General features: G+C 42.8%; 5 protein-coding genes and 1 long non-coding RNA gene across 20 annotated transcripts; 5 read left to right on the top strand and 1 right to left on the bottom strand.

Annotated features, from left to right (window-relative positions):
* The first annotated feature begins 64478 nt into the window (after window positions 1-64478).
* LOC309367841 (sulfotransferase 1C1-like) lies at window positions 64479-72867 on the top strand. Its single transcript, XM_081907475.1, has 8 exons — window positions 64479-64692; window positions 65829-66034; window positions 67587-67715; window positions 68394-68491; window positions 70190-70316; window positions 71087-71181; window positions 71358-71538; window positions 72684-72867. The coding sequence occupies exons 2-8, from the start codon at window positions 65863-65865 to the stop codon at window positions 72794-72796; spliced, it is 915 nt and encodes a 304-aa protein (XP_081763601.1). The 5' UTR covers window positions 64479-64692; window positions 65829-65862; the 3' UTR covers window positions 72797-72867.
* Window positions 72868-76008: 3141 nt separating this feature from the next.
* Window positions 76009-107928, top strand: GCC2 (GRIP and coiled-coil domain containing 2). Its single transcript, XM_081907493.1, has 23 exons — window positions 76009-76098; window positions 79071-79133; window positions 80120-80204; window positions 80535-80602; window positions 82254-82358; window positions 83443-85899; window positions 87099-87159; window positions 87928-88028; window positions 90218-90316; window positions 95008-95127; window positions 96391-96555; window positions 96645-96749; window positions 97457-97619; window positions 98143-98243; window positions 98363-98440; window positions 100008-100145; window positions 101410-101525; window positions 102126-102302; window positions 102545-102762; window positions 103711-103905; window positions 104318-104457; window positions 106339-106540; window positions 107232-107928. Exons 1-23 carry the CDS (start codon window positions 76093-76095, stop codon window positions 107300-107302), a joined length of 5034 nt encoding a protein of 1677 aa, XP_081763619.1. The 5' UTR covers window positions 76009-76092; the 3' UTR covers window positions 107303-107928.
* On the bottom strand, window positions 90554-94999 carry LOC309367869. The gene is made up of 2 exons (XR_014167403.1): window positions 94265-94999; window positions 90554-91034 (listed from the first exon to the last, which is right to left on the bottom strand). It is a non-coding gene; the product is annotated as an uncharacterized lncRNA (long non-coding RNA).
* A 10341-nt stretch (window positions 107929-118269) lies between the features above and the next one.
* Window positions 118270-190281, top strand: LIMS1 (LIM zinc finger domain containing 1). 7 transcript variants are annotated; one of them, XM_081907455.1, is made up of 10 exons: window positions 118270-118485; window positions 171628-171787; window positions 175855-175921; window positions 179828-179948; window positions 181385-181534; window positions 182478-182628; window positions 183396-183488; window positions 185053-185101; window positions 186042-186117; window positions 186616-186816. In XM_081907455.1, exons 1-10 carry the CDS (start codon window positions 118454-118456, stop codon window positions 186761-186763), a joined length of 1047 nt encoding a protein of 348 aa, XP_081763581.1. In that variant the 5' UTR covers window positions 118270-118453; the 3' UTR covers window positions 186764-186816. The 7 variants fall into 7 exon arrangements, with proteins under 7 accessions (XP_081763581.1, XP_081763582.1, XP_081763583.1 ...); XM_081907456.1 differs by lacking the exon at window positions 186616-186816 and adding an exon at window positions 188528-190281 and having other exon boundaries at window positions 118278-118485; XM_081907457.1 differs by lacking the exon at window positions 118270-118485 and adding an exon at window positions 142312-142435.
* Window positions 190282-193291: 3010 nt separating this feature from the next.
* On the top strand, window positions 193292-230561 carry LOC309367796 (E3 SUMO-protein ligase RanBP2-like). 8 transcript variants are annotated; one of them, XM_081907371.1, is made up of 30 exons: window positions 193292-193578; window positions 197769-197836; window positions 198301-198412; window positions 199880-200032; window positions 200478-200708; window positions 202058-202209; window positions 202533-202725; window positions 203920-204010; window positions 204852-205061; window positions 206234-206412; window positions 206506-206681; window positions 206970-207093; window positions 207758-207919; window positions 209701-209838; window positions 209931-210077; window positions 210578-210760; window positions 210843-210926; window positions 212924-213059; window positions 213984-214081; window positions 214328-219131; window positions 220613-220690; window positions 223084-223254; window positions 224118-224210; window positions 225065-225264; window positions 226434-226638; window positions 227149-227247; window positions 227462-227607; window positions 227937-228210; window positions 228642-228976; window positions 230017-230561. In XM_081907371.1, exons 1-30 carry the CDS (start codon window positions 193504-193506, stop codon window positions 230320-230322), a joined length of 9423 nt encoding a protein of 3140 aa, XP_081763497.1. In that variant the 5' UTR covers window positions 193292-193503; the 3' UTR covers window positions 230323-230561. The 8 variants fall into 8 exon arrangements, with proteins under 8 accessions (XP_081763497.1, XP_081763491.1, XP_081763492.1 ...); XM_081907365.1 differs by having other exon boundaries at window positions 227459-227607; XM_081907366.1 differs by having other exon boundaries at window positions 223081-223254.
* A 3158-nt stretch (window positions 230562-233719) lies between these two features.
* Window positions 233720-262487, top strand: CCDC138 (coiled-coil domain containing 138). Of its 2 annotated transcripts, none has more exons than XM_081907389.1 (15): window positions 233720-234156; window positions 235048-235108; window positions 236067-236205; window positions 236406-236503; window positions 238728-238906; window positions 239574-239732; window positions 240818-240937; window positions 242235-242312; window positions 242400-242507; window positions 244186-244350; window positions 246926-247042; window positions 247709-247901; window positions 251867-252043; window positions 258719-258857; window positions 262238-262487. In XM_081907389.1, the coding sequence occupies exons 1-15, from the start codon at window positions 234091-234093 to the stop codon at window positions 262407-262409; spliced, it is 1971 nt and encodes a 656-aa protein (XP_081763515.1). In that variant the 5' UTR covers window positions 233720-234090; the 3' UTR covers window positions 262410-262487. The 2 variants fall into 2 exon arrangements, with proteins under 2 accessions (XP_081763515.1, XP_081763516.1); XM_081907390.1 differs by lacking the exon at window positions 233720-234156 and adding an exon at window positions 234199-234405.
* Window positions 262488-270685: the final 8198 nt, after the last annotated feature.

Below are 270685 nucleotides of genomic sequence, written 5' to 3'. Positions count from 1 at the left end.
GAATACAGTGCAAGGCTTAGATCTCCTCTTTCCCTACCCCACTGATATTCCATTTAGGAGAACAAAACTACATGGAGAGATCCATTCACAGATCTCTTACATAGCACATGATTTGATCCTGAGTAGATCCGATAATGGGATAATGAACTGTGTTAATTGTTTCGTTTCAAAATTAAATGATGCAAATTTCCATCCAAAAGTATTTCATTTTTATTAACATTTATTAATATCTCGGGAGTTCCAGAAGTTCACTCTGAGAACTACTTCACCCTGCCCTTTATGAAATGGGGGACGGGGGGAGGGGGCAAATAATGAATTGCTGTAAATGTGCTTTCCTAAGTGTCAAAGCAAAACTATGGATAAGTTGCGGCATTTTTAAGTAATCAGATTTTTTGCAGCTTGGTACATTTCTAGTGTAGCAGGATCCCACATTTCTACCCAGGTTTATCATGGCTCAGCAATCAGGACTCATCTTCCTGTATCGCATCAGGGAGGATCTTAACAACAAGAAGAAAGTAGGAATGTTTTAACCCTATCACACACTATTTCAAGTCAGGATAACTGGCACAAGGTAGATGAGAAGGAAGCAATATTTTGCAGTGGTTTCCCTATGTTTTCTGTGAAGGCACCCTCACAACATCGATGGCCGAAGGTTCAGAGGGCCTCCCTAGTTGCATAGCCTTTCCTATGGCCATCTCTTAAAATGATTGTACGAGCATACAGTGTTGCACAACAGGATGGCCTATAGCTTTTCACGGATGAAAACCTCGCCATAGCACTGTTCAGAACACCACAGAAACTTGGCAAATGATCTGTAATCATTCTGCTGTATATGCCAGATGGGAAATCTTTGAGCCGATTGGCAAGGTGCACATTTTTGTCACCTGTCTCCTGAGATATATAGAAGGAAATGTACAACCAAAGACTGAAAGGTAATTCTTGTGCTGAGTTTTTCAGGTGCTGGGAATTTCCAGAGCTGGGAACTGGCTGCTCTTTCCTCTGTGACCTTTTCATATCTTCACACAAAATATTGAATGCATACACTTAAAAATGGTGGGCCCATCTGGGTCCCACTGCCGAGGAAGCTGGGGCTAGAAGTCTCCAAGAAACAATGGCCTGACAGCAGAATCCACATCTGAAGTCAAGTCCATTCTGAGGGTTGGGCAGGCAGCAATCTGCGTAGTCAGACAGTTCAGAGGACCGAGAATCCATGGGACCAGATGAAAAGCAGGAAGCAGCTAGGTAGGGCTGGGAACCCCAGGCTGCTGCTGAGAGCTCCATTCAAGAATGCCAAAGCCAGCTGGGTCTCACTGGTGCCATCTCCCCCATTTCCTCGATAGCTGATCAGCTGAAGGTGGAGTCACTCCACCTTCTCCTCTTCAGGCTGCTGTTCAACAGGCAAAGCTGACTCCTGGACCAGGACAGGCCCAGTCCATGAAGGAAGGATTCCCGTAGGCTCAACAGAGACCTTGTTCCATCCCTGCGTTTGCACCTGCAGGCAGGGAGGAGGGGTGAGAAACAGGGTCTCTTGCCATTACAAAAATCCTCCATTTATGGGGGCACTGTGCCCGTGTGGGACTGGATTACGCTCTTTCTTATTTTTATTCGTTGTTTGTTCTTTCTGTACATGAGTGAGGGGGAGCCTCCCCACCACGGCTTCTGATAACTAGCAATGGTTATTGAAACTGTATGTCTGTCGCACTTCAACAGCCCATTGATGTTACTACAAAGAGCAACATGGCGCAAGAGCTCAGCCAAGTGGGTTTTTTTAGGGTAGGAAAGGCTCAGATACGGACAGGAGAGCCAAGCCCTGTAAAGCCCACAGAGTGGGTCCTCCATCACTCCATCCTGTGCCCATTGGAACGGGCACCCATTGGGTGACCAAGAACAGGTGGAACCAGAGCCAATAGCAGTCAGAGCCAGCTAATGCTAGTTTCATCCCCTTGCTGCGTTGAACAAGGGAAGCATTGAGACTTTGAGGGCGGAAGCTGATAGGCATGTCCTGGACTGGTTGGTTGAAAGAGGGGCAGGTGGAAGTTGCCTGGGGGCAAAACTGAGGTTGGTGGGGCAGTGCCCCATTTGCCCAAACTGATCAAGTTTCACTGCTATTAACAGTGGCACAGCTTTGCACAAACTAGAAGCTGCAGGACTTCTTTTTCTGCAATGCTAACAGAAGGGGGTGGGACTAGGTTATAAGCCTGTCCACAGATGAGCCCGTGTCAACAGTACAATATTATTTTATCTCTTTTTGCCCTCAAGGGCTGGTGATAGATGTACATTACTAACCTTACGAGAGCCTCAAATGAATGTAAACGTTAACGGTGTTAATCATATACACAGCAACAATAAGATCTTAGCCTTTTATTTTCATAGAGTACGGCCATTTAATCTTTGAAATGTATCTAAAATATTTTAAATAGTAGAAAGAAAATGGTCAAGATCACCTGTCTACCCTTCAAGCTGATTTGACTGAGTAAAATGTGCAACTCGTCAGTATATAATTGTAAGTCTGCTATTTAAACAGGGTAGTAATTGTGGCTATTATTTGTTAATAGATGTATATTTTTGTCTGTGTCAGAAATATATTAAAAATGGTTGGATCTAATAAGAACCATGCTGTAGATGTGTAAGTTTTCTCTCAGCATGTGCAATGTATTTCAATAGTGCCCAAGAGGTTCAGAGGGGAAATGTCAAATATTGTCTAGTTTTGGCTTTGTTTTTGTCCAGCTATTTAAAAAAATATATACATTTATTTTATTATTAAGCAACGTGTGTTGTGTCTGATATATAACGAAACATTTTGCTCTTGAAATACCTGCAGAGTTTTAAAGAAAATAACACCTAGGATTCCTGGTCATTTATGGCTATCAGACAGATTTCTAGATAAAATGCCATTTTAGCTTCCCAACAACTCTGTGAGGTAATCTAGGACGTTTTTGAGAATGTAAGTCTGAGGCCAACAGTCAGGCTGGCTAAGTGTCTACAATTCAGTCTAATGTGGAAATAAAATCGTTTCCTGTCTTTGCTTCCTGGCAAAGGTAAAAAAAAAGAAAGTGAACCAATGTAATGTATAAAGACTTCTTAAGCTAGAAAATACAGTTGTTTACTTTGACGAGCAGTTGGTAACACAACCAACACAGAAACAAAACATCTTCCCTTAGAGTTCATGAGGTTATCTTTTCATTCAATAACCATAAACCAACCTCACGCTTCACCCTAATTTTGCCTCAGTGAATACAGATTCCTTTTTCTTTCCCTCACTAATTAGTAGAGACGTTACCTCTCTCATGGACGCCAAATATGTCAGAAGGTAGTGCGTAGCCTGCAGTTAAGGGGCTTGTTCTGTATTTTCAATTAAGGATCTCCACATTAATTTGAAATAATAGGCAGAGAAAGCATGGCAGGTTTGGCTAATACGCTGCCGTTTTCACCTGCCATGCCTGCACCGTAATGAGGGGAATCAAGTCAGCAAGACTGACACAAGAGGACCACTGACATGAATAATGGAACTTGTAACAAGCTGTTCATGACAGCCAATGACTTTCTCTGGTCTTTGTCTCATGACTTTATCTCCTGTACATTCATGTTCTGCCCAATAGTCACCCCAATTAGTATCTCTCTGATATAATATTCATTTCAGGAAAGGTTGAAAACTGGTATCAAGACTAGATTAAGATGGTAGAGATGGTGGGATCCTGGGCTTAAGCTTGTGATGGAGCCTCATCAGGTCTGGGCCAAGATATTTTGCCACCTGAGGCAAAAGCAATATGGTTTCCCCTCCCCATTCCACATTTGGAGGCCACTGGACTGGCAGCTGGATTTTTCTTCAACACCGGCAACTGCACCTGAAGCACCAGGATAGTTTAGAGGCCCAGACCAAGCTATGTGGCTTTCATATTCAACTCTGTCCTCCAACAGAGGTCAATGGCAGCTATCTCAGGAACTATAGCTAAGGAGCTACCACTGCTAACTGAGGTGGGTGCCACACTCCATAGGGTCAGTCCTGAACCTCACACATCTCTATAAGCCAGGGTTTCATAAAATTAACACACATACTCCTCATGTCACACATACACCAACATACACACACGTGCCTTTTCTGCTGAGCTTTGTGAAGATTTGAACAGGCTGTGTGCAAAGTAATAGGCCTCCAGTTGGCCCCATCCTCTCTCAACATGTCATGGTGAGCTTCCTTGGAGAAAAATGGCAGTGCTTCGAGAAGTGGTAAGCAGCGGAGTCTGGTACCCTTTTCATTCCCTGCTATGTCCCAGTGCCACTCTAGGTGTGCCATATCCATAGAGGTTCTGCCATACAGGTTGGACTCGAGGGATGCCCATCGAATTTGTAAATGACACCAAACTAGATGTTGCAGAAGACAGAATCAGGATTCAAAATGACCATAACAAATTAGAGAACTGCATCCAAACTAAGAGAATGAATTTCAATAGGGACAAATGTAAGGTTCTGCACTTAAGCAGGAAGAATATGCACAGATATAAGATGGGTGGCACATGCTAGTGGTACATGTGAAAAGGATCTAGGGGTCTTAGTAGGCCACAAGCTCAACATGAGTCAACAGTGTGATGTGGTAGCAAAAGGAAAAGGAAAAAAGAGGATGCTATTCTAGGTTGCATCAACAGAAGGATAGTGACATGATGGAATATGTCAGAGCATGGGTAGGCAAACAAAGGCCCGGGGGCCGGATCCAGCCCAATCACCTTCTCAATCCGGCCCGCAGATGGTCCGGGAATCAGCGTGTTTTTACATGAGTAGAATGTGTCCTTTTATTTAAAATGCATCTCTGGGTTATTTGTGGAGCCTGCCTGGTGTTTTTACATGAGTAGAATGTGTGCTTTTATTTAAAATGCATCTCTGGGTTATTTGTGGGGCATAGGAATTCGTTTATTTTCACCCAAAAAATATAGTCTGCCCCCCCCCCACAAGGTCTGAGGGATAGTGGACCAGCCCCCTGATGAAAAAGTTTGCTGACCTCTGGTGTAGAGAATAGCAACCAAGATTATAAAGGGTCTGGAAACCTAGCCTTATGAGGAACAGTTGAAGGAGCTGGGTATGTTTAGCCAGGAAAAGAGGAGAGTTAGAGGGGAAATGATAGCCATCTTCAAATAGCTCAGGGGCAGTCATATGGGAAGATGGAGCAAGTTGTTTTCTCCTGCTCTGGAGGGTAGGACCTGAGCCAACGACTTCATGTTACAAGAAAGGAGCTTCTGACTAAAACTACTTTTTGACAGTAAGAGCTGTTTGACTCCCTCAGAAGGTGGTGGACTCTCCTTCATTGGAGGTTTTTAAGCAGAGGTTGAATCTGTCATGGATGCTTTAGCTGAAATTCTGTATTGCAGGGGGTTGGACTAAATGACCCTCCAAGTCATTTCCAACTCCCCAGTTCTGTGATTCTATGAAATCCATCGCAAGGGGAGGGGGGTTGCAGCCCAGCTCCCTTTCAATTACAATATTTCTTTATTAAATGCCCTACAATGCAAACGCAATGTAAATTTGTCAGCGCAGCTCAGAGAGTAATGGCATGCCAGTTGCATTATGACAGAGGATGTCATAAAACCAATATTCACAAAACACTCGAGTCAATACAGAAGACCTGACAGCTGAAGTCTAGCCTACAATATCAGGAGTCTGGTGAACGTGCATTTTTCCCGAGCGGCATAATGAAGATAAACAGGTGAGCCTGACTGCTTGATGAATTCCAGAGATGGTGGGGTTGATAAATAGCAGTTATCCAATTAGCAGAGGTAGGTACAGAGTGTAATTTGATATTGAAAAATTAAAGCCGATTTAGAAATACATTATTCTTGATCATACACTGAAACAGATCTATCTTACGGCATGGGGAGGCCTCCTCCACTCAGCTGCACTTGGCAGAACGAGGCAACAGACCTCAAGACCGTGGAGTATGGGGTCCACATTCCAAAAGGGCCACATTCCTTTGGTGCAATCTTTCAAGGGCCACATGCCAGAGGTGAAAGGTCAGAGGCAAAAGTGGGTGGGGCAATTAATGTAAATTTTGCCTTTGTGCAAGATGCTAGTTTCTAGATGCACCCAAACAACTCTAAGCAAGAGAGTTCAAGGACTCAGATGTTCAGTGGGACTTGTTCCATAGCCAGGTGACTGGGAATAGCACTGCACTTACACCTTGTTTTTGTTTGCCAAGAGATCTGCCTTTCCCAAATCACTGCACATCATTTTTAAAATTATTATTTTGCGATTACAATACAAGCAGTTTAAGTGGATGTAACATGACTTTGATTCAAGATGATGAGATCATGCCAGGCTCTGACAATGGAACGTTTTAGTCTCAAACACTGATGCTGACATGAATCCAGCCCTGCTGTTTGACAGCATGAGGATGATTGGACTCTTCAAGTACAAACCCATTCCATGGGGCTGGAGATCTCACACTAGAAGATAGGCGGGAAGTCATCCTTAATAATCCCAAATGCTGGAAAACAACGTATCAGCAATTGACAAGAGAACACGTTTGACTGTTCATATTAGAAGCCAGAGTTATGAAGCCCCAAGGTCTGGCAACCGAACAATCCTCAAGAAAAAAATACAAAATAATAATGAGGAGGAGGAGGTTTGGAAACTTATCCTAAAAGGCTCAAGAACACCCACCCCATTTCAACTGGAGATTTGACTGACTTCTCTCAGTCTCCTTCTTTCTGTTTACCTCCCTCCCTCTTCTTTCTCCTGCAAGTGATAATCATAGTACTGGTGGTGCAAGTCACTTTTGGTCAAGCTGATACCCAGTTATGGGTCACAAGTGACCACCCACCCAAGTGAGATTCAGCGGCTTAAAGAGCTTCAGATTAATTCATCACACCAACAGGCTCTCTACTGTTCCGCTGTAGGCAGCGAAAAGGTTTGACACCATTCCCACAATGCTTTCACTTCCTCAGTTTAAAGTGGATGGCTTAAGGTCACTTTCCTTAAACCCTTAAGCTTCTTATGCATTACCCATTGTTCTTTCGGTGTTTAAGAGATTGGGGAAGATTTTGCAGTTTAGTTGTTTCTTACAGAAATCAAGTGACTCCAAGCAAGGAAAATGAGGTATAAATCACAGCCATCAATTCTGATCCATTCGCAATCAAAGCTTCAAATGCAAGGTCAATGCCGAGAAGGACATGGAAGATTTCGCGGGATGAAGATCTCCCTCCCAGTCCATAAAAGCAACACTGACGTCTCAATAAATCATGTATTGTGTAACATGATTTCATTTTGGATATTATTTTCTACCCACTTCTACTAGGTTAATAATTGTTTTCCATGCAGTATCATATAGCATTTGGGGGGGGGGAATGGGTAGTTAATGTGGGTTTAGATGTATTTGGGGTTTAGATGTTGACCTGTTGTTTTCCGTTACATTTGCATGTTCATTTTAAAGTGGGTGGGGTGATGTGAATTGGTTTTATTCACACTTAGATACACTGCGGGTGTATGGGGTGTTAGGGCAGGGGCGGTACCTCTGGTGGAAGACATGACATGCTCCTTCTGGGGTAGTTTGTCCACCTTTGGTCTCCACCTTGCACTCGGTTCTCACTTGTGGCTTCTAGAAGCCGTCAGCATGCGACAGGGGCCGCATCCTAGGAAAGGGCTGTGACTGGCCAGCGAAACCAGGTGAGGGTAGCCAATGGGTCTCAAACCTTTGGTGAGTTAGGGACTTCCCTGAATGTGGATTGAGCAGACAAGACCAATAGTGGATTAAACAGTCAAGAAGGCAGTTTCTGCACATGTCATAGAGGGAAATGAGGGGTAGATGAGGCTTGTCAACCTGAGAAGGTTGCCCATCTAGGAGAAGGAATTTGTGAGGTCTAGGTCTACCCAAAGTTGGTAGGGCTTAACTCGATATTTTATTCAAATTGGCACCCCTGGGCTGACTACACTTTTAGCTGGAGACTTGCAGCAACTCCTTAACCGAAGCTGCTAAGCACTCTACATACCTTCTCTAAACAAACACTCCTGTGAATATTGTTCTATTCCAGGGAGGATCCTTGTACTTTCAGATACCCTTATGCATCATTTCTTACATTTAGTGAAGAGCAATGCGTATTTACCTTCACAAGCAACTCTGATATCAATGAAGAAACAAAAGCTGATCTCCAGCAGCGTTTCGTTAACTGCTCGGCCTCACAAAGTCTTGTTTTATAACATGTCGGGAGCTGGTGGGGAGTCTGAGAAAAGAAGCGCCCCCATTTTCGCTGCTTGCAAACTGTAAATACAGGCAGGCAAAAAGTCAGATGAACGTCTGTCTGGAGGGGGCTTTTAAGATGCAGGAGCCTTAATAAGCTCATCAGTTATAAAAGCTGAAAACCTGCCTAGGGGTACATGAGTGAATGACAAAGGCATCATGTGGCTGCATTTCTCTTCATGGGTAACCTTCCAAGACTCAAGGCTCAGCTCATTTTGTGACTGCAGCCAAGCAAAATAACCTGTGCTAAGGCAAGACAGAGTGAGAGAGATAGTTTCATGAGCCAGAAACACATTTTGGTTCTGCAGTGGTCTTAGAAGGAATGCAAACCTGTGACCAGGGATGTATTACTGATGTTAAGATGCCCTTTGCATACATTTCCCTTTCGTGGAGTAGCAATGCAGCCCCAAATAATGTTGCATATATTCTATTGAGGATTTAGCACGCATTTGCTTCCCTTCTGTGAAGCAGTCGAGCTTCAGGAACCGGAGCCCAAAATACTGGTAACTCCCTCACCTCCTCCTCTGCACACTGAATAAACATAGTTGCTGTTCTTTCATGCATCTATTAAATTAATCTTGATATATTAGCCGAAAGGCATACATCTCAACGGAGGGGTTTGTTCTGATTTCTTTGGCATATATTTCTACCTTGGTGCATGAAATGAGAAAAGAGATTTCACACAAAGGTACAACATCTGATCCCCTAAACAGATCACCTTTCCCCTTCTTTGCTAAATGCATAATTTGCTAATTAGTGCAGGTGGCACTGTGGGTTAAACCACAGAGCCTAGGGCTTGCCAATCAGAAGGTCAGCGGTTTGAAAGCGCAAAGTGCAAGTAGATAAATAGGTACCGCTCTGGCAGGAAGGTAAACAGCATTTCCATGCACTGCTCTGGTTTGCCAGAAGTGGCTTAGTCATGCTGGCCACATGACCCGGAAGTGGTACGCCGGCTCCCTCCCAGTGTTGTCTGCGACTGGACCTGACGGTCAGGGGTCCCTTTACCTTTACCTTAGTGATAAGAAAGGAAGCCTACAAAATTCATGTTTTCCTTTCTTATTTAACTTGAAAAAATTTAATCCCACAGAATCATAGAATTTTGTCTAATATAATACATTTTTGCATGATTTTCACTACTATCTGCATATATATGCACACTTTGCCCTAGTATATGCACTTTCCTACACATTACTTGGCTGGTGGGCTGCAAATTCCATAAAAGTGCATAACTTGCTGGAATCCTCTGAGTTGCTTCCTCGTTTCCTGTGTGCATAATAAATTGGAATAAAGTGTGTCTCTTTTAATTCATTCCTTGAGTAGGAGCACCTTGTGAGTTAATTTTTCCATGATTGCCAGAAACCAAACCTCAGGTCTAAGCAGGCCTCAGCAGATACCTCCCACAAGATACCTGTCGATACAGAAAACAGCAATGCATATGATCAAACTGTGAGTGACACATTACTGGGACTTCATAAAGAAGACTGGTGCTGTGGATTCGAGCGGCTGAAAATATTTTGCAGTGCCGTGTAGCATGTTTGTTCACAATATCTATTCTTTGTGCCTAAACCACAAATGAATGATTGAATACACTTCTAGGTAGCAAAGTATTTTCATTAGCTAGCTAAAAGGTCCTCCTGACTGATTGGCAATTTGTGTCGCCAAACATTGCACAGCAGCTGACCTGCCGAGTGGCAGGCTTTTAGGCTCCAATGACTAATGTGCATTTTCATTAGCACTAATGGCATTGAGAACTAGCCAAGATCTTCTGGCTGGGCTTCGTCAAAGGTTCGTGCTTTCTCTTGCCCTTTTCATAATACAGTCACATCCATATGGTGGAATTCCAGGTTCTAGCACGAGTCACGGGAATATGAAGCAGCACATCTCATTGAAGCAGAAGGTCTAGTTCAAGATCAGGATGTGAGGTCTCAAGAGAAGACATTGGTGTCTGAATTATGAAGTGCTGGGGATTCCTCCCCCCACACTTCTTGTCATTACCTTATTTCAAATATTGTAAGTTTAAGAAGCCAAACATAGTCCCATAGGATTAATATAATCACGTTTGTTTGTTTTTTAATATAAAGTTTGTCCATCCATTGAATAGTTCTGTTCAAATTAGGACTCCGGATCCTTGCTGGTCACTCTTAAAAAAAAAAAAAAGCTTATAGTTATTCAGTATTATTTCAGTAACTGTGATAATAGAATCTGAGAGTAGTAAATATCCTGGATTTATCAGTACAGTGGTCCTGTGTAAATATTATGTCATAGTTTATTCATATAAACTAGCTTATTTATATAAGCTACACCTCCTGAAGGTCTGCCTTATACATTAAAGATGGAGGAGCCCTGACCTCTTTTTCATCGGGTTACCATAGGCAGGGGTGGCCCATAGCATTTTGCGGCCTGTGGTGAAAGGGGAATGTGCCATTCCCTGCCCTGCCCTGTCCTACCCCTCCCCAGCCTCACTGCCACACTTCCGCCGATGCCAGAATGCCCCCCTTCTCACCAAACACAGTGAAAGATGGAGCATTCCTCAAGGGATTGCTGCTATCTTCTCTGCCCCAGGGCAGAGAATATGAGCCACAACACTATGTGCAGAAACCCCCTGGCTCTCACTGGACTCAGCGAGAGCCAGGGCTTTCCACAAGGCATAACTACTTGTCTTCTCCACCCCAGGAGGGGATGAGTGTCAATGCCACACACCAGAACTCCTCCCTCTCACTCATGAGAGGGGAGTGTTCCAGCAGTGGTGGAAGCAGTGGGCTGGGCAGTTCTGCCACCTGAGGCGAGTGTTTCACCCCACCTTATTGGCAGACCGGCTCTGGTCATAGGTCTATGAGTGCAAAAGAGGGGAAAGCACAGATTGGTGATTCAGAAAAGAGAGAGGGAATAGTAGTGAGAGAACTGAAGGACCCTTAGGGTGCAGGACACCTCTCTCTGGGACAGGGCTGGATTTAGGTTTGATGAGGCCCTAAGCTACTGAAGGTAATGGGGCCCTTTATATGTCCAGCTGTCCTTTGTCATCAGCAAATTGTCACTGTTTTTTGTGTTGAATATATGCTGTATGGTAATTTATGGACCTAATAGGTATCTAAAGCCATTTGCACATAACAAAATATATATTTTATCAAAGTAATTGTTGAACTGAAATACAATTAAGAAGGTACCACTGTATATAGAAATGAGCAAACTAGTGATATTTTAGGGAGCAGGCTAGCAGATGGGGCCCATTACTTACATCATAGGGGCCTACACAACACAAAACACTGTTGCTGTATGTAGGTTTTATTTTATTTGTTTTTTATCTTATATTTTGGAAATGTACATCCAGGTTTTTTCCTTTAATTTTTTTTGGGGGGGGCAAGAAAGTGGGGCCCTGAGCTATAGCTTGTTTAGTTTATACGTAAATCCGGCATTGCTCTGGAATCTTTTTGGGGGTGGCTTATTTGGGGGCTTACCTGCTTATTTGCAAACAAAGCAAATATAGTATGTTTTTGTAATATCTCCAGTGTTCTCATTTGCAAAGGAAAGTAAACATGGGTTGTGCTACCCATGGAACTTCCCACTGCCAGGGAGTGTGCAACAGTAATTCCCCAATATCGTGATGTGTGGATCTCTTTATTCCTGTGTAGAATTGCTACTGCTGTAATTATTATCAACATCATCCATACTCTTTATCTTGCAAGGACCAAAATCAGGTAACAAAACATGTCCAAATATACACATCACATATTTTCATGCATGTTTTAGATCAGGTTTGGGCAGTGCTTTTTTTCTAGAAAAAAGAGATGCCGGAACTCACAATGAACACCTCCCTTGTTCTCTTATAACGGCAATGGCGCCCACCTGAGAGGTGCCAGAGCTGAGTTCCAGTGAGTGCTGGCTGAGGGAAAAAAGCCCTGGGTGCAGAGAGAATCTCTCCCTCCAGATGTTGTTGAACCACAGTCCCTAACAGCCTTAGCAAACATGGTCAATGGTCAGGACTGGTGGGCGCTGTAGTTCAAGCAATGTCTGGCATCTAATGCAGTTCTATGTACCTGAATTCTTTTTAATTCTTTCCCAACTTTGCAAAACAGAAAACAAAGTACACAAGGCAATCAGAGCTGATTATGTAGGTCTGTACAATCATGCTTGGATTAACCACATGAACATCAAGTATTTAGAGGATGAGTGGCAATTGTGACTGGGTGTTATTGCTCATTGCAGTCCATGCCCCAAAATGCCTCAGCAGGCCATTTGCAGGGATGACTTTGTTGTTGTTTTGCTTTCCAAACCGCTGCTCATGATGATAATGACAGCCACCACCTCTAGAGGAAAATCAAAAACTCTCAGGTTTTGCTCTCTGCAGAAATGATTTATTGACTGTTCATCAAGTCACTGCTGCATTCCATGATTTATTTCTAGTTCTGCTGTTATTTTCTCCTCAGAAAGTAGACGGTGGGAAATATGAAATGAGTGCTATGCAAACAAAGTGTTCTCCTCTGATGACTAATCTTTGGTTTGGTACCAAATGTCATGACAGGTTATCTTATGTATATTTATTGCCAGGAGAAAGCCAGTTGTTTTGACAGAAAGGAAGCAAAGGTTTTGAATTTTTATAAAATGAGAATAACATCAGCACCAGACATTGCTGCTGCCAGCTTCTCCTTTCAATTCACATCTAGTGGGACTGAAAAGACAAAAGGATAAAAGAGTGCAATAAAACATCAAGAACAACATATAAAACCAGAGGTTTTCTCAAAACCTAGTGCAGATTTCGGAGAATCTTGTACTGGTTTGTACAGGATATACCATGAACATTAGGTCCCTAGGAGTTCAACATTTCTCGCAATAGCCTAGAAGAAGCTGGTTAGTCTGTCACACAGAGCATCTGCAGTTCCCTTGTCTTCTACATTGACATGAAATTTATTGGAAAGTCATCCTACTCAGAGAGAGTGCTGACATGATAAATGGGATAGCTTTTTTTTGCTCCCCCCCAAATTCACTGAGAATGTTTTAGATCCTTTTTTGAAAAACACAAGAAATTCTCCAAAAGTTCCAGAAAAATTATCTCCCCTACCTTATAGGTGTTGTTATAGGACATGGGTAGGCAAACTAAGGCCCAGGGGTCGCATCCGGCCCAATCACCTTCTAAATCCGGCCCACGGACGGTCCGGGAATCAGCATGTTTTTACATGAGTAGAATGTGTGTTTTAATTTAAAATGCATCTCTGGGTTATTTGTGGGGCATAGGAATTCGTTCATATATTTTTTTCAAAATATAGTCTGGTCCCCCACAAGGTCTGAGGGACGGTGGACCGGCCCCCTGCTGAAAAAGTTTGCTGACCCCTGTTATAGGATGTGGGGGGTTTGTTTGGATTAAGCCTGTGATTTTTTATCTGTAAGACTGAAGAAGGAAATGCTAAAGAGGTCAAACCGGTTTCTTTGTTGCGTTAATAGCCCTAACCAGGCTTGTAGGCACCCCTTTTACATGTCTGAAGTGTTGGTCAAGAACAGATGAGTTGCCATGGCAGCAACTGGATAGTGATGTGCTTTTAGAAGGGCATAGGCCTCCCTCACAACTTAGGGGTAGAAGAACAATAGGAAAGGGGAACTGATTTATGCAGGATCCCTAAGGCCATTCAGCTTGGTCATGTGACATTCCATGTATTCTGTTCTGTAATGCATATAAACTGTAATGTGACATTCCATGTATTCTGTTCTGTAATACATATAAACTCTTGCTTTTCCTCATGACTGGAATGTATGATTTATTACTTGTGTAATCATTAGCCTATGTAAAAATAACAATAAAGATGTATTTTTAAAGAGGCAGCGAGTTGTAATCATTGCTGGCCCTATTCAGAGTAAATTTAGAGAAGCCGTCCCAGTTTCTGATTTGATCCTTAAATGTCCTGCTTTTCCTTAGGATGTCCCTATTTTTATTGGAGAAATGATGAAGAGTATGGAGTTATCCGACCCCAAGCCGTCTGAAGGCTTGTACAGGGAAGTTTTCTTAATATTTCATGTTTTATTATGTTTTTATATATGTTGGAAGCTTCCCAGAGTGGCCGGGGCAACCCAGTAAGATGATGGGGTATAAATAGTAAAATTATCATCATGGATAGGATGTCCCTATTTTCATCGGAGAAATGTTGGAGGGTATGATATGTTTCAAGTTGATGTACACAATATAATAAAACAGCTTTAAAAACTATCAAAAACATCATGGAAAATAACAAATGAGTTTTTAAAAATGCAAAGTTGACACTCAGGGCAGGCTGGATGCAACCCAATGTCTTTGTGGTGTACAAAGTTCCTAAGCCCAAGATCTTGAGCTTTCATTGCTGACCTTTGTAAATATCTATGTACAGGCACATGTGATCAAGTCTGTGTGTTGATGGGATGCAAATAAGCAATTGAGATAAGAATTCAAGCCAGGTCAAAAGTAGAACAGTAGCTCTGTATTTTGGCCTGGAAGGTAATTTACAAGTCCTTGTTTACAGGCAGCAAATCATGAGATTTATCAAGTCCCTAGCTGGAAGGCAGTAATCGTGGAGTTACAAGCTGTGCAGGCTTTATTTAAGCCTCTGCATTTCCAGCAACTGACTGCCAGTTCCATGGCTTCCTAAACAAATAACTGACACAGAGCCTAATCTGCTAAATGGCTAATAGATAGGCCTTTTGGGGAATGGACTCAGTTGACTTTATGGAGAAAAGACATGACGTTACAGGAGATAGAAACCAACACCCTTGCGCACAAAATAAGGGTCTGATACGCTACGAGTGATTTATTTATTTATTTATTAGAAGCTCTGAGAAACCATAAGACAGGAACCCATTGTGATTTGTTTTGTTTGTTGGGATAATTGCATCCAGATTGATGTGGGCACCGTCCCCCATCTTAAATCACTGCCATTTGTTCAAAGAGCTCATCATTAAATTCTGTGCTGTTATAATTGTATGAGAATGTGCCCTAAACAGGAGAAGAAAAAGTAGTCCTTGCTTAATGCTAGGCTCCATCCTTAGAAGTTAGCTATTAGTCATATGTGCATTTCTCTTCCCAAAGGATGAATAATCAGTTATATTTGCCCTGGGCAAAAAGAAAAGATATACTCGGTGTTCTGAGACCATAGTAATAATTCACAGGAGGAGCTGTTTTTCACTAACACTGAACAAGTGATGATTAAAAACATAAAAGAGGTCTTCTGGCAGAGGGTTTTTAATTTTGTACTAAGAATCTCAAATTGTTCAGCCAAAAAAATCCACATTGAGACTGGAATAAATTACGTAAACTGGATACATAACCATACATTTTCTTCATTAGCATGACTTCCATGAAGCATCTCCCAATGCTTCTTTGGTTTTACCAAAGTATTACAGTGGTACCTCGCAAGACGAATGCCTCGCAAGACGAAAAACGCGCAAGACGAAAGGTTTTTTCGTTTTTTGAGTTGCTTCGCAAGACGATTTTCCCTATGGGCTTGCTTCGCAAGACAAAACGTCTTTCGAGTTTGTTTCCGTTTTCTTAAAACCGTTAATACCAGGGTGCATCCGTCCTTCGCAAGACGAAAAATCCGCAAGACGAAGAAACTCGCAGAACGAATTAATTTCATCTTGCGAGGCACCACTGTACTACAGTATTGCAGTTTGCTGGGTTTTTATTAGTATTTCTAGGTGGGACATTTGATATGTATTACATTTTTCTGGCAAATGTATATCATTAAGGCTGTTTAATACCCTGCAATTCTTTATGTATATGTTTGTGCATTTGTTTTGTTCCTATGATCTTTGGTTCTTGCAACATGATAAAATCTTAAATTTTGAATTGCGCTGAGTAATATGTGACATTTTTTGGACCAAATTGCCTTGTGCGTTCTTTGGGATAAAGGGAGAATGTAAACTTTCAAGGCCTAGAACACATTGTGTGTAGGTTTAAGAGCTGTGATGAATGAAGAACCCCTACTGGATCTCGTTACCCACTGTTTGTTTACAACACTTGCCTGCGAGCGCTCCAATTGGAGAACAGCCTTTACCAAAGGTGTCATGGGCTTTGAAGACACTTGAACTCAGGACACAAGGGAGAAATGTGCTAAGAGGAAGGCACGCTTGGCAAATCCACACCGTGATCAACTCCCACCCGGAAACCAATGTCCCCACTGTGGAAGGATGTATGGATCCAGAATTGGCCTCCACAGTCACTTACGGACTCATTGTTAAAACTATGTTTATGGAAGACAATCTTACTCAGCTATGAGCGATCGCCAAAGAAGAAGAAGACAACAAGGGGCTTATAAGCAGAACCTCCAGGAGTATTATACACTAGGTCTTCTTAAAATTACCTTTTATTTTATCATTGATGGTAATACACAACAAATATACATATACCATTTTCACAACAAACTTCCTCTATAATATAAAAAAATTCAATTTCAGATCAGACCAAGTAGTAGATTGCAAAAGAACAAAAAACATCTTCACAGGATTTGTTCAGACAGTATAGCCCATATCATCTGAAATAAGACACAGTCAGTTTCTCACTTTCTAGTTGCAAATGCAACTGCATTCATACCCAACATACATCAACACCTTGTGCCTAATCTCCTAAGCAGTTATTGCATACTAAATATCTTGCAACTCAATTAGTAGAACCTGTCTAACAAAATGCACACTGCGACCATCAACAATCAACAATCAACTAGCTATAATAAATATCTGGTCTTTGGTGCTGACCTTTAAAGCCCTAAATGGCCTCGGTCCTGTATACCTGAAGGAGCGCCTCCACCCCCATCGTTCAGCCCGGACACTGAGATCCAGCACCGAGGGCTTTCTAGTGGTTCCCTCACTGCAAGAAGTGAGGTTACAGGGAACTAGGCAGAGGGCCTTCTCGGTAGTGGTGCCCGCCCTGTGGAATCCCTACCATCAGATGTCAAGGAAATCAGCAGCTATCCTATTTTTAAAAGACATCTGAAGGCAGCCCTGTTTAGGGAAGTTTTTAATATTTAATGCTGTATTGTTTTTAACAATCAATTGGAAGCTGCCCAATAATAAATTATTATTATTATTATTATTATTATTATTATTATTATTATTATTTGCTCAGAACATTTCTCTGAATCTTTTTCAGCTCACCCGTGCCTTTCTTGAACCACAGTGGGCCAGAATACCAAAGGAAGTCATACTAGCAGTGCTGAATTGAATGAAATCAGTACAAATGCTACACATCTGACTCCTTGGGAATGTTTTTATACAGATGTGCTCAATCATGAAAATACAGTGAAATGTACTAGAGCACAAATACTTCTGGAAACCACTTTTAACCGCCCCCCGTCATCATTATTGCTGTCCTCCTAACGGTGCAATCAAGTTAGGATTGTTGGGAGCCAATGAAAATGGGAGCAATCCACACAGGGCCCTGTTAGTGTCGTGGTGTGCTTTCTTGTGAAGATTACCGAAGCCATCGTGATCTAAAGAGTTAGTTGTTTACTTTGTCCATTTTTAAACCCAGCGGCAGCTTTCCTTGCACACTGTGAGGGCAGAGAATATGAAAAGTGTTTTTACGCTTCAAGCCACAGCGGTAGTTCTCTCACTCAGTGTCCGAGTAGTTTGTTTCATCAACGTAAGTGTTCTATTTTTCAACAACAGAAAGCACACACCCCCCAAAAAAAAATCAAACAAAGCTACTACTGAATAAATTAGCTAGTTGTGATCCCAAGTCATGCATGCTGGAGGAACGGGAACTATCTGCTGTTGGTGAATTCTATCAAAGTTCAGCATTATTTCACCTCAGACTTTCTGTATATGCAATTGTGACTGATGGGGATTGGAGTCCAATGTCAGGGACTAGGCGGAGGAGGAATGGTGGAGACCACCTCCCCAGCCTGACCCTTCCAGAAAAAAAGGAAGACAGTTTAGATTTACAACAGGGGTTTGAGGGAGGTCACAGCTCAGAGGCAGAAGAGCGGGAAAGTTGGGAAATAATGGGAGAGGAGGAGAAGGAAGAGGAGGCATCAGGGAGGTGACAGCTGACGGACAGTGTCTTTAAAAAGCACTCCAGAACACCTCTCTCCAAGAACCTGGCAAGCCTTAAAAGTAGGAGAGCAAAGAGCTCAAAGACAGAGGGCACTTATCAGCACCCAAAGGGATGATGAATGAGGAAGTGGGAGACACAGAGGGTGGAGATTCACTCAGGACAACGCCATTATCCAAGAGACTGGGTTTTATAGCCTCTCTCTGTAAATACTGAATAAAAAGCGGACGGTAAGAACATTCCTTGTGTTTGTACATTCCTGAGCAACAGGCCGTGGTAGTCGCTGGCAGCAGCCTGACATTCAACAACATCTGGAGACTCACAGTGTGCTTATCCCCTGGCTTACCTGGCAGCCAGACAGTGGCCAAGACCAAGTCCAAAATCCAAGAGTTAATCATATTGGTGTTTGGCAACTTTGACCTGTGGCAGGACCTTAGTCAGACCTTAGCAGAGCATACGCAGAGTTCCAGAAAGCAATCCGTTGCAGGCAGGATGGACGAAGCAGGAACCAGACGCTGCTACTAGTAACTTGGTTACTTAGATGTGTTTATTATTTACAGCAGACTCTACAAGTTACTATATACAGGAACAGACACACGGATCTTAACTAGTTCTCTCTTAACAAACTCCAAACGACTCTCAGAACACGACACTGACCAACAAACTATCCAGTCAGTAAGGTCATAAGTCATCATGCCTGTGTGAGACTTCAACCAATGGTAAAGCTGTATCCAGGGTCCCATATCTCCAGGCAGATAACTCCTCTCTGCTCACTCATCTTGGCTGTCGGCCAACTCTTAATTGACTCTGTGTGAAGCTGCCCAGAATGGCATGTAGTCAAAAATCCCAACAAATCAGCACCCGCAAAGTCCACAGTCCGAGATCCAAAGTCAGTGACCGAAAGTCAGGAAACGAGGTTCAGTGTCAATCCTAGTCCAAAGGCAGGATGCAGTCCAGTGTCAAGCCCAAAGTAGAAACCCATGGAGGTCCAGGAATATCCAAGACAAGGTGCCTCAACATGGGCAGCTGAGCAGACACATCCCCTCGCCTCTGCTGCCTTCTTGTACTGTGCCTGCTGATTGCAGCATCTGGGCTTGATGAGGCAGGTGACCTTCACCTGCTTACTCCAGCTAAGGAGTCACATGCCTCCTTCCCTACCTGGCCAGTTAGAGCCCAGGCCTGCCTCTGTTTCCTGAAGTGCCCCGCTCGCTGTTCCCTACGTCTCACGACCCGCCATGTTTGTGGGGATGGGGGGCCCTTCCGGTTCCAGTGAGGGGTCCCACTGCTCGACTTCCTGTGAACTGGCCCCTGTGCCCTCATCATCTTCTGTCGCCCTGTGAGTACTACCTATACCCACCTCCCCTTCCCCATTCCCAGCTTGCCCCCGGGTGTGCCAGTCCCAACTAAACCCCTCACCAGGAACCATTTCCTCCTCTTCCTCCTCCCTGAAGTCCTGCCAGTTCATGACTCACAGCTTCTCCCACCGCTGTATATACCCTTCCTCGCACATCTGTGGTACCATACATTAATAAAGGAGGAATGAGGAACTTAGCACAGGACAGCTTTGGGAGACAGTACATCTAATTCCACCCTTAAAAGTGATGAAATGAGCACCACCTCTAAATTATATCGTTCCTACTTCATCATTCGTCGTGTGTGTGTGTGTGTGTGTGTGTGTGTGTGTGTGTGTATTAAGGGTCTATTAAAACAGAAGATGCTACTTTCTATCCCCTTTTGTTGTAAGTCTAGTTTCCTATCCAATGAGAACCACTTGGAAAATAAATTCTGAGTGTCAGATGTCGGCTGCTCCACAGTGATTTTCTGAACGCAAGCCCTTGCCATTATAAAATTGCCCTTCCAGCTAAATCGGTTGACATCCTATCGGTATTCAAAACAAAGCAAAACAAAAGTCAGAGAATATGTTTCTGTGTAAGCAAGAAAAAAGAAGACAAAAGAAAAGCCCTTATGCCATTTCTCCATCTCACGCAGCAAAAAAACAAAAAACCCCGATTGCAACTGTCCAAGCCATATGTCAAGGAATGAAAAGAAAGGAGGTCATGAATGCAGCTGTCTGCGTCACTCTTAGTTCAGCTAGACAGAAGGCATTAAGAATATTTATGGGCTTTTGGGGCAGAGTCGTCCGTAATGCAATTGCAACTCATTTAATTGATAAAACAGGAATGAAAAAATGCTTGCCTAGACATGACTGCTTAAGCCATATTCCGATTTACCCCATTTGTATCAATACAGGAAGTCAAAGAGGCAAATTGGATTTATGGAGAAATGAAAGATAAACCAATTATGTCAGGAGAAATCCCAGCTGCATTGCATTCAGCCCAAGCTCACCCACGTTGTTTGTATGTCAGAATATGTGACTGTGTAGTTTTGCTATTCAGTGTGTCTCTCTCCCCCCACCCCCACCCCCCGCGTATCACTTACCACGTTCCAGGAAGTTTCTGTGACTAAAATGTATGATTCATATAAATATGCCATTTTTAATTGGATTTAAATAAATACAAAAATAAGAACCATTAAACACTTATCCAGCAGTACATCTGATGGTGTTTCTTTTATCCATGGACTCTAGATGTAAACTTACACATTCAACGTTCAAACATATTACTTAATGTAACCTCTCCATTGAGAATATTGGGTGGTTCTCAGTCACCCACAGAGAACTTGGATCTCTTCTTCTCTATTTTTGATAGCATGGAAGCAAGCAGATACAATGTCAATTTTTTTCCTACCTTGATATGGCTTTTTCCAGTGAAGCTTCATACCCCTTTTCTGCCACCACTACTGAATTACGTAATTTGGTGTCCATGTCTTACTAAAGAAGCCAAGGACCAGTCCAGCAAGTCAAATGAGCAAGACTATGGCAAGGTTGCTGAAGCAACAGGAGAGCTGTCCAGCTAAGGGTCAAAATAAAGATAAAGGGACCCCTGACCATTAGGTCCAGTCGTGGCCGACTCTCGCTCATCTCGCTTTATTGGCCGAGGGAGCTGGTGTACAGTTTCCAGGTCATGTGGCCAGCATGACTAAGCCGCTTCTGGCAAACCAGAGCAGCGCACGGAAACACTGTTTACCTTCCTACCGGAGCGGTACCTATTTATCTACTTGCACTTTGATGTGCTTTCGAACTGCTAGGTTGGCAGGAGCAGGGACCGAGCAACGGGAGCTCACCCCGTCACGGGGATTCGAACCGCCGACCTTCTGATCGGCAAGTCCTAGGCTCTGTGGTTTAACCCACAGCGCCACCTGCGTCCCTAAGGGTCAAAATAGATGGGGCAATAAGCACATAAACATATCCAGTGTTTTTCTTCTAGAGAAAAGAGAGGTGATGGATCTCACCATGAACATTTCCCTGGTTCTCTTATAATGGTGCCCAATCGAGAGGTGCTGGAACTTAATTCCGGCTGAGGAAAAAAGCCCTGAATGTATCTGATATATTTCTGTTTTCTTTTAACAATAAAAACCAGGTGGTGAAGCACATCAACACTGCAGCACACAGGGAGGAATATTTCACTCTTTCCTCTCCTGCCACAGTCCTGGGAGCTTCCACTGTCATCATGGGGGGTGGAGGAGTAGAGCAGAGGGGTAGGGTATTAAACCCCTCTCCCTACATACCACAGTCCTACTTTGTAGTGTCTGATTTGTGCTTAAAATTTACTCTCCACTTTGACCATTTTCATGGGGGCATTGTTCATAAAAGGTACAAATAAAATATCCTAAGTTGTTTTAATAATAATAATAATAATAATAATAATAATAATAATAATAATAATTAATTATCTATACCCCACCCATCTGGCTGAGTTTCCCCAGCCACTCTGGGTGGCTCCCAATCAAGTGTTAAAAACAGTACAGCGTTACATATTAAAAACTTCCCTGAACAGGGCTGCCTTAAGATGTCTTCTAAATGTCAGGTAGTTGTTTATATCTTTGACATCTTATGGGAGGACGTTCCACAGGGCGGGTGCCACTACCGAGAAGGCCCTCAACTGTCTCTCTGCATTCTAGGAAGAGCCCTGGTGGGTCAGGTGGAAGACCGATATTGTCTTTCATCCTGTTGGACTCCCTGGCCAACCACAAGAAGGGCACAAGTGTACTAGTACTCTCCAGGTAGTAATCTTATCTTATAGTAATCCTACACACTTTACAAGGAGGAGCAGTTCATTGGAATTAGCAAACAGAAGGGAGGGCTTTTCTATTCGCCTGAGAACTGAGCCTGGAACTGAGGCTGTTGCTTCTTGGTTACACTGATCATAAATTCATACTCCAGCCGTATTGTCAGATAGGTTAATCAACACACACAGGAGGAGCAGGTTCTCCTTCTGTGCCACCTCTGCATTGCCGTATTAACAAACAATGCAGCATTTGTAAAGGGCATGCAATTATTAGAGGCCTGAACTGTGTAACAGCCTATTAGTCACATCTGCCAAAGCTTTATTTTACACACAACCACCATTTCTGGAAATGTACAGGTATTTCAACTCCTAAGGGAGAGGGAAAGAACTGTGCCAGCAGGCATCTTAAGTTAGCAAATAATAGTGTCACTGAGTGGTTATAAATTTAATGTGAACCTACCCTAGAAATCCATTTAGTCCTGCCATTATTCTCCCTTTTGAAGTTCTGTTACACAGAAGCAGAAAAATCCATTATACACAGTGAAATGTTAAAGACAAGTGTGGCACTCAGAACAGCTGGGCAGCATATTTTGGAAAATGTGCTTCCCTTCTTATCTTTGGTGTCACAATCCAGCACTCTGTACTGCTCACGTATCTGGTTATCCACAGTATTGCTTGCTACACACTCCCAACACTGAACATCAGAGAGAATTTAGCACTCTGAGAGCTGGGAATGGGGAGTGGTATTCTATTATTCACATCCCTGTCTCATTCATATCTAAAGTAGACTGGCCTACTCCCTGCTGTACTAATTTTCTCCTTGTGGCAAATTTTTCAACTACAGTAGGGGTGGAAAAACTGTCCAGATGTTGTTGGACTCCATCCCTAGTCAGCATAGGCAACGGTCAGGGATGATGGGAATTGCAGTCCATCAATATCTGGAGGGCCACAGGTTCCCCACCTTCATAAACATTCTGAAATTTGATTGCCCATCTAAAGTAGTTCGGTCCATTCTGCCATGCCAGAACGACACCACCTTATTCCTATTGTAATTTGCTGTGTGTGTAGATCAGTCTCTTCCTCCTTCCCTGGTGCCAATTTGTCTTATGGCAAGGGGCCAAAGCTTCCTAAGCAACGTACAGTCTGTTATGTACTGAAGTTCTCACCCTGGGCCAGCAGGGGGATACTGTATATTTCAGGTCCACATATGCAAATAAGGGATCGAAAGTGACATTCACTGATTGGATAGTTACAGAAAGTTGTTACAGTTACGTTGTACTGGAGCTCTATATAAACAGGCTGGCTGAACGCTTCAGTTCAGTTCTGTTCTGGCCTGTGAATAAACAAGAGCTGTTTGAAGAATCGCTGTGTCATCTGATATATTCACCCACAAATTAACACAGTCGTACGTTGGATCCCGAACGCCTTGGTACTAGGATGTTTTGACTCCCAAATGCTGCAAAACCAGAAGTGAGTGTTCCGGTTTGTGAACGTTCTTTGGAATCCGAACATCCAGCAGGGTTTCTGTACATTTTGGAAGTTGAACGGACTTCTGGAACGGATTCCGTTCGACTTCCAAGGTGCGACTGCAGTAGTACTTCACTTTGGTAAAAAGTAAATAATGAAATTTCAAGCTCTCCCCCTTCCCCACAAAAAACCCCCCAATATACACAAGATGAAACTGAAAATACTCAGAACCAACTGCAGCAATCATCCTTTAGATTAAAATGCTGTTTGCTTTAACAAGATTTTTATTGGAGAAATGTTGCATAATCATATCTTTCTTCTAAAAATAAAAAAAGGTCATGAACTCTCTTAAGATATTTTATTCTCTTTAAAGTTGCGCTTAATATTCCAGGTGAGTAAGTGTACAACCAAAAGTGAGTCACGTGGAGTACCATGGGGCTTACTCCCAGGTAAGTGGGTATAGGATGCAGACTGACTCTGTGTTAGATGGTCAGGGATGGAAGTTGGAGGGAACCACATTCTCCTCCACTGTTTCAGGCAATAGCATTAGCAGAGAGATTTCTGGCAGACAATTTTATGCCATCTTTTACCCCACTATGTCATCTTCCTTGTGTGCATACACAACCCTATGTTTACTGATGCAACAAGAATTGTTGGGAGATGACACTCCTAAGGAAGAAACAGCACAGAATGAGATTGCTTAATCATGTCTGCCAGTTCTCCCCTATAAATCACTCCTGGGCATTTTTAGCACAGCCAGACTTGCTTTCAGGCTACGCCACAGGCTATTGGTGGGGCCTTTCCAGAGAAGAGCCAATGAGAAGGCAAAGGATAAGATACCCCCTCCCCTTCGACCTGGCAAATCTTCCTTATAAATGCCTTCTCCCCGCCTCCCCAGCTCTGACATTAGGGTTACAGAACCAACAGGAAGTTAGGGAAACAATTTGTCTTGAATCAAATATTTCTATACTTAAAAGTGAAATGGCTGATTCTAAAAGCAGGGGGAGGCAATAGCACATGTTTTCTGTCAAGCCTAGATGCATAGATGGGTTCAACCACACTAGAAAATTTATCAACGTGTTCTCTACTACTTTAAAATCCGAAAAAGGCAATCTTGGCCATTCAAAGTTATCGCTCTACCTGCTGCATGTTTTTTCTTGCTTTCTTTTCTACCATATTGCAATTATTTGAGTTCATCTGAACCTGTTGTTTACTTCTTGGCTGACGTTCCAGTGATCTGGATAATTTTTCTCTTCACTGAGGCATTATTCAGAATGAAAAGAAGAAACCTGAACAGCACTGCAACAGGGGACTTTATTTATTTATTTATAGTGGCACTCTTTACTATATATTCAATAAAAGGTGATAATTGCTTGCTTGAGGTGAATTAATTGCTTTCTTCCCCCTTCTTGGGAAAGTAATAGTTCTCACTGTGGCAAGCCAACATGTTGCTACCCAAATGACCGCTTCATCATGCGGTGGAATAAGCAGCAGGAAGAGATGAAGATCACTGCTAGTAAGGAATCTGTAGCTCTTCAAAGGGCTTTTAAAAATAAAAAGGAAAAAACTCATAACCCAAGGGGGGAATCTTTCTTTCTATTTAGTTTCCAACAGAAAGTAAGCCTTTGTGAAGGATTGGCTAGCAAAGTCATATTAAAAGTGTTACTTGTGCAACTTGGAACTTTCATACTTAAAAATATTGCCTGTCTTGTCTTTTAAATCCTATTATATAAGATAGGCCCTCAGTGTCATCTTGCGTATCCCATTGCTGTCCCAAATCTGTACATGGCTGCCACAGAGTGCATCCATTAATTACTGGCCAATCTCTTTCTCTCTTGGAAATGCACCTGAGCTGTGTTCCAAAAGCATGGAAAGGTGTATAACAGTCTGTTGGCCTGGCTCTTAGTACAGTGGTACCTCGGGTTAAGAACTTAATTCGTTCTGGAGGTCCATTCTTAACCTGAAACTGTTCTTAACCTGAGGTACCACTTTAGCTAATGGGGCCTCCCACTGCTGCCGCACCGCTGCTGTGTGATTTCTGTTCTCATCCAGAAGCAAAGTTCTTAACCCGAAGTACTCTTTCTGGGTCTGTAACCTGAAGCGTATGTAACCTGAAGCGTATGTAACCCGAGGTACCACTGTACTGGCAACACGGAAGGGAGTAAGAGGAATAATGCTACGTGTACCTACAAGTGTTTTTTGTAACACAGAGAGGCAAAAACTTGACCGATGGCTCACACGTGGCAACAGACATGTGATGTTGGGGCATCATGACATCAGGAGGAGCCAGGGGCAGAGCCAAACGCAGTGGCAGTGAGGCTCCAATGACTGGTGACCCCTCCTCTCTCATGCTCAGCCTTCTGAGCCAGTGTGGTGTAATGGTTAAGAGTGGTAGACTCGTAATCTGGTGAACCGGGTTCACATCTCCGCTCCTCCACATGCAGCTGCTGGGTGACCTTGGGCTAGTCACACTTCTCTGAAGTCTCTCAGCCCCACTCACTTCACAGAGTGTTTGTTGTGGGGGAGGAAGGGAAAGGAGAATGTTAGCTGCTTTGAGACTCCTTCGGGTAGTGATAAAGTGGGATATCAAATCCAAACTCTTCCTGTTGCTGCTGCCACCACCACTGGCCAGGGAATGCTTCCCTCCATCTTTCCATTACAGAAGAGGAGGCGCCACCAGCCACACCAAGTTCAGCTCCACCCTCGGCCTCCTCTGCCCCCTCATTGTTCGGAACAGTGGGCATGTCCACCCCACCAAAAATATTGTAGCCCCCAAAGAGCTGAGTCCCTAGGAGCTGGCATCACAGATTACACATATGAAGAATTGCAATGGACTCCATAGGAGCTTATTCAGCTCCCGCCCTTGAGCTGATACGGCTCATCTTGCCTTGAGCCCAGCAGAGTATGATCCCATAGTCCGCAAACAAAAGGATGAAGCAGGTATGGCTACAATGCTAAACTTTATTTCTAAGCTATACCGAGAACACACAAATGTACATCTTGCCTCTGTGAGAGCAGAAAGCAACTCCCAACAAAGAACGACAAAACAAAGAAACAGGAAACCGGTGAACGTCACATCCTGTCTCCCTTTCCTGTGAGAATCCAACAGTATCTGGACTCTGTGGAATGTAAACACCTTCTTGTGACTGCAAGCAGCTGCTCAGTGAGGAAACAGAAACTAACACTAAGATAATTTAAACAACTTTCCAAGCGCTTACGGGATCAATAACTCATAATCACCGGCTCGGGCAGTTCACATATGATACATCCAATCCCTGACCAAGAGCGGAACTGTTCTTCCACAAGTCTATCATCCTGTGCCAATATTTATGATGGGAGGGAGGAGGTAAAAAGGTAAATGACCCCTGGGCGAGGGAGCCGGCGTTTGTCCACAGACAGCTTTCCAGGTCAACTGGCCAGCATGACTAAAGCACTTCTGGTACAACGGGACACCGTGATGGAAACCAGAGCACACAGAAATGCAGTTTACCGTCACACCACAGCAGTACCTATTTATCTACTCCCACTGGCGTGCTTTCGAAATGCTAGGTTGGCAGGAGCTGGGACAGAGCAACGGGAGCTAATCCCGTTTTAGGAATTCGAACCGCCAACCTTCAGATCGGCAAGCCCAACGCCACCTGCGTTTTGTCAGTTTAAAAAGGCCCTGATTAATCATGATACGTGTGTGTGTGTGTGTGTGTGTGTGAGAGAGAGAGAGAGAGAGAGAGAGAGAGAGAGAGAGAGAGAGAGAGAGAGAGAGAGAGAGTGTGTCTGTAGATGAATCTGTGCTCTGGAAGTCTTCCTGGCTGCAGAGCAGAGTGAAAATGATTGAAATAAACAAACAAATAAATGGAAAAAAACTGCAGAGGGCAATCTCCATCTTGAAAGAGGCATTCTCCCTTCCCCCCAAACAAAGGAGTAGTTTCTTCTCCAATTATTCATGCTATTTATTTATTTATTTAGCCATTCCATATCGTGTCTCAAATGATTCCCAAAGCAGCTTATAATAAATTACAAACCACAAAATGCATGTAACCCAGCAGCCCTTCATCCCCCGGCTGATGGATGGGGCCAGAGCTCTGTGCCCATGCATGAGCATAAGACATAATCTGCATAATCTAAAAACAACATATGCATCTTGCTTTAGAAATACTGTTTTTATCTGTATGCAAAAAAATAGAATCAATAGATTAATCGACTAAAATTCACACAATAAATTAAAATGCTCTTAATCAGGTTGCATCGGAAATGTATCAATTTAGTGAATTAAATTATCTATTGTGCCTCTTCCAAAGCACTCAGAGAGGATAATAAGAAAATTAATGAACTGGAGGATCCAGATTCTGTATATTAGCTTCATTTATCAGTTTGTGTAATTACTGAGGCTTGTGCCTACATATCCAGTAACCAAGATGTTCCCCATTGGCAAAATAACATTTATTCTGTGTCTGACTTCAGACCTTCGCTGAGTTTACTGGATGAATGAATGCCATAGTGCTCCCTTACCATTTCATGGCTCGGATGTTTGCTGGTCTTAAAGTCTTTAACTCAACTGAAGTCGGGGGGTGGGGAGTTCCTATTGAGTAGAACCAGCCTAACATACTAATCTTTCAGAGAAGGCACCCAGGGTATCTGCATTACAGTAGAAGGAGAAACCTCCATGAAGAAAATAGACTCTTAATCATGTGAGCACAACTTTTGTCTTCTCTTTCCCACTGAGCCAAATCAGTAATTAAGACTATCCAGATGCTACTGTGTCGGAGAAATACTAAAGCAGAAAACATGAAATATCTCTTAATTGTCCAGGGATGGTTAGATTTGCAAGAGATGGGCGACACATCTGCCCAGGTAATTTTAAGACACATGTACACACTCCATCCCCAAGTGTATTGATCAGTGTGTTCATGCTCTTCCCTTAAAGTATCACGTTAGATTTGTCCGTTCAGTCTAGTTATTATTAGCATTTGACATCATGTTGAGAGATTCTATATTTTCCCTATATTTCCCCTTCTGTCCGTTCTAACTCACTAGCTTCAAAACATTTTGTGTCTTCTGGGCTAATGCAAACAATCTATCTCATGCTGCAACTAAGAGCAGATTGCATGGGTCAAAATTAAACTGCCCGTTTCTAATGAGATAACGGCTCCCATTTGGGCAATAAACTAGTATTGTGTTCGGTGGGGGGGCAGAATCAATACAAAGTTATGGTCCCTTCCTCTTCATAAAACTGAAAGTGAGAGAAATGGAGAATTGTGTGGAGGAAATGCGTGTGTTCTTCCTCAGAGACTATAAAGGCAACTGAGCAAATACAGATATAATTAAGGCATTCGGTAAGGCTTTGAGATGCCTAGCAAAAGGAGCTCAGTACAACATTCGGAATATTTACATAAACAAAAGAAAAGCAGCCCTTGCTAAGAGATGGGTCACGCGCAGAAATTCATCCCTCGATGACTTCATCAGCCTCTTTGGCTGATGAATTATTACAGATCTACTCAGTCTACATTAAACCCAGTTGAGTTCACACATTCAGCTGCCAATCACCAAGTGGTGAGAAGATAAATGGCATACATGCATGTCTGAACTGAACCAAAGAGTGAGCAGTCTTGGGGCTGACGGTGTTGTCATCAGTATGTTGGTGATAGGTAAAGAGTAAAGGGAACCCCTGACCATTAGGTCCAGTCGTGGCCGACTCTGGCGTTATGACACTCATCTTGCTTTATTGGCCGAGGGACCCAGCGTACAGCCAGCATGACTAAGCTGCTTCTGGTGAACCAAAGCAGCGCACGGAAATGCCATTTACCTTCCTGCCGGAGTGGTACCTATTTAACTACTTGCACTTTAACGTGCTTTCAAACTGCTAGGTTGGCAGGAGCAGAGACCAAGCAACGGGAGCTCACCCCATCGCAGGGATTCGAACCACCGACCTTCTGATGAGCAAGCCCTAGGCTCTGTGGTTTAACCCACAGTGCCACCCGTGTCCCCATGTTGGTGATACCCAGCTCCATTTCTCTGAAACTTCTGGATAAGGTGTGGACAAGCAGGACCTGAGTCAGCGTCTGAGCCACTCAACAAAATATCAAAACACGAAAAACATCAAACATTAAAAACCTCCCTGTACAGGGCTGCCATCAGATATTTTTAAAAAGTCAGATAGATGTTTATTTCCTTGACATCTGGTGGGAGGGCATTCCACAGGGCGGGCGCCACTACCGAGAAGGCCCTCTGCTTGGTTCCCTGCAACCTCACTTCTCACAATGAGGGAACCGCCAGAAGGCCCTCGGAGCTGGACCTCAGTGTCCAGGCTGAATGATGGGGGTGGAGGCGCTCCTTCGGGTATACAGAGTGTTGCCGTTGAAACCCCATTTAGAGAAACAAATACTTGTTTTATTTAGTAAAAGCAACAGGTACTAGATACACATAAAATTATTTATTTCTTCTTTCTGCTTGAAAGAACCATGTAATATTTGGACTAAGCAGTTCATCATAGTCTGTGCAATGCTTAAAAAAAGGTAAAGGACCCCTGACAGTTAAGTCCAGTCATGAACGACTCTGGAGTTGCGGTGCTCATTTCGTTCACTGGCCAAAGGAACTGGCATTTGTCTGCAGACAGTTTTTCTGGGTCATGTGGCCAGCATGACTAAGCCGCTTCTGGAGAACCAGAGCAGTGCACAGAAACGCCGTTTACCTTCCTGTCGGAGTGGTACCTATTTATCTACTTGCACTTTGATGTGCTTTCGAACTGCTAGGTGGGCAGGAGCTGGGACTGAGCAACGGGAGCTCACCCCATCATGGGGATTCGAACTGCCAACCTTCCGATTGGCAAGCCCTAGGCTCAGTGGTTTAGACCACAGCACCACCCGCGCTTTCCCCTAATGTCATCAAATTCTGACAGTAACCACTGTATGCTTATTACAGGGTGATTATTTCAAGTCGCTACCTTTGTTTGGCTGTGTTCCTGGGCCTTTAACAGCTCTATGGCAGGTAGACATTTATTGGATGACACTAATTGCATTGGCACAGCTCTATGCCAGGCACACTACACCTGTTGAATTCTCCATGTTATATAACTATTAAAGACACAAGAGCCTTGTCAAACAAGGGCTAGTACCATAACTGAACTTCGTGACTGGTCTGCTTGATCAAATACTATGTTTCTGCAGCAAAACTGAAGACAGCAGTAAAAAATATGTGCAGGAAGCATCTCTTCTAGACACATTGCTGTTTTCTGCTCTGTAGTTAGGTATCAGGGTAGAGTGTGAGCTGATTTTCAAGATGTGACCATTTGCTGTGGTCATATGCAATATGAACTCTTGCCACTATAAACTACGTGAGGTAATAGACCCTGCAGGTTTCACAACAATGACATAATTGATATTTACTGGGTTACTGCAGTTTATTTTATTTTTAAGACAATAAAATATGATTGGACACTATATTAATCTATTTGGAATTTTATGCACAATGATGCTAAGTCCTAAAATCGTGCCCCAGATTTCTCCAGGCTCAATTAAAAGCCCTCCAAAGAAACTCTGAGACTTCAATCCTAAAAGGACTTACTTAGGAAGTTGGGAGTAAGCCCCACTGAACACAGTGTGACTTGCATCAAAATAAACATGCTGAATATTACCCAGCAATACCATAAACAATCCCACATACTAAGGAAGGTGAAGATTTACAGTGGAGCATCTAGACTGACCAGGGTAGAAGCCTGTGGAGATGGTTTTTCTAGTTTTTCTCTCCAAGTTGTTGCTGTTTTGAATTACTTCTGTTGACACTAATAGGAAGGAAAATAAGACAGGTATACTACTACTTTTTTGCTTTCCAAGGGTGTGTATCATGGTTGTTGTTTTTCTGCTGTTGCAGTCAGAAGAGCTCTATACAAGGACAGGGCAGAGAGGGATGCTTAGAGCATCCTATGGCCCCTTCAGCCACCATCCCAAGGAGCATAGGGCATTTCACTAATATATTGGTCTGAAGGGTAGAATCAGGAATTTCCAGAACTGGGGATTTTCCACTTTTTTTTTTTTGAAAGGTTCCAGTACCTTTGACAAGCAGAAATTCAGTAGGTGAAGCTTTTCCTGAGCCACAGCTGTTGTTATTTATTGTATGGCTACTACCCAGTTAAATAATTTTTACTCAATAACTGACTAGTCACATTTTCATAGGGAATGAAATGCTTCTGAAGCATAAAGTCCTCTTTCTTAAAAAAAAAAAAGAAATAATTATGCTGTAGGGAGGTTTGCAGAGGCGTTTCTTTCAATTCACAGAGAAAGGAGAATACCTCATTTAAGATGGTTGCCATTTTCATACCTATTTTTCTAGAAAACGAGGTGCCAGAACTCACCAAGAATGCCTTCCTTGCTCTCTAAGAATGGCAATGGCACCCACTTGAGAGGAACCATTTTCCAACTCTATCCATTCCTTTAACCAGCAAAGACAAGAGGCCTTAAAGTATAATTTCAGATCTGGTAAGGAGAATCCACCTCTTTCTTTGGCATCTGTCAAAAATTTATACTTTATTCTTGGTTTCTTCCCCAGGTGAACCTAGTAATATCTTTCTGCCATTCTTTAACGCATTTTGTATTGCTGATCACTGGTATCATTTGAAACAGAAATACCATCTGTGCAACAGCTTTTCAATACACCGGAATTTCCCTATTTTTATGGCTCATATAGGACAGGCAGAAATTTCTGGATTACAAGAGTATTATGTAACAAACTGTTATCTTCCAGTTGGAGGGAAAAGGCGGGAAATATAATTAGAAATTGAATCATACCAAGCAATTTGATTCACTGAGACTTGTTACTGGGACTCATTAGAGATGATGATGATTATGATAATTGGTTCTAAAAATTATCTCTTATTTTCCAGGAATTGGGCAGTGAGAGAAAAAAGAGAGAAAATATATACCATATATTCATTAAAACGGAAAAGGTCTTCTTTGTACAATTGATTTTTACAGCCCTTTCGTATCAATGAAAAATACTGTGTAAAAATCAATGGCAGTGTATTAACTTATAAACACAAACTGGCAATCTTCCAGCTTCTGTGCAAGATGAATGAGATCATCTCCAAATTGGTCCTTTCGATGCACTCTGAAGAAGTGGGAGGAGAAACTGCATAAAAGCAGAGAAACCTGGAGCAGGGGAGAAATTAAAAATAAAGAATCAATGTAAATTTAATATCATTCTCTAATGCAATTTGCATTACCCACGCCAAAATATTCATCAGCTAAAGTAGCAGCCATTAGGTAGAACCCTAACCTTCACTGCCTGGATGTAACTTTTAATATTCAGGGAGTGCAGAGGGTACATGCACGTACCTCAGGGACAATCTACGTACTTGTAAAAGATTGTTTATGTGGAAATCGTTTGAAACAAAGCAATGACTGGTTTTCTCAGGCAATACTGCAGAATCTATGTAGGCCTACCCCACTGGGAGATTCTTAATCATGCCCAGAACAAAACCAAAGAGGGGTTTTTCAATCAAAGAAGAAGGTTTTAAATAATCTATTACAAAACAAGCTTGATTATCCCATTTGTCTAAATGACTAGGTGAAGGCAGTAGATTTTCTGTTACTCACATTGATTTGGGCCTTTTGCACACTCTAAATTGCACAGAGATGAAGCGTTTCACTTTATCTTTCTTCTTTGCTAATCTCCTAGAAGCTCTAGCGTACACACTGGGATCATGGCACCTTTAGATCAGAGCTCATGTTTGGAGCTTTTGTCAACGCCATTAAGTAATTCAATTTAGCCGCAGCCTTGTAGACAGAAAGTATATTGTTCACAGAAAGCATGCATGGTTGTTTCATTAAGAGTGAAAGGTCAAGTTCCCAACACCTTGCTAGCATGATATCCCATAACCCTAACCCTAAAGACATAGGGACAAGGGAGCAGGAACCTCAGAAGACCTGTGCTTGCCTCTCTCAGCTTTCTTTGCATCATGTTTTGGCCTTAAAAAACAACAACACCCTAGAATTGGACTCCTAACCAGGGATAGGAGATGTGAATTGCACAACCCACTCAAGGTATCTGCGGGTACAAATTGTTAAGTTGTGGGTGAACATATCAGACGACACAGTGGTTCTTCAGACAGCTCTTGTTTATTCACAGGCCAGAACAGAACTGAACTGAAGGGTTCAGCCAGCCTGCTTATATTAGAGCTCCACTGCAATGCAACAGTAACAACTTTCTGTAACTATCCAATCACTGAACGTCACTTTCAATTCCTTATTTGCATAAGTGGACCTGAGTGAAAACTATCTACAGTATCCCCCTGCTGGCCTAGGGTGAGAACTTCAGTACATAACACAAATCATATTCACAGAATGGCCGTGGGCTAATTAACATATCTCATCATCATCACTCCCATCCACATAACAGAAATAATACTGCCCTCATCAAAGTTTTGTTGTTAGAATGAATGACAAAGAGATTTTACCAAATTTAGCATGTTAATATGTATTATCATACACTATTTTCACTTGAGGAGCTGTGCATTATTGTACATCATGTATATAGTATATTGTTGTGTGAAATAGCTGTGCAATATTTGTGTTTTTTTAAATAGTAACTAAATCTATGTATCTAAATTCAAAACAAACAAGAAACCATATTTTTCTCCTGTTCATTCTCACGGCTTCAGAATTTCCGTAGCAAACGCTGTGAGCCATTTTGCTTCGCAAGGCTCCTTCTGTTTTCTTTGTCTTTTGTTTTAAAAACAACCTTGTCATTTTAAAAGGAGAAAGGATGCTGCGAGGGGGATAAAAGAGATAAAAAAAGGGTGTACTTAAAATAATTCTTGCCTCCGCCACCACTAAGACCAGTACATTTTTGGCGCTGTTTGAAAAACACTGAAGATGACCCTAAATCAGATTAAGTGATGGCTCTTCTTCTCTTCTGGACATATCTCAGAACACTGCCAGATTCCAATCACAGTGATTGAATCATTTTTACTCTGGGGAGTTCGTTCACATAATGCCCAAGTGAGTCATGACTCCTAATTCCTTTAAAAAGGACCAGGAGACCCACAATGTTAATTACATTATTGCACTGAGTAGAGGAATAACTAATGGAATCAGACCAGGAGGACGTATTTCAAGCTGCAGTCTACGTTTGATGTAGCAAAATGTTATGTCCTTGCTTGAGAGGTTTTTGTTTTCAGCCTACAGAAGCCCAGCTTGCAGAAACTGCCATTGTGCTGCACAATGCACCACCTTCTAAGAGCAGTTGTGTAACTTAGATCAGTGGCGCTCAAATGTTCAGCCATAATGGAACTCCCATGTGTTGCATCTGGGGCATAGTCTAAAGCAGAAATAGACGACTTCAGGCTCGTCATATCCACTTTGATTTTTAAAAAAAAAAATAGAACCCCCAAAAATTACCAGCCAGAGGCAAACAAAGATACTGTTAGTTTTAAAGAACAGGGCACCGGTGTGCTCGTTCTGAGCTTTTAAAAAATGTTTTCAGTGCCAGAACTGAAATAAGCTCACATTCCTCCCAGTCAAAATTCCTCTTCTGGTTGGCTCTCTTCCATTCAGCAGCCTAAAAAGTTGTTTTCCTCCCGGCAAATAGAAGGGGAAGAAATGGAGGCAGTGAGAGATTTTTCCTTTCTTGGGTTCCATGATCACTGCAGATGGTGACGGCAGCCACGAAATTAAAAGACGCCTGCTTCTTGGGAGAAAAGTGATGACAAACCTAGACAGCATCTAAAAAAGCAGAGACATCACCTTGCCGAAAAAGATCCGTATAGTTAAAGCTATGGTTTTCCCAGTAGTGGTGTATGGAAGTGAGAGCTGGACCATAAGGAAGGCTGACAGATGCAGAAATATGATGCACAAATATGGAGAACTGAACTAAAAATTGGGAAAAGGAGAAAGTGAAATTGGCAGATTCTTCCATCCCTACACATGTAGGGTAAGTACACATGAAAGTAACTGAGGTTCACCAAGGTATGAATTGGATGTCCTAGGGGATGTTGGCCTGCGCTCTTTGGATGATGTTTTTCTCAATGAACATGCATGACAGGATGTTAGAAATTTCTTTTGATCGTGACTGATATGTCTGGTAAAATCAGACTCAAGCGATACTCTTCGTTATTCATACAGACAAATGGCAGAGTTTAAGGCATTAATCAAATAGAAAAATCAAGCCAGACAGACTTCTCTGCTAGCACAGGGCGTAAGGGAACAGGATTAGCTCACAGAAACATAAGCTAGAAAAAGTAGCTGCGTACCCAAAAAACAACCAGTTGCCCTAGGAAAATGGTTTGTCCTCAAGGCTTTCCATAGCAGGTGTTTGGAGAAAAAAATGTCCCTTTGAGAGGCCTCCTTCTGAAGAGTATTACTGCTCCTCCAGATGTCTCTGTTTGTCTCTCTCTCTTTTCATCATTCATATTCCTTACCATTAAAATTGACATTTTAGATCCTTGTAACTCTTAGCAAATGAGTTTGCATTTGATTGCATTCCGAAGTTAGCTTTTGGTTTCATGCTTCTCTTGCAAGCGTAGTTGTATAGAACCAGGACACACATTATGTAATGTTAAATAAGCCTAAAGCTTTTGTTAGATGGGATTCATAAGCAGTTCTATGCTATAGAGATATCCAGTCCAACACTGCCTGTGTTTATATAGGTAATGTAGACGCACATGTCTAAATAATAGGACTCCTTATTTCCAAGAAAGCATGTATATCATCGCAGCCTTAAACTTTCAGTCCTTTACAAGCTTCGAAGTGGATTCAGTAAACCAACATGTGGCCACATTCGAAGTGGCTGTAGCACACATAGGACACACAACAAAAATGTTTCTGCATTGGTTATGCAAATCCTATCCCTTATTTTAATTCACCAGCTATGCTGTTGCGCATTTAACAGCAGCCTGGCAGGCCATAAACAAAACAAAGGAAGGGAGATCTTCCTAGCATGGAAACATAATGGTGAGAAATGTTTTGCCTGCTGAAATTCTTATCAGGCTGTTTTTAAAGATAGCAACCAGTTTTTGAGGGGTGTTTAAGACCTAGTAGCTGGTCCTGTAAGCATCTCACAACATCTTTCCCCTTACTCCAAGTCAGTCTAGTCCTAGCTATATACCCCTTTCAAAATGTAGTCCCTCTTCAGTTTAAAAAGCAGATCTGATCATTACCACTTCATAGACATTTAATCAAAATTATGTATTTCCCAGCTTGATCCAAAGTTCTTATGCCCTCCTAGACAAATTAATAGGGGATCAGTCTTTCAATCCCTATCAGCCATGATATCTAAATAGAACACCCATTAATCCTGAGGACAAAGACGCAATGTTCAAATGGGCATTAAGATTGCTACAGGTGAAAAGTCAAAGTCCTAAACCTGCAATCATTAAAAAGTGTATTACAGAGCAAGCCCCAATGAGTTCAATAGGACTTACGTGGGATTAAACATGCTTAGGGCAGCATTGTAACATGCACTTAGAATGCACCAACCTTTACAAAGGAAAATGTGATATAATCAATTATTGTCAATTAATTTTCCACCAATGCTGTTGAGTACTGAACTTCATAAAATTTCTATAGCACTTGTTTGTGTAATTAGAAAATGTGTGATCATTAAACAAATGGAAATATTGGCTGCATCTTTGCTACATGCTCTCCTCTAAATAGGGTTTACTGTCTTGATGTAGCAAAATTGCTTGTAAGTTCCAGTCTACTGAAGCAAGGCTCCTCTAACTAGACAATCTGTCACTGAGTGATCTTTATTTTGACAGTTGCAGACAATGATTTCATCACGTCTAGCATACAAGGCCCTATTTGGATCATGAAGGAATTCTAATATTGTGTATCCTGAAGTGTGTGGGGAAAACCCTTTCAGTCACATGTATCTCTCAGTTTTCTGTTTGCCCCAAAGCATAATAGTTAAAATATAATATAGGAAGCAGCCAGAATTTAATTCACAAAGTCGGGGTGAGGGTGGAGAAAGAGATGTTAAATTTTAAATTATCAATCCAGTGTTTCATCCAAGATTTTGTTTCAGAGGATGCAAAATTCTTACTGTGAAGTTCATCAAGAGTTTTGCGAATCCCAGTCTCTGTCTGAGCAGAAGAGAAACACAAAGCAAGTGAGACAATACCTTCAGAGTATCAGAAGGTATCAGAGTCCAATTCGCTGCTAATGCTATCCAACCTCTGCTTTAAAAAGTGTAGCAAAAAACAACAACAAAATTCACACCATCCTTCTGGGACAGTCTTTCCGCTATTGGCTCATAATCTCAGTAAGTTCCTCCTAATGCTTGGTTCAAATATTTATTTCTTGTAATTTGAACCCATTTGGTTCAGATCCTTCTCCCTGGATAAAGAGAAAATAAAGCAGTACCTTTGCTTCTCGTAATCTGGATACTATGCTTCCATTGAACCAAACTAGAAGTGCAATAGTTCCATGTTTGACACTGTATCACGCTGCTGCCTCATGTTTCCTGACTGCTAAAACATCTACATCATTTTCACACGCACTGCTGTCCATTCAGGTGGCACCCATCTTCCAATTATGCTCTGACCCTTCCTATCTAAATGCAGAACTTTACGTTTGTCTCTATTCATTTGTCAGTTTTGGCCAAGTTCTCCATTCTGTCAAGTTCAGGATTAGATATCCCATCCAGTTTGGTGTCATCTGCGGATTTGACAAGCCTCCCCTCCACTCCCTTCCTGGAAACCCAGCCAGATGGGCAGGGTATAAATAACAAATTATTATTATAATTATTAAAAATAATGTATAAAGCTATTAAACAGCATTCAGTCAATGAGTTGAGGATAGAATTCTGCAGCACGCTTGATATCCCTTCTCTCATTAAATAGCATTTTGGGTAAGGTTTCTACATGTACACATGCTGACTGCATCAAGAGCTGTTCTAGAACCTTTCCAGGCATTGATGTCAAGCTGACCTGTTTCCTCTCATTTTCCCTTTTTTTGAAGTATGGGACAACCTTTTACCTGAAAGATGTTAACAATGCTAAATGCTAGCTTCTGAGTTTAAAAGGATTTTCAATCACAGTAGATGTTGAGAAGAAGTAACAAAACCCAAAGGAGATGGGGCAGGGAATAGATAGTTATTACTCATGTTCTGTTAACAATGTGTCTATTAAAGGTAAATGTAAAGGGACCCCTGACCATTAGCAGTCGCGGACGACTCTAGGGTTGCGGCGCTCATCTCGCTTTATTGGCCGAGGGAACTGGCATACATCTTCTGGGTCGTGGCCAGCATGACTAAGCCACTTCTGGCAAACCAGAGCACCACACGGAAACGCCGTTTACCTTCCTGCCGGAGCGGTACCTATTTATCTACTTGCACTTCATGCTTTCGAAGTGCTAGATTGGCAGGAACAGGGACTGAGCAACGGGAGCTCACCCCATCGCGGGGATTCGAACCACCGACCTAGGCTCTGTTGTTTAACCCACAGCACCACCCACGTCTATTAGGAACATAGTAAACCAGTATTGTCCACTCTAGCTGGTGGTAACTGTCCAGGGTCTCAGGGAGCGTTTTTTTCTCTGGAGATACCAAGGCTGAACTCAGGACCTCTCCTACCACAGAGCTAGTCCCCCTGCTGATTTGTTGTTCTAAAAGGGAGAAAGTGAAATCCCACAAGAGCAGCAAACTGGAGAGCAGAAGTGGCAGTCAAGGAGAGGGTTAAGAACCGCCTCCCATTCTTCATATTGCCTCCTCCTGCCTTTTGCTGGAAAGAAAAAGGAATTCAAGACTCATTTTACACACTTTTGTATCTAATATGCAGTTATGCCCTTTAGGGGACACCAAATTTATCCATCCAAAAAGAACGCATGAAATAGCGTGGAACAAATTTTAAAAATACAATGTTATGGAATTCCTCCACTATTCAACTTTTGATTGCTTTTCGCTGTATTGATAGACCAGCCATCTATAACAATATTATGAACTATTGCTGCTTTGTTCTTTGTTGGCTAATAACATTAAATGAAGAGAGTTAGATTGTGTTTGCCATAAAAGTGAGCCGACCAAATTGCCATTGTTTTCTCAAGGTAGTATCAAATCCTCAGCAGAGACGGTTGAGGCATGAGGAGTTTTTACAAAATGTTGGATTGAAACCCTTCCTCCCATGCACCAAGATATTCCCAACACCTTTCATTCTGGCCCATGCCAATATATACATTTTTGAAGTAACAATTAATAAAAACTCTATACTCTTTATTCCTGAGGCCTTTTCTGAATTTGTGCCAGAAGAGCTATTAGACATGATTAAATGCACTATATATATATATAAAGCTGAAATCCTCTGGAGAACAAGAGAGAGAGAAAAAAAAATGCCTTCTCGCCCACAACCCATCAACAATAATGAATGATCGGCATAGCTTATGACAAGGACTGTAATAGAAGACTGTGGCAAAGACAGGAATAGGAATACTTCAGAGTAATTCACTCAGCTGCATGCGACAGAGACAAGTCATATTATTTTTCACGTAGCTGTGCTGTCAATGAGGGGTTGGTGGAATCTAACAGTGTCGTTTATTTTATGAGCTGACTTCATTTCAGCCTAAAGAGAAGGAACAGTGAATTAATAAGCTTGTAATATTATTTTAAAATGTTTTCTTAACAGGATAGAAAGCAGCATTAGGAGGCAGGGCAACTGATTCTCTCCAATGCAAATGTTTATTAGCAATGGAAGTCGAACGGAATCCATTCCGGAAGTCCATTTGACTTCTAAAATGTTCAGAAACCAAAGTGCGGTTTCTGATTGGCTGCAGGAAGCTCCCGCAACCAATGAGAAGCCACACCAGATGTTTGGCTTCTGGAAATCATTCGAAAACCAGAACAATCACTTCTGGGTTTTGATCATTTGTGAGCCAATTTGTTCAGGAGCTAAGGTGTTTGAGATCCAAGGTACGACTGTATACTTTAAAATGCCCTATGATCATTGGATGAAGCACAGTATATAAATTTAATAAATAATAATAATTACACTAATTATTGTTGTTTTATTGCTTTTAGAGATGGTAATGAAAATCACAAGGGAAACATGGATGCCCTGAGTTGTTGGAGCAAGAGTTATTACTAGCGTGATGTTGGTATGATTCACATGTATTTTTAATGCTGAGGTAAAGGGACGCGGGTGGCTCTGTGGGTTAAACCACAGAACCTAGGACTTGCCGATCAGAAGGTCGGTGGTTCGAATCCCCGCAATGGGGTGAGCTCCCGTTGCTCGGTCCCTGCTCCTGCCAACCTAACAGTTCAAAAGCACGTCAAAAAGCAAGTAGATAAATAGGTCCCGCTCCGGTGGGAAAGTCACCACAATGAGATTTTTCCTTATTCCTTTCTCATGAAAACACCCTACAGGGCGACCCAAGAACTTCTAAAAGGCTCATGAAAAGCTAAATACTGTCACCACATGAAGTCGCCTCATTCCCTTTAATATCAAACTCAAATAAGGTGTTCCAAGAGAAATGGAGCCAAGAAAGAGGGCTTAATGAGAAACATATTTTCACTGTACTTTTTATTTTATTTTGTCAGCCTTTCTGGTAGCACTATTTGGTGTTGAGGGTGTGGAATACGATTCCTAGAAATAAATATTTTGTTTGCGTTTGTAGCTTGTTTCAACAATTCAGGGTACGATTTGCATGCATGATTGACCCCTGTCATGCAAGCAGAGAAATGGGCACACATGGACTCAAACTCAATCGCACGTTTTGTTGAATGCACACTGATATAAATGTTCATAATTGAATATAAATATATTAAAAACTCACAACACAAACTCGCTAATCACTTCATCAAAGTAATGTGTAGTTAGGCCCTTGGCCTGTGTTCTTTCAGGCTTCCTTCCACTACTGGAGAACTTTAGTGCCTGGTAGGACCAGGGCTTTTTTTCAGCCGACACTCACTGGAACTCAGTTCCGGCACCTCTCAGGTAGGCGCCGTTGCCATTCTGTTTTTTTATTATTATTATTCTAAGACAACAAGGCAGGCGTTCACAGTGAGTTCCAGCACCTCTTTTTCTAGAAAAATAGCACTGGGGAGGACCAAAATATTTCCTCTTCATGCATGGTCTGAAACACAGGGGGGAAACTCAAGGAAAGTTATTAAATTAGTGAAGGCCTTCAGATCTATATGCTGTATCTTTCATTAGCAAGGTTCTGTTGTTGTAAAAAGATTGTATTTTTTAATATATACAGTGGAACCTTGGTTCCTGGGCAGCTTGGTTGCCAAACAAAGCAGCTCCCAGACGCCGCAAACCCAGACGTAAGTGTTCCGATTTGCGAATGTTTTTCGGAAGCCGAATGTCCGATGCGGCTTCCGCTTGAGTGCAGGAAGTTCCTGCAGCCAATTGGAAGCCGTGCCTTGGTTTTTGAATGGTTTCGGGAGTTGAACGGACTCCCAGAACGGATTAAGTTTGAGCACCAAGGTACCACTGTATAATAGAAAAAAACCCAGCTGAGTTTATGTTCCAATGCTTCATATCTGTGTAGTGTATGCATGAATCCATATAAAACCACGCAAGTAAACTCATTATCTGCTTTGAAGCAACCCACAGAGTGTGAGGATATTCCATTGTTTATGAAACTGTGGTATTGAAATAATTGCTGGGCACCTTTATTGCTGTGAAGTGCAAGTAAGATGTTTATTAGAACAATTGCCTGTCATCAGGGTTTTTGAATACAGTGCTGTGCAGATCTATGGGGAAATGCATGTGACAGAAGTGCCTGGTATAAGTTTACTAAGAATGTCAGCCATTAATTATGGCAGGCTGCCTTTTCAGCGCTGCTCATTGTTGGTTCAACAATATTGGGAGTCACCTGTCCTGTTGAGCACAGAACCTGATTGTTTACCCCTTGATCTTTCCTTGGAGAGCCGACATTGTAGCTATTTTTAAAACTTCACAAGAGACCAATCACTTTAACCCACCACAGTTTTTTACTGCTTTCAGCTCTACGTTCAGAATGTACTGTGTGTGATCAATGGGAAAGTAAAAACCATTGTGCTTCATGTTTCAATCTTAGCTTGATTTTGCTTGGGTGGAATAACAACAGGGATGGTGGGGAGACGAATTCTTCACATTTCTAACAAGACTAAAGGTGGACAGATGCTTGCTTTGTGGCTTCCCAGAAGCCCACCAAATTTTTATGTGGACAACACTGTTTTGTTTTTATTGTGTGCTCTCATCTGGGACAGTGATTTCCAATTGGTGGTCCATAACCCCAGCCAGGGGGTCCGTGGCACCATTCACATAACAGAAACTACCATAGAGATAAAAAAAATTCAGAAGTATTATTCCCCCTGTCCCTCTTTAACTTTCTGTTTACCTCCCTCCTTCATTCTCTTTCTTCTTCGCTTCCATGTGAAAATCACGCTGCCATACCCGCCAACATTCCTCCAATGAAAACAGGGACAACCTATTCCATAATATTATTAATTAAAAATTCATTATTTATACCCCACCCATCTGACTAGGTTGCTCCAAACACTCTGGGTGGCTTCCAACATATATGAAAACATAAACATTAAATAACTTCCCTATACAGGGCTGCCTTCAGATGTCTTCAAAAAGTTGTATAAGTATCTCCATGGCTCAGGAGTTGCATTAACTCCATACCCTCCAACATTTCTCTGATGAAAATAGGGACATCCTAAGGAAAAGTGGGGACTCGGGTGGCACTGTGGGTTAAACCACAGAGCCTAGGACTTGCTGATCAGAAGGTTGGTGGTTCGAATTCCCGCAACAGGGTGAGCTCCTGTTGCTCGGTCCCTGCTCCTGCCAACCTAGCAGGAGAAGGACAGATCCTGAAGCTGAAGCTCCAATACTTTGGCCACCCCATGAGAAGAGAAGACTCCCTGGAAAAGACCCTGATGTTGGGAAAGATGGAGGGCACAAGGTGAAGGGGACGACAGAGGACGAGATGGTTGGACAGTGTTCTCGAAGCTACCAGCATGAGTTTGACCAAACTCCGGGAGGCAGTGGAAGACAGGAGTGCCTGGCATGCTCTGGTCCATGGGGTCACGAAGAGTCGGACACGACTAAACAACTAAACAACAACAACCACAAAGAAAAGCAGGACATTCTGTGATCAAATCAGAAACCAGGATGGCTTCTGTAAATCTGGGACTGTCCCTGGGAAATAGGAACACTTGGGTGGGGGGTCTGAGAAACTGTCCTAGGTGACACACAGACACACATACTGCAGCTTCTTCAATTGGCTCCAATAAAACGCTTCTCTCGAGCCTAATTTCAGTGGGGAAAGCGAACTCTGTGGGCACCAAGAAAGGCGTCTGTGAGTGCATGGTGTTGGTGCATGGTTGGTGACCCCTGACCTACAAGGAGCTCTCCAACTTTATGATCACATGGCAAGTGCTAAAAAAGCACATCCAACTGCTAAAATTAGAGCCATCTAGATGTGCCCGAAGCTATGTAGCAACGACAAAAGTTAAGTGCTGGTTGTCCAGCTTCAGAGAATCCAAACAGGAGCCATTAACAGTATGTTTCAAGAATAAAAGGAAATAAATGTGCCCCCTTTGTGGGAGCAAGAAAGAAAATATCATGGAGGGGGGGGGGTGTCTGAATGAATTAATGAAATGAAGATTTAATTTGGAATGGGTAGCTTAGTATATATAATGCATAAGCCACATGATTGTCAAGATGTTTGTAGCCTGCAAAGCAAACATTTTTAAAAGTGCATTTTATCTTGTGAATCCTCATAAATGGAGGCTGCCTTTCTTTCTTTTGTATGACACTGGATTTCCTAAGGCACTTTCTGCCTTTTTACACTGAACTTCTAAATTGCCTTTCAGAGAAGCCAACGCTGTTGAAAGCATGTGATGAAGCAAATAGTAACAGGGTCCAAACCAAGAGAAAGACCATGTAGAAAGAAATGTACTGAAAATGTTTGGTTTTTTTACGTTTAAGTTGACCTTAAACTACTTAGTATTGAAAAACTGGCAACCCTTTACACAGACTCTCCAAATGCCCCTATTTCCAGGGACAATCCCAAATTTACATAAGCTGTCCTGGTTTCTGATTTGATCTCGGAATGTCCCACTTTCCCTTACGAGGTCCCTATTTTCAATGGAAAAACGTTGGAGGGTATGGCACACACACACACACATTGGACAGTATCCAATAAAGTCCTGTATTTTTCGCTCTATAAGACACACTTTTCCCCTCCTAAAAAGTAAGGGGAAATGTGTGTGCATCTTATGAAGCGAATGCAGGCGGGAGGCGGGATTTAGGAGGTGGGGGGGCACAGAGAGGGACCGGAAGGTCCATTGCAAAGCCAGAAGACCTTGAGCTAAGGGGACTACCTTATTGGATGCTGCTCTTTGCCTCTCTGCAATAATACTAATGATCAGCTGCTTTAGACTAGCCTTCCTGAAGTTGGTAATCTCCAAAGGTTGTTGAAGTACAGCCACCATCATCCTTGCCCATTGCCCTCACTGGCTAGCACTGATTGGAGATGTAGTCCAAAACATTGAAACGCCGTTAACCTTCCCGCCAGAGCAGTACCTATTGATCTACTTGCAGTTTGACGTGCTTTCGAACTGATAGGTTGGCAGGAGCAGGGACCGAGCAACGGGAGCTCACCCCATCGCAGGGATTCGAACTGCCGACCTTCTGATCAGCAAGTCCTAGGCTCTGTAGTTTAACCCACAGTGCCACCCGCGTCTCATTCTTCCCTCCACTACTAGATTCTAAACTCACAGAAACAGAAGGGACCCGCAGCTATCATTCGGATCAACCGTCCAGTCCTGTAATAGTAACAGTATTATACAGCAGCTTGATCCTATTGCAAGAATCGGCATGCATGCAAAAGCCCACTGACTTCAATTAGGCATATCTAATTTTACATAGAATCAGGCTGTAAAGGTACACAGCTGTAGCTTCCGACTTGGCTACAGAACTGAAGAAAGCGTTATTTAAAAGGCAAAAGACCTTAAGACAGTCACAGCTGTCCAGAGAACAATGCTGGAACTTCATGTCACACCTTAACTGTGTAACACTTGACAGAATACAAAAGAACTGAGCTGAGAATATACAGAGTTTTTTCTTTTACCTTGAATAATGAGCATACTTGGGATTAAGAGGATTAATACACAGATCCTATTGTTGTGAAAACACCAAATAAAAATTCTAAGTCACTTTTAGAAATAGAGATTCCTCCTTTACGGCAGTCATTTTTTAGTATTCCCCTCAATCATTTCAAAGGGTGTGATAGCTCACATTTTTAGAAGTCCAAAGCTATAAGTTTCTAACCTTTAAAACTTCCCAGAAAACCAATCTTTGGCATTTCAGTTTGCACACAATGACCTGCCAAGTTGCTAACACACCAAGACAGGTACAGGGCAGCTCTTCATATCACGGTACCCTCCTCATCTGGAGTCTTGAATTAATTGTGGCAAGTGTGCTCTGCCAAATAAAAAATGAGAGGTTTCGACAGCAGGGTCCAGGCAGGTGGCATAACTGGTGCCGGTTGTGAGTCCACTAAAGAGAAACCGTGTGATCTGTAGCACAAACTGGTGTGAGCTATGTGCACAGTTGCCTCACTGTGGTGCACTGAAATTGCCCAACATAACATAATTCATTTTTAAAGATGTGCATTCTGTCCCTGAAGAAGAAGAAGAAGAGTTTGGATTTGATATCCCGCTTTATCACTACCCGAAGGAGTCTCAAAGCGGCTAACATTCTCCTTTCCCTTCCTCCCCCACAACAAACACTCTGTGAGGTGAGTGGGGCTGAGAGACTTCAGAGAAGTGTGACTAGCCCAAGGTCACCCAGCAGCTGCATGTGGAGGAGCGGAGACGCGAACCCGGTTCACCAGATTACGAGTCTACCACACTTAACCACTACATCACACTGGCTCATCAGTGAACTGTTGATGAACTGTTCATCTTGGCTCAGGCACAATGTCTACACACAGACTTGGCTTGAGGATTCAAGTGTGCTCATTCCATTTAAGGTACAACATGGTACACATCCATGTATCTCTGAAACTGGTCTCTTGCTAGTGTTGCATTGCAGGTGTGGCGAAGAATAGGCTCTGCATAGATGGAGTTATTTAAATACCTGTGGGTGCCAAAATATAAAGGTAGGTTTTTAGCTTCATTGTGGGAAGAACTTGGCACTGGCCGGGTCACAATGCTGAGCAAGGGTTTAGGAATTAAGAGCTGGTTCTGAGATTTTATGTAGATAATTGAGCTTTCCTTCGTCACTGCAAGCTCCCTATATCTCCCACTACTTGTTATTTGCATTGTATGTGGCCATCATCAACCAAGGTTAAAACAAAAGTGGATTGGCTCCTAAAGATGTTCCCATCCCTCATTTAGTGCCTAATAACAGGAGGCACATCATGTTGAATGCAGTCCTGACATGTGTGTGTGTTTCCTTTCTTTTCACTGTATTACTATTAATATTCAATGACATCCACCTAAGTCATACTCAGAGTGGACCCACTAGAATCAATGGATTTAAGTCCATTGATTTCTATGTATCTACCCTGAGTACAATTAACTTGGAAATCACCCATTAGTTTTTATTGTGTAGATTATTGTGTAGATTATATTGTGTAGATTATTATATTCCAATTTAACCTTGTTATAATATCAGAATTAGCTTATTTTTTAATATTTGGAGGGGCAAAGGGAAGAAACTGAAGGAAGAATTGTTACAGAGCATAAACAAAGAAGACATATGAAGATAAACAATAACCCCCAAAAATGCTTTTTGCAATTTACCGTAATATTAGTAATAAAAAATTACATCCTGGTTTTGATGTATCCTGAAGGTGGAGGTGCCACCAACACAGTGAAAAGAGAAGAAATCTGCAAGACCCTCAAATCAGGAAGCAGGCTCACAGTTTTCCTTCATTTAACTTGTACGCCCTCTGCTGATTCTCCTGCAATAAAGCAAGGGAGGAAGTGCAGGGTTTATATAAACAGCAAATAGAGCCTTCAAACAGAATGTGAAAACATATCACCAGTTCCACATTATGCTATATCTGTATAGTGCATGTAGGGCTTTTTTTCAGCTGAAACTTGTTGGAACTCAGTTCTGGCACTTCTCAGCTGGGCGCCACTGCCATTATAAGAGAACAAGGGAGGCGTTCATGGTGAGTTCCAGCACCTCTTTTTCTAGATAGTGACGCCCTGGGCGTATTTTTCCGGTAGAAAGTTCTTTGTCCTCAGTGGAGATTCCTCCCTAGTAAATACGTTTAGGATCACTTGCTGCCCTAACTATATATGTACTAAAGGAAAAAGGAAAAGAAATTTGTGTTTGCTTTAGGCAGAAAATTAGCCTGTCAAAAACATGAATATGCAGAAAGTCAGCCTTTTGTATAACTACATTATGTTTGATTATGATACCAGATCACTGCTTGTTATTTTGAAAAGAAAAAAATGTTAATATTTGTATAATCCAAGGTTGCATCCAGACTGTATCTTGTGCAAAGGATTCAACTGTGTGACCTTTGCACAGTTAAAGTGGATTAAAGCGCTCTGTCTCAACATGTTCACTTTTTAAAATACTGGCTTTTTGCAGATAGGCGAATGGCAGGGGAATTAAGTAGAAAATGTGTGGGATAAACAAGTGATTAATAGGAAGATGTATTAACTGCCCCACAAGCAACTCCAGATGAATTCTCACTGTGGAATAACCTCCCTGCAAAGGAATCGGAACAAATGATTGACACTGCCTCGTAAGCTTTGTGCATGCAAATCAGGATAAATGCTTTATAAACAGATCATCTGGAGGAACCCTAAGTTGGATATCACGGCATGTATTAGTCAAAGATGTAGATACACAGTGCACCCTTTGGCCATGATCCAGGGGTGCATATGGATCTGTCCGCATGTGCTTTGCTGTTTATGGGGCTGTTTCTTCCAAGTGAACTTCTAGGCTTTCTCAAAGCAGGGAATGGCATAAGAAGCTGATGGATGACAACTAACTTCCATAAACAATGACACACTATTGCTTGTGGATCTACACAGCACCCTGTCGGTTTGGGGAGGCCTGGCTGCTCAGCAGTGTTGTTGGAAATGACTGAAACCTTGATCTCAGCCTCAGGCTGTCAATGGCAAGAAGATATTTATATTCTGCGGGTTAAATGGCAAGTGTCATGTATTCCGCATAGCTTTAGGAATTCAGTATCTGAGCCAGGAGTCTTCTCCCATTGATTGATGGCCCTTTGTCACTCCGTTTTCTGGGTTGTGACCCCTAGAGACTCCAAAATGAACTTAGCCAAACGTAACAGCATCCCTTGCTCAGTCAAGCAGGGATGCAGGGCTGGGAAAACCAAGCGGCTCTGTCAAATATAAAGTGCTTTGCTCAGAATGATCTGTCAGAGTTTCAAAGCTTCTGACAGGTTCCATATTCAAACCATAAGCGAGAACTGTTGACGAATGCTGACAAAGCTATCTGGGGCCACTTCTTCAGTATTAGAAAACAAATTTACATATTAATACTCTTAAACGCTATTTTATAACAAGCCTCCATCTTCTGAAGTGAACAAAAAGGAAATCCATGAAGCAGCCATATTATCATTACAAGGAAAGGCTAGATAAGTGTACTCTTATAAGCTTAGTGCCTGCTGTCCTCTGAGCAGCTTTAAAAGAGCGGTTTTAATTGTATATAAATTGCTGCCACGTTGATACAGGATATGATAGCAGCAAAGAATGACGCGGGTTGCATTTGTATACGTTAAACCCATTTCATATGCCAAAATGATTCATTTATGCAGTATGGGTTCACTGACCTCCTCTGAGGATACACAAAGTGCTACCATGACATAGTGGTCCCATAAGAAACCTAAGATACCTAAGGAATTAAGCAAATAGCTAATTAGAAGATCTCTTTATTAACCATGTTTGTTTTCTGGCCTTTCTCCAAAGAGCTTGGTATATTATTAGCTCCCATTAATATAGCATCCGAACTGGCAACTAAAAAGGCAGGCTTGCTCAAAGGCGAAGGAAAACATGTTGCACCGGTTCAGTAGAAACTGTTAGAAAAAGAGAGAACCGAGTGGTGGACATGAACCCAGAGGAGATGACTGATGTGTGGGATACTGTTAACATAGTGCTAAGAGTCACATCTCTTTGGAGCATCCATTGTTTTGAGGAAGTGGAGATGTGTAAAAGCAGTGTGCTCTGCTCATTTATATACTTCCACCTGACTGTCCAGTTCCACATGTAAGGATTGGTGAATGAATGATCACTGAATGACTCCCTGCCCCAAAGTCCTGCCCTGAAAGCACCACTGCACTCCTGAAATTTCATCCACATATGCAAACCACCACATAATGGTGCACATTAAGTGGTGGTCCGTGTGGGTGAATGAACCATTTCAGATCTGAGAAGTAATTTCACCCAGATTTATTTTCAGGCAAGTGTGTACAGGATTGCAACCTTAAATGTTATGAATCGTTGATCTGATACCACAGATAAGCTTGCATATGGCCCAAAGTCACTTTTCCATTCACATATTCAGCTGTCTGTCATCGAGTGTTAAAAAATCAAGAGAAGAGGAGGCATGTGCAAACAAGCCTCAACCCATAACAAGCCCAACCTAACTTGGAAAATACCAATGTTCCTTTTACAAGCCATACTCATGCTACTCTGATATTCTTGCTCCCAGCTGGAACCCCATTAATATATTTTACGACTAGGTAAACTACTTGGGTTGCTGACTTGTTACACTGTTTTGCTATGTGCTCAAATCTCTTTGAAAACACATTAATCACAATACTGGAACTGTTGCAGCAAAACTCACACAATATCTTGAGCCCAAGGATGCCATAGTAGGCAATGAACAACACTTCAGCACACATACAAAGAATTCATCAACCTTGACCCACTCAAAATAACTTTGCGTGGAATTTCTCGATTACTTCTCTAGAACACAAAAAACTTGCAGGGATGCAGACAGCATCTTTAACCACATATTTCTTGATTTAAACTCTGCAGCCTGCCATGCTGTACCGTATATACAGATCTTGACACTTGGTGTCAGTTTTTCTTGTACAGTGGTACCTTGGTTTACAATCATAATCCGTTCCGGAGGTCCGGTTGTAAACCAAAACAGGTTGTAACCCAAAGCTAGCACTTTCACCAATGGGGCCTCCCCACCAAAATTGGTTGTAATCCCTCCCAAAATGGGTTGTAATCCAAAAAACGGGACACACATAACCAAGGTACCCCTGTATTTGAAAAATGTAGTCAGGAAAATGAACTCTGGCATCTATACTTTAATCCAGAAAGACTTATTTCAGTAAAGCATTTTCGTTCATCTCTTCTGACACACAATAGCAGCATGCTGAACTTTCTGTGAGATTCTGAAAATGTTTATTAGCATGTTATTGTTCTACAATAATATGGCATTGAAGCCTTTGATAGTTTATCACTTCTAATCCAGATAGATTTCAAGACAGAAACAGCCTTGGTTACTGTTGGATGGATGACATTCTAGGACAGCCTTTCTCAACCTTGAGTTCCCAGATGTTGTTGGACTACCACTTCCATCATCCCTGACTGCTGCCCCTGCTGTCTATGGATATTGGACTTGCAGTCCAACAACATCTGGGAACCCAAGGTTGAGAAAGGCTATTCTACGAATAGGAGGAACACAACACTGTTGGCTCACCTGGATCTCTCAGCAGCTTCAGTACTGTTGGCCATGGTATCTAACTGAATCATCTCTCTGGGAGGGCACTTAGAGGTTTTGTGTTACCATAGGTCTGGACCATCCTGGGGGGAAATAGATCGAGAAGGATGGGACCTTTGTTCTACCTCATGGCCTTTTGGTCCTGCTTTCTACTTAAGCCAGAGCCCAAAAGTTACGTTAGTGAGATTGTTTGAACTTGATCTGTGATCTTCATTGGTTAGAAGTGCCACACAAACTATCATTGCCTCATTTGCTTCACTTCACCAGAGAGTTCACGCTTCAACACATGACGCTAAAACAAAAGCTGGCACAGCTCTTGGTTGGGTAAGCAAATGGCTTCCCTATAGAAGCTGGAAGTTTTCATGCAGCGATACAGGAGTATTCCAGAAGGAATAACAGATGTGTTTCTTTTTTTAAAGGGGCATTTAACTGTTCCAGATGAAGTAACAATGTTTGCTAAATAGAGATAATGAAGAAGCCTCATCCAGAATGCTAGGAGCAGGGGGGAACAAATAAATTCCTATTTTATCCATGCACTTGCTCTTTGCCTGTGCATGGATGAGAAACTTGGGTACCAAACAGCCATAATTAGTCACAGTACATACTGTGAATGTATATCTGGAAAAAGAGAGAGAAGTTTTGGAGGGCATTAAGCTATGCTTTCTGGCTGACAGCCAAATCTGGATCCTTTATTTGGAGCATTTTTAAGCACCTGTTCCAACTAAAGATCAGCATCTGGCATGGAACCTAAAAACAGCAGAGATCTTAATTATGATGGGGGGGAGTGGTGTGATTTGTGTCTCTACCACTGAGAGAGCAGTATGAAGCAATTCTGCCCCATCTAATTGTATTTGTGAGGCTGGGGGCAGGTGGACAATGACTAGATACATTTAGAGAATATTCTTCCCCTTTCACTTAATTTTTTTCTGATTAGGACATTCACAAATATAGATGTTTCTCATATATATATGTAAAAAAAAATACAGAGAGTGGACAATAGTTAGAAAAAGGTGGAGTTTTTGTTCACTTTTGTGAGGGGTAAGTGGAACTAAAATGTACAGCACATATAATGATCAACCGAAGATCTCTGATCACCTTTTGTTAGTATTCAGATGGGAATATAAAAGGTAAAGGGACCCCTGACCACTAGGTCCAGTCGTGGCCGACTCTGGGGTTGCGGCGCTCATCTTGCTTTAGTAGCCGAGGGAGCCGGCATACAGCTTCCGGGTCATGTGGCCAGCATGACTAAGCCGCTTCTGGTGAACCAGAACAGCGCATGGAAACGCCGTTTACCTTCCCGCCAGAGTGGTACCTATTTATCTACTTGCACTTTGATGTGCTTTCAAACTGCTAGGTTGGCAGGAGCAGGGACCGAGCAACGGGAGCTCAACCCATCACGGGGATTCGAACCGCCGACCCTCTGATTGGCAAGTCCTAGGTTCAGTGGTTTAACCCACAGCGCCACCCGCGTCCCTTAGATGGGAATATAAACGGACATAAATACTGTATATGGAGACATTGGTGACTTATTAACTGTGCATTGCATACTAAATGTTATAAATCTGATCCAGATTTTGTGCTCAGCAATGTTTGGCTCATGGTGAAGGAATGGAAACAGGCAGATTATTTTCACCTATTCCTCCTTTCATTCAGCCCCCTGTGCCCTTCAAAAATCTGCTCCTGAAACTGCAAGACTCTCCAGAATAGTATGAGCATGGGTGGGAGGCAGAAGTGGGGTGAGATCACCATTAAAAATTACTTCCCTTCCTGCAAAAGAAAGCAACCACTGGATTTCAGTGGATTCCATGAATGGGAGGAGTATTTCCAATTGCAGGAGAGTCACTTTGGACCCAAAACTTTATATTTATAATATAGTATTTATATATCTATGTAAATGTATATTATGCATGCTACTAATAATAAAATACTTCAATTAAAGTATTTTTAAGAGATGGGAAATCCAGATACCCATATATTTTTTGCAGGGGGGAGTATATTTTTATATTTAAAAAATGAAATGTGTTATTTTTTAAAAGCATTTAAATGCCTTCCACATTAGATGAAAGAAAAATTGCATATTTGCCTCTATTTTAGCTATCGTCTGCTAGTTCTGAGTATGTTAAACACACTTTTTATTACATAAACAAATCAGAGGCTTTGCATAATCTGCATTGACTGGTATTTTGTTTCCCTCTTTTATTCCTGAACAATTCTATAATTAAGGTAGAAGGGTTTATGCAACTTTCACACAACCTCCAGTGAGCAAAACCCTTAATAAGTATGTTGAAGATATAAGGTATGTTATTCCTGTTGTTATTTGATAGTGCTTAGGTACCTGGGAAACTGAGACGAGCACCTGCTGTGAAAAACCAGTTTTCTCTTCCTTTATATGACCTTACTGTGCTTCTGCTGGCTTTAAATCTACTTCACAGGCTGAAAACCACAAAGGTGCAGTAGTACCTCGGGTTACATACGATTCAGGTTACATACGCTTCAGGTTACAGACTCCGCTAACCCAGAAATAGTACCTCAGGTTAAGAACTTTGCTTCAGGATAAGAACAGAAATCATGCTCCGGCGGCACAGCGGCAGCAGGAGGCCCCATTAGCTAAAGTGGTGCTTCAGGTTAAGAACAGTTTCAGGTTAAGAACAGACCTCGAGAACAAATTAAGTACTTAAGCCGAGGTACCACTGTAGGTTGGGTTCATCAAGGACCTGTGCATGCCCAGTAGGATTTTACACTCTTCCCCATCCCCTTTCTTTTAACAATTTATACTCATGCCTGACCACTATCTGCTTTTAAAGGTCCCCTCAGCTTGCTCTGTGATGATGGCCAGTTGCTGTCTGAGAAGCATAATCTCAAATAACTTTGGTGCATAGAACTAAGTGCACGGCTCATCGTATCTCAACAGTGCTGTGCGTGTGTGTGATACTCATATCTTGAGGAAAGTTTTGTGAGTGGCAGCACAAAATGGCTGCCATGAGCAACAAAAAAAAGATGTGGTGGTACTCCGTACCAATGAGTACTGCCACACACAAAAGCCCTGGGTCTTAGCCATGATCTCTTCCCACTTTGTGGTTTCATTTGTATTTGTTAACGTTAATTTGGATTTTTGCATTTGTATGGCTAGGGGATTGTTTAGGGGGCTTTTGTTGGGGAGTGTATTCTTTATTAGTTGGTATACGTTAGAATTGTTAATGATTTTAATTATTTTTATTATGCATTTTGTGCTTTTATATTGAAACTTTATGTTGTGACCCACCCTGAAACCTGCAGGTATATGGCGGCATACAAATTTAATTTCTGATTCTTATTCTTATGCCAAGCTTATTTATTTATTTATTTATTTATTTATTTATTTATACACACACACACATACATACATACATACATACATACCCTGCCCATTTGGCTGGGTTTCCCAGGGCACTCTGAGCAGCTCCCAACAGAATATTAAAAACACGATAAAACATCAAACATTAAAAACTTCCCTAAAGAGGGCTGCCTTCAGGTGTCTTCTAAAAGTCAGATAGTTGCTTATTTCCTTGACATCTGATGGGAGGGTGTTCCACAGGGCAGGTGCCACCACCGAGAAGGCCCTCTGCCTGTAACCTCACATCTCGCAGTAGGAGAACCACCAGAAGGCCCTTGGAGCTGAACGATAGGGGTGGAGACGCTCCTTCAGGTATACTGGGCCGAGGCCATTTAGGGCTTTAAAGGTCAGCACCAGGTAGGGTGCCAAGTAGGGATGCATCAGCAGCCCATGCTTACCTAGTGCTCTATGTGCATTCCAAGTGAATGCTTGCAAAGACTGGCAGGTGCTTTAAAAGTGTCCACTCTGATGCTCCGTACCGCCTGCCCCTGCCCCAAGGCAAAACTGGAGGCAACTGCTGCTTCCAGCTCCTGGGGGAGCCTCCTTTCTCACCAGGGATTAAAACTAGAGAGCTGTCCAGCAGGGTAGAACAAGTCGGAAACAAGGGGTGCTAAAATATACTCGGAGTCGAGTGTAAATTTCATGCTCATAGTAGCAATAAATGAAACTTTCCCCAAAACGTCTAGCTATATATACATTATTTTACACAGTGGGCCCCATGTGATTGGCTAATTCCGGGCTGCTCCTGTAGGCCAATCAGGTTGCGGATTCACCTCCTCCAGAAGCCTGATTGGCTGCTCCTGCAGGCCAATCAGGTCGCTGATTCACTTCCACCTGGAGCTGGATTGGGTGGCTCCTGCAGACCAATCAGACTGCTGCATTCTGGATCCTATTCTAGGATTCGGCTCAGTACATAGCAGGTGCTGAAGCCAAGAAATAGAGCACAAGGAGGAAGGTAGAAACCAGTCACGAGGGGCCCATCCAGAACCCCTTTTGCGACACGTTTTTAGGCACAGGTTCGCACTTTAAAGTTCTGTGCCTGAGCGCTTTTCTCTTTTTTTTACCCCGGTGCTTTCCACACAAAGACCCAGTCTTTGCCACTGTATTGAAGCAAACAGCAATTCACGGGAAACCCAAATTACCGTTCCTCTCCCCACCCCACCCCCGCCAAATTCTGCGTTAAAGAGTGGCTTTTCCTGGGGACAGTGGCAGGACAAAAAGAAACCAGAAATGGCACTTGAATGCATGGGCTGGTGCCTAGAAAGCACAAGGTGAAAAATGAATGTTGATGAGCCTTTAGAGCACAGGGAGCCAGGCAGAAGGACATTGCACCACCAACAGCCAGGTAACAAGTTTGGTCAGTGAACTGCCCTGCTGTATCTTAGAATGCCAATAGCCCATAAACTAGAGTGAAGATAGCCATGGTGGGGTCCTCCAGATGTTGTTAGGCTACAGCCCCATCACCCCTGGCCACTGGCCATGTTGATGGAAGCCAACGGAAACTTTACCTTAACAGCATCTGTGTCTGTACTTGTAGAGGAGCCAAAAAAATGCTGGTGGAGCAGCTAGCCCCGTCTTTCTATGGTAGAGAGAGCCCACCAAAGACAAGGTAATATACATGTCTCTATAGTGAAGCCCATGCCTATGGTAGTCACAGGCTGCCTCAGAGGAAAAACATGTATTGTTCAACCTGCATTGTATTTGCTGCTCCCAACCATCCTCTATCTGCCATATCAGTGATCCTTCTGCACTTCTGCTTGCTCCAGTAGTTTTGTAGATTCCACTTTTGCACAACATTTTGAATCATGACTCAGTTATGAATTCACTGGATGGCCCTAGGTAAACAATTCTCTCTCTCTCTCTCTCTCTCTCTCTCTCTCTCTCTCTCTCTCTCTCTCTCTCTCTCTCTCTCTCTCATACACACACACACAGCCTCAGTTCCCTCATCTGCAACAGGGCTGACCTACCTTCAATTATGGCATTGCTATAATTGACATGATACACTTTGGATGTTTGAAAATCTTCTATCAGCATCATGATCATTCAAGGGGCCTTCCGTGGCATAGCTGTGAAGTATTGGGCTGCTTAATCATATCTACAGTGTACTACATCCACCTTTTTAGTCCTTTGCCATGGTACAAAGGAACCAAAATACCACCTCAATTAAATCCTTAATTGTGAGGGGCAACCTAAGGGAATAATTTTGTGAAACCACAGCCTGGAACCTCCAGGCAGATGGTGGTGTTTAGAGGCTTGCTGGAGGTGGGGAGATAACTTTAGGCAAAATAATTCCTCTCTCTCTCTCTCTGTTTCTGTCACATACACACACACTCAACCTGACCAGCTGCAACTGCTGCAGGCCATCAGGGGCAACAGGATTCCTAAGAGGGCTTTGAGGAACGTGGGAAGGAATAATCTCATCGCCGTAATGTTTTCCCACAAAACAGTCCTGGAGGTTTACATGAAAAACTGCTGAGCAGGGAGGAAGTGAGACTACCTTCCTTCTCCCTCATCTCTTTGCCCAGAAACCCTTCAAGTTCTGCCTCCATCGTTCCATTCCACTCAGTGCTGGCAAAATTTGCTTCTGTCCCCTCAAGCTCCAGCACATAATGGGGGCCTGTCACATGAGGGCCCCCCTCCCCTCTTGTGGAGGGCACCATATTTGTTACTTTATTAAGGCCATCGCGTTCTGTGAATGTTTTATTACAAACACTCATTCCCACCCCCGTCTTCCCAGGTTTCAGAAACAAATTTCATTTTGCTAATGGAAAACTGTTCTCCTACCTGCAGAAGGCCTGACCTTTTGTTTGGATTGTACATTTTTCAAGTAACAATACATTACGGAGGCCGTGTACCGCTGAAGGGAGTGTGATGGGCTGCCACGTTTCACATGCTTAAGTCCTCAGAGAAAGCATTTGGGAAAGCTGTAGGAGCCTAATGAGGTTTATATCACCTGACCACCATGCCACCACCCCAGTTGACTGGAAAGATCGTGTTTTAATGAAGCGGCGCCTCCAACACCTGCAGAGCCTGAGTGAGATTTATTGTGAGTTCTGAGCGCTGACTCTTTATCCTGGCCTAGGGAGGTTGCAGGAGGAAAAAGCCTTGGCAGGAGCACAAACAGCTGCCATCACCACCAGCGGTGCTGTCAAGGCAGAATAGTGTGTGTGTGTGTGTGTGTGTGTGTGTGTGTGTGTGTGTGTGTGTAATAACATTTTGATTATATATAAAGTAACAGAGTAGGAAGCTAAATAACTCTTCTAGGTGTGTTATAACTTCTTTGTAAAGACTATACAATGTCCAGACCCTTTATATTCAGAAGAACCTAACTTCATATACATAACTGAGAAGAATATATTTGCAAATCTCATGCTTATTCACGTCGTTCGTTATAGAGAGCTCCTGCACAGGTTTAGGAATGTTCCTCTGTCTGTTTCACCTCAGACAAACCACGACACAACACCGTCCTCAGCAGTATCCAGAGAAACCTCTCTCAATAGACATTCTCTCTCTCTCTCTCTCTCTCTCTCACACACACACAGAGAGAGAGAGAGAGAGAGAGAGAGAGAGAGAGAGAGAGAGAGAGAGAAGCAGAAAAACAGTTAAAAATGACAGTTAATAGAATAAGAGTCACAACAGAATGGAATGCCTAATTAATTAATGTCCTTCACCTCAGGCTGCAAAATGTCTTGGGCCAGCCATGCCACTGCCCACTATCCATGTCCCAGCATTTCCTCAAAAGTGGCTCCTCTGTCCTCCAACTGCAACTCAAAAGCCATCTTGTCCTGAGAGAAGAGGGAGCCCAGTTTAAGAACGTAGCACAAAAAGAATGGATTTTCAAAGGTATCCCCCTGCTCTGGCTCATCTTTTCCGACGTATAATTTTTACTGATGCTTGGAAAGTAGTATATACATGCATAAAATAAATGTGTTGGCTCAGCTCGGTTCATCTGCACATTGAGCTAGGAAATTGCATTTAAAGCGATTAAGGCTGCAATCCTATATAAACTTTAAAAGGTAAAGGGACCCCTGACCATGAGGTCCATTCGTGACCGACTCTGGGGTTGCAGCGCTCATGTTGCTTTATTGGCCGAGGGAGCCGGCATACTGCTTCCGGGTATGAGACCAGCATGACTAAGCCGCTTCTGGCAAACCAGAGCAGCGCATGGAAACGCCATTTACCTTCCCGCCGGAGTGGTACCTGTTTATCTACTTGCACTTTGACGTGCTTTCCAACTGCTAGGTTGGCAGGAGCAGGGACCGAACAACGGGAGCTCACCCCATCACAGGGATTCGAACCACCGACCTTCTGATCGGCAAGTCCTAGGCTCTGTGGTTTAACCCACAGTGCCACCCGTGTTTTACGTAGGAGCAAGTTTCTTTGAACTAAATGGGAATTGACTAAATAGACATACCAAGGATTGTCTGTGAGCCAGTCAATAAGATAAGGAAATGTTTAAAAGAATCAAAGGGGATTTGAGGCTGGCCAACTTGGTCAACCTTGCCCTGGCCTAAACCCACAACTCTCCACTGCACACTCTGGCTTGCCTGTGCATAGGAGCAAATCTTGGTTCACTGAGTGGCTTTGAGCAGGTTTTAATCTTTTAGTCTAACCTACCTCACAGGCTTGTTGTGAGGATAAATAACACGATGCCCCATGAGTAATCTGAGCTGTCTGGAAGAAAGTTTGGTACCTCGGGTTACATACGCTTCAGGTTACAGACTCCGCTAACCCAGAAATCTTACCTCAGGTTAAGAACTTTGCTTCAGGATGAGAACAGAAATTGTGCTCCGGTGGCACAGCAGCAGCAGGAGGCCTCATTAGCTAAAGTGGTGCTTCAGGTTAAGAACAGTTTCAGGATAAGTACAGACCTCCGGGACGGATTAAGTACTTAACCCGAGGCACCACTGTACAGATGAAGTGTTGATAACTTAAAATGTCACCACTACCTGGTGCTAACAAGTAGTTTAGTTGTGTGATTCCTCCACTGACAATCATGCTTTGCAGTGAAATTCTAGGCAGGTCTACTCAGAAATAAGTGCCACTAATTTCAGTGGGGCTTACTCCTAGAAAAGGGTTCGATTCCAGGAAAGTGAGGAGCTCTGCAGCTGAAATCAACAGAGTGCTTTCAGAAGCAGCCACTAGAGGGAGATTGGATAAGTACAGTACAAAACACCGAGTTTGTAAGAAATACTACATCTCAACGTTTTAAACAAAGTAGCTTCTCTTACACACTGCATATTGTTGAAATTTAATACAGTAGAAGCAATGCAACGAAAACAAAACTAGGTAAATGAAGTTTGGCGGCTGACCAATCTATAAAGAGGGCAACTTTTTTTTTCAAATCAATCCCACGGTTTTAATTTTTTTTTTGTTTGCCGAGATCGGAGAATTAAAACTACAAGATCCTGTTTTCCCGATACTTCATAAATTGGAAGCCTGCCCAAGAACATTTTAATTGAATTCATTTAATAAAGAAATAGAAGGTTCTTAGGTCACCTTTTCCCAGTATGTATTACTTTAAAAAGTTAAATATAGCATTCAGAAATGCTGAAACGGCATACATACATATATATATGTATAGCAGTTTATCAACTTAAACACTGAAAATCAATAGATCTAATTAAAGTAAAAGCTTGCCATGGACGTGATGAGAGCTTTTTGGCATGACAGCACCATCAGTGGCATAAATTTTTACTGCTCTTTCCTTCTCCTTCTGTTTCCATTATATTTATTGCACTTTTGTACTGACTGTTCTGTACTGTTCTTTGACTATCTAGCTAAAATCCCTGTCAAGCTGTTCTTGTACTTCCACAGAGGTCAACCTGTGCTCAGAATAGCACTGTCAGGGATCCAGGGTACCAGAGCCTGTTAGTGAATGGTAGAAATTAATAAACGGTAGTATTTAGATAAATTTGGGATTTGAGGGGGAAATACAAGCTGCAGAACTGAGCCAGGCAATTAATTTCTAGGTCAGCTTGTGTTAGCTATGCTTACATTGTGGAAGCCTTCTGCTATATTTACTGCGATGAAACTGAAAAAAGGAGATACTAGATGACAGAGTGAAAATCTTCTACAGAAATTGGAAGAATTTGAATTCATTTTCATGCTTCACATTTAGACACACTTGCTAGTCTCATTTCTTAAAGTTGGCAAGGCACTCCAAAGTTCACAACTTTCATTGAGTACATGTGCATATATTTACATCTCACTATTGCAGTTTGTATCAAACACTCAGGTTAATTTTGATGAAATTGAACAGCAAGCAAAATTTACTTAGGGTACAAAACTGTCAAAAGAAAACAGAGTATGAAAAAAACAAAACAATAATAAGACAGGAACTGAGGCCATAGACGAACTTTCTCCAAGAGACAAGTTTAGGGTAGGAGTAAGTCATTTATCCCTGTCATGGATATTCTTGCAGCCAACCTAGACAGAAAAGCAACAGTATATAGAAGTGTCGTTGGCCATTTGTCATTTTTGGTGAACCTGCAAGCAACCAAGGAACAGATTCACAATGGCTTCAAGATGTTGATGCAAGAGTTATCCAAAGGATGTTGAGCTTAGTTTAGTTGATGAACTTTTGCACTTCCACTTTTGCAAGCTCACCCCGAAAAAGAAAATTTCAGCCACCAAGATATGTATCAAATAATATTCCAGGAGAAAATTCAGAGAACTTTTTCAAATGTGGACACAATTTTCAGATTGTCCTTGTGCTTAATGGTTACAAACGGTTTAATGGTTACAAACTGTTCCTGTGTTTAATGGTTACAAACTGTACTGATGAAAGATCATTTTTTCTAGATTAAAAAGGATAAAGAATGTTCTACGCTCAACAATGTCCCAAGATCAATTATCTTTAAGCATTCTCAGCACAGAAAATGATTAACTGTGACTTACTGATTTTAATGATGTAATTGATAGGTTCACATCCAAAAACAGTCCGAAAGAAACTGTTTTGACTTTGTATTCAGTCGTACCTTGGAAGTCAACTTCCAAAGCGTTTGTCTTCCAAAGCAAAGCTTCTGATTGGCTACAGGAAGCTCCTGCAGCCAATCAGAAGCCACAGAAGCCCTGTCGGATGTTCAGCTTCTGAAAGAACATTCGAAAACCGGAACAGTCACTTCCGGGTTTCAATTGTTCGGGAGCCAAAATGTTCGAGAACTAGTCTGTTTGAAAACCAAGGTAAGACTCTGTATAGTGAATGTTATAAGATAGCTATGATTCTCCTGTGAATGTTCTCTGTGAATATCTTCATTAATTCCATACTTTTGTAAACTTATTAAAGGTTATAAATTTATAAACTATCTTTTTATCAATTCTAAAAATTCATCAATGTCATACAGTGGTCCCTCAGGTTACAGACACTTCAGGTTACAGACTCTGCTAACCCAGAGATAGTACCTCGGGTTAAGAAATTTGCTTCAGGATAAGAACAGAAATCATGCAGCAGCGGCAGCGGAAGGCCCCATTAGCTAAAGTGGTACCTCAGGTTAAGAACAGTTTCAGGTTAAGAACGGACCTCCAGAACGAATTAAGTTCTTAAGTACTTTCACTGAGAAGATAAAAAAATAGAATGAGGCTTTCTTTCTCGTGATCAGGTGCTATTAAGTCTGGTCCTCCCAAAGTCTCCTAGCTCAGGGTTTCCATTTGCTTTAATCCAGACCTGCTCCCAGGGTATGTGGCGTCGGGTGTGCCTTTCCTCAACAATGAGCAAAAGAAAAACAAGGATATCAAACATTATCTTTCTCTTATATTCACGCATTTCCATTCTGTTTAAACTAGGGATTAACGTATTATCTTGATGGTTGCATAACCAAGTATTGGATTTCCTCTTGAAGGTTCCAGATAGAGAAAGGCATACTGGCATGTAAAGAGGAAAGGTTTTGTGAAGAAGCAAAATCTGTTTCACCCATAGCACTGGCATTTCATTAGCACAAGTCCTATTTAACTCAATGGAGCTTCATATTTATTTTTCTCTCCCCTCTTTACCCCAGTTCCTTCCCTAATACCTTGGATATCTAACTAACTCTCCATTAGTTAATCATTACACTGTGTAAGGGACGCAGGTGGCGCTGTGGGTTAAAGCCTCAGCGCCTAGGACTTGCCAATCGAAAGGTCGACGGTTCGAATCCCTGCGGCGGGGTGCGCTCCCGCTGCTCGGTCCTAGCGCCTGCCAACCTAGCAGTTTGAAAGCACCTCCGGGTGCAAGTAGATAAATAGGGACCGCTTACCAGCGGGAAGGTAAACGGCGTTTCCGTGTGTGGCTCTGGCTCGCCAGAGCAGCGATGTCACGCTGGCCATGTGACCCGGAAGTGTCTTCGGACAGCGCTGGCCCCTGGCCTCTTAAGTGAGATGGGCGCACAACCCCAGAGTCTGTCAAGACTGGCCCGTACGGGCAGGGGTACCTTTACTTTTTACACTGTGTAAACACACAGTATTTCGGTTATCCAGATTAAGAGTTAGGTAAGCAATAGCTGTGGGTTAAACCACAGAGCCTAGGACTTGCTGATCAGAAGGTCAGCGGTTCGAATCCCTGCGACGGGGTGAGCACCCATTGTTCAGTCCCAGCTCCTGCCAACCTAGCAGTTCGAAAGCACCTCAAAGTGCAAGTAGATAAATAGGTAATCTGGCGGGAAGGTAAACGCCGTTTCCGTGCGCTGCTCTGGTTTGCCAGAAGCGGCTTAGTCATGCTGGCCACATGACCCGGAAGCTGTACGCCAGCTCCCTCGGCCAATAAAGCGAGATGAGCACCGCAACCCCAGAGTCGGTCACTAATGGTCAGGTGTCCCTTTACCTTTAAGCAATATACAAGAGGGTCAATGCAAAATGCTGGAGGTCACTATTCACTGAATATCTCGACAACTTTCTGAACGGAAGGCTCTTAGAGGAATTCTTATACTGAAATGAGATCTTTTTGCTCAAAATGTTTGTGTGTATGGAGTTTCTAAGGGTGCCTCCTCACAACGGTTTATTGAAGCTTGGTGACATTCATACACGCAGTAGCCCACAGAAATTGTATTTTCTGCCCAATCATAGCCAGTTTAACTCGAGAAGTTTTGCCACATTCAGTGGGACTTACAGTGCAATCCAGCCAAACATAATAATTTTTAAATGGCATTAATTTCAGAGGAAAAATTCTCCATGTGCTTAAATCTCCCTTGCTGAAATCAACCAAACATTAAGGCTGCAGTCTTGATCTCCCTTATTGGTTAGTTCAGACCATTTAACTTATTGAGATGTCTGAATGAATATTGCTTAGGATTTTGCTGCACAGTGATTGACTTCTGCTGCATCATGTTCTAACCGCCTGCTAAGCAGATTTAGGGTTGCCGTTTTTAGTTAAGAGCACCATAAGTTTAAGATCAGTAGTTATATGTTTAAGATGAGGGTGTAAGTTAATTTGAAATTTGCACTATTAGCAATAATTCAATTTGAAATGAAATACTGGCAAGAAATGGAGAGGAGTCTGAAGTCGCCATTTGTGTGAAATATTTCCATTTGGGGCGTTATCCCATGAAGATGAAGAGCAAGGTTCAAAAAGCTACAGCACACGACACCTCTCTTGCTATTGGCTCTTTCTGAAACACCTTCTTCTCCACCTCCTGTTCCACCTCCTTTTATTTCCCCATTTGCAAGGGAAATTTAAGTTCTATCCAAATCCTCACACTACTCCTGTGTCCCTGTTGGGAGGGAAGAGTACTGTACTCTATCCCACAGTTGTGCCACCAACAGGCAGTTTCCAAGGACGTGGATTTTTCTTGTAGCTCCAAGGTTCAGAGCAATACCTCGCTTTGAGAAGAAGACTACATCCCCTTTACAGTGCCAAGACATCCAGCTGAGTGGAAAGTGTACAAGGTATTTAAGAGAAACTCCCAATCCCTCTTCCAATTTGTGTTGTGAGTATCTGGCTGTGGCAGAGATGAGGGGCCATAGCGCAGTCTCAGAGCATATGCCTTGGGTGCAGAATGTTTGCTAGGTTCAATATTTGGCATCTCCAGTTAAAGGGATTAAATACTAGATGATGGGAGAGATCCACTGTCTCATTCTCTGGAGGGATGCTGCCAGTCAGATCAGGAAATGCTAGGTTCAATGGACCAACAGTTTGGCATAAGGCAGTTTCATACATTGTATTTATGTTGTTTCTACCTATGAGGGGAATTCATCTTCATCATACTATTTCTGTTGCTCCATCAAAACAACCATTTCTGCTTTCCAGGTGGAACAATCCACCTCTCCTCCCCTTGTGTGTTGTTCTGGAGGTTCTTCCAGCCCCCACAGAGTGAATAAGAGGGAGGCGATGGGAGTTTAAAGGCCCCACTGCACTAACAGGAGACATTGGATTGGCTTCACCTAGCACACTCGTTTAGTTGAATCCAGCCCAATGCCTCTGAGTTCTGTGAAGAAACAAGCAATGTTCTATATCCAACACTATCAAAAATGTCCCGGTCTATTTGACTGGGAAATTAGAAGTGTGGTGCTTTGAGGCCCGGTGTATGGCTTGAACTTAGTTGGCGTGGTCTTGGGCAATTTACTTGAGCCTCAACATTATTCTGCAAAACTGATGTTATACTGCAGTATCAGACGCAGGTGCAAAGGAGTAATTCAGGGGATAAGACCCATATGTCTCCACATTAGCCAACCAATTGACTCAAGCAAAGCACAAAGGCCTGGCCCTGCGCTTTGTCCCCAGCATCTGGTACTCAGCAATATGTTACCTCAGAGCATGGAGCTCCATTTAATGATCATGGAGGACAGGTGGGCTTTGAGGCACAGAATGGCAAGGAGCAAGCAGGAGAAGCTTTGAAGGAGTGGAGCTACAGACAGGTGTAGCTACAGACAGGCTAAATAAGGATGGATGGATGGTAGGTAGGTATTGTAGGAGGAGCTTAAGTGAGGAAGTTGATGCAGCCACACTTCTTGGTGGTGCTGGCTGCCACTTCAGCTGGTTCTTGGCCCAGGTCCCAGGTATAAAGTAATATTCTTCTTTAAAGGAAAGCAAAGCAATTGCTGAAGTGTGCCTTCTCCATGCCTTTGGAAAAGATGGAAGAACTGAAGCTGGACTGGGATGTGAAACGATCTGAAGTTGGTGAGGTGGAAGGGATTCCTCTTACAAAGGAGATCTGTGAAAAGTGGCATAAAATCTGGGCTTTCCAAGCCAAACCTGATGACCTGCTTATAGCAACCTATGCAAAGGCAGGTGAGTATGCAAGCAGGAAAGATAGGGGGTGCTACTTAGGCACCTTTGACTTACCAGGCACATAATGTGACCCAAGGCTTGCAGTTGTTTCCACTAGACCTTTGCATCGATTGGATGCAACACACCAGAAAATTATCTTGCTCAAGAAGACCCATAAACATTTTAAAGGAGTTCAGAACCTCCTAGTGGATTGTTCCCATTGTACCATATTTTAAAATCTCTGTTAATGCATTTGTGACTCATGGGTTTGCAAACAGGACCTATTGTTTATAACGAATGTGGATGTTGCCCATGAAATGCCTGCTTTCAGTAGATGGTAGTATGATTCATAGTGATGCGCCTTATGATTGCTTGTCACTAAAAGCACATAATGTTGTTGGACCTTCAAAGGGTTCAAAAGATAACATTTAATGACCCAGACAAATTCAGGCTGAACATGAAAGAGTTGAGGATCTGTAAGCCAATGCATAATGCGGAAGCTTTCAAACTTTATAGCCTATACTATTTTTGCAAATGCATGTTTCAAATCCCAACAAAAATCTTCCTCTGCTGCTTTTCCTTCCTCCACCCCATAACCTCTCCCATATAACCTTTTCAACTTTAAAAGGGGGGCGTTGGACTGCTGTTATAAATACAAGTGTGAAATGTGTAGTCTGCCCCTCATGAAGGATATGTGTACATGGACAGTATACACAGGGAAATAACCAGAACTGGATACCAATGACCGCTACAAGCAGCAGGCATGTGAGGAAGGTCACACCTTCCTGGTAGTAGGTCATAAGGTTCATAAGGATTTTCTTGCATTATAGGGTGGGGGACATAGCTTTAAAGTTAACGTATATTCCTTATGCATTCTTCACTCTCAGTTGACAAATGTATCCTTGATGCCCTCAATTTATATTTATCTAAAAGCAAAATTTGTTGCTATTTGCTCGACAAAGGTCCGTATAGTTAAAGCTATGGTTTTCCCAGTAGCGATGTATGGAAGTGAGAGCTGGACCATAAAGAAGGCTGACTGTCAAAGAACTGATGCTTTTGAATTATGGTGCTGGAGGAGACTCTTGAGAGTCCCATGGACTGCAAGAAGATCAAACCTATCCATTCTGAAGGAAATCAGCCCTGAGTGCTCCCTGGAAGGACAGATCCTGAAGCTGAGACTCCAATACTTTGGCCCCCTCATGAGAAGAGAAGGCTCCCTGGAAAAGACCCTGATGTTGGGAAAGATGGAGGGCACAAGGAGAAGGGGACGGCAGAGGACGAGATGGTTGGACAGTGTTCTCGAAAGTACTAACATGAATTTGACCAAGCTGCGGGAGGCAGTGCAGGAGTACCTGGCATGAACTGGTCCATGGAGTCACGAAGAGTCGGACACGACTAAACGACTAAACAACAACAACAATCAGCATTGAGCTAGCCAAACCATCCGTTCCTTTTAGATGGGAGATGTGTGTAATGTGGACTCTAATATTTTCTGGCTCCAGTCCATGAAAAATTATGAACTTGTAAATCTTTTGCCACAAGACCAAACTCTTCTTTTGTTTCTTATTATCAGGTACAACATGGACACAGGAGATTGTAGACATGATCCAATGTGACGGCGACATTGAGAAATGCCAGCGTGCTTCCACGTACGATCGGCAACCTTTTATCGAATGGGTGCTGCACAAGAATTTGCCCTCTGGTAAGCTACAGATCTGCAGGTCAACTTGTGTAAAGTTATCAGATAAAATATTGCTAAGAAATTCAAAATAATATCCATATTATGAAAGTGTTCCTAAAGAAAATGGAGTGGCTAATATGATCCAGGATTATTTGCTGGAATGTCATATTTCATTCTGAAAGAGGCAAAGTGAGTGTCAGAAAAGGACTGTTAAGAAGTCAGTGCATATTGTCTTTTCTTGTCACTCGTCTTAACTGCCAAAAGAAGAAAATTGCTCCATCTTCTTCTTCCCAAAGTCGTACTGTTGTTGTTTTTTGCTTTGAAAAATTTATCAAAAAACAAAATCAAAAAAACATATATCATGAAATAGAATAAAGATATGAATGAAAAGAGAAAAATAGAAAAGCATTGAACAAATTGTCCTAAGAGGAGGGTCAAATTAGCCGTAAAGTCATCAGTGGCTAGGATGACTCTGAATGTTCCAGACATTCTGAGACTAGAGGAAGATATGAGATCATTTTTTTTCAAAGCCCCTGAAGGCAAAGCCCCAAGGACACTGAAAGGAGATAAACATTTATGTTTTCCACTAAGCTAAGATCTAGCAAAACATTAGCATTGGAAAGTCTGGTCTGTAGTCCTGTAGTCCTTGGATGGATAAAGTTAAAGCATACTGTTGAATAACAACAGCTTGTTTCTCAGGCTTGGATAAAGCTGAAGCCATGCCCTCACCACGAACACTGAAAACCCATCTTCCTGTACAACTGGTGCCTCCGTCGTTCTGGGAACAAAACTGTAAGGTAATGGGTCGGGCAGGAAGCTTGCCAAGCAGGATAGTGTCATACTAGGATTGGGTTCAGAGATCTCCACACAGTTGTGACGCTTACTGAGAGACCTTGGGGGGCAGCTACTGTATCTCAGCCTAACTTACCTCCACAGGGTTGTGTGAGGATAAAATGGAGGGAAAACCACAGATGTCTCCTTGACTTCCTTGGAGGAAAGGCATGATAGAAATATAAGGAACGAATTAATAAATATTTTGCTTGCAGTTGAATTGCAGCTGAATAGAATACTGGCAGGTTTCTAGAATATTGTATCCCAATCTATGAGTAGGGAGAGCTTTCAGAGATTCCAGTGCATGCCTTGGAGTTGGTTTCCTCTGAATGAAGTCACTGGACACTGATGGTGTTTCTGTAAAATCAGAATTTATTTACAAATATATACAGCGGCTGAGCATAAGAGGGGGGCACATCATTAACACTCCAACATATCCTACTTCTCTATTAGGTTTCCCAATATGGTTCCCCAATGCCATAGCACTGGATTCTCATAGAGAGCAGGTCAGGCCTCTGTGTCCCTTTCAGTCTCAGTGCTATTGTCCTCTTTCCCTTTTTTCTTTCTCTCATACCCGCCAACATTTCTCCAAGGAAAACAGGGATGCCCTATTCAATAACAGCAAGAATAACAACAATAACGTTATTACTTATACCCTGTGCATCTGACTACGTTGCCCCAGTCATTCTGGGCAGCTTTCAACATACAGTGGTACCTCGGGTTACAAACGCTTTGGGTTACAAACGCTTCAGGTTACAGACTCCGCTAACCCAGAAATAATACCTCGGGTTAAGAGCTTTACCTCAGGATGAGAACAGAAATTGTGTGGCAGCGGCGCAGAAGCAGCAGCAGCGGGAGGCCACATTAGCTAAAGTGGTACCTCAGGTTAAGAACGGACCTCTGGAACGAATTAAGTTCTTAACCAGAGGTACCACTGTATATAAAACATAATTAAGCATTTTAAAAAAATAAACTTGCCTATACAGGGCTGCCTTCACATGTCTTCTAAAGGCTGTATAGTTACTTATCTCCTTGGCTCGGGGGCTGCATACCCTCTGATGAAAATAGGGATGTCCTAAGGAAAAGCAGGACATTCCAGGACTAAATAAGAAATTGGGATGGCTTCTGTAAATCCAGAACTGTCCCTGGGAAATAGGGACACTTGGAGGCAATATAGGGGAACATGAGACAGGTACCAGTAAAATGATCTAATTCATGTTTAAGAACATAAGAAGAGCCATGTTGGATCAAACCAAAAGGCCTATCTGGTCTAACATCCTGTTCTCATCCAGATGCCTATAGAAGCCCGAGAACAGGAAATAATAACAATAGTCCTCTCCTGCTGTTGTTCCCCAGAGACAAGTATTCAGAGACATACAGCCTCTAATATGGGATACCATCCATTGATAGCCTAAACCTCCATGAATTTGTCTAGACCCCTTTTGAAGTTGTCAAAGCTGGCGGGCCATCACTGCACCTGGTGGGAGCAACTGCCATCATTTAACTATGCACGGTTGTGAAGAGGCATTTTCTTCTGCCTGTCCTCCTGAGTCTTCCAAAATCGAACTTCACTGGACGGTCCTGTGTTCTAGTATTATGAAAGTGCACTTGCACTTTCTCCACTGGCGAATAATGGTATCTTCTCACTTCTATACCCACCGCAGGTCATCTACGTGGCAAGAAATGCCAAAGACAATCTAGTGTCTTTTTATCACTTCCACAGAATGAATCAAATGATGCCTCAGCCAGGAACATGGGAAGAATTTTTTCAGAAATACATGGATGGAAAAGGTGAACGGAATGCTTTGTGCCATGATTTCTACATTTCGTTTTTCAAAGAACTCAATCATTTGTCTATGTATTTTAAATTCAAGTAGCAAACTGATAATGGGAAGTTAAAAACTTTTTGCCAAACACTGCACATGGCTCCTTTCTAGTTAGAAGGGGGAAAACAGACTCGAGCTTCATTCAGACAAGCTGCTGCTGCTGCTGCATATAAGACTAGCTTCTGATCTGGGAATAAGAGCGCAATCTGTTTTAGATGGGATTGATTTATGAGCCAAGGGAGGAAGCTGGGAGGAGTGGAGCAGAAGGCATCCTGTTTAGGAAATCTCCTGCCTGTTCTTCATTCCAGAAGGGAATGTGCCCCTTGGTCCATTTTGCTACAGTCTTGATGTTGAGGCAATTATCTTTTTTATTTAGGAAAAAGTTGTGAAGCTTGAGCACGTTAAATGTTCTGAGTTTGGGTGTGATTTGACAGTTGTTCCATCATAACAAACTCTGATCATAGCAGTTATCCAGCTTAGTCCCCTGAATCAGTGTTGTCTAACCAAGACCTGGGAAAAAATTAACTATTTATTTATTTATTTATTTTAAATTGTCATTGTATTTCCTGTCATTGTAGTCATGGAACTGTTTGGCCCCAGTGAATTTTCTTCTGTCGTGAACAAGCTGACATATATTTTGTAAATCTGTAACATGGCCTTGTTTAAGTTTATAGTCTCTTTAGTCTGTGATATGAAATTCTTCCTTAAGCTGTTTAATTCATTTTTATCCCTTAGTGCTCTGGGGTTCCTGGTATGATCATGTAAAAGGCTGGTGGGAAGCGAAAAATAAGTACCGGATTCTTTACCTCTTCTATGAAGATATAAAAGAAGTGAGTGTTTATTTTTTGGCTTCAGACCACAAACGAGTTAACACTAGACTACAGGGATTCAAAGCTAAGATTGACTTCGTATAGTAAACATGTGCAGGATTGCATTGTTGGTTAACAATTGGTTTATTTTCCTATTCTTGGTTAATTCCTGGATTTCATTCCCTCCCTTTCCACAGAATCCAAGGTGTGAAATTCAGAAGATCCTGAACTTCCTGGAGAAGGACTTGGAAAAGGAGGTTCTAGATAAAATAATCCATTACACACAATTCGAAGTCATGAAAAATAATCCTATGGCAAACTACACCTTTTTGCCTCCAAAGATCCTGGACCATTCAATCTCACCATTCATGAGAAAAGGTACTACTGGGGGCAGGGGTCATTGTTTTTTCTACAGGGGTGCTGCTCAGGGAGCAGAAGGCCTGAGTCTTTTGCACTATGGTCCTGATCTCCTGCCCTTTCCCCTCCTTTTGAAAAACCTTTTTTGGAATGCTTGGCTGGGTCCAATTCAGTGGGACTCCAATCACAGGCCAGCTTTATCTGTTCTCTAGTGGTGTGTTGATCTGTGCTTGCTGGATATTGTGTGTACAGGCAATCCTCTTTTTGTAGGGAGGTTCTGTTCCAGACCCTAGCACACATCAGCAGAGCATGCGTAAGCCTGTTCCGCCATGCTCCAACCTGTTCTGCCCCTTTTAATTACATCTTGGGGGATACTTTTGGGTTTGGTGCCGTGAGTGTGTGTGTGATCACCCATCATTTGGAGGCGCCTAAATTGAGAGTTTCCTGTGCTGGTGGTATTGAATGAGGACAGAAGACTTGTAAGCACATGCAATAGTAGCTAGATGGTGTGGGGAGGCAGAACTGCACTTGAGAGAGAGGAGCTGTATTAGATGTCTAACAAGACTTGCTTTAGCTTTAATATGTACATAAGCAGCAGTTCTCTCCAAGCATATGAAGGTGTGTGTTGGGGACTGTGCCCTGAGTTTTTTTAAAGGCCTAGTAATACTCCTGTTTTCCAGGATTAAATCATTTTTCCTTTGTGGCGCTGTGGTCTAAACCACTGAGCCTAGGGCTTGCCGATCAGAAGGTCGGCGGTTCGAATCCCCGTGACAGGGTGAGCTCCCGTTGCTTGGTCCCTGCTCCTGCCAACCTAGCAGTTTGAAAGCATGTCAAAGTGCAAGTAGATAAATAGGTACCGCTCCGGTGGGAAGGCAAACAGTGTTTCCGTGCGCTGCTCTGGTTTTTCCACATAACCCGGAAAAACTGTCTGTGGACAAACACCGGCTCCCTCAGCCAGTAAAGCGAGATGAGCGCTGCAACCCCCGAGTCGTTCGAGACTGGACTTAACTGTCAGAGGACCTTTACCTTTACCTTTAATGGTAGTTTGTTCCCAATAGTTGTGGGGGGTTTTGCTAGTATCTTTCAAATTTGTGACCTTTGAACAGTAGAATTAATTTTTTTAAGTGAAACTGAATGTTGTCTGTCTTTGGCTTTCTCTGCTCTAGGAACTGTTGGGGACTGGAAGAACCATTTTACTGTGGCACAAAATGAGAAATTTGATGCAGAGTATAAAAAGAACATGGCAGGAACTTCTCTGACTTTCCGCATGGAACTTTAAGCAGGAACAGTGTAAACTCTATTATCCTCTTAGTACATTACATTATTAAAAACACAACCTTATAGAATACACATTTGCCTGACAGCAAGCCTGATTAAACTCGGTATGGCTTAATTCTGAGTCGACATGCTTAGGATTGCACTGCAAAAGTCTTAATCCATCACACTTTCTTGTACAATTCCTTTTATACTTGCTGGTCTTCATTATCTTCTTCAATATAAAGTATATTGTGGCAATCATTTCAACCTAAAATGTGAATTGAAGATGGAGCTATGCTGATTGACATCCCACTCTCTCAGTCTCTAACACAAAATTTGGGGAGTAAATTGTGTGTGTGTGTAAAGCAGAAGTTTGAAAAGGTTTATCCTTGGAGTGAAAAGAGGATCCTTTCATCCCTTCATTCTTTTTCATATACAAAGTGATTTCTTGCGCCAATTCCTAGGGTTCCCAACTGGTTTATTTCAGGGGAGAGACTCTCCTGGAGGCAGAATGAAAAACAACGCTGGAATCGGATTGAGAGTTTCCCAATCCAGCAGTTTATTCTCTTCTGCTTCTGAGGCAGCCCCACCTCACCTGTTTCTCGTTGAAATGATCCATCCATTCTCCACTCCACTTCAAATGAAATAAATATATCCTATGTCCAGTATTCACTCCTGTCTCTCAGCACCCCTGTCTCCCTTGCTCAGTTTTTGTCCTCTCCTCCTCGGACTTGCTCAGGAAGAACAAAAGGTCATATAGCAGTTGCTCGTTGTGGCAGAGATGGCAGGACATATGCTCGGTCTGCTCACTTCTGCAGCCCCACTTTTAAGTTGTGGGTGAACATATCAGACGACACAGCGATTCTTCAAACAGCTCTTGTTTATTCACAGGCCAGGCCAGAACTGAACTGAAGGGTTCAGTCAGGCTGCTTATATAGAGCTCCAGTACAATGTAACTGTAACAAATTTCTTAAACTATCCTGAAATATACTCAGAGTCGCAAAGTGATTTCATGCTCTTTATTCAGCTCATAGTGGTGAGGAGGAATGAATGAATGTCCCCTCAGAGTATCTGCTTTATATACATTATTTACACAATGGGCTGCACATGATTGGCTAATTCCGGAATTCTACTGTAAGCCAATCAGGTTGTGGATTCACTTCTATCTGGAGCATGATTGGGTGGTTCCTGCTAACCAATCATACTGCTGCATTGTTCTAGGACCAATCAGACTGCTGCCTTTTGGAGCCTATTGTTCTAGGACCAATCAGACTGCTGCCTTTTGGAGCCTATTGTTCTAGGACCAATCAGACTGCTGCAGTTTGGATCCTATTCGACTCAGTACATAACATATCCAATCACTGAACGTCACTTTCGATCCCTTATTTACATAACTATCTACAGTATCCCCTGCTGGCCCAGGGTGAGAACTTCAGTACATAACATCTCATGCCAGGTGCACATGCACACTCATAACCCCCTCTCCTCTTGAGCCCCGTCCAGTTCTTTCCATTTATCTGCACTCCCAACACTGAACTCCAGAGATGGGGGTTAAATAGAATAGGGGAGAACACCCACCAACACCAATGTCTACACTAAGGTTACCAGATTCCCCCCCCCCCCCAATGAATCTGGAGACACTTTTCAACTTCAATGGATTTTGTATGGGGACTGTTTTGTAAATCGGGGACATCTTGTAACCTTAGTCTACACAAACATTTGCTTTGACAGGTGTGGGAGAGGGGAGCTCAACAGGCACATTTGCAAGACATTGTGGGAACCAGGACATTTGCAGGGACCAGGTCGGCAAAGCCTGGGGGTAGGCAATGCTGAGCTAGGGTACCCCAAAGGTGTGATGAGGTGTGAGGCAGCATCCTGCATTTCTGGCACAAGGCATCAGGTTTTATCATCATCAAAAATCAACACACGGAAGAGAAGATATGCTTAGGATGCAGTGGCGTAGCAGGGGGGGTGCAGGGGGGCCCGGCCACACCGGGCGCAACATCTGGGGGTTAGGGTTAGGGGGCACAAATCCACGGGTTAGGGGGCGCAAATCTATGGGTTAGGGGGTGCAAATTACTTGCCTTGCCCCGGGTGCTGACAACCCACGCTACGCCACTGTTAGGATGCGAGCAAGCATTAATGTTATAAGGTAAAGGTAAAGGGACCCCTGACCATTACGTCCAGTCGTGACCGACTCTGGGATTGCGGCGCTCATCTTGTTTTACTGGCCAAGGGAACCGACGTACAGCTTCCGGGTCATGTGGCCAACATGACTAAGCCGCTTCTGGTGAACTAGAGCAGCGCATGGAAACGCCGTTTACCTTCCCACCGGAGCGGTACCTATTTATCTACTTGCACTTTGATGTGCTTTCGAACTGCTAGGAGCAGGGACTGAGAAACAGGAGCGCACCCCGTCGCGGGGATTCGAACCACCAACCTTCTGATCAGCAAGTCCTAGGCTCTGTGATTTAACCCACAGCGCCACCCACGTCCCTAATATTATATTATACAGTACTGTGGGACAAAGCTCCTTGTAACCCTTAGAGCTGCGCTTTGACCCTTCTGTGGTCCCATATCCCGCCCCCCGCCCATTATACGCTTTTTAATCTACTGTGCTGTACACTTAATGTGGGCTTTTTTTTGTTAAGGCGATCATTGCTCCACCTTGTTCCACGGCATGACTGCAACAGCTCATTGTTTATTTTCCACCCGCTTTTACCCAAAGAGCAAGCACGGCCACCGCACATGTGAACGAACTGCGGGAAAGACTCTAGGAGACGAAAGATGTGCTTTCCCCCGCTTATTTGTTTGTTTTGCAGCGCAGGAAAATCTTCACTAAAAACTTAATAAATAAATTAAAAAGTGCGTTCGCGGTCTGATCCATTCCAAGAATCAAAAGGACTTTGAAATAAGCAAATATGAGCAACTGAAGAGGTTAGTGGGAGATTTATTTATTCTTTTAAAAACTGTACAGCCAAGTCTTTCAGGGACGGTGTTGATGCTGATTTCCGCCCGCCCGCCCCCTCTCCCCCTGGTATTTCCTCTTCACTGTCATGAAAGAGGAAAAGAACTCGTGGGGGAAGGGGGCGTGGCTTGAGAGGAGGCAGGCGAGAGGCGCAGGGAGAGAAGAGAGCCTGGCCGGGCCGGTTGCCACGGCGACCCAAGAAGAGGAGGGGAGCCGTCACTCTGGTCGAGCCCTTCCTCGTTTCGCTGACGTCAGAAGCGCGCGCGGTGGGAGAGCCGGTGACGAAGGCGGAAGTGCTTGCCAGCTGAGGCGCTGAGGGAGCAAACGAGCTTCGCTTTCCCTCCGTCGCAATGGAGGTAAACCGGGGAGAAGGACTCGAGGGGTGGGGGGAAACGGCGGACGTGGGCCCTGGGCTTCCCCCTCCTCAGCCCTCATTCATAGAGGGACCTCCGCCTCCGCCACTTGCGGGTTCTCCCCGTTTCCCAAGTGGAGGGTTAGCGAGGGGATGAGGCTAACCCGGGGTTTGTGGTGAGGGCTGCCTGGTTTGGCTTCGTCTCCTGCTTTTGCCAGGGGCATGGAATCTCATAGAACCGTAGAATTGGAAGGGACCCCCGAGGGGCATCTAGTCCAACCCTCCTCAGCTAGATCTCAGCTAGATCGTGCGTGATAGGTGGGCATCTTACCCAAACCACCCCTGTTCAGACGGGTCTCTTCCCCCCCCCCCAACACAGGAGTCGCACTAATAATAATAATAATAATTATTTATTATTATTATTATTATTTATTATACCCCGCCCATCTGGTTGAATTTCTCCAGCCCCTCTGGACGACTCCCAACAGAATATTAAAAACACCAAACATTAAAAACGTCCCTAAACAGAGTTGCCTTCAAATGTCTTCTAAAAGTCAGGTACAGTGGACACTCGGGTTGCCAACGTGATTCGTGCAGGAAGCACATTTGCAACCCGCAGTGCCCCCGCCTGCGCATGTGCCGGTCGTGATTTGGTGCGCATGTGCAAAGCACAATTTAGTGCTTCTGCGCATGTGCAAGTGTCGAAATCCAGAAGTAACCCATTCCAGTACTTCCGGGTTCAGCGCGCTGCACAACCTGAAGCATCTGTAACCCGAGGCATGACTGTAGTTGTTTATTTCCTTGACATCTAATGGGAGGGCGTTCCACAGGGCGGGCACCACTACCGAGAAGGTCCTGTGTCTGGTACCATGTAACCTCACTTCTCGCAGTGAGGGAACTGCCAGAAGGCCCTCAGAGCTGGACCTCCAAAACCTAACAATATTGGTTGGATGCTAGGACCAGAATCCTGGAAATTCCAGGAATAAGGGGCTTACCTCTAAGCACACCTGAGTAGAATTGCACCTCTTAATCAGGTTTGACCCCCTTCTCCAAATGTGGTATATGTAAGGCTATGAACTCCGTATTGGCCTCTGCTGCTTCGCTTTTAAAGCAGCAGCCTGATATACGCGGAAGTCAAATCGGTCAAGCGTATGGTACAGTGTCTGAGAGAGTGCAAGTAGAGGAACTTGGTTTAGTGTGTGGTGGTTTTTAAAAATTATTTTGAACCTTAGGTGATTTTAGGTAAGTGTAAAGGCTCTCTTAGCAACAAACAAACACACTCCTATAGATCCACAGTATGGAAAAAAGATTACTGAGGAGATGTGTATGAAGCACAGTGAACACCATAAAGCACTGTATGGATGCTGAGTGTAATTCCCATCACTTTATGTCTGTGCTAGGAACATTTATTTGGTAAGCCTCAGTGTGCCAGACTGCTGTTAAAAGACACAGAATGAGGGCTGAAAAGAGATGGCAGCCCTAAACCAGTGTTGGAAAGTGAGATATGAAAACTAGGAGCTAAATTCAACCTTAAACCTAGGTTATGGGTGCAGCAACGGAATGTCTAGGCGTGCTTTTTATAACAAGAATACAAAGCTGAAAATGAATGAACTGCAGCTGAAATATTATGTTCATTTTCCACATAGGCTCGTCCTTCCCCTGCCTACCCCCCTAATATTCTTAACAGGGTCCCTTCCCCAGTCTTCAGAGAGTAGCTGGAAGTGGGGAGGCAGAAAAAGGTCCTTTCCTTCCACTTCACAGTTTTAGTCTGAACTCTTAGGCTCAGAAACTGCTCGCACCAATTAAATTCCCTGTCGCAAAATGCACCTAGAACAATGGGAGTTTCGAACATTGCCCTAAACATCTGCTGGCACTATGAATTCAGCTTTCGAACACTGGAATGAAACAGGGTGCATAAACTACATCTTCTTTTAGCAAAGGTAGCTTTGTAATTGTAGTGACTAGGCCTTGGAAACATTTTTATTCTTCGCGTTGTCATGAAGTATTAGAAAATATGAATGCCCTGTTTATATACTGAATGGTTGTTAATGGTTAGCATAAACACACAACTATCTGTTCATTCCTGAGATTACAAATAAAAAGTATCCCTTTCTGCATGCAAAAATGGATGTTTGTATGTTTTGGAAACATCAATGGTGCTGATTACAAGGTAACAAGATTGGATGGCGATGGAAGTGGATTAAAACTAGTAGAAGGTTGAGCAGGTGATTAAAGAAGAATGAAGCGGTAACATCAGGAATGTAATGGACATATGCTTGCAACAGGAGTGGGAAACTTAATTATTTTTTGGAAAAAAATGTGTTAAATTTAAATAATTTAGATGGATTTGTTAAAATTTGAAAACTAATAAAAATTAATATTAAAAAAAGAAATAAAAAGTATCCCTTTAGATTAAGTTGTAAACTATTCTACACATTTTTTCTAATAATCCCAAGCTGTTTAACATGAACATGAAGGCCCGTGTTATTAGTCATCTGGCAATTTAGGGTGGTGTTCCATTAACATACTTTTGACACCCACTCAACTCGCCTCCTTTTTACTTGATCCAGGTGAGGCAGAATACCATACACCCTGACATCTAGGCTGTCATCAAGAGATGCCTGTCATCTAGCCAATAGCTTATCAGGTCCCAGAAAACTACTAAACACTTTGAAAGGAGTAAGCTCCACTGAGGACTTAATACTTAATGGATTAAGGTATTGAATTGCTCTTTAAGCAATTCTGTGTGTGCTAACCTGGGATTGTGCAGTAGTGGCCTTTTTATTTGCCTATTATGTTCTGCTTTTTTATTAATATCCATCTGCTTTAATAGTGTTATTGATTTAAATGGTCTCTTTATTGCTGTACGTTTCTTTGAATACACTTTGGGGTGGAATGGTAGTGTAGGGATGGAGAAACAAATAACAAAATGGATTGCATGCATCAGGCTTTTATCTGTAATTTTGTTTGTTTCAGCTGCAAGATAGTGGTCAAGAAATGGCAGCGTCACCTTCCACATCCACAACAGGCAAGTCAAAGGTAAGGTTTCCTTATAAATATAATTTGTTCCAGTAGTAATAGATCGACAAAAGGAGGTCTGTCTGTAGGTGGCATTAAAAAATGTTGCATTTTCAAATGTAAGAACTGGCTCTGCTTTATTTGCAGAAAGTGAAGTCACTGCAGCCATTAAAAAGTAATCTTTGTATGCAGCAAAGGTTTATTTAGCAAGTACAGCTGGCAGCTATTGCAGGAAACAAATGTACCTACCAGCCCTCTGAAAAATGCTTCAAATATTTGGTTTTCATTTCCTTATTGCTCATTTATGTAACAAACCTTGTTAAAGGTTGTGCTTTCTATAGTGTTCAGCAATTTAGTCTATAGTTCCTCCTGAGCTTCATCTGTATGGCAAGCCTAATATTTTGATGTGTTTGAAGATGTTCAGCCATTTTTTTATTTGGCATCCCTCCAATATGTTTATATGTAGACTCCTTTTGAAATTACTTCAGATAAACTGAAAATGTGTTTGGAAATCATTATTCTGCAGTAATTTAGGTTCCATCTTCCTAACCTTGAGCCTATGAGAGCTGGCATCTCCCCTTGGCTAACGTGGACTAGTTTTTTGCTTAGCAAATCAGTGTAGGTGATGCTATCCTCACTGCTTTTCGAGCTGTAAAGAGCCAGAATAGTAATTTGAGATCCCATCTTTACAGAATAACATAGCAAGTGCACAGTTACTGTGGTACTGTAGGCTGTGTTGCCTAGCGTTTTTCAGGGCTGAGTGCCTAATTCTCTTTTACTGCTTCTGTTCTGAAAGGGTTATCCCACTGTAGGTCTGGTGGAGACAAATACATTCAGCCCCTGCTAATGTTGAATCAGACATTTGCAGGATGCTTTGCAAACTCCAGAGTTCTTTGTGAAGCTTCTTCTGGTAGAATGAAATAGGGCAAGCATTAAAAGTTAGCTTGATGTTCTGAAGTTCAATACCCTTAACTGCTATTTTAGAACGTTATTTATTAATTTTGCAGCTGGATACTTTACCCAGAGAAGATCTTATCAAATTTGCAAAGAAGCAAATGATGCACGTACAGAAAGTGAAATCCCGATGTTCAGGTACCTCCCTACTGATGTTGGTTTTCATTTTCATTTATTTTAAAACAGCATGGCAGACTGCATGAAGCGTATAGTCCCAAAAAAGGCCCACCAGTACCATTAGCAGCAACAAATAAGAGTCGTGAGACCCCAAAAAGCTTTCAGAAATCCTGGGGAAATGGCGTGAATATCCGCCAGGCTTGGATCTGTTCCTGCTGATGTTAGGCGTAATAATGACCATGAATAAACCAAATTAGCTGTATAGAAGAAACTTTGGGGTTGCAGAAAAGTCGAATAATATATGAAATGAATGAATTATCCTTATTCAGAGAAAACACTGTTTCCCCTTAGAACTGGAGAAAGAGATTGAAGAAATGAAAACAAAACCTGCTGCTGGAGGAACTGATGATATTCTTCAGGTGGGAACGCATAACTTACCAAACACTCCTGAGGCTGGTAGGGTGGCAGAACTGTTGCAGCTTCCCAAGCCCTGCCAGCTCATACCAGTTTGAGTGGAATATGGGGGCAGTTTATTGTAACTTTTCACTTAGCCAGCTCCAGGCTGATGTAACTGGGGAGGAAGCTGAGAACCAGGGCCATTGGGGAATCTGCAGTGCTTTCGATCCTGAAAATGGAACACTTTCTTGGGGCTTTCCATTTGCCTACCACTGGCAGAAGGATCCCCAGCAGTAGCTTTCTGCATGTCTGGGTGAAGCCAAGGCAGAACCTCCACTGGCAGCAGAGAGACAACTACACACAGTTCTTAATGCCCCCAGCCATCAACACAGACTGGTGGTGGTAGGATTGTAATCTTAACGCATTATATATTGTGCAAGGGCTTTTCATTTCCAGTAAATGCATGTTTTGGTTAAAAGGAAATAAGCTCTGCCTGTGTCATACCAGTGAGACTCCTTTTCTCAGCTGTCTGGCAGGTTATTTACCTATGAGTTAAAATGCAGGGCATTGTGTTTTATTGAAAATTATCCTTTTTAGGATTTCCTCCTAAAGTGGGCTGCTTCTCATCTCATGAGATTTGAAAATCAATTTGCTACAAGTGTTCCTCAAACTATAATTGCCTGTTGCAGGATTTACCGGTCATCTTAATGATAGTGAGCAACTGAAAGCTTGGTTTGATCGTAAGCTTAACTGTGGTTTAGTATTACGTTCATAAGCCTTGGACTTATGCACTCCCATCTCCCCTGACCCACACCAGAGGAAATTGGGAGCTTTCAATTCCATTCCATTAACCACAGTTTAGTGCAATGCTTGAAACCAAACTCTTTCAAGCTGGCTTATTTCAGTAAAGTACCGTTAAGATTAACCACAGTTTAGGGTTTGGACGTACCACTAAACTGTAATTAGCTGAAAATGACAGTGAAAACTTTTAAGTCTTCTCGTGGTTACACCTAAGAAGAGGGGGAAATGATAATCTGATGCTCAGTCACATGACTGTAAGCATTAAGCACAGCCAATAAGTAATAACATGATTGTTATAATAATCTCATACCCATGTCTGTTCCCCTCTCCTAGATCAGTGCAGTAAATTCATTAGTTAAGCTTCAGATAAAGAAAATTTCAGAGCATAGTTAGGTTAACCATGTTGTGTATTCAGATATGGATGTGTTTTCAAACAATGTTATTAGATTTTACCACACTTATTAGTAGCGCCAGAACTGCCCCAGACAGAGCCAGGAGCATATCCCTGGTCAGGTTCTGATTGATTTAACAATGCTTTCTGTCTAAGGATGACTTTCCAGACAATAAATTATATCTCAGTTAACTTTAGAGTGAATATCTCTGTATGGTTTTAATGTAAATGGAGCCTGAGGATCAAGCCCATGATTCTGACACATGATCAAACTCTGGGTTTGGTTCTGAAGTGGGTTAATAATTTAGCCCATTGAGTGCAGCTGAAGAACTCTCAGTCTCCATTTATTCTGTGGCACAGGAAGCAAATGTCAATTAAAAAATGAACCAGCTTTCAACATCTTAAAGAAATACAGTTCCTCTTGTGTTTTTGTTTATAGTGAAGTGCGTTCTTCCTTCATGCTCTGTCCTTCTTAAAATTAGGCCCTCACAGAGAGGCTGGATGTTGTTCTTCTGGAGAAAGCTGAAATCCAGCAGCAGTGTCTAGCTCTGAAAAAAGAAAACGTGAAAAGGCAACAAGAAGCAGAGGTACTCCCTAATTCTAGCTTATTTAATATATTTCTGTCAAAGAGAGCCTTTCCTGTCTTTTAATCCCTTTTGTTTCTATTCCAAGTTCACAAGTGTCATGCACTGCCCCTTTCCTTGATCCTAAAACAGGGAGGCACAGCAGATACGAGTGTATTCTCTGGGGAAGAGATATTCAATAGGCTGGGGGTATCTAATGTGGTACCATCCAGATGTTGCAAGACTAAAACACCCATCAGCCCCAGCCATCACAACCAGTGGCCAGGGATGATAAAGTTGTAGTCCAGCAGCAACTGGAGAGCATCACATTAGCTATCTGTGGGCCAATGGTTCTGTTGCAGTAAGGCTTACTAATCTCTCAACCTTTTATTGGAAATTGCTTTAAACATCTTTTCTTTTTTAACCAGAGCACTTGCCAGTACCTAGACATGTGAGGTGGCACAAGTGTTATTCCCAGCAGATGGAGAATTAAGATACTGCCAAAACATTAAACAATTGAAACACTTCTCATTTATAAGGCCTCTCAAGTTTCCCATTTTAGAAATCTCTCAGAAGTATATCTTGCCGCCAAGAACAAAATATGGTTTAAATTATTTTTGTCTGTGAAATGTGTTCTGCTTTTTCTGGTATGCATGTCAGTTAAGAGATGACAACTGCCATTAGATGTAAGGCACACAGTTACTTAAGTTGGAAGTTGCATGCTCAGTTTTGTGAATGGAGTGGAGAGCAATAAAGTAGATTAAATATATATTTTATTTAAGCAGACTGAGTAAATCTTGTGCAACCTTTGAAATCCTATTTTGTAATAGGTCAGATTTGTATTTTGCTTTTAATTGAGGAAATGTGTTTTCAGCTTGGATGGGAAGGCAGATGTTGATGAAGTAACGCCAGTTGTGCAGATCTCCTATACATGTTTTTGTGTCTGTCTTTATTCTTAGATTCTTTCCTCTGTCAGATGGGGTTGGGGAATGAGGATGGGTATTGGGTGGGTTTTGGTTTCATTTTGATATTTTAAGTGCTGTAAATTGGGCATATACTTACAAAATGATTAAGATATGCATATATGCTCTGAATATTTTATCATTAGGCTGCTCTCGCTAAGGAAGGAGAATTGCAGAAGAAGTTTGCACAGTTGAACACTGACCACCTGAAGGAAATCGAAGGTCTTAAGAATGAAACCATAGCAACACAGTCCAAATATGATGAAACTATTGCCACCTTGCAAAAGGAACTGCTTGCAGAACGGAGCAAACAAGAGCAGCTCACAGAACAGCTTAATTGCCAGAGTAATATCCACGAAGAAATTAAAAGGCTACAGGAAGAGGTCCATCAGACTAAGGCTGCCTATGAGGAACAAATACTGAATCTGAAGAAACAGTTGGAAGCTTCCATTGAGGGTAAGAAGGAGGAAACTGCCAAACTGCAAGATGTCATTGAAAGTAATTCTCAGTGTTACCAAAGGGAAATGGATAGATTAGATGAAGAACTAGGTAAACAGAGGACTGCTCACCAAAAGGAGGTGTCTGAGTTGACATGTCAGCTTGAAACCGCTGTCAAGGCATGTGAAGAGGAGCAAAATAAGGCAGATCAGCTAAAGCAGAACTTGATAGAGCAATACAGGGTAAAAGAGAGGGACATGCAGGATGAATTGCGTGCTTGTAAAGAGAAATATGAGCGTGAACTGGAATACATAAGGCAAACTCTAACGAAAGATGTAGACAGCTTAGAAACTGGAAATGTACAGTTGGAAACGGAAATGGCAGAAAAGACCAGACATTTAGAAAATGCTTTAAAAGAACTGGAATCTCAACACAGTATATTACAAGATGAGTTAACCTACATGAACAATGTTAAGATGAAACTGGAAGTGGAAATCCAGCATGCACAGGATGAATTCTTCCACGAAAAAGAAGATTTGGAGTTCAAAATTAACGAACTGCAGCTTGCCAAAGAGGATCACTGTGGCGTAGTTGAAAAACTAAAATCGGAGTTGAAGGCAGTAACAGAACAACACGAAAAGACTGTAAAAGAAAATAGCCTGGAAATTGAAGAACTGTTAGAAAAGCATAGAAGGGAAATTTGTGAGCTTAAACAATCAGTATCATTAAGTTTAGAGAGAGAAAATCAGTCATTGGCTCTTGAGATAGTGGATCTTAAAGAACAATGTCGGAAGCACCTACAGGAGAAAGAAGATGCAATTGCTAGTTACGAGAGCTTGCGTGAAACGATGGAAACCTTTCAAACTGAATTGGGGGAATCAGCTGGGAAGATAAGCAGAGAATTTGCATCCATGAAACAGCAGCAAGCTTCAGATGTTGATGAACTACAGAAAAAGCTTAGAGCTGCTTTCAGTGAAAAGGATGTTCTCCTTGAGAGTGTAAATCAGCTCCGGGAACATACAGAACAACTTTCCTCCAAACTCGAGGAGCTGGAAGAGCTAAGGCATAAAATAGGGACTCTCCAGGAAGAGAATGAGAAACTTGTTGCTTCTCTTCATCAAAGAGAGGCTGCAGTGAAAGAACTGGAAGAGAAGGAGAGTGAGCTTTCAGCACAGAACGATAGCATCCTTGACAAACTGAAATGCTCTGCTGAGATGATAGAAAGCCTCCAGGGGAAATGCAAAGAGGAGAAGGCAGCAGCTGAGGAACATCAGCAACGAGTTGAGGCTCTTAGCTTATGCAACAGTGAATTGGAGCAACAGGTAGAGGAGTTGATGGTGAAACTGAAAGTGGAAAAAGAAGAGAACCAACTGAAGCTGGGGGAATTGGAACAGCAGATTGAAGCTCTTCGGCAAGATAAAGTGCACCTCTCATCTGAAGTAGCGAGTCTACATGACGAAAATAACAAGCTCAAGGAAGACAGGGACCAAGCAGGGAAAGAGCTGGGAAGCATTGCATCTGAAAAGCGGGGCTGGATTGTGTCTCAAGAGAAAGCAGATAATTTAGAAACGAAATTGCAAACAGTCTGTGAAGAGAAAGACCATTTGACTAAGGTACTTGAGGAAGAAAAGGCTTTCAGATCTCTTGTCATGAGTCAGCTCTGTAGCCTCCTTGAGCAGATGGGCTCCAGAAACCCAGAAGAAAATGAAGGTGAAGATGTAGCCGGTCTGCTGCAAACTGCGAATGAATTATTTGCAAAAATGAAGCAAGAGATACAAAGTCTGAACTCACAAAAGGATGAAAACGTTCTTCTACGGGAGGAAATGCAGAGGCTGCAGGAAGAAAATGCAGCCCGTTGCCTGGAACTCAGATCTCTTTTGGACGATTATGAAAATGAAAAACTCCTGTTAAGAGAAGAGTTGGAAGGGGCTGTTTCTGAAAAAGAAGCCCTGCAACTAGATATCCAGGAGCTGAAACACGCCAGTGAAAAACTCAGGAATGAGAACCAAGATATTTTAGTTAGTATGGAAGATCTCTCTGAAAAGCATGCACTCTGTGAAAGCAAAATAAAAGATCAAGAAGAGGAGCGGAAAAAATTAAGCTTAATCCTTGAGCAAAAAGAAACAGAAGTCAGAAACGTGCAGGCTGAGCTTTCTTTGCTAAAGGTTAGGGTTTTATTATTGAATTGCTCCCATTTATCCCCCAAGCCTCTTTAGAACAGAATTTGGGAAAGTAGTGGGAATTGTGAAATTCTTTGGTTACAATCTTTTGCTCTTACATGCAAAAGAAATGCCACGAAACTTGAACTCTTCATATCTCTTGTGAGGTTGGTGAGGATGATTTCATACTTTGCGTGATAGACTTGTCTACTGCCTGTACAACAGTGTTGTGGTACATGCAGTAAACACAACTCTTGCGTGAAAGTGTGCTTCCTCCTTTCATCCCCAGATATAAGCATTTATAGATGTGGAACCTGGGTTATGGGTTGGATTTGTGTTCTGAAGATTAATTATCCCTGAGTTCACAACAACTCTTGAAAACTATTCTTTTAAGAGTGGCTGCTAATTTGATCTTGTTGCCATTAAATTTAGTCTTGTGCCACTAAATGCATTTTAAGATTGTGTTAAGTAGTCAGGGGTGAAACTTCTATGTTTTTTATTGATTCCCCCCAAAATTCTGGAAAATGAAAGTGAGCTAGGGTCTTCAAGACTTCTAGTATTCTTCACTTTGAGACACTTTAGAGGTGATAAAGCAGTGAAGCTAGATGGTTGTTGCAAGTGAATAATGCTTCAGGGATGCTCTGTCATTGCCTTATCAAGAAGAAACTTGTTGCCCAAAGAGTTCTGCTCATAGGGCAGTAAAGAAATATTAATAAGTAAATAAATAAAATAGCTGGTCTGAGGAGGAAAAGGATCCGGGAAAAACCAATGGTGCCATTTTTAATTAGAAAATACATGTATTGCTGGATCTTAAAAAGTGATATCATTCTTACTGGAGCCTTTCCTAGTTTTATCTGCTTGTCTTTATCCTATAGAGAAAAATAGCAGATGTAACTAGGAACTCCTGTTAACACTTAGGAGTCCAGTGTTACACCGAGCAAAGCAGAATGAAGGAATCAGCCTCAACAGCTTCCATTGTGATGTCACAGTGAGACCACAGGTCACTTTGCTTTATCTCTGGGAACCCCACCACCAAGCAGCAGCAGACATCTGTGTCGCTGCTCTACTGTTTGGAGAGAAAATTGCATCAATGAGTGCTTCTCAGAGGGCATTTCCGGGACAAGCTCTGTCTCTCTTAGTTTAGATGAGTTGCATTCAGTGATAGGCTCAAGCTATCCATCTAATTTATTGTGTTTGCAATGCAGGCTTCTGTCGAGGAGTCTTCTGCTAAAGATGACCAGCAGTTATCAGAAGCAGAAAAAATGGGTATATATATATATTTTTTAACCAGGTTTGCTGCTGTGTAAATAATTATTGAGTAATGTTTGTTTCCGTCTCATCTCACAAATCTGCAACCTAAGTAAGTTGCATCTTCTGGAGATACTTTGCTCTGATAAAGACAAAATAGGGTGTTCAGTCTGTGAGTCCTCGATTTTCAGGCTGCTTTCGAATCCTGAAATGTATGGCTTCTATTTTTAAAAAGAAAAGAAAACATATGAACGATGTTTGGGTTAATTTGTATGAGGTGGTGTGTAAATAGATCTTGCTATGGGATCTGACAGAGCAAGAGGACTTGTCGATCAGAAGGTCGGCGGTTCAAATCCCCACGACGGGGTGAGCTCCCATTGCTCGGTCCCTGCTCCTGCCAGCCTAGCAGTTTGAAAGCACGTCAAAGTGCAAGTAGATAAATAGGTACCACTCCGGTGGGAAGGTAAACAGCGTTTCCGTGTGCTGCTCTGGTTCGCCAGAAGCGGCTTTGTCATGCCGGCCACATGACCCGGAAGCTGTACGCCGGCTCCCTCGGCCTATACAGCGAGATGAGCTCCACAACCCCAGAGTTGGCCACGACTGGACCTAATGGTCAGGGCTACCTTTACCTTTACCTTTACGGGATGTGACCATTTTTATTGTGATTTATAAGCATTTCTTAATTGCTTAATGAATATAATGAAGCTGATATTAATCAATTAGTTCTTATTTCAGAAAGAAGTTTTTGTCTTCACATTTTAAAATAGGTTTTGTTTGTTCATTCAGTGAATTTGGAAAGACAACTGAAAGAGAAAGAAGAAAAAGGAAATAAAATTAAAGCTGTTGCCGTGAAATTAAGGAAAGAACTGGAATGCAGCAGGAAAGAGGTAACTGGAATCAAGTTCCATATGTTTTGTACCTATTCCTCGTGAGATGTTTGTGGGCGTGTTTCTGGGGCCACACAGGTCTTTTTAGGCCTGCTTTTAAGTTGTTCCGAGTAGGATGGTTCCAAAGTTTTCTCATTTGTGATTGTTAATGGGCTGGTGGCACTTTGGTAGCCTCCATTCTCATCTAACCACAGTCTTTAGTTTCAGTTTTGACAAAATGTCTGCCTACTTTAGAGGACTGGATGCATATGAGCCGGAGAAGATGGAAATTATAAAGCTCAGGGCAGGTAGATTCAGCGTTGACTTGAGAGGTTTTGGTCTTTGCCAAATGGCTGTTTCATACATCTCATTTTTTTCCTGCATGGCAGTACTTACATGGGGAAAAGGGACATGGACACAATTCTACATGTGGAGTTGCCATGCATTTTACAGTAAATACACAAAATAATAATAATAATAATAATAATAATAATAATAATAATAATATTTTTAAAATATTATTTGTACCCCACCCATCTGACTGGGTTTCCTCAGCCACTCTGGGTGGCTTCCAACAAAGATTAAAAATACATTAAAATGTCACACATTAAAAACGTCCCTGAACAGGGCTGCCTTCAGATGTCTTCTAAATGTAAAGTAGTTGTTTATCTCTTTGACATCTGGTGGGAGGGCGTTCCACAGGGCGGGCGCCACTACTGAGAAGGCCCTCTGCCTGGTTCCCTGTAGCTTTGCTTCTCGCAGTGAGGGAACCACCAGAAGGCCCTTGGTGCTGGACCTCAGTGTCTGGGCAGAACAATGGGGGTGGAAACGCTCCTTCAGGTATACTGGGCCAAGGCTGTTTAGGGCTTTAAAGGTCAACACCAACACTTTGAATTGTGCTTGGAAATGTACTGGGAGCTGTGAGGAAGGTTGGATTTGCTGTTCCGCATTCTCTTTATGGCACAAATGACTAACCCACGACCTGTGCGCTGCATCTTGTCTGCCAAGCCACAGGAAGTGGCCTGATTTGAGCCCCTGCTGCTTTATCTCCTGATCTGAGGGGGTTTTATCGCCTGTTCAGGATATAAACTACTCCGTTTGATCTCTAAAGAGCAGTGAGTATACATTTAAGAGTGAAAGGCAGCATTTTCCCCCTCACTCCAGGCTGTCTTTTGCCAGCACAGATCCTTCTGTGCAGAGTTAAAAAAAGTAATGTTTCCAGCCAACCCAACATGTGTCAGGAATGCCGGAAGTGCTGATTCTGTATACATGTGTGTGAAATAGTGTATCTATGACTAAGGAAACGAATGCTCAGTGACTGCCACTCTGATGTTTGTATGTGGTAAACATCCATGTGTGGGGAGTGTATGTTTGTGTATTCATGCAGCAGCCATGCTCACTGCTTCCATATTGCCCTCAGGGGAGTGGCTGACTGAGGGTCAATATATCAGGAGCTCAGCCTACACTCGAGTAGGACCCTGGCAGAGACACATGCCCGACTGGCATGTTCTCTCCCTCCTGGTCAATCGTTTGGGAGCTTCAAAAGCTTTCTTCAGCCCGAACATCACAGCGACCGATGCCAACCGACACCGGCACACTTAGGGATCTGCAGAGTTTGCGCATCATGCGTAACAGACCTCAGCAACTCAGCATTTTGGCTAATCTACTTTATTTGCGTATAAGCACACATGGAGCACTGCAACATGGCTCCCTCTCTCTCTAGCATCAGACAGCAAAGAGAAAGAACAAAGGACAATAGTCCCACTTCACGGAACACAGTAACACAAACATCCTGTCTCTGTCACTTCCCACTCTGTGGAGTCAAAACATACACCGTCATGTGAAAGATAACAATCCCATGACTGCAATCATGGAGCAGGAATTCTAACACAATATAGTCCTCATGCTGAATAGTGCTTCTCTGTGGCAAAGAGCTTCAAATCTACAGTACATGGAACTCGGTAGCTTGCTAATGAGGGCTGGGATTTGGTGTTTGGTGAGCTCAGGGAGTGGGTCGCTCTTGGGTCCTGGCTTCACTGCACACTGTGAAAATCTGCTCCAGAGGAAACCAGGTAGGAGGTAGCGTGGGAAGTTTCAGGGGAGGTGAGAGTTAGTGAAATTCCCCCCCCCCTTTTCCATTCACAGAAGGTTGTCTTCGGGTCCAATCACTGGTAGAAGTAACAAGGGTTCATATCTTTCTTTGCACTTAGGCACAGTCACTTAGAGAAGAGGTGAAGTTCTTGCAGTCAGAGAGACAGCAGCTATCAACGTCAATGGGAGACATCATTCAGACAGCAGAGAGCTATAAGGTAAAGGACAAGTACTTTATCTTCATCACTTCCAGCTGTGCTTGAAGCGCTTAGGGCTTCTCTGAGCTTGTGCCCACATTGTTCCCAAGCACCTGTATTTCAGCTGCCGGGGAGTTATAAGTAGGGGCTGTGATTGCAGTGGACAGCACTGTGGCCAAAAACCCTCTGCTTACAGCTTTGTTAGTGTGGCTTTTTCTAAGGTGTTTCGCTCTTACGTCATTTATTTATTTTTACATATTTGTTTTAATCCCCTTTAAAATTGCACAAAACTCACAGAAAGATCCTGCATAACCTATTGTTGCTGTTTATAAGCAGGGCAGTTGAATAATGGTCAGGATTTGTATCCCGAACTCCATTCTATCTAACAGAATGGAAAAAGCAGAGGCAAGGACTCAGTTATAGATCTGCCTACCCATTGCATGGTAACCCTAGTTTCTGTGTGTGAATTGACTCAGCTGTTAGTCCCCATGTGCTTTGTTTTACCAGCAACATTTCACTCTTTTCGAAAAAGGTTTTAGAATATAAGTATGCATCTACTTCCATCTCTTGGATGTTAACCTATTACATCGAATACATAATTCCTTCTCAGATGATCTTGTTTGACTCACAAGGTCCATGTGATTTTGCTCAATAGGACCAACTCCCAAAATTTCATACACCATTCTCAAAATTAATGGAGTTTTTACTTTGGTTCCCCCATTTGGTATATGTAAGGCCCCTTCATGGATCACTGCCTTGCCGTGGCGAAGGGGCTTGAAGAACTCAGAGAAGCTATGAACTATGCCGAGCAGGGCACCCAAGATGAACAGGTCATAGTGGAGAGTTTAGACCAAACGTGATCCACCTGGAGGAGGAACCGGCAAGCCACTCCAGTATCCCTGCCAAGAAAACTCCATGGACAAAGACAACAGGCATATAAAAGATATGATGCTGGAAGATGAGCCCCTCAGGTCGGAAGGCGTCCAACATGCTACTGGGGAAGAGCAGAGGGCAAGTACAAGTAGATCCAGAGCTGATGAAGCGGCTGGGCCAAAGCCGAAAGGACGCTCAGTGGCGGATATGCCTGGAAGCGAAAGGAAAGTCCAATGCTGTAAAGAAAAATATTGCATAGGAACCTGGAATGTAAGAACCATGAACCTGGGTAAGTTGGAGGTGGTCAAAAATGAGATGGCAAGAATAAATATTGACATCCTGGGCATCAGTGAACTAAAATGGACGGGAATGGGTGAATTCAGTTCGGATGACCATCATATCTACTACTGTGGGCAAGAAACACGTAAAAGAAATGGAGTGGCCCTCATAGTCAACAAAAGAGTGGCGAAAGCTGTACTGGGATGCAATCTCAAAAATGATAGAATGATCTCGATACGAATCCAAGGCAGACCTTTTAACATCACAGTAATCCAAGTTTATGCACCAACTACTGGTTCGGAAGAAACTGAAATTGACCAATTCTATGAAGACTTACAACACCTTATAGAAGTGACACCAAAGAAGGATGTTCTTCTCATTATAGGGGATTGGAATGCTAAAGTAGGGAGTCAAGAGATAAAAGGAACAACTGGCAAGTTTGGCCTTGGAGAGCAAAATGAAGCAGGGCAAAGGCTAATAGAGTTCTGTCAAGAGAACAAGCTGGTCATCACAAACACGCTTTTCCAACAACACAAGAGACGACTCTACACATGGACATCACCAGATGGGCAGCATCGAAATCAGATTGATTATATTCTCTGCAGCCAAAGATGGAGAAGCTCTATACAGTCGGCAAAAACAAGACCTGGAGCTGACTGTGGCTCAGATCATCAGCTTCTTATAGCAAAATTCAAGCTTAAACTGAAGAAAGTAGGAAAAACCACTGGGCCGGTAAGATACAATCTAAGTCAAATCCCTTATGAATACACAGTGGAAGTGAGGAACAGGTTTAAGGATTTAGATTTGGTGGACAGAATGCCTGAAGAACTATGGATGGAGGCTCGTAACATTATACAGGAGGCAGCAACGAAAACCATCCCAGTGAAAAGGAAATGCAAGAAAGCAAAGTGGCTGTCCAATGAGGCCTTACAAATAGCGGGGGAGAGAAGGCAAGCAAAATGCGAGGGAGATGGTGAAAGATACAGGAAATTGAATGCAGATTTCCAAAGAATAGCAAGGAGAGATAAGAAGACCTTCTTAAACGAGCAATGCAAAGAAATAGAGGAAAGCAATAGAATGGGAAGAACCAGAGATCTGTTCAAGAAAATTGGAGATATGAAAGGAACATTTCGTACAAAGATTTCCATAATAAAGGACAAAAGTGGAAAGGACCTAACAGAAGCAGAAGACATCAAGAAGAGGTGGCAAGAATACACAGAGGAATTATACCAGAAAGAAATGGATGTCTCGTATACCCCAGGTCGTGTGGTTGCTGACCTTGAGCCAGACATCCTGGAAAGTGAAGTCAAATGGGCCTTAGAAAGCACTGCAAATAACAAGGCCAGTGGAAGTGACGGTATTCCAGCTGAACTATTTAAAATTTTAAAAGATGATGCTGTTAAGGTGCTACACTCAATATGCCAGCAAGTTTGGAAAACTCAGCAGTGGCCAGAAGATTGGAGAAGATCAGTCTACATCCCAATCCCAAAGAAGGGCAGTGCCAAAGAATGCTCCAACTACCGCACAATTGCACTCATTTCACACGCTAGCAAGGTTATGCTTAAAATTCTACAAGGAAGGCTCAAGCAGTATGTGGACCGAGAACTCCCAGAAGTGCAAGCTGGATTTAGAAGAGGCAGAGGAACCAGAGACCAAATTGCAAACATGCGCTGGATTATGGAGAAAGCTAGAGAGTTCCAGAAAGACATCTACTTCTGCTTCATTGACTATGCAAAAGCCTTTGACTGTGTCGACCACGGCAAACTATGGCAAGTTCTTAAAGAAATGGGAGTGCCAGATCACCTCATCTGTCTCCTGAGAAATCTCTATGTGGGACAAGAAGCTACAGTTAGAACTGGATATGGAACAACTGATTGGTTCAAAATTGGGAAAGGAGTACGACAAGGCTGTATTTTGTCTCCCTGCTTATTTAACTTATATGCAGAATTCATCATGCGAAAGGCTGGGCTGGATGAATCCCTAGCTGGAATTAAGATTGCTGGAAGAAATATCAACAACCTCAGATATGCAGATGACACAACCTTGATGGCAGAAAGTGAGGAGGAATTAAAGAACCTTTTAATGAGGGTGAAAGAGGAGAGCGCAAAATATGGTCTGAAGCTCAACATCAAAAAAACGAAGATCATGGCCACTGGTCCCATCACCTCCTGGCAAATAAAAGGGGAAGAAATGGAGGTAGTGAGAGATTTCACCTTCTTGGGCTCAATGATCACTGCAGATGGTGACAGCAGCCACGAAATTAAAAGACGCCTGCTTCTTGGGAGAAGGGCAATGACAGGCCTAGACAGCATCTTGAGAAGTAGAGACATCACCTTGCCAACAAAGGTTCGTATAGTTAAAGCTATGGTTTTCCCAGTAGTGATGTATGGAAGTGAGAGTTGGACCATAAAGAAGGCTGATCGCCGAAGAATTGATGCTTTTGAATTATGGTGCTGGAGGAGACTCTTGAGAGTCCCATGGACTGCAAGAAGATCAAACCTCTCCATACTGAAGGAAATCAACCCTGAGTGCTCACTGGAAGGACAGATTGTGAAGCTGAGGCTCCAGTACTTTGGCCACCTCATGAGAAGAGAAGACTCCCTGGAGAAGACCCTGATGTTGGGAAAGATGGAGGGCACAAGGAGAAGGGGACGACAGAGGACGAGATGGTTGGATAGTGTTTTCGAGGTTACCAGCATGAGTTTGACCAAACTGCGGGAGGCAGTGGAGGACAGAGGTGCCTGGCGTTCTCTGGTCCATGGGGTCACGAAGAGTCGGACACGACTAAACGACTAAACAACAACAACAACAAGGCACAGTAATGACAGTGTATTATTACACACTAGATTCTCTTTATTTGAGAGAGTGGAGTCATTAAAGTACATTACTAAATAAATGCCTGGGTCAGACAGTATATTCAGTTGCAGGATATTAAGTATTACTGTCATTTTCCTCTAAAATCTTTTTATCTTCTGAAGAAACCACTAACAGTGATAAGAATCAGCCCTCTCTACCCCTGGCTTCTCACAAAGATCTGTCATCATCTTTATACATTTTAGCCAGTCTAATAGTACAGTGGCATCTAACATTTTAATAGTTTTCTAGTAAGTCGGCTGAAATGGCATATATTTAAATCTTTGACCAGGTATATATTTTTTAAAAAACTTAAGAAGCAATTATTTCACTTTGCCTGTTTTTTAAAGCAGTACGATTCCATGTTAAAACACAACTTCCCAGATATTTTCAGCAAGGATGCTGAAGATTGGCTGCTTGTTGGGCCAGCCCAAGTTCATGACATGGAGATAAACATAATGTGAACTTTTAATACCTTCATCTAGCATGCCATTTTGCTTTGCGGTATATAACAGTATAGTTGCAGTCGGATGCACCAGTGCAGATCTTTCAGACAGGTGTCCAGGAAGTAAAATCTAGGTTTATTTCCATGTTAAGAAGTAGCTCTGTTTCCTGGTGCTACTCTGACAAAGAATGTGGCTGCTTATGCATACAGAGCGTTGTAGGTTCATAAATAAAGGCTTAATAGAATGTGTATGTGCTCCAAGAATCTTTTAACAGAGTTTGACAAGCAAGCAGAGCAGCTGGACATTGAAAAAGAGCGAGTTCGTAAATTTGAACACCAAATAGATGACCTGACGAGACAACTGGAAAACTCTACTCAGCAGGTGCTGGTTATATAAAATCTACACGAATGGAATTTGTTCTTATGGGGGGGGGGAGCAAAAGTGAGAATTAATGGGAGGAGATTGGGGAGTGAGCACACTTGAGACTAGAAAATGAATTTTGCTTTTGCAGGGCTTGAGCCCCCGTTTGTGATCTTGGGCACTTCACTTGTTTTCTAGTTGAGCACTGTTTCTTTCCAACAGTGGCCAGCCACATGACTCTTGAGAAACCTACTGCAGGTCTTTAGGATAACAGCATCCCCACTCTCCCCCCTGCCCACACCATTTTTAGTTCACAGCAGTGCTGCCTGGAATGGAGGCTTTATTTCACTATCATAGCTGATTGCTACCAATTCAAAAGACCGATTTTTTTTTGAAATACAAAGGTAGAAAAAGTCTATAACGAAATCTGGCTCTTTATTTTCACAGAGGAACATAAAGGTTTAATCTTGAGTTTCATAAAAAAAATTATTGTTTAGATAGTTTTTAGTGCCTCTGAAGGTGGCACGGATTTATTTTTTAAAGTGGAAACAATACGTTTTGTTAGAGACAGGTGATTCTCCATCCCACCCCAATGTATTCTTAAATAATGCAGTTCTTTAAGTATATTGTGCAGATAAGAAATGAGCCAACTTAAATTAGATATCCTTGTCCTTCCAGGGGAACTATGAGAAAGTTGCTCTGATCATTAATATCTGTTCCAGCTGACGGAGATTTTATATCATGCAGGGTTGTCTGCAGTAGTTTTCTTGTGCTGTATCATTACCACTAGGGACCATTTGCAGAAAGGAACCAGTTAAATCATACATTTGCTTAGAATCGGGCATATTTAAGGTCTCCTGAGATCGATGTATCCAGGACCCAGGCCATTAAAGTAACAAAAGTGGGTTAAAAGCAATTAATATTTTTCAAGTATGTTTATGTTAGGGTTTTGTGGGTTTTTTGGTAAGAATTCCAGAGCAATTCAATGTAGAAAATACCAGAATGGTGTGTGCCGTAATACTGTAAAGCATATACAAAATAAAATTCAGAAAAACAGTGTCATATATTTAGTGGCATACAAAGTATGGCTGTTCACACTACATGGAAAGCCTGTGTGAATTGAAGGCTTTTAAGCAAGTTATTTTAAGCCTCACACGGGGGGGGGGGGGGGAGAGGAGTCTGGCTTATGAAAATGGTATCTGGGTGAAATCTCCAGTGGTTTTAAGTGGTGTAGCTGAATATTTCCCATCCTGACGCTGCTAATGCTGCTGCTATCCTTTTTAGCAAGACCAGTGGCGTTCTGCTAATGAAGACCTCTTGACTCGTATTCAGACTTTGCAAACTAACACTAAGCTGCTAGAAACACAGCTACTGGAAACTCAGAGGGCCAAAGCAAAAGTCGATAAAGAACTCGAAGCTGAAAAGCTTCTAAAAGAACAAAAGATAAAGGTGAGTGACATGTGTTAGGAGAGCAGAAAATAGAACAGAATAAGATAGCTATTTCTGAATGAGTAGCCCTTGCACTATTTTCTTTGCAGGACCACACTAATGCTGTAAAAGAAATTGAAGAACTTCAAACACAACTTCAGAAAGAAAAGAAGCATCTTCAGAAAATTCTAGAAGAGCTGGAGTTGGCAAAGAAGGTAGCCTGGTAGTTTATATCTACCTCTCTCTTTTTTCCCTGTCTTACATATTTACCATCTTTCCACTCAGAAGGTAGAATCCAGAAAAGAGCATGCAGAACTACAGAATAGGACTTTGCTGGGTTTTCCCCCTCCCCCAAGTCTCTTCTAAAGGCCAAGAGACCTTCTGATTCAGCATGGGGACTCCAAGCCAATTCACGAATATGTTGGTGATTCATATATAGCAGGGATATCCAACCAGTCGATCGCGATTGACAGGTAGATAGCCACACGATCTTGGTCAATCGCGGACAAGTAATGTCCTCGCCTCCGTCTCCCGGCACTAGTTTCCTGCGTTGGTGCCATAGCATTTGTGAACGTTTTGAAATGTGGAATGCTAAAGCAAACTTATCTGTAGTGCTTCGTGAAAAAAGCTGAACAACTCTGGTCACATACACCCCCAAAAAAGTTCAATAACTTTGGCTAACCCCCTCAAAAATGCTCAACAGTAGGAAGATCACTGCCATTTATATTATACTGGGAGTAGATTGCAGTCTCTTTGGAGTTGGACATGCCTGATATATAGAATCTTGTTTTTTATTTGGGTATTCCACGGCATTTTAAATGGGGCTAAAGGATAAATGCTTGGCAGGAATGTTAGGTCTGCGGGACCAGCCAAAGCAGCAGAAGTTAAAACTTGCAGGTGCCGTGTGTTTGTAAACCTACAGGATGCGCATAAGAGTACAATGATGGACATGGAAATGGCTGATTATGAGCGTTGTGTAAAAGAACTTAATCAAAAGATTACTGACAAAAGCAGCAGAATTGAAGACCTTGAGCAAGAGATTAAAATTCAGAAGCAGAAGCAAGAGACTCTGCAGGAAGAAATCAGTGAGTAGCGCACTAAACTCCTCCGTGTGTCTAAATAAGTTTTTGTGGATGCTTCAGTACAGTAAGAGGGTTTTTTAAAGGTATGCTTCAGAACAGCAGAGAAGCTACATCCTCCAAACAGAGGTCAATAACTTTGCAAGAAAATTATTTTGTTAGGATTAACCAAGTGCCATAGTATTTACAAATCAGTGGCAGTATATGCCACTTCAAAAATGTTTAAAGTTCAGTAGGTTGGAAAAGCCAACACCCCTTAGAAATATTTTTTTCACGTCGATAAATCTTTATAGCTGTTCATTCACTCTATTTCTTCTAAAAGGATGTCTAGATTTTTAGTTGGGTTTAAAGCATTTCTTATCCGAAAATAGTATTTTAAAGTGAAAATTGCAACATTCTGGTATAGTTTTAATTCTAGTAAAAAGTTTAAATCAAGGAGCAAGAAGGAAACTTCATTTCTTCTTTCCATTGAAAGTTCTGCTGCTTGCTTTCTGAATAAATTACCTTCAACGTTTGCTTTGTTCACTAGAATCATTCCAGAATACTGTACAAGAGTATGAGGGGAAAAACACGAAGATCAAACAGCTGCTGGTGAAAACGAAAAAGGAATTGGCTGACTCAAAGCAAGCAGTAAGTCCCTATGCTTTCTAATAATTTGTTCTCTCTTCTGACAAAGTAATAATGCTGCTGCTTCATTTCACTCTTCTGCAGCATAGTGCTAAATTATTCAAGATGCTCTTGTTTTGCAGGGAAATGAACTTCTGAGGCTTCAAGCATCTTTAAAAGGGGAGTTGGAAGCAAGTCAGCAGCAAGTCGAAGTTTATAAGGCAAGCTGTCCCCCCCCCCCAAAAAGGAGTGAGATGCACAGTCTTGCACCTCCCCAGAATGGTAGCTAAAGCTGTATGTTAAAAACCATAACTGCAATCAATTGCTATCATACATGCTGTCTCCTTGAAATACTACATTTTTCAAGAAGACATTCTGCTGTTACGTATTTACAAATAAGTTGCATTGAAATCAATAAAACCTTACTAAGTAAGGATGCACTCTTAGACTCAGTTTCCAGAATAAGCACCACTGAGTTCGGTGGTGTTACTTTGGAGTAAAGGTAAAGGGACCCCTGACCGTTAGGTCCAGTTGCGGACAACTCTGGGGTTGCGGCACTCATCTTGCTTTATTGGCCGAGGGAGCCGGCGTACAGCTTCTGGGTCATGTGGCCAGCATGACTAAGCCGCTTCTGGCGAACCAGAACAGCGCACGGAAACGCCGTTTACCTTCCTACCAGAGTGGTACCTATTTATCTATTTGCACTTTGACGTGCTTTCGAACTGCTAGGTTGGCAGGAGCAGGGACAGAGCAACGGGAGCTCACCCTGTCGTGGGGATTCAAAGCGCCGACCTTCTGATCGGCACGCCCTAGGTTCTGTGGTTTAGACCACAGCGCCACCTGCGTCCCTTTACTTTGGAGTAGTTGTGTACATAGTGCTATTACATTTTTTTTAATCTGGATGTCATTGTAGTCGTTTTCTGTACCCAGTCCCTCTCCAATGCCCAGGATAGATTTCAAGTCTGAGAATAAAGAAACTGGGCACAATCCAATCAAAACTGAGCCTTTTTAAGTCCTGTTGATTACAGTGAAGAGATTTAGGTGTGTGCGGACAACTCCTATTGAAATCAGTGTGGGGCCCCAAAATGCTTGACGGGATTGTTCCAAGTATATTCCTTTTAATAAAATTAAAAGCAGCTTTTAAATTGGATTGTCAAGCTGCATCCGTTCTCCACTCATGCCACGCCTCTATGTTTTATGGCAAATGTTATATTCATTTCACTTTTTTTCCTACATTAGTGCAGTGAGAAATATACAATGTCACATATGACTAAAGTCTTTGGCCAAAATGGTGTGTCTCATTTTTTCTCCACGTGAATACGTTTTTTGGAAGCTGCAGGAATTCCAGGCTATAAATTCCATGACAAAAATTTCATACACAGTTTTTACGTGCAACTTTATGTGTAAGGATGTTTTTATATCAAATAGCTCTTGGTTAATTGCAACTACTTGAATTCATCGCTTCATGCCACTTGTTAAACATTTGACCATTTACATATCTTTGAATTTAGCAACAAGACAGTATCCTCTTTCACGACAACCAGACCTAAGCCACTAAGTGGAGCAATTTTGCTATAGAAAAGAGTGAAAAAGCAAAGTAAAGGTATTCTTGCGCCACTAAAATTGTTCCAGAGGGTTTTGGAAGCTTCAGATTTTGTCAATTTGATATTCCTTATTACTGTCCAACCCAAAATGGAAACTTGTAGCAATAACTTTTCATTTAATGAGAAAACACCATTGTCAACTGCTAAATTCAAATCTTTTGGATCTGTGAATGTCCTTTTACAGATTCAGTTGGCCGATATAACCTCAGAAAAACACAGGATACAGGAACACCTGCGGACTTCACTAGAGCAACACCAGAGGGTGCAGAGTACTTATCAGCAGAAATTAGCAGGTCTCCAAGAAGAATGTAGTACAGCAAAGGTATTTTCTTGTGGGGGGGGATTCCAGTTCCTAAGGAATGGCTGCTCTATGAAAACGTCCAGTAAGCATCTTAACAGTTGCTTAGAGGTTGGGAGATGCTGCCTGACATTCAGTACTTTCGGAAAATGAATTATTCAGTTGCCTAGCTTTGTGCGCCTCTCAGATCTCCAAGGGGCTTGTGAAGAGCAAATGTTTTTATTAAAGTCAGTCTTAGTACTAAAGACCAAATGCTCACCATGGCATGCAACAGTTCTTTTATGAGAATTAATTCGTCATCTTTCCCTATGAGCAAAACTGTTTGGTATCTTATTTTATTTCGGTTTTGCCGTATATCCATGACTGGTAGACTTTCCCAGTGTTGCTATTTCATAGATGCAAATGCAGGAAGTCTGACTGATTGCAAGGAGGTTACAGTTAGAGATGCTAAGCACCACAGTATGTATATAGATATTATTTTAGGCTTTGCAATATACAGGTTAAATTAATCTGATTGTATAGAAGGTAATTCAGCTGCATTTAGAACACTTGAACTGGCGTAAATTGGGATTTGTACTTTGTAACAGATGGAGTGGAGTGGAAAAAGCTGTATTTCCCATAAGGATATTTTGGGGAGCAGGAAGGGGAATCAAGTTACAAAGCGTTTTCAATCAGTTGCAAAGAAAGTTTGTACTGCTTGAAGCTCCCACCCCTTTGAGTTTACTGCACAAAGATAAATGATTGCTGTTTTTGCTTTCTGGGCAGTGCTTTTTGCATGCTCTTCAGCAGACTTCCAAACTGAACGTAGAATTATCTATCTTCTTGGTTGCTTTTACAAAGCAGAATGACTCAGAATCCATGACAGCTATAACTAGGCGTGTGATTGATGTGTGTGTGTAGGAGGGGACTGGCTTGTGATGGCAGAATGTGTCATGGAACAGAAGCGTGGCTTGTGAGGCTTCTGCCCCTGGCTTGACTTGTAATTGTTATCGGTTGTTGTTGGTTACACTTGGATTACAAAATACCATTGTACTTGGTCATGCATTAAATGTGTGACTTGAAGCTACAAATGATGTTCCTTTGAAACAAAGGTGTTTGGGTTTTTTTACTGTCATCATTTAAGAACAGATTACCCTGTGAAGCTCAAGGGAGGGGTGTAATATTTCTCTAATTTAAAAAAGAAGTGTGGGAATGGATGTGTATATCTACATGTGCATCACAAGTAGCTCTTTAGGTTTTGTTCCTTAGGCAAATTGAAATAACCTTCTGCCCCCATATGTCATTGCAGGCAGAATACTCCGCTGTAACCTCTGAATTTGAAAGCTACAAAGTCCGCGTTCATAATGTTTTAAAACAGAAGAATAAGTCTTCTCACTCTGAAGCAGATGTGACCAAGCAGGAAAGGTAAGTGTTGCATGGTTGGAAGGTTTTGGTAGATGCTGGTTTAAATCAAAATTCCGTTCTCAGGGCGTTTGTTAATATTAGGGCTCAAAGTTTCTCAGTTCACAGATTGCCTCAGTGGTATTTGCAAAGTAGATCTAGAATCTTACTTAGTCCCAAGTGGAAATAGAGACGAAAAAGGTTCATAGTACACTTAATATTTGTCTGATTCAGATGTAACACTAAAACATACCTCTATTTAACTTCCCTCTCCTCTGATGCAGTCATTGTGATCCTGCTTGTATTTCTCCAGTCCATTTAGCATGCAGCAGCCATACGATGTGGCAAACTTCCACGCTCTTGTTTGTGGAGTTCCGCTTATTCCAAAGTACAAAAGTTTGATTTGCTTTGGATGTGTATGATGAAATTCAGATCCATTCATCACTTCTTTCAGCCTTACATTCTTCAATTCTGTTACGGATTTGGAACCATGTAGATGCAGTCATAGAAGACTAACAAAGCACAGAAGAATTCCATTTTTTTGTGATTTAGGAAGGTACACTTGAAGGTTCAGGAAAAGGTACATGCTTGCGGTGTTTAGTAGTGTGTTTTTCTTTTCTTTAGAGAACACATGGAAAATATAATAGACCAACTAAAGATCAAATTGCAAGACACTCAGCATAACTTACAAATGAATATAACCGAGCTTCAGTCACTGCAGTCTGAACACGACACTCTGCTGGAAAGGCACAATAAAATTCTTCAAGAGACTGTGGCAAAGGAAGCAGAGCTCCGAGAAAAGTACGTTAAAACACCTTGTAAATTCCATTGTGCTGATGACTGGTGTTTCATCTTTGAATTTTGTGCCCAAGCGGACCTTTGGAGCTAAAAGCCTCCATGCCTCCAGTGTTCCTATGGTGGGAAGATGTTTCCATAAATCTCTATTTTTCTGTTCCCCACCCCTTCCCTAAGTTGAGACATCATTAACAGTTCCTTGTTTAACTAACATGGACATTCTTTGGCTGGGTGGAAATACTTTCCAGGCTCTGCACAATCCAGTCTGAAAACATGGTGATGAAGTCGGAGCACGCGCAGATTGTCAGCCAGCTGACAGCCCAGAATGAAGCTCTTCGCAACAGTTTCCGCGATCAGGTCCGGCACCTGCAAGAAGAGCACAGGAAGACTGTGGAGACCTTGCAGCAGCAGCTGTCCAAAGTAGAAGCCCAGCTTTTTCAACTCAAAAGCGAGCCAAACACCAAAAGTAAGTTATCTGATACTAACTGAAGGAATAATGCTGAGCTGAGCTCACCTAGCAACTGTTTCTGTGCTTGTCGAATAAACTCCACTTAGGACTCTATTCCCCAGCTTCATTGAAGGTGAATTGCCAATTCTGTCACTGATTCGAATCTCCTATTACATAATGTCCTGTGGTAGGTCTAGTTTTCCTATTAGGTAGGATGGTAGCAGAGGGGGTTTTTTTGGGGGGTGCACCTCTGCAGAGCCAAGCGGTTTTACTCTTAATACTATTGGGACGGACTTTGGTATTACGGCACCCTGAGCCAGTCCAAAATTTGCCCCTCCCCCAGGTCTCCTGCTGTGCGGAGGTGTGAGGGCGCCCACCTCCTTCCTATAGCTGAGCAAGTGCTTGCCGGAGCTTCCCTAAAACCGCCTCTGTTACTGTTTTTATAACCAGGTGGTTAGGGATTAGATCATGGGTAGGCAAACTAAGGCCCAGGGGCCGGATCCAGCCCAGTCGCCTTCTCAATCCGGCCTGCGGGCGGTCCGAGAATCAGCGTGTTTTTACATGAGTAGAATGTGTCCCTTTATTTAAAATGCATCTCTGGGTGATTTGTGGGGCCGCCTGCTGTTTTTACATGAGTAGAATGTATGCTTTTATTTAAAATGCATCTCTGGGGTCTTTGTGGGGCATAGGAATTCGTTCTCCCCCCCCCCCAAAATATATATATAAATTAGTCCAGCCCCACACAAGGTCTGAAGGACAGTGGACTGACCCCTGCTGAAAAGGTTTGCTGACCCCTATTCTGCTTCAGGAATGAATCGATGTTTCATTCCTATGTTGTACAGCAGTATGTCGTTTGGTACTTTAAAAAAATATAGGCTGTTAACAATGTTTAGGTAATTCCCTTGCAGATGTTTTGTTTGGTTTTGTCTTGTCTCGGAATTGCTTTATAATGGCTTATTTTTCCAGGTTCTGCTATATCCAACCTACCAGCAAAGAACTTGCGAGAGCGGAGGAGCACTGACCTTCCTCTTCTCGATGTGCACACTATAACCAGGGAGGAGGGCGAAGGAATGGAAACCACTGACACAGAGTCTGTATCTTCTGCCAGTACTTACATGCCGTCGTTGGAACAGCTTCTTAATACCCCTGATGCAAAATTTGGTAAGGAAGGCTTGGTCATGCATTGATGCAGTTCCTATTTTAAAGTTCTGTTTTTGGCACAATGCAGAACTTGGCACAAGTTGTACAACTTCTTTATTGTTGCATTGAGGTCTGTCATACTTTCTTCATGTTTAGCCCTCATCATGAGCCATGATGATGCGCATATGGCCTAGAGAATGTCAAATTCAGCCTAGAGATGCACATTCTTCAAAGCCTGTTGAAGATTCTGTGTATTGTGGCAGGATCCCAGGGCAGCAGGTTTACGGAAAACGTACGCGCGTGTTCTTCACCGGTTGCCATGCACATAACCTGCTAAACCTGCATTCCCCTTAATATATACACACCTTGCAGCCGTAAGAAATAGTAGAAACATCAATCACATTTGAAACTGGCTTATTGTGAACCATTTTAGAAGCTCCACACTGGGAAGCTGAACTCACCAAAGAAGAGTTGGTGCAGAAGCTGAACACCACGTCAAAGAGCGCGGATCACTTAAATGGACTGCTGCGCGAATCGGAAGCTACCAACGTAATCCTCATGGAACAAATAAAGGTTAGCAGGCATACCCTTCCCAAGCTCTGGTGAACTGCATGGTGCATCAGTTTTTGTTTGCAAAGTCTAAAAATCCTTTTGTGGTTATGTGAAGCCAGTGCTATTCTCGCTCCCACAACTTGCCAGCTTCTCCCCATCAGCTCACAGAAATACTGTCTTCCCCACCTTTGTGATCGTGAGGACTAACAAATCCTCACAGAATGGAGTCTCCTATTAAGGTTTTGGTTCTTCCCTAGGAAAAGGAGTCAGGCAGTGTCAGGAAATGTAAATGAATGTGGGCTCATAGAGTGTTAAAAAGGCAGAATATGAAGTAATAGGGAAGCCTCCCCAGAGGTCTAGGAAAACCAGGAACTGGAAATTAGCTGAATAGATTTGTCAGTTGCCTGTCAGTGAGAATACAATGAAATGTGAAGCAATTGGGACGAGGCGAGGAGACTCCATCACTGTCACCAGAGGAAAGCATTTTTACACAGTCAGTTTTCTGGTGCACAGTCCCATAAGTGATTAGAAAGAGTCGGAAATGGGGCGAGCTTGAGTCAAGCTCCGCTTGCAAGCAGAAGCTTGAGAGCTTCAGTGACTGCTATTGACTCAGTGGTGAGAAGTGTGAAAGACCAAAGAGGACCTTGTGGTCTCGCATGGGGATGCATCACTGCATGGGAAAAAGTTAATCTGAAATAGGCTGTTCGCATTATTGCCACTGCTAGACAGCTAGACTGGTGACAGGGAGTGGCCGCTGAGACTATATAACACCTGAAAGACCTACATTGGCTCTCAGTACGTTTCTGAGCACAATTCAAAATGTTGGTGCTGACCTTTAAAGCCCTAAACAGCCTTGGTCCTGTATACCTGAAGGAGCGTCTCCATCCCTGTTGTTCAGCCCAAACACTGAGGTCCAGCACCGAGGGTCCCCTCCCTCCCTGCGGTGGTTCCATCCCTGCAAGAAGTGAGGTTACAGGAAATCCAGGCAGAGGGCCTTCTCGGTAGTGGCACCAACCCTGTGGAACGCCCTCCCATCAGATGTCAAAGAAATAAACAACTATCTGACTTTTTGAAGTATAGGGAAGTTTTTAATGTTTGATGTTTTATCGTATTTTTAATATTCTGTTGGGAGCCGCCCAAATCCAGCCAGATGGGCAGAGTATAAATAATATGATGTTGTTATATTATATAGACAAACATGCAGGGGTTATTCACTCAATCACTTTGCACGACCCAATCAGTTTGTTTTTATTGCGTTGGTTAGTTGCTTTTCTTAAGAATGTAACTCAAAGCGATTTTCAGTGAACCAATTATAAACGACGATAAAAACCTAAGAGTGCAACAGTTCAAATAAAATACTAGAAAGCACTGGTAATAAAAAGGAAGGTCTGCAAATCCCACCCAGCTAAGAGGCCACAGTATCCTTCAGTTCAAAGTCTAAAAGTGCAGGGTGGGGGAAGAGAAATCTTTGCTTCATGCGTAAAACTAAACAAGGATGGTGTCAGGCGTATCTCCTTGGGGAGAGCATTCCACTTGTGTTACCACCCTCCAAACCCCCTGTGGAGGGTGCACCGAAAGAAGGGCCTCAGATGATGATCGCAAGGCTCAGGGTGGTTCATAAGGTAAGGAAAGTTTATCTTTTCCTTCATTCACTGGTGTATCTGCATATCATGTTGAAGCAATTTAGCAGTGTGAACTGGCACAAGTTGTATTCTGTTCAGTGTATCACGGCATGCGTTCATGCCAAGTTCAATCTGCCCGGGAACTTGGACCTGTGCAGAAATGTGCATACCTTTTCCTCGTGCCATTTGTCTTAACATTTGTCACGACGGTGCCCTGTTGGGCTTCTTCGCGTCCGCGTGTGGTTATCTTAAGAGACCTTTCTTTGATTTTCACCTCCAGCTTCTCAAAAGTGAAATAAGGCGATTGGAAAGGAACCAAGAGCGAGAGAAATCTGTTGCTAATCTGGAATATCTGAAGAATGTTCTGCTCCAGTTTATATTCCTAAAATCGGGCAGTGAAAGAGAGAGGCTTCTGCCAGTCATTGACACCATGCTGCAGTTGAGTCCAGAAGAAAAAGGAAGGCTAGTTGCGATAGCTCAAGGTACATGAAGCTTTTATTTTCATTTTGCTACTGGTGTTATCAGAGAAAGGGACGTGGGACAGTTGCTGTTGGTGTTGAGCTTTGCAGCAAGATAGAAATTGAGAGAAATCTGGCTCTCTTCCCATCTGCAAGGGCATGCATAGAGTCAGAACTGCAAGGACAGAGAGTGGCTTTCTACAGTTTAAACTCCCAACATCTAAGAAACAAGTTACCAGTGACAATTTTAATGTAAACTATAACATGTAACTATAAAATCTATGAGTCATTTTTCTTCCCAGAGCAGGGTGTTTTTGGGGGGAGGGGGGTGCATGTTCAGCAATGTGCTGAACACGACTTTTGATCTGAAAATAATGCTAACATGGCTATACTATACATGGCTGAGTTGGTAGAACATGAGACTCTTAATCTCAGGGTTGTGGAGTTGATTCCTGCATTCCCTTCCAACTCTACAATTCTGTGATTCTGCAGCTATGATTCTGTCATTCCTAGATCCTGCAAGAAAGTGTTCCATGGCCGATTCTTGCTTAACTATACTTTTTGTACGGGTAGCTTCTGACTCAAGTCAGGTTCAATATCCACATTTTAAGGCACAATTAATATACTGGCCATTTGGATCATGCTTTTAGTTGTGCGATTGAAAACCTGTATTGGCTCGTATTTAAAGGATTTATGTGTGTTTTTCTTTCTTAAGGTGAGGAAGAGAGCACATCGCAACCTTCAGGCTGGGCGTCGTACTTGCACAGCTGGTCAGGACTGCGTTAAGACTGTGATAAGACTTCTCGTTTGTTCAAACGTTCAGAGTTTGCAATTGCACTGGGAAGAATCTCAACACTGAAGAATGAAGCATATATATGTGTAGCCCCAGGATAGCTTGTGTCGTTTTCTCTTTTGGCCATTTTAAGCAGGTAACTTGATTTTTGACTAAGGATTGTAGAAGACATGTGGACAACGAATTCTGCTTTCAGGTTTGGGTCCCCTTTACCGCCTTTGGCTACAGGTATGCGAGGTCTTGTACATCTGTTAAGCTCTCCAATCTGAAAGAGCTATTCCACATTTGTGTGTATGTGTATGTGTGTCTGTCTGGAGCTGTCCTCTCCCATCACTTGGAGAAATACCTTATGTACACTTGAACTCTGGTTTGTGGTGTCCAACTTCAGCAGACATCTTCATTTTTTATTTATCCGGAAAAAATGCACTATACAAATTGGTGAGTATCAGTAAGACGCAAGTTGACAGGTCTGACCATGTGTTTTCCAGTTTTGTTGTTCAAATCACCACCTCCTTATGACCAGCAGCATCAGAAGCATGCTTTTTCTCGTCAAAGTACTTTAAGACATAGCTTATGAATTGCTTATGTCTTTCAAAAGGAAAGAGGGGCATACAGAAATAATTTTTTAAAAATATCTGGCTGGCTGGCTGCCCTACATTCAATTTATTCAATTCTAGGAATCTTGCCAAACTCATTTAGTGATTTCTCAAGTTTAATAAGGTAATATCTAGTGTTCGGGATTTTGCTGTGTGTCATATACCCTCTTGAATTGTGCATTAAAATCATTAGCTAATGAGCAAGATGCTTTAGAAAGTGACATTTCAAAAACGAAACGGGAAAAAAACTTCGTTAAATTAATAGATTGGGAAATGCATTGTACTGATTCTTAAGTAGCCGCTGACGTCGATGATTATGCTACTCACGAATTTACTGAAGGGAAGATCCTAAAATAGGATTGAGTTTGATGAAGGTTGTGAATTCTAAATATAATTGTCAGTGGCCATTGAAGATGAGGGCTCTCTGGAAAGGGTCAGGTCTGTGTAATTTCTAGCTAGGCTGCTCTTCCAAGGAAAGATGCATTTTTACCACTTAATACTTCACGTTGCCTTGTACATCTGCTTAACACAGTTCTGGAAGCAGAACAATTACTTTCTAAAACTAGTCTCAGTAATTGTGAGAATTCGGGTAACTTGTCCTCCCGCAGTGTTCCTACCCTTCTTTTATTGCCTTTTTTTTGGCCTTCAAATGCTTTCAGCTACCACTGAAAACAAGGTTTCTTACAGAACAGCCATGCCAGTCTTTGGGGTCCATTTCTTGGTATGTGAGCCCTTCTTCATTATTCTTCTGCTCAACCGTCCACTATATGCTACAAGTCCAGTTATTCCCTCTGCTACTAATAAGTGAGAGATGATTTGTGACTTAACTGTGGAAGGAGGTCTGGAGAAGGTTGCTGCATAAGTTTGTCTAAGTTCGTTTCAAAATGCTTTGATGTGTGTGCAATACGTTCAATATTCATTGGTTATGTGCCAACTCATTCAGGCGCTACAAAGAATAGAAGCGGCTGACTTCTTAAGGTAGCTAGCTGCTTCTCTCTCAAGTGTAACTGAAGTTAAAAGAAGACTTCCCGTTTTGTATTCCAGCCTACACAAAGGGAAATGTAAAGGGGCTGTGTATGTGGACAAAAGACCCATCCATATTTCAGTTTGTTGAGCCAAGATATGGTTGCCCAAATGTTGTTATGTTCTGTAAAGATAGTAACATGCATTTTCAGACATAGGAGTAAAACAGATGAATGCACCTGTTCTTAAAGGGTAATATGAGAACACAGTTACTCTGCTTAGCTTAAGATATTTTACCACCTACACTGACTACCATCTTTAATGCAGAAAGCAGTTCGACGGCCAGCTCTGTTGTTAGGTATATGAAACACTTGAACCGCTTCTCACCAATAATTACACATAGTTTTCATTCACTATGGCTAATTAGAAATACCTTTGCCCAGCTTTAGTAACAGTCTGTTTTCAGAGCACAGCCATGCCTTAATTTTTTATGTTTTAAATCTGTGGACGTTAATTTATTTCACTGCAGCAGTGTAAGTGGTACATCATTTCCCCCCTAATGTGAGCTCCTACAGCGATAGTTAAGAGTTGGATGTCTTGTTTTATGTTCTGCCGTGTACGTTCAGATATTTAAACTGAGCAGGAAATTGTTCCTGCACTTTCTTCACTGTTTTCACATTAGCTTGACTGAATGCTCGCTACTGATTGCAGGTAGGAATACGTTTTCAATGTCATTAACAGCTGTGACGAAACACTTTTCCTCATTTTTGAAGTCATTTGAAATTCTGTTTTTATTGTTTCAGACTGTGAATAAATTATGCATATAGTTCATTATTTTTGAAAATTTCAATTGTATATTAATTAAAATGCTATACTCATGAATGTAACATACTGTTTTCCTGCTCTCAATGTATCAATGTAACCTTTTGCTACAAAGAAAGATCGTGGAGGGTGAACGCTGATTAAAATAGGAATTACAAAACATGACTTTTCAGTGTAAATGTGTGTAGTGATTGTGTTTTTATAACCCTTATACAGTTGTACCTTGGTTTTTGAACAGAATGCGTTCCGGAAGTCCATTTGACTTCTGAAACGTTCAGGAACCAAGGCGCGGCTTCCAATTGGCTGCAGGAGCCTCAGAAGCCGCATTGGACATTCAGCTTCCAAGGAAAAGTTTGCAAACCTGAACACCTACTTCCGGGTTTGTGAAGTTTGAGTTCCAAGTTGTTCTTGAACTAAGCTGTTCGAAAAACAAGGTACAGTGGTACCTCGGGTTAAGAACTTAATTCATTCTGGAGGTCCATTCTTAACCTGAAACTGTTCTTAACCTGAAGCACCACTTTAGCTAATGGGGCCTCCCGCTGCTTCTGCGCCGCCACGACACAATTTCTGTTCCCATCCAGAATCAAAGTTCTTAACCTGAAGCACTATTTCTGGGTTAGCGGAGTTTGTAACCTGAAGCGTCTGTAACCCGAGGTACCACTGTACGACTGTATTTAAAGCCACTTCAAGAGAGAGGCGGGAATTAAAATTACATAATTTATTAAATGCAACTTTTTCCTATTCCATTGTATTTCCTCTATGGCTAACTAGCAACATTTCTACATCGTCTTCAGTAATAGTTACACTTCTAAAGCAAGATGTGGGAAATCTCTGGTCCTCTAAATGTTGTTTGTTACAGTTAATTTGGCTGCTGGTACTTCTGGGTCATTCTACACATATGTGTGTTCTGTTCTTCCTGCTGCAAGTGAGGAGGAAACTATCCTTTACCTTCAAAAAAAACCTTCAAAAGAGAATAAATATCACATGTTAAGTCAATGAGTCGTGTATCTAAACAAGACTTATTGCACGTTCTGGGTTCTTGCGTAGAATATATGAATATTTGCAAAAAGATTCCAGAACGACATCCTGATCCAGCAAGGAAACAAAATATTTTCATTGATGAAGGATGAAAGAAATTATGCATAACCTGCTGGTCCTAGGTGGCTGCAATATCACTGAGGCTATCCTATAAACACTTATCTGAGGGTCCAATTAACCTCAGTAGTGCTTGCTTCTAGATATACATAGATATTGTATACAGAGATCACCAATGTTGAAGCAATGATTCTTCAGCATCAACTTCGCTGGACTGGTGGATGCCTGATTATCGTCTTCTAAAGCAACTACTCCATTCTGAACTTAAAAATGGAAAGCGTAATGCTGGTGGTCAACAAAAAAGGTTTAACGACTGTCTCAAGGCAAATCTAAAAAAAATGTAGTATAAACACTGGCAACTGGGAAACACTGGCCTGCGAGTGCTCCAATTGGGGAACAGCCTTTACCAAAGGTGTCATGGGATTTGAAGACACTCTAACTCAGGACGAAAGGGAGAAACGTGCTAAGGAAGGCACGCTTGGCAAATCCACACCGTGTACAATTCCTGCCCGGAAACCAATGTCCCCACTAAGGAAGTTTCTGTGGATCCAGAATTGGCCTCCACAGTCACTTACGGACTCAATGTTAAAACCGTGTTTATGGAAGACAATCTTACTCAGCTACGAGTGATGGCCAAAGAAGACACTGCATTGTTGGCTGTGAGTGGGAGATAGCTGCCAAAAAGGCAGTTCCTGGGTACATTAGGTGTAGCTCAGTTGGTAGAGCTTGAGACTCACTCTCATGGTTGTAGGTTCAAGCCTGACGTTGGGCAAAAGATTCCTCCATTGCAGGGGGTTGGACTAGATGATCCCAGTGGTCCCTTACAATTCCATGAATTCAGCTACAGCCATGGAAGTATTATAATCTTATATAAGGCACCGATGAGGCTTTCGCTGGAATGCTGTCTCCAGTTTCTAGTCACCAGCGATAAATCCAGAGTACAGCAGATGCAAAGAATATCAACTAGCGACTGCAGGAGCTCATGAATGTTCAGAGCCTAAATAGGATCAGCTTTGTAGCTAAGAGGGAATATAGCATTTCTACAGTTAGATCAGAGGATATAAACCCAGTAAAGGACAAGACTTGTTTGACTTGGGAGACAGTTGGGTACATAATGGTTTCAGGACAAAGATGACTTTATGAAATGAGCGTTTTCTGCTCTGGTGTTTCAGTGGTGAGCCATTGGGTGTAGGTTTCCTACACAATTTATTCTGAATTCATACCCAACACCGGAACATTGGAGGCTGCCATCACGGACAACTGCATAGCATTTATTTTTGCTTCCTGTACCAGTTTGCTGCCTTGAATAAATACTCTTAAAGCAAAAGTACTACATTGGAATAACAAAAGTGGTTTTTTGAGTACAGTTGTACCTCGGGCTAAGAACTTAATTCGTTCCAGAGGTCCGTTCTTAACCTGAAACTGTTCTTAACCTGAGACATCACTTTAGCTAATGGGGCCTCCTGCTGCCGCCGGAGCACGATTTCTGTTCTCATCCTGAAGCAAAGTTCTTAACCTGAGGTACTATTTCTGGGTTAGCGGAGTCTGTAACCTGAAGCATCTGTAACCCGAGGTACCACCGTATGAGGAATTTGCTGTGCTTTACATAGCACATGGTCAGCAAGATAGTAATGTGATTATTTAGACACTAACCCAGCATTTAAAACAATTTGTTTGAAAATGCGAGTACAGATGGGGGGAAACATAGAAGAATATTTAATTACCAGACTACTTTGGAGGATTCAATTTTCTGGGTAAACACATAATTTGAATGCATAGATCTCGGACTGTGGCATGATAAATCACATCTCTTATGTTCTGGCTATTTCATAAGCCAGCTGGCTGAATTCAATACATAAGGTCGGTCTCTAATAAGGATCAGACAGAACCTTGGCAATGAATCAAAAAGGAAGTGAAACAGATCACTGACATAACTCTTGTCAATATACTAAATGTAATCTTGCCCTATTTTTGTACGGCCCATGATAATAAATCATTCTTCAGTACATAGCTTTTATGAGAGCTATTTTTGGGAACTCGCAGATGAGTCTGTCTGAAGAAATCAGTTGGTACATATACAATGAGAGACGTTACACTAAATGTAAATAATGGCATGTCGAAATTTATAGCTAATTCTCTGGAGCTTTAGGTGCTGTTTTCATGCTTTGCAAGGTTTTGCAGGAACCAGAAATGTAACAAATATATGCTGGACATTTTTTTCATATGATTAAAAAACTCTTTAAAATCAAAGAGTGTCTCAGTATTATAGAAATGGGATGTAGATCATGCTCCAAATAAAAAAAATTCCCCCCCAAAGAAATATTGGGATTGTATATTTGTGGGGATGGGAGAAAATGATTTCTCCCCTCACCCTTTCAGGTTGGATTTTAATTTAAGCTGCAAAAGAGTTGAGGTGTCAGGACCAAAAAAAGAGAAAGCAGACAGCTACACAATGGATATTGCTCCCAATCTGATTTTTTTAAAAAAAGCTGTCAAGAGAAATTCTTAAAACTTTATTCATAAGAAGAACTTGGGACCAATTCTGCTACAACTCTCCTGGAAAACCTGCCCCAATCACTTTTTATCAAATAGCATTTTTGTTACTGGGTTTTCCTATGTCTGTTTCTGTTCCTCTCTGTATTTGTGTAACTGTTAGGCAAAGGACCCCTGGATGGTTAAGTCCAGTCAAAAGTGACTACAGGGTGCGGCCCTCATCTCACTTTTCAGACCAAGGAAGCCATTTGTCCACAGACAGCTTTCCGGGTCATGTGGCCAGCATGACTAAACCACTACTGGTGCAACGGGACACCGTGACAAGTGCCAGAGCGCACGGAAACACCGTTTACCATCCCGTCACAGCGGTACCTATTTATCTACTTGCGCTGGTGTGCTTTCAAACTGCTAGGTTGGCAGGAGCTGGGATAGAGCAACAGTGGGGATTCGAACCGCCAACCTTCCAATCGGCAAGCCCAAGAGGCTCAGTGTAACTGTTTGAACCTACCATTTCAACTCTGTATCTGCACCAGAAATCTGAAGACTTCAGTGGCACCTGCATTCACTACATTACTCCTTGTAACTTTTATCTGTGTGTCAAGATCATTAGTATTGAACCCTGATAGTTTTATCGTGTATTTTGTATTTCTCATGTTGCATTTTTCTGTTGTGAACCACCCTGGGCTCTTCAGACGAAGAGCGGTATACAAATTTAATAAATAGTAATAAAAACAAAAATAAATAAGTTGTGCCATCAGCCTCTCCCGGTATAGCTCCCTTAGCGGACGAGTGGCTTGGTTTCAGCTGAACCTTGCATAAACGCTAAGCATGAGTGAGCCAAGATCTCAGGCCTAGCCTAGCCTGTGCATGCCCTACTAGGAGGCACAGAAGGCTTTCATTGCACCACCCATCGCACAGGCATGCAATTGGCACGCTTCTGGTGCAGCAGGGAAACTCCATGTGTGGTGCAGCTCCCAGAGGCTGGTGGGAAATAGCCCTTGGGGTCCTGTTGTTTGTGTAGCAGTCTCTGCATGCACACGGAGGGTACAAAAGTTTTAACTTGTAAATAATGCACACAGGAGCCTTTTGTGTGTTTGCACAGAGGAAAGCGAAACCTTCTATCTAATATGCTGGTCCTATTTTAAAGATTAACAAGTTCATGTGGCCAGCATGACTAAGCCGCTTCTGGCGAACCAGAGCAGCGCACGGAAACGCCGTTTACCTTCCCACCGGAGCGGTACCTATTTATCTACTTGCACTTTGATGTGCTTTCGAACTGCTAGGTTGACAGGAGCAGGGACCGAGCAACGGGAGCTCACCCCGTCGCGGGAATTTGAACCGCCGACCTTCTGATCGGCAAGTCCTAGGCTCTGTGGTTTAACCCACAGCGCCACCCGCGTCCATGACCCGGAAGCTGTACACCGGTTCCCTCGGCCAATAAAGCGAGATGAGCGCCGCAACCCGAGTCGGCCACGACTGGACCTAATGGTCAGGGGTCCCTTTACCTTTAGGCGAATAGGTGCAAAACCCAGTAGAGGGGAAAGAAAGGTTGGGAGGGGGAAGAACTTCACCCTCCTCGCCTTATGCTGAATGTCTCACATTTTGACCCTGCCACCACCCATCTTTGTTCTGTGATGCCATCTCCATCATCTGTTCTCCTGAACAGAACTGGTGACAGCCTGTATCTTTATACTTTGCCTGGCATCTCCTCTTATTGCCCCAAATATTAGCTAAATTTGACCATTTACGAAATAAAGAATTCATAGCACTATTAAGGAGACGTCCTGGCTATGGGATATGGTGGAATCCCTAATGTGCTTGCTGGTGGGACACCACTGTTGGTGCATCTGCTGTGTTGGTGAAAATGTGTCAATGGGATGGCCAAAGTGGGGAGCGCATGATGCAGGAAGGCTTGCTGGGTTGCAACTTGGGAGAACACAAAATACTCTCAAAATACTCCATGCTGCCTGTTTCCCGTCTGTTGTTGTGGCTGAGTGGATAGGGAATTGCTCTGTATAGTATATGCCGTGTGGGTTTGAGTCCTGGATGCTTCCTCTCTCCTCCTTGTCACATGGCTGTTTTTTGGGCAGGCATGCAAAAGGTGAAAGAGGCCATTTCCTCCTTTTCCCTTGAGACTGGAACTTGTATCTCCTACTTCCCAACCCTAGGCCTTGTTTACACAGCAAAAAAAGCATTACGGATTCTGACAAGCAAACTCCCTAAACCATTGCAAAGGCTGGTTTAGGAAGCTGTGAATGCATTTACAGTATCCCCAAACTAAGAAATGCAAATTTGTTTTGTGTTCTGGGAAAATGCAATTCTTCCTCCAGAGAGCAAATTCATTATCGTTGCAATTTCTATGCAGTAAGCATCTTATAGTGATCTGGATTCTTTCCAGCTGCTGCTGGATTGGATTGTTCTTGTTTTTTAATTTTTAAAATATTGTTCTTGTTTTGATGTGGTTTAAGTATGGATTTTATGTTTTTATATTTCTGTATCCTACCACCAACAATTTAATGTACTAAATGAAGGGGGAAAAACAAAACATTTTGTTGCAGGAGTCATGCATATCCATTTGACATTAGCATGTGATTAGAGTGATGAGTGATTCAACTCCCTGACCAGATATCTTTCAGCATTTTTTGACAGGGCGTCTGACTTTCCAAATTGTGCCAGGAAGTTTTCAGGCTCTGCAATCAGCGCTGCGTATTTTATATTAATCTTGCTAAAAGCTTCATTTTCAGTAAAAATGTGAGCATTTACCAGAACACTACACAGTTCAGGTCCAAGTTTTAATATGGGATTACAAATGAATAAAACATGCGGGAATTTCAACAAGTGGTTCCCCATTCAATTTGAAACCATATTAGTCCCTGCTTAGCTTTGCAAATGTACAGCAATTTTATTGCTGCACTACTAGTCGCAAAACATACACAGGCCATCCACTTTATCCTCCCAATATTTTAAAAAATGCAAAAATGATTATGTAAAAAAATAATATGAGACCCACTGTTTCTTGCTTACACTGTTTTGCAATATCATTCTTAGCAAAGTCACAAAACAAATAAGAGTTGTACCTTGGACCCCAAACGCCTTGCGAGTTGAACATTTTGGCTCCTGAACGCTGCAAGCCCAGAAGTGAGTGTTCCGGTTTGCAAATGTTCTTTGGAACCTGAGCTTCCTGCAGCCAATCGGAAGCTGCGCCTTGGTTTCCGAATGTTTTGGAAGTCGAACCGACTTCCGGAACAGATTCCGTTTGACTTCCGAGGTACCACTGTACCTTGTTGCTCCTTGGCCTTCAGGAAACAGCTCTGTGCATGTTCTGAACCAATGCAGGCTAATGCTACCACATAGGGATGCTTTGGAAGCAGTCTTGACTCCTCCCACATCTGTTATATGCTAGTCAGACTTCTTAACAACAGATGGAGTAAGAGATTTCCTCCTAGGGCTGACATTCTGGCATTCCAATTAGTCACATGGTTTTTTGGGTAGGACACACAAGGGGGATCTCTTTGCTGTAGCTACACATTTAGATTAGGACTGGCTGAGTGGTGCAGAGAGCCATTTCGCCGGACGAGACTGACAAAAAGTCTTCTGTAAATCCAAGCATAAAATGTGGAGGGGACAGGAAAGAGCACGTGGCTTTGAGATTTTGTGAACAATTTTTTAAAACTGCATTACGTTTTCAGAAGGTGGGCTGGAGCTCAGGAATCCAGCCTCCACTGGGGTCAAGCCTGTCACAGTTAACAGGTCCAAAACGCAAACAGAGTCCAGAATGAATGTGTGAATAATCTGGGCAAGCAACTGCCAGAACATCTGCTGTCTTTGAAACACAGCTAAGAGGTAGGAAATGTGAACTGTAAAAGCAGTGGGGGGGTCATTCTCCAAGGACTAGAGCAGTGGTTCCCTTTTTCGGGCCACTGCCCCCCTGGTTCCATAAACCCTATAAAATGCATTATTCAGAGTAGCGGTTTGCATGACCCACTAAGGAAGATAACAACAGAATAAAACTCAAAATAATAACAATGAATAATTGCATTCTCAAAATCCACTTAAAACGATTTAGTTTAATTTGGTGCTTTTTTCTTTAAAAAAAAGTTTAGGGGTACTCTCATTTTGACTCGAGAAAACCACCATTTTATAGTTCAAATCGGGAAAAATACAGTAAATGGACAAAAGTACAAAGACTCACAAAATGTTTAGGGGTATGCGTCCCCCCCAGACAAAAGCACTGGTTTAATTAAGTCAACAAAACTGATGAGCTGTCTAGTGATACCAGCTTTTCAAAATTTGGTAGTCATTTACATCTCCAGCGCCCCCCTGCCTTGCCCCCCTCCTAGGTTATCCCACCCCCCACAAGAGATGGTACTGCCCACTTTGGGTAACACTGGACTAGAGAATTGATGGTCACAAGGGGAGGCTACAGAACAGGGGTCAAGCAGTTGAGGAAAGAGTGCTCTTGAAGCGAGGGTCCTGAGAAAAAAGTAGGGAGTGGGGGAGATTAGGACCAACCAAGCTATGACGCGGGGGGGGGGGGAGACAGGGGCAGCGTGATGCCCATGTAGATATCGCCCCCTCCCCCGCGCGCTTTGTTTCTGATTTCAATTTCCCCTCACCTTTTCTTCCCCGGCAGGGAGCCATTCTGAGGTCCGCCTCAGGTGCCCAAATGTATTGGGCCGGCCCAAAGCCATTCACCTCCCCCGTTTCTAAAAACTTCTGGACCACACGGCGACTTCCAGCTGTTGCCCATTGGGCTGTGCGCTTTATATATATTAAAAAAGCACACTGCTAAAAAGAGGGGTCACGTTGCAAAACAAACGGGGCTTTTGGAATCGGGAGTCCCTGGAGAGCCGGAAGCCCCGGGAAGTGGGGCGAGCGAGCCACCCCCGGCGCGCACCTCTCCCTCTCCTTCCCCGCGGGAGGAAGCGGCGGCGGCGGCGGAGGGGGCTGGAGCAAAGGGTGCTTGGGCCGGTGACGCGCCATTGCCGCCGCCGCCTGGCTCTCTGGCTCCCTCCCTTTCCCCCCGCGTGGCCTTCCTGTGCTGCCTTGCGGGGGCGGCCCCGCCTGCAGCTGCTGCTGCTGCGCGGAACTCGCCTGCGAGAAGGAGGCAAGGAGTGGAGAGGAGACGCGGCGCGCTTTCTGCGGGGCTCGCTCGGGGACTCCCCTGCCGCCGCGATGTTGGGGGTGGCGGCCGGCGTGACGAACAGGTAAGCCGCCGCTGACAGCCAGCGAGCTCGTTCCCCATTCATTGCTGCAAAGGGACTCGGCTGGGGGGCTCCGTGCGCCGCCCTGCCCAGTCTCCTTCCCGCTCTGCCTCCTCTCCCCGAACAACTTCCCCGCAGGCGGGCAAAAGGCATCCCCGCAGGCAGGAAGCCGAGGATGAGCCCGCCGCGCCCTCCTGCAGCAGCGGGACCGTGCGCTCTCTCCAGAGGGCGCGCCGAGGTTGCGGTGGCGGCGGGCTGGCGGGCGCGATTTAAGGGACGGGAACTGGTCGAGGGGGGGGGGGGGAGCCACGCGGGAAGAGATGCAGGGTGGGGTGGGGTGGAGAAGAGGGGCTGCCTGGGAAAGAAGCCGCCTGGACTTCAGCGCATCGGGAAGGGAGCAGGGAAGAGAGTTCTGTTTTGTTTCTGGGCGCAAGGGATCATGGAGGAATGGCGGGATGTTGCAAAGCGGGGCTGGCAGGACTTTTCCGCGCCGCAGTTGCAGGCGAGGGGGGGGGGGGCGGACGCTTTTGCATTCGAAGAAGGAGCCTCCCGTCGATCGCATAGGGTGGAGCGGGGACTTTCTAAAGTTGAAAAGCAGTTCGGTTAAGGTAGCCTTATCCTGGGAAGTGAGGCGAGGCGTTTCTGGGCATGTTCTTCCCTCTCCCAATTTTGCACGGATTGCAAGGCGACATCATTGAAGGCAGCCTTATTGGCTCAGGATTTTATCTATGTTAAGTGTCGAATTAATATGTTTAATTTGATAATGTGAAGATCTAAGGATGTTAATGTGTAAGTTAAATTTTGTAAGAACTGTGATTTGGAAAACCGTTAAAAGGACATGCATGGAAATTCAACCAAGGGGAAGCGAGGAAGTCACTTAACAATGTTAACAAGTGTAATTTTCAATAAGGCTATGATTTATGTTTGCTTGTCTTATGCGTTTGTTTATAATGTTGTGAAAACCAATAAAAATTTTTTTGGAAAAATAATAATAATTGAAGGCAGCCTTGCAAGCAACTCCCTTAAAACAAGGACTAGCCTGCAGAACTTTTTATCTGCTCACCTAAGCTGGGTGATGATGGTTGGCTTCTCAAGTGATTAGACTTGGAGCAAAGGAAGAAAGGAGGACATCTGAAGTGAGGACATTCCATCACAGACCTTAAGATTAGGGTTGGTGAACAACTGCATACTCATAGCTTATCTTGGTGCTTCACACATTTACCTTAAATGATACATATATTTTTCCAAATGCACATTTGTGACATTGAAAGAGGTCCCAACTGCTTAGGTGTACACCTAGCCTTGAAGGGTGCCTCAAATAGTGTGCACCTCCCTCATAGATAATCTACTTCTAATATTTTTATTTTATTTGTTACATTAAATGTTACCCATCCTGCCAAATTTCATTGGCTGTTTATCTAGACAATAAAATACAAGTAAACAGCCAAAAACACTTGCAAAAATGGACATAAAACTTTCCCTGCTTTCCAGTTAGTGTGGAGGCAGCTCCTTTTCAGGCAAGTGACTATTTACAAGCCTGTTTTTCTGCATGTTGCTGCTAAGAAGTGGAGAGTTTCACAAAGGGCTTTCTTGTGGAACTGTGGCATCTATTCCTTGAAATGTTTTGAAACAAGTGGGGTCTGTTGGAACTTGTGGGAAAGTTCATGGCTCAGTTGCTCTTTAAAATAAGGTCATCCTCACCCAGCAGACAGAGACTTCTGACAATTGGTTCCCATTCCGCTGCTTCACATTTTGTGTAGCGCTCATGTTTGCAGTTTGCACTGTGAGAAACATTGGTGCTCCCTGCTGCAAATGCCCACTGTATGTTCTTAAAACATTTGTATGTTGTGGCCTAATCAGGTCTCCTAAGCACCTGGTACCCAGGTTGTCTTGTCTTAATAGTTTTCCATCGTGAAAATGTGTATGACCCGTCTCCCTTTCCTCACAAAGTTTACACTTCTGGAAGAAGCTGAAAGGATTGCATACTTTGTGCATTTCTGGATTCCAAAGTTCCCAGGATCCTAAGTAACAGCATGTCCTCTTCTGCAGATGTCATCTGGTCAGGATACTTTCCCATAACATCTGTTCCTGTAATAATAATAATAATAATAACCACAGCTGCTTGTGGTGCGTGAGGAACCTCTAGACTGCATGGATAGGATGTGAAAAGTAGCCGGAAGTTTTCAATTGCCAGTTTTGCCATTGCCCTACACACATGCTCTGGGATTAACACACTAACTGGGTTGTTGCCGGTACAGATTATTACAAATTGCATTCTGTCTTGGTTCTGGCCTTTAGGGCATAATCCAAGATTCTAAGTCTTGTATCCTACCAAATTCTAAACAGCTTTGCCCTCCTCCCCTAGGGACTATAATCAGGGACACCAATAAGTCTTAAAAGATCGGGAATCAGTCCATTAACACATAATTGCGTAATATTTGCATGTGCAAATATCTACCTATAGATGCAGAGTTAGAATTTAAATGTCAAAGGAGGCAAGCCAATCAATTTCCAATCCAAATCAGTACGGTTCAATTGTTAAATTAGTTTGCAACCTACCACAGGTCAGCCCAAATCAGTAATGAAATCAGTTCATTTCCTAACAGATCTTACTCCAAATCAGTTGTCCTTCAGTTATCCCCATTCATTACTCTTCAGATATAGTTAACTTAAATTAACTTATACCTTCAAATTAATATTGCATCAGTAACCCCAATTCAACTCAATTCCGTTTCACTCAAATACATTATGTTAACTATATTGTCAGGTGATCCTTTTCCTGTTGCTTGCTGAGGTTGAACTCAAACTGTGTGGCAAAGGAATGCCCCTCAAAGCACCAATGATCAGCTGATGCTTCGGTTATATGAAGCCCCTTGAAAAGTGCTCTGCAAGACCCAGTGACCACCTGACACATTAACCCCTTGCTCTTGTAATGCTGCGTGGTTCAGGTGCATAACGGGGAGTTCCGCTGTGGAGGAGACAGGGGTGGGGAGTACGGTATGCAATTCCATAGCCGCCTCTTGATCTCTTAACTGGTCAAAATACTGCCCTTGTTATTTTGGTAATAGCCTACTGAATGGGAGACGCTGACTCCAGGGGCAATAATCTCAGTTTTGTAACCCCAGAAGCTTGCTGTGGAATCAAAACATTTACTGAAAGGAGAAAGACAGGATCTTCCCAAATATTGTCCTTGGGAAATATTGGTGGACTAACTTGGTTCATTTTCAGAGTGTGAATGACCACTGCATTTGGTATTGGCAAGACATTTCCATCCTAGTCAAATTGCTTACTCTGGACATGGGAGCTTCTTTCATTACTCCTGCTATTGCATAGCACATCTACCATAGCAATTTTATTTTGCTCTGATTGATCTGTTGGTGACTGATCCAACATCTTGGATGTACCGGGATGAGTAAGCTAGATTGCTTTTTGGTCCTCTAACATAGGGAGCTGCCTTGGATTCACATAACTCTAGAGTTGGAAGGGACCACTAGGATCACCCAGCTGCCCAAACTCCTACAACGCAGGATTATTTTGCCCAACGCGGGGCTCAAACACACAACCCGAAGAGTCTCATTATGTACGAACTGAACTATCCTAGCCATCTTAGCCACCTTATATGGAGTCACACCACTGGTCCATCTTGCTCAATGTTGTCAGTACTGACTGGCAGCTGCTCTCCAGGGTTTCGGACAGCAGGCTCCCCCAGACCCCTTACCTGGAGATGTTGACCATTGAATCTGGGGGCCTTCTGCATGCCAGTAGATGCTTTATATTACTAATCTATAGTCATATCCCTGTAATTCCTGGTGGAATTGCATTTCTGCAAGTGTGAGTACAATGGTGCTATACCGGCGCTGTGTAAGCATTCCTATAAAGTGATAATAGTAAAGGTTAATGAGCCAAAGCCGGGGACACAGTGATTCATTCATATTCTCCAGCAGCATTCTAAATTGCATCCTTCACTACTGGTAGAAGCTTGCTTTCTTGTGGGGAGAAAAATCTGGCGTACGGGTACTATGCACATGTTTTGAATGTGAATTGATTTGTTTAGAAATCACTGTCCCTTGAACTGTCCAGTCGAGTCCAGGCTCACTTCTGTTTCTCTCTGTTTAAAGTTAGATCAACTCATATGGGGGGTGGGTAGAGAGACTGTAGCCCAAACAAACCTATAGGAGTTCTGTGGCCCAATAAGCTAAACACACTAGCTTTGTGTGGCTCACCTGGTAAAGCAGGGGTGGGGAAACCAATTTCAGCCAGAGGGCCACATTGCCCTCTGGGCAGCCTTACAGGGGCCACATGCCAAATCCAGGGGAAAAAGTGGGTGAATTGTATCTTTGTACAGGAGGCGAGTTTCTACGCAAAGTCACATGCCCCTCGGCACAGTGGGTCAGTACATCTTGCTGTTAACCAGAAGGTTCAAGCCCAACCAGGGATGCCTGTGGGCAGGATTCCTTCATTGCAGGGGGTTGGACTAGATGATCCTTGAGGTACCTCCCAACCTTACAGTTCCTCTATGATTCTAAGTCATATTCTGTCTGTAGAATTTCAGAGGATGAGCTTCACTTGTGCAGACCGGTTGCGTGTGGTGTGTTCAGAATCCTGTGCAAAAATGTTCTTTGGTAAACACTCAGAACAGGCTATAATAAAGATATCTCAAAGAAGGGAGATTGCGTGCCGCCTTCTCTAACATGCAGTTAACAGGAATTGCATGTATGTTTGCCAGTAGCCAAGCCTTTCACCTCAGTCCTTTGTCGGTTGTTTGTTTCACTTGAATTGAAAGTTGGGGGCAGCGGAGGATGCCTCAAAGTGTGCAGCCAGCTTCAATCCACCAGGGTCATGTTGGGACCGTGAGAATGAACGTAAAGGGGGTGGGGATTCCTTGTCACTGATGTTGGAACTAAACATTTATCCCCCACTCCCCTCCCCAATTGGAGAACAGGCCAGTCCTCATGAATACAGTGGCTGTGAATTCAGTCAATATGAGTGGGAGAGCTGTTGTCCATTTACTGGAAAAAATAGAAGCTGTGATTTTATTTTATTTTTGAAGAATGGAGCTAGGAATAATATCTCCTATGGAATTGCCTTCACAGAGCCGTAGTTCCTGGCCAGTTCAGATGGCAACACCTGGGAGTTGGCAGTTCTATGTTTGGATATGAGATGGTATGGCCAATTTACATGGTAATTTACCTGAGTGGGTGGCATCTGAAGCCGCTATCACAACTTTGGCTATCCTGGCCCCGAGGCAACATATAGACCTTTAAATATAGTATGCAGTTCTCCTATCCAAATCAGTGCATATAGGGTGAAGGCAAGAAGATAACATTCCAAAATAATGAGTTCTATAGAATCTTCATGAATAACACATATATTGCGATTTTCCTGTCATAGTTTCAACACTCATGTGTTGTCGTCCCCTGCCCCTCAATGGATCTTGTTTGTTGTTATGAATTACAGTCATACCTTGGATCTTTGGAAGCTGAATGTCCGACGCGGCTTCCGATTGGCTTCAGGAGCTTCCTGCAGCCAATCGGAAGCCGTACCATGGTTTCCGAACATTTTGGAAGTCGAACGGACTCCCAGAACAGACTCTGTTCAACTTCTGAGATACCACTGTACTTTGATTAGACTCTAAACTTACATGTTTTTGATCTGTTATCATTGAGATATTTATAGATGAACACGGAAGATACCAGATAGTATTTCCTAGGCATGGAGAACCTTAACACTGATTCAAATGTTGCTTATTGACGAAGAATCCCCATGGCAGTGAACCAAGTCAGTTAATAATGTCTGTGGGATAGCATATTTGAATGCATCTTCCTGAATGGGTGAGGTTAGCACATCAAAGGAGAAAGCTGGACCGAAAGCTTTTCTACCTTGGTGGCCTAAGTTCATGCACACAAAGAGATTTTAATGTGCAGTGCCTTCGCACTTGCAATCCTAACATGCGTGTTGGAGATGGTGAAGTCCGATGCCCATGTTTCATTGCTTGCTCCCGGGAACCGACTGTTGCTTAAAACCTTCCCTGCAAAAAAACATTGCACTTTTCTTAAAGGCAGTGTTACTACATTGCCTAATTGGAAGGATGAAATATGGAGTCTCGATCAGAAACTCTAACCCTGAGACGTCCCAAAATCGAAAAATCTAGAACTGTAAGTCAAATACAAAGGCTAGCTCATCATTGCTGAGTTGTGGTATGCAGCACTGGAGAATAGGTAAATAATGGATTTGAGGTTAGACGTAGCCAAAAGGAAGCCAGTAATAAAACAGTCTAATTGGTAACACATGGCACCCACATACTTGAGAGTTTTCCAGTTCTGATGCACAGCTAGATTGGACCTATAGTAGATAATTGAGACTCCATTTTCCTCAGTATGGAAGATCGCTAAGCATTTTGTATGGATCTATTGTGTAGTAAATATATGAAGAATTGCTGTGCCTCAGCCAATATAGCTATTGTGTTGGAAGGACACCAAAGTAAGAGAAACTTCCAGAGCAGTTGAGAAGGATATTCCTGCATGTTAGAAGAGCAAATATTAACACTGAAGTCTTCCTGATAGTTAGCTGCAGCCACTATTGTTTTAAATGATGAAGTGGAAGTTCTTTATTTTGGGCTTGAAAAAGGATTTGTGAGTAGTGAAGCGTTAGCTGAGATTGGATCTCTGCAACCTGGCATTTGCAGAGGAATTCGTTTTAAAACAGCACTTTCATTCTTTATGTGCTTGTGCTTCGTTTCTTGATTACCTCATGCTTGTCTGGTTTACACCATTTATGGTGACTATTGGAAAGCAGTTGCAAGACTTGTTTGCAGTCTACTGAGGGGGGGTGTGGGTGGGTGTGTTGCACACAGCTGGTGGGCAGAGATTGTATGCGCTCATCCCTTGTTAGTCTTGCTTCTCTCTTTGCTGTTTCCCTGACTGATGATCTCTGGATTGTAAACTCCTTGGGGCAGGGATCTATCTCCCTTCATGTAAGTTGAAAATAGCAACTGAATGGGATGTTCCCATACTGCGCTCCCAGCTTGTTGGAAGTCAGTTTGAGGAAAGGGGAAAGAAATAGATTCAGCCTTTACATCTGTAAGACCAGGCTTGCCGCTTGCTTGCCCCCTTGAACAACAGTTTAGCTATACAGTGGTACCTTGGTTTAAGTACTTAATTCGTTCCAGAGGTCCATTCTTAACCTGAAACTGTTCTTAACCTGAAGCACCACTTTAGCTAATGGGGCCTCCCGCTGCTGCCACGCCACCGGAGCACGATTTCTGTCCTCAACCTGAAGCAAAGTTCTTAACCTGAGGTAATATTTCTGGGTTAGCGGAGTCTGTAACCTGAAGCGTATGTAACCTGAAGCGTACGTAACCTGAGGTACCACTGTACGCAGGAATACAATGTTACCTCCATTTTAATTGAATTGTACTTGCACAAGGGTGTTGGGGAGATCAATATATTGTTGTTACCACTCAGAAGATGCATAAACATTGTGGCTGAGAGCCTCCCCTTTGTGTTTGTGGTGCTCTTGGGAACACTTTTGCCGTTCACGCAGACACATTACCATACACTTAAAGCTAAGCTGAGATCCGGGAAGAACAGTACTTTGTTCAAGGCTCAAGCTGCATGGTGATGTTTTTCTAAGATGCTTTTAAAATTTTTATTTCTGTTAGCCTTACCCGCTCCCCCCCCCCATGAGCTCTAAAGTTTGTAGAGTATATTGTCAGAAGAGTGCTGAGTACTGTGTGAGAAAACGTTGCCGAGAAACCTCCTTCTTTAACTCATGTTAAACAGTTTGTGATTTTAGTGCCAATCTGTAGAGTTGGAACAATTCACTCCAGTTCATTCCAGCATGTTTGCCTCTTGTATTCAAGATTTAACTGTGTACAGTACTCAGATGCACTTAATCTATGTTCAGGACCGTTTCCAGGATCCTTTTTACCAGTTTGTTAAGTGTGAAGCCTGGTTAGTTTTAACCAGATCACAGCTAATGTAAGAACTGATGTGCTGCTTAACTGTAGCTAAGGTAGGAACAGTGAATTCACTCCGGTAAGGGGACAGACTGCGGGGAGGACACAGACAACTCCAGTGTCTTGCTTCCGGTTTCTTATTCAGAATTAAAAGATTAGCCATTGTGTTCCTGTGCTGGCCATTACAGTAGTGGATCAATAGGTTGTGGGGGTTTTTTTATGGCTATAGCCTTCTAAGAAAATGCAAATTGTTCTTAAGATATATTGAAAAGCTAGGTAGTCATAAAGAACTTCCTCTTGAAAATTTAACTCGGTGTTCATGAGTCGCTGTGCAAAACGTGTTCCTTTCTAGTCCGCTGCGATTCCTCCTATCGCCCAAACACGCAGCAACAAAACAGGAACTTCTTAGCTGCAGGCCTTGCTCATTTTCAGCTCTTAAACCTCATGCAAATAGTTGATGTGGCAGCATCTCAGCATGGCCTGGCTTGTGACTAATGGGGGCGAGGTGATGGCGGACCTCTTGCAGACTTCGTTTTGGAAGTAGATCTGTCCTTTTCTAGGGTGGTGCTAGTTGCTATGGGTCTTCAGTGTTTTTATGTTTTAAAAGGGGAAGTACAAGAAACATTCTCTGCCCTAGAACCCATTAGTGCAGGAATGAGTTATGCTTACTTAGTGATAAGTAAGAGGCAATATCTTTTTGTTATTGCTTAACCTGTTTCACAGCTGAAGTGGTAGCCCTGTGTCAAGACTATACCACTTCAGCCTGCTTGAATGCTTCTCCGTGCAATAAGAATTGCACACAGCGAAAGCTAAGCTAGAGCTCTTCTTCCTAACACCTAGTTTTCTCTGGAAGATTTTCCATTTTTGAATGTGCGCTCAGTCAATGTGAACTCTTGCCTGAAGTGGTATGGCCCAGATACATCTTCACCTTGAGGAAAACCAAGCTGGAGAGAGGTTTGGGGAATATGCCTAGCCTTAAGAACTAGAGAGTTTGCAGCACATGAAGCTGGAAACTATGTTTTGATCTCCTGCTCTCCAAAATGGCTTTTGCCACCGGTGTGGTGTTAGTTGCTGCTTAACTCTACTTTTATTGGGGACATTCTGTCTTCTGACTGCGAGGAAAGCTGTTTCATATTTAAATATAAGGATTCTAAGAACATGTTGTCTTTCTCCACCCTCTTCATTCAAGAATTCCTTCCATTGCTACTGTCCAGGGGCTGCTGCTAATACAATGCCAAAAAGAAGGGAGCAACAAAATAGGACCACTCCTTCCTTTTTCTGTTGGTTGTTCTTAAGTATTCCTCTTCAGCAAATTCCAGAGTGGGTGTTCCCTTCAGGAATGGGGTTTTTTCTCTTCCAGTAGTAGAAGTGATTTTTATACAGTGCCTACAGCCCTGGCTGCCTTCTGAAACACATTGCTGTCCTGAAACTGATCATGGGCCATGCTAGTAGGAGCAAACAGACTCATGGCTGGCTGGCTTTAATTTCCAAATTCCAGACTATGTGATAATGATAGAAACAGATTTTGTTTGCTGCTGCTATTCGGCGTCAGGTGTGGGTGTCAGGTGCTTCTCTTTTAAAAGAAATAAATCACATGAAGCCATATGGCATTGTAGTTTTTGCACAAGGCTCCCCAGAATTACTTGCTGTGAAAATTCTAATTCTTGGCCTTTTGTGATAGCATCATTCCACAGAAACTGGACCTCTCAGGGGCTTGCGAGATGAAGCTCAGAGTTGCTAATAAGCTTAGCCTCATTGCATGCACACCCTGAAAGCAGACAAGATCCTGTATCTGAGCAAAAAGCCTAACACTCATGTTTTCATCCTGCATTGTTGCGGGACAGGGGGGATTCCATTTGGATGAACCTAAGTTTTCATTTCATCCATTTATCTTGGGCCTGCACAATGTACCAGCCCGCCAGCAAAATATGGCAGCCCACCAGGGTATTTCCTGTTTATACTGTCTGCCTAGGGCTGCGAAAAGCAGCTGGTATAATATCATAATACTCTGGGGATAGTTTGCATTTGACCTGGCAGGTTGCAAGTCTGCAGGCCTGATTTATCTGCCTGCAGCTCATCTTAAGGATTATCTCTTTGGAAGACACTTTGCAATTCTTCCAGATGTCTTCATAGCCCTTCTCCACTGCCCAGAGGTGCCACGTCACTTTGAAAACAAGTCATCTTTTGATTTTGACAAAAAGAATGTTAGTTTGCATGACGAAGCTGGGAAAGGTAGTTTTGGCTTAAGTATCCCTTCAGGGATGCGGGTGGCGCTGTGGGTTAAACCACAGAGCCTAGGACTTGCCGATCAGAAGGTCGGCGGTTCGAATCCCCGCGATGAGTGAGCTCCCGTTGCTCGGTCCCTGCTCCTGCCAACCTAGCAGTTTGAAAGCACGTCAAAGTGCAAGTAGATAAATAGGTACCGCTCCGGCGGGAAGGTAAACTGTGTATCTGTGTGCTGCTCTGGTTCGCCAGAAGCGGCTTAGTCATGCTGGCCACATGACCCAGAAGCTGTACGCCGGCTCCCTCGGCCAATAAAGCGAGATGAGCACTGCAACCCCAGAGTCATCCGTGACTGGACCTAATGGTCAGGGCTCCCTTTACCTTTACCTTTATCCCTTCATCACTCCCCTTTTTTAGAAACAGATGCTGACAGCTCCTTCTCTTCATCTCCCAACCAGGAAAGTTGCAATCCAGAGCGTCAGACTACTTTACTGCTTTTAGGCAAATGTGCACTGTCAGTTAAATATAATTTGAAAGAAATCCAAGCTACTAAATTGCTGCTTGGGTTACTGCCATGTTTTATTAAATCTCTACCTGCCTATCTTGGAAGTACAAAGACACACTGACCGCAAAAGAGGTGGTATCTTCTTAGGAGGTTAACCACTGTAAAACATTTCTTGCATTTTTGTAGCAGCTGCCGAAGATGTCTCCTGCATCTATGCCCATTTCAAATCTGTTTGTTAATTCCCTTCCTTTTCAAGCTTTATCCTGTTCTCTTTCTTTTGATCGGTTGCTTTGTTGTCCATATTTTTGCTACTTGGTGGCAGTGCAGGCCTCAGCTTTGGAAAGCTTTCGTGATTTCTCTTGCTGGAGCTGATGGCTGAAGAGTGCAGAAGGAATTGGTCCTCTGCATCGATGTTTGCAGTGCTGTGTAATGCAGCATTATAAAGGATATTCTTTCGAAAACCATATTTTAATGGAGACACAGTAGGTAGGAACTTCAGTGGTTTTAGGGTTTTCTTGAAAGGTTGATTAAGGTTACAGAACGATCTAGTAGATGCTGCAAAGACACCATGAGAGACCTTGCCTTTTGTACATGGTGTTTTCATATATTAAATATTTAAAATCTATATCTGTATAACAGGTGTGTGTGTGTGTGTGTGTGTGTGTGTGTGTGTGTGTGTGTAGAAGTGGCCTAGGAGGAAATGTGGCCTCCAAAGCTAATTCCCTACCCAAACTTCTTTTAAATTGTGACTGATCTTGAGCTTGGGGATTGGGCCAGTGTTTCCCAAGCTTGGGTTTCCAGTTGTTTTTTCAGACTACAATTCCCATCACCCCTCACCACTGGTCTTGCTAGCTAGGGATGATGGGCGTTGTAGTCCAAAACCAGCTGGAGACCCAAGTTAGGGAAACACTGCTCTAGACCCAGTTTCTATTCTCAAGGACCCAAGGTTGAAAGGAAACAAGGGGCAAATGTTTTGCTTTTCTTTAGCCTCCTAGCCCTAGTAAATGCCCACATATATCCTGCAACCTGCCCTCCTTGCAGTTTGAGGCTCTACACCTAACACACCCGTTTTATGATCAGAAGAAGTGATGTACTACCAGATGTCATTGCAGGTAGTGTAATCATATTGCATCTTTTTAAAAAATTAAAATCGTTGTGCATGTGCTTTCATAGGAACAATGCTGCTTCCTTTCCACTGACATGATAACACTCTACTGCTATAACACGGTTCTGTCCACCAGCTAGTTAACAAATAACACAGCACTAGGTTGTATGTTGGCATTGCAACAGTGTGTATGAGACTCTGGTGACACACCATTGACCTTATAGCTTCCTAGGCACTCTGTGTGATGCTGGGGCAAGTCATTTATTCCAACTTAATCTTCCCCTCTCGGGTACTTATACAACTCCAGCTCAATTCAATACTTCTTGCATAAGATTTCGTATTTCTGAAATCACTGCGTTTCTCAACATTTGGGTTTCTTCTCTGTACATTATAAACACAATTAATTCCAAACCCTGAAATAGTCTAACATGCAATCTTGATTAATTAATTTTATCTACGTAAAACTGTATATCCTGTCCTGCCTGTTGCTTGCATACCGCTCAGCTATAACATACAGTACAGTGTGATATAGGAGTGTATAGCAGATTGAAAGCATTGGATGAAAACCTATAAATCTATTAAAACAAGCACCTTCCCAAACAGGAAGGGTCTTGCCATTCCGCAACACACCATAAAAGAGGAAGCCAACTTGACTTCCCAGGGTAGAGCCCCACAATTTAGGTGCAGCTACAGGGGCAATGTTTCTCTGTTCCCTGGCAACTGAGCCTCCATCGTAGATGAGAAACAGAGAAAGTCTTCTCCATGAATCTCCAGATATGGACAGGTGGTGGTCCCTAAACTATCCTGAACCTAAGGCTTTTAGGCCTTGAAAAGGTCTTCATCAACACCTTCAATGATGCCCAGAAGCAAGCTGGTACCAAGTGTAACCCTTGCAGGACAGGTGTGATATGATTTCATAAGGAAGTGTCCATCAGTCTTGCTCCTGCATTCTGGATCAGTTGTAGTTTCTGAAGTCTCTTCAAAGGTGCTGTGTTACTCTGGGGATTACTCTGGGAGCTTAAATGATGCTCCCAAGCACTCTGACATCAGCTTAGCTATAACAGCATTGTGTGCACTTGGAGCCATTCAGCATTTTTCATCATGGGCATCTCAATAGCTCAGAAGCAGGATTGCAAGTTGTAACAAATGAAGAGTGGCAGGATCTGCACTGAGAACGCACTCTTTAAAAGCCTTTGCCCCACCTTCTTTGTGCTTAGGGAGTTTTTCTGCCAAGCTGGCATGTTGCTGGCATAGCTGTTCTGCTGTTATGATACCACACTGCTACTTGAGTGGGAACTTCAGTGAAATTGCATGTTTGGCTGAAGAAAACCACCAGCCTGTCATTGCCTTCCCTATGCTCCTGGAGTCCCCAAAACACTCTTATGCATTTTGTGGATTGGAGTAAATGTGGTTGTGTTTTCTGCTTGGATTTATGATTGCATAAAGAGTCAGAAGTGTGCAAATAAAACCTTTCTCCCCTGCTTTTATTTTTTATTTTTGGGTAGTATTGGTAGTTAAATGAGCTATGTTCACAGAGAGAGAAATGCTTTGCAGATTATATTTCCTGTAGTAATTAACTTTCCTTTCCTTTTTGCAATTAGCTTTCAGTGCACAGGAAACAGCTTCCCATAAAGGGATAAAAAAAAAACTGATGTGGAAATGCATTTGTTAGGAATATTAGAATAAATGGGTGTGATTAAGGATGAAATATGTTATAGCCGGCATGACTAAGAGAGCATTTACTCATATTAAAGAACTAAATCTATTTTGTTTTGACATTGTAAAGTGAGAAGGGTTTGGGTAGCAGCAGTATAATAGAAGCAAGTTTTCAAGAATCATTGAGTCATACCGTGGAAGTTATAGTTGCTCATTACAAATCTGTTATGGGCAGACGGCTATGGGTTCGCCTCTTTTCTATGGAAAATAAGCCTTTACCAGCACTGTGGCGTTTTAAAAAGGAGATTGCTAGGGTTTACAGTCTGCGAAATAACTCTTCATTTCTAAGTTATAACCAATTGATCAATTAAATCTCACATAACACTTTTGTCCTACAAAATAGTTCTGCACGAAAGGTTATTTGGGAGAGAGTTTCTCGCTTTATAGGGACGTGGGTGGCGCTGTGGGTTAAACCACAGAGCCTAGGGCTTGCCGATCAGAAGGTCAGCGGTTCGAATTCCCGCGACAGGGTGAGCTCCCGTTGCTCGGTCCCTGCTCCTGCCAACCTAGCAGTTCGAAAGCACGTCAAAGTGCAAGTAGATAAATAGGTACCGCTCCAGCGGGAAGGTAAACGGCATTTCTGTGCGCTGCTCTGGTTCACCAGAAAGTGGATTAGTCATGCTGGCCACATGACCCAGAAGCTGTCTGCAGACAAACACCGGCTCCCTCGGCCTATAGAGCGAGATGAGCGCCACAACCCCAGAGTCACCCACGACGGGACCTAACTGTCAGGGGTCCCTTTACCTTTTCCTTTTCTGGCTTTATAGATGCACAAGGCAAGGAAAGTGTTCCTTGTTTCTTTTTTTTTTGGTGGTATATTGTATGAAGCCACTTCTTCTGTAAATACTAGGCAGGTAACCAGAGTGAAGACTGACTCGATAACAGAATATTGTTATGCACAGGACGCAATCAGGGTAACTTTGTCAGAGCTACAGGTATAACTTTGCACAGAAAAAAATGCTGACTCCTGGGCAGAGGGGGTCCTCAGCAAAACGACACTTGGTGCCCCCCCCCCCCCCGTACATCATTTGACACCTTCATGTCTTCCATATACCTTACCTGATGGCAGTGGTGGACAGCTGAGAGGCTGCCAGATCCTGAGACTGGACCTTCAGAGAGCACATACTCTTGAGTTCTAGGCTTTAGCAAATCCTTTTAACTGCAATATCCCTCAAGAGTAGGAAATGGGACAGTCCTAATATCACAGAATTGTAAAGTTGAAAGGGACCCTGAGGGCCATCTAGTCCAACTTCCTGTAATGCAGGAATCTCTCCTAAAGCATCCATGACAGATGACCATCCAGCCTCTGCTTAGAAACCATCTTCCAAGGGAGGCCATTCCACTGCTGAACAGCTCTTGCCACCAGAAAGTCCTTGCTGATGTTTAGAAGGAGGCTGGGCATCCAACTGAGTGCAGTGTGGCTTCAGCGGCCGGCTCCTCCTGAGTGCAAGAGACGAGGAGCCGCCAGACATGCTGGGCCCCATGCTCAGCCTCTTCCCAATGACACACATGTGCTGCATGCGTGACATCCCATGCATTTGACAGCTGCATGATGTCACGCGCATGTCACGCATGTCAAACCACACTAACTGCCAGAAAGTTCTCCCTGATGTTTAGTGGCTCCCCGTTTGTGGAATGCTTTCCCCAGAGAGCTTTGCCTGGTGCCTTCATTATATATATATTAGGCACCAGGCGAAAACCTTCCTTTTCCACCAGGCCCTGGGCTGATTCATATCCTACAGCTTTTCAATCGTGTCTGTGAGTGAGGTGTGGGGGTGTGTTATTGTTTTGTAGTTTTGGTTTAACAATTTGCCAGGGTGCGAACCACTCTGAGAGGAAGGGAAGAATATAAAATAAATACTCAGAATCTCCTTTCTTGTTCTAAGTTTGTGAGAACGAACGGAGAGCATCCCATGCTATACCTCAGCTGCAGGGTCTCTCCCCTACCCTGACAGAGGCTGTGAGAGGCTTTGATGGCCCAGATATTGGCCAGAGCTGCAGTGAAGCAGCTTCAGGAGAAGTAGTCGGGAGATAAAGAAATTGGGAGAGTGTAGGCTGCCAAGCTAGTGGGAAGAGCGTTGGACTAGGAGGCTGTGTCTCTGGGCTCTGGGAGTCCAGCCAGGAAGCTTTTGGGCATAAGGAAGGAAAGCCTCTAGTGAACCAACTAATCTGCTCTTGGCATGACAGTAAGGAAAAGGGGCAAAGAGGATTATTATTGTCTTCCATAAGGTGAAGCTTTTTAAGGTTTAATGTTTTTATAAATGCTGGAAGCTGCCCAGAGTGGCTGGGGCAACCCAGCCGGATAGGCAAGGTACAGATAATAAATTATTGTTGCTGCTGCTGCTGTTGTTATTATATAAGCTTGGATGGGGAAGAACTAGAACTAGGAGAGAGGGAGCACTTTGCCAGTGCTGCAAACCCATCTGTGGGGGACAAAGTATTCCAGGGAAGTTAACCCCTGCCCTGCTGTTGCCCTGACAAAAATCACCCTCCTGTAGCTGCTGTTGGCCCTGGAAGGGAATCTCCCATTTGTGCCAGTGCACACATCCATTAGCAGGGAGGTTGGGATCTGTGGTTTTGGTCATGTCTGTGGTGGAGGAGGAAGGGGTTAACTTGTTGTATTGGGTCCCTTTATTCCCCTTTAACTGGGTAAATAATTGCCCTCATTTCTGTCATTAGGAAAAGCAGGGATTCTGCAAAGTGTTGTTCTAATGAGAGGCTTCCTTTTTATTTAGAAAGAGAAACTGCACAAGAGCTGGGGAGAAGGAGTTTAACATCAAACTATATAAACCACACACTATATAAAGCTCCCAGTTTTTGTAGCTTAAATAAAACTTGCTAGAAAATTCAGTGCATTTTAAACTTCCTATTGAATGTTGAAAAGAAGTGATGCTGTCTGTGGTGGGATATATAGTCATCCTAGACTGGCAACACTTCTCCTTTCTGCTATAATTCTGTCAGTGACTCAATGGTTTTCCTAAAAAATTGCTTCTGGAAAGATGATGGTGACGTAATTTAATTTTGCTTTGTTATATGGGTGTCTAGACTTCCAGTTGAGTTGGTGTCTGCTGAGCAAACGTGCTTTGCCTTAAGGCGTGCACGTATTATTGTTCCTAAAATAGGTCGATCAGCTAGAAAAAAATATGACAAGCTACATCTTCTGAAATCCCCTTTCTCCCCATGTTGAAACTCTTGCGTAATTTGCCCACACTACTTTAAAGAAGGGACGCGGGTGGCACTGTGGATTAAACCACAGAGCCTAGGGCTTGCCGATTGGAAGGTCGGCGGTTCGAATCCCCATGACGGGGTGAGCTCCCGTTGCTCAGTCCCAGCTCCTGTCAACCTAGCAGTTCGAAAGCACGTCAAAGTGCAAGTAGATAAATAGGTACCACTCCAGTGGGAAGGTAAACAACGTTTCTGTGCGCTGCTCTGGTTCGCCAGAAGCGGCTTAGTCATGCTGGCCACATGACCCGGAAGCTGTACGCCACCTCCCTCGGCCAATAAAGCGAGATGAGCGCCGCAACCCCAGAGTCGGTCACAACTGGACCTAATGGTCAAGGGTCCCTTTACCTTTACCTTTACCTTTACCTTGAAGAACTGCAAGGCGAAAATAAAAAAGGGACCCAGATTTGAGAATCAGATTATTAGATAGCATGATCTTAAGCATGTAAATTCAGAAGCAAGCCCCATTCAGTGAGATTTACACTCTAGCAAGTGTGTTTAAGATTGCAGACTAAATTTCTGAAATAGTATAAAGGCAACAGATATGATAGACCTCTGGTTCCATCTGCTGGAGAGAGAAGTGCTAGCAAGAAGTAATAGGTTTTCCTTGTTTTGATGTAGAGATCTGCTGCCCCGTTTGACCTCAGAGAAGCTCATTGCTACTCACACATAACAATTTTCTACACAGATACTCGCATGTAAGAAAGCCAACTGTAACCTCAGGCCCAGCATCAGAATTTGGCACCACTGGGCAGCTGGTTATGGATTGAACATGCTCTGAATAAGTCATGAACGATATCTTATTTCTGACCTGAGCAAAATAGGATTCGACAAAAGAATGGAATGTATAAACTGCCTGGAAATTGCCACTTTCCAGGGATGGCAATTAAAAAGGGGAAATTGAGCCTGACCAGACTTTAGCAATGAGGCCAATATGATACGCATTCTTCACACAACAGGTAAGACAGTGTCTTTGGCCTGGCTAACGTCTCTTTGTAACAGATAGATTCTGCAACCTTTCGAATCGTTAAGGCAGAACAGGAAGATGGTTGCAGATACCACTCATCATTACGGAATATACAAGTTATTAATGTATATCTGTTATAATATACATTTAGCGCTTACGACACACATGTTATTGACAGATATTACAAACTAGCATGACATTCATTATGCTTGCTTCCCATTTAGCAAGGTTATAATCTTAAAATTCCCAGGCCTATAGAAGAGATGCTAATTCTGAGCCACATGCAAAACTTGGCTATTCAACAAATGCATATAGTTGCAGTCAATGCAGGTAGTGTCTTAATCAATTAGCATTTAATTCATTCCATACAGTTTGATGTCTAGATTCATTGCTCTTTGTATTTTGTAAGGTTAGTCAGCTTTAATTTACATTTGCATCTTTTGAAAGCGTTTACAGTATTTTCCTTTTAGACTAGAACTAAAAGGTGATAACAGGAAGTATGTCCCTGAACATAATGCTTTTTGAATGTATGAGTCTTTTGTTTTATCCTCTACATTTGCAAAAGTGCAAATAAGCGATCTACAGCTTTGTGCCTCGTAACACAGTTTCAAAGGGAATTTAGAAATATACACAGGAAGTAGATAAGATTTCTAAGTTCTTGTAGACTTCAGCCGTGTTTCTGAATGCAGCTGGTTCATTACGAAATACCAAGGCTTTAATCTGCCTCAGAGAGCTGTTGTTGATATATGATAAACAGATAGCATTTGTGTGGCATGGAATTGACTAGGCCATGATCTGAGGAACACATATTATGCTTGTTGATTCACCAGACCTTAAGATGCCATCAGAGACCTGTGACATTCTCAGTCAGGTCTGTTTCCGTTGCATTCCTTTTCATAGCTTCTGCTGTGATGGCACCCAGTGGCAGGATTGTGGAAGCTACAGTAAAAGTGGATCTATCTGGCATCACAGATTACCATATTTTTCACCCCATAGGGCGCACCTAGTTTTTTGGGGGGGAAATAAAGGGGGTGAAATTATTATTTTTCCCCCAGGCACTGGACTGGGGCGGGGGAAGCCCGAGCTTCCCCCGACCCCAGCCCCCAGAACAGGCTGCTATCCGCAAGCCTAGGGAGCCTGGTGGGAAGTCGCGCCGGTCTCCCCAGGCTTGCGGATATCTGCCCAAAGCCTGGGGCGCGCTGAGCTCAGTGTGCCCCAGGCTTCGGGATGCAGGCAGCTCTCTGCAAGCCGTGGGAGATCTTTGCGCAGGGCTCCCACGGCTTGCAGAGAGCTGCGCGAAGCCTGGGGCGCACTGAGTTCAGTGTGCCCCAGGCTTCGGGATGCAGGCTGCTATCCACAGGCCTAGGGAGCCTGGCGGGAACTCCCACGGGCTCCTAAGGCTTGCGGATAGCTCCCTGAAGCCTGGAGAGCGAGAGGGGTCGGGTCTCGCTCTCCAGACTTCAGCGAAAGCCTGCATTCGCCCCATAGGACGCACACACATTTCCCCTTCATTTTTGGGGGGGGGGGAGTGTGTCCTATAGGGTGAAAAATACGGTATTTTACCTGTACCTGTGGAAAGAGAGCTTTGTTGCAGCCATGTCTTACCATACCTCCGGGTGATTCTCACTTTCCCTTTCATTCTTGGGCGTATGTACCTCAGTAGTACAAAATATTCAAATATATTGGGAGGGGAAATCTGTGTTAGAATTGGCCACGTATCTCTTTTAGAAACTCAGGAGTAACTTCTGAGAAAGGATCAGGCTATTGCTTCCAAGGGAAGCTTTTAAAAGGGAGGAGTGCCTTTCACATCTGAATTTTATTTTTTACGAAAAGTAAAGTAAGAATTGGCCCTTGCCTATCTTGCCAGACAAGTGGCTTTCTCCCAAGATTCTGTACAAATCTTTTTCCTGTTGACCTCTGAGCGCTATCTGCTCATCATCTGCATGTGTTTATGGGCTGTAAAAGATGCTATATTTCATAACAAAGAGGAAGTTCTATAGTAGGGCAATCCTTATAACCTACATACTCAGAGCTCTTCAGCAAATGTGCAGAAGATAGCACAGACTGGGCTGGCCACACAATCAAAAGTATGCAGTTGATGTGAGATTCCTCATGCTGAAATGTATATTGTAGTGGTAGTAGCGGAGCTTTGTCAAGCATTCCCCTGCCAGCCACATCATGGCACCCAAATGAGACGCATGACTTTGTGTGTCTAAATCTCTACCACCACACCAGTTTGCATCCTCAGCACAGCTCTTGCAGGTGACATTTTGGATGGCTTAAAAGTATTTCAGCAGTACAGCGCTCCGAAAGAGTGTTAAAATAAGGTAAAGGTAAAGGTACCCCTGCCCGTACGGGCCAGTCTTGACAGACTCTGGGGTTGTGCGCCCATCTCACTTAAGAGGCCAGGGGCCAGCGCTGTCCGGAGACACTTCTGGGTCACATGGCCAGTGTGACATCGCTGCTCTGGCGAGCCAGAGCTGCACACGGAAACGCCGTTTACCTTCCCGCTGGTAAGCGGTCCCTATTTATCTACTTGCACCCGGAGGTGCTTTCGAACTGCTAGGTTGGCAGGCGCTGGGACCGAGCAGCGGGAGCGCACCCCGCAGCAGGGATTCGAACCGCCGACCTTTCGATCAGCAAGTCCTAGGCGCTGAGGCTTTAACCCACAGCGCCATCTGTGTCCCGTCGTTAAAATAAAGCAAACCATTTTTATTCAAGTGGTGGCTAACTATGTGGCCTCACCCTTCTCTGGGTGATAAGGACAGGAATTCATGTCCTTAAGGCAAAGAAAATTTCCTGCATAGGTTGAGTAAGAGGACGATGTCTTTACCGAGAAGAAATATGCTAGCGTAGCCAAGCATATAATTGAGGGATGGTGTTGCGAAATACGGCTCTTTCCAGTTCTCAGAACGATGTTTTGATAGACTCCTGTTATAAGGAAAAGAGACGCGAGTGAGAGCCCGTGTTTGCTGCATAAGGCCTTGCTGCAGAAGAAACAAGCTGCTTTTTCAGTTGATTGGTGGCTTGTCTCTTCAGCAGAGGGAACTCCTGAGGTGAAAACCACAAGTTGCTAGAGTTCTCCTTTGGGTTCTGCTTCAGGCTATGCTGTGTTCTGGTCTGATGCTGGAACTCATGTGGTGGGGGGCAGGCAATTTCCAAGGCTGGACCTCTGGCATCTTTTGAGTGAGCAAGTAGCTTAGACAAAAGCAAGCACAGGTGTTTAATGCATCTGTGTCCAAGGTTAATGCCTTTCCGTTGAGAAAACTTGGGGAGTTCTTTTCCAACCACCACAGGCATCATGACAGGCCGTGGATTATGGGAATTGTAGTTCAGCAACATCTGCAGGGCTAAAGGTTTCCCACACCTGCCTTAAGCCAACATAGCAATGCCAATATGCCCTGTGCAAGCTGCTTCATTCGTGCATTTTTGGCAAAGAGATATTCTGAGACAGAGTTGAGGCAGCCGGACTTTGTACTGTCTTACCAGGCTAAATATTTGCCCTTTCCTGTCTCATATGGCAAAACCAGTCTCGGAGAGCTTGACTTTGTTAGTCTACATAATCAGCACTGTGATCCTTGAACTTCTTACTGATTATTCCACTGGCTTTAAGGGTGACTCCAAAGCAAATGGCTTGAAGGCTGCCACCTATGAAGCTTTGCAGAACTTGCTCCAGACAGGGTGGGTAAAAATTAATAATAAATAAAATTTAACGGCACTGGTGCCCTAGTTGCCTTGCAGTGTAAGTTTGCCTTCATTTTCCTTGAAACCACAATTTTTTTTAGTGTCATCGTGAAGCAACATCCTGTCTTTTCTGCCTGCTTCTGTTGAAACAATGAGAATGGGGCTGGCTTATGAAGTTTAGGCACAACAGAACTTTGTATTTTAAAGGAATAGGCTTTTAATAGGTAGCATGTTTGTAAAATTGCATCTTATGAATTATGTGGGGAATGCGACCAAAGTAAGGCTGCTTTTAGTCTTGCTGATATCAAAAGTGAAAAGCATATAATTAATTATCTCATGAAAACTAATAGGATTATATGATATGTTTTTAAAAGCTGCATCATGCCCAAAGATTTTAAAAGTATTGAGTGTTTTCATTGAGGGACTGTTCAAGTCCCTATTTAATTTATATTCAGTTAACTTTGTTACAGTATTCTGAGGGTAGAAGAGCAATGCAATTCAAAAAGCAAGCTTTTTAACTAATTTAACAAATAAACACATTCCCTGCTTCCTCCACCTAAAAAAAACCCCCTAACCCTTTAAAGCACCTCATAATCTTAAATTTTAAAAATGACATTTCTGCTGTGAAATCCAGCAGAAGCATGATCTATGAAGGACCTTACGGAGGAGTGACACTATAATTGTTGTGTTTTGGTGTTGCCAACATGGTCCTATGCTTGCAGTAGTGCAGGGACTTTCCCAGATGCCTCGAATGCTCTCCAGCCACTGCTGCCTTTTTCAAGACTGTTGTTACCCTCTCTCCCCCTCTCCTTGAAAATAACATAGAGCTGGAAGAGGAAGTGGGAAGACTGTTGCTCTTTTCCATATCCTCTTTCAGCTCTGTGGTTTTCAAGACTCATATCTGCACCTGAGCAGAAAGCAGAATAACCAAGAGTGGAGAAAGAGAGGGAGAGAGGGGTTATCTGGGAGACTAGAGGAAGGAAAACAGAGTCACTGGGGAGGGAGATAAGAGGGGAAGAAACTGATGGATCCTTCTGAATTGTCATAATTCTTACAAGGGATCCCTTCAAAATCACCATCAAACTATAGGTCATATATTTGATGTATAACCACCAGCTCTCACCTGTAGAAAGTTGTCTTTGGGATCTTCTCATAATGAAATATCTGATAGAAAATAGCCTTGTGGATATTGGTTTCCTCCACTTGGTCAATCTCAAAAATTAGTCTTGATGGGATATTCTGAGGAGTGGACTAAAAAAAAAATGCCGTGTCACTCAGCTGCAATGCATAGTCAAAGGAAATGTGCCCCCTTCATTGCAAAAGATGTAGGGGACTTAAGATATGAGAACATCCACCCAGACCTACGTTTGGGGCTTCTGGGTCACATGTGGCTTCAGTGGATCTGACCTTGGCTCCCCCCCCCTTTGGGGCTTTGGTTCCTTCTGCCATATTACAGAAGCCACTACCACTTCAGGTCCAGGGGGTCCTTTTGTCACTGTTTATTTTACGTAACAACATCTTCAAGGAACTTAGAGTGGCTGCTGTACATGAAGTTCTTATGTACAAGATGTGGATCTCCAAGCAAGAATATGAAGAAGGAGGCAAACGTTTCCAAGCACAATTCACAGTGTTGGTGCTGACCTTTAAAGCCCTAAACGGCCTTGGCCCAGTATACCCGAAGGAGCGTTTCCACCCCCATCGTTCAGCCCAGACACTGACGTCCAGCTCCGAGGGCCTTCTGGCGGTTCCCTCCCTGCAAGACGTGAGGTTACAGGGAACCAGGCAAAGGGCCTTCTCAGTAGTGGCGCCCACCCTGTGAAACTCCCTTCCATCAGATGTCAAGGAAATAAACAAATATCTGACTTTTAGCAGACATCTGAAGGCAGCCCTGTTTAATGTTTTTAATGGTTGATGTTTTATTGTGTTTTTAATATTCTGTTGGGAGCCACCCAGAGTGGCTGAGGAAATCCAGTCAGATGGGTGGGATATAAATAAATTATTATTATTATTATTATTATTATTATTATTATTATTATTATTATTATTTATTATTACTGAAAGGAAAAGCCCATAAAACCCTGTGATAGAAAAAATATTGCTGCCTTTCCCAGCGCTTCTAATGATTGGATAGCTTTGGCACCAAAAATTTTGTGTCGCTTTTGTAGGAAATTAAGACATTTTTGTGCATTCTGCAATTTCCATTTGGTGTGTTTTAAAATATAATTTTGGTTGGTGGGGGAGGTTTTTTTTTGAGTGTAGAGAGAAACAAAAGGCCCATTTTCGTGGAGGAGGAGACTTTCTTTTGCTCTGGACACGGGGTTTGAAACTAAAGTTTCAAACGTTTCCAATACTACAATAGACATATTTTGCATCTTTCTTTTAAGTAAAGAAGCTTTCAATGCATATCCACGTTTAAAAAAAAAAAAAAGGAAGTGGTTTGTCAAGTCATGCTGCCTTTTATCACCACTGCCAGTAATGACCACAGAGAAGCTGTGGAACACAGAATATTCGGCACGAAACTATATGTGGCATTGGTCCATTCAACAGATATTGTGCTGCTGGCAGAGCGACAGCGTGAGTATTGTCGCATTTTAATTATTTCTTTTCATTCAGGGGTGCCATCAGTTTGCTTGCAAACTCTGTACTTGTAAGCTAAATTGGTTTGCATGGCTGGGGTGTCGTTTAGTAATTTCAGAAATAACCATTAATGCGGCTACACAGGCACACAGTTCTAGAGAGAAGTGAGACTAGCTGAATAATGTCCCATTTGAGAGACTTGCTGCCGTTAAGCCCTTTGGGGACTGGAAAGGGAGCTGTTGAACTGCTTTTGTTGGATCTTGTGTCGCTTAGGAATATTATTCAGTTTGCAGCATAACTTGGGGGGTTGGGATTACTTGGGCTGCCCATAGGCCTTCACTTCTGAAGAGCAATGGTATTTACATTCCCTTCCACACCATGCTGGCCATGGGCTTCCATTCAGCCAGTGGTGTGTTGATAACTACAAATGCAATTGGGAGTTGGGGGAACAGAAGATGCTGTTAGGGTAGCATTAAGTTCTGTGTAAAGTGGTACCTCATGTTAAGAACTTAATTCGTTCTGGAGGTCCGTTCTTAACCTGAAACTGTTCTTAACCTGAGGTACCACTTTAGCTAATGGGGCCTCCTGCTCCCTCCGCGCAATTTCTGTTCTCATCCTGAGGTAAAGTTCTTAACCTGAGGTACTATTTCTGGGTTAGCAGAGTCTGTAACCTGAGGTACCACTGTACAGCCCTTTCTAGTCCCGCACAAGTTTATTCAGTTTCAATAATAAAGAAAACTAAAACTGGCTGTTTTTCACAGAGCGGGATTTGGAGAAGTATCTATGCACTGCTTTTCGGTGTAGTTCTTTTTTTTTAAGGGCTGCATGCGCTGATATATGGACACATGCTTTTCTCCCCCATGTACTTCCGAAGTTATTTTAATTATTTTTTTAAAAAAAACCATATTCAAAACTACTGCAGGCATTGGGGATGTGCTACCCACCCTGGGCATCTGAGTCACTGTCCACTCTAAGCTTCTGAGTCATGCCATATATGCATGATTATTTCAGCAGCGTGGGTTGCTTCTTCTAGGAAGCCAGTTTGGGCTTTTCTCTCGTACTGCTTGAAATAATCTTGTGCCCACAGATACGTGTGTTTAAGTCACTGTAACTTCGGTGGAACTTTTAGTGTAAGTTTAGTGTAATTTCCTTGTGACTTTGAGGACACAGCAGATTCAGGACAGTAGGGACTTACCGCTAAGATAAATTCTCACAGGCAGCAGCTTGTGAAGTGGAAGAAAGTCCTTTCCTGGAGCAATTGCAAAAGGGCATAAATTCTTATTTTTATGAGAATAAAAAAAAATGGCTTTTCCGTGCTGTTGAAAATAACTTTCTTCCACCCTTGGCTCTGTGTTACTGTTTTAATCCTTTTTTGCTAGGCAGTTGTTGCTTACAATGACTTTTTCAAACAAACCACACATCTACACTTTTCATCTATTGCAAGAAGGGTGTTGTCCTTGCTTGTGAATATTTTATAAAACTTCTCTTAGGTCTTGTCCTAAATTGAGCAGTAAGGAACAGAGCCCTACCAAAGAGACAATTTTGGGTTTCCAAGAGCTCCTCCACTGCTGCCCTCTGCTTTGGATTTACAGCTGAGTAGTGTCCTTTTGACTTTCCTGCTATAACCTTCCCAGGCCCCTCATCTGTCCTAGGAAGAATCGCTCCCCATTTCACCCAAAGGGATAGAGAATGTTGTTTACATTAAACAAAATAGACCAGTCTTTCTCTCAAATTTACTCTTGGGGAGATGAGTAAACGTAGACCAACAAAGCAGCCTCTCTGCCCCTCGGTACTGCAAACGTAAATCATTATAACAGTGCGAAAAGTCTCCCTTTGTTAGTGCAGGAGCCTTTTGGATCAGGGATGAGAACCTGTGGCCACCTAGAAAATGTGGCAGGACTGCAACTCCCCCCAGCAGCCCCAGCCAGCATGCCCAATGGTCAGGGATGATGGGAGATTAATTTGTTTAATCTCTACTGTATTGTTCTTGCTTGTATATGTTAAACTTGTTTTTTTATAATTGTATATACAGTGGTACCCCGCAAGACGAACGCCTCGCGAGACGAAAAACTCGCAAAACGAAAGGTTTTTTCGTTTTCGAGTTGTCTCGCAAGACGAATTTCCCTATGGGCTTGCTTCGCAAAACGAAGCTTGCCCCGGGGACAGCGGGTCTTCTCTTTTGAAGCAAGAGGCGGCGGGGAGATCGCTTCTCCCCACCGCCCCTTGCTTCAAAAGAGGTCCGGGGGCAGCTCTTCCCGCTGCCCCCGGACCTCTTTTGAAGCAAGCGGCTGCGGGGAGATCGCGTCTCTTCGCAGCCGCTTGCTTCAAAAGAGATCCCGGACCTCTTTTGAAGCAAGCGGCTGCGGGGAGATCGCGTCTCTCCGCAGCCGCTTGCTTCAAAAGAGATCCCGGACCTCTTTTGAAGCAAGCGGCTGCGGGGAGATCGCTTCTCTCCGCAGCCGCTTGCTTCAAAAGAGATCCCGGACCTCTTTTGAAGCAAGCGGCTGCGGGGAGATCGCTTCTCTCCGCAGCCGCTTGCTTCAAAAGAGATCCCGGACCTCTTTTGAAGCAAGCGGCTGCGGGAGATCGCGTCTCTTCGCAGCCGCTTGCTTCAAAAGAGATCCCGGACCTCTTTTGAAGCAAGCGGCTGCGGGGAGATCGCTTCTCTCCGCAGCCGCTTGCTTCAAAAGAGATCCCGGACCTCTTTTGAAGCAAGCGGCTGCGGGAGATCGCGTCTCTTCGCAGCCGCTTGCTTCAAAAGAGATCCCGGACCTCTTTTGAAGCAAGCGGCTGCGGGGAGATCGCGTCTCTCCGCAGCCGCTTGCTTCAAAAGAGATCCCGGACCTCTTTTGAAGCAAGCGGCTGCGGGGAGATCGCTTCTCTCCGCAGCCGCTTGCTTCAAAAGAGATCCCGGACACCTGCCCCAGCCGCTGGGCTTCGTAGCGCTGCTGCGAAGCCGGGCGGGGGGCGGGAACACCTGCCCCAGCCACCCCGCTTCGGAACGCTGCTCCGAAGCAGGGGGGGGCGGGAACACCTGCCCCAGCCGCCGGGCTTCGTAGCGCTGCTGCGAAGCCCGCGCCCCCCAGCCTTCAGAAGAGGTCCGGGGACAGACTGTCCCCGGACCTGGTCTGAAGGCGGTTTCCCTAGGAACGCATTAATTGATTTTCAATGCATTCCTATGGGAAACCGTGCATCGCAAGACGAAAAAACCGCAAGACGAAGAGACTTGCGGAACGAATTAATTTCGTCTTGCGAGGCACCACTGTAAACTCTTTTTCTTGTTTTTATTTTGTTTATGCAAATATTTATAAACTGTATTTTCATTTTAAAAAATACAGCAAGGAGGTGTGTTCTGCATATAAAATTGCACTAAGTGCAATAAAAATGGTCTGCTTATATTGCTGCCACCCTTCCTGGGACTTTAAAGTGTGTAAGATATCTTATAGATAGCTATTAATTTATAAATGTATCTGTCCCTGGCAGGGCTCGCATGCAGATCTAAGCTAGAAAGAAAGTCAGCAAATTTTAATTTGAGGAGGGAAATGGCTTACATCTTCCCTTGTTCCCTGGTATGCAGAAATAGTAGTTCTGTGAGCGAGTGAATCTCTTAGTTAGTCCGTATTCCTCCTTCCCTCAACCTGTCAGAGTTAAAATTAAGGTTGTCTAATACTAAACAACATTATCTTTATAAAAAGAGCAGTAGAAATAGGGAAGGTCTCTGCTGGCCAGTTCCTAAATGTACACATGAAATAAAACTTTATTCAAAGATGACCAACATGCAAGGTTTTATACAGGCTGGTGAGAATAAGAAAGGAAGCAAATTGGACGAATGTGTTGAATAACCAGAGGATACAGTATATACAACGTTGACATAGAAAGACAGCACATTAGGCAGTCTATCAGCAGAGGGAGATGTTGCAAAACTGATTGCCTGATAGGTAACAGTATGAGCTTTTATTTCAAGTAAAACAAACCTTGGTGGGCTGGTGTCCGCATCTGTGTCCAACCTTTATGCCAGGGGTCAGCAAAGTTTTTCAGTAGGGGGCCAGTCCACTGTCCCTCAGACCTTTTGGGGGGGCGGGCTATATTATGGGGTGGGGTATGAACAAATTCCTATGCCCCACAAAAAACCCAGAGATGCGTTTTAAATAAAAGCACACATTCTACTCATGTACAAACACCAGGCAGGCCCCACAAATAACCCAGAGATGCATTTTAAATAAAAGGACACATTCTACTCATGTAAAAACAGGCTGATTCCCGGACCATCTGCAGGCCAGATTTAGAAGGCGATTGGGCCGGATTCGGCCCCTGGGCCTTAGTTTGCTTACCCACGCTTTATGCAGTGGTAAAATCCTATTCAGTTATAGTTCTAGCGTAGAAGTCACATGGGAGAATTTATGTGCACTGCTATAAGGGAAGTAGAATTTCCAGTAGTCTTTTGGCAAACATGGGTTTTTGAACCACGCAAGGGAGAGGAAGTCATATGAGAGGGTGATTTGGAGTGGGGAAATGGTTCAGTTTCACCACACCCTACGGACATCTCTGCTCTAAATTCCCCTCTCTCACCACGCCCTGCTCTATATTTCTCTTTCCAAAAGAGACTGGGTTAAAAAAAAACAACCATAGACACTATGCCAGGGCATTATAACATATGTTAGAGTATAACATGCAGGTAGCCTGTTAGTCTACAACCGTAAGGAAGAAATACAGCAGCTTGAAATGAGAAATCTCCAATATGAGAACCAAATTTAGTTAATCTTTGTTTTGAAGCCTTTTGCTGATTTTGTTGTTGTGTTTTATTAATAATTACCTTATCTATACAGTGGTAGCTCAGGTTAAGTACTTAATTCGTTCCGGAGGTCCGTTCTTAACCTGAAACTGTTCTTAACCTGAAGCACCACTTTAGCTAATGGGGCCTCCTGCTGCTGCCGCGCCGCCAGAGCACGATTTCTGTTCTCATCCTGAAGCAAAGTTCTTAACCTGAAGCACTGTTTCTGGGTTAGCGGAGTATGTAACCTGAAGCGTATGTAACCTGAAGCGTATGTAACCCAAGGTACCACTGTACTTGTGTTTGGACCATTCTGTGTATTTTTGCTTTTTTAAAAATTATTAATGATATTGTCTATGCTGCTTGGAGAGTTTTATTATTAAGCGGTCTATAAATCTTTTTAAAAATAAATTCCTACGTTACCTGGAGGGAAAGTCCCTGTTTACAGCCAGGATAGTGTCCTAATACAACAGTTGACGTGCAAGGGTGGAAATATATCTCTAGTGTGTATTCTCTAACTGTCCTGAATATGAGAGCCAGATAAGGACAAAAGGTTGGGTCTTTCAGATTAGGCTACGCTGGAGCATAAGTTGTACCTTGGTTGTCCAACACCCTGGAACTCAGACGTCTTGGCTCCCAAACGATTGAAAACCGGAAGTGACTCTTCCAGTTTTCAAACTTTTTTTGGAAGCCGAACATCTGACGGGCTTTCTGCAGCTTCCAATTGCCTGCAGCCAATCGGAAGCTGCGATTTGGAGGTTGAATGCTTTGGAAGTCGAATGGACTTCCGGAACGGATTCCGTTTGACTTCTGAAGTACGACTGTACAATGAAAACTATGACAGGGTATTCTGTAGTTACTGTTTTTACCCTGGGATGTTTTTTTTGTTTTGTTTTGTATTGTTTTGTTTTTGTTTGTTTTGCCACACACCAATGCTGTCATCTCTAGAGATTTGGCTAATGGTAGTACAGTGGTACCTCGGGTTAAGAACTTAATTCGTTCTGGAGGTCCATTCTTAACCTGAAATTGTTCTTAACCTGAAGCACCACTTTAGCTAATGGGGCCTCTAGCTGCCACTGCACTGCCGCCGTGCAATTTCTGTTCTCATCCTGAAGCAAAGTTCTTAACCCGAGGTACTATTTCTGGGTTAGCAGACTCTGTAACCTGAAGTGTCTGTAACCCCAGGTACCACTGTAAAATAATTTCAACGGGACACATTTCTTCCTTCCCATACCCACCACATTGGACATATCTGAGCCCTTCCCAATGGTGATTTAATTTGGGTCAAATGGGAGATCGGACAATAGATGGAAGTTATTAGAGGCCTCTGGGCTCCTGAGTTCTTTACCCAGGGTAACAAGAGGAGAGAAGGTGGACTAAGGTCTGTGTCAACTGGTCTTTCCAGTAGGCCACTTGGAGATGTAATCCTTGCCAGGTGTGGCACATGAGGAGGACAGAGTGGCAGTGGCACTTCAGTGGTGGTGGGGTGAAGCTGGGGGAGCCCTGGGTTGGTGGCTGCAGCCCATCAGGATGCTACTGCCAACCTGTTCCTCCTCCAATCTCAAACACGGTACTGGCAGGAGGGTGCTGCTGCCATTCTACTTCTCACATGCTTCTGCTTGTACTTGCCTTGCTTTCTTAAAATGTATTCTAAGTTGTTGGGTTTTTTTGTGGGCGGGGGGGGGAGGGATTCTTTTAAGTAATTTGACAATTCCGTTTCAGATTCATCCAGTATGAGTCAATGAGAACCTATTTCACTACTGCAATTTCTTGTTTACATATGTATTATTTGTATTTTTATAGTACCCCCCCCCCTTAGAGGGATTGTTCTAAAATGTGTCAGGCCTGAAATAAATCTTCATTCAAGCACTGGGAGTTTCCTTCTCTTTTTTCCCTCCTACCTGCTTTCCTAGCTTTGTGGTAAAAAAAAATATTTACTGACCACTGCATCCTGCCGGTGCCTTTTATTAAAATTATATGCTGACGTGTGATCATACAGTGTTTTCTATAAATAGGGAAGTAGCCTACACTGACTAGGTGTGCTAGGCTAATTTGTTTGCTGAATCACTATTTCCTTGGGCACAGCCAAGTGGTACACGTTTTGTGCTTTGTTTTGTTTGTTTGTTTTGCCTTGCAGAGGGAGAGAAGTAACTCTTGTTTTCCAGCACAGACCTAGGTAAAATCTTAGTTACAACAAATGAGTATTTGCTCCCACCTCTTCCCTGCATGGTAAACAAGCTGAAAGGCATGTCCTTCTTAAATTCATTAACTGCCTAGCAACTCTTTGCATGTCACTCCCTTCTGCAGCTTAAGAGATGCAGAAATTACTCTGAGGATAAAGGTAAAGGTACCCCTGACCGTTAGGTCCAGTTGCGGACGACTCTGAGGTTGCGGAGCTCACCTTTCTTTACTGGCCCAGGGAGCTGGCGTACAGCTTCCAGGTCATGTGGCCAGCATGACTAAGCCGCTTCTGGGGAACCAGAGCAGTGCATGGAAATGCCATTTACCTTCCCGTCGGAGCAGTACCTGTTTATCTACTTGCACTTTGACGTGCTTTCAAACTGCTAGGTGGGCAGGAGCAGGGACCGAGCAATGGGAGTTCACCCCGTCATGCGGATTCGAACCCCTAGGCTGTGTGGTTTTTAACCCTGTTGTAAGCACAACCCACAGCGCCACTCACGTCCCTATACTCTGAGGATAGGGAAGTATTATTAGGAAGCCTTCTAGTTTGGCCAGAAACAGACCCAATTTGAACCATAATTTTGTGTACAGGAAGGAAATTCCTTGGACATGACTTGTTCTCTTTTTGGTGATGGAGTAGGTAGTATCATAGTTGAGACAGAGTGACTTAAAAGGCGGAGGGGAATCAAGATTCTGTTTTAACTACAGGAACATTTTGTATCAAAAGGGGAGAGCACATGATGCACAGACTACCATTTTCACTTTGTTTTTGTTTACAAGAATTATGTTTAAGGTCTCCAAAGCGAGTCTTCACTTTTGTTGAATGGCTCTGTCACTGGATGCTCAGAAGCTTTTGCTTAGCTCCACAACAGATTCTAGCTACTTAAACATACAATTTGAATGCTTAGGAAAAGTGAATGGTAGTTTGAAAAGCCACCTTTTTATTTATTCCAGCTTGAAGAGCCTCTTTCTGCTTGGATGTCAAGAAAGTAACTGGGTGTTGTCCGTGGAGATTCTACTTAGTCCCCATTCATGAGTCACCCCAAAAGCAGAAGGACAAGTGTTTGGGTCACCTGGAGAAATTTCTAAGATGGTGACAGGGAGGGGCATTATGTTTAGCAAAGATGCTAGTGCATTATGAATGCTGGCTAAGCCAGGGTTTCTGGTCGTGCCCCAGTGTCTCATAACAAGAACCCAGCTGCTTTCATATCTGATTTGGTAGTTGATGCTAAGCTAGCAAGTCTTTCCCTGAAGCCAAGGAAAGCAGTCTGTTCTGGATTATATTTCCTTCTGTTGAACATTGCCCTTCTCACCTGGATGCTAAACTTGCCTACTGCCGAATCCTGTACACACCAAGCTGGCTGTAAAAAACATTTGGGCTGGCTCTGAAAAGTTCTAGCTATACTTCTGTGTAGTGATTGAAATGTGCAGACGCAGATAATGTGTTATCCATGTCTATCTATACATTTCAGGCATTAGGTTGAAGTTCATTGAAAGCTGACTAGGGAAAGGACAAGTTAAATATTACTGCCATGTAAGTGTTGCCTGATACCCAGAATTTCTCACAAATCGAGCAAGCGTTGAGGATTTTCATCCAGGGCGAAGAAATCTTGATCTGTTCATCATGTTTATTTTGAAACTGCTTGACAAAGTGGCCAGTCGTTTTAGTGATTGTTTCGTATTGCTTTTAAATGTTTATTTGTTGGTGTGCGTTGCCCTGATGTTTTGCGAGAGGGTGGTATATACTTCTATAAACAAAATAAGGTAGCTGAACCACTACAAGTCTGCTAAAGATGGTTTGTACGAAATGCTCATTTACACAACCAGTAATTTTTATAATAACACCCTCACTTCAGTCTCTGTCTTGTTTACACACTTAAGAGGTGGTGAATCCCGAGGCTGAAGTGAAATGAAAGTCAGCAAATCTCCCCCTTATGTAATTAAGCGGCTAGGGATCATTTCTCTATCATTTCAGAATAAATGGCCATTTAAACAATAGCACAATCATCATCTTCTGGATATGCAGAGGTGGGCACAAGCAAAGAACTAGCTGAGACTATGTGCAAGAGAGCTTAAAAATAATGAGATTTCCTGTCTGTGTTTACAAGGACTGTTGGCTCAGGAGAACAAGCCTGACTAAATAGCCTCAGGTCCCTAGTTTATATAAACAAGCCAAGGGTTAAGAGGCTTATTCACCTACAGTTAGGTGTTACAGGAAAGGAGAGGAAAACCTTTTGCAGAGAATTACAAAGCTGCAGAATTTAGACGTAAAGAGCAACCTATTTATTCCAGGGTTCTAAATTGAAGAACATATTGCAAAACTTACCTTGGAAGTAACTAAATATTCTGTGAAGCGTTGTGCTCCCTCTCCCCCTGCCGGCTCCTCAAGTGTGCATTTCTGGCCTACGTTATTTCATTGTTTTAGTTTTCCAAACCAATGTTGCTGTATGATAAATAAATCTTCCTTCAGTTGTAACTTCTGCCTGTGACTAGCTGACCTGCCCCACAGGTGAGAGACAGTCTTATGGTTTTCTGGCTGTTGTTGAGATGCTACAGAAGAGAAGAACCTATGAGACAAGAAATTAAAGAGCAGGGGCCTAGAAAAAAAATTGGCTGGGGCCTGAAGAGGCAGCAGGCTAAGGCAGTGGCTTTCCACCAGTGTGCTGTGGCACCCTGGGGCACCTTGAGTGATGGTCAGGTGTGCAACACTGGCCTCTGTCCCTCTTTCCTTCCCTCCCCTCCCTCCTCTGATGCCCTCTTGTGTCTCTAATTCCTGAAGGCTTGCACAGCTGTTCGTCGCAGCATCCCTGGCTATAAGCTCCACTCTGCCTCTGGGGAGCACCTCTCTTTGGGGCGAGGGTGGTGTGCAGCTCAGAGATCAGGGGCGGAAGCAGCAACTGCCCAGAGGACCCCCATGGGGAGTGGAAAGAAGAGGAGAGGAGGCTGAGGGAACACTCCACAAGGGAGGGTGTTCGAAAAAGGGTGAGAGGCCATTACTGCATATTGAATTTGTGGGGTGGGAACCCAAGATGCTTGTACCTCAGCAATATTACTGCTACTGATGGCGCGATACTATACATCTATACTCAGGAGTAAGTCCAGTTGATTTCACTGAGGCGTACTATCAGAAGAGTATAGGATTGCACCCTAAGTCTGTGAGTGTGTGTGTGTGTGTGTGTGTGTGTGAGAGAGAGAGAGAGAGAGAGAGAGAGAGAGAGAGAGAGAGAGAGAGACGTACACAGAATAGATTTCCCGCCCCTGCAAGAAAAGCTACTAGCATTTCACTTATCTCTGATTGGGAAATCCTTTCCCAGTTCCATTTAAGACTTCGTAAATTTAGTTGTTAAAATAAAGCCACTGAAAAGATGGCTGAATGGGTGGAACGGCTTCAGAAACCGTACAAAATGTATGGTGTTATGGCAAAATGAGATTGTGCCATGTTGATTGTCATCAGAAGATTAGGCTTCAAAGAAGTTCATGCCTGGATCTGTTTGTGAATTTTTCTACAAGTGCATTGCAACCAGGATTTTGACCTTGGAAGAAGCCGTGCTAGATTGGGGCAGATATGGCTACACAAACATCTGCTGACCTCCATTTGGCAGCCATTCATGCAAACAAGCTGTAGGTTCACATGATGTACTTTGGAGCTAGCAAAATACGCTCTCATTTGCAACAGAAAGGGTGTGTGGTAGCATTTCTCTTGTTTGGATTTTGCCTTATTAGTTTTAAATAGCAAACATCGAAGGATAACTGCAAACAACTCTATTTGAGCAAAACCTCTCTGTTTCTCCCGTTACACCCACAACTTTCAAATGTTGCCCTAGTTTTCTCTTTAATAAATATCTCCTGTGCGTTCACTTTTTTCCTATGACAGAAATGGCAATGCTGACACGTGTACCAATTATGTTCTTGTAAGAGTTACTCCTGCTGATTTCTTTAAGAACATAACAAAACCCAACAGCCCTGCCACATGAATTGTTAACTGTGAGAGAGTACTAATTGCCTCTTAAAAACCGCTAATGAAAGATTTTAGGAAGCTGTTGCTTCCTTATTTTTCACCTGCTGCATGTTGGGAGAGTTAGCTGAAGCTCTCCCACTTGAAAAATGGAATGTTGCATGTTTAGGCAAATATCAGGATCTTCCTCTCGCCCCCCACCCCAAATTTCTTACTCTCCAGATGTGCATTCTAAATGAGGGCTGATTTGGAATTTGTCTCTACTTCTTAAAGTGGGTGTGAACAAAATCCTGCCCCTTCCAAGCAGGTGTGCAAGGACACACTGTGTAGAAAATTGGTTCCTCAAGCACAGTGGGAGCCATGCTTGGGCAATACGTGGGTTTGTCAGCACACAGCAATTGGACGCAGGACAAGCAGCTCTCCACATGTTCAGCGAATCAGCCCCATCACATGCAATCTTCTTAGCAGAAGCGGATTCTTCATGGCTGGGTCCAAGAAGACATAACCTACTTACTGGAAACTGAGAAAGGGGGAAGGATTGGGTGGTTTGAAGAGGCCTTAACAATGCATAGTGTCTTGGTTGCTGGTTATAGTGCAGGCTGGTATGTTCCACCTTTGGGTAAGCATACAAGGCCTTCTGTTTAACAAAGACAGTAGAGACCAGCAGTGATGCACTCCCGGTAGCTGTGAACCTGACCTCCGTAATGAAAGGATCCAACAAAAGGATCGTGCCTCATCTCTTTGCAAATTGTATGAAAACATTCTTAAACGCATGTCTATATCATGGGGTTGCATTCAGTCTTCCATGAGCTTAAAGATTTCTACTTGTGCAATGGAACATAGGGGAGGGGAGCAGGGAAACTCCCATCACCCAAGCATTTACCAAGAATAAGGCTGCAACCATAGCCCCACTTACCTGGGATTAAGGTAAAGGGACCCCTGACCATTAGGTCCAGTCGTGGCTGACTCTCGGGTTGCGGCGCTCATCTCACTTTATTGGCTGAGGGAGCCGGCGTACATGTGGCCAGCATGACTAAGCCGCTTCTGGCGAACCAGAGCAGTGCAAGGAAACACCGTTTACTTTCCCGCCTGAGCGGTACCTATTTATCTACTTGCACTTTGATGTGCTTTCGAACTGCTAGGTTGGCAGGAGCAGGGACCAAGCAACGGGAGCTCACCCTGTCGCAGGGATTCGAACCTCTGACCTTCGGCAAGCCCTAGGCTCTGTGGTTTAACCCACAGCGCCACCTGCGTCCCTTACCTGGGATTTGCTCTTATTTAATTCAATAGGATTTCTAAATAGGCATAGTTGGAATTATTCTGGATCAATTCTCCTTAACCTGGATTGCTGAATCGAACCTCCATGTTCCGCCACTGTGTATCTCTTGCGTACCAGTTGGGTAGCTATTGGTGGTGGCTACTAGTAGTTATGGTGGCTACGCTCTGCCTCTGTGGTGGGAGGCAGTAGTACTTCTCAGCACCCACTGCTGGAAACTGCAAGAGGGCATAATGCTCTTGTGTCTTGATTTTGCTCGTTCGTTTCCCCTAGGCATCTTGGTTGGCTACTGTGAGAACAGAATGCTGGACTAGATGGGCCAGTGGCCCGTTCCAGCAGACTCTTGTGTTCATGTGAAAAAGTGGAGGGAGCAGTTGTTGTTGTGCCGTGGGCTTCCTAGAAACAGCTAGCTGGCCACTGGAAGGAAACCTGATCCCAAATTAGGCAGAACTTTGCTTTGATTCCACAGGACTACTGTTCTGTTCTTAATGCTATTCTTAATGGGATGTTCTTCACAAAGCATATGAGCATTACGGATACAGTTGTCTTATTATCATTTAGTACAATTACAGTGGTACCTCTAGTTAAGAACTTAATTCGTTCCAGAGGTCCGTTCTTAACCTGAAGCTGTTCTTAACCTGAAGCACCACTTTAGCTAATGGGGCCTCCCACTGCTGCCGCGCCACCAGAGCACAATTTGTGTTCTCATCCTGAAGCAAAGTTCTTAACCCGAGGTAATATTTCTGGGTTAGCGGAGTCTGTAACCTGAAGCGTCTGTAACCCGAGGTACCACTGTATCTCCTTGGAGCTCAAGGTGGTTACCACAGTTTTATCTTCACAACAACCTGTGAGGTTGGTTAGATGGAGAAAGAGAGAGAGCTATTGGCCCAAGATCACCCAATTGAGCTTCATAGCCGAGTGGGGTCTTGAACTCTGGTCTCCCAGGTCCTCGTCCAACAGCCTTCCCACTACATCACACCGGCTCTCAACTAAGATACTTCTAAACAAAAAGATCAACCATCACAGACACATTTTCTTTGTGTCATATATGTGTTCATTTTGTTGTTTCTTCACATTTTAATTCCTGTGGGTGGCATGATACGTGATCGTTTTTTTTGTTATAATGCGAATCATTTTATTATGCCTAATGCAAATCACACTAGGCTTTTATCACAAGGTTAAATGAGGCATGCATGACTTAGAAATCTCCGGTTTGCCAGCTTCCTCTTTTGCAGGAAAGCCTTTTATATACCCTCCTTGTTTCCCTAGTTTCCAGTGGACCTTGTCCCAAAGCACATTGGAAAAGTGATGAGTGATGAATGACGTAGCCTTTGGTGTTTGCAACCTGGACAGAAAAATACTCACAATTTTGGACTTTTCTATTTTTGCTCGTGAACTTAAGTCCTCCTACAGCATTGTATTTCAAAGTTAAGGGAAACTTTCGTGTATTTTTCCTGTCTTACTGTCTTTCACTACTTTTCATTTTTTAGATATATATATATAAAACCACCTTAAACACCGAATTAATTCTTAGGTAGAAAACCACAGGCCTTCCTTCCCTCATCAATGAAGTGCTAATAGGTTTTGCTTTTGTTAGACTTCATGGTGGTGTAACCGTTTAGTTGATCCTTAGCTGAAGATTTTCAGCTTCTTGAAACTGGCAGGAAGAGGTTTCTTGTTGTTGTTTGTGGCAGTTTTGGTGCACAGTGAGTGGTTCCATTTGCTTCTGGGTGCCGAAACAGCTGAAGCCCTAGCTTCTCACAGAAGCATCCCTTAGGTAGGAGGCTTAACTCGCTAAAGGAAACACAGTGCCGTCCGTTCTGGAGGGTGTGTACCTATCTGAAACAGGAAGCAGAGCAGCAAACTGCCTGTGAGGAGAGAGACTTGCAATTCAGATCAGCGCAGGTGTGCAGTCTCTCTGAGAGACGTCTTCCCTCCGAGCATCTTGGCAGTTGTGCTGTTCAACAGGAGCTCTTGTGTGCTCTGGGAGGGGAGCAACTGTTGTGGGTAGAGCAAAAATGACTGCGTTACAGCTGAAAGAATTATCGCATTCAGGTCTGTATAGGAGGCGACGGGACCGTCCAGATAGCCTGGGTCTTCAAGGGTTACCTGAGCAGAAGCTGAGGTGAGTGGTGGTGAGGAAATTAATGGTTAACTTAAGACAGCTCTGGGTGTCTTTTGAGTTTAACACTGACGACTGACAGAATCAGTTGCAGAAACAGAATGCAGGGTGGTGGAATTGTAATAACGCTAATTATAAAATGTGCCCAATTGGAAATAGTCCAGAGTTGCCAGGATAATCTAGGAGGAGTTGAGAGGAAGCAGCTGTTTTCCATTTACTTCATTTCTCACATGTTTGACTTAATATCCTAAATGCTGTAGTAGCACAAAGAGTGACTGTAAGAAGTGTCAATAATTCCCCTTCCCCAATATTTTTGATCACTGCTTAATTTCCCCCAGAACTAATCAATCTCCAGATTACATCTTAAAAATAAGTTTTAGTTTTCAGCACACTTGCACTCAAAGAGAACCCTATAGGAGTCCTGGGCTGTTCTATTGGGTTTTTCTTTTCATTTAAAAACAAAAAGGTTGTGATGTGAGACTTGTCAGATCTTGATTTATTCCCCACCCCCCATAGATTTCTACTTATTATTATTGAAATGCCTTGCAACAAAAGAATGCAGTAGAACCACTTTATATGACCTTACGAAGGGAAAGTAACCAAAGAAAAATCTTAAACATGAATGACACTGGTTAGTTTCCAAAAGTTGAGCTCCTTTTAAAATATTGATTTTATAAAAGTGCAGGTCAGTAGAAGATTTCGTGTTGCTTTTCAAAAAAGGAACTCAACTTTTTGAAACAGAATGGTGTAATGATAATAGTGATTAATGTAGATCTGGCAAGGAATAACTTGCTGCGAAAAATCGCATTTTTGTACAGAACTGTTGAAAAAAAAAATCCCTGAGCAAATGTCAAAAGTGTTAGTGAAGGGGAAGAGTTTCCTGTCATGCTATGACTAGTGAATGACTAGCTGTTTTAACATAACAATGTAAACCTCCTGTGGATCTCTGGGTTCCTTGTTAGCTGGTGCGGCTGGATAAGAATCTCAGAAATAAGAGAGCAGAAATAAGCATGCCTGCCCCTGGGTATCTGGATCTCTGGGCAGATCTTTGGATAATCTGTAGTAGATGGGCAAGGACTTCTCAATTGTTTAACAATAGCACCAGCAAAATGTCTCTTCTCCCTGAAAGTGGGGTAGTAGTAAACCAGGAGCATATTTTTGTTTGTAAGGACTGTGAGCTATGTTCAGTTCTGATTTTCAGAAACTTGATTCCTGGCTCAGAATACTTAAAATTCATAAGTGTGTATCTTTTTGGCAGCAGAGTCTGGCTTTCAGTTAAAAAAGAAACCAAGGAGAAATCTTGCAAGCCTGCCCACCTCTGCGCTGGAACAGTCAACACCCTTTGAAAACAAAGCATACTCTCTATGAAAAAAGGGCCCCTGCCAATTCAGATAAAGGGTAGAAAAGAACAGTTTGCTACCAGTGAAGTCTTGCTCTGTATTCTTCATAATTCCTGGTTTGCTCAAGAAGAGGGCAATAGTCATTTCCTCTGTTAAAGCAATGGACCTCACCTGTTAACTTAATGGTCCATTGACCCAGTGTTGTTGCTGAAAATTTGGTAGAACAGTGACCAAAATCCCTGATCCTTTCAAGCTTGTATAGCTAACCTCTAAAGAAATTACCATGAGACCGCTTTGCTTTCCCATTTCTGATAATACCATCCTAATGTCATGCCGGGACGCGGGTGGAGCTCGGTCCCTGCTCCTGCCAATCTAGCAGTTCCAAAGCACGTCAAAGTGCAAGTAGATAAATAGGTACCGCTCCGGCGGGAAGGTAAACGGCGTTTCCGTGCGCTGCTCTGGTTCGCCAGAAGCAGCTTAGTCATGCCGGCCACATGACCCGGAAGCTCCCTCGGCCAATAAAGCGAGATGAGCGCCGCAACCCCAGAGTTGGTCACAACTGGACCTAATGGTCAGGGGTCCCCTTTAATGTCATGCCATCCTATGGGGGGGGGGAATGAAGCTCAGGACTTGTATATGTTTACAGCCAGCATAATGCAGTTGTCAAGAGTGCTGCACCAACCAGAATTCAAATTGCCACTCAGCTGTGAAGCTCACAAAGTGACTTTGAGGCCATCACTCCTTCTCAGCCTACCCAACCTACCCTTGCTTTAGGAGTATTAGGATAAAACTGTGCGGCCCCAGGTTCTTTAGTGGGACATGGGATAAAATAAAATAGTAACTACTTAAATCAGGGGCCGCCAAGACATGGCACCCCCAAGGTATGGGTGCGCCCACAGAAGATTACCCCTGGTGCACGCAGATTCCCTTCTCCCCGCTGAAATCAAGGCTTGGAAGAAAGATGTCATTGGAGCCAATAGAACAGGTTGCGGTGTGTGGTTCGTTGCAGTGAGTGGGGGTGCCCATGACAGCTTCTCTAGCTTGAAAATGTGCCAACAGGCAGGTGACCCTTGGCATCAATAAAGAAAACGTGTAGAAGGTGGGCGAAAAGCAAACTATAATTTCTGACTGCTAATCAAAACTCTCAGTTGCTGGTGATATTTAAGAGTTCCCATTCCTGGTGCATCTTGGGAGTCGTCTCTAGTCATATTGGCAAGATTTTTATTACTTTGGGACTGCCTTTCCAAGCTCTCTTCGCTTTGCATTATAGGTAAAAGCTCAAAGAAAGTTGAAAGTCAGTACTGGACGAGGTATTCACCTTACCCTTTCCACTGTTTAAAGGTCTAAGTTCAGTTTCTAATCCAGGTAGCCTGTGTGCTTTCAGATTTCTTACATCCTTGTCCATAAATAGATTTGTTTGGACCTAGGTCTTGTTGGGCAAAATGCTTTCCATATAAGACTGGGGCTTCAATCCTGCACAGACTCTGCTTTAAGTCCCACTCAACTTAGTAGGACTTGCATGGGATTGCTCTGCACAAGAGTTTTGGATTGCAGCTTTGCATGCTGATACTACATATCTGTGTTCAAAGAGTGGGGAAGAAACCTATAACTAGCAAGCTGAGCAGCTTCCTGAGAAGTTAAAGGCTCAGTTCAAAACATCTCCAGGTAAAAAGCATGGCTCTGTTGGGTCAATCCAACAACCTCTAATGGATTATTTAGAACAGGGGTCAGCAACCTTTTTCATCCATGGGCTGATTCGCCATCCCTCAGACCATGTGGGGGGCCGGACTATATTTTAGGGGGGAGGGAATGAACAAATTCCTATGCCCCACAAATAACCCAGAGATGCATTTTAAATAAAAGCACACATTCTACTCATGTAAAACCACACTGATTCCCGGACTGTTCGTGGGCCGGATTGAGAAGGCAATTGGGCCGCATCCGGCCCACAGGTCTTAGGTTGCCTACCCCTGATTTAGAAGGAAGAGCTTCAAGGGGGAAGCTCCATGAGGAAGAGCTTCAAGGGATGGATTTGGGGCATTATTATAGGAATGCCACTTATTTAATTTAGGCTGCTTTTTTAAAAGAATGCCGTTGGGGGTGCCAATGACATGAGGCAACTATCTCTCTTAAGCTAAAAGATCTTCAAGATGATGCTTCATAGATGACAGCTGTCAAAATGCCACCACCCATCTCCGGCCAACATACGTTCTGCAGTCATTCTGGCTTTGTCCAGAAAGCTTTTGAGCAGCTGTGCATTGCAGTGGGTCTATGTAGCTCAATAGTACCAACAGGGACAGCTGCTTTGGTGCATCATCCCATGCCTTGTTGCTGCTCTTCCAGGCAGCACTTGGAAGTCACCATCTCTGCACCCTAGACTCTTTGAAGTAACAGTCTCTAAAATGGATCTGTTGGTGCATCGTCCTCAAACGCTTCAGTTTCAAAGTAGTCTCACTAATAGCTTTGGGCCTGGGTTTCAGTAAATCGCTGGTTTTGTTCCGATTCTTCTTTTTTTAAAAAAAGAGAAAGCTTTAATGAGATCTTTAATATTACATATCTCCTCTTATCTCATAAGAAGAACTCCTGTACCTCCCATTCTGACATACATTTATGGCACAACATGAAGGCATTAGATCTCATTTCCCGCCCCCCTCAATAATGTTGCTGTGCTGCAAATTGAACGATCCCTTTTTGAAGTTCCAATACGAGTTGCCACTAGCTCTGGAGTTCAAAGTTAAGACAGTTTTAATGTAGCTTCACCCTGTTATTATTCTTTGAATTATAGCAGTGCCTTCGGGGCCCCAGCCAAGGCGCCTCCATTTTAGATTGTATATGTTCGAAAAAGATTCTGCGTAGATAGTTACTCCTGTTGTGGATCTTTCTTCCTCTCCATTTCGGGGGGGGGGGGCCGCGTGGAATAATTGCCACCTCTTATTTTATTAGGAAACTATTACTCACATTTTGTCGAACTGTGATATTGCATAAGATGCGGGATATTTCCATTGCTCAAAGCTTTGAATATCTTGAGCACGACACACCCTGCCCTCTCTCTCCCATTGCCCTCGCCTTTACCCTTAACGCTTTTTTTTGGCCTGCGTGTTGCTTAATCATCCTTCAAGAAATGCCTTTTGATTTACTCACTAGCCCTAGAGTGCAGAATTACTGGATGGGAATGTGCAACAGGCATTACAAACTCTGGCTACGGGCGCTGCTGTGTACCGGCAACAGATTCTCTGGCTTGTGTTTTGTTTGGCCACGCTTAATGGGGGAACGTAAGCAGGCAATAACTCACTTTTTTATTGCAGATGTGAGAGCATATAAGTAAATGTGTGGCAATAACCATTTGATTGGAACCTGCTTATCTCTTCTGTTACATCTGGCTAGTACATTCCATGCGGAGAGCAAAGAGTGACAGGTAGATCTAGCCAAAGACAACTTTTCAGTACAGGGTAGGAATAAGTACATACATACCTGCCTGGCAACGACTTACATAATTGTTCGAGTATTGCTTCCCATAGAAGCAACTCTGTGCCAGATTCTGGTTTTGAGTTCTATATATCACAGACAAAATCTCACTGGCAGGAGCTCAACATATTTAGACCAGCACTGCTATTTTTTTTTAGAAAGGAAATAAGGGCTTGCCCATTAACATCTCTCTGTATCTTTATCCCTCCCAGAGAACAAGTCTCTTGCTGTTCCCACTGTCCTTGAAAGAGTTTAACCTGTTATCTGTCATCTGTATCTGATAAGAATAGTTCTCAACAGGCCTCTTTACATCTTGTTCCTGTAAACAGTTGAGTTTCCCCATTTATTTCAGCCTGATCAATGGGGCATCTCCACTCTTATTTCAGTAGTTGACATGATGTTAAAAGTACAATGCAAATTCGTTTGTTATTTTTTGCAGGTGCAGAGGCTAATCTGTTTTTAAATTTTTTTTATTTACAAACAGCAACCACAAAAAACACATACAACAAAAACCACAATAACACTAATAACACAATTTAACAATTCAGATTTGAGTACTCATATACCTATAACTACACCTTTTTAACAATATTTCCCCACCTCTCCTCCCCCTACTTCCCACCACTTTCTGCCTTATCTCTTAAGCAATCCTTCCATATTTCTTCATATTTATCCATTCTTAATCTGCGTCGATGTGCAATTCGTTCATATGTAACTAGTCTGTCCATATTGTCAATCCATGTGCTCAATGGGATCTTTTTGCGGCTCTTCCAATTCAACAAAACAAGTTTTTTTGCTTCTAATATGGCACGGTACATCCAATTTTTTTGACCCCTTGTAATCTCCCACGTTTCCGGTATATAATTTAGAATTAAATTCAAATCCCCTAAATAACTTTTTTTATTATAATTACTCCTGCTATATATAGCTAATCTTTTGGGTAACAATCCTAATCCCATTTACCTGCGAGTAAGCTACATTGTGTTCAGCGGAATTTACCTCTGACTAGACATGGTTCGGATTGCAGCCTTAGTCTGTCATGATGAAGAATACATGGTGCACTGACATAACAACTACAGTGGTATCTCGGATTATTAACTTAATTCATTCTGGAGGTCCGTTCTTAACCTGAAACTGTTCTTAACCTGAAGCACCACTTTAGCTAATAGGGCCTCCCGCTGCTGCTGCCACACCACCGGAGCATGATTTCTGTTCTCATCCTGAAGCAAAGTTCTTAACCTGAGGTACTATTTCTGGGTTAGCGGAGTCTGTAACCTGAAGCGTCTGTAACCTGAAGCGTATGTAACCTGAGGTACTACTAAATTCTGTTATTGGGTGAATGTATTTCAGTGTCTTCATTTTGAAATTTTGTGCCAGCAGTACAAGGGTAGACCTGCAGCTTGTGATCATGGTTCAGCAGATTTCCAGTATTGTGTGTGAGTGGGGCTGACATTTTAAAAAATGCTTACATTATAAAAAAAAAAGCTCTGCAAGCAGTAATTTAGCACATCAAGAGTAAGATGAAGCCTTTGGTCTGATTGTTTTCTATATACGGGACGTTTTTACATACTGAACATTTATATATTCTTAAATGGAATGCAACCCATAAACTGAAATCTGGTGATTTTGTAAATTTGCTGCAGATTTGACTAGAATCGATAAATGAACCTACTCAGGGTTTATCTTTCTACTAGGGGCAATGGCTAAAGGGGCTGTCCCATCCATACTGAATGCAGAAAGAAGCTGCATCACATGGCACCTCTGAAACAGAAAAGGTACATACATAATATGCATTCATTACAGGGACCAAGCACTTGTGCATCGTCACCCTTGCTACTCATATATATGAAGAGTTTTTTATCTTGAATTTTGGTGCAGAGATGGGCACTGTGTCTCAGAAAAAGAGTCTTCAACCGTCCATTCTCCTAAGACTACTTTTTAATGATGAAGCCTTTCAAATCTAATTTTACCAGCAGGGTTGTGCAATTTTTATTTTTTGAAGAAAGGAAAAGTCTAAAATTGCAATAAGATGGAAGTAGTGCTCTGCTCCCTGTCTCCGTGTCATTAAAAATGTGCTAAATTCAGATAAATCTCAGTCTTTAATCCTGTTAATATAAATGCGAACCTCTTTGTTTACTTGAGAATGGAACTCTGTGGGACTGACATGCTGCCTAGCAAAGAAATCCACACCAGTTCCGCCACCTTAGCTGAAGGTCAGTCTTCAGTGTGGTATCTGTGATGGAGTCGTTACTATAATAAGAATGTTGTTTCGAGCCAGAAAGTCTGCTGTTGACAGTTACCCTAACCGTATAAGGAACTTCATGAACATACGAGAAGTCTTTCGTGGCAGTCTGGATGTTTGGTTTGGTCTGGTCAGGGTATTAATTATAGCTACTGCTCGGCTCATTGTCTTAAAGTAATAATGAAAAGTTAATATAGTCAGATGAAGCAGATTCACTTCTACAGTTTCTTCATGTTTATGAACAAACCGTTATTACAGCTAGTGTGGGAAGTATATTTAGATGTGAGGAACGTTTGGCCCTCTGGTTATGGCAGAACTACAACTCCCATGTTCCCCGGCCATTGGCCATTATGGCTGGGGCTGATGGGATTTATAGTTCAGCAACATCTGGATGGCCAGTAATCTCTCTTTGAGACTTCTTCTACCTTATAAAGCTTCAGCGGTGCTGCAATATTGAACATCCCAAGACCTTTCAGTGGACTCACAAAGTTCATGACTGAACTGCATATTATGTTAGCTACTTAACAATATGATTAGGGCCTGCTACTTACCTTAAGAAGTGAGAGCTGGACCATAAAGAAGGCTGATCGCCAAAGAATTGATGCTTTTGAATTATGGTGTTGGAGGAGACTCTTGAGAATCCCAAGAAGATCAAACCTCTCCATTCTTAAGGAAATCAGCCCTGAGTTCTCACTGGAAGGGCAGATCTTGAAGCCAAGGCTCCAATACTTTGGCCACCTCATGAGAATAGAAGACTCCCTGGAAAAGACCCCGATGTTGGGAAAGATTGAGGGCAGAAGGAGAAGGGGACGACAGAGGACAAGATGGTTGGACAGTGTTCTCGAAGCTACCAGCATGAGTTTGACCAAACTGTGGGAGGCAGTGGAAGACAGGAGTGCCTGGCGTGCTCTGGTCCATGTGATCACGAAGAGTCGGACACGACTAAACAACAACTTACCTTAACAAAAGCAAAAGAGGGGAGAGCCTGATTGGGATAGAAGGAAGGGAATTAACCCTCTCCACACCCCCAATGTCTTTTTCCCTGCTGACAATCACCTTGAAAATGCAGTTTCCCCCTGTCAATAGTGTTATTGTATACAGTATTTGTCCCATCGCTTTCTACAAAACATCTGAAAGCAACTTACAAAATATTTTAAAATACGGTACAACATATCAGATATTTAAAATCCAAAATGCCATGGAATACACACATCACGTAAACACATTAAAAGTGTTCACCTACGAACAAGAATGAAAAGGGTGAACTCTGCCCCCAAGTCCACTAAAAATGAACACTGAAACAAGCTATAAATCACACTGTAATCTACACTAAGATGAAAAGCCTGAGTAAACAGAAATGTCTTTGTCTGGCACCTGAATGTTGATCGTGTTGGCACCAGGCAAGTTTCCCTCAGCAGGGAGTTCCACAGTTAGGAAGTCGCCACTGAAAAATATGTGTTTCTTTGCCTCTCTCCCCACTTCCTTCAGAGAAGGAAAAAAGGGCTTTTGATGATAATTGTAGGGTGTGGGTAGGTTCATAGGGGTAGAGGCAGTCCCGGATGTAGTTGAGTCCCAAGCTGTGTAAAGCTTTCTAGATCAAAACGAACACTTTGAATTGAGCCTGGAAATCTGTCTGCGGCCAATGTGGTTGGAGATTTGCAGGGAATAGGAAAAAGGTTCCAGGGTATGGGTTGAATTGACTCACCCTTGCACCACAATCCTAATTCAGATTCATCCCACAGTGTGGCTGCCTTTGCTTAAATGTGGAGAACCCAAATCACATTTTCAACTAGCGTGCTTATTAACATCATGTGTTGCTTGGCCCTCAGTGTAGCAGATGTAAAAACAAATGCATAAACCCCTGTTTGGGCATTCAGCCAAATGTGTGAGTGAGTGCACAAATTGTGTTTGGGGACATCATACCACCCCCTCCACTGTGCCAACTTCCATGCATTTAGAGTGAAGGTCTAGCAGCGGTTCTCAACCTTTGGGTCCCCAGTTGTTGTTGGACTACAAATACCATTATCCCTGAGCTCTGGCCTTGCTAGCTAGGGGTGATGGGAGTTGTAGTTCAACAACATCTGGGGACCCACAGGTTGAGAAAGGCTGGTCTAGGGGATCTTCTAAGCAATCTCTGCACATGCTCCCTTTGGGCGTTCACACTGAAGTTCAGGAGTGGAGAAGCGAAGTACCATGGTATGGCGGTGGTGGTGGTGACACCCAGGGCCCTGTACACAATTTGTGCCGTTAGGCATTCGGCTGAATAAATAACTATTGCAAGAAGGGCTGTCTTAAGCATATCCGGCGCCATGGTGCGAAGCTCCCTCCGCCGGCAGCATGTCTCCCCCATTTCCCAGAGTTTTTTAGGGAGAGCGACGCTGCTGGCAGGGCTGGAGGAGGGGGGCAGCTGCTGGAGGGCGGCTCCTCTGGCGGGCAAGAGGAGGAGGCTGGGTGTGGTGCCTCCCGGCTCAGCTGGCCACTTCGTGCCGCGGTGGCCACGGCAAACAGAGGCTCCGGGCGCGGCACTGCTTTGGCACAGCATGGCGGAGGCAGGCAAGAGTGGCGAGCTGATGCCGGGAGGCGCCGCGTCCAGCCTCCGACTCTTCCCTGGTGCCCTCCAGAACTTGGCGCTCTGGTGCCCTGTGCCACTAGCCTCTATGGGTAAGATGCTCCTGATTGCAAGCAAAGTTTAAATATGGGACGTGGATCAAGGCAGTGGAGTACATCTTGTGCTTGCCGATGAAAAGAAACATCTGTCAACATCATCTAGTCACATCTCTCATTTCTCTTTTCAAGTTTTGAAATATCCCTGGCACAAACAATCATGCCAGCTTTGCTTTATCTGTGGAAAGATACCTTTATGCTAGTAACAGTGTGTTGAGAAGGCATTTCCTATGCATGAGAAGGGGCTCGAATGCCCATTCTTTGGGCAACAGCAAATAGATTTTTTTAAAATAAAAACAAATCCAGGATTTTAACATGTTGTTTGCCTTTCTTCTGGGTGATGTGATTTTCACTTCATATCTAAATGTATTGGCCTCAATCCATGTGAGTGTGCATCTAGTGTTCCCTATGGGAAGGAAACACTGTCAGAATTAGGGAATGCATTGTCCATATTGGTTTGCAGGCTAGCGCTGGGATTTGCTGTGAGTTTCCTTCCTCCTAGGACCTGTGGACGTGCCTTGAGAGCAAAGCAAGATGTTCCACTGAAAATGATTCACTTGAATACGTGTAATTGAATTCCACAGCATAGTTTCAAACAGCAGCTCCTTCTGTATAAGGAGATTTTAAGAAGCCTGCAGAGCTCCTTTGGGAGCAAGAGCCTTCTCTATTCCCCAGAGTCTGGGGTTCGGTGTATAAGAAGCTGTAGATTATGTGAAGTACCATGAAGACATTTGAATTTGGGTGGGGATTTGCATTGCTCTAGAGCCCTATTTGGGCACCCGATTACCAGGCACACGAAAGGGAGAGAGACCTTAATCCTGCTGGCCCTTTTATGCAAACTGTGGTCCCCCTCTCCACTGTACAGAGGACATCTGTAGAGGAGAACCTGCTTTATGTACATACGCCCCCATTGCATCAGCGTTCAAAATTTGCCAGGCACATTTTGCACCTGGCTATTGGCCACTCGGAGGGACACGGGTGGCGCTGTGGTCTAAACCACTGAGCCTCGGGATTGCCAATCGGAAGGTCGGCAGTTCGAATCCCTGCGACGGGATGAGCTCCCGTTGTTCGGTCTCAGCTCCTGCCAACCTAGCAATTCAAAAGCACGTCAAAGTGCAAGTAGATAAATAGGCACCACTCCGGCAGGAAGGTAAACGGCGTTACCGTGTGCTGCTCTGGTTTCGCCAGAAGCGGCTTAGTCATGCTGGCCACATGACCCCGAAGCTGTACGCCGGCTCCCTCGGCGAGTAAAGCAAGATGAGCGCCGCAACCCCAGAGTCGTCCGCAACTGGACCTAAAGATCAGGGGTACCTTGACCTTTATAGGCCACTTGCGACCAAGTGAAGATGCCCAGGTTCCAGGACGGCACCTGACGTGTCCACCATCTGGAGGTACATGCCTGGGGATCTGGACTGTTTTCACACATTTAGCAACACACCCTTTTAAATTTGATCTGTTATATTTTATCCGCACAATCAAAATGAATTCCAGGAATCAAAAAGTTGCATTGGGAAAGTATGACTTTTGAGCTGCCGGTCCCAAAAATGGCAACTTAAGGCATTCCGTTGTGCCGACTGGTTTTGCCAAGCAGTATTGTCACTGGTGCTTTGCAGCAAAAGACAGAACAGCCTAGTCAGCTATGGAAGTGTCCATTCGTGAGTGTGTGCGTGCTCATCAGCCGCTCCAAATTCCATGACATAGGAAACAAATTGGGAGCATTATTTGTAAAAGGGCATTCTTACTATTTTTACAGTTTGGTTTTTTGTGTGAACAAGATGTTCCCAACAGGGTATTTCCTTGTTATCCTTGCAAAGGCGTTAACGTGTTGTTTTATACACACACACACACATGGCACAGTAAGTCTTTCCATATTAATCCCCTTGTGACAGCTAGCCTGCCCTAGCTTACATTTATCTAAGAGAACACGGCTTCAGTGGAACTCTTGCTAAGGACAGCAGATAGCAGAGATCGCATGTTCCACCCAAGTTGGCGTTACCACCTTGCTGTGGAATGTGTTGCTTTGCTTCCAGTGAATCTCTCCCAACCTCGCTCTGACATTCAAGCTGCTCTGTGGCTGACGCTTTTAAACTTGGAAGCTCCTTACCCAGCGTGCAGATTGCAGATTGTTTTTTCTCTCCTTACTGCTACTCCCTGGAGCGTTCTGTCGCTGCTGCTGGGTTGTTGTGTTCATATATATATATATATATAATGGAATTCCAAAGCAGGGGGCACTCCTATGCCATTCCAGAGAACGAAGAAATCTCGCACACCCATCAGAACGTGCACAGCGACCCTGAAAATGAAGGCGAGAGAGCCGTGTCAAAATTGCAACGCAGGCACAGTGACGTTAAAGTATACAAAGAAATATGTGACTTTTATGCAAGATTGTAAGTTCACTCCGCCGGAGTCGGTTTGTTACTTGGTCTGCTTGCCTTACTCTAACACAATCTTGCTTGCTGTTCTCATGACTGGGGACCCTGCAATTTATTATGATCTGCACAATAACAGGATGCTTTGTAGTTAACTGCATTTTAATCATGGAATGTGTGCATGTGTTAGTTAATGTATGCATTATTTTCTGGTTCTAGAGCACAATAAATGCTTTGCGGGATTTCTGACCGTGGATTCCACATTCTTCCAATACTTTGCGGTACCTAAGTATAAAAGGCAACACCTCCGTTTCACATATTGATATGAAATGCTTGTTTGCCATGCAGAAGACATTTAAAAATTACTTTTCTTAAGTTCCATCAATATAAGCTTGGAGACATTTTTCATTTTATTAGCTGATATCTCAGCTGGAATTCTGATGTAGGCAGCCACACATCCATGCTTACCCATACGTAAGTCCCAAAGATTTCAGTTGGGCTTACTTCCAAGTAATTGTACATAGGCTTGCATCCCAACAGCATTATCCTGTACATAGCTATTAAAAAAAAAAGTCATGTTTAATTCAGTAGGACTTCCAAGTGTGTATATATATACCTGTAGCTTTAAACTGCAATCTTGAACACATTTAACATAGTGGGACTTACTTGAGTAAAAATAGATAGGATTGCTCTTATAGCGTTCAGAGCTTGATTTTAAGACTTTTCTGTTGCAATAACAAGTGACTTGGTTGCAGGGTGCATCTTGGTGGTTGTTGGCACATTTCTTTGGATTTGCAGGATTTGGGGGGGGGGGGTGAAAGAGACCTGGCTCCTTTCTGTATAGTATCATGGCGGTAATCCCTTACTTCTCTTGTAAGATACCTTTCATGGGTTTGCAGCTGCTCAGAAGAGCGTAGCCTGAGGGGAGTGGATGTCTGTGTCCCATTGCAGAATGTTGTCTGCGGCTGTGTTCGTCTTGCAAGCAGAACCGTTACTTTGGAATGAGGCCCATGTGAACAGAACAAGATTAAGGAGAAAGGTCACTTGAACTGTCTGGCCTTGTACGCTTTGTATGACCGGGTGGAAAGTGGTGAGGCAGAGGATTCTGCCTCTTAATTCTGAACTGCTAAGAGATACTCATACAATTGTCTCCTGGGGGAACTGGAGTTATATTGGGAGCTATTTTGGGAGCTACTCAGCACAATCCAAAGCAAATGAGGAGCTGCTTCATGCGAGACACTGAAATTGAATCTGACAACACGTGCTCTAACCCATGAAAGCTTGTGCTCAAATCAATGTGTTAGGCTTCAAAGTGACATAGGATTGCTGTTGCAATGGACTGATGTGGCTTTCCCTCTCTAAATTGCCTAGAATTAAAGGAGACTTCGGGCTACTTCAAATTTGACACTCCTCTTACCGTTTTTTGGCTGATTCATATACAGTGGTACTTCAGGTTAAGAACTTAATCGTTCTGGAGGTCCGTTCTTAACCTGAAACTGTTTTTAACCTGAGGTACCACTTTAGCTAATGGGGCCTCCTGCTGCCGCTGTGCCACAGCCGCACGATTGCTGTTCTCATCCTGAAGCAAAGTTCTTAACCCAAGGTACTCTTTCTGGGTTAGCGGAGTCTCTAACCTGAAGTGTCTGTAACCTGAAGCGTCTGTAACCCGACATGCCACTGTACTCTGCGGAAGTCTGGGTCCTACATATAGTGGAGTGTGAGAATGTTTCAGGCTTGTTCATTCACTTCTACACCCCTACCCACCCACCAAATGTACAAAAGTTGTAGGTGTGCAGGTCATAAATTCAGCCCTGTTTTCACCTCAGAAGAGATCAGTTGCTCTCTTGCCAGGTTTACTGTGATGTTCCATAAGAGGAAAAGGGGCATGTGGTCACATGACCTCCCAGCATTCTGTTGCATCCTCCTGCCTTCAGAGTCTTACGTGTTATGGGATGATGTGAACCAGGCCAGCGTCTCACACCTCACATTGAAATAAATGCATCTGGGATGGGGAACCTATGGCCTTCCAAATGTTGTTGCTCCAGCTCCCATCAGCCTCAGCCACACCATGACCCTTGGAGTTGGGAGTCCAGCAATATCTGGAAGGCTCCACAAAGATGGAGGATGCCCAATAGCAGAGTGGACAGAGGTGCTTTGGGTGGTCTCTCTTCTGAGAGACATTTGCCTGGGCCCTGAGGCGAGAGTAGCATCCTTGCTGGCGACCCCTCTGCCTCCCCCAAGCTACTCATAAAGAAAAACTGGGAAGTTGGGTCGCCAGCAATAAACCACACAACCCCCAAGGGTCTCTTTAGAGAAGGGGAAGCTTCCCTTCAGACAGAGTCCCTTACTGGAAGCAAAGTATCTCTTCACCTGCTTGGAAGATGATTGTGGCAGATCTTATCCACTGTTGCCACTGCTATTCCTTTCACTTTTCCTCTTCCACCTCATCCCAGAAACTTCCCACAATAGGAAACAGGCTTGATTGACAGGGGTGATATTTCCTGCTCTCTCTTTCTCAATCTAACCCACCTCACAGGGTTGTTGTGAGGATAAAATGAAAGTGAGGGGCAAGCTCCTTGGAGGAAAGATGGGATATAAATTAAATCAATAACAACATTCCGGAAGTGGGAGCTGCATTTGCCACTGGTCCCTGAACAGAAGGGCCAGGAAGGCAGTAAAGTAAGTAGGAAAAAGTTGTGTGTTTTCCTCCTGAATTGGAACAGCTGCCTATTAAAAAAGAAGCACGGTCAGCAAAGCTACCTTATTTGTGTGCTTAACCCCTTTGCTCTTTGTTATCGTTACAGCAACATGGCCAGCGCTCTGGCCAATGCCATGTGTGAGCGCTGCCGGGGAGGTTTCGCACCTGCGGAGAAGATTGTGAACAGCAATGGCGAGCTGTATCACGAACAGTGTTTCGTGTGTGCCCAGTGCTTCCAGCAGTTCCCCGAAGGGCTTTTTTATGAGGTTGGTTCACTTTTCTGTTAACTATTCCCAAACCCGTACTGCGCCAGGTTGTGTATGTTGGTCAATTGTTCCCTTTCCTGCGGTGTCGTTTGGGAGGCAGTTAACGCAGGGTCATTTTTATTTACGACTGATTCCAGGCCACTGCAGTGCTAGACTTGGGATCAACTTCTCTCCTTTAACCTGTTTTTTAAGTGCCAGGACCTACCTCCAGCACATTTGAAATGAAAATGCAGAAGAGAGCATATTTTGAGCACCCGCAGAGTTCAGCATATCTACAGACTCCACAGTAGGCCACGCTTGCTGAGGCTGATGGGAGCTGTAGTTCCTCAACATCTGGAGGGCCACAGCTGCCCTACAGCATAACCACAAGCTGATCCAATACAGGAGTTATTAGAAAACAAAGCTTTTCAATCAGCCCTAACATACATGTTTAGACATTAAGCACCAGGCAACAGAATTCAACTTTAAAAAGCAACAGTGTGTCGGGTAAATAAAGATGTCCATCTGTGGAGTGATGACTTACCTATCTATGGTTTTAACTTTCTGTTTTATTTATGAACGAGAGTTTTGCCCTATGCTTTCTCCAAAGAGCTAAATGTTGCCTCTCTGTTTAACCTTGTTAGCAACCCTTTGAGTTCAATTAGACCGAGAGATTGTGACTGACTCGGTGAGGGTTCGTGGCTGAGTAGGGACCAGAACTCATGGTCTACAAGGCCCATGTTTGGCAATCTTACCTGCTTGGGCTTAGAACTCAGTCACCTGTAGCTTCCAGCTGTTTGCCATAGCGTGCTGCAACACAGAGAGTTAGCAACACTCCTAAGATCTTGCTAAAATTAGGAGTGCCAGTGCCAAGATGTCCAGAGGAGTAATGAAACCAAATACGTATTTGCTAGATGTAAATGAGGAAGTCCACAGAAATGTTGGCACATGTTTAAGAGATGCCCGTCATCATAATTAGATTTAAGGCAGGGAGCTGACCACACTGGTCAAATTTGTGATGGGCTTTACTACCAGAGGTGCTGCATAGTTAAATGATCAGAAAACTTTGGCCTGCAAGAGAACAGTGAGGTGATGATGGGTGAAGTTAGCAATCTGGAAGACATATGCAGGACAGTAGATATTTTTAATAAGGGGGCACACTTTTTAAAGAAGTGTATCAACTTTGCGTGCATCTGTCCTCTATGAAGTCATTGCTTTAGTGGTGCATTCACAAAGTACCTGCTTTGCAAATAACTCAGTTCTGGCACCTCTCAGATGGGCGCCATTGCCGTTATAGGAGAACAAGGGAAGCGTTCATGGAGAGTTCTATCACCTCTTTTTCTAGAAAAATAGCACGGATCACAACTTTCCTTAAAGCAGTGTTCTAGCACCCTCCAGAGCTTGTTGGTCTTCTAACTTCCATCAATCCCAGTTAGCACAGCCGACAGTTGGGAATGATGGGAGTTGTAGTTTAGGAGCATCTGTAGGGCACCATATTGGCTACCTCCATTGTGGGTTCAATCCTTGGGGATTTTACAGCTCATTTTTCTAAGGCTGAAGCAATGATTTTGAATCTGGGTTTGGTTGAATGGCATCTTTCTTTTGACTTACTCCTCCTCAGCCCTAAAGTACCATTACTATCTTATCTTGATACCCCAACACATTATAATTTGAAAGGCTGCCTATTTCACTGTAGGAAGCTACCATATTTCTTAGTTCAACTATTGGTCCATCGAGCTTAGTACTGTCTACACAGAGGCATCGACTCTCCAAGGGGACATTCACAGCACTATCTGAGGCCCTGGTGATTTAACCTGGAAGTTTCTACATGCAAACCAGGTGCTCTATTACATTTTCGATGAATGCCATTATCTGTCGTTTTGTACTATTTTGATCTCCTTTCTCATCCATGAGACTGAAGAACCAAGAGAGCTCGCTTTATGCCAGAACCCATATTTATTTTGTGTTCGACTTTAGCAAACCAAGATCTCAATCCTAAACGCTCTTACCAGGAAGTAAATTCTGCTAAAATCCATTGGACTTGCTTCTGAGCAAATCTTGGTAGGGTGTAATTATTTGCTGCTTCTATGAATACTGTCAGTGTACTTGTTTTATCTGTTGGAATAATAGTCCCCAAGATGCCCCCAAGGAATCGTTCAACACATTCAGCCAGGGAGGGTGGGAATTTCCAAAAAGTTAGCAAAATGCATAGAGATTAGTAACTAGCTTACGGGCCACTTGAGACAAAAATTCCCCATGGAAGCCTTTAATACTAGGAACTTAGGCATACGTCACCGTCAAATAAACTTCACTTCAAAGTATGGATTTGTTACAGGTCTTTGAAGCTTTCACCGATAGATCAAGAGGAAGATGAAAGTAGACTTGGCCAGAAAATCAGGCATAATGAGCCAGAAAAACTAGAATGTAATTATAAAAGTTATTGAGAATAACTGGGCTCTTTTTGCCATTGAGCAGCTGGATGAACTTGTTCAGTGTCTTGTGTCACATGGTGCTACGGATCTGCAGGGCCCAGCATAATATTTAGACTCCTGATTGGAGGAACTCCTATGATCCCAGACTAGATTAATAGTATATGGCAGGCATGGAGAAATTTCAGCCTGTGGGCCAAATTAAGCAAACCAGGGGTCCCTGTTCATTTTGGGCAATCCACACTCACTTGCCTTACACTTGGTGTTATGTATGATGTCAGGTATTGGTTAGCTGAAGACACCTTTGGGCCTCATGGAGTTTGCATATGGAGCTATGTGAGTCCATTGATTGCCCATGCAAACAAAAGGAGGTCACCTGACCTTTGAAGCCCTAAACGGCCTCGGCCCAGTATACCTGAAGGAGCATCTCTACCCCCATCGTTCTGCGTGGGCACTGAGGTCCAGCGCCGAGGGCCTTCTGGAGGTTCCCTCACTGTGAGAAGCAAAGCTACAGGGAACCAGGCAGAGAGCCTTCTCGGTAGTAGGGCCCGCCCTGTGGAACGCCCTCCCACCAGATGTCAAAGAGATAAACAACTACCTAACATTTAGAAGACATCTGAAGGCAGCTCTGTTCAGGGAAGTTTTTTAATGTGTGACATTTTAATGTATTTTTAATCTGTGTTGGAAGCCGCCCAGAGTGGCTGGGGAAACCCAGCCAGATGGTTGGGGTACAAATAAATTATTATTATTATTATTACTATTACTACTACTACTATATGTTGTTGTTTTTGTGATACCAGGGGGTTGTCTGTGACCACCTGGTAAACTTTGCACACTCTTCTGCATCTCCTAAAACATTTTTACCATCTCCTTTCTTAATCCTGTCACCTTTGCAGGTCCACCTGGGTCTACAGTACTAAGTTGTTTAGTGCTTTAACCTTCTCTTTCCCTGGGAGCAGGATCCAGATCCACCCAGGCTCCTGATCTGGCTGCAGTTTTGTCACAGAGAGAAACCTGAAATATTTAAATTTCTGTAATAAACATTGCAGTCTGCCGCATGGATACCTGCCCACCCCACGCACATACTTGGAAGTTAATCCGATTGACATAATAAGTACATTGTACATTGGAAGTGCGGGTTGCAATCTCTAGAATCATGATTTGTATGCCCATTTATAGAGATGGTTGGTGGTATGAATATTCACGTCTTTACAGACGTGTTTCCTGCAATACAGTAGAGTGCGGTTTCAGGAAATGTAGAGGACAGAAAGGATCTAATGAGCCAGCAGAAAGTGCTTCCTGTTCTCAATACCAGCACAGGTGTTTATTATTTTGATCCAGTAAAGCAAATGTGACTACGAGCTGATTCCGTGCCCAGATTTTTTTAGCATCCTGTCAGAATCCAGCCATCTAACATAAACTCCACCACAGCCTGCCAGATTTCTTGTGCAAATCATTCCCTGTGGCATAATAATATACAAGCAGAACTTGTTAAACAATCCGATGGATTAGCAGAGCTTCAGTTCCTTTCTGCCATAAAATCAGGCTGGATCCTGATTGAAAGAACTCGGAAATTGTATGGCCATTTATATGTATGAAACATGAAGTGCTATACTTTTCCATATTCCTCTTAATTCCTCTATGTCTTACTTTTTCTAGTTTGAAGGAAGGAAATATTGCGAACATGACTTTCAGATGCTTTTTGCTCCTTGCTGCCATCAGTGTGGTAAGTTCTAGAATGAATATATATATATATATATATATATATATATATATATATAATTTTAGAATATTTTATAAAGATAATGTGGACATCCAAACGTTGGGAGGAGAGGCACATATGCTGTTTAAAGAAAACAAAGCAGGTCTGGAACACAAGGAAGATTTTGTTACATATCTGCCAGGATAATGACTGTCTACGCCCAGATGGTATTCATCTGAACATAAGCCTGCTTTGGGCATTTGTTTCTCGCCGCGATTAACACAGAGAAGGAAGCATGGGCAAAGGCGCTTGTTCTCCACCATCCTCCATGAGTCGGGAGGCGAAAGTTTGTAGTGGAAAGACTACTCTACTCCTGTAGGGCTCGCCACATACCTCAGTGGTAGTGTGTTTGTTTTGAGTGCCGAAGGTCCCAGAGTCAATCCCTAGCACAGGCTTCCCCAACCTGGGGCCCTCCAGATGTTTTGGACTACAATTCCCACCATCCCTGACCACTGGTCCTGTTAGCTAGGGATCATGGAAGTTGTAGGCCAAAACATCTGGAGGGCCCCAGGTTGGAGATGCCTGCGCCTAGCATCTCAAGTAGGGTTGAGTCAAATCCTAGAGAGACACAGACAGTGAGTGCAAATAATCCTGAGCTAGATAGACTAATGGTCTGACTTAAGGCAGATTCCTGTTGTGTGTATAAATAAAATTTTGATGATATGCAAAGGAGCAGAGTAGCTTACAGCTAGGAAGCTAAATAACTCTTCTAGGTGATTGATAGATTCTTTGTAAAGACTATATAGTCGTACCTTGGGTCTCAAACACCTTGGCTCCTGAACAAATTGGCTCCCGAATGATCGAAACCCAGAAGTGAGTGTTCCGGTTTACGAACGTTCTTTTGGAAGCCGAACATCCGACAGGGCTTCCACAGCTTCCGATTGGCTGCAGGAGCTTTCTGCAGCCAATCAGAAGCCGCACTTTGGTTTCAAAACATTTTGGAAGTCGAATGGACTTCCGAAACAGATTCTGTTAGACTTCAAAGGTACAGACTTCATATTCAAAAGAACTTCACTTTCATAAACATATAACTGAGAAGAATATATTTACAGTCTCATGCTTATTCAAACATGGGTATGTTCTCACTTGAATTGTAGATTGAAGTCTTTTTACTTAGACTTATAAACAAAACTGTTGAGAATTGCACCAGAGTTTTACCTCACTCAGGCCTTACAGTTTCTTATGAAGGGTTTGGGGTTGTTATTTTTACTTTCACTTTCAGCAGTATTCTCTTTGCTCCTTTCAGAGAGTTCCTGCACAGGTTTCTCCTTATTAACATTTAGGGATCTTCCTCTGTCTGTTTCACTTCAGACAGATCACACTGACACAACACTGTCCTCAGCAGTATCCTGAAAAACCTCTCTCAGCAGCCATTCTCCTTACACAGAGAAAGATAAGCAGCAGAAAGCAGTTAAAAACAACAGTTACTGGAATAACAGTCACAACATACCGTATTTTTTGCACCATAACACTCACTTTTTTCCTCCTAGAAAGTAAGGGGAAATGTCTGTGCGTGTTATGGAGCGAATGCCTACAGATGGATGGAGCGAATGCCTACAGATGGCAGGGGGATTTGCTGCAGTTGTGAGCAGAGGATCCATGGTTCCCCTTCCTTCCCTCCTCCGTGGCTTGCTTTGAAACAGCAAAGCGGGAGAAGAGCCGCTGAGTGGGGAGGAGAGAGGGACAGAGAGCCTGCTTGCTTTAAAGGAGCAAAGCGGGAGAGGAGAGGAGCCTTGTCCTCTTATACCCCTCTTCTGCATTATTAACAGCATCCTTCTCCACCCACCCCATGCGTGTTCCTTGTCCCTTGAGTGCTTTCCCTTCCCTCCCCACTTAAAACATGGTTACAAAGCACAGATCCACATGGATCCTCAGGATTTTTGCACTGGGTCACCCCAAATTCACCATCAGATCACATAGCATGTCCATGGCTACAGCTTGCACCAAAAAAATCACGCACCCACTGTTGCATGGATCCACATGGATCCTCAGGATTTTTGCATTCGGCTACCCCAAACTCACTGTCAGATCACATGTCTGTGGCCACAGCATGAACCACAAAAATCATACATCTGCTGTTTCGTTTAGAATATTTTTTTCTTGTTTTCCTCCTCTAAAAACTATGTGCGTGTTATGGTCGGGTGCGTGTTATAGAGTGAAAAATACGTAAATGGAATGCCTCTCTTGCGTGACTCACAATCAGCCAATCACAAGAGAGCTACTGTAAGAGGAGAAAAAACCCATGTTAAAAGTACACAGTAATTTAACATAAGCAAATATTCCCATTTCAGAAAATTGCATCATTATCCTTAACACTTCCTTAGTTCCTAAACACTTTTCAACTCTACAGCCTATTGAATACACAGTTAAAAGAAAATGCTTTTAACTGTGGTATTTTGTGTGGCATCCGTGCCTGAGACCCTCCCTACTATTCCACAGACAATTAAGGCCCACCCCCATGGCAGGCTAAACTGGGTCTCTAGATTGTGGCATGTACCGAATCCCACTTAAGTCTTCCTAAGTTTGTTTCACTTAAAAGCAAAGTGAGGGTTATTAAATAGGAATTCCAACCTTCAAAAGTAACCAGACTAAAATATCTTGTTTCCCCCACTTGCTGTGCCCTTTGGCAAGAGACTCAGGTCAAATAACTTAATTAGAATGAGATAATATTCTGTTTATCAGGCACAGGAATGCTATTTCTGGAACTAACTGGGAGATTCCTGAAGTAACCTATCTTAAAAGAAGAAAAAAGGTCAGCAGAAAGAAACTGAGAGTTGTCTCAGTAGACAGAATTGAGCAGGATTTTTCCAGAAGTGTCAGAGCTCTGCCTTAATGTGTGGGGTGGAATTAGATAGGAAGCAGGAGTTTAGATCTTGCTTTCCATTCTGCAATGAGGCAGCTGCATGTTCCAAGTGGATCTTGGTTCTTGCCCATTTTGGAAGGAGAAAGTGTTCCATATACCCACAGGTCTCCATCTTCCACACCCAATAAAGCCCCCTGGATTATGGCAGTTGTGTTTAGATGCCTAGAAAGAGGAATCTCCAGGTCAATTCACCAGTAGGGAGAAACCCGATATGAATTGCCTGCAGGCAGCAGTGAAATCTGCAAAGGTAAAAGGAAGTTTTATGTCAGAGCTGGAAAAGGAGAGGTGGCTCCCAAATTGAGGGAAATTGCAGCATCTTAAAAATATATGAGAACTATAGTTCTAAGACAATTCATTTATTATTATTATCGTTTTGTTATCCATTACAATCCAGTCCTTTCTGCACATGTCCATTATCATCTTGTTCTCAGCCCTCTTAATGGCTTTATTGGCATCCTGTTTTTGAGTGGAAGGAGCATTAAATTATTGGAAGCCCAAATTACAAGATACTGTATTTAGACACAGTTTTCCACAATACTTAGGTTTCCAGATTAAGAGCTTCTTTAGCAGCTGTTGACTGATCTCCAGTGTTAGTCACATTTGGAAAAGACACATTGAAATTAATGAGCTGAAGTCTGCTCTTAAGTATGACAGACACTCATTGTTTTTCTGTGTTTCATTTTTGCTTTGTACGCTATTATTTCAGGAACTCTGCTTGACCAAAATTTCACTGGGTAACATAAATTTCATTGGGTAAAATTATCTGAATTTGCTCGTTGAGGTTGAAACATGGCAGAAGACAGGGATATAAAAAGATTGTTGCCGTTTTGCTTTGTTTACTTCCGGGAGGACACAGATATTTTGGGAGCGAAGCGCTAAGCAGATCCTGGTGGAACGATCTGCCCTCTCTTTAGTTATATCCCTCACCATATTATTATCTCCAGCACCTTAGCATTTAAAATTAAATCTCTCTTTTTTTAACATCCTGGTATGTTATTGACTTGCAGGGGAGTTCATTATTGGTCGTGTTATTAAAGCTATGAACAACAGCTGGCACCCGGAATGTTTCTGCTGTGATATCTGCCAACAGGTATTGGCAGACATTGGGTTTGTGAAGAATGCTGGCAGGTATTGTTCAACGTCTTTTGTCTTGACTCTTGACACTGAGCATTGTAAATTGATGGCAGGGTCATAACGATTTCAGGATTTTGTCCTATCAAATATAACGCAATAGCTGCTAAAATGGTGGCCGACCTTTGGCATTCTGGAAGCATAGCATAAAACATATTTCAAAACTAACCAAGACAGCAGTTGCAAACGGGTTTCATAGAATCATGGCTGTTGTAGTTGCATTCAACTTTGTGGAGATGAAACATGCTAGACTCCCCACTGGCCCTACCACCTTTCTTTGAAGGAGTGGCTGTCAGTGAGTGACATTTGTATCCTGGAAGTACAGGGCTGGAACCAAAGAACGGTGCATGGAAGGATAATTGCCACGGTTGCTCTGCAAATTTTTGCAGTGCTATAAGTAAATCCCATGCTTCCGTGTGTGCAAGAGGTTGTGCAAGCAGAACATCGTCCTTGGATTTAGTTTTGCTTTTCTTAAGCAATAGTTTTGCGTGAGATATGAAACAGCTCTTGGGTAAGAAGATCACTTTGGCATGTGGAAGAGCAGAACCCAGCTTGTAAGCTCCCTCCATTCTAAAGGTTCTACAACCAGCAGCCCTAAGGAGATGCTCACATAATATCCAAGAGCTACAATATACTTTTATGGGATGCGGGTGGCGCTGTGGGTTAAACCACAGAGCCTAGGGCTTGCCAATCAAAAGGTCACCGGTTCGAATCCCCGCGACAGGGTGAGCTCCCGTTGCTCAGTCCCTGCTCCTGCCCACCTAGCAGTTCGAAAGCACATCAAAGTGCAAGTAGATAAATAGGTACCTCTCCGGCGGGAAGGTATATGCCGTTTCTGTGCGCTGCTCTGGTTCATCAGAAGCGGCTTAGTCATGCTGGCCACATGACCTAGAAGCTGTACACCAGCTCCCTCGGCCAGTAAAGCGAGATGAGTGCAGCAACCCCAGAGTTGTCCATGACTGGACCTAATGGTCAGGGGTCCCTTTACCTTACAATATACTTTTAATATATTTAATCTGATCATGATATTAGAAGATCCTAACTCACTGCGGGCTATAAGCCTTATTGACCTTCAGTTCTATAATGGCATTCTGAGACAATTTTCATAGGCTATAATACCGGGTCAGAGCCTACATCATTGTCCTGCACCAAAATAGTTTTAGAGCAGTTTTTTATTGGCAGAATTTATGCTTGCACGTGTTATATTTAAGAAATTTAAAGGCAGAGAATGACTTTCTGTAGGAAGACCAGTAAAATAACTGTTTTATGTTAAGGCTTTGTGTGTGTTTTTTGTTATGGATTATTGCTAGTTTCTTTTCTACCAAGCTGAAGCAAAAGCCCTTGTTACATTTTTGTGGGTTAAAAACAAAACAAAATCCAGTTCTAGGAACCTGGTTCCTTTTCATTGCTGTTTCTCCTTTGCTCTCTCTTAGACACCTTTGCCGTCCTTGCCACAATCGGGAGAAAGCCAGGGGCATGGGCAAATACATTTGCCAGAAGTGCCATGCTATCATTGAAGAACAACCCCTCATCTTCAAGAATGACCCTTACCACCCCGATCACTTCAACTGTGCCAATTGCGGGTAAGAGGAACTGGGTGTTTTTGTTTTTTAAATCTTTAGAATGGAAACTTTAGTATCAAAGTGGTTGATAATTAAGCGTGGATGCAAATACACAGTCTTACCACACATTTACCAGTGAATAAGATATTTATAAACAACTTGCAGCCTGGTCCCAAATAATTTCCATTGTGTTCAGTTGAGGTGAGTGTGTGTAGGACCCATTCTGCACATACTTTTGCAAAAGTAAGTCCCAGGTTATATGTATGCATATGATCACTTTACTTTCCTCAGCAAGGCCTTTTTATCTGGGAAGAACTTGGTCTAGCTGAGGCTCTGGCTAGTATAAACTATTCAGGTTTCTACACTCAACTTGTAAAATAGCCTATTGAGATGAGAGGAATTTAGCTGAGGCACGGCGCAGTTTATAGGCCCTGCTTCTTTAATTCTCTAAGCAGGATGTTACTTTTACTTTTGAGAAGGGTTGTATTCATTTTGCCCCAGATGTATTTTACCTCAGCAGGAGTTCCGTGAAATCACTTTGAACAGCCTGCCTTCTGTTGAGTGGACCGTCTACTGATTTTCACTGGTGCTCCTACAGACCGAAAGCATTATTCGCCATCCATTTTTGGCGATTCTCATTTTGTGCAACAGGAATCCCCACTTGAAATGGATGCTGTGGGGTTTAAATCTGAAAAATGGTTTGTTTTCCCAAGGATCATTTCATATGGCAGCTTTCATGCCGTTGTATTTGGTTTTCAGCTACTGGCTCAACAGTTCCCAAATATTTTGCTGTGGGTATTCATTCCAGTTTGTAACCAAATTATTATTATTATTATTATTATTATTATTATTATTATTATTAATAGTATCATGTTTTCTTTTGCCACCATATCCACCAGTTGAAATGCATGGCTGTATTTTCCTTCGCTGTGTCTTCACATTTCTTTTGGTACCTCCTGAACAGAAAGGAACTTACTGCTGACGCCCGAGAACTGAAGGGGGAGCTGTACTGCTTGCCTTGCCATGACAAAATGGGCGTCCCCATCTGTGGAGCATGCAGGAGGCCAATTGAAGGACGAGTGGTGAATGCTATGGGCAAACAGTGGCATGTGGAGGTGAGCCATGGGTGCAACAACCTAGATAATAATACGTCAGAGAAAGGAATCCTCAAAATAGGGAATTCTGTGTAATTTCATACGTTGTGGTAGTTTACTTTTAAAAACATGCTTTAAGGAGCACAAAAGAGAACAACAACAAAAAAGAAGTACAAAGGAAAATACCAAGATAACTCTTGTCTAATCATTTTAAGATGGGACGCAGGTGGCGCTGTGGGTTAAACCACAGAGCCTAGGGCTTGCTGATCAGAAGGTTGGCGGTTCAAATCCCTGCAACGGGGTGAGCTCCCGTTGCTCGGTCCCTGCTCCTGCCAACCTAGCAGTTCAAAACCACGTCAAAACGGCGTTTCCATGCGCGGCACTGGTTCACCAGAAGCAGCTTAGTCATGCTGCCCACATGACCCAGAAGCTGTACGCCGGCTCCCTCGGCCAGTAAAGCGAGATGAGCGCTGCAACCCCAGAGTTGTCCGCGACTGAACCTAATGGTCAGGAGTCCCTTTACCTTTTTTTATCATTTTAAGAGCAATACGTAAGGTTCTATCCAGAGTTCTGCTTGTACAAAGGGACTCTCCTTCCTTTCATTTCCTCACAAGCCCTCAGAATTAGCTCCAGTGTTCTGGAGCAAACACTTAACTTGCTTCAGTACAGTGAGTTAAGAAGCAAAAATTAAATTATTTGCTTAAGATCACATAGGGATTAATGCAGATGAATTATCACTACATAAAACTGAAGGTAGTAACCCATACTTCTTCCCGCTCCCCTTGCAGCATTTTGTTTGTGCGAAGTGTGAGAAGCCATTCCTAGGCCACCGTCACTATGAGAGGAAGGGGCTGGCCTACTGTGAGACCCATTACAACCAGGTATGGCTGCGTCTTGCATTTTGTACATTCTGCCAGAGACTTTTAGTATGTTAACTCTGAAACTTCGCATCGTCCACATTTTTTGTCTCGTAGCAAGCGCTGGTATGTGTCAAACCATGTAGATTTGACATTCAGTGGATATACAGCATTTTATGAGGTAAAAATAAATAAATTTGAACAACAATTTGCTTGTAAAGCTTCTAATTCCATGATGGCCTACCTTTAATAGGCAAACTTTTAGATTGGAATATCTCCCCCTTTGTTTTATTGGTTCTTCACTTCAAAAACATATTTGGAGACCTGGTTTAAATTTGAAGCTGGAAAACTATATTGCAGATTTGCAATATTTTGCAGTGCGGCAATCCAATCTGTGAACTCAAATGCATTTCTGTGTGTGTGTGTGTGTGTGTTTTCATTTCAGCTTTCGTTACACATAGAAATCATTTTTTTCTGGTTAATTACTGTGTTAGAAGAATCATATAAAATATGGACTAAAATATTCAGAATATAGTCATTTCAGCTCATTTAAAACTTTCCCATCTGAGGTGTGTGTGTGTGTGTGTGTGTGTGTGTGTTTATCGTGTTCATAGGTCCTATTGATCCTTTCACATTTCCATTGATCTCTAATAAATGATTACTGAGTCGCTGAAGTTTAAAGACTCCTTTCCCCTTTAATAGCTTTTTGTTTGTGTGCTTGTTTTTAACAGCTGCCATCGTACAGATGTAGAGTACTGCATGAGAACCTATTGAGAAATCCTAGACTGTGCATTGTGCTCACTTTAAACTGGGCACTGTTTAAGAGTGCACCGCCAAGTGGTCAGACCACACACTGCACGCAGAAGGTGCCAGGTCCAGCCTTTGGCGTCTCCAGATCAGGCTGGGAAAGACGTCTGTCTTGTTGGAGAGCCAATGGCAGTCAGTATAGCAGACAGCACTGAGCTAGAGGTCTGACTTGGTGTAAAACAGCTTCTTGTATTCCTAGCTCAGCTGGTAAAGCAGGAGACTCTTGATCTCAAGGTCATGGGTTCAAGCCCCAAGATGGTCAAAAGATCATGCATTGCAGGGGGTTTGACCAGATGACCCTTGTGGTCGCTTCCAACTCTACAATTCTAATTCTATATCTGAATGTATTGGCTCCAGTTCCTGGCCCCCTTCTTCCCCAGCTCCCCTGGGGGTTGAGGGATCCTGCTGAATGGGGCGGGCCATGACAGAAGGGCCCAAGAGGAGCCCTGAATATCTGGATTTCACCTTCACCTCCTGTACCACGGCCCACTTCACTCATCAGGGTCCCTCAATTTTTTGGGGGGGGGTTGCAAGGGGGAGGAGGAAAGTCAGTTTCCACAAACACCATTAAATGCATATTTCTCTCAATCCAAACTAGTGTGTGTAGCTGATTTTTAAAAAAATCAACTCATAATTACTTAAGAGATTTCCCCTCCCCCTACTTAATCTGATCTGATAATGAGAAAACATATGTTTTTAATATGTCCCAACTGCTGATTTTCATTTTCTAAAGTTTTATGAATGCTTGCATGACTATGGAATATTTTCCCCATTTCTGCAGCTCTTTGGTGATGTTTGCTTCCACTGTAATCGTGTGATTGAAGGAGATGGTGAGTCTCTGCGCAGATGTGCTTATGTCTTCATTTCAGGGTTTTTTTAAAATAATAATAATAAACAACCCACTTAATACAAGTGATTTAAGAAAGGAGAAGCACACTGCAGGATAACAGTTGAAGTTGAGTTCAAAATAAAATACTCAAAATGCACATGAAATGAAACTGTTTAGGCATTGATAGTGGGTTTCCAAGTAAGCTTATAGTAAAAAAACAGCAATCACAAAATATAGTGAGGCAAATGAAAGTGGACTTGATCTGAAAGTTCATTCATTCATTCATTTATTTTTAAATTTCTTATACTGCCCTTCATCCAAAGCTCATGGGTGGTTTACAATTTAGCAACACAAAAATACATACTATATTAAACAAACAAAATCACAGTTTGTGGTTTAGACCACAGAGCCACCCGCATCCCTATTGTGTAAATAATATTCAGTTTCAAACAATGTAATAGTCTCTTAAACATTGCTGTGGAATATATATATAGGGACACGGGTGGCTCTGACCACTGAGCCTCTTGGGCTTGCCGGTCGGAAGGTCAGCAGTTCAAATCCGCGTGACGGGGTGACCTCTTGTTGCTCTGTCCCAGCTCCTGCCAACCTAGCAGTTCAAAAGCAAGCCAGTGCAAGGAGATAAATAGGTACCGCTGTGGCGGGAAGGTAAATGCCGTTTCCGTGCACTCTGGTTTCCATCACAGTGTCCCGTTGTACCAGAAGCGGTTTAATCATACTGGCCACATAACCCAGAAAACTGTGGACAAAGGCTGACTCCCTTGGCCTGAAAGTGAGACGAGTGCCACAACCCCATAGTCACCTTTGACTGGACTTAACCGTCCAGGGGTCCTTTACCTTTTTTACCTTACCTGCAATGGAATATCATCTACTCTGTCGCTGGTAAACAGACGGCTAATCCTGTCATTTCTCCTCTTTCTCAGTTGTGTCGGCATTGAACAAGGCATGGTGCGTGAACTGCTTCGCGTGCTCTACTTGCAACACTAAGTTAACACTCAAGTAAGTTTATCAGATGTTCATGATGATACATGAAGCGGTGATGTGGCCACGTTTGTACATGATGTCAAACCATGGTTGGTTTAGCCAAAGCGTGGCTTGTTTCTGCAGGTTAACACACCATGGATAACTGTTTGCTGTCGGCGATTTTGCTGAACTCCCATCATCCCTGAACATTGGCTATGTTAGCTGGGCCTGATGGGAATTGGAGCACAGGGTTCCTTCATTGTAGTAGTGTGCTTTTTGTCTTTTGTGAGTTGCCCTTAGAGACTTCGGCTATGTGTGGAAAAGGGGAAGCCCTTGATGGTTTCTCACACCTGCACTGATGAAGCCATTAACGATGCAGCCTCTGCCAAGTGACAGGGACATGTTTTCCTATTAGTACATTTACTACTTTAACTCTGTTTCTCTTTCCTGCTGAATTCTCCTTGGTTTTGCTTCACCTGTATCTTGACTCTATCCTGTTCTCTCCTCCACTCCTTCTTTTCCCCACCCGTGAAGGGACAAGTTTGTTGAAATCGATCTCAAACCTGTCTGCAAACACTGTTACGAGAGAATGCCGGAAGAATTTAAGAGGAGGCTCGCCAAACGGGAGCGAGAAGCAAAGGATAAAGACAAACACAAAAAGAAAAAGCCTGTCTGCCTGTAAACATGCTTTGTTCCTACATCCCAGCAACTGCGCTCCTTTCTTTCTTCCTCTCGGTCAGTTTTAGGGAGTTCTCTTCTTTTTAGCTTTCAGGGGAAAGAACCTTTCGCTGCCCCTTGCCTTCTGGGCAGTTTTCCAAAGGGCGCATAGCAGTGGTAGGCGGCCCAAGAGGCAAAAGTAGGTGGGATTATGAATGTCTACTTTACTTTTATACAGCAGGCGTGGTCCTCCAATGAGCACCACACAAAAAGGCAACTTCGTTCTGAGTAACTGGATTAATTTACATGCAAGTCCTTTGTCCCCAAAACACATATGGAGCTCTCTAGGTGACATACTCTTCTAGCTCTGATGTTTGTTTTGTATTTGCATCTATTAGAACATAGCTATTGAGGCTGAGGTGAGCGGCAACTTGAACATATCTATCCCAAGGCATTTGAAAATATTTATCCCAAGGAAATTCCCTGGGAACAAAGATAGTGGGTGGTAGTCAACAAAGTTTTTTACTTAGAGTAGACCTCTGGAAAGTAATGGACCTAACTCAGGACTTGCCGATCAGAAGGTTGGCAGTTCAAATCCCCACGATGGGGTGAGCTCCTGTTGCTCAGTCCCAGCTCCTGCCAACCTAGCAGTTCGAAAGCACATCAAAGTGCAAGTAGATAAATAGGTACCGCTCCGGCGAGAGGGTAAACGGTGTTTCCGTGGGCTGCTCTAGTTCGCAAGAAGCAGCTTAGTCATGCTGGCCACATGACCCGGAAGCTGTACGCCAGCTCCCTCGGCCAATAAAGCGAGATGAGCGCCGCAACCCCAGAGTTGGCCACGACTGGACCTAATGGTCAGGGGTCCCTTTACCTTTACCACCCTGTGCAACCACAGAGCAAAGTTTTGCCACCCCTTTCATGGGATACTGTTAGACCAGGGAACTTCTTGCAGAAGCACCTCCACAATGTGTACACCAAGACTGGAAAAGAGTCTTCTGTCATTGTGACCAGCTCTGAACCTGATAAGAAATAATGGCAATCTTTGGATTCAATATTTCCCCAACAACATTTTAAATGGATTCATAATAATGATTTTATTTTTAAAAAAACCAACTACGGTCCATCCTTAAGAGTGACTTTAGGTGTGCATTTTGGGGGGTCAGAGCCATAGCCTTTACAAGCAACATAACATGTCTGACTTTTTTAAAAATAATAATAATAATCACTTTTTAAAGACACCATCTGTATGAATGCTGCAGAGCACTATTCTGTGCTGCACAGCATATTAATGATAGGTGAGGTGGTGATCACTCTTTTTGCCTGTATTTCTTTCTTTATTGGGGGGGAGCATGACACCCAGAAGCATAAACTAATAAAGATATGTGTAAAACCGCCCTAAGACACCCACTTTCCCCTCAGATGTGGGAATTTTAATTATGATTCCTTAGACGCAGTGTTTCCCAACCTTGGGCCTCCAGCTGGTTTTGGACTACAATTCCCATCATCCCTTGCCACTGGTCTTGCTAGTCAGGGATGATGGGAGTTGTAGTTCAAAAACAGCTGGAGGCCCAAGGTTGGAAAACACTGCCTTAGAGGACTAGTACAAATCCTTGTCTTTATAAAATTGTTTTTTTTAAAAAAAAGGAAAAATAGTGTAACCTACACTCAGTTTGGGGTGGTGGTAATTTATATATAAAATTAGTTTCCAGCAAAACCTATGAAAAGATTATTATTTGCATTAAGACTTTGTTCTTTCCCCACTACCCCCAATTTTTTTGGTTCATTTTAGAAACAAGTTTGTGGAATTTGATATGAAGCCTGTCTGCAAGAAGTGCTATGAGAAGTTCCCCCTGGAGCTCAAGAAGCGACTGAAGAAATTGGCTGAGACGTTGGGAAGAAAGTGAGGTCCTCCTCTCCAGATCTCATCTTGCTGTGCAAAGTTTAGGAAGTGCTATTACAGACTTATTTTTGTTGAGTCTATGAAACCCAAGTGCAAAAAAAAAAGGAGAGTATTCCTCTGCATGACTAGCTTCATATTAAAATGTTTGCCTCTCTACCTTGACAGTATACCTCTGAAAACTCTTTACATGTTACGTAACCTCATATCCAACCATTTAAATTCTGAATTTTACGCGTATATAAATTTGTAGATATATACATTGTATATTTGCTTAGTAAGGGGCAACTGAAAAAAGGTCCCAGTTGGTGCTGAATAGCCTAATTTAACATATCTAGCAGATACCCTCACCAAATAGACCAAACCTCATTTTACACTAAACTCCGGCATAGTATGTTTTGCCATGCAAGCGAAGCACATGGTTCAAGCAAATACCCTGAGGCTGCAATTCTATACAGACTTACCCAGGAGTATGTACCATTGAATTCTGTGGGACTTCTCAGTAGACATATGTAGGATTGCACAGCTAAACCCAACAAGAGTGTTTGGCTGGCTTGTGGCAGTAGAACTGAATTGCTTCCGACACATAGACATTCTACCATAGACAGTCTATGTAGACATTCTACATAGACATTCTACCAATGTTCTTGTGGCATAAGTGAGGGATTAGAGGATTCTAGCTGATGGAGTACCTTTTCCTTTGTTGTGAGCCCTGATATACATTAAAAATTCTGAGTCTAATGCACACACTTCATGTTTTTGAGGCAAGGAGTTATTGTTGCTTGAAGTCTGTTTGCGAACTAATGAGAAATGACATTCACATCTGCTGTTGCCCTGAAGAAAGCTTTAAAAAACAAAATGAACTAGCATTCTCAGCCTTAGAAGTCCATATTCTGCCAGGAAGCCTTGTTGATCATGCCTGCTAACTTACCAGAAAGAACTCTAAATATCCAAGACTGCAGTCTTAGATCCACTCATCTGGAAGTAAGCCCTAGTGAACTGCGTGGGTCTTACTTTTGAGTAGACGCATCTAGAATTGCATTGTAAATTACAGAGATTCCATTCTTCACAGCTCCTTGGATGTGAACCATAACAAAGCCTATACAACAAATGCTTTGTTCAGAGATTAAGAGTGTTTGTAATTAATTGGTGTGAGCAGAGTCTTGGCTGTAGTTCTCAAAGAACTACAGAAAGACAACTCTGGGATCCGTCATTTGAAAACTGCAGCTCAGAGCTGGAAACATAATAGTTCTATATCGCGAGAAATATGTCTACGCAAAGCTACTTGAATTTTGTGGAAACCTTCTATGTAACAGAAATATTCCTCTGTGCTTTTGTATTTCATTTCCTTGTTGTGCCTTATTCTGCCATACTTAAGCAATATTAGTCAAAATATGTACCCTTTGTATACTGTTATTTTGTATTTATATGCAGAATATATGCCCAGTATTTGAAAAGGTTAAGCATTTTTAAGATTTGTTTTTTTCTAATGATGGAAGATGCTTGGGTTTTTCAAAAACACATTTTCCAACTCAGCTTAGTTATTTTAAAGTAGTATCCGAAATAGAAATCTGAAAGCATCCCGGTTCCAACTGAATGCTTGTTGTGCCACTAGGTCAATAAAATACACTGTTAACTACTTACAATTTCTAGCCTCTATGCTATGCTGTGCCTCTGGCACACCTCCCTGCATCCCATTGCCATGGTGTCCATTAGCCCCAGCAGCATAAACAGCTGCAACTGCACACCTGCCAGAGCCCAGGTATCCTTACCAGCACTGGTTAGCAGGAGCAAAGCCTATATAAAGAAGAGGAAGGTCAAGTTCACAGCTCCTGACGATTGCAGCCTTCTTAGGACAAAGGTTTGAGATCCCCCTAGGGAGAAAAGGACTCCATCCGTGTGGGGCAGCCTGTGAGCATTTTGGTGCCACAGTCCCAAGGATACTGGAGTATGTCTGCTATTTTTCTGCTTTTTTGTTTGTAAGTTAACTTCTTCCCTCCTTGGAAACTGTTCCATGGGCATGGGCTCTGAGACAACACTCCCAACCCCGTTTCCTGGGTTCCTGCCTGTTAGAAAAATCATATTTAGTAGAGAAAATTACATTGTCAATAAACTAGGTCACGCATGCTGTGGAATTAAGAGGTTTGGTGGAACCCTGGTTTTGACCCATTTACGAAAAAGACACATTTTAAAATAACTTCATCATATTCTCTTATCTCACACCCCATTTTTATTGGTAACAGATGTGACCAGGTCTTTTTGTCACCTTGTAGCTCGGCCTGCAAATAGACCCTAGAACTTCACCCTTCTATACATTCCCGTAACTCTTCCTGGAATAAGGAGAGAACTGACTTCCCCCAAATCCACCTTTGCCTTCCAGAAACGTAGTCACATTTCTTATCAGCATACTTTCAAAAACAACCAAAGTATGTTACTGTTTCACTATCTGCTGTGTTGCCTGGTTATGTTCTTCTCCGATTAGGACTGTTTTTGTCATCCTTATCGTTGGTCCAGCTGCCAAGGTCTCACACCAGCTGCCCCTTCAGTGAAAGATGAAATCTGCTTGCACAAAGCTGGACCTTTTCATTGCTGCCATCTATTTGATTATATCATGGCTGGATTCAGTTCTAGTTGCTGAATTCAGTGGTTCCTTAGTCCCCTGTTATTCATTCAAATATTTTTTTTAAAAAACACTTCCATATAAAATACCACAAGGCAGCGTGCAACCTAAAAACAGTTACAGCAAAAACAACAGAAATGTCAAACACATCAGTAAAAGCTGGTTGGCAAAGAATCTTGGGTTTGAAAGGGAATAATAACAGTTTTTAGAAGACATCTAAAAACCAGCAGGGGTGACTCCTGCTGAACCGCTATTGGCCAGCAGGGCCTGCCACACTAAAAGCTCAGTCCCTGGTAATGGCCAGCTGAACCCCGGGGGGCATGTGGAATCACTAAAGGGCCTCATCAGAAGGTATCGGTGATTGTGGCAGAGCATACGGAATAAGGCAGTCCATAAGTTTTTTTTGGCTCTCTGAATTTACACAAGAACCATGAACCTGGCCGGATAGCAAATTGGTAACCAATGCGGCTCTCCCAGCGGCAGAGTAACATGGTACTAAGAGCTTGCTCCTGTGAACAGTCTAGTGCTACGTTGTGCGCTAGTTGCACCTTCTGGACCAGATGCAAGGAAGGCCCCACATAAAATGATGTTACAGTCTTCGGGCCTTGAGGTTGCCAATGTGGTCAGGCTCTCCTGGCCCAGGAATGTTCGCAGCTGGTTTACCAGCTAAAGCTGATAGAAGGCGCTCCTAGCCAGAGAGGTCACTTGGGCCTCAGCGACAAAGATGGATGGAGTACCCCCAAGCTGTGAAGCTCTTTCTTCAGAGGGAATGTGATCCTGTCGAGAACAGGCAGCAGACGCTGGAATCGCCCACCCACAAGGCCTCCATCTTTCTAGGATTCAAGGTCAGCTGGTTGGCTTGCACCTGGTCCAGCAGCCTAGGGCTTGCACAGCCACTCCTGACTCTCATGAGATATGGAAGAGAACATCACAAGCAATCTCATGACACTTTGTAGTGGGACTCCTCATGAGGGGTGAGCCTCTCTCATGGTCTATATGGAACAGGGGGTATGGGATGGATTCCATACGTGTTGGAACCAGGATGCACAACAGATGTAAGAGAAGAGGTGTATGAGCCATTCCTCACCTGGGGAGAGTTGTGTGCAGTGCCAGATTTACGTATTAGCTAAACAAGCTATAGCTTATGGCCCCACTCTCTTGGGCCCCCCCAAAAAAAATTAAAGGGAAAAAAATCTGGATGTACATTTCCAAAATATAAGATAAAAAACAAATAAAATAAAACCTACATACAGCAACAGTGTTTTGTGTTGTGTAGGCACCTATGATGTAAGTAATGGGCCCTGCCTGCGAGTCTGCTCCCTAAAATATCACTGGTTTGCTCATTTCTATATATAGGGTGCCTACATTCTGCATGGACAGGTTGCACGGCAACATGCAGCATGTAGCTGCAGACTGCAGTGCAGCACAGTTGAGCGTAGGTCAAGCTGTTGTACCTGTTAGCTAATATTAAAGAGTGCTTGTAGACTGATGATCAGGCAGCACAGACTAAGGGTAGGAAAACACGAAAAACCGACAATTTGTTGTTGACAAAGGACAGCTGGACATATAAAGGGCCCCATTACCTTCAGTAGCTTAGGGCCTCATCAAACCTAAATCCGGCCCTGGCTGTGTGCACAGAGGGAGCTTGTCTTTCTCCATGCATCTTAGAATCATAGCACTGTAGAGCTGGAAGGGACCCCGAGGGTCATCTAGCCCAACCCCCTGCAACGCAGGGAAATCTGCTAAAGGTGGCCATCCAACCTCTCTTTAAAAAATCTCCAGTGAAGGAGAGTCCGCCTCTTTTTGTTGCAGCTCGTTTTCACGAGGATTCCCACTGGTTGCCCTGCATTTAGCCCCTCTCGTCTATTAGTAGCTCTTGTCTATAGCGGCGGAATGGGGGGGAGATATTCCGCCCGCCACGCGCTGAGGTAGGATCACTCTCTCACTTTTCGTATCTCTACGAAGCGAAGCTGAGCGTTCATTCCCCGGTGCGCAGCTCTAGGGTGACAGGACGTCACTTCCGATCTCCCCCCCCCCGCTATTTCCGTCGCGAGGCCGCCGACGCCACAGCGGCGGCTGTTCCCTCTGCGCGAGCCGGCGCGTCTGCTAGCACGTCATTCCTCCTCGAGCGGCGTCGCCTCCTCGGACCGGCGCAGGCTTTGGGCTCCGCGCTCTCGCCCTCCCTCTTCGAGCCCGGGGAAGGAGCCTGAGGGGCCCGTTGGCGGCGGGCCCTCCTTCGCCCGCCACCATGTTGAGGCGCAGCAGGGCGGAAGTGGACCGTTATGTCTCCTCGCTGCAGGCCTCGGCCTCTTCGCCCAGGGAGGTGAGGCGCCTTCGTTTCGTTTCCCTTCCTTCCCCTTCCCCCCTCAAGCCGATTTTGAGGGGAGTCCAGAGGCGACCCGCCATTGGTCCCCTTGGCTGTTTGTTTTGAGACTCTCCTCCAATGACTGGACGTGAGCCGGCGTCGGTTAAGGAGGGGAGGGAGTTAGTTTGGATTGGCAGCCGCCTCTCGCGCGTGAGGGACACGCGCCTTTGGGGGGGGGGGGCTGGCCGGCTGGGATTAGGGCAGCGCCTGCTCGCGCGTTGGGCCTCCTGTTCCTTGGCCCCAGTGTAACAGAGGAGCATGTGGGATTGTGCCATGATGATTCTAAGGGGGCGGGGCTGTGCTCGGTGATGCAGCTTCACTAGTGGGGGGGGGGGAACCACCTTCCAGCCAAAGGGTCTTTCCTTCAAAGCCAGGGTCTGGTGGGGCCAGATGCAAAAGTGGGCAGGGCATCTTCTGTCTGGGCGTAGTCAAAGGGGGCGTGTTCAGCTCAAACCAAGTATGAATCGAAAGCGGAGGCAATACTACCGTTCCCTGTTCATTTGTTTGCTTTGTAACACAAACCCCCCCAATAAGAACTATTTTTTTTTAAAGTAAATCAATAAAAATACTTAACTGAGGTACTGCCCCCTGGCAACATAAATGCTGCCCCTTGTAACATAAATCCTGGCTATGTCCATGTTCTAACTAACAAAGTTACATCCCAGTCATGCAAAAGTAAGGGGTTTCTGTACCCTGCTAAACACACAAATATACACTCAGCCCTCCTAGGCAAGCAAGATGTAAGAGCAGAGTTGAAGGGCCTATTCCTGCCAGGTGAAAGCACTCAAGTGGCTTGGGAAGGGGTGTGGCCTGGGATGGTCCTGAGTGCCTGGAAGCGTTTCGTGCCTGCACAAATTCTGGAATTCACTCTACACGGGGCTGCCCTTAAAGCTGTCCCAGAAACTCCAGCGGGTGCAGAATGCTGCAGCAAGGCTCCTCACAGGGTCTCTGCCATGGGAGCATATTCACCCAGTGCTTTTCCAGCTGCGCTGGCTCCTGGTGGAGTACAGGGTCAGATTTAAGGTGCTGATTTTGACCTTTAAAGCCTTTCACGGCCTAGGACCCTCGTACCTATGGGACCGTCTCTCCCGGTATGCTCCACGGAGGACCTTAAGGTCCATAAATAGCAACACTCTAGAGGTCCCAGGCCCTAAGGAAGTCAGATTAGCCTCAACCAGAGCCAGGGCCTTCTCAACACTCGCTCTGGCCTGGTGGAATGCTCTGTCTCATGAGACCAGGGCTCTGCAGGATCTGATTTCTTTCTGCAGGGCCTGTAAGACAAGAGTTGTTCCACCTGGCCTTTGGCTTAGAATCAGTTTGATTCCCTCCCCCTCTTTCTTTTTCCTTTCTCCCCCTGGGAAGAGGCTACATCCTAATGTTTTAATGTTGTATTTTAATCTTGTTTTTTAAATTGTATTTTAATCAACTTGTTTTTATTATTGTTGTTAGCCGCCCTGAGCCCGGTCTTGGCTGGGGAGGGCGGAGTATAAATAAAATTGATGATGATGATGGTCTTGGCTGGGGAGGGCGGAGTATAAATAAAATTGATGATGATGATGATGATGATGAAGAAGAAGAAAAGCCAGTGTCTAATGCAAATTCTTCTGCTTTTTCTATTCATAAAAAGACAGGCGCCATCTCCAGGCTTGTGCTTGGTAATCTTAATGTATGGTGGCTTTTCCATCTGACTTTCCTCCAGCTAATATATTGTGAACTTCCCAATGTAGACAGGCAGTTGTGGTTCATGATCTGTCTGTGAACCAATATCTTAGGTGGAACCTCCTTCTGAGAAGACATATATAGGACTGCCCTCTTAACCCTATAATCTTTTCACTGTGGCATCATATAGCACTCTTGCCAGCTGCCTCTGGGTGTGGTATAAACTTTATAAATGCTGGTTTAAAAATAGTTGGCATAAGGTTGCTCAACTTACCTTCTTAATGTTTTTTGCTTTAAAAATCCATTCACAATTACAGTGGCCAGTGGTTATTGTCCTCATTAAAAACAATGTTTTTTTTCTTCCAACATATTTCATGTGAAGTAGCATTTGGTAATTGAACACTTAACCATGTGTTTGTGTATTTTAAAAATATTTCCTGCAGTTTTCTAGGTGCTACATCATGGATAATTTGATATTCCTATACTGAACTGTATAATTTTTTTCCTCTCCCCCTCAAAAAAACCCCCCTAATGTTGCTTTGGTTAAGTTTCACTTTCTATTCTTCTTAGCAGTTGTGAGTTATGTCCTGGCAGGAATTGGAAGTTGTCCTTCCTAAATTCTAATTAAAAATCATTGCCTTTTCTTACTTGAGGTTTGTGGGATTATTATGGCAAAAAGCTTGAGATAGTCTAGTTTCTTTTTGTATTCTTTGATCTCTTGTCTCTCTGATAAAAGTATTTCTGCCTGAGATGGACATAAAACTAATTAATTTAGGACAAGGCACAGAAATAACTTTCTTTCATCAGGCAAATGGGGTATTCCCCTGACAGTACATATAAACGACAAGTTGCAGAAACTATTGAGCAGTTCTTCATATAGGTCGGCAATGCTATGGACAATTCAACTAAAGGGAATAAAAAAGAATCCCTGACCTAACATGAAAGTTGCATTTTGTTGTCTTGACTGTCTTAATGAAAGCATAGTTTCTGAGTATAGGAAGCTGCCATACATTTTGCTGTCACTCCCTTCTCTGAAACACCAAATTGACAGTTGTTACTTGTCAGCTTTGAATAATTCACATGGTGGTATCTATATGATAGATTTTATGCTTATACAGAAAAAGGCTGTTACTGGGCCTTAGCAGATAATAGGTGCACTCTGCACTTAAAGTATTGAGCATGCTGCAGGAAGAAAATACAGGGTGACATTAGATGATCTCTTTTTCCTCCCCAGTGTACCCCCAAAATCTCCAGATGATCCACTAATCCCTAGAGCAGATTTTGAGGGCCAACAGAGAGCATAACCCTTGTTACATAAGTGGATACCCAGCATGGTTTTGACTCCAGGGTTCTGCTACATTTGGCACAAAGCGTTAAGTTTTGCTCTAAATGCAAATTGCAGGAGGGACTACATTTCTGCCCTGGGTCCTGGCAGTTTGCAGCTCTGCTGGTTAATGCTGCAAAGTACACAATTTCTGCAAAGCCTAGTGTTTGTTACTGGTGCCATTAGCTGAAAGTTTCTATCAATATGAGGACCTCTTTCTTTGCCTTCCACTATAAATAGCCACCATTGAAAACAGCAACAAGTAATAATAATAATAATAATAATAATAATTTTTTTATTTATACCCCGCCCTCCCCAGCCAAGGCCGGGCTCAGAGCGGCTTACAAGCAATAATAAAAACAAGATGAATGATTACAACTTAAAAACAAAAATAAAATACAACATTAAAATAATGGAACATTAAAATATTAAAATGTAGCCTCATCCCAGGAGAAGAAGGAAAAGAAAGAAGAAAAAAAACACTCAGAATTAACAAGAGGTAAGGAAGCAAATGAACACCTCAATCTTAGTCATTGATTAGGCCTTGGCATCTACATTTGGTGCTATTGAATAGACCTTTGTCCTCAAAAGGCAATCAGTATGACTTATACTTGGCTATTTCATGGTTGCAAAACTTTTTTTATATATAACCATTATTTAAGCATAGATTAGGTTAATTTGATTAGGCTGGTAATGGAGATGTAGTTGGCACATAACTTCTATCTTGGACCAGTGAATGTTCTTTGTCAGAGGACATCCAACCACCCAGGCCTTGACTGGTGAGGGAGGCAGTTTCAGGAACCCTCTTTGAACTTATTTTTTAAGAAATACTTTAGCATCTAGCTCAGCTCATTACAGTTGTTAAACAGCAGGTAGAACAATCATTATTACATGGTCTTCAAGATCCTCAGCAATTTTCAAGTGGTCTGAGGGGCAGGAGTTTGGGAATCACTGATCTAGAGGCTTGCTGTGGTTCATTCCTGTCACTGGACAATAACTTATTGTGATGAATTAAATGCTTAGAAAGAGGCTTGGAAACAGCTCTTTTCTCACTCTAGCATTGTAAATACTTAGGATAGAGTTATGCAGATAAAATTCTGGCTCTTCAGTGACCAAACTGTAAGTGAATTACTATCAGTATTAACAAAAGTATTTTTCTCTCTAGAAATCCATGAAAGGATTCTTTTTTGCTAAGCTGTATTATGAAACAAAGGAATATGAATTGGCTAAAAGGTAATACAAAATATTATTCTTTAATTATTCCAATGATTTATTTTACTCTGATTCAGAATAACTTGTGTTTGGTTAATTGTTTGAGAGAACTCTGCATGATGAGTGTTGATAGGCTTATACCAACCATCCCCAACTTGCTGTTCTCCAGATGTTTTGGCTGCAGCTGATAAGGCTGAAGATCAAAACATCCAGAAGGCACCAGGTTGGAGAACACTGGCTTTTACTAATCATATATAATTATTTTCAGGTTTTATATTGCTCCATGTAGGACTAACACTGGCAGTTGCTTCATAACCAAGTACTGTGGTTTTTCCATTGTTAAATTAAATATGCCAATCTTGGGGCTCCTAATTCACATTTATAGCATGACTATCAAATGCATTGACATCACCTACGTCTATTCTGGAGTGATATCATTAGTTATTGATGGCTGCTATGTTAACTTGCTGTGCTGTTTTTTAAAGGTACATATCTACATATCTCAGTGTCCAAGAAAGAGATCCCAAGGCACACAAATTCTTGGGACAACTCTATGAAGCTGAAGAAAACATAGAGAAAGCTGTGGGTTGTTATAAGGTAAAAAAAAATATGCTTCTACATTTTGCCTACATTGTTTCTAGAGGCTGTTGTATATGAAATATTTACTCAGATCTATTTTATTTTGCTAGTGCATATTTTGGAATGCTATGAAATATTTTTAAATTGTTGCTGCCTTGGCTATAACTAAACAATAGAATTACCAAATGTCAGTCCCACAAAAACTTCTGTTGCCTCCCAAAAAGTATTTGTTTTGAGCATGGGTAAAGCATGGTTGTAGAGCAGCCACCAAGACTGTCCCTTACAAGATGTAATTCTATAGTATTCCATGGGGGGGAGGGTTCCTAGGGTAACAATATTCCCACCTCAGATTGCCACACAGAGAGTTGTCAAAATAATTTGAGTGATTCCGAAACACTTAACAGGTCATTTAGGTTGCTACATTATGTTCAGTGGTATCGAAAGATAGTCCAATTGGGTCTGTCAGGTCAATATAGTGAGGGGAACTTCCTGTTGATTCCTGAAGCATGAAATGTTGACCAGATGACTGTTGGTTATAATGCTGAGCTTCTCTTTGTTCTTGATTCATAATTCTGGTATCTTTTAAATAGACCTTAGAGTTTCATAAACTTTCTTTTTTCTGGAAAGAACAGAACCAAACAGAAGAAATATTTTACACACACACACACACACACACACACACACACTTGGCATATCATCTGAGCTGGGCTGTCAAGCAGCAGTTAGTTATAGCAATCAACTTCTCATGTAAGTTTCAGGGAATATTAGCTCTTCCATAATCTGAGCTAGGATCTCAACCTGATTTTTTCCTATCCCACCTTGGCACATAGGCTACTATGCCTTACTATGTGTTATAAGCTTAATAAAAATTCTACTTTAATAATGAAGTTTGGAGTAGGTGACAGGAATCCTGCTCAGCTGGCCTTTTGTGATGGGTTCCCCTATAGCTTTCAGAACTAATGAAAGGAATTCAGTGCTGTCTTCTAAGTGATAGAATCACAGTATGGAATTTAGCCACATCTTGACTTGTCAGCTTGGGAAATGCTCAGACTGTGTTGTGGTACAGGGCAACTTGGCAAGGAAGAACAACACTTCTGTGAATCATGTTTCTGTTCTGTACAAATACTTAATGCTCTTGTGATATTTCATAAGCATAGCATCATTCTCTAATGCTAAAGCATGCCACACCTGTCTAAAAGCTTTCCCTTTCTTGGTCCTTTGTGAATGCTGTGTTTATGAAGTGGGGAAGGCTGCACTAATCTACAGAAGTGTGGTAACAAAGTAGTCGCCTGCATCTCTTCCATCATTCTTCTGCACCTGAGTAGCATAGCAAATAAGACAATGAAGTGATCTTCTTAAACAGCTATATAAGCCTCTTTAACTTGGTTTATGTGTTCTGGCAGTCTATATTGCAACATTTTGTGTCACAGAAAAACAGAATTAAACTATATATACGGTACTTCTTCCTTTCAATTGTGGCTTTAGCGTTCAGTGGAGTTGAATCCAACACAGAAAGACCTTGTATTGAAGATTGCAGAGCTGCTGTGCAGTAATGATATTACCGATGGAAGAGCAAAATACTGGGTTGACAGAGCAGCCAAGCTTTTTCCTGGAAGCCCTTCAGTTTTTCGACTAAAGGTAACCTTCACCTCTCCCTCCCCACCTTGAGTTGTCACAGCTTACAGAATAAACATGGGCACAATTTGGACACAATCTTTACATGAAATTGCCTGTATGAAAAGTTTGGCAATAACTTAGTAGTTGTAACTTTGTTAATACTTGCTGTTTTCTGAGGCGTCTCAAAAAAAGTAGAAACCTGATAACATGTAACACTTCCTTTCATAGTTAAGAAACTCCTGATTATTATTTTTAAAGCCCTCCTCAAAGAAACTGCAATGCATTTCCAGATATGTAGTGGATTCAGATGTTTATTGCTATATTGTCTCAAAACTAGCTTGCTTATGCAGTGCAGTTTTATATAAAGAAGCAATAAGAATGATGTTATTCCTTGAGAATGATTGAAAGCCTTCTGTTTAAATAAATAAATAAATATAAAATGTCAACCCTTTTATCTTTACTGTAGGAGAGTCTGGTGGATTGCAAGAGTGAGACTGGGTGGAACCAGCTTCTTGATTTGATCCAGTCAGAATTGTGTGCCAGACCTGATGATGTTTATGTTAACATTCGATTAGTGAAGCTGTACTTATCAAACAAAAACCTTGCAGCTGCTGTGGCACACTGTCAGGAAGCAGAGAAAAAAATACCATTGCAGTCAAGCTTGGAATGGTGTTTGTGTGTTGTACATACACTTAAGGTTTGTTTAATTATATTTGTCTTGTAAAAATACTTATTTTTGTAATTTCCTATAGAAACTACTATAGTAACTTCAAGTGAAGACTAAACTTGCTTTATTAATTGGATCCAGTTGCATGACAGAACTTACTTTTGATCAGAGTTTGAGCAAGCAAATAACATTATAACAAGCAGGTCTACAAAGGCCTACAATATGCTTTTACTGGGTTTTATCTACAAATGCCCCTCGTGTGTAAGGTGTCTTCAGCCCCTAGAGAGGCGCAGAGCAGAAGGTATTCTGTCAGGACTGGTCGTTGTCCTCTTCAGATCACCACACAAACGCTTCTTGTTCTTTTATAACTTTTTATTGTGTATGAACAAAATAATCTTATAAACAGTTCTTAACTATTATTCCTCAGAGTCACTTCTTTCAGATACCTTCTGAGCTCTGCTTCTCCGTGACCAGCCACCCTCAAAATGGCGAAGGCGCCCTTCCCTTCGCTTTCCCGCTCTTTTTCCTACCCTCCTGGCTAGAGCTGGCTTGTATCTCCCCTCCTCCCAATCTGAGCTAGAACTTAACCCTTGCCCTTCCTGGGAACAGCCTGTCCCTCCCTGTTGTTCCTCCTGTTCTCTTCTATTAGCTTCACTGCTCTCCTTCCCCCCTTGGGGAATGCTTTCTCCCTCTGATAAACTGGAAACTTCCCTGACATTCGGCCCCTAGAAAAGCCATTTCACATTTGACTAAGCATTTATAAGAAACATTGAGACAAAGTCAAAAGCTGTTCTTTCAAGTGCACAACCTTGTGAGAAGCCTGAGAACTACACTAGAATCTACCTATGGTAGGACTGCATGAACTCATGCAAGTACCTGTGGAACAGCCCTAAAAAAGCTTCCTTCTGCTCATGATTTTGCCTTGCTAAAATATAGTGGGTCACCCCAGTGATCTAGAACATGGACAACACATGGAGGTGTTCAGGGCCTTCTGCAGTGCATGAAGCAGACTGGCATATTTTTGTCCTGCCACTCAAACCTCACTCTTCGGAGGGCATGTGCAAAATCCTGAAAAGTTCTTCCTTCTCAGCATTTTGCACAGACCCTCAGCTCTTTCATTGCTACTTTTGGAGTCCACTAAGTAATGATGCTCAGTTGGTGTCTTAAAAGATAGCTTAAAATATCACTGATAAAGCTGCTAAAAATAAAATCCTCACAGTCTACACGGAATAAGATTTTTGCTTTATATAATTTTGGGCTGCTGAATTTCAGTAGAGAATGAGTTAACAAAGTAGGGTCTGATCTTGCTTAATAAAACACATTAGAGATCTGGTGGCTGACTAAACAATATATTTTTTAAATTTTAATTTTTCCCCTAGGAATATCTTGACTCTCCACAGGAGTTGGAATCCAATAAACCTAACGAGCAAAAGACTAGATCCCGTCGGGATCTTTTGTTGGCTTATTCAAATCTGGTCGTAATGACACTTTCGAACAGAGGTGTAGAAGAAAGCAGAGAATCCCTTCAAAGGTATCTTGATTTGTTCAATTCAGAATGCTTCTAAATGATAGCCTCTTGATGAAATGCCCCCATTTTTGTATTGTGAAATGTCCTTGCTTTTGTATTGTGTCTGCACGAAGCCCCTTATTTCAGTTGAATGTTTTATTAGTTGCTTTCATGTGCTGCTTTTTGCACATTTGCAGTGTATATATGTGTCATGTATGGCAGAGGAACAATAAGCAGGAGCCACTAGTAAAGAAACCAGTCAAAAGTATTTACTGGTGTTGCTGTTTCTGTAACAGTACTTTGTTGAGCCATGAAACTACTGTTATTAATGAACACTTGTCTTGTAGCTTTGATCATGCACTCCATTCAGTGAAACCTCATGCAGCTGGAGGTGATGAACTTTCTGTAACTTTCCTGGAAATGAAAGGCCACTTCTACATGCATGCTGGAACTCTGCTGTTGAAAATGGCCCAGGAAAGTGAAATGCAGTGGAGAGCTGTTTCGGAATTGGCGGCTTTATGTTACCTTCTAGCTTTTCAGGTAAAGTTCTTCTCAAGTAACATGTTACCCTCAATCATTTATAGTATTTGTGCTGTAGATTTCAGTGTTAAAGGTGCCAAGGTGTATTTGTATATGCATGATACTGCAGGGGGGTGAAATTTGTTCTGTTCGTGCTTTTTAATTTTTTTTTTTTAAAGTACAAAATCAAAATGAAATGTTTTTCAGTAGAATTGCATATCTAGAGGTAAAAGGAAATAAGTATGTGTGAAATCAGGAGGAATCTGCTGTCTACAGATAATTTAGCCCAGCAAATTAATTTTGCTGTGCACCTTTGGCTTTCGTGAGAAGCCAACACATTGTATCCCAGTATACCATACTATGGCCTAATTCTTGTTTGGAGAATAGTGTGGTTCAATGTGGCTGCTGCCTGGATGTACACACATCCTCTTCTGGCCCCTTTACTAAACTAGCTGCATTGTGTGCCATTATGGCAATGCACTAATGGAAGTTTTTAATGTTTGATATTTTATTCTGTTTAATATTCTGTTGGGAGCCACCCAGAGTGGCTGGGGAAACTCAGCCAGATGGGCGCTGTATAAATAATAAATAATTATTTTTTATTTATACATACAAATATATATCTGTGATAATTAGGATGCTTTTCATTGCTTTGACAGATTGTATCATCCTCTTATGCTAGTTTTCTCTCAAGCCAAAGGGTAGAGTCCCTAGCCCTGCCTTCCCGAATCTGGTGCCCATCAGATTTTTTATTTTATTACAATTTGCATCATCTGTGATCACTGGCCATGTCTAGGACTGATAGGAATTGTAGTCCAAAACATTTGGAGGCCAACAGATTGGGTAAGGCTGCTCTGGACTCTCTAAAAGTTAGCTCTATCAAATAATTACTATTGGATTGTTCTTAAATGACCTTCCACCACCATATTTTGATGAGTAAAAGCAGGACTTGCAGTTCAAAATACTATTCCTTTCCCTTCATTTCTTGAGAAAGAAGCAATAAGTGCATTCATTCAACTTGTCCTTGGCATAGAGCAATATAGAGTCAAAAAATGTTCAGCTTGGCACTTTGGACAGAAATGTAATGTAAAATTTATGATTGTACTAGACATGATTTCTACACTTCACAGAAATGGATTTTATTCTTAAGCTTAGTATTGTTATAATATATTTCACTGCAGAGCGAATGCTTTACACTTGTCTAATCTCTACCAGGTTCCTAGACCAAAGTCAAAACTAATAAAAGGCGATCAAGCTGAACAAGAGAAGTTGGAAATGTTAGCCTGTGATCGACAGAGCCAGTCTGGTAATAATATTCAAAATCAGATTTCATTTTAAAATCAAAGCTGTGGACATCTAGTAGCAATTCTAAAGCAGCGTGTAAAGACTTCACTCAGTTGAAATTAAAAGTAACAAACCTTTAACAGGCAATGCTAAGAATTCAAAGCATAATGTGGGTTTGTAAAGAATGGCAGCGCTAGAGGCCTCAGCATAACTTTTCATTTTGTCCTCTTGACTAAGATTCATTTTCTGCCTTCTGAGTCTTCAAACCTACAGTTATTTCCCCTTTGAACAGAATGTTTTAAATTTAAGAACTTAACTCTTTGGGTGGTATTCAACAAAGTACTTTCACTAGCACAAGGATTTCTGCTTGTACTGTACAACGCAACTTCCCCTCTTTCTCCCCCCATATGCCTCACACCCTCCCCAGATCTGCCCTAGAAGGTTGAAGGAATCCCAGAACAGATTTAGCAGGGAAGTTCTGTTGTGTGGCCAAAGTTCTTGTACCAGCGGAACTACTTCATTCAATACTGCCCTCTGAACTCAAGTTATGGACTTGACAAATTTATTCAAGGGGTTGTATCTTCCAAAGTATTTTCATTTGCACAAGGACTTTCATTTGCTCAGTGGAGTGTTGCCACCTCCTCCTCTCCCTAGATGCTCCCCAAATTTGTTCTGGGGGTTTCTACAACACTCTGGAGCAGATTTTATGTGTGTGGGGGGGTCCCGGGGGGTGTGTGACTTTCATTGTGCAGGCTGAAGTCCTTGCATAAATTGAACAACTTGATTGGATACATGATATTTGGTGTATATTTGCCAAATAGAAACTTGACTTTTGGTTAATCATGTATCTTTTACCTTTTCAGGACATATGCTGCTAAACCTAAGCCGTAGGAAGCAGGATTTTTTCAAGGAGATTGTTGAATCATTCGCAAACAAGAGTGGACAGTCTGCCTTAATTGATGCACTATTTGGGAGTGGTTCTTCTACAGAGAATTCCTTTCTTGGCACAGATGATATCAGAAATGTTGGTGTGCAAGTACCAGAATATGGAGAACTAGCTAGATACGATATTGGTAAGAAGATTGGTTTATTTATTTATTTTATATTATAAATTCATTGCATATTATGAAATAGATACACATACAGCATGATACTTCAAGATTAAAAACACTGGAAGAAGCAGGTGAATTTAAATACTAGCTCATGAAAAGATATTAAAGTGGACTGGGGATCATTTTTTGCACCAGTGACCATATCTTAATCTGCCCCCCCAACCCAATTTGACAGGAGGGGAAGTATTCTACCTGCCAGTAATGGGGGGGTGTCACAAGATTGGCAGATAAGTTGCCCTGGCCATACGTCTTAATTCCTTGCAGTCTCTGCTGTCCTGTTTGAGCATGGGAGAGCAGGAAATTCATTTGGAAGCAAGTGCCTATTTCTTTGTTGTGTGATCGGGAGGTCTGTCCAAGCCAGTGTCTATAAAGCAGGCATTAGCTCTAGCAGGGATTGCTGCATTGTGCAGCAACAAAGAAAAAAGCAGGGTATTCTAGCTTTTGCTGCTCCACACAAAAGCAAGGAGACTTTGTTTGTTTGTTTGTTTGTTTGTTTTGGAAAGGCCAGGTCATGATGATGCTTTTTGGAGGTTGAAGAGATCAGTGCAGTTTGGGTTTTCCAAGAGGGTCTTGCCCATCACCAGTTATGTCAGCTGATGGATGGATGAGCACGGTTTGAAAAGATGACCTCGCAGGCCAAATGGAACCCCCTGATGGGTCCAGATTGACTCATGGACTGGAGTCCCCCCACCCCTCATTTAAATGAACTCACTTTTTCAAGTGTACCATTTTACATATAAGGGTATGCTTTGATTATCAAAGCAGTTTGCATAACTTAAGATGCTAAATACTCTGACTAGTTGTATTTAGAAGCTGTAATGAATAATGGCTTATGTACCATAGTAGATGGTGTTTATGTTTCTAAACAGAATACTTGTGGACAGGTCTGTAGAAATCTAAATAGCCAGTGGAGCCTCAGTAACTGGCGAAACTGCATTGGAAACTGCTACTGAGCTATGTTTTGAACACCTGCTTTGTACAGGATGTGAGCTGAGGCATCGATTCACATTTTTAACTGTTTTGGAATTAACATGAGATGATATTAACATGAGATGATGGCTTGCTTACTGTCTTCTGCTGTCATATCACACAGTTGCATCTTTAGAAATGAACCAGCACTTTCTTGTTGTTAGGTGCCATTAGAGCCCACAGTGGTAGTCTCCAACACCTCATATGGCTTGGTCTGCAGTGGAAATCCATATCACCCCTGCAGACCTTTCGCAAATGGTTGAAGCAACTTTTCCACTTGCCTCAGGAAACATCCAGACTTGAGACCAATGCTCCTGAATCGATTTGCATGTTGGACCTTGAAGTAAGGAAATTCTCCCAGCATTAATTTCTACCACAATTTGAGTTAATAAAACAATTTATTGTATAACTTAAAATATGTGTGTTTGCAAAACAGGTATTTCTGCTTGGGGTGATATTTACCTGTCATTTGCAATTGGAAGAGAAATTTAATACCAAGTACACTGTGCACCAGCCTCAATTCCTACCACTACCAGTATGCAAGCAACTTTGTACCGAGAGGCAGAGGGCCTGGTGGGATGCTGTTTATGCTCTTGTTCACAAACAAACTGTGTAAGTATGACTTTTTTTGGTTATGGTAGTCATCCTTACAATAGACATGTGGCTGTCGACTACATATAGCAGCTTTTAATGCCCATTTCTCATGCTGAAGGATTATATATATGGCAGTTTGTGTGAAATGGCTGGCTTTTATATATCTACAAGAAAACTTTTTTGATCCTTTGTCTTGGTTAAGAATGGACTAGATAACTTTTAGTCTATAGATAATCAAGCAGAAACTGGTAACTAAGAACTACATTATGCAGCTGACGCATTTCTGTTGCACACGTTACTTTTCAGGTCCGGGACAGCAGCAAAAGTGAGGCTTCTGGTCCAACATGAAATAAGCACTCTCAGAGCCTTAGGTAAACATGGTCTTCAGCCAGCTCTGATCGTGCACTGGGCAAAAAGTCTCCTTAAAACAGTAAGTAAGAAGATGCCATTTTCAATAAATTTGAAGCTATAAAGTTAATTTCTTAACCTTGTATGATCCATGCAGCCTATTGCAGGTATTTAGATTATATGTGGGGAGAGAAGTCTGGAATGTAATTGCCACCACCTTTTAAAACACCAGTGGAAAACCTCTGGCCCTGCCTAAATGACTTAAGCTCCAGATATCTGAAAGACCATCTCCATCTCTACTAACTTTCTCTGGTCTCCAGAGGAGAATCTCTTGGTAACTGGTAATTGCTTCCAATTGCTGCCCAAGAGAGGGCTTTCTCTGTGGCAGTCCCTAAATTATGGGACTTCCTCCCCATCATTGTGTTTAGCGTCTTCATTGTATAGTTTTTGCTGTATGCTGAAGTTACAGCTCTTTACCCTGGCCTTTGATAGTTAAGGTATTTTGTTTTGTAAATTATTCAATAATTGTGACTGTTTTACCAGCTTTTATAATTGTATATTCTGTTGTCATAATCCACCCTGTAACCTTCCAGTGATGGGTGGGTATGAAATCTAATAAATCATAAATAAATACAACACTTGGATGTACAACTGGAATTCTGAATGTTAATAGAGAAATGTGAAATAGTGTCACATTTTTTACTGAGTTTAACATTAAAAATAACTCAAATTATGTTACTTCACAGGGGTGCAGTCTTAATTCTTTCTATGACCAAAGAGATTACATTGGACGAAGTGTTTATTACTGGAAGAAAGTTTTGCCAATGCTTGAGACAATCAAGAAGAAGAGAAGTATTCCTGAACCAATTAACCCATTGTTCAATCACTTTCATAGTGAAGATATTCAGGTAATAAGGCAGCTCAAATCTTCCTATGGTAGTCTTTATATTTCTAAATGCTTTGGGGGTCTTATCTGCAGTTTCTTACTTTGATGTATAATTCTTGTTGCCGCTTCTCCTCTAACTCAACCCCACCTCCATAAGCGCTTACTGTTTACATTCCAACTCTGGCAACAACAAAAAAGCTACTTGCCAACTTTTGAACCAACAGCAGATCTGTCTGCTTCCACCATTAGCGTACTTTGAGACCCACACATTTGGAATTGGACCAGTCTTCCTTCGTAGGCCACAAATGTTAATTATGTGCTGGTAACATAATTTGTCTGCTAGCTAGGTGTTGCTCAAAATTTTATTTTATTTGGAAAGTGGAACTTAACTGATCTCCCTATTTGGCATGGATGTCATGCAGTCATCAAACACAGCACATGATGGGCCTTAACATAATGAAATATGAGAGGTTACTGAGGTATGGATCATAGCAGTTAATTCTCCAGAAGAGTGGAAACACCTAGGTCACAGTTGCTATCTGAACCTACAAGAAGAACATAATAGCCCTGCTGAATCAGACCAAAGACCCATCTTATCCAACATCCTGTTCTCACGGTGGCCAACTAGATGCCTATCTATGGGAAGCATGCAAGCAGCGCCTGAGTGTAACATCACTCACTCCATTTATGATACCCAGCCGCTGATATTCAGGGACATACTGCCTCCAGCAGTGGTGGTAGAACATCTCCATTGTGGCTAGTAGCCGTTGGTAGCCGTTTTCTCCATATATAGGAGCTAGATGGTGTCCAGGAACTCAGCCCTTGGCTGGAAACATGATTATTCAGAGAAATTTTGACCCCATTCAGAATGAGCAGAATCTTCTTTCCCAGGTCCACAGAGTTGCCTCTCCTGTTGTCTGAATTCAACTTAAGTTTCTTAGTGCTTCCAGGCACTGATGTACAGTTTTTATACCAATCCTGGGTTAATTTTTCTAAGTTGAGTTACTGGCATATTGATAGCACTGCTTTGAACTGTGGCTTTGTATAGGCATCTGTGACAAGAAAAAACTTGTTGAGGACATTAACTCTTTCAGTATATAAACTCTTAATTCTACTACATGCTTTTCCAGTGTTTTCATTAGGGCTATATCAAATAGCATCAAGATTTTTGCTGCTAATCACAAGAAGGTGGAAGACCTATGCAAGTTGCTGAAGTGTCTCCCTTCCCCATGGAAAACTTAACCCACCACTCACTAAACCAACTGGGGGCGGGGGGCAAATGCTTGTAATGATTATTTTAAAAAATTTACAGTGGGAAACTGCAGGCCTTTTGGGTGGGACTGTAAGGATTCACAACACTTCCTTTGCATATGTGGAAATAAGTTCCCCTGACATGCATGGTTGAAAATGATGATTGAAAAATAGACCATGACTATGAATTACCTTATCTAGCTAGACACATAAACTTAATTTGTTACAAGTATCTGTTAGAACATATCCTATGTTTATCTACATGCATACTATTATTATAAATATAAAAGCACATGTGTATTGTAGAAACAGTTTGTCAGATGTTACATATGTGTTCCATACACACGTTTCAGTATGTTTTCTGCAAACGTATTTCTGTCCCTGGAATTGTATAACTTGAAAATCTGGTTATCATCTTGGACAAAGTAAGTAGTAGTTCCCCCCTTGAAAAGGGCAAAACTTATACACAATTGTAAATCATTAAATTGTGTAAAATATTTTGTACCGAAACATTTCTTTATATAAAACTAATTAATAAACCTTCTTTTTAAGGTTTCCCAGGTTGGCGTATATCAAGAAGAGGCACACATAGCATTTGCTATTTGGGATTCTGTGGATGGAAAAACAGACGATGCTATGCAAGCATTTGAAGCTATTAAAAATGTTGTCTCATATTGGAATCTTGCTCTAGTAAGTGTTACATTCCTTCAGGCGATTCCCCTGCCCTAACTGCATGCACACTTAATAAGCTGAATTCTCAACTGACTCCTTCTCTTGGATAGATTTTCCAGAGGAAAGCTGAAGAGATAGAGAATGATGGTCTGTCTTTAGAAGAGCAAGAAGAATACATAAATCTTCTGAAAAAGAGTAGAGACTACCTCATAAAAATTATAGATGAAAGCAGCAGCGATACGTCAGTCACTGAAAAGGTTTAAAATGTGTTTTGTTTTTTTAAAAACTGCTAGGAAAATCTATACAGGAAGAAAGCATTTGTCAGATTATATGTCTAGATATATAATACTTGGTTTAATAGTAAATCTACTAGAAATGTAGTAGAATTTAGGGGCTCTAAAGCAAACATTTGAGTATGGGTAGCTAAGAATTAAAACTTGTTCAGATGCAAAAATTCTATGCAGACTTTTTGGTGCTGGTGACCATTTTCTGTTTAAATAGCGAAATACAGAGAGTTGTATGCAATGTTGCTTGAGCAGAGTTTTACTTGCACACCAGGACTTTGTCCTGTCACAAAAATTTGCTCTGGAGGGAGAGGTAGAACTCTGCCGAAAGAGCAGAATAGCAGCACTATATGCAACCCAAACTTCTGAAGCCAATAATTTGTAAACCTGGGAAGAATATGCAGTTCATTAATGTAACCATGTATATATTTAAACTCACCCTAAATTCACACACTCTTTAATTTTCGTCCTAGTTACCTGTATCCATAGAGACAGTTAAGGAGATGCTGGAAAGTATAATTCAAGAACTTGGAATCAATGGTGAAGAAAGGAGTCTTATCCTAAACAATGATTTGAGCCAACCAGCGGACACGGAAATTAAACATTCTACCCCATCGCCCACAAAATTCTCTCTGTCTCCAAGTAAAAGCTACAAGGTATAGCAAACGAATATGTTTTTGTTGTTAAAATCTCTATTATGTTTCAGTTGGTCTAATCACCTAAATATTGTTCTTTCAGTTCTCGCCCAAAACTCCTCCTCGCTGGGCAGAGGATCAAAAATCACTACTTAAGATGATCTGTCAGCAAGTAGAATCCATAAAGGTAAATAAGAGCACTGCTGTGTATGTATGTTCTGTACCTCACTCTGGGGATAGATGTGATTTATTCAGCTTAGATAATCGAAGTCAGGAAGGATAAGTCAAGTGTTCAAGAAGATCCTATCCAAATAATTATACTTCCAGAGTAATCATGCTTATGAGCAGTGTAATTAATTTAAGACAAAGTGCTGATTTTAACGTTGGCAATCTAGACTGTCTTTTACTTTGAGTTATTCAGCAGGGTGCAAACAAATGCATTCATAGAAGTAGTCATTCTTGCGTAGGCAGGTTTAATTTCTTTTGCTGAAAATACAATTACTATAAAAATGACTGACGTATGATTATTTTCTGAAAGGTGGTATATGCAAGTTCAAAAATAAAAAATAAAACTTAACGGCAATCTACAAATATGTGAAATGATGTCCATATTTCCCTTCTCCCACCCTGTGACCCACCCCCTAAAAATCTTCTTTGGTGGGTTGGGGAACCCTCTGAAGTAGCCGGTGAGGAGTTCAGGGGCTGCAAGGGGAAGGGAAGAAGGGGAAATTCCATTGTGTCTGCTGGCACAACTTTTTCTCATGTCCATGTATCAGAACAGAATTAACCCCAACACTAAAGCAAAGTAAATTGTAGTAGAAACAATGTAATAAGCTTATGGCAGCAGCAGCAGACTAGAAAGGTCTTGCTAGTTTGATTCAAGTTAGCTAAAGTACAGTTGCAAAGCAGCCTTTTGTGACATCAGTAAGTTTCCTCTACTAGAGAGTGGGGGAAAGCCTCCTGGCCATTTTTGATTGAGAGAAGACTGATAATTTGTACAAATTTTCATTAACACTAAAATACTAAACTCATTAAGGAATAAAGACCACTGTTTTGAGTAAACATGGTTATGAGTGTGCTGTAAGAAAGAAGTAATAGCAAAGACTATACTTCATGCCTTTTTATACTCCAGAAGGTTTTAAGCAATAAAATCAAAATTTGGGCTGTTCAGAATATATTTGATTTCTGTAACTGCCTTACTTTGCACACAACTGTTCCTTGCTCAGTTAACCTTTCAACAGTAGCCAGTTCATGGTTCATTTTCAGTCATTGCCATCATCACTGCTAGTAACTCAGAACCCATTCCCCAAATGCTAATAACACCATCCTCACACAAGAGGGAGGTACTGGCGTACTTGCAGAAGTGCAAAAAATCTTTAGGGAAAAAATCCTAAAGGGATTATTGAGAATGCTTAGTAGCCAGAGAATATTGAATCATTGCGGGGACGGAAAATAGAGGAAGGGGCTGAGACTGACCTCACTGGCAGTGAAGGTGTGTGTTGCTGTGGTGGCCCTAAAGGTATCAAAACACTGTTGATCAGTGGATAAGACAGGCTAACAGAAAAGCAAAGGACAAAGAGCTGGTAAGGAGGAGAGTGAAAAGGTTGGCTTTGCTTTTTCTTCCCTTATACCTTGGAAGTTGAACAGCTTAATTCCTGAACGTTTTGGCTCCCTAACGTCGCAAACCTGGAAGTGACTGTTCCAGTTTGCAGACTATTTTTGGAAGCCAAATGTCAGACGGGGCTTCTGCAGCTTCCGATTGGCTGCAGGAGCTTCCTGCAACCAATCAGAAGCTGTGCTTTGGTTTCTGAACGTTTTGGAAGTCGAATGGACTTCCGGAATGGATTCTGTTTGACTCCCAAGGTACAACTGTACTTTGATCCTTCATCTTGAAGAAACAAGCAAAGCATACAGAAAGATATAAAGAGGTTGGAGGAAACAATCTTTTATTGCCTGGATTGGTCACTTTCTGGCTCACTCTGAGTAACTGTTCTTAAATGCCTTCATGGTAGAAGTCCATAAAAAAAAAGAGAGAAATCCAAGGTTTCAGTGTAGCCAGGACTTATACAAGCATATTCATCCCAAACTGTTTTAGATTCTTTCCTCTTCAGTTCTGTAGATGCAAAAGAAACAGCATGGGGTTGGCACAAAAGTTTTTAATGACCATGCTTGTCTTTTTGATAGAATGAGATGCAAGAGATGAAACTTAACAATTCTAATACAACCATGTCTCAGCGGTGGCCTGCCGAAAGCTATGCAGCAGATACCATGCCAGACGGCTATCAAGGCACACAGAGCTTTCATGGAGCACCGTTAACTGGTAACTACATGCAGAGGTGGAGAATCCTAGAAACATTTAAGTGCAGTTTCTGATGCGACGTCTGATTATAATTAAAAAGCATTGAAGGGATCACAAGCTGCCTTGAGGAGGATGTTATTAAAAAGATCTAAAGTATTTTCATTTACTGGCTTCATAATCTTAAGGCTTTATTTAAAACTTACCATGAGTGCTGCGGGGAGGGTGCATTTTCACACTTTTTAAATGATTGCTTTTATTTGAGTTTGATAATGACCGTACATTTTAAAAAACTACACAAGAATACTCCACAAAAAAACACGTGATATCCTTATAGAAAGAAGTAAATCACTAAAGCTGTATCTTCACACTTGCATATAAAACGATGGAATACTAGAAGTGGGGGGAAACCTGAGTGTTTAGATGGTTATATGTGGGATTGTGTGTTGGATTATAAACCACATTGAGGTTTCTTGTTTTTAAAGGCAGGGTATACATATTTAAGACTGGACGCAGGTGGCGCTGTGGGTTAAAGCCTCAGCGCCTAGGACTTGCCGATTGAAAGGTCGGCGGTTCGAATCCCTGCGGCGGGGTGCGCTCCCGCTGCTCGGTCCCAGCGCCTGCCAACCTAGCAGTTCGAAAGCACCTCCGGGTGCAAGTAGATAAATAGGGACCGCTTACCAGCGGGAAGGTAAATGGCGTTTCCGTGTGCGGCTCTGGCTCGCCAGAGCAGCGATGCCACGCTGGCCACGTGACCCGGAAGTGTCTCCGGACAGCGCTGGCCCCTGGCCTCTTAAGTGAGATGGGCGCACAACCCCAGAGTCTGTCAAGACTGGCCCGTACGGGCAGGGGTACCTTTACCTTTACCTTTTATACATATTTAAGATAAAGATTTAGGGTTCTTGTCAATTTCAGGACTCTCACTGTTTTTATCTCTTGTGTGTCCAGTTGCTACAACAGGTCCATCTGTCTACTACAACCCATCACCAGCTTACAATTCCCAGTATCTCCTACGGACAGCAGCCACGAACGTGACCCCCACAAAGGTAATTATTTGCTGTTTCTCTGATACAACTCATAACTCGTAAATAGATGGAAAACTGAGAACTGTGTTGCTTTCTGTTAAATATTCAAAAGGCAGGTTTCTCATCACATAGTGGGGGTGGGCAGGAGAGCAGGAACCAGCAGTTGTTTTTGAATGCAGTTTAAGCAATTATTGGAAATTTAAATTTATAACCTATGTTCAGTTACTAAGGCTTTAAAACTAAGTTTGATCGTTTTTGTATTTATAGGCTCCTGTCTATGCCATGAACAGGCTTACTCCTCAGCAGCACATATATACATATCAACAGCCAATGCATACTCCTCCACTGCAGAACACTTCTGCTTGCATGTTTTCACAAGAAATGTATGGTACTCCCCTGCGTTTTGATTCTCCGGCAACCGGAATGTTGTCTCCTCGTGGCAATGAGGACTACTACAACTACAGCGTTCCACCAACAACTACAAACCCGCCACTTCCCGAGCCAGGCTATTTTACAAAACCTTCTGCAGCACCCCCGGTCTCCCGGTCTGCCGAGTCAAAAGTGATAGAATTTGGGAAGCCTACCTTTGTGCAGCCTGTACCACCAGTAGAGGGAGCAAAACCTTCCTTGATAACTTCTGCTCAGTCGACACAGCCAACCACTTTCAAATTTAATTCCAATTTCAAATCTAACGATGGAGATTTTACTTTTTCATCACCTCAGGTTGCAGCACAGCCACATAGTACCCCCTATAGTAACAGCGACAGTCTTTTGGGCCTTCTGACATCCGACAAGCCTATCAAAGAGGACCGATACGCTGGACAAAAGCCGCTTACTGAATATCCCACTGGACAGCGAAACATCTTCAGTTTTGGTGGCAAGAATGCATCAGGCATCGCATTTACGGATAAAATGGTACAAAATCAACCCAGGCCCTCTGGTTTTAGTAAGGGTGATGCGTTCAGCTTTCAGGATCCTGGCAAGCCTGTATTTGGTACTCCACGTTCAGATGTAGCAAACAGAAGTCACGAAACAGATGGAGGAAGTGTCCATGGTGGTGGTGAAGAAGAAGATGATGGCCCTCATTTCGAACCTGTTGTGCCACTACCTGACAAAATTGAAGTAAAAACAGGTGAAGAAGATGAAGAGGAGATGTTTTGCAATAGAGCAAAACTTTTCCGCTTTGATGCTGAACACAAAGAATGGAAAGAGAGAGGTGTTGGTAATGTGAAAATTCTGAGGCATAAAATAACTGGCAAAATCAGACTACTTATGAGACGGGAGCAAGTGCTGAAAATTTGTGCAAATCACTATATAAATCCTGATATGACCCTGAACCCAAATGCTGGATCAGACAAATCTTTTGTGTGGCATGCCTTGGACTATGCAGATGAATCGGCAAAACCTGAGCAACTTGCAATCAGGTTTAAAACTCCAGAGGAAGCGAAGCTTTTCAAGTGGAAATTTGAAGAGGCACAAAATATTTTGAGAGTATCTGGATCAAGTGATAGCCAGCAGGCTTCTCAGGGTATTGTGTCATCAAGAGAAGCTACTGCTCAAGATACAAAAGATTCTGGTAAATCTGACTCAGGACTCATGAGCTCTGGATTTAACTTCAAGAGTGGGACATCATCTGTCAGTGGTAGCTTTCAGGTTCCTGTTCCCGATGTGAGCAGTTCAGCTAAAAACACTAATGCCAAAAGTACTTTTACAATTGCATCCAGTGCTGCTACACCTGCATCCTTCTCTTTTGCTAAAGAAGGGTTGGGAGCAAATGCTACTTACGGATTTGGTGAACAGTTCATGTTAAAGAAAGATCAGTGGGAGTGCAACACATGCCTTGTTCGAAATAAAGCAACTGCACAGAGTTGTGTAGCATGCCAGACTCCAAATCCAGCTAATCGGGAAGCGCAGGCTGTGCTTCCTCCGACAGAACCGACTATACCTTTCAAACCCAACACTGAAGGTGCACACTGTACATTTGGACCAATTCCTCCAAAAAAGGAAAACCAGTGGGAATGCAGGACCTGTCTTGTGAGAAACGAAGCCAGCGCATCGCATTGTATTAGCTGCAAGAATCCCAGTGGTACAAATTTACCAGTGTTTGGTTCCCAAACCACATTCAAATTTGGTCATGCAGAGTCTCCAAAAGTGCCCCAAAGTGGTTTTGGGGCTGCTTTTCAGAAGAAGGAGGGCCAATGGGATTGCAGCATATGCTTAGTAAGAAATGAAGGCTCCTCACGAACTTGTGCTGCTTGTCAGGCTGCAAACCCATCTAGCGATTCCCAAACCACATTCAAATTTGGTCATGCAGAGGCTCCAAAAGTGCCCCAAAGTGGTTTTGGGGCTTCTTTTCAGAAAAAGGAGGGCCAGTGGGATTGCAGCATATGCTTAGTAAGAAATGAAGGCTCCTCACCAACTTGTGCTGCTTGTCAGGCTGCAAACCCATCTAGCGATTCCCAAACCACATTCAAATTTGGTCATGCAGAGGCTCCAAAAGTGCCCCAAAGTGGTTTTGGGGCTTCTTTTCAGAAAAAGGAGGGCCAGTGGGATTGCAGCATATGCTTAGTAAGAAATGAAGGCTCTTCACCAACTTGTGCTGCTTGTCAGGCTGCAAACCCATCTAGCAATGCTCCAGCTTTACCAGCCAGTGATGCTCAACTGCCTGTGTTTGGCTTCAAAAGCAAGTTATCTGAACCCACTGGAGGACCACAGGGGACGGGTTTTAAATGTGACATAACAGAGAAGGGTTTTAAATTTGGCCTTTCTACAGATCAAGGGAAGTCTTCTTCCTTCACATTTCAGGTTCCTGCTAGCAGTGAAACTAAGCCTATGAAAGGAGGGTTTAATTTTTCAATGCCTGTACCTCCAGGTGAATTTAAATTTGGTATACAAGAGCCTAGCAAAGATGTTGCAAACGACCAGCAGAATAAAGAACATGGTACTGATGAAAAAGAGGAGGTGTCGGAGGAAGAAACTGCAATGAAATCTCATGATAGATCTAGCAAACAAAGCGGTGATTTGGTGTTTGGTCAACACAGCAGCACATTCACTTTTGCTGACCTTGCAAAAACAACTGCAGGTGAAGGATTTCAGTTTGGTCGGAAAGATCCAAATTTCAAGGGCTTTACAGGTGCAGGTGAAAAGCTATTTTCTTCTCAGGCTGCTAAATCTTCATTCAAAGGAAATACTTCTGCTGATCTTGAGAAGGAAGATGAGTCCTATAAAACAGAAGACAACGATGATATTCATTTTGACCCTGTTGTCCAGATGCCCGAGAAAGTCGAACTGGTGACTGGCGAAGAAGATGATACAGTGTTGTATTCCCAAAGAGTAAAACTGTTCAGGTTTGATGCAGAAACAAGCCAGTGGAAAGAACGTGGTGTGGGCAACTTGAAAATCCTTAAGAATGAAGTTAATGGCAAGCCACGAATCATCATGCGACGTGAGCAGGTATTTAAGGTTTGTGCAAACCACTGGATCACAACTACCATGAACTTGAAGCCCCTCTCTGGCTCGGACAAAGCATGGATGTGGTTAGCCAACGACTTCTCTGATGGTGATGCAAAGCTGGAGCAATTGGCAGCTAAATTCAAAAGTCCAGAGCAAGCTGAGGAATTTAAATTGAAATTCGAAGAATGTCAAAGGCTATTGCTGGATATACCACTCCAGACCCCACATAAACTAATAGATTCTGGGAAAACAGCTGAGCTGATACAAAAAGCAGAAGAAATGAAAAGTGGTTTGAAAGATCTCAAAACCTTCCTGACAGACGATAAAACTAAACTTGCGGATGAAGAGAGTAAAACCTCTGTATCTGCTACAAAGGCCTCTGATTTGGTTATTAAGCCACACGCTGAAAGCACTGGGCCTACATTAGAGTGGGACAACTATGACTTGCGTGGAGAAGCGCTGGATGATAGTACAGACAGTTCTGTGTATGCTTTGCCTCGCGCCAGTAGCCCTGTGAGGAAAAATCTATTTAGGTTTGGAGAGTCCACCACAGGGTTTAACTTCAGCTTCAAATCTGCATTAAGTCCCTCTAAGTCTCCTTCCAAACAGAACCAAAGTAGGACTTCTGTAGGCACAGATGAGGAATCTGACGTTACACAAGAAGATGAAAGAGATGGTCAGTATTTTGAACCAGTAGTACCTTTACCTGACCTCGTAGAAATAACAAGTGGTGAAGAAAATGAGCAGGTTGTCTTCAGCCATCGTGCTAAACTTTATAGATATGATAAAGATGCCAATCAGTGGAAGGAGAGGGGTATCGGAGACATAAAGATCTTGCAAAACTATGACACTAAACAAGTTCGTGTAGTCATGCGAAGGGACCAGGTATTAAAGCTTTGTGCCAATCACAGAATAACCTCAGACATGAACATCCAGCCAATGAAAGGCACAGAGCGAGCCTGGGTATGGACCGCATGTGACTTTGCCGAAGGGGAACGGAAAGTAGAGCACTTGGCTGTGCGATTTAAGCTGCAAGATGTTGCTGACTCATTTAAGCAGATCTTTGAGGAAGCAAAACATGCTCAAGAAAAAGACACCTTAATCACACCACTCTCTTCACGGGCCAATACTCCAAAGGAATCGCCATGTGGAAAGATTGCTGTTGCAGTACTTGAAGAAACCACCAGGGAGAGAACTGATTTAAAGCAGGATGAAGAAACAGTTACACAAACTGCAGAGACTTCACCAACGGCGGGCACTTCTGAGACGCCGACGAAAGCAGTGGTTTCGCCACCCAAATTTGTCTTTGGCTCAGAATCTGTCAAAAGTATTTTTAGCAATGAAAAATCAAAGCCTTTCACATTTGGAAACACCTCAGCAACGGGATCTCTCTTTGGCTTCAGCTTTAACGCTTCTCCCAAGAGCAAAAGCGATAGCTCAGTGTGTCATAGCACAAAACAGCGAGAAGCAGATGGCACATATGATTCCTGCAAAGGTGCTGAGCATCAGGCAAGTGATGCTACTGTTTGGAAACACTCCGATGGCAAAGGAGAAAGTCAAGTGGCTACCTCCAAGGCAGAAGGACTTCCTAATTTTTCATTTAAAACACTAGAAAAAGGTGAGCATTTACATAATTTTTACTTAATAAATTCAAGTTGTTATAAATGTACTTAGGTTCCACCTTGTCAGTCTTCGTGAGTTTAAATTGCCTACTGATGTATAGTTTCAAAATCTATAATGCTTAATCCTAGCTAAGAAGAAAAAATGATACTGAAAAATCTTTAAACGAATGTATCCTGGATTATCATAAACGTTCTTAGGGAAGATTTAAAAAAAATATCTGGTATGCAGGACCCAAGCTATTTAGCACTTTAGAGATCAGAAGTATCTCTTTAAATTACAGATAAATACATAACTGGTAGGTAACAAAGTTACGGAGGAGTTGGTGATGTTTTTTAAAATTATTTTTAAAATATTTTTATTAAGTACAAGTTAGAAAGCATACATATTCACAACAAAAGAAAATACAAAAGAAAAAGAAAATGCATCTAATCAAGGAAAAAGAATTGGAGAATATTTTGTCAACCGAGGAGTTGTTCTAAGTTCTGACTTTACCCATTCAGAAGTGGGCAAGAGCACACTGCAGTTCAACTATTAGGCCCATGCAGGCCAAGTTGCAGGAGGCTGCCAAAGTGTCGTGGAGGATGAAAATTTGAGGGGAACTTGATCAGAATAAATATTGGCACTAATAGGTCAATAAAAGGAAAACATGGTTCATCTTTTGTTTGCTTCTCTTTAAAACTTTGAAATGTAAAATCTTGATTTAGAGGAGAATCTTAGCAGTTATTTGCCAGATTGACTCCCCATGTTCAGAGATTGTATTTCTGAATGCCAGTTGTCGCAACAGAGTGAGGGAAATTCTTGCCTTCGTGTCCGGCTTGTGTTTCTTAGAAACTGGTTGGCCACTTTGAAAAATGGGGTAATGAAATCCAGCAGGGGTTTTTGTTGTTGTTGTTGTTGTTTGTTTGTTTTTAGGTATCTTGCATTGAACGCCTAGCCATGTCAGCTAAGAAGTAGGCTCTACAGTTGTACCTCGGGTTACAAACACCTCGGGTTACAAACACTTTGGGTTACAGACTCCACTAACCCAGAAGTAGTACCTCAGGTTACAAACTTTGCCCCAGGATGAGAACGGAAATCGTGTGCCAGGGGAAGCGGGAGGCCCATTTAGCTAAAGTGGTACCTCAGGTTAAGAACGGTTTCGGGTTAAGAACGGACCTCCAGAACAAATCAAGTTCATAACCCGAGGTACCACTGTATTGAAACCAATGGACTTACTCCCAAAAGAGTAGGGTTAGGATTGCAACATTACTTCCTGTACTGATAAAATTGTTTTGCTAGTTGAAAGCTAACGTCTTAATTTTTGCAGCTAGAAAGATCACTGTTCCAGATTACATTAGTATAATAAGTTATGTAAAATCATAGACAAGTCTGTGTGTCTGTGACTGTGTGTCTGTGACTGTGTGTGTGTTTGGTAGCGCCCCTTGACCCTTTAATGAAGTTAATTAAATACTTAAATCCACACACTTTATTTTCTAGGATTTAATTTTAGCCTTTTTAAATCTAACCCAATGGCCTTTTGGACCAGCGCATCTCCCCCTCAACCCAATAGTAAAGGTATTTACATACTGCACTGAATGTTGTGTTGTATCACTTTTGGGAAGACACTGACAGCTCCCCAACTTTAGCAGGCTATTGGCTAATAGAATTATAGAAAAATTAACATGCATGTTAAAAGAGAATAGTAATGACTGAATTTGCTTTACAGCTGTTGTGGTAAGAGATTGGTTATTTAAATCCTTGGATGTGATTGCCTGATTGCTATGTTTTCTGAGTGCCCAGTTATTGACTTTTTAAAAATTTGCTTGATGGATGGTAAGTAGGCAAGGAAAAAAGGCTAGACATGGAATAAGTATGTTTCAGGTGTCCTTATTGTCCCCCAATCTCGATATTAGTATTTTTGTTCTTGAACCATCCTACAAAGCAAATTATTTTCCTTCTTGGAAGGGGGAGATTTATGCTAATTCATGGAACGTTTTCTGAACTACTCTCCAGCCTCATATTTATTTGCTTTTGTTTCACTTCATAATCAGTGTCCCTCCATCTGATTAGTTTTTAAAATATTTTTAAAGAACCTAGGAACATCCTGGGAAAAGACCATTTTTCATTAAGAGAAAATGGCTGCAGATGTTGGGTTCTATCTAGAGAAGTTTTCCCACTAGTGCAAGGGCTTCTGCATGTGCCACGGGACTTCCACACTTCCTCTTCCTCCCATGCACCCATCCCCCAACCCTCTGAAGCAGATTGGAAGAGGTGCATAAGGAAATGAGAAATTCCAAGGCTTGTGTTTTACTAAAGCTGAACCTAACACAACTATCTGTGGTGGTGGTTTTTCTAAATTGTGCATTCTGAAGGAGACTAGAAGTCTGGAACATTTAATTTTAACTGTTTAGGATATGGCTTGCATTCTTGTGTGAGAGAGTGCACACTGATAATAAGCATGCATGAAAATGTTTTGTGTACTTGGCATGTATTCTTTTAATATGTATTTGTCAATTGACATACAGACTTTGCCTCGGAGATGATTGTCTGAGCTTCAGACATAGCTTCAGAAATAGTTTTCTTAGTCAAATAGTAAGGTGTTATAGGATGACGCTTTTGAGGAGCAGTTTAACCATTGTGGTGTTGGCGCTTAAAGGAATATAATTCTTTTTAAGTGGTCTGAAACTATTTGATTTTGTTGCATCTGTACTTCATACTTAGATCTACCAATTTGTGACTTTAATAATTGATTCCTACTTCTGGGAATCTGGAAATCCCTACTTCTGGGACTGATATTTGCTTTTCTTTATGAAATCACATGAGTAGGTTTTATGTTCTGATCACATTCTGAGTGTTATACAGGGCTTACTGCTGTATTGAGATAGATTTAGCAAACGATGATCAGCTAGACAAAATCAGATTGCTTCTGATTTTGAACGCCTCATGTTGAAACACCTGAACACCTCATGATGAAAAGAATAGCGGCAAATTGCTAGGACTTAGTGAGCTCTTTCTACTCTGCTTCTTTTCCAGTACTGTGTAAGCAGAATAGTTAACTCGGTATTGATGAACCTATTTAAAAATACACTTTGGAAAGAGAACTTCAGCACAACAAGAGTAATCCTAACAATGATAAATGAAATAGCTGAAGCCATTATTATGGCTAAATAAAAATTGATGGCAGTGGTATACAGTGTTACTATTGATGCTTACTATCTAGTCATCTACCTTGTGCAATACACATTTTGTCTCATTCAGTGAGAAGAACTTAATGCCATGTGCTCGGCTCTCACTGAAATCACGTTTTAGCTTTGTCAAAATATTGTGATTCAAAGTCCGAGTTTGGGGCCATGCACACTTGCCAAGCTCCTGCTTGATATATATAATTTGAATAATTTGAAAGAGCCTGACTTTATTGTTATTACAACTGTAAAATTGAATTCTCAGCTTCCAAATGAATAAAATCAGATCTGTTTCACAGCCTATCAATTTATTCCCACTGTTAAGTCACCTTAACAAAAGATACATTCATATTTTAATATATCAATAAAACCCAACCTAAATCAGGTCTAAGATAAAATGGAATTAAAGTGCTATCTAAAGTATATTTTCTTCTGCTTTACAAGTTTTTAACTTAAAATGTTTCTATGCCATTTCACTGAACATCCCAGAAGTATCTTTTTTCTAAACACAATACATGCACAGTGTAAGTTCTACTTAAAGACAATAGATGGATGGAAGATTTGTTGTGTCTGTAGGCAGCTGTCTTAGGAGAAGCATGGCATGAGTTTGGCTTTATGGAAAGGAAACCCATCTCATAGTGGCTAAACTCTTCTTATTGGTTTGACTTTAAATCTTGCTTGTTTTCTGGTTGAAAGTATTTCTTGCCTGCTTTGTGAATGTGTTAGTATTCAAGTGCAGCTGCTGCTTTCAGACTTGCTCAGACAATTCACTTCTTTCCCCAGCAGTTGAGATTAAGAAGGAGCCGGATGATACTGCCACTTCAGACGATGTTTTGATTGTATATGAGTTAACACCCACACCTGAGCAAAGAGCTCTTGCAGACTCCCTTAAGTTACCTCCAACATTCTTCTGCTACCAGAATGAACCTGGGTATCTGAGTGAAGATGATGATGATGGTAAGACGCATTCCTTGAAAATTCTTCTTCTTTAAGTTACAGAACCCTATTAAGGAATGAAGGAAGCATTGGTCCAGTCCAGAAGAACATCATTTCTGGAAATGTATTTGTCTTCATGAATTAAGGGCTGTTTGGGGGCGGGGTATCACCTGCACAGTGCAGTAGATCATTTCTCAGGGATCACAAAGCCTCCTGTTTCTGGCCCTAGTCAGTCATATAGAGCAGGATGAAACTTAATAGCACTCTTCAGCTAAGCAGCACTGACTTCCCCCTGCATCAGCTGATGCAATGGGAGATCAGGCCAGCTTGATTTGGATGCACATGAGAGCCCCCTGTGCACTCAGATGTGGTGCTGTTTAGCTGAACTTCAAAGTCCTGGTGTCAGGACTTCAAAATACCTTGCAGGCAACAATATGCTGCTAAAAAGGGAAGGCGAAAATGTTGCTTTCAGCAATGTGTTGCTGCCTGCAAAGTGCTTTGATGCCCCAACACCTGATGTCATTTGTGACCTGCAAGACAGATCCTGATATGAATTTGGCTTGTGGAGCCAAAAAGGTTTCCCACCCTATTCTGTGGTACTCCCTCACTTGGGACACTTGCCTGGCGCTCAGTTTATCAAAATATTCATACCAGGTAAATATACTCAATATACTCATACCAGGCAAACCCCAGGTATTTTCAAGCTCCATAGTTGTCTAACTGCTGCATTTTACTGTTTAAGCTATTTTGCATCTTTTGCATTTTGTCCATGCTTAAGGTTGTTACTCCTTTTAAAGTATAACAGGGCATACAAACCCAAATACTTACTAGCTAGTGACATAACAGATATGCAGTGTAAACAAACTTTCATTTTCATATTTCAGATGAGGACTATGAAACAGCCGTGAAGAAGCTCAACGGAAAGTTGTATCCTGATAAACCTAAAAAACATGCACAACTGAAAGAAACTGATACAAGTAAATTTTCTTGGGAGGAAGATTGTAACTATAATTGTAGCTATAATTTTGAATTTGGGGGGAATGAAAATACATTCTGACTCACAGTTGTTTGCCATGCCATTTATTACATGGTTCCATAACTTGAAAAACATCATAAAAGAATGGGGAACTGTGTAGGGAAATGATAATTTCAAGTTTGTAATGAATTTGCTTGCTATAATGAGATAAAAGCTGAAATAATTAAAGTGTTCCCTGTAGTACTAAACACTATTAGAAGAAGAAGAAGAATAGATTTAATAAGAATGTGTTACAATCCCATGCATATGGGGTGAAATCCCCTCAAATGCACTTTGAGATACCTTGCTAGAAACCTGGCCATTTTAGTTTCAGTTTTACAATTAAAGGCTGAGAAAACAAGTGAAAATGCCAAGTGGTGGTATAATGAGAAATTTATTACAGCAAAACGTTGAGATTTCTAAAGATGCAGAAACTGGCAGAGCTCCTCTGCTCCTTCTCTTTTACTAAAACCTAGATTCTTTTACTAAAACCTAGATTCAGGTAGGTAGCCATGTTGGTCTGACACAGTCAAAATAAAAAAATTGCCCAGTAGCACCTTAGAGACCAACTAAGTTTGTTCTGGGTATAAGCTTTCATGTGCATGCACACTTCCTCAGACACCTATCTGAAGAAGTCTGCATGCACACAAAAGCTTATACCCAGAACAAACTTAGTTGGTCTCTAAGGTGCTACTGGACAATTTTTTTATTTTTTACTAAAACCTCTTATCCCTAGGCTTCATTATTTGAGATTTTAAGTTTTTTTACTTTATTCTAGTTTTTTTTCAATAAAATCTTAAAATACTCTCTGTTTAGCTGTTGAAGGAGAAAATGAAGCAGAATGTGAGAGCGAGTGTGTTCTTGTGTGGGAGAAGAAACCAACTCCTGAAGAAAAGGCTAAAGCAGAAACCCTGAAGCTTCCTCCAACCTTTCTGTGTGGTATTGGCAGTGACACTGATGAAGACAATAACTTAGAAGACTTTCAAACAGAACTTAGAAAAGTCCAAGAAACGAATGTAAGTAGCAAAAGAATGGGACTTTAAGCACCAATTCAGCTGGACTTGCTATGGTCCAAACGTGTGATTCTTGAAAATTGGCATAACAGGAAGACTTCCTTCTAAGTGCAGAGATGCTATTCCTTTTTGTTTGTTATTGGGTCTGAGAGTAGGGTGGGGTATATTCCACATTGCCTGCACCCTAGTGCCATTTTGTTACTAGAAGTTCATGGAAGAGATCTAGAACACAATATACATCAGGAAGCTTAGTTTGGTCAGAATCGAGTATACACTTCCAGAGTTAACACTAAATACATTACTTCTGGTAAATGAGCCAGAGCCAGTGTGGTGTAGTGGTTAAGAGCGGTGGACTCGTAATCTGGTGAACCGGGTTCGCTTCCCCGCTCCTCTAAATGCAGCTGCTGGGTGACCTTGGGCTAGTCACACTTCTCTGAAGTCTCTCAGCCCCACTCACCTCACAGAGTGTTTGTTGTGGGGGAGGAAGGGAAAGGAGATTGTTAGCCGCTTTGAGACTCCTTCGGGTAGTGATAAAGCAGGATATCAAATCCAAACTCCTCCTCCTCCTCTTCTTCTTCTCCTCCTCCTCCTCCTCCTCCTCCTCCTCCTCCTCCTCCTCCTCCTCCTCCTTCTTCTTCTTCTTCTTCTTCTTCTTCTTCACCATAGCTGCTAGAGGGCCTTGAAAATTTGTGTCCTGGGCTTTTTAGACTCTTCTTCCCATGTACTATCTGAAAGCATAGCGGCGCATTGGTTGCCAGATGTGAAATAGATTGGCATTATTTTCAGCTCTCCTACCCCACTACAGATTCGTTGGACAACTTTAGCTTTATAAATTTTGAGGGCTGAGGTATTCTGTCTACCTCCTTTATTTCAATAGGATCTTTATAAGAGACTTCATGGAATGTGGGTTTGATAACATAGACTTCTAGTTCCTTTTAATTCCCAATTCTAAAACAAGCATTTGATAGTATGATGTGAAACCATTTTGAAAGTGCAGAGGTGCAGGCCGCAGTTTTAGTTTCCTCCACTTTCCCTGCCAGGAAGATACCTGTTCTAGAGATCAGCTGGTTCTGTTTTCAGATACTGTCCGGTACTTTACATATGCATTTACATAAAGAGCCTATGAAGACTTGGCACCAGTTTAAATAATAACTCGGTTCGTTTCTTTTCAGGAAGCTCAAGTAGAAGAAGTAACCAGTTCAACTGATGATGTGTGCTCCATTAAGGAGGAACAGCCTGCTGAAGCAGTCAGTAGAGCTGAAGAACCAGATTCTACCACTGAACCTATATACACTATACAGACGTTATTAGCAGCAGATGACAAACCAGTTGACTTGTCAACGAAAAAAGAAAGCGATGCCAGTTCTACACACCAAGGTATGCACATTTGATGTGTGAAAGACACGTATACTAAGGAAACTAACATTGCAAAGTCTAATAATGCATACAGAGAATCTCCAGCTAATTAAAACTTCTATTCTTCTGGGCATGTATTTTAAGTACACTTAATTAGTATTTTGATTGTTAAATCCCACATCGATCATTTTATTGTTCATGTAGGAAATTATGCAGAAATTCTGCTTTAATATGCTGGCTGTTTGCTGTAATAAACATTCACTGACTGACTGACTGACTGATTGTATAGAATACGAAGGGTTGAGAGTTTAACAGAAAGGGGCCTTGACTAGTGGACAACACTCATTGTATCTCCAGTGGACTGACTAATGCCTTGCTAGTGTCCTTTCAGAGGTTACACTTTCAGACTTGTTCACTTTCTCCTTCTACCTGTGCTTATATCTGGAGCTATGATAGTGGGGGAATGTGACCTATTATGCAATGTAAAATGGACCACAGAATGATATGAACACTTTTCCTCCCTTTATATAGAAAGCAAACCTTTCTCATTTGCCCTTGGCAACATACCTGGCTTGTCTTTTGCTGATCTGGCTTCAAATAATTCTGGAGATTTTGCTTTTGGTTCTAAAGGTAAGATGCACATATTGTCTAATTTTTGGTCTGTGACCGTAATAAATCCATTCATTCATTCACATATTATCTACTTAACTATTTATAAAAACTGCTTGCTGCTAAGAGAGTTGTTGTGTGTGAAATCACTTTTTTTTGTGGGGGTGGGATAAGAAAATGTAATCTCAGAAATATTTTTCTATAGTATTAAGATTCTGTCTTCCCATCTAAGCAGACAAAAACTTCAAGTGGGCAAATACAGGAGCAACTGTGTTTGGCGGACAAGTGGCCACTAAAGGTGACAATGAAGATGATGGAAGTGATGAAGAAGTTGTACATAGTGATGATATTCATTTTGAACCGATTGTATCACTGCCTGAGGTAAGATATGAATCTGTTAAATAAAATAAGAGTTGGTTCTTTCCTCTAACACATGTGAGGACAGTGAGCTGCACAATTTCTCTTGTGTGCAAAATAGGGTTGTTGTTTTTACTTACTCTAAAATGGAAGAAGTATGCAGGTCATTTATTTTTTTAAAAAAGCTCCCATAATTCAAGAATATACTACTTTAAGAATGTGATCTTTTGCACACTAGCCTGAGATTAAGCCCCACTGTACACAGTGGAATTTACTCCTTTGTAAACGTGCATAGAATTTATAATAACTCAGGAGCAGTGATCTGAGTAAATATGACTACTTATCCCTGCTAGGTTGAGGTGAAGTCAGGAGAAGAAGATGAAGAAATTCTCTTCAAAGAGAGGGCAAAACTCTACAGATGGGACAGAGACGTCAATCAGTGGAAAGAACGTGGTGTGGGAGAAATAAAGATCCTCTACCATACACAGAAGAAATGGTATAGAATCTTAATGAGAAGGGACCAAGTTTTCAAAGTCTGTGCAAATCATATGATTACAAAAACGATGGATCTAAAGCCCTTGAATACTTCAAACAATGCTATGGTTTGGACTGCAACAGATTATGCCGGTGAGTATTTGTAAAGATATTCTATAACTTTATTTCCCATCCATTATATATGACATATTCCCTTCCTAACCCTTTGTGGTTGTGCTGGTTCCCATGATGCTGCAAGGAGTGGGACTTCACCAAGTAGCTATGCCCATGATGCTCCATTGGGCCCTTTCCCTGGCTGCCGCAGAAAGCAGGCATTAGTGTGAAGGTTTCCACAGAATCTGGAATCTTTCTGCATGCAGCAAGTAAATGAAGAACCCCCTCAGTACAGATCCTTGCACAAATGTTGGGAGAAGGGCTGAATGAAGTTTGCTATGTCTGGGGCAGGGCTACTCCAGCACAGCCCCACTCCTAGCTTCCATGTTGCTGTACACAGGAACAAATGCTGAGAGAAGGCTGCATTCTGATCATTACATCATGAATAACACTTGCAATCTTAATTTCAGATGGTGAAGCTAAGATAGAACAGCTTGCTGTCAGATTTAAAAGCCAAGAGCTGGCTGATTCCTTCAAGAGGAAATTTGAAGAATGTCAACAAAGCTTGTCAGAGTTACAGAAGGGTCATGTTTCTCTGGCAGCAGAATTGTCAAAGGAATCTAACCCTATAGTATATCTCGAAGTTTCAGCTGATGACGAACCTCTAGGTCATGTAACCATAGAATTGTTTTCAAATATTGTTCCGCGAACTGCTGAGAACTTCAGGGCATTATGCACAGGAGAAAAAGGATTTGGATTCCGAAATTCCATATTTCATAGAATAATTCCAGATTTTATCTGTCAAGTAAGTGAAAATGCTAAGATTGAACATACATTTCATACTATACATTGATTAACAGGAATATATTTTAAGGCTCAGTAGAAAAGTTCTAGTTTGCAAGCAAATTAGTAGAAACATGAAACATGATATGAGCCTTTCATATCATGAAAGTCTGGAAGTTAATTTGGGGCCTTGCTTCTCAGTTTATATTCCATTACTTCTGTAGTTTCTCTAGTGCCAAGTTAGCTTCTCATTTTCTCTTATCTCCTTCAGTTGTATCCAATAGATGTACACTTACACAGAGAATGTAAATGGACACTAAAGGCCAATCCTTTAAACCCTGGGGTGGGAAATGTTTTTGCCCAGCTAGCTAGGCTAAATATGGGGATCATATTTGACATATAGGCAGAGCTGCACTTCTGTCAAACACCTAATGTCACAATGACATCAGCTTTCCTATTTTGCTTGTGGGGTGTTCAGATTCCCCATTGAAAGCAAAACACCTTTTGACTGAGTCAGGTGGGCACTGCAGGTCAAATTGGGAGCTCTGGCAGGACCAATTAGGCCCCACAGTCTGGAGGTACCCCCATCCCTGCCTTAGAACAATCAGAATACATTTCTAGGCTCACTCATCCCCTTCATTAATTTTGAGAAGTGACAGCATGAAGGAACAAGTGTATTTATGCTAGCCTCTGAAGCTAGTGGGACATAACACCTTACAGTCTTATATATGAAAATGAAAGGCAAATGTAAGTGAAAACCATGACTGCATTCAAACCTGACAAACCATGGTTTGTTATTAATATGTGTGTGAGTGGTGGTGAGCTTTGGGCTCAAATGACATTTACCTGAGGCTTGCTGCTGCCTGTGCACATAATGACTCACCATGGTTTGCTGCAATAGCTGAACACAGGAGCTGAATGAAACCACTATTGATTTAGCAGTTGTGAACACCAGATGGGACACCACATTGTGCTGGTAAAATGTATTTCTACACACATTTCAGATGTTTCAACGTGTACCAAGTGTACCAAGTGAATTTTCTCTATTTGTTTACATTTTAGGGAGGTGATATCACTAGACAAGATGGTACAGGTGGCCGGTCCATTTATGGAGAAGCATTTGAGGATGAAAACTTTGAAATAAAACACACTGGCCCTGGCTTACTGTCGATGGCAAATCGTGGCAGAGACACCAATAATTCCCAATTCTTTATCACTCTCAAAAAAGCAGAGCACTTGGACTTTAAACATGTTGTTTTTGGGTTTGTAAAGGATGGGATGGATGTCGTGAAAAAAATAGAATCTTTTGGCTCACCTAAAGGAGAAGTGTCAAAAAGAATTTCGATTACAGACTGTGGTCAAATATAAAATCATTGCTATTACCTGTATGTGGATTAAAATAAATGTTCAGATTTAGACAAAATTATGTTCAGCTTCTTTTAAAATGAACATTTCCGATGTATAAATGTAAAGTTACAGCTTATAGCTGAGTCCTTTTTTAGTGTTTCAATTGACTGCATGTTGTGAAATAAAAGTTCAAACACTGGTAAATTTTAGGTGTATTTTTGTTTCATCCCCATTTTTGTATTAAATGATTTAAAATTAAATACGAGTCGGAAGTTCTGTTACTCTGATTTGAGCAATTTCCCAGTTTAATTGAATGGTTTAAATAAAATTACAAACTAGTGGGTGGTTACTACTTTCCTCTCTTGACTTACTTGAACAACAGACAACCCCAAAACATTTATGTTGACTTGCCTGCCTGCATGTGTAAATTTAAGTGTGTGGCTTTGGGCAGTCTGCAGTGGTTCATTCACATGAGCCATAATTGTGTATTAGTGAACAAATCATAGAATTGGAATCTGCTGATCTCTATTCAGTACTTTTGGACACCATTCATTCATTCATTCATTCATTCATTTTATTACCTATGTCATAAAATTTATACACCACTTGATTGTAACAAAACCCCAAAGCGGTTTACAAGAGGATAAAATAAAATTGAAAAATAATTGCAACCATACTTTAAAACAGATTAAAATAGCCTCAACTTTCTAGCATCTAGATAAGCTTGTCTAAACAATGTATAAAAGGTAAAGGGACCCCTGACCATTAGGTCCAGTCGTGACCGACTCTGGGGTTGCGACGCTCATTTCGCTTTACTGGCTGAGGGAGCCGGCGTACAGCCAGCATGACTAAGCCGCTTCTGGCGAACCAGAGCAGCGCATGGAAACGCCGTTTACCTTCCCATGGGAGCGGTACCTATTTATCTACTTGAACTTTGACGTGCTTTTGAACTGCTAGGTTGGCAGGAGAAGGGACTGAGCAAGGGGAGCTCACCCCGTCACGGGGATTCGAACCGCTGACCTCATCGGCAAGCCCTAGGCTCTGTGGTTTAACCCGCAGCGCCATCCGCGTCCCTTCTAAACAATGTATTAGCAGGTGCTAAAAAGAGCACAATGAAGGCACACCTACTTGATCTCAATAGGCAAGGGGCTCCAAAGTGCAGGTACTGCCACACTATACAATGCATTCTTACAAATGCAAAATGGGTAGTCTGTTAATTCTGCCAGTTAAATGGACATAGGGTAAAGTGATCTCGTAGGTAAACTGGTCCCAAGTTGCTACTTGAACTTGGCCCAGTAGCAAATTAGCAACCAGTGCAGATCTCTGAGCAGATGTTATATGCTGACACGGCCTGCCTCCTGGATCAAGTGAAAGGGAAGCCCCACATAGAGCGCATTGCACCAGTCTTATCTTGAAAGTAATCTGTGCATGAGTTACTGTTCATGGTCCTGAAAAAGCTGTAGCTGTCAAACCAACCAGAGTTGGTAAGAGCCCCTTGAGCCACCAGTGACAGAGCTGGACACAGAAACACCCACAAACTTACACTCCCCATGAAGGCTCCTCTTGAAGGTTAACTCCATCTTGGGTAGGTAACTGACCAATTTCTTGGGTGCTGAAACTACTTGCCCACAGTGCCTCCATCTTGCCAGGATTCAAGCTCAGCTTGTTTTTCCTCATCCATCTCACCACTGTCCAGGCAATGGCGCAGGGACTGCATGGCCTCTCCTGATTCATTTGAGCAGGAGAAACAGAGCCGAGTGTCATCAGCATACTGATGGCACCTCACCCTGAAATGCCGAAAGACCGCACCCAATGGCTTCATGTAGATATTAAATACCACTAGAGACAAGATAGTCCCCATAACATAAGGCACTCTCCCAATGCTCTCTGGACTTCAGCCTGAAGGTACGATCAGAACCACTAATAATACTGTGGGAGGAGGACAAGGAGCAGCTACTCTTAATTTTGTGTTATAACCACACAGTCCAAAAAGCATTCGCAACCCCTAAGACAGAGGAGGCGGCTGATGGAATTACAATTTATGTCTATTAATTACATTGAACAATTCCATTTTATTTTCTAACCCACCCGAGGATTGCCTGGCGGCAAAAGGTGGATTAAAAATGATATAAATGCATATAAGTAAATGCTGCCGTGGTGATCATTCTTTGCTAATTGTGGTGGTGGTACCTCATGACCTGGTCTTGCTATGGAGAATTTTGAAGGAGAAATAGATCTTGCTCTTAATCTCTCCCCACCTGCTCCTATGCACTGAACTGAAAAAGCTCCAATCTTTTGCGTTTGCTTGGAAGCGACTCCCAAGGAGTTCATTGGAACGCAAGTAGGCACAAACAGCATTGCATTGCTGAAGGCTGCAAACACGGAGACTTATGGTTAACACTGCAAGTTTTTATAGCATCCAAGTCACCAGCCCGTAAGAGCCAAGTACGGAATTTACAAAAGGTTTGCTGGTGGCTTTTTACATTCCAAACGGTTGAAGCGTGCCAAGCGCCATTTCACTGTGTTGGGTGCACACAGCGAATATAGGATCTTGAAAATTGTTGGACTATTTATTTTTATTTTTTAAATAATTTTTATTGGATGATTTTATGTTACAAAAAACAATACAGCCATACTACCACTAAATATAATTAAGAAATAAAAATTACATACATCAATATTTAGTTTATTTGTTATTTACCGTCTTATTTCCTCCCAAACATTCCATACAAAAACACATGTGTGCAACACCCACACACCCACACACAAAATGATAATAATGAAAGTAAATATTTTTCCCCTTTTATCTTCCAAAATCTTTTCTTCAACTTTGACTTCTTGTCAAGTCCCTTTGCATATATTTTATCTTACAATCGAATGTACACAAAACAATAAACCTTTCTATATAAATTTCCCAATACATTCTGAAAACATAATAAATCCTTAATTGTTGTCCACCTCCTTTTAGTTCCTTTATCACTCGAATGCTAGCACGGAGTCAAAACTATTATTGTGTTTTTGAACATATCTTGTATAACCATCCCATTTTCCTGCAAATTTTCACTTTGAGTTTCCTCTGAGTTTACTAGTCAGTTGAGCCATCTCCACCAATTCCTAATTGTAAAATCTGTTATTTTTGGAGCCTCGTGATCTTTCGATCCCTTGGCCACAAGTATAGGAGCCGCTGCGGTTGCATACAAGAATACCTCTCTTAGATTTTTTGGGATCTCTTTATCTAAAATACGAAATGCCTCCGGTTTTCTAGTAAAAGTTATTTGAAAAGAATTGAACTAGATGACCCCTCCCCCCCGGGTCATCTAGCCTAACCCCCTGCAATGCCATCTCAGCCAAAAAGCATGCAAAGCAACTAGCCATGCAACATATGCTCAAAAAACTTCCAGGTCATGGAGCGGAGAATCCTGCTGCGTGGCGGGAGGGGGGGTTGGGATAGATGACCTCGGGGGTTCCCTTCCAACTATACAATCCCAAAGCAGGCACCTCTTCTCTTCTACATAGACATGGGACTACCCTCCAGGGAGTTCCCTCCCCTTCCTGCGGCGTCAAAGAGAAACAAGCTGATTCCCCCTCCCGCGGAGGCGGGTGAGGAAAAGAGAGTCTTAGGTCGAGCGCGGCCTTCGAAACAGGCCGCGCAGCCTCCCGCTCCTCGTTGTCCCTGGCAACCGCGGTAAGGAGCGTCTTCGCGCAGGCGCCCTTCGGCCTCTCCTCGGGCCGTTGCTGTGAGTGGCGGAGGCGGCCGCGGGCTTCTTGACTGTCTCTGCCCTTCCTCCAATGGCGGCTTCCGCCGAGCTGAGCCCCTCAGTCGAGCGCTGGAGGAGACGCTACCTGGCCGGACAGGTGGGGCTCCTGCGAGCGGGAATACGTGAGGGAGGGTGGGCTTGCGTGTGTGGAACAGCTGCCTGGTCAGGAGGGCAAACTACAAATGCGTGTTCTTCCATTCCCACGAGACGCGGGGTGGGCCAGGAGTGCTGCCGGCTTCCCCCCGTTCTCGTGTAGCACTTTTAATTCCGGACGCTCACCTGTTCGGTTCTTCAGGTGCTGGGGGCTCCCGTCCTCCAGAAAAACTTCCAGCCTGCAGACCTAAATGTACGGCGATGAGTTGCTGTTTGTCTTGGGTTGGGAAACCACTTCGCACATGCCCAGAGGCATGCTCAGGCCCAGAGGGGACCCCTGGCTACTTCCAGCTGTTGAGGGGCCCCTGTCATTAAACAAACAAACAAAAAGATGCACAAGACATAATAAAACACTTAAACAAAGAGTGAGACTTAATTCGATTTCTTTGTTTGCTTGACAAAGGCTTTCCTAGCCTTTTTCTGTGCGCATACACTAACTGGGTGTGTGTGTGTGAGAGAGAGAGAGACATTTGGTCCAACAAAAACAAGTTGTGGAACTTTTTGATAGATATTTGCACCTTTGTATGAAGACCAGTATTTGAAATGCCTGTCTGTATTTACTCCCCCTTCTTCTTAGTGTTCTCTTGCTATTGTGTGTGTGTGTGTGTGTGTGTGTGTGTGTGTGTGTCACAAACACACCGTTGGCTAAATATTTTGTTTAAGGGCTGGCTTAAGGAAAACACTTTTGATTTCTTGTAAAGTTTTAATGGAAAACCCTTTCCTGTTTAAAGGTGAAATGTCACTTCAAAACAATCAAATAAACACACATTGTGTAGATGTAACAGGCCAGCATATTTTTGATGTTAGTAATTATAGAACAAAATTCTTCTTTTAGAATAATTCTCTGGATGCAGCACAGGCCAAATGCAAAAGTAGAAGGTCCCTAATATCTACAGGTATGGCATTTTAAAAGGTGTTTGATCTATTTGTTTAAAAGAATTCTTAAATTTTGATAAGAGAGAGTTAGGAAAATAGAATGGGGATGCAGTCTCTTAGCGCAAGGACGCATTTCTTTTCTTTGGCCTTTTCTGTCTGACCTTCCTATGCCTTTTAATCTCTTATTCTTTCCTAATTCTTTAGTTTGCAGCCTACAGACAAGTACCCATGCTACTGAATCTAGGAGTTTTAGGTGCAGTCGAAAGTTAATAATTTGGGAGTTTTAGACTGGAATTAAGTCCCACTGAGAAGATATGGTTAGGATGGTGGGCCAGTGCTCCCATGCTAGCTTCTTAACAAACCTGGGAATACCTTTAAGAGTAGGTGGTCTCAATGTTTAAGTCAGAGAGTAGTGTTCTAGTGTGGCAAAGTCTTGCATTCCTGATCATTGCGCACATCCCTTCCAGGGCTGAAAGCAGTGTGTGTTCACACCGATCGCCCGTTAGTTGGATGCTTGCAAAATGGTCGCCGCCTGTATACAAAATAAGAGCTGCTGATAAGCATTTCTCAAACTCATTCACTCTGCTACATTTCCTATATGAAGTGCTTCTGTCCAACATGCCCAACACAAAAACTCTTATCTCCAATTCTCTATGAATTGTGGAGGCTGGGGGTGTTTTTCCCCCTTTCTGCTGGCTTTATAAATGCAGCAAAGTGTCTTTTTTGAAGTGAGGAGTGGACAGGTTGCTAATCATTATAATGGCTACATATTAAACCAGTTGCCAATGCTGAAGACTTCCTAGGATTTGCTCCTTCACCCAGAGTTTGCTCTTCCTAGTCCCAGATTTGTGTGGACTGGCTCTTGCGGTTAGATGCATGTTTAAAGTATTAGCAGGGTTTTCAGGTACTAGTGCTGGGTACATTAGCAGGGTGGCTCTGTTTTTCTAATTAGCACAATCCTATATTATTTCCTTGCAGAGAAAATGGACAGCTCACTTGATGATACAATTGCATCGTTACTCAAATGCTCCTCACAGTTAGAATATACTGGCAATAGAAGAAAGCAAAATACAAAGCATTTTTCAGACACTTCAAAGAATGTTAAAAATTTAAGTCGGTAAGAAAACCATTTTACTCTTTGAGCCAGTCTTTTCTTTTTGCTGTAAAGCATACTGCTGAATCTCATCGTTGTACTCTGGAATAATATATTTTAAGATCTGAAAGTTTTATTGGATATCTTTCCCACCGTACAAGGAATGTGAACGAACATTGTTTTATACAGTGTGCAGCTTAATGCAATCATTTTGTGTCTATTAGGCAGGGTGATGAATTGGATTCTCTATATGGCTCAAGTCAGCGTGACATACAGCCTGAGTTCGTTGGAGATTTTCCCAGAGACACGTATTCAGAATCAGGTAATCACATTCTTATGAATTCTAATACAACTCAAAGGAAATCTCATTTGATAGCCCATTCACAGCCTGAAATTAAATGAAATATGTAACTGGCAGCTCATCTGACTTACTGCATGATTTTTTTCTAGCACATTTACTCCAGGATTGGTAGTGACATCTTATACGAGGTAGTAAGTTACAGTTCAGACTATCCCCCCTCTCTTAATTCACATCTTCACAGGTGAAGTTTTGTGTTAAATTAGTTGGAAAGCATGGTGGGTAATTTACCCTCTCTTTCCCCCCCCCCCCATTACATGGATGCAACAGTGGCAATGATTGCTGTGCCAATGGGGGAGGCATCTCTTCCGAATTCCAGACAGGTGGGTGAGTATCCCTTTGTTCTACTATTGAAAGTGTCTTGCCTGGCTGGCCCGTGTTCTTCTACACATGGCAGCGGAACATAACCTTGTGTTGCTAGCTACATAACAGCTCTTTATATGCAACAAAGCAATGTATTGGAAGCATTTCTAGTTAACTGCATTTCTTTATGTCCAAAATTTACAACAGTAAGCATTGCTCTCAGAGGAAGGAGATGAAGCTTTTTCCCCATTTGAGATGAACCAAAGTATACCTCTAGACTGGAGATCCACTTAGACTTCTGTTCCGGCCAAGGCAGGACTATTACTTCTCTTGACTGGGACACTATACATCTGTTGATGCAGACTAGATTAACATTTAACTTTTTTGTTGCTGCATCACACTGTTGACTCGTGTTAAGCTTGTTGTCTACTGTGACCCCAGTATGCTTTTCACATATACTGCTGGCAAGCCAGATATTCCCCACCTTATAGTTGTGTGGCTGGTTGTTCCTGCTTAAGTGTAGAGCCTTACAATTGTCCCTATTTAAAGTCATTTTGTTAGTTTTGGCCCAGTTCTTCAATTTGTTGAGGTCATCTTGAATCCCATTTCTGTCTTCGGTGACATTTGCTACCCATCCCAGTGTGGTGTCATCTGCAAATTTGATGAGCACCCCCTCGAGACCTTCATCCAAGACAGAACCTTGCAGCACCCTTCTTGTCACTTTTTTCTAGGATGAAGAGGAACCATTATTAGCACTCTTTGGGTTACAAATCCATCTACACCAATACGAAACAAAAACCTAAAAAACAGGACAGAGAACACAATTCCAATAATCAACTGCAGTCTAAAATGCCTTTGTATACTAGCTGTGATAGCTTTTCAGAGTCTAAAGTGGTAGCCAAACATCTGTCTGCCAAGTAATAAGACATTACAACTTCAGGATGAGATTACATTGAATATCATGATGCTGCTCATTCTGGACTTCTCAACAACATTCAGTAGCTATGGTATCCTGGGTAGTCTCTGCAAGTATAGTGGTACCTTGGGTTACATACGCTTCAGGCTACAAACTCCGCTAACCCAGAAATAGTACCTCGGGTTAAGAACTTTGCTTCAGGATCATGCAGCAGCGGCGCGGCAGCAACGGGAGGCCCCATTAGCTAAAGTAGTGCTTCAGGTTAAGAACAGTTTCATGTTAAGAATGGATCTCCAGAATGAATTAAGTACGTAACCAGAGGTACCACTGTAGTAGTTTTGCTCTTACACTGGAGAAGTGACTGCAAAAGAAGGTCCTGGGGCTGCTTGGCCCCTAGAGCATTTGTGCAATGGAGCCCACACACCTTTCAACACGAGAGTGATCATCTGGGGATTGGGAGGGGAGTGTTATCAGTATATTGGTGACACCCATCTACAGTTCCCCATTACATCTGATTTAAATGAGGCAGAGAACATGCTAAATTGGTGTGTGGGATTAGAAACACGAATGAGAGCCAAGAAACTGAAGCTCAATCTAGGCAAGGTGGATGATTTGATGGTGGGTGCATCGGTCAACTGGGGGGGGGGTGTCATCCTTTTCTAGGACAGATTCACAGTTTTCAAGGTGCTCCTAGATATGGCTAGGTAAACCTGTAGATGAGGGCTTTGAAAGTCATTTCAGACTGGTTCACACATTATGTTGATTACTTGATGTATTCTCAACACAAGTAGAATGGCAGAGTTGGAAGGGACCACAAGGGTCTTCTGGTCCAACCACCCTGCAATAAAGGAATCCTTTGCCCAATGCAGGGCTCAAACCCATGACCCTGAGATTAACAGTCTCATGCTCTAAACAAAGGAATGGTACACTAAGATTCTGAGCATGTCTGTATCTGTTTTCACCCATTAGACATTACTCTGCCATCCAGTTTGACAGTGACCACATCTTGTGATTACGATAGTGGTGGTGAACCAGCAAGAGAGAGTGTGAGAATTCTTGAAAGCCAAGAACTAAACGGGAAAAACTTGATACCATCTCATTTCAGTCAAATCTATCGTGAATTATCTATCATACATCAAAAGCTGCAGGTAAAAATCAACAATGATCTATTGGTAGATTTAAAAATAAAAATAGTGATTTTTAATTTAATGTACATCATGTATGTTTTCTTACTGTTCTCTGTCCTGCAGTGGCATGACCTTATTGTTAATATCATGTTTCTATTTTTCTAATCAATAAATTTTCCTGCAGCATTTGATTGTTTAGATGTTGCAGTGCTATAAACATCAGTTTTAACCAACGTTTCCAGTTTTTTATTGTTGAATTTTACATCTGTATTAAATTCCATCTATAATGTGAATATTAAAGTATGTAAAATACTCTTTCAAATTAAGGAAATTAATTTTTTTTACCAAAGTTTGATCTAGGCTGTCATATAAAAATGAGTAACCTTCAGTACCATATGCAACTAATGTGGTTATGACTGAGTTACTTGCTTACTTCAGTCTTCTTTGCTATATACGAGCTTATTAAAACTACCTTCATTGTTACCAGTGATCGGAAAAGATTCAGCTCTGCCCTTTCAGGCCAAAGGTACGTTAAGGAAGGAAGGCAGACTAGCGCATCTTTTGTGGAGTAGTCATTTCTTCTGACACTTAATTGCAGGGATGTCTTACATTTAAAAAGAAAATGCTGGATTTTATTAAAATTTACTCACAGCACCACAGTTTGTGCTCCTCTTCTGTTCTGATGCAGCAAGAAAAATTAGCCCAGGAGGAATATGCTTTAAAACTTGAAAGACGTGAGCACTGTTTGGCGGAACGAGAGACCCTGCTTTGTAGACATGAAGCTGCTTTGACCAAGATAAGAAACGTTGAGGAGGAAGTTCACACAAAATTTCAAATTATGAAAGAGGTATGGTTACATCTAAAATTGCTTCTTTACCAGGGGAAAATGTTTCTGGCTAAAATATTCACAAAGGTGGGAACTATTCTCACATCTCAGCTAAGCAACTCTCATTACTTGATACGTAGAATTGTAGAGTTGGAAGAGACCTCAAGAGGCTTCTGGTCCAACTTCCTGCAATGCAGGAATCTCCACTAAAACATACATAAACCTTGCTCTAGAGGCTGATGTATATTTTGCTCTAGGAGGCTTAGTTTGGTCAGAATAGAATATACACTTCCAGAGTTAATGCTAAATACATTACTTTGGGTAAATGAGCCACCATGGCCATGGTGTGTGTGTGTGTGTGTGTGTGTGTGAGAGAGAGAGAGAGAGAGAGAGAGAGAGAGAGAGAGAGAGAGATTGAAAATTGGTGCCCCAGCCTTTTCGGACTTTTCTACCTATGTACTATCTGAAACCAAAGGGACACATTGGTTGCCAGATGTGTGTTGTTCTTGTTTTTTAGCTCTCCTACCCCACTAACAGTGCACCAGAGGAAAATATTCCTTTTTAGGTTACCACTCTGTAATATTCTGTATGCTGTAGTGCCGCAAGTAAAATTTCCCCCAGATAATTTATGCGATCAAACAAGTTTATACTAAAGAAACAATCTAAATTAAAATAATTGCGCTTCTTTATCACTTACAAGCCACATTCAGTCATATCACAGGGTGATAAGTCAAGATATGAACAAGCTTTGCACACCCACAAGCAGTCACTTTCCTCCTCTTATTCTTGTCAGGCAGGAGACAAGCCCCCCCCCCCCCCAGCTCTTGTGAAGGGATGTGTAAAGTGACTGGTTATGGGGGCAGGAAGCTCATCTCTTCACTTATTAAGCAGACATACAATCATCCCGATGTAGCCATAGCAGCTAATTATGAAAAGGCATAAGGAAGAGAACTGGAAAACATAACAAGTAGCATTTTGGATGATCAAGAGACATAACGTCTGGCTATTTAGGAGGGTGTTTCAATGTGATTTTGGACCCTTTAAATGCTTTCAAAAACACAAAACTGCTAATCCTTTTCTTTACAAGTTCTTCATTTTGTTTCTAGCAACATGAAGCTGAAATTCAGCAGTTGTCTGAAGCTTTGAAAGAAAAAGCAAAGGAAAACAAAAGGCTTAAATCATCATTTGAAACTTTGAAGGAACTGAATGATGCGTTAAGACAACAGGCAAGTGTTTTTTATATTGTATTTTTATGTTGTGAATCGCCCTGAGATCTACAGATGAAGGGCAGTAAGCAAATTTAATAAATTAAAAAATAATAAAGAATAATATACACACAAATCAGGCATTTTAAATATTATAAACAGAATTTTTTTGTTAAGTGTTCTAATACTAAATGGTTATTACAGTTTCTGTTAGCTTTATGGTGTATGGGTGATGCTGGGTAAGAAATATAGTAACCAGAATAGTTAAATGTAATTCACACATTACCTTACGCTAGCCTAGTGTAATACTATCTTATTGAAGAGGTCTTGCAATTATTTAAAAAGCATAGCTGCTGCACCAGAGTGTTCGCACCTAATGTTGTAGTTGCTTTGCTTTTGAATTCAAGTGCTTCTCTCTCTGTCAGCTGTGCATTCCAATGCTTGTGGGTCTCTTAGAGCTTCAACAAACTATAGGGTACCCATCTTTATACTGCAGGTTGGCTACATCTGTTCCGTTTCAGGAGCCTTTGTCCGTTTGGGGGAGCCTTAGCCCATTGTGGCTCTTACAAATATTGACCACACTTTTTAAGAAAAACACCGTACTAGTGCCTGCCAGGCACCCAGAATTTTTAAGGACATGAAGTCGAGGGCTCAGAAAGGGCAGGAGCCCCAGATGTGCTTCCACCAGATGAGCCTGTGGCACTGCTGTCCTCAAATTCTGAGACCCAGTGAGACCAGATGCTCCCCAATTCTTATCGCAGTAGGAGGCTCCTGCTGCAGGATGGACCTCTAAGCACCTTCCAGTGCAAGGAGGGCTGACAATTGGAAGGCAGCTGTTGCCACTCTATAGTTCCCAGTCTCATTTTGTTTGTTGCTGAAGTTCTGCATTCCGATAGCACAGCCTGAGCCTTATACCCAGCTGGAATTTTGCCTCGCCTCACCTTGCCACGGAGCAGGACACTGCTTTTCAAAAACGCCACAGAAAGGATGCAGTCACCCTGACGTGGTTCGTGTGTCTTTCATCTCAGCACTAAAAAATGACGTGAAAGCATGTTCCTTGGTTTCAGCAAAACAGACTTCTCCATAACTGTGTTTAGAATTGCAGCTGCAAACTCTTGGCAGCTTGTTCTTTGCATATGCAAAGGAGGATAAAGGGGGGACTTTCTAGTTCTCTTCATTCTTACAAGCCATGAAGGGTAGGGAGGACTCACCCAGACAGTTTTATGAGCAAAAGAGAAATTATTTGTGAACCGCCCACTACATAATAGAAAAGTTTTATCTATAAGGCTTGGCTCAACATCTTCCACTTCTTTTTTAGCTAAATGACGTAAGTGAGCAAAACAAGAAGTTGGAAGGCCAGTCTCGAAAGGTGCAAGCTCGTTTAGAGAATTTGCAGGTAATATTTCAATATGCTTTGTATTGCTTGTCAGCTTTGCAGGAAAAGAAGTCTAATGTAATTTCTTTTCATTCTGTCCCGTTACAGCGGAAGCATGAATTTTTATCCATACAAAAATCTAAAGAAGCTTTCCACACAGCCCAGGAGCGAAAGGTTATCAAGCCAGAAAAAACAACAACGTCAAAAAGTTACAAAGTAAGCTGTACACTATAGGGGGAAAGGGGAATTCTACATATCTATATTGATAAATGTATCTATATCTATATTTATCTATATTTATTGATACTTGTCCAAAGATAAACAAAAGTTCATGCTCAATACAAAGTATCTTTTTATAATACACTGAAGTAAAAGAAATGCTTAATCTATAAAGGAATGGAGGCAGAAAGAAGGAAAGGGGGAAATAAAGGAAGGAAGGAAAAGCGAAAGGAGAGAGAAAGAGAAAAAATTAATAATAATTAATAATAATAATAATAATAATAATAATAATAATAATAATAATAATAATAATAAACTTTTATTTGTATCCCGCCCTCCCCGCCCGAGACCGGGCTCAGGGCGGCTAACATCAAATATAAACATTGATATAAAATCAAACAATAATTAAATCACCTCTTAAAAACAAGTCAGGATTAAATTAAAACCTGAATTAGATGGCTTTCCGCAGGATTTGGGTTGGGAACAGTAAATGCTCATCAGGCCCAACTGTGTATGCTGATCTTATATGGGCCTGTGAGAATGCTGGGAGGCCTCTTTCATACTAATTCTTATACAAAAAGGGAAGGGGAGTCCTGACCAAATATAAAAAGACTTCTGGTTCTCTGTCCTGTACCTTTGATGTTTTATAGTGCTTTTAGTTCTGTTGGGAGCTGCCCAGAGTGACTGGGGAAACCCAGCCAGATGCGCGGAGTATAAATAATAGATTATCATCATCATCTTCATCATCATCATCTAATTATAGAATTCACTCATCAACACCCAACCATTTTATTTTCCCCAAGTCTGTAAGTCAATATTTTTTCAGCAATCAGTTCCAGATTTTACAAGTTCATTTTCTCTTTCTCTTGCATGCACAAGGACATGTTGGTTTGGAACTGTTATATTTTATTAGGAGGGGAGTTGTAGGGTAAATAGTACAGTGGTACCTCAGGTTACATATGCTTCAGGCTACAGACGCTTCAGGTTACAGACTCCGCTAACCCAGAAATAGTACCTCAGGTTAAGAACTTTGCTTAAGGATGAGAACAGAAATTGTGCTCTAGCGGCACTGCAGCAGCAGGAGGCCCCATTAGCTAAAGTGGTGCTTCAGGTTAAGAATAGTTTCAGATTAAGAACAGACCTCCGGAACAAATTAAGTTCTTAACCCAAGGTACCACTGTACTCTTGAAAATATTCTTTCCAAATATGTTTCCCATTCCAATAAGCTTGGGTTATATTTAGTTTCTGAGAAGACACTGGCTGGGGTTAGTTGAAACTGAAAAAGCAAAAAATGGATTTCTGAAAAGAAGGAACTTGTATTGAGAAGAATCCCCCCTCCTCACAAAAGAATAATGACATACCTCAACAGAGGAAGGTACCAGAAATGTGTTTAGAAATGTAATAAGAAATAAAAAATACCTGTACTCCCAGTGTCAATCCTGCAGGAATTCTCATCCATATAAATGATGCTGAAATGGAGTAACTTTCCCCTTCTTCAAACCAGTACATCCCCATTATCCCCAGGCAGATTTGCATATGCTCTCAGTGCCCTTGATGCAAGTCAGATGTGTGTTGCAGTGCAGACGGCACAAGTCAATGCGTGCTTTAGATAGCTATCTCATGGTGAAGAACTTCTTCAAATTGTGCCCTAAGAGATTCACTTTTATGTTTGCAGATACCAATTAATTCACACATATATGACCTTTTAACGGTGTTAATGGACTGGATCTCAGATCAGCACCTGAGCAAACTGGTAGCAGAGGAAGAGAAAGCTTCTGAATGTCTTCTGACAGGCGTGTTTGCTTCCAGCAGAAACTACACACAGGAGAAGTGTATCAGGGTAGGGTTCCCTCTTCCTACATCTTGTTTTACAGTAAAAGTGCTTGTATTATATTTGGATGTGTGTCTAACAACGCTGTAGGCCCCAGAATTCATGTTCATTTTCATAATACTGAGCCATGTGCTCTCCAAACCTGAGCTATTCAGGTTCGCAGGGTGTAGTCTGTGATATAACCTTGTGTATGATTGCAGCATTTCCATATATACAAACGTTGCTCATCTTGATTTGGATGCTATCCAGGCCACTCTGATTAATGATTTCATATCATTGTATAAAGGTTGTATCCAAAGTTAGTCATGCTAAGAGTAGTTAGTCACACACAATAATTACAGGGGGCCTTTAGTGAGTATGGCTAATGTTGAATATAATACTTTTTTTCCAAGTAGAAGGTGATATAAAATTACAAAACAAAGGTATTTTGTGTATCCTTAAGCTCCAATCCTAAACACTTACCTAGAGTTAGCCTTAATGGACATAGTGTGACTGACTTCTAACGTAGGATTCCCTTGTTAATTCTGTACACATGTGGGACATGTGTTCTATCTACCAGGTTTCATACAGAAACTATTTAAAGCCTATTAATGTCGGAACAACTTCAGACATACTGTTTGTCAGAGGAACACATTTGTGAGCATGTGGAATGTTGGGGCCTTCCGTTGTAGTTGGAAAAATCTTAACTGCAATAAATACTTCATTAACTGGCTTTTGCAATCTCCATTTAAATAAACGTTAGCATCTGATCCAGCAATCTGTTCCAGATACAGTAGTTCAAATGCATGCATAGAGATCTGCTGCTCAGAATAGAATAGAATCCCCATTCCCTGCATTAGTGTTACTCTATCAATCGCTTCCTATAATCCCAGATTAATTAGATTTCTATACCACCCTTCATCCGAGGATCACAGGGCAGTTTACAATATACAGTAAAAACACAAAAATACCTACCATAGTAACAAACAGAAGCACCCCACCCCAAACACAGTTTAAAAGGTTATAGGCCTTTTAAATTAGCCAGTGGCCTGGGAGAAGAGGAATGTCTTTTCCTGGCGCCTAAAGGTGTATAATGAAGGTACCAGGCGAGCCTCCCTGGGGAGAGCATTCCACATATGGGGAGCCACCAGAGAAAAGGACCGCTCTTGTGTTGCCATCCTCTGGACCTTGTGGAGAAGGCACACAAAGAAGGGCCTCCAGTTGTTGTTGTTATTGTTATTATTGTTAATATTATTATTTATTGAATTTATATACCACCCTATACCTGGAGATTATGATTGCATGGTCCAGGTTGGTTCATATGGGGAGAGGCACTCCTGAACTGTTAAAGACTTTATAGGTCAAATTCAGCTCCTTGAATTGGGCCTGGAAACTAATTGGCAGCCAGTGCATTCGGGCCAGAATTGGCATTATTATATACTTAAACTGTCTTGCCCTGGTGAGCAACCTGGCCACTGAATTCTGCACCAGCTGAAGCTTCTGAACTGTCTTCAGAGGTAGCCCCATGTATAACGCATTGCCGTAATCTAACCTAGAGGTTAGAATATCCCCTCGATGGGCTATTAAAAAGCAATCCAAGCACAAGTGTTATGATTTATCATGGCAAAGTAGTGATTAGATGTGGCATGAATACACCTACGATGTAGTGTGTGATCCTAGAATTCTGTCTGATGTAGCTGTTGTTGAGCTTGTTCCTACTTGCTTTGGGTAGGTGCCTACAAGGCTCCTATTCCAACAGCTGTTGGCTGACATGTTGTTCCTTGTTCACACCTCGGCATGGAGAAAACACCTGGAGTCAATAGCACCCACACTCTGGAACTGACGGTGCTTTTTCTTCCCTAGTTGTGCTTTGGAAACATCACCTAAGGTAACAGAGTTGCTCAATTGCTCCCAGTTGTTGCCCTTGCTGGTGGTGCCTAACAGAAGCCCATAATAGCCATCCTTGAGCTCTCATCTAAATAAATGCTGCCTACAAGAGTCTCTGTATGCTTCTGTTCCTCACTGGGCCCCTCCCAGATGGCACTCTATAACAACATTGGGTAGTGTGTTGCCACAATAGCCTATACATGTCATTTGACTACACCATCTCCTTCAACCTGCGGAGCATTCCCCTACATTGCTAATGTACTCAAAAGCCTTACATTGTGATATTAATGATAGCTAACTGATACTTCTGTGTTCAGAGGCATGTAAGATGCTGGGGACAAACAGCAGCTGCTGCTTGCATGCCACGTTTGTGCACTCCAAGGAGTATAGAGGGAAAATTGGAAGTTTTGCAAAAAAAAAAGTTTTATAGTATTGTATAGAATTTAAAGGTAGCAATATTAGCATTGACAATAGCATTGAATTTGTCTGAATTACTAAGCAAGGCACGCTCTTGGAAGTAAAGAAACATTCATGGTGCTAGTCAGCCAACCATGTTGCTGGTTTTGTCTTTTTTTTGCTTTGGTAATTTTTCATGTGGGATTAAGAAGCATCACATGAAAAATATCCACTGGAAATAGCTCGCAACTAGGATCTATCGGTAGGACCCAAATTTTGGAAAGAGAAAAAAAGACAGTAATGATATGTTTGTGTTTTCCAGTTTTTGCCTCTAGTTGCTGAACAGTTTCAGTGGATGCCCTTTGTGAATCCTGACTTGCACATGCATGTGGTTAAATTCATTTACTGGGCAATCAGGCAATTAGATGGAGGCACACAGGTAAGAAGTATTCATGCAAAGTAGTTCATTTGCATTTAACACTGCAGAAGGTCCCATGTTTTACTTGATCTGAATTTGACCCGTTGTTATTTATTATCATTTATATGTTGGATAAATTGCTTACAGTACTAATGTATTTGCATTCACAATTCTTTTGCTAGGTAGAGGATTGTTATTTTATTGTGTATAGGGTGCCAAATCAAGAACTTGATATTGCAGAAAAAGCTAGAATTCTAGATTTAACCACATAACCGTTTCCGGGTTTTAATGTACCTTACTTCCGTGAAATGCATTCATGGCCAGGATAAAGCTACATTCCACTGAAGTCAGTTATAACATGTTATTAATTCTTTTATATAACAGGCTTTTTTATACACCTATTTCAATTTTTGTTGGAGTCTCAAAAGTGCTGCTTTATAGATCATCTGCGAGTGTTCTTCTCTTGGTGCTCTTGCTATCTGAAGTGAGTGTCAGTCAGGAAGAGCCAGCCTTCTGCATAGTGGCTTATAATATGGTGCTCACATATTGCTTGGTGTACTTTGATATTCCTTTTTCCATCTGGACAATATGTCTCAGATGTAAAGCATTTAAAATATGAATAATGTTGATGAGACTTGTTCAGAGTAAATTAAATGACTTCATACAGTTTTATTGCTTGTATAACAGTATGCAACAATGACATCAACGATGAGAAGACTGGGTGAAGACCTGTTTAAAGGTGTTGTGCCAAAGGGATGTCAATATATTTCTCCTGAACATACTACCGATCCCAAGCCAAAGTCCGCAGCATTCTTTAAAAGCTCCAGTTTGCCTTTAAGACTTGTATCAACCTTAATTATAATCAAAACAGTGACGCAAGGTAAGTTCTACCAATACTTTTGAGGTCTGCATGCAGCATATGGTGTCTCCAACCACTCTTAAACAGCAAACTACAGAAAGATCCCTGTTCCGACTGACTGACCCGTGAAGTAAATTTGATTTATTTATTGAGATATTTCTGTACCACCCTCCATCAACTTGATTTCAGGGCTGTTTATGTCAGAATAAGGCAGTTCAAAACATCAAAGCCATTCTCACAAACATATGGCCTAACCAGCAGTGTCAAAACTCAGAAATCACTTCACCCATCATTCTCTAAAAGCCTGGCAAAAAAGGTAGGTTAAAGAAACTTGATTTTTAAAAATGGGGTGGGGGCTAAAGTATTTCAATATGCATTTTAAGGGGTAACGGCTAGTTCTGTCTGCAGAGCTAAACATCTAGATTTTTGCATGTTTGGCAGCCCAAGAGGACCACAAACATAAAGTATAAGGACAGTTCTGCTAGATCAGGCCAAAGGTCATTCAGTCCAGAATCTGGTTTTCCACCATATGCCTCTGGGAAGACCTGCAAGCAGAGCTTGAACAGCAAAAACTGCTGCTTCCCAGCAAGTGACATTTAGCAAGATAGTGCCTCTGAACAGGGAAGCTCTGACGAATATTCATTGTTAGATCTGTCCTCCAAGAGTTTATTTTATCCCCATTTTTTAAAGCCATGAGCTATCATCACATCTTGCAACAGTCAAAGCCATTGTGTTTGTGTGAATTGGTACTGTATGTAAAAGGTAAAGGGACCCCTGACAATTAAGTCCAGTCTTGAATGACTCTGTGGTTGTGGCACTCATCTCGCTTTACAGCCCGAGGGAGCCGGCATTTGTCCGCTTCCGCAAACAGTTTTTCCAGGTCATGTGGCCATCATGATTAAGCCACTTTGTCGAAACCAGAGCACCGCATGGAAATGCCGTTTACCTTCCCACCAGAGTGGTACCTATTTATCTATTTGCACTGTGTGCTTTTGAACTGCTAGGTTGGTAGGAGCTGGGACAGAGCAACGGGAGCTCACCCCGTCATAGGGATTCAAACCGCCAACCTTTTGATCGGCAAGCCCAAGCAGCACAGTGGTTTAACCCACAGCGCCACTGTATGTAGGCATGATTAAATTTCAATGATCACCCGTCACATTAGTGTTTAATAGAATTTGGATTTTTAAAAAAAAGTTTTGGAAGAAACAAGCAAATGATGGGTGGGAGGGAGATCGGGGTAAGATAAGCAGTTGGTGTGAGTGGTCATGGAGATGTGGTTAGAGGCACTGAGTGAGTGGTGCTTCTGTATGGAGGGGGAAAAGTGCGTCCTATGGGGCGAAAAATATGGTACTGTTCAGTTCGGCTTGCCATTCTGAAGCCACTGAAAACTGAAAACTATTTGTCACAAACATATTACTGATAACGTACCGGTGATCTGTAGGTCATTGATTTCTCCCTAGGTATACTCAAGACAAGGGATGGCGAACCTGTAGCCTTCCAGGCAGTGTTGGACTACAACTCCCATAAGCCCTGGCCAATGGCTAGCTGGGACTGATGGGAATTGGGTGTTGAACAACACATGGAGGGCTACAGATTCTGCACTCCTGCTCAAGGACAGAATGAAATTTTGGCAAGGAATACTTTCCCACAGCTCTTCACCTTTCTACAAAAATAAAACTTGGTTTCTAAGATGGTTATAGTTACACCTAAATTATTTAATATACAGGAACAATTCTCTGCCATTTTAGTGTGGAATCTAGATAAATTAAGAATGAATATACAATATAAAAATGCTAGCATAGATTGGTACATAATTCTAGATGGTTTGTAAGTAACGTTTTTTGCTTTAAAGTCACAATGCAGTAGGGGGCATCCTAATTAAGGTTTTGTAAATTCAGGCATGATTCAGTTTATGTAATAATCCTTTAACGCAGTAGAATAAGTGTTACTGTGGTTTATTATCATTACCTGAAATCTCCGATATTTACTTTTGATAGAATGCCAACATTCCAAAAATAGCAAAGGAAACCTTTTCCCAGTCAAATCATTGGGAAATTAAAGGGGGCTTAAAATGTTTTTAAACTCAGTTAGTAGTGTTTGAACATGAATGCAATAATTGATTACCCCCCCCCCCAAAAAAAGTGATTGGGATTTATATAGCTAGTTAGTAAATGCATCTTTGTTCTTGTTTCACTAAAATTTGGGGCCATCCAGCACAAAGCAATGCTATTCCTTGAATTGTTGAATAAAAGCTGCACAGAAGAGGAAATTAATGCCACTAACACCTTGTTTATAACTGAATGTTACTAAAGTTAGCATTTAACCTTTAAATTTGGAGAAATCATTCCTTTGTGTAGGTTTAGATTCCAAGCATAGTGAGAAGCGTTCAGCACTGTGAATGCAAGGCAAGGTCAAGGCTTTACGAACTTTGTCTTCATAAACAACAACAACTCAGCTTCTGTTACATAAATCTAAATAGGTAGATCCAAAAGGGCACGAAATGGGTGCTATAGGACCTTCTGGCTTCACTGACAACAATTGTTTCCTGTATGGGCTGCTATTGTTTTCTACCAGAGTACCGTATTTTTCGCTCTATAAGACGCACTTTTTCCCTCCTAAAAAGTAAGGGAAAATGTGAGTGTGTCTTATGGAGCAAATGCAGGCTGCACGGCTAAGCCAGAAACCAGAACAGGGAGGGGGAGCACTGCACAACGCTCCCTCTTGCTGTTCTAGCTTCTGGCTTAGCTGTGCAAAGCCTCTGCAGGGCAGCGGGATGAAGGCACCCCATTGCCCTCTGGAGGCTTCACAGACTATCCCAGAAGCCAGAACAGCGAGAGGGAGCGCTGCCCAGTGCTCCCTCTCACTGTTCTGGCTTCTGGGATAGCCCGTGAAGCCTCCGCAGGACACGGGGATGAAGGCTCCCCATGCCCTGCGGAGTGCTCCCTCTCGCTGTTCTGGCTTCTGGGATAGCCCGTGAAGCCTCCGCAGGACACGGGGATGAAGGCTCCCCATGCCCTGCGGAGGCTTCCCCCACCTCCCAGAAAAGCCCCCAAGAGCTGCGCTCCCTTTAAAGAGCCCGTGGCTCTTGGCTGGCTTTTGCAGGAGGTGGGGGAAGGGACAGAGGGCAGCTTAGCCGCCCACAGCCTCTTCCGGGCAGGGGGAGCCTTCATCCCGCTGCCCGGGAGAGGCTTCGCACGGCTATCCCAGAAGCCAGAACAGCAAGAGGCTATCCCAGAAGCCAGATCCCTCTTGCTGTTCTGGCTTCTGGGATTCAGAATATATTTTTTTTCTTGTTTTCCTCCCCCCAAAACTAGGTTCGTCTTATCGTCTGGTGCGTCCTATAGAGCGAAAAATACGGTAGATAGAAACCGATTTTATTTTTGAAACCTAGGGGTGGTTTGGTTTTTTTAATTGGATCCTTAAAATTTATAGAATGTTTTTTTCTTTTTAAAAAATAACCTGGTTAAAATTAAATCTGAATACAAACCATGTTACAAGACTATGGAGATCTCTGGGCCCTAGGTTGTGTCTAAAACAGTCAAGAGGGATAGTTAGGAATGAGCAAAAGTTTCTGATTCTAATGATTCCCCCCACCCCTCTTTTTCTCTGTGTTTTTATTTTATTTAGATTAAGGTTGGATTTTAAAAAAGATATTTGGCATTAAGTTTTGAATCTCTTTTTATAAACTAATAAAATTTATTTAAAATAATGATAAACATTGTAAGGACAGCAAATGTGAAAAATGGAACATTTTATGGTTATTTGATTTAATAAAATATGAGTTGTAAATGTGGTTTCCTTCTAGTAAAAAAAAAAAAGAATGAAGGAGGCTAGGCCTTAAATAAGCAACGCACTATAAAGACATTTTGTTTTTGATATCTCGTTATATCAGTATTGTATAGCATCCTCTTTTGCCTTGCTAGTTTGACCAGTGACCCAAAATAGTGGTGCGGTTTTACTGTTTAAAATTCTAATGCATATTCTAGCTGATTACCTGGCTCAGGCCTTTGATTCCCTTTGCGTGGATCTGAAGACGGATGAAGGGAAGGCCTTGTTTCTGGACTACCAAGCTGTGCCTATTATCTTGAGTCATATAAGAATATCGAGTAAAGGTGTTCTTTCCAACGCCGTTGACAGCTTGCTTCAGATGACGACGCAATCCAGTAAGTGTGCTAAGTGATGATCAACCTTTTCATACTGCTTTGCTCAGCTTTTCTAAATGGCAGGTTTCCTTTGAATTGGCCGTTTGCTTGGTCGTGTTATTTCAAGGAAGAATTACTTCCAAAACAGGCTTTATGCCCACCCCACCCCAAAAAGGGTGTCTTGTTTTATTGCTTTCATTAATGTTTGGTGCAGGCAAGCTAGTAAAAGGGGGGGGGGTATTTTCTGTAGATTTAATGCTTAGCTTTCTACTTTTCACACTGAGAGAGAAATCAAAGCGAGGGAGAAACCAGTAAGGAGACTTCTCTTTAAAATGCAACAATCCCCTGACTTTTACTTAGCCTGTTTGGTAAAACATGACATGAGTAGGGTAAAGCCCGTTTTTCTCCTTTCCCAGAAGATATCTGTCCAACGTGCACAGTAACTTGCCGTAGGAAACGGTCTAGAAAAATAACTGCAAATGATTCACCCATGAATTTAGTGGGAGGATACAGTGTTTTATCTTCTTCCTCTTGAAACATCTGTGACTGTACAAAAGGAGTGAATAACATCTTTGAGATGCCTGATAGAAACCCTATGTGTGTTTCTAACGATTTGTGAGGGAGAGGAGTAATCAAGGTTTCACTTGCTGTCCCCAACATCTGCCATGCTTCCATGTCCATGCAATGGATATTGTGTTTGAATAGGGATCGTGCATTGTGCTAGTCTCAAATTGCATAGTCTCCACTCCCCTATTCAGTGCTTTTCCAAAAGAAAAAAATGGTGTTGGCACTCACCATGAAGTTGTTACAATAAAGGCCACACTTTTAACCCTTGAGTACCCTGTAAATTCTTCATTATCTGAGGAGGTTAGACATGCATATATCTGCATGGAGGGGTGTTTTGTATACAAGATTACTTTGTACAGCATATCTCATACAGTGGTACCTTGGGTTAAGTACTTAATTCGTTCCGGAGGTCTGTTCTTAACCTGAAGCACCACTTGAGCTAATGGGGCCTCCTGCTGCTGCTGTGCCGCCGGAGCACGATTTCTGTTCTTATCCTGAAGAAAAGTTCTTAACCTGAAGCACTATTTCTGGGTTAGCGGAGTCTGTAACCTGAAGTGTATGTAACCCGAGGTACCACTGTATAACTGTCTTAATTTGTGAGATATTTACATTGTTACCTGAAAGAATGGGCTATATGATATCCAGTTTTGCCTCGAGTCTATTAGAATGCAGTCGTTTCAGTCTCTCGAACTGCCTGCTCCTGGATAGACTCTCACACAGAACTAAGTCAGATCCCCAGATGTGCCTCCAACCACATAGAATAATCCTTCTGCATTAAAGACCTGCAGCTAGTTGAGCTAAGAAATGGAGAGCTCTTATGCATTCCTATGCAAACCAGCCTGTTTGATCTTCCACTCAGATAAATCACAGCTTAGGACTCATCCCACGCTTTCTGCCTAGGGTGATTATGCTGTTTTATCTTAACCAGGAAGTATTACTCCTTTTTATCTTCAGCCCCCTACAAACTAATGTCAGGAGCGCAATTTTTGTGCACTTTATATGTTGTTGGGTGTACTTTCCTTTTATTTCAATCGCACAAAATGCCCGGAAGGCGTGATAGCTTAGGACCTTTGGTGAAATACAGCTCAGAAGCAAGTCTCCTCACAGGTAACCAGGACTTCTGACATCACCCATTACCTGGTTTTGTACTGAGTGTTCACTTGATAGGGGGCGGAAGTGAATCCCCCCCCCCCCACATCTCTAACGAATGTGCCTGTATGATGCATGACAGTTTTTAACATCACAGTGATACCTCGGGTTAAGTACTTAATTCGTTTCGGAGGTCCGTTCTTAACCTGAAACTGTTCTTAACCTGAAGCCCCACTTTAGCTAATGGGGCCTCCTGCTGCCGCCACACGATTTCTGTTCTCATCCTGAAGCAAAGTTCTTAAACCGAGGTACAATTTCTGGGTTAGTGGAGTCTGTAACCTGAAGCGTATGTAACCTGAAGCATATGTAATCTGAGGTACCACTGTATTTCAATGGTTTATTTAGTGTTCTGATGGTCGAATGTGAACTGATGCATTGCAAGCTGTCCTGGTGTTTTAATGCATAATTAATTAATTAATTAAATGATTTTATACTTTGTAGTTTTAAGTGCACACGCGAAACCTCTTGCACGCACACCAAAAACATAGAATGTGGCTTATAGCAAAAATAAAGATCATTAGTGAATGAGTGTGGAGTTAGCCCCGCATTTTGTAGCAAAGTGTGAGTGTTATACATTCAGTAGCAAAAACCTACCATAGCTTTTATTGTTTCCCATGGCTGGAAAACAGCATGGAGATGCAGAGAGGAGCAGAGTCATGCAGAGCGAACTAGAGTGGAAAGCAGAGAGACTGGGTGGGCTGTGGAGGATGGAGCTGTCGGAATTTAGGAAACATAAGATTAACTCCACCAACCATGACTTCTGGGGCAAGCAGTGTGAGAGGCAGAGAAGAAAGGCTATTGCAGCAATTATGAAAGGGGAGGGGGCAACAGCCACGAGACCAGGATCAAGCAGGTTGAAGAATCATGGAGGATAGATGGCTGCTGTCTGGGTGAGAGAGTGGCAGATGGAACAGCGAATGGCACTGGAAGAGAGGAAAGCAGAGGGTGCTCTAATGCCACAAGCCACCAATGGGATGCTGAGGACAATGTAGGGATCAGTAAACTAGACTCTTCAAGGAATAACAAGGGGCTCTGAGAAACAGAGGACTTGACCTTGGCAGAGCAAGGCCTAAGGTGCTGTGCAGTCAATCTCGTGGAGCATTAGGCTTCTTATTTCTTGCAGAAGGGCATCAATGAGGACATTTAAAGGAGCTACCTAGGTGGATAGGGACGCGAGTGGCGCTGTGGGCTAAACCACAGAGTCTAGGACTTGCCAATCAGAAGGTCGGCGGTTCAAATCCCTGCGATGGGGTGAGCTCCTGTTGCTCAGTCCCTGCTCCTGTCAACCTAGCAGTTTGAAAGCACGTCAAAGTGCAAGTAGATAAATAGGTACTGCTCTGGCGGGAAGGTAAATGGCATTTCTGTGCGCTGCTCTGGTTCGCCAGAAGCAGCTTAGTCATGCTGGCCACATGACCCGGAAGCTATACGCCGGCTCCCTCGGCCAATAAAGCAAGACGAGCGCCACAACCCCAGAGTCGGCCACGACTGGACCTAATGGTCAGGGGTCCCTTTACCTTTGCCTTTACCTAGCTAGATAGAACTACAGAGCATCATCTACAAATTAAATCCCACCTTCTTCTTAATTTTTATTATGTATTTTGTGTTTTTATATTGCGATTTCATCTTGCAAACCGCCCTGAAACCTGCGGGTATAGGGTAGTATACAAACTTCTTGTTTAGTTGTTTAGTCGTGTCTGACTCTTCGTGACTCCATGGACCAGAGCACGCCAATAAACTTAATAAATAATAATAATTCTTAATGCCTTCCCACCGCAGAGCTCCAGATCCGAAAAGGTCACAAACAGCTGAGACCGTTTGGTGCCATCCGTCAAGGTCCCTGGATATAGTCAGGAAGGTGGTTTTGTGCCGGGAAGACTCCTCAACTAAATGTAGCAGATGGAAAGGCCTATATACCTATTTTGAAGAGTCCTTTACTGGACCTGCTGTGTGCTAATGCAGCTACCCTCGCCCCACCCTTTTACTTGCAGCCCTGCAATGCAGTGTGGAATTTCTGGGTTGTTTCTTAAGGCTCTAAAATATATCCCTTTTTCATACAGTCGAAACACTCTCCATTTTTTAGAAGAGAACTATTATACTTGTGTCAAAAGTTCTCCCAACAGCCAGAGCCACTAGAGGGAGTGTGCTTGTTTTGGAGCTGCTCATGGCCGGAGTTATTAACTTCTTCAGCTTTTAAAGATCTACTCCACCTGTTGCATTTCTTTCTACTCTAAATCCCAGTAAAAGGGGTTCTTGGTGGAGGTTAGCAAGAAAATCAGGGCAATGTTTTGCCTTGGGCTTGTTGTGTACACTCCCCCTGCTTCAAGAAGAACACAGTGCCAGGCTCATGCTTCAGGCTGTTTAAAAACATGCACCTGCACAGGGCTTTAGCTGTTTCAAGTTGCCGCACATGTGAGCAATTGAGCACATTACAGGAATTTTGACCGCTGCCTCTTATTTGGCATGGCTCTTGCACCAGACTCTTGTTAAAAGGTTATAAAGGGCTCAGATCTGTGTAATGGTCTACTAGAACCAAGCGTTGCTTTCCCTGCACAGAACATGGGTGCTAGTCTTGCTTGTTGTGGAATATTGAGTTTGGGGCATTTTTAAAGAACAGTTACCGCTTTTGTTTGTACGATAAAGTGGAAACATGCATGTTCTTAGCCAGATATTTTTCTTCCAAAAGGGTCACATTTTTATTCTTGACTTTACCAAGGTTGTAGGCGGACAGCTTCTGCTTAGACCAACTTCTGCGTAGCGTTAACTTTGTTTCAAGAGTCTAAATGACAGTACAGGCAGCGCTGCAAGGGTTAACCCATCACATCCTTTACTCTTCTAAAGGGCAGGTGCGAATTTATTTTGAAGAGAAACATTTGAAGCAGGAGCAGAAGAAATAATTTATAGCTTATGTGGGATAAGCAGTGAAACGTCTCTTTAAAGGATTCCCTTCCTTTCCCATCCTGTCTCCCTTTGTAGTCTTCCTTCCGATTATTCATCTAGGATTCTCTTTCTCTTCTAGAAGCCGAGCTCGGCATTCAGCCAATGTGGTGCTGCTCTGTGTAGTGGAAGGCATTGCTGAGCTGTCTGAACTCATGGCTGGGGGTTTTCATCTGTCTTGGAGCCTTAAAGAGCTGTTTTCTCTGAATAAAATCTCTCTTCCATGAGAAGCCTGTTTAGTATCTTCCATCCTTTTTGTTGTTGTTGTTAATGGCCTTCAATTACTGATACTGCTTCTTCCTGCTTTACTGTGCTGCTTTAGATTTTGCTGTCTTTATTGGGATTTGCATTCCTATAGCATCAAAAAAACGAAGATCATGGCCACTGGTCCCATCACCTCTTGGCAAATAGAAGGGGAAGAAATGGAGGCAGTGAAAGATTTTACTTTCTTGGGCTCCATGATCACTGCAGATGGTGACAGCAGCCACGAAATTAAAAGACACCTGCTTCTTGGGAGAAAAGCAACGACAAACCTAGACAGCATCTTAAAAAGCAGAGACATCACCTTTCCAACAAAGGTCCGTATAGTTAAAGCTATGGTTTTCCCAGTAGTGATGTATGGAAGTGAGAGCTGGACCATAAAGAAGGCTGATCGCCGAAAATGGATGCTTTTGAATTATGGTGCTGGAGGAGACTCTTGAGAGTCCCATGGACTGCAAGAAGATCAAGCCTATCCATTCTTAAGGAAATCAGCCCTGAGTGCTCACTGGAAGGACAGATCCTGAAACTGAGACTCCAATACTTTGGCCACCTCAAGAGAAGAGAAGACTCCCTGGAGAAGACCCTGATGTTGGGAAAGATGGAGGGCACAAGGAGAAGGGGACAGCAGAGGACGAGATGGCTGGACAGTGTTCTCGAAGCTACCAGCATGAGTTTGACCAAACTGCGGGAGGCAGTGGAAGATAGGAGTGCCTGGCGTGCTCTGGTCCATGGGATCACGAAGAGTCGGACACGACTAAACGACTAAACAACAACAGCTGCTAAAATTCCTTACACCAAGACTTTTGTTTTGCCCAGATTTGTTATACCAAGGTTGCTCTACCATGAAAAACCTGGCCTTTGAGTAAGCTATCCTGGCTACAGCCAATTTTACCCTTCACCACTGCAATTTGAGCATCAAATGCTGCATTGTAGGTGGAGCTGGGTGGGTCAAGTTGGTAGCAGGACATATTCCAATAACAAGCTTTGAAGCAGACCATCCCTCTAGAGAGGAAGACGGCTCAAACCATGTCAAGATGTCAACTGATCTCAGCTAAACTGAAGATCAGGGTTTCCATGGTAGAATACCTTGCCACAACTCTGGAAAGTAGACTGGCTGTTCTTCTGGTGTTAAAATTAAAGCATTTGGGCCAAAATAATTTCCAAAAGAGGCTTGAGTAGTTGTGCTGGCCTATTCACGAGACTAGCCAAGAGCATTTAGAATCCAGTTCCTACACTTTCAAACTAAGGAAGATTTACTTTGTTGCACTAGAGAAACGAGAACTTATGTAGACGCTTGTTCAGGCTGTTTCCTAACCAAACCAAGAAAATAATCAACTAGAGGTACATCTTAACAATGCCAAGCATCTGTCCAGAAACAAGAAAACCTATTTTCACAGCTATTACCCAGCAATCTTTGCTGCTAGATACTAGTGAATCAACCAATCTTTCAAAGAAACGAGTGAGATGGTACATTTTGAAGAAAAAGGGCACTACAGATGTAGAATAATTCTACACCTGTCTACACACGTTATAATTGATTCTATAATGATTATCGAATCAGTTCATTTTTTCAGCTCCCTCTGCTATGCCAGGATATGTGATGTTCTCATGTTCTGTACTTAAGGGCTGCAGGGTCCCTATGCTTGAATCTGAATTTAAAAGTATTCTTCTAAAATTGGAAGCTGTGCAATATGCTTTACTTTGACTAGTTTTATTAATTTGTTTTAAAAACCTTTTTCTTCCTTTTTTCAACTAATTATAATTATTGGTCACTTTATTCTACAGGGTTTTTGCATCCGTTTCTGGAAGCTTGCAGTAATGAGACCTTTTTTCGCACTTGTTCACTGTTGCTTCGAAACCCTAAGCTAGATACACAGATACTGGAAAAACTTAGTATTCTGCTGCAAAAGCTCTCAAAAATCAAGTAAGTCTGTAAACTTTTTCTTATTATCCAGTTTTATTATCCTCTCTTTGTCATCGTTTTCAACCCATTGTCAGGTTCTTGCATTGTGTAATAATCACATTAACTTTATTTCCCCCTCAGCATCATTGTGAATTGTGATCTCCACTTGAAAATAATAACTGTAGGTAAAAGTGAGTGGGGTAGGAGAAAATTCCCAAACTTTCAAATGTAAGCCTTAAAAATCTTTATTTAAGCTAAATAAATATTTTTAATTATGGTTTTTGAGACAGTATTACCTTAAACACAATTCCACAATTCATGCTTTGTTAAAATATAATAATCGGTAGACATTTTGGTTAGTTTCAACAAGCTGCCTTCAGAAACTATGGTCTGAAGTTGGCTTTTCTTAAGTGAGCCATAGTTAGTAATAACCATAATTACTGTTAATCACAGACGAAGCCACAGACTGACTGATCAAAGAGGTAAAAGCTGCTAAACTCTTCCTGGCCTTGTGTGCAGGCAGGGCATATGAGCGATGGTTTGCACATGTTTCGCTAAACCAGTGGTTGGTAATCCTTGCACCTAGGGGCCAAATGTACAGTGGTGCCTCGCAAGACGAAATTAATTCGTTCCGCAAGTCTCTTCGTCTTGCGAGTTTTTCGTCTTGCGATGCACGGTTTTCCATAGGAATGCATTGAAAATCAATTAATGCGTTCCTATGGAAACCGCCTTCCCCCGACCTCTTCTGGCGGGCGGCATTTTAAAATCGCCCGGGACAGCGGAGGACTTCTCCGCTGTCCGGGGCGATTTAAAAGCCCCTGGGAAGGCAGGCAGGGGGGACAAAGACTTTTGCCCCCCCCCCCCGCCTTCAGAAAAGGTCCAGGACAGGCGCGGACCTCTCCGCAAGCAGCGCGCTCCTTGCGGAGAGTTGCAAGCGCGCCCAGGCTTTCCCGCCCCGCCGCCGGGCTTCGGGACATGGTTCCGATGCCAGGCGGCGGGGGGAGGCTTTCTCGCCCCGCCGCCCGGCTTCGGGACATGGTTCCGATGCCAGGCGGCGGGGGGAGGTTTTCTCGCCCCGTCGCCGGGCTTCCGGACATGGTTCCGATGCCAGGCGGCGGGGGGAGGCTTTCTCGCCCCGTCGCCCGGCATCGGGACGATGCCCCGAAGCCGGGCGGCGGGGGGAGGCGTTCCTGCCCGGCCGCCCGGCATCGGGACGATGCCCCGAAACTGGGCGGCGGGGGGAGGCTTTCTCGCCCCGTCGCCCGGCATCGGGACGATGCCCCGAAGCCGGGCGGCGGGGGGAGGCTTTCTCGCCCCGCCGCCCGGCTTCGGGACATGGTTCCGATGCCAGGCGGCGGGGGGAGGCTTTCTCGCCCCGTCGCCCGGCTTCGGGACATGGTTCCGATGCCAGGCGGCGGGGGGAGGCTTTCTCGCCCCGTCGCCCGGCTTCGGGACATGGTTCCGATGCCAGGCGGCGGGGGGAGGCTTTCCCGCCCCGCCGCCGGGCTTCGGGACATGGTTCCGATGCCAGGCGGCGGGGGGAGGCTTTCTCGCCCCGTCGCCCGGCATCGGGACGATGCCCCGAAGCCGGGCGGCGGGGGGAGGCGTTCCTGCCCGGCCGCCCGGCATCGGGACGATGCCCCGAAGCCGGGCGGCGGGGGGAGGCTTTCTCGCCCCGTCGCCCGGCATCGGGACGATGCCCCGAAGCCGGGCGGCGGGGGGAGGCTTTCTCGCCCCGCCGCCCGGCTTCGGGACATGGTTCCGATGCCAGGCGGCGGGGGGAGGCTTTCTCGCCCCGTCGCCCGGCTTCGGGACATGGTTCCGATGCCAGGCGGCGGGGGGAGGCTTTCTCGCCCCGTCGCCCGGCTTCGGGACATGGTTCCGATGCCAGGCGGCGGGGGGAGGCTTTCCCGCCCCGCCGCCGGGCTTCGGGACATGGTTCCGATGCCAGGCGGCGGGGGGAGGCTTTCTCGCCCCGTCGCCCGGCATCGGGACGATGCCCCGAAGCCGGGCGGCGGGGGGAGGCGTTCCTGCCCGGCCGCCCGGCATCGGGACGATGCCCCGAAGCCGGGCGGCGGGGGGAGGCTTTCCCGCCCCGCCGCCGGGCTTCGGGACATGGTTCCGATGCCAGGCGGTGGGGGGAGGCTTTCTCGCCCCGTCGCCCGGCATCGGGACGATGCCCCGATGCCGGGCGGCGGGGGGAGGCTTCAAAAGCCGTCCGGGGGCTTTTAAATCGCCCCGGACAGTCCCGGGGCGATTTAAAAGCCCCCGGTTAGGCAGGTAGGGGGGGGCAAAGACTTTTGCCCCCCGCCCGCCTTGGGAAGAGGTCCAGGACCTCTTCCCAAGGCGGGCGGGGGGGGGCAAAAGTCTTTGCCCCCCCTGCCTGCCTTCAAAAGCCGTCCGGGATAGCGGGAAGCGCTTCCCTGCTATCCCGGACCGCTTTTAAAATGCTGGCGGTGGGGAGCAAAGCCTTTCGCCCCCGCCGGCCTTCCTGGACCTCTTCTGAAGTCCGGAGGGGGGGGAAAAGGCTTTGCTCCCCACCGCCAGCATTTAAAAAAAGGTCCCCGAGATTTCCCTATGGGCTTTCGTCTTGCGATGCAAGCCCATAGGGAAAATCGTCTAGCGAAGCGTCGCAAAACCCGAAAAACCCTTTCGTCTTGCGGGTTTTTCGTCTTGCGAGGCATTCGTCTTGCGGGGCACCACTGTAGTCCTCTATTCCCCTCTGTCTGGCCCTTAGGATTCTCCTCAGACCATGGTCCATTCCTCAGGCCACATCCCTCACTTCCCTTAATGCCCTCGAGTGCTTTTCTCTCACTGCAATCTGTCTTTGAACTATGATAACATCTGTTGTTTGCGTGGATGGGAGGGTGTATGAGAGGATAAACCTCTAGCCTTTCTGTGGCTGGAATTTAGCCTACAGTACAACTCTTGCTCCACCCACATTTGCCTCTGGCCACGCCCACTTTTTGCCTCTCACCCTGCTCACTACTGGCATGTGGCCCTCAGAAGTTTGGCTGTGAGGAAATACAGGCCTCACGTTTAAAGTTTCCTCAACCCCTACTCTAAACCATGATCTAGCACAATGTGCTAATTTGGCTGCTGTTGGCAGATGCCATTGTGGGATAATTTGTAGACACCTTTATTTAACAAAAGGTTTTCCATGGCTTTACACCGCTGTTAAGTCCATTTATCTTACAAAGCTTCATAACGAAAGCCAAACACATCTCAAATCTACTACAGTATCCGTTAATACTAAGAAAGGCATTTATTTTTACTTCAAACATTTTTCAGATGCTATGTAACTTGTAGTGTTCAGATATAATTAAAATTCTTCCCGTCCTTCAGAGTGATCAAAATGATGTTCCTTCACTGCATAACATTCTTGGAAAATAATCTTACAGGGGCAATAAGAAGATGTTTGAGCTGTTCACGATTCACCTGATGATTCAAGAGCTACAGAGGACAACACATCCAGATCATGCGTTCTTATGTATTAACCTCAACTCAATTCTCTTCAATTTGGGACTGACAAAAAGCAACCCCAAAAGCAATAGTCTAAATGGGAGCCAGTAACAGATTGCATTTTATTAAGACGTTTTCTGAAGCGTGTTGATTCTAAATGAATAAATGAAGGGGGAAAATGTCACAATGGACATAATCTTTTATGCCAATACGCTCCTCAAAATAAGCCAAGGACAGTTTGCCATTTTATTGAATACTTGATTTACCCGCCCCCTTTAAATATTGTAAGTTTTACAGTGGCCATGATCCAGAGGGATGTGCACTTTCCCCCTTGCAATAGGTAATCTGTGCTGCCAAAGCTGACAGTGATCTTTGTGTGCAACCCTGACTCTCATGATATGCAGCCCCTTTTGGAAGCAGTTCCTCGTCCATCAATGGCCAGATTATTTAACCTGTGGGGGGTGTCAAATCCTCCCAGGCCAGAAAGTTGTTCCTCTCCACTCCCACCCCTGTTGAAAAACGCTTGCTGCCAAATGTGAGGGTCACCAACTCCTGACCCTCACCCCAGCAGCATAGTGAGAAGATACCCAAGAGATATATTTTGATGTTGCAGAGGCCTCTTGGATTCTTCTCATTGAGAGAGGATGGTTGCCAGTAGAGAGAAAGAAAGCCTTTGAGTGGTGTTGGTAAATCAAGAAGCATCTTTGGTCTCTGACCTGCTTTCCAGCTGCCTGACACTTCTTCCAGTAAACTGGAATGGGGAAGTTGATGGAAATTCGGAGTCCCAACTTCATCTGGAAGGTCACAAATTCCCCACCCTTAAGACAGAACTTCATAACCACACAGAACTCAGACATGGCCGACTTGTGCAGCACCTGCTATAGTAGAGAATGCCCTGATCCCATCTTCAAAGTCACACCAGTGAGTTATCCTCTTGTAGAAATATAGTTCCTTTTGTACAGGAATTTTTAAAATGTTGGGTTTGCTAATTTCTGTATTGGGGGGATTTCAGTTACTGAAGTCAAGCTTGGCATTGATTTGCACTTTGACTGATGCCTTCTATATGTTTGGTAACTCAGAGTTCAAAGGCATAGTCACCTGTCACTTTTATATGTATTTATTGGCTATTACTGTGCCTTACTGATACATGATTATTCTGGAGTGCTCTATTTGTATTCAGCATTTTAAGATTAAAAAGAAGCCCACAAAATTAAACTACACCGAGGACCTAATTCTTCAACAAAAAGAAATTGCTTTTCAGTTTTACTTCATACTAAAAGTAAGCCATCCCCCCCCCCCACTTCCCCCTTTGGGTTCATACCTTATTTGACTATGAAGGCTGCAATGCTAAATATGTCTTCACAGAAGTAAGTCTTACTTAATTCAGTGGGGAGGATGAAACTCTTGATTAATTTCCTTGCACAACCCACTTGTTCACTATCTCATATGAGAGAGAGAGAGCGTAGACAGTACAGGTTTCACATACACAAGCACTTTCCTTTTAAAAAAATATGTGTGTACTATCCTAACTGGAAATAAGGAAATAAATATTTGAGCACCTGCTTAAATTGTCCATGAAACCTCATAACAAGATTCCTGCCAGGAACAAGATATTAAAGTAACCCTTCTATACCCTGTTTCTTTGGCAATGGCTGCGCCAGGAGCCTTGACAAAAAAAGAAGTAGAAACCAGCACCTTAGTTTCTCAAAGCAAATTATTATAAGGAAGGTGGGTATACCTTTGTCTCCCTTGGGGCAAAGAAGAGATTACAGGGGAAGATACTTGCTTGGCTAGCAATGATTAGCCTGCATGCACAGCTTCCTAGTGATTCTGTACCCCAGATGACTTCCCTTTGGCAAGCTGGTGATGCCAGTAAGAGGGTGAGTGGCAGATGGGTAAATATTTTCCTTCTCCAAGAGCTTGCTGCCTGCCCTTGTGTCGCTGGTTTCACTCCTTTTGACAGTTCTGTTGGGCCGTGCTTAGCTGGCAAACTGGTCTGGGGTAATGCAAGGAAGGACCTTTACCCTGGCATGTCACTAAAGCAAGGCTGGATCACTGCCATCTTCCCGTTGCAAAAAAAAGTTGCCATTTGCTATCAACTCAATAGGTCCAGCCACTCTGCAGAGGCCTTTATGGGATTGTTACCTTTAGGTGGAGGCGTTTGCTTATTCAAGTGCTTCGGTTTTCCACGTTAAGAGCTTGTGGGTAACTTTTGTGGGTAACAATTACTTTGTGTGCTCACAACTAAATGTTTCCATTGCCTTACATTTTATGAGACTGGTGGCCTTCATTAGGAGCACAAGTTAATTACGCCACCCACGGTCTAAAGCAGAGGTGCGCAGGCATGGTTTTCCTATATTGCAAACATACAGCTTGCGACAAAGAGCAACAGTTCCACGCAGTTATGTGGCTGGAGTTTGACTATATTTGTGATTAAAATACTTGGTTGTAAATCTGTAGCCAGGGTGGCTTTTTACCACATGTTTATGACTTTGCCTACTGTGCATGCCTATTACATACAATCCTCATTTGCGTGCACATAAAAGCAAGTTGTAATTTGAAGAAAGGGAACCAAATGTTAGCTTTTATAGAAGCACATGTTAATTTGATAAGCGGGGTAGCAGACTCCCTGCTTCCATTTCCTTCCCTTTCTTTATCCCTAGCTTTCACCCTCTCCACCCCCCTGTTTCTGCTCAGGGAAGAAATACCCACCAATACACAACAGTGCTGGTTGGGAAGCACACTTGAGGCCAGCAATAGCAGGCAAAGCGAGTTATTGAAGCAGACCAGTAAGCTTTGTTATTTGCATTAATGTACCTCCCGCAAAATAAAAGAAGACCACCTATTCTGGATTTGTTGAACTCGTGAAACCAACACAAGAAAGAAAAAACATTGTAGGGAAGGGGTGGCAACTCTATCCCCTCTGTAGATCAGGGTTTCCCAAACTTGGGTCGCCAGCTGTTTGTTGGACTACAACTCCCATCATCCCTAGCTAGCAGGACGTGTAGTCAGAGATGATGGGAATTGTGGTCCAAAACCAGATGGAGACCTAAGTTTGGGAAACACTGGTGTGTGTAGATCCTTTACTCTTTCCAGTTCTCTCCAGTATAGTGGAATGCGAGAGAAGTGGAGATCTTGTATGTACAGTATATGATGACTAAACGAGACAAGTGCCTGAACAATTTGTCACATGGGGTTGAAAGAGAGAGACTTAAGCTCTGTTCCTTTGCCTCTCAGTTTGATGGAGTGGTGATCTGAGAGGTAAGAGGTCCTGTCTGGCATCTTCATTTCTCTTGGTTCCAGCTCCTCTCCATCAAACCTTGTCCTCTTGCTGCTGACCCATTTCAATACTACCTTGTTCTGGGCAAAGGTCTTTAAGGTGGCACTGTGTCTTAGAACATCCAGTTTGCTGGACGACAAACAACAAAAGGAAAAATGAACACTTATGAACACTTAGTTTAAGTGTTTATGAACACTTAGCAGGCGGCAAATCTGCAGCTGCGTTTTGTAAACTGCATTGAAGTTTTGTTCTTACAATCAAGCAGCAATGTCATGAACTGGCAAGACGATGGAGAGGAGGAAGAGTATCCCGGTGAGGGGTGTAGCTGGGACACACTGGGGCAAGCAGGGGAGTGGGAAGGAAGTACTCACAGAGTGACAGAGGATGGCAGCAGGACCCAGAGCCAGAGGAACCCCTGTCTGGATAAAAACAGTGGGCTCTGAGGCATAGAGAGGAGTGGTAGGGAAGCTCTAGGAAGCTGAGGCAGGCAAGGTCCCACAGCCCAGCTCCTTAGCTGGCCAGGTGAGGCTCGCTAGCTCTGGACGAAGGTTGTGATTCTTCAGCTGAAGTAGGCTCAGAACAGGTGAGGGTTATATACCTCATTAAGCCCAGATACTGCAATCAGCATGCAGAGCACAAGAGGCAATCAGAGCTGAGGGGCTGTGTCTGCCCTTGTTGATCGACTTTGGCTTCAGTAATCCTGAACTTCTATGGGACTGTGCTTTGGGTTTGACTCTGAACTGTATCCTGACTGCTGGACTTCAGACTTTGCTTACTTGGATTGACCCTGGACTTTGAACTTGGGACTTGACTTCCTGACTCACCGCCAGGTAGGCCAGGGGTTCAGGGCAAGTATATAAGTTCCATGAAATATGAACAGTAACATTGCATCCATGTTTCACTTAACATTGCAGGCATTAGCCAATGTTTAAGAGTAAGGTGGCAGTCTTTGAAACACAATTTTCATCCCTTGCAATTTTGTTTCCTGTTTGAGAGTGGTGGGGCAGGTGAAAACGAGCAGATGATGTAAAAAAACACACACAAAAAGGCTTTTATGTGCTCTTGTTTTCTGGATTGTGTTTCAGTGCTTTAAAGTGCTTGCTGATCATTAATGGCACTGCTTCAAAAGGAGCAGCAAGGGCATCTGATAAGAAGGAACTGGTGTCCTGCTCAGAACAAGTTGCTGCAGGGCCATTTGTGGTTGTGTCCTGAACAGAAGTTTCTTTGATTCCCAAATGAATGGGATATATTTTTATTTTATTTTTTAAGCAAGCCTGTAACAGTATTTCTAAAACTACATCAAAGGTGGGTCTAGAACTCCCTTCAATTCCAGCTAGCATGGCTTAATGGTCCAGCTGTAGTCCAGTAATACCAGGAGGGTCACAGGTTTCATAACCCTGTGGTATAGCATGAGGGCACCAGAGACTGGCATCATTGGGCACCGGCTGAGGTCCATGCATCATTATGCAACCCAGTGATAATTCATGGAGCCTCGTAGCCACCTTGCTGTCGCTGCATAGCCACCTGCTCTCTTCAAGCAAGGAAGAGAAGAAGAAGAGGAGGAGTTTGGAGACTCTACCCGAAGGAGTCTCAAAGCAGCTAACATTCTCCTTTCCCTTCCTCCCCCACAACAAACACTCTGTGAGGTGAGTGGGGCTGAGAGACTTCAGAGTAGTGTGACAGCTGCATGTTGAGGAGCAGAGATGCAAACCTGGTTCACCAGATTACGAGTCCACCGCTCTTAACCACTACACCACACTGGCTCTCAGCAAGTAGGGACACTGAGGGGAAACAGAAACCTCTGCATGATTTTCTCTCTGGGAAATGAAATGAGTTACGACAAGGAGGAGGGAGGCCACACGTGAAGGGCTCTTTCCAAGAGCATCTTTCCCAAAGCCTTCTGAAAACCTGGTGCTGTACAGGATCTGGCTTTGAGTCGCAGCAAAATATGGCAGCTCCGGGTTATGAATAGGTGGTTGTGGCACTGAGAGATACTTTCTACGTTAAAAGATCTTTCATCCGTATTTGCAGTTACGCTATCCTCTAAAATATATGCTGTAGGTATAAAAATATACCTGTAATAAAATAGTTTACTTTAAAAAAAATTTTTTTTTTGGTAAATCGGAATTCAATCCCCTCCCCCCATCAGATTTCGCAGGTATGTTATTTAGGTCAATGTATTTTGTCTCCTTACACATCTTGTGTAAGGAAACAAAGGGAAGACATTGGAAACTGGGTGGGGGTGGGAGTTCAGAATTAATTAGTTTTAATTTATGTTATGTTGAAAATTTTGAATATATATATATATATATAGGTCAATAAATTTTGTCATCAGGGGATTTGAAGAGTTTGCTCGAGAGCACTGCTCATTCTGGAACCTGTACAGGAAGAATCACCAGCCTTCAGATATGTCCTTTCATAGTTTCATAGCAATTCCTCTTTTAGGTATGCTTTAGTTTTACTTAAATGCATTCTGTGGTGTGTGTGTTTTTAACAATAAATTAATGGAAAACGTTTTAGCAGATGCATTTAACTGAAACTCAAGAAATGCCCTTGGCGATAGCAAACCCCCTCCCCTTTTAGAACTTTTCATTCACAATGGATGTCACTGTTCTGTGTGGTTTAATTTATCAGATCAAATTAAAGAAGAGCTGTGAGCAAAACTCAGTAATTCATAGCTGTCACAAGTGTAGCCTTTATAAGCTGAGCAGTCTTTTTCACCCTTGGGATTTGATTTGTTCAGGAAACTGACGATCTCATGCAGATCCTTTCATCTTCTATTCAGAGTCTGCCTGGGCAGGTAGTTTCTAACATTTTGGTGAGTTACGTGGAGCATGTTGATAGTTTTTCCTCCAAATTTGTGGCAGCGAGATGAGAGAACTATTTGCTGCTCTCTGGACAGCAGCATTTCAGGCTACACCTGCGGGGCTCACAGGACTGAATACTCTTCCATAATGAATCACTTCTCTACGCATAGAATGTGAATGTATTAAGGAACAAGCTGGGCTAGAGCCCTTTTCCTTAACACCTCATTTTCTTTGTGTAGTGAACTGTGCTTGGAGAAACAGGCTACCCTGTGAGCCCCCCCCCCAAAAAAATCTCCAGTTATCACATGCAGAAGACAGTTTTCCTCCTTGTCTACTGTCCATAATGAAGGTACTTGAATGCCAGTTTTATTGTGGGAACATCCATTAATTCTGACACTTTGAATCTCAGCCTTGGATCTTTATTGGTCCAAGCCAATACCTGATTTGTGCCCAGAAAACTAAAGAGAGCCAATTCAGGAACTGGGAAGTACGTGTAACATACTTTTAGTGTCTCATCTCTGTAAGGGGGCGACCTATTGATTTCAGTTTCCATTAAAACATCACAGTGCTATCCAAACCATGCCTACTCATAAGTAAGTCCTGTTGGATTCAGTAGGATTACTTCCAGATATGTGGAGTTAGGATTGCAGCTCTGGGCGTCAAAGGCACAAAAATGACAACTGATAGTTGCCAGAGTTCACAGTTTTGGACATATACGGTGGTACCTTGGTTTATGAACTTAATCCATTCCCAAAGTCCGTTCGTAAACCAAAGCATTCTTAAACCAAGGCGTGTTTTCCCATAGCAGCAGGGGACTCAATTTACAAATGGAACACACTCAACAGGCAGTGAAACATGTTCTTATTCCAAGGCAAAGTTCACAAACCAAAACACCTACTTCTGGGTTAGCAGTGTTCTTAATCCAAGTGGTTCATAAACCAAGCTGTTCTTAAACCAAGGTATAACTCTACTATCTTCTTCAGGGCTTCAGTTCAAGTATGTCTGGATAACATGTTATTCAGATTAAAAGTAGATTTATCGTTCAAGAAAACATTTAACATGTAAGCTTCATGTTATGTTAGTAGAAGACACATGCCTTCTACTGTTTCTTGGGGAAAACATCTGAGGCATGAATAATGTTCATTTTAGGAACTTTCTTTGGTTTAGTTAAATCCAGTAGGAGCAGATGTGCCTGGATTTAGAATTCGATGTCTCAGAAATATGTATCCCAGTCCCACTGTGTGTGGGCTAAGATAAAAATCAACTGGATGGGAGCAGGGGGGTGGGAAGCTATTTTGTTCCCGAGGAGAGATTTAGAAGGCTGTATGGAATATATTCAAAGAAAAGTTAGTTTGTTTCAAGCCAACGAAGGCTCATTAAACATCCTCCTCATTTCACAGGAGTTTGGTGATTAGAGATAAATACATAATGGGAAGATCCACTTCTCTCAAGCGGAGACAGCCGCAAAGGAAGTGGGCACCTTTCCCACAGGTTATTTCGTTAATAAGATAACCCGCTCTCTTTATGATGTAGGCATGGCAACTTACCGACTGGCAGAATGGGAGTTTATTTAATTGGTGCTTTTCCTTTAAAAACACCCCCCAGGAACAGAACAATGACAAAGAATTAGATTAATCTGTTGAAAAGTCTGGTGCCTGGTAAGATGTGAATAGTATACCTCTTGTCTGTATAAGGAGGTGCACCTCGCTTTCGGTGTGGCCCAGCAAATATGTGAACATTTCCCCCTTCTTTTAGACAAATGAGGTCTATAAAGAGATATTAGAGGACCTATGGAGGCATTTAAGTCACTTTGCATGAGCCCAAAGCTCCTCAATTCTTTTGGAATGGCTTCCTTCACAGAACAGAAGGAATGGAGGGAGCCCTGCCTGATAATAGTGATGGCTCAAGCGGCATGATGCGTTTTATGCACATGTAAAATGTTTTATAAGTGGAGGTTGTCAGTCTGCTGTTGTGCTTCCGACCCCCTAGAAGCAAACCCTTAAGTTTGCTTAAGTAAACTGGTATCAAATGCCTGGATGCTGTTACTGGCAGCACAAATCTTCATCCAGGATTCAGGGCAGAAACATTGGGGGCAACAGAACATGGCCGGCCTGTTTTATTATGTTCACATGGTAAATAGATCCAGCACTAAGAATCATGAAAAACATGAACAAAATTAAAAATGGGAAGGGCCATCAGCATTGGTTAGCAACAATATAGCTGCCCATGTTGCAGTGATGGAAGAAAGGAGGAAACAGAATACTGCTCTGAGGTGGTGTATTTCTGCAGAGAGGAAGGTC

Source organism: Podarcis melisellensis (assembly GCF_964234715.1).
Source record: "Podarcis melisellensis genome assembly, chromosome: 4".
Lineage (NCBI taxonomy): Eukaryota > Metazoa > Chordata > Lepidosauria > Squamata > Lacertidae > Podarcis > Podarcis melisellensis.
Note: the sequence above shows the minus strand (reverse complement) of the source record. Positions and strands in the feature narration are given on the sequence as shown.

Bases quoted from the DNA above. Each gene is read 5' to 3' on its own strand.
- LOC309367841 (XM_081907475.1), top strand. From the start codon at position 65,863: ATGCCTTTGGAAAAGATGGAAGAACTGAAGCTGGACTGGGATGTGAAA. The intron at 66,035-67,586 runs GTGAGTATGCAA...TCTTATTATCAG, and splicing joins AGCAACCTATGCAAAGGCAG to GTACAACATGGACACAGGAG. The intron at 68,492-70,189 runs GTAATGGGTCGG...TACCCACCGCAG, and splicing joins TCTGGGAACAAAACTGTAAG to GTCATCTACGTGGCAAGAAA.
- GCC2 (XM_081907493.1), top strand. The intron at 80,603-82,253 runs GTGGGAACGCAT...TCTTAAAATTAG, and splicing joins GAACTGATGATATTCTTCAG to GCCCTCACAGAGAGGCTGGA. The intron at 104,458-106,338 runs GTTAGCAGGCAT...TTTCACCTCCAG, and splicing joins TCCTCATGGAACAAATAAAG to CTTCTCAAAAGTGAAATAAG.
- LIMS1 (XM_081907451.1), top strand. From the start codon at position 168,663: ATGGAATTCCAAAGCAGGGGGCACTCCTATGCCATTCCAGAGAACGAA. The intron at 168,842-171,627 runs GTAAGTTCACTC...TTATCGTTACAG, and splicing joins TGTGACTTTTATGCAAGATT to CAACATGGCCAGCGCTCTGG. The intron at 179,949-181,384 runs GTATTGTTCAAC...GCTCTCTCTTAG, and splicing joins TTTGTGAAGAATGCTGGCAG to ACACCTTTGCCGTCCTTGCC.
- LOC309367796 (XM_081907364.1), top strand. From the start codon at position 193,504: ATGTTGAGGCGCAGCAGGGCGGAAGTGGACCGTTATGTCTCCTCGCTG. The intron at 223,255-224,117 runs GTAAGACGCATT...TTCATATTTCAG, and splicing joins GAGTGAAGATGATGATGATG to ATGAGGACTATGAAACAGCC. The intron at 228,977-230,016 runs GTAAGTGAAAAT...TTTACATTTTAG, and splicing joins TTCCAGATTTTATCTGTCAA to GGAGGTGATATCACTAGACA.
- CCDC138 (XM_081907389.1), top strand. From the start codon at position 234,091: ATGGCGGCTTCCGCCGAGCTGAGCCCCTCAGTCGAGCGCTGGAGGAGA. The intron at 236,206-236,405 runs GTAAGAAAACCA...TGTGTCTATTAG, and splicing joins AATGTTAAAAATTTAAGTCG to GCAGGGTGATGAATTGGATT. The intron at 252,044-258,718 runs GTAAGTGTGCTA...TTTATTCTACAG, and splicing joins TCAGATGACGACGCAATCCA to GGTTTTTGCATCCGTTTCTG.